General features: G+C 48.9%; 1 protein-coding gene across 2 annotated transcripts; it reads left to right on the top strand.

The window, feature by feature from the left end:
• Positions 1-48,541: 48,541 nt before the first annotated feature.
• glrbb (glycine receptor, beta b) lies at positions 48,542-281,219 on the top strand. Of its 2 annotated transcripts, none has more exons than XM_072495794.1 (10): positions 48,542-49,174; positions 49,907-50,060; positions 104,840-104,946; positions 129,629-129,696; positions 167,205-167,434; positions 167,550-167,632; positions 172,173-172,313; positions 190,063-190,215; positions 221,149-221,474; positions 279,817-281,219. In XM_072495794.1, exons 2-10 carry the CDS (start codon positions 49,939-49,941, stop codon positions 280,111-280,113), a joined length of 1,527 nt encoding a protein of 508 aa, XP_072351895.1. In that variant the 5' UTR covers positions 48,542-49,174; positions 49,907-49,938; the 3' UTR covers positions 280,114-281,219. The 2 variants fall into 2 exon arrangements, with proteins under 2 accessions (XP_072351895.1, XP_072351896.1); XM_072495795.1 differs by lacking the exon at positions 48,542-49,174 and adding an exon at positions 49,475-49,495.
• The last annotated feature ends 7,139 nt before the right edge of the window (positions 281,220-288,358 follow it).

Below are 288,358 nucleotides of genomic sequence, written 5' to 3'. Positions count from 1 at the left end.
GAGAATCGCCGGGGGCCGGCGTGAATCCCGCCCCCGCCGTGTCCCAAATCCGCCGCCACCGGAGATTCGGCGCGGGCGGGAATCGCGCCACGCCGGTCGGCGGAAATCCCCCGGCGATTCTCCGGTCCGCGATGGGCCGAAGTCCCGCCGCTGTCAACTCACGCCAGCCGGCGTGGTTTGAACCAACTTTCGAACGGCGGGACAAGGTGGCGCGGGTGGGCTCCGGGGTCCTGGGGGGTGCCCCCACGGTGGCCTGGCCCGCGATCGGGGCCCACCAATCCGCGGGCGGGCCTGTACCGTGGGAGCACTCTTTTCCTTCCGCCTTCGCCATGGTCTCCACTATGGCGGAGGCGGAATAGAACCCCTCCACTGCGCATGCGCGGGGATGCCGTGAGCGGCCGCTGACGCTCCCACGCATGCGCCGCACGGCAAAGACATTTCCGCGGCAGCTGGCGGGGCACCAAAGGCCTTTCCCGCCAGCTGGCGGGGCGGAAATCAGTCCGGCGCGGGCCTAGCCCCTCAAGGTGAGGGCTCGGCAACCCAAGATGCGGAGAATTCCGCAACTTTGGGGCGGCGCGATGCCGGGCTGATTCGCACCGTTTTTGGCGCCGGTTTGTGGACATCGCGCGGATTGCGGAGAATCCCGCCCCTTATCTTTGGGAATTTGCATTGCCTTGATAGCTTGCACTTCATCTTGGTCTGGTTTAATGCCTTCAGCCGTTTTGTTGTCACCTAAGAATTTTAAAGATGTGGCCGCACACATGCACTTGGCGTTGTTTAACTTTAAACCATAGTTGCCAATTCTTTGAAAAACCTCCTGGAGATGCTTGATATGCTCTTCAGGCGTTGTTGGCCAGACGATTATGTCGTCAACATAAACCCAAACTCCTTCTGTGTTCTCAGTCATCTGTTCCATTGTTCTGTGAAAATTTTCAGAAGAAGATGATACCAAAAGGCATCCTATTGAAACAGTACCTTCCAGAAGGTGTATTAAAAGTACAAAGAGGTTTGCTAGAGTCTTCTAACTGCATCTGCCAAAACCCTTGAGACGCATCAAGCTTGGTAAATATTTTAGCATTTGCCATCTCAGCAGCGATATCTTCTTTCTTTGGTATTGGATAATGCTCTCTCTAGATACTTTTATTGAGAACTTTTGGGTCCACACAAATTCTTATTTCACTTGTAGGTTTCTTGACACAGACTAGGGAGCTTACCCCATCAGTAGGTTGAGTAACCTTAGAGATTATTCCTTGAGTTTGAAGTTGTGACAGTTCAGATTTCAGTCGATCTTTAAGTGGAACAGGAACACGTCTAGGTGGATGGATCACTGATTTGGCATCCTTTTTCAGTTGGATTTTGTACTGAAAAGGTAACGTGCCCATGACGAATGTGATATAAAATAGTTACTTTAGAGATATTAGTTACTGTAATGTAGAGATAGGCCAGTCTCATTCTGGTGAGTTCACAGACAAAGGATTTCAGACCGCATGGCAAAGCAAGGAGGAGGTGTGTCCACCAAAGGAGGAGAAAAGGATGCTGGGTAATAGGGGCCAGAGGAAGGGATTGGAAGTGAGCCAATCAGAATGTATGACCAGGTCAGGAGGGGTATAGGATGACCTATGGGAATCGTGTATGTGAAACTTGATACCATTTGAATTGATTTGCAGAGATCCCTTTGTCTCTTTGTTCATTCGCTTTCCGGGGTGTAGGAGACTGGATGTGTCTTATGCCTCTGTGAAATGAATCAAGCTTGCAAGCCAAATAAAATAACTAATGCTGTACCTGCAAATCCATCTCGACTTTTATTGAGGCCAGACTGACGGGTAAAGAAATTTGTATTTTGTCATTTGGTGCCGAAAACGCGGGATTTCTCAAGACGGTCCTGACCAACCGCGAAATCAGAATTAGACTGATTATGAACAGGGAGAGTGGGAAGAAGGGGCCCACAATATATAGCTGGAAAATGACCGCGCATTGCTTTTTCCCCTCTTCTTATCGTCTGATTAGTCTGGTCACTCGCGGTTGGTACGGAAAGATCGACTCGACGAAATCAAAGGTCAGTCTGGGGATTAGAAAATTAAACTGATGGGATATCATAATTGATAGTTCAGTTTTGGGTTAATTGTGTTGTTGACGACTGATGTGACTTCAGCAGATGAGGGTTCAGTTAAATAAGTTTTTAAATCTGAAGATGGTTGAATTCCATGTGTGAGTTCTGATTCGGCTTGGGTTACGTTATGGGTTGATGTGACATCTAAATTTGAAGATGGTTCAACTCCATGTGTGAGTTCTGATTCGGATTGGGTTAGGTTATGGGTTGATGTGACATCTAAATTTGAAGATGGTTCAACTCCATATGTGAGTTCTGATTCGGCTTAGGTTAGGTAATGGGTTGATGTGACATCTAAATTTGAAGATGGTTCAACTCCATGTGTGAGTTCTGATTCGGCTTGGGTTAGGTTATGGGTTGATGTGACATCTAAATTTGAAGATGGTTCAACTCCATGTGTGAGTTCTGATTTGGCTTGGGTTAGGTTATGCGTTGATGTGACATCTAAAACAGATGATTCAATTCCATGTGTGAGCGTTTTAAATCTATAGTTGATTAAGCTAAAATTGTACCCTTGGACTGTGGTGGTGAAGGGCGCAGTTCTGAGGACTAGTTGAGATTGTGGGGAATTGCTTGGATAAATTTCAAGACAAAGAACATCCATAGAGCTGGATGCTGCATATTGGTTGAAGCAGAAGTCTCTCAAAGGGTTAACAGCAGCAGCCAAAGTTAAAGACGACAGACAGTGCTTCTCACTCAGGCCTTGAGATAACAGCAGCAGCCTGTAGTGTAATCGGATACTTTTCCTTTGAGTCAGTGAACTCCAGCAAAGTTACGTTTTGTAATTAAAGGAAACCAGTGGGTTTCTCCACCTCTTTGATAAAAGTTATTATTTTCGAAAGCAATTGATTGAAATTGCCAGAATCTTAAGTTTTACTTACTTGAAATAATGTTTATCTCATTTTATTTGTGAATTAATAGAAACTTAAAGAAGATCACTGACACCATTTTAAAAAGTGTAAATCTGGAGATGACAGTTGACTTTGCTCCGGTATACATCACCGCAGCTAACTGCTCCCTCATTGATAGCAGCCAACATTTTTGAGAATGTAAGAAAAACTTGTTAAAAGAAAAATTGTTAAGATAAAGAATTAATTAAGTTGTAAATGTTACACAAGTTTGTGTTAAGCAAATCGTAAATTTAGTTCTGAGTTGAGATCAGAGCTAAGCTTGCAAGTTGCAGTAATTCAATTTGAATTTTCAAACATTTTAAGTTTTAAAAGAACACTGTTAGAACCTTTTCAATCGTTTTGCCAAGGAGCAAAAATTGCCATTGGTTATAAATAAGCAAATAAAAAAATATATATATAATTTAAAAAAAAGAAAGAGCCAAAGTATGAAAGCTAAATAGTTAATTCGATTATGGAGACAATATTGTCAAGAGGAAAGAGATAGGATCATGTTATCAAGTTGGCAGGACAATTCCCTTAAAATGGGAATTCCAATTAGTGAACAGGGAAAAAAAAAAAAACATTACAGGTCTTGAAAAAGGAATGTGCATTCAAAAAAAAAACGCGCAAGTAAAGACAGGAAAGGCTCAGGTCAAACAAAAGATGGCCTACGTAGTTCAATGGCTGGCCTTGAATTGACAGGAAATGATCAATTCGATGATTTAAAAATGTCAGTAAAAGTTCCAACTGCACCTGTAGCATTGTCTGCACTAATTCCAGAACCACCAGAGTATAATAATTTATATCCAGTCACTGCTCCCCAGATTCCAATCATGCCAGTAACTCCAGCCCTTTTGGTTGATAGCATGGGTCCCGATTTACCACCTTCACGATCAGTAGGGGAAGAGGAGCTCTGTTCCGCAAGCCCAGTTAGCTCTAGGACCCGATCTCGGACAGCGAGAGAAGGGCTTGATCCTAACCAGAAACAATTAAGCATACCACCTAAATCCCTTCAGACCAAGGGGAAACTGCAAATTTCAAGAACAAAGGGAGATGCCAGGATTGAAAGAGAAAGAACTCCCTCAAGTGACTGGGAGGGACGTCGACGTCTTGGAAGAACCAGAGGAAATAGCTAGAGTGCCCCCTGGTGAGACTCGGAGACAGTTGCCGATTAGGAAGATACAAATCACCTGAATTATGCTAGCCACGCCACACTTCAGCAAGCCCATGCGTTAGACTACATAAAGGGACACAAATCCTGAATGCGTTGAATAGCACATTTCAAAAGCCCATAAATATTTCTGCTATCTTAGACCTAAAACCTAAGAAGATTGAAGAGCCAGAGGAATTTCTGGAACGTTTTAATGAAATCTACCGTGGGCAGTCAGGCGACTTGCCATATCAAAATGGTCAGAATTCCCCTCAATATTGTGCTATGTTAATGCATTGCCTACCACCTTCCATGGCTACTGCAGTGAAATGTAATAACATGAATTGGACAGAGAACTACCCTTCCCAGATGGCAAGGGCAGTCAGGTTTTATTGGAAGGAGGGTGTAGGCCAGGAAGGAGGCTCAGTTACAAAGATTAAGACTGAGTATGTAATGAAAAAGGATGATCTGCGACCCCAACAAGCGGCAGAAATGGTAACTTACCAGCTGGAGCCCCAATATTGTGACTTTGGGTGAGTGGATCAGCGAGGGGGAGGATATCAAACCCACCCAAAGGGACCCTCAGCTCCTTTTTATGGCCCACCGTATACACCAACCGCTTTACAACCACCGCCCCCTCTGAGGGGCCATTGGTCTACTGGGAGAAGAGGACGGGGCAGATATAGAGGGAGCAATGCATGTTTTAATTGCGGCCGTGCAGCTCACTGGCAACAGGAATGCCCCTTTAAAAGACAGGCAGCAGAAGGAAGGGTACCCACCAAGGGGAGGACAGACGAGATACACTGACTTCTCAGGATTGACTAGCTAATTTAGTCATAAGGACTCTCCAATCGGACAGGGAACCTATTATCTCTCTGCAGATAGGAGATGAACATCACCCATTTGTAATCGACACTGGAGCAGCCATGTCTTCTGTGCAATCAGAACTTCGACTACCACTATCTGACCACACCCAGCATTTGTCGGGGTTCCAAGGACAGGTGTGTGAGTATCCTATTTCTGAACCTGTGACAGTCACTTACGAGAATAAGTCTGCAGATCATCAGTTTGTAGTGACTACTGGATTGGACTGTAATTTGTTGGCCCGAGATTTACTGTGTATCTTCCAGCTACAGCTAGAGTACGGAGACGAAGGGGTAACGGTCCAATTATGGAGGATGAGACAACAGTGCTATATTTCTATCACCCCCAGTGGTGGACGTTAGACATTGAACATTCACTGCATCACGTTACCCTGGCCTATGACAGAACCGGACAAAACAGGGAGTTGGAGGACAAATACCGGCCATTAATTGGGACCGAATGGCCAGTCAAAGTTACAGCCACAGTCACGGGAAAAGAAGGTATGGCCGATTTTGTTACAATACCACCACATTTATGGCCACAGTCAGCTTCGGTAAGCCCTCATATTACACGTCAGGTCCACGACCAGTACCATGCCAGGGATTTGGGGCCTATGGTAAGGAGGGCAGTGGATCATTCAGATCCAACAGAGTACGCAATTCAAGTCACGCCAGACGGCACTGCCATAAAATATTTTGAGGTCCCTGAAACAATTAACACTCAACTGCAGCCCCGTCTATGAACAAATTAATCCGAGAGCTGTTGCAACAGGGTATTTTGGTCCCTTGCCAATCAGAATGTAACACCCCCATACTTGCTGTGCCTAAACCAGCCAAGCCAGAACAGTACCGATTAGTACAGGATTTACGTTCAATCAATGCCATTGCATAGCCGTTACATGCTCTCACTCTCCAACAGGATATTACGGTGTATAGCTTCCACTCGGTCATCGCACTACTGAGGCAACTGCAGACTCAGCACCTTACCGCAGCTCGTCAGAATAGGTATGAGATATACCTTTTGAACAATCCACGCCTGACATTTAAACACTGTACCACTATCAATCCAGCCTGTTTTCTTAGTGGTCCCCCTGTCCATGAAGACTCACCTGGCCACGACTGTTTAGCCTTGATTCAGGTAACTACCACAATAAGGGACGATTTGAGTGATATTTCGTCAGAACAACCTGACATGATTATGTGTGGACAAATATCCCACCGGGGTTTAGTTAATGACTTACTGCAGGCCCTCCTTATGCCCGCGCAGATTTCCGTCATTAAATGCGCTGCCCACACAAATGGTAAGACCCCAGTTGACGTTGGTAATGAACAAGCAGATTGTGCAGCGCGGACAGCCGCGCAAATTCAGCAAGAGATGGTGCCTAAAATGTTAAGTCAGACTAAACGATCGACTATAAATATGTCTGCTTCTGACAAGTCAATGCCAACCACCCAAGACGTCATAAGGTTACAGGAGGACGCTCCTGAGAGTGATAAACAAATGTGGAAACGGTTAGGTTGTACATATGATTCTGTTTCCTCTTTATGGACCACGCCAGCACATCAGACTTGTATGTCTGATGTACTGGCTTTATGGGTCATCGAATGTGTACACTTTGCAACTCATTGTGGGGCTCGGGGGACTAGTGATTTGTTGCTGGACACTTGGTGGCACCCTAAAATGCAGGGGTTGGCCCAGAGTATCAGTAATCGGTGTTTGATTTGTCAGCAATATAACACCGGAAAAGGTATCCCTTGTGGGATGGGGAAAACCCCGTTGCCCAGTGGTCCCTTTGAGACGCTACAAATGGATTACATTGAGTTGGAAAGGTGTCAATGTTATAAATATGTTTTGGTCATTGTGGATGTGTTCAGCAGATGGGTTGAGGCGTATCCGACTACCGATAATAAAGCTGCTACTGTGGTTAAAGTTCTGATGCGGGAAATCATTCCCCGGTACAGTATACCAGCTCAGTTAAGTTCTGATAACGGGCCTCATTTTCTTGGACAGATTAACCTGCCTCCCTTCCCCAGTGCTATTTTACAGGTGTGGAGCATGATGGGATGGCTACGCACCGTCTGTGTGATATTCGGCCTCACCTCGCTTGGAGTGTTATTGGCGACGGACATGGAAAAGGGAAATATTATCTACATTTGTAACTCCAACCAAGCTACAAGGACATTTCAGTTATGCAAAGGTGATGTTCTTCGCTGCCCCCATATACGAGGACATGGTATCGACTCATGGAAGGTCGTCAATGTTAAGGAGAATGCAGGAGTCATGAAGCAATTGCACCGGTCCCGGCGATGGGAAGGGAACATTATATGGACATTGCCTTGTTTTTGGAGTACATGTAAATTTGATTTTGGATGTGTTAAGATTGGTGCGATAAAGGTAACATCAGACCGTCAGGAGAGCGTAGGAAGAGGCTGTGAGAGAGAGAGAGGGACTCGAGAGAGGATGGGGTGTGTGAGAAGGGAAGTACAGCTAGAACGTAGGTTATCGGGAGATACACTTAATTTAGTTCAAGGCCAAACTGAGGAAAACCTGGGTAGTATGAATCTCTTCTACCAGATTTACCACCGCTTGTATGGCCACGGACGGGTTGTCTGCTACCCGAACCCCGCAGCGGTGTCTAGGTTATTTTCTGTTTCACCGCTTTGGGGCACTCCCCAAACGGTGGTTCATTGTCAGCGTTCCGAGCCACTGCCCGAGCAAGTCACTCTTCCTTACGATCTGGGTTCAGCACCACCGGTTATTTGCCTTCCCCTTCCTCGGGATAGTCCCCACTCACAGTATGATAGGCTGCAACGGTGGAGGGCGTACATACCTAGCCACTTCGCTCCCAATAGGGATTCCCAGTCGTACGAGAATTGTTTCAGCAGTGAAGGATACGGCTGTTTGCTGGTAGAGGTGGAAACGAATATAACATGTCTGTTGCCCACCTGTACGGACAGGAGGTGTCATATCACCCAGGCGTCTGGCCAATGCGTTTGTTACAAAACCACTGGCGTTCTTTTGAACGCCGGCCTCCAGCTCCTTTGTGGCTGGGCGAATGTCTCTCATTTCACTGTTGGGACTAGGGCTTTCCGCATTGCTAGGCGGCCCGAGTGGGCGTTCCAAAGCTGGATAAACTGGGCTACTGGGGGATCCTTATGCAACCGATATACTGATTGTGATGCTAGCCTGCACACGGAGCAAGGATACTACTTTTTATTTAATGGCGCAGCGACCAATGTTTTGTCACCCCCATTTCCCCGCCAAATTGCTATTGGGACTCTAGTCCCTACCACAGTCCCCTGCCCCTCGGCGTGGATGCTGCATAATCAGTTAGCACGTCGGGCAGTCTCAGCTGAATTCTGCGAGAACTGGAAAAAACCTCAGGTTCTCGCACCCAACCGGGGCCCCTCAGCCCGGTGGGGAATTCGGAGCGTCTTGACACTGGGAGGTGTGGGGGGTTCCTTGGCTGTCAGCGATAGGAATTATTTTATTTGAGGCCTTACCATCTTGGGAAATGAAACCTTGGGAGCCCTCGGGGCAATAACCAAGGAATTGTCTCAGCTGCGGTTGTTTGCAATGCAGAACCGGTATGCTCTTGACTATCTTCTGGCCCGTGAGGGTGGGGTATGCGCCATAGTGCAGAGCAAGTGTATCATGGGAGTTCAAGACTTAACCGCTAACATCACTAAATTTATGGATCACATACGGGATCACCTGGACGGAATGCAGGATCCTGGCTCTTGGGGTAACTGGCGATTTGGAGGTTGGAAGGACTGGTTGATAACTATGGCCATGTATTTAATGGTGGCTATCGGCTGCATCTTTGTGGGCCTAACCATCCTTAAATGTGTGATGGGTAGAACGCGGGGTACACTGGAACAGATCAACGCCCCTAAAATCTTAGCTGTCAAAATCCATGAGGGGGCAGCAGATAAAGGGGGGCTACGCCAGGAATTGGAGATGCAGTGACGGATCTTTTTAGATGAGGGACCGTAGCTATGGATTGGATAGTTCGGTTATCATGGAATGATAAAAGGAGGGAATGATGAATGTGATATGAAATAGTTACTTTAGAGATATTAGTTCCTGTAATGTAGAGATAGGCCAGTCACATTCTGGTGAGTTCACAGACAAAGGATTTCAGACCGCATGGCAAAGCAAGGAGGAGGTGTGTCCACCAAAGGAGGAGAAAAGGATGCTGGGTAATAGGGGCCAGAGGAAGGGATTGGAAGTGAGCCAATCAGAATGTATGACCAGGTCAGGAGGGGTATAGGATGACCTATGGGAATCGTGTATGTGAAACTTGATACCATTTGAATTGATTTGCAGAGATCCCTTTGTCTCTTTGTTCATTCGCTTTCCGGGGTGTAGGAGACTGGATGTGTCTTATGCCTCTGTGAAATGAATCAAGCTTGCAAGCCAAATAAAATAACTAATGCTGTACCTGCAAATCCATCTCGACTTTTATTGAGGCCAGACTGACGGGTAAAGAAATTTGTATTTTGTCACCCATACCTTGAAAAACACTTGGGTATTGCTGTAAGAGTTGCTGAGCATCATCATTGAGTGCACTTGATTGACAGGTATTCATGAAGATTCTCTGTATGAGTTGCAAATCTTTGCATGATTGTGCTCCAAGTAACGATGAACGAGTATCATTGACAACCTCGAACCTTACTTGTTGTTTAATGTCTCTGTTTGTGACACTTAGGTAGCAGGATCCATGTGAAAAAATGGGGTTGCCATTGTAATCACGCAATGAGCATTCTGGAGGGATCATTTCAGAATGACTCTTGATCTTGGACAGGTTCTTGGAATTCAAAAGATTCGCCGAGGCACCGGTATCCAATTTACAAGTGATTGGAATTGTGCTAACATATACAGTAGTCATCCAGTCGTTGCTTACTATGTTGACTTTTTGTTCTTCCGTTGCTTGAAGATTTTTCTCATATTCTCGATGAGGTAACTTCATTGCTTTAATATGATCCTTGCTTGCTTGTAGGTCATGCTTGATGGACGAATCAACTACATCAAAGAAGAAAATGAGAAAATATCGTCATCTTCCGTGAAATCTTCTTGAGTGTTGATTTCTTCTGTTTTGTCCACAGCTCGTACTTTGTGATACTTTTTCTGTGTAGGAGGGATGTATTTAGCAGTTGATTGACACTGTGAAGCATAACGGTTGAGTTTCTGACATTTTAAACATCGTTTGCCAAAAACTGGACAATTCCCCTTTAAGTGGGCATGACCACATCTGTGACACGTAATTACGTTGTCGAAATGAGGTAATTGCGACGTACATGAATGCGCAGACTTCTTCTTGAACTTCTCGCATTTTGGTGCGTAATGCGCATGTGCAGAGCTCGAAAATGCTTACAGAGAATAACTTCCGTTCCTTACAGATTTCTGCTTTGCTTGCGACACCATTTTAATTTTCTCTGCCTCATGGTAGAGATTTGCGCTTTTTTCCTTTGGATAAAATGCTAGATACGAGCTTCTGGTCTGTTCTGCTGCTATACATTTGTCAATTGCGATTTGTAGAGTTAAATCATTTTGACGAATTAATGCTTCTCTGATATTATCATCAAGTATACCATACACTATTTGGTCTCTTACAAGTGAATCGTGCAGATTTTCATAGTTACAATTTTAGCTAAGAGCTAAAGTTTAGCTGAGATCTGTAATAAAATTATTCACAGGTTCACAGGTTTTTGAATTCTCCGATGAAATTTCAGTCATTCTAAAATCTCATTTGTCTGCGTTTTACAATGTTCATCGAACTTCGCGATCACTTGATCAAATTTGGTGTTATCTTCATCAGCACTAAAATGAAATGAGTTGAATATTTCGATTGCTTGCTGTCCTGCAAGGGTTAGAAATAACGCGATCCTTCCAGCTTCTGGTGCTGCACCTAAATCACTAGCTTCTCGGTAAAGTTGAAATTGCTGCTTGAACAACTTGGGCAGCACGGTAGCATTGTGGATAGCACAATTGCTTCACAACTCCAGGGTGCCAGGTTTGATTCCGGCTTGGGTCACTGTCTGTGCGGAGTCTGCACATCCTCCCCGTGTGCGCGTGGGTTTCCTCCGGGTGCTCCGGTTTCCTCTCACAGTCCAAAGATGTGCAGGTTAGATGGATTGGCCATGATAAATTGCCCTTAGTGTTGGGTGGGGTTACTGGGTTATGGGGATAGGGTGGAGGTGTTGACCTTAGGTAGGGTGATCTTTCCAAGAGCCGATGCAGACTCGATGGGCCAAATGGCCTCCTTCTGCATTGTAAATTCTATGAAACTTCCAATTTATATTTAAATTACCAGTGGTCTTTAGATGTCGTGGTGGTAGAACTTGGTCCATTGATAGGTCTTTTGCTTCATAGTTTTCAAAGTTGCAATGATTGCTATCGTCGAATAGTTGAATCCATTTCTTTCTTCTTTTCTATGCTAAATATTTGTTAGTCTTTCTGAAAAGATTTATAACTCGCTGGTACCATGTTATGTTTTAAATAATGACTTATCTAAGATATATATATTACTCTTGAATCCACCAGGATGATTAAATGACCAATAGTCTTCTTGTTGAAAGATGAATTATTGAATGAGTAATAAAATAATGAACTGTGAGTTCTCTTACTCAATACTAAACTAACAATAAAGAATTATAGTACAATACAGATAACTAGAGAGCTATACACTATTATAACAAACTAGTTCTAACTTCTCTCACTGGAGCTATCCTATGTCTTGCTTGTTCACTGTTCTGAATCACATCATCATGTCATCTGACGGGGCAGCACGGTAGCATTGTGGATAGCACAATTGCTTCACAGCTCCAGGGTCCCAGGTTCGATTCCGGCTTGGGTCACTGTCTGTGCAGAGTCTGCACATCCTCCCCGTGTGTGCGTGGGTTTCCTCCGGGTGCTCCGGTTTCCTCCCACAGTCCAAAGACGTGCAGGTTAGGTGGATTGGCCATTATAAATTGCCCTTAGTGTCCAAAATTACCCTTAGTGTTGGGTGGGGTTACTGGGTTATGGGGATAGGGTGGAGGTGTTGACCTTGGGTAGGATGCTCTTTCCAAGAGCCGGTGCAGACTCGATGGGCCGAATGGCCTCCTTCTGCACTGTAAATTCTATGAAAAGACAGGAAACCAGTTCTTATAGTATCTGACTGTGAGCCATCTAATGTTGAAATGACTGTACTACATTTACACACATTGATCATGATATTGATATCTGAATATCACTACAACACATCCAGGTTTACCCAAGAACAGAGAAGAATCAACTGCAGCATGGTCCACTGTATTGGACTTTAAAAGATCATCACATATTTGAGGTGGTTATCCTGTGTCCCAGGTTGTTGGCAGCTGCGACAGTTCTTGTCCCATTTTTCAGACCCCCCCCCCCCCCCCACTTTAGGGCGGATGCGCATCATGTATATGAGCATGCAAACTACGCTGCATTACAGGTGTCCCACTGTCACCGGATCACCACCATCCTCACCCCGCACCCAGCGTCTGACTCCCACATCCTCCCCCTGCACCCACAGTCAGACTCCCACCTCTCTCCCCCACCCACTCCCACAGTCTGACACCCACCATCCTCCCCCAGCACCCACAGTCTGACACCCACCACCCTCCCAGCACCCACAGTATGACGCCCAGCACCCTCCCCCCCGCCCCCACAGTCTGACTCCCACCCCCCCACCCACAGTCTGACTCCCACCCCCCGCACCCAGTCTGACTCCCACTCCCCGCGCACCCACCACAGTCTGACTCCCACCCCCCCCCCGCACCCACAGTCTGACCCCCCCCCGCACCCACAGTCTGACTCGCAACCCCCCCGCACCCACAGTCTGACTCCCCCCCGCCCCCACAGTCTGACTCCGACCCCACCGCACCCACAGTCTGACTCCCCCCACCCACAGTCTGACTCCCACCCCCCCCGCACCCACAGTCTGACTCCCCCCCGCCCCCACAGCCTGACTCCACCCCCAAGCACCCACAGTCTGACTCCCCCACCGCCCCCACAGTCTGACTCCCACTCCCCCGCACCCACAGTCTGACTCGCAACCCCCCCGCAACCACAGTCTGACTACCCCCGCACCCACAGTCTGACTCCACCCCCACCCACAGTCTGACTCCCCCCCGCCCCCACAGCCTGACTCCACCCCCAAGCACCCACAGTCTGACTCCCCCACCGCCCCCACAGTCTGACTCCCACTCCCCCGCACCCACAGTCTGACTCGCAACCCCCCCGCACCCACAGTCTGACTCCCCCCCCCACCCACAGTCTGACTCCCCCACCGCCCCCACAGTCTGACTCCCACTCCCCCGCACCCACAGTCTGACTCGCAACCCCCCCGCAACCACAGTCTGACTCCCCCCCCACCCACAGTCTGACTCCCCCCGCACCCACAGTCTGACTCCCCCCCCACCCACAGTCTGACTCCCCCCCGCACCCACAGTCTGACTCCCACTCCCCCGCACCCACAGTCTGACTCGCAACCCCCCCCGCCCCCACAGTCTGACTCCCCCCCCCACCCACAGTCTGACACCCACCACCAAGCACCCACAGTCTGACACCCACCCCCCCGCACCCACAGTCTGACTCCCCCCCCACCCACAGTCTGACTCCCCCCCGCACCCACAGTCTGACTCCCCCCCGCCCCCACAGTCTGACTCCCCCCCACCCACATTCTGACTCCCACCGCCCCCCCCGCACCCACAGTCTGACTCCCACCCCCCCCCGCACCCACAGTCTGACTCCACCCCGCACCCACAGTCTGACTCTCACCCCCCCCACACCCACAGTCTGACTCTCACCCCCCCCCACACCCACAGCCTGACTCCCACCCCCCCACCTGCACCCACAGTCTGACTCCCCCCCCCCGCACCCACAGTCTGACTCCCACCCCCCCGCACCCACAGCCTGACTCCCACCCCCCCGCACCCACAGTCTGACTCCCACCTCCCTGCACCCACAGACTGAATCCCAGCCAACCCCCCCCCGCACCCACAGTCTGACTCCCACCCCCCCGCACCCACAGTCAGACTCCCACCCCACCGCACCCACAGTCTGACTCCCACCCCCCCGCACCCACAGTCTGACTCCCACCCCCCCGCACCCACAGTCTGACTCCCACCCCCCCGCACCCACAGTCTGACTCCCACCCCCCCGCACCCACAGTCTGACTCTCACCCCCCCGCACGCACAGTCTGACTCTCACCCCCCCGCACCCACAGTCTGACTCCCACCCCCCCGCACCCACAGTCTGACTCCCACCTCCCTGCACCCACAGACTGAATCCCAGCCAACCCCCCCCCGCACCCACAGTCTGACTCCCACCCCCCCGCACCCACAGTCAGACTCCCACCCCACCGCACCCACAGTCTGACTCCCACCCCCCCGCACCCACAGTCTGACTCCCACCCCCCCGCACCCACAGTCTGACTCCCACCCCCCCGCACCCACAGTCTGACTCCCACCCCCCCGCACCCACAGTCTGACTCTCACCCCCCCGCACGCACAGTCTGACTCCCACCCCCCCCCGCACCCACAGTCTGACTCCCCCCCGCCCCCACAGTCTGACTCCCACCCCCCCCGCACCCACAGTCTGACTCCCACCCCCCCGCACCCACAGTCTGACTCCCACCCCCCCGCACCCACAGTCTGACTCCCACCCCCCCCGCACCCACAGTCTGACTCCCACCGCCCGCACCCAGAGTCTGACTCTCACCCCCCCGCACGCACAGTCTGACTCTCACCCCCCCGCACCCACAGTCTGACTCCCACCCCCCCGCACGCACAGTCTGACTCCCACCCCCCCGCACCCAGTCTGACTCCCACTCCCCGCACCCAGAGTCTGACTCTCACACCCCGCATCCACAGTCTGACTCCCCCCCCCCGCACCCAGAGTCTGACTCCCCCCCCGCACCCAGAGTCTGACTCTCACCCCCCCGCACCCACAGTCTGACTCCCCCCCCCCGCACCCAGAGTCTGACTCCCTCCCCGCACCCACAGTCTGACTCCCACCCCCCCCCGCACCCAGAGTCTGACTCCCTCCCCGCACCCACAGTCTGACTCCCACCCCCCCCCGCACCCACAGTCTGACTCCCACCCCCCCCGCACCCAGAGTCTGACTCCCCCCCCGCACCCAGAGTCTGACTCCCACCCCCCCGCACCCACAGCCTGACTCCCACCCCCCCGCACCCACAGTCTGACTCCCCCCCCCGCACCCACAGTCTGACTCCCACCCCCCCGCACCCACAGCCTGACTCCCACCCCCCCGCACCCACAGCCTGACTCCCACCCCCCCGCACCCACAGTCTGACTCCCACCTCCCTGCACCCACAGACTGAATCCCAGCCAACCCCCCACGCACCCACAGTCTGACTCCCACCCCCCCGCACCCACAGTCAGACTCCCACCCCACCGCACCCACAGTCTGACTCCCACCCCCCCGCACCCACAGTCTGACTCCCACCCCCCCACACCTACAGTCTGACTCTCACCCCCCCCCACACCCACAGCCTGACTCCCACCCCCCACCTGCACCCACAGTCTGACTCCCCCCCCCCGCACCCACAGTCTGACTCCCCCCCCCCGCACCCACAGTCTGACTCCCACCCCCCCGCACCCACAGCCTGACTCCCACCCCCCCGCACCCACAGTCTGACTCCCACCTCCCTGCACCCACAGACTGAATCCCAGCCAACCCCCCCCGCACCCACAGTCAGACTCCCACCCCACCGCACCCACAGTCTGACTCCCACCCCCCCGCACCCACTGTCTGACTCCCACCCCCCCGCACCCACAGTCTGACTCCCACCCCCCCCGCACCCACAGTCTGACTCCCACCGCCCGCACCCAGAGTCTGACTCTCACCCCCCCCGCACGCACAGTCTGACTCTCACCCCCCCGCACCCACAGTCTGACTCCCACCCCCCCCGCACCCACAGTCTGACTCCCACCCCCCCCGCACCCACAGTCTGACTCCCACCCCCCCCCGCACCCACAGTCTGACTCCCCCCCCCGCACCCACAGTCTGACTCCCACCCCCCGCACCCACAGTCTGATTCCCACCCCCCGCACCCAGAGTCTGACTCTCACCCCCCCGCATCCACAGTCTGACTCCCCCCCCCCCGCACCCAGAGTCTGACTCCCCCCCCGCACCCAGAGTCTGACTCTCACCCCCCCGCACCCACAGTCTGACTCCCCCCCCCCGCACCCAGAGTCTGACTCCCTCCCCGCACCCACAGTCTGACTCCCACCCCCCCCCGCACCCAGAGTCTGACTCCCTCCCCGCACCCTCAGTCTGACTCCCACCCCCCCCCGCACCCACAGTCTGACTCCCACCCCCCCCCGCACCCAGAGTCTGACTCCCCCCCCCGCACCCAGAGTCTGACTCCCACCCCCCCCGCACCCACAGTCTGACTCCCACCCCCCCCCCCCCCCCCCCCCCCACACCCTCAGTCTGACTCCCCGTCACCCAGAAAATCTCGCTGGCCTCCAGATCCCATTCCGTTGAAATCCGGAGGTACTGTATCGCAACCCTCACCGTCTGGGCGAAGAGCTCAGCAACTTCCGGCTCTACGTCCGCCCCCCACCTCTGCGCTGCCCTGCTACTCGGCCTGGATTTTCAGTGCCATCTCCAAAGCCTTACTTTGAAATTCGGCGGACCCCTCCCCCCCCCCTCACTGCCTGCGGCCTCACGACCCTTAAGGCCGATCCATCTTCCCTGTTTGCGAACCTCACCCCGGACTGCAAACCCGTCACCACCAGGAGCAGACGGTACAGTGCTCAGGACAGGACCTTCATCGGGTCGGAGGTCCAACAGCTTCTGCGGGAGGGCATCATTGAGGCCAGCAACAGCCCCTGGAGAGCTCAAGTGGTGGTAGTGAAGACTGGGGAGAAGCACAGGATGGTCATTGACTACAGCAAGACCATCAATCGGTACACGCAGCTCGGCGCGTACCCCCTCCCACGCATATCTGACACGGTCAATCAGATGCGCAGTATCGAGTCTTCTCCGCAGTTGACTTGAAGTCCGCCTACCGTCAGCTCCCCATCCGCCCAGAGGATCGCCAATACACTGCATTCGAAGCAGATGGCCGCCTATACCACTTCCTCAGAGTTCCCTTTGGCGTCACCAATGGGGTCTCGGTCTTCCAGCGAGAGATGGACCGAATGGTTGACCAGTACGGGCTGCGGGCCACCTTCCCGTACCTCAATAACGTCACCATCGGCGGTCACGATCAGCAGGACCACGACGCAAACCTCCAAAAATTCCTCCAGACTGCCAAACTCCTTAATCTCACGTACAATAAGGAGAAATGTGTGTTCCGCACCAACCTCTTAGCCATCCTTGGCTATGTTGTGGAAAACGGAGTTCCACGGCCCGACCCCGACCGCATGCGCCCCCTCATGGAACTCCCCCTCCCCCACTGCCCCAAGGCCCTGAAACGATGCCTGTTTTTCTTTTCCTATTATGCCCAGTGGGTCCCTAACTATGCGGACAAGGCCCACTCACTCATTCACTCCACAGTTATCCCCCTGACGGCGGTGGTCTGCCAGGCCTTCAACCGCATCAAGGCAAACATTGCCAAGGCCACGATGCACGTGGTCGACGAGTCCCTCCCTTTTCAGGTCGAGAGCGATGCATCGGACATCGCTCTGGCCGCCACCCTCAACCAGGCAGGCCCATGGCATTCTTTTCCCCCACCCTCCATGCCTCCAAAATTCGTCCCTCCTCTGTCGAAAAGGAGGCCCAAGCCATTGTGGAAGCTGTGAGACATTGGCGTCATTACCTGGCCAGCAGGAGATTCCCTCTCCTCACTGACCAACGGTCGGTTGCCTTCATGTTTAATAACGCACAGCGGGGCAAGATCAAAAACGACAAGATCTTGAGGTGGAGGATCGAGCTCTCCACCTATAATTACGAGATTTTGCATCGCCCGGGGAAGCTCAACGAGCCCCCTGATGCCCTATCCCACGGTACATATGTCAGCGCACAAGTGGACCGACTCCGGGCTCTCCACTATGACCTCTGCCACCCGGGGGTCACCCGGTTCTTCCACTTCATCAAGGCCCGCAACCTGCCCTACTCCATTGCGGAGGTCAGGACCGTAACCAGAGACTGCCAAGTCTGCGCAGAGTGCAAGTCGCTTTTCTACCGGCCAGATAGAGTGCACCTGGTGAAGGCCTCCCGCCCCTTTGAACGCCTCAGCGTGGACTTCAAAGGGCCCCTCCCCTCCACCGACCGCAACGTGTACTTCCTCAACGTAATTGACAAGTACTCCCGGTTCCCTTTCGCCATCCCAAGCCCCGACATGACTTCTGCCACGGTAATCAAATCCCTGCACAGCATCTTCACTCTGTTCTGTTTCCCCACCTACATCCACAGCGATCGGGGATCCTCTTTTATGAGCGATGAGCTGCGTCAGTTCCTGCTCAGCAAGGGCATCGCCTCGAGCAGGATGACGAGCTACAATCCCCGGGGAAACGGGCAGGTGGAGAGGGAGAACGGGACAGTCTGGAAGGCCATCCTGCTGGCCCTGCGGTCTAAAAATCTCCCGGTTTCCCGGTGGAAGGAGGTCCTCCCCGAGGCCCTCCACTCCATCCAATCGCTCCTCTGCACCGTGACTAACGAGACCCCTCACGAACGTGTGTTTGCCTTCCCCAGGAAGTCCACCTCCGGGGTTTCACTCCCAACATGGCTGACAGTTCCTGGACCGGTCCTCCTCCGAATGCATGTGTGGAGCCATAAATCAGACCTTTTGGTCGAGAGGGTCCACCTCCTACATGCAAACCCGCAGTGTGCCTACATGGCACACCCCGACGGGCGCCAAGACACAGTCTCCCTCCGGGACCTGGCACCCCGCTGGGTCCCCACCCACGACCCACGACCTGACACCGCTCCCCCCCTCCCGGTTGCCTCATTCACCGCAGCCCCCACCCTAGCGGGATCCGTCCTCCTACTGGATCCACTCAGGGGTGACGAATATGAGGACAACACGCTCCTGGACACGCAGGTGACCACGTTGGCGCCCACATCGCCACCAGGACTGAGGCGATCGCGGCGGAGGGTCAAAGCCCCCGACAGACTTAATTTGTAATGTTTTCGTCACCCCCGCCGGACTTTTTTTTAACAGGGGGTGAATGTGGTAAACTAGTGATATATTGTATGGATTACGACACTGCCCGTATATTATAGGTACGACGGTAAATCCCTGCCTGCTGGTTCCACTCAGCAGGCTCCATCTACAAGTGTGTGCTCTCCTGGGCTGCTCCCATTCTGGTTCCAGTTGCGGGAGGCACAATATTTTGAGCAATAAAACCTCGATTGTTTCACCATTCTCGTCTCGTGGTAATTGACGCTACATCACTGACTTCCACCTCCCTCCCCCTAAAGCCCCTCCTCCCTCACTCAGCCTTCACCGCTGACTTCCACATCACTGTCCCCCTCACAGTCCGACTCCTACCTCCCTGTACCCCTCACAGTCTGACTCCCACCTACGTGTTCCCTCACAGTCAGACTCCCACCTCCCTGTACCCCTCACAGTCTGACTCCCACCTACCTGTTCCCTCACAGTCTGACTCCTACCTCCCTGTACCCCTCACAGTCTGACTCCCACCTACCTGTTCCCTCACAGTCAGACTCCCACCTCCCTGTACCCCTCACAGTCTGACTCCCACCTACCTGTACCCCTCACAGTCTGACTCCCACCTACGTGTTCCATCACAGTCTGACTCCCACCTCCCTGTACCCCTCACAGTCTGACTCCCACCTCCCTGTAGCCCTCACAGTCTGACTCCCACCTACCTGTTCCCTCACAGTCAGACTCCCACCTCCCTGTACCCCTCACAGTCTGACTCCCACCTACGTGTTCCATCACAGTCTGACTCCCACCTCCCTGTAGCCCTCACAGTCTGACTCCCACCTACCTGTTCCCTCACAGTCTGACTCCCACCTACCTGTTCCCTCACAGTCAGACTCCCATATCCCTGTACCCCTCACAGTCTGACTCCCACCTATCTGTTCCATCACAGTCTGACTCCCACCTACCTGTTCCATCACAGTCTGACTCCCACCTATCTGTTCCCTCACAGTCTGACTCCCACCTATCTGTTCCCTCAGTCAGACTCCCACCTCCCTGTACCCAAAGAACAAAGAAATGTACAGCACAGGAACAGGCCCTTCGGCCCTCCAAGCCCGTGCCGACCATGCTGCCCGACTAAACTACAATCTTCTACACTTCCTGGGTCCGTATCCCTCTATTCCCATCCTATTCATATATTTGTCAAGATGCCCCTTAAATGTCACTATCGTCCCTGCTTCCACCACCTCCTCCGGTAGCGAGTTCCAGGCACCCACTACCCTCTGCGTAAAAAACTTGCCTCGTACACCTACTCTAAACCTTGCCCCTCTCACCTTAAACCTATGCCCCCTAGTAATTGACCCCTCTACCCTGGGGAAAAGCCTCTGACTATCCACTCTGTCTATGTCCCTCATAATTTTGTATACCTCTATCAGGTCTCCCCTCAACCTCCTTTGTTCCAGTGAGAACAAACCGAGTTTATTCAACCGCTCCTCATAGCTAATGCCCTCCATACCAGGTAACATTCTGGTAAATCTCTTCTGCACCCTCTCTAAAGCCTCCACATCCTTCTGGTAGTGTGGCAACCAGAATTGAACACTATACTCCAAGTGTGGCCTAACTAAGGTTCTATACAGCTGCAACATGACTTGCCAATTCTTATACTCAATGTCCCGGCCAATGAAGGCAAGCATGCCGTATGCCTTCTTGACTACCTTCTCCACCTGTGTTGCCCCTTTCAATGACCTGTGGACCTGTACTCCTAGATCTCTTTGACTTTCAATACTCTTGAGGGTTCTACCATTCACTGTATATTCCCTACCTTCATTAGACCTTCCAAAATGCATTACCTCACATTTGTCCGGATTAAACTCCATCTGCCATCTCTCCGCCCAAGTCTCCAAACAATCTAAATCCTGCTGTATCCTCCGACAGTCCTCATCGCTATCCGCAATTCCACCAACCTTTGTGTCGTCTGCAAACTTACTAATCAGACCAGTTACATTTTCCTCCAAATCATTTATATATACTACAAAGAGCAAAGGTCCCAGCACTGATCCCTGTGGAACACCACTGGTCACAGCCCTCCAATGAGAAAAGCATCCTTCCATTGCTACTCTCTGCCTTCTATGGCCTAGCCAGTTCTGTATCCACCTTGCCAGCTCACCCCTGATCCCATGTGACTTCACCTTTTGTACTAGTCTACCATGAGGGACCTTGTCAAAGGCCTTACTGAAGTCCATATAGACAACATCCACTGCCCTACCTGCATCAATCATCTTAGTGACCTCCTCGGAAAACTCTATCAAGTTAGTGAGACACGACCTCCCCTTCACAAAACCGTGCTGCCTCTCACTAATACGTCCATTTGCTTCCAAATGGGAGTAGATCCTGTCTCGAAGAATTCTCTCCAGTAATTTCCCTACCACTGAAGTAAGGCTCACCGGCCTGGAGTTCCCTGGATGATCCTTGCTACCCTTCTTAAACAGAGGAACAACATTGGCTATTCTCCAGTCCTCCGGGACATCCCCTGAAGACAGCGAGGATCCAAAGATTTCTGTCAAGGCCTCAGCAATTTCCTCTCCAGCCTCCTTCAGTATTCTGGGGTAGATCCCATCAGGCCCTGGGGACTTATCTACCTTAATATTTTTTAAGACACCCAACACCTCGTCTTTTTGGATCTCAATGTGACCCAGGCTATCTACACACCCTTCTCCAGACTCAACATCAACCAATTTCTTCTCGTTGGTGAATACTGATGCAAAGTATTCATTTAGTACCTCGTCCATTTCCTCTGGCTCCACACATAGATTCCCTTGCCTATCCTTCAGTGGGCCAACCCTTTCCCTGGCTACCCTCTTGCTTTTTATGTACGTGTAAAAAGCCTTGGGATTTTCCTTAACCCTATTTGCCAATGACTTTTCGTGACCCCTTCTAGCCCTCCTGACTCCTTGCTTAAGTTCCTTCCTACTTTCCTTATATTCCACACAGGCTTCGTCTGTTCCCAGCCTTTTAGCCCTGACAAATGCCTCCTTTCTCTTTTTGACGAGGCCTACAATATCTCTCGTCATCCAAGGTTCCCGAAAATTGCCGTATTTATCCTTCTTCCTCACAGGAACATGCCGGTCCTGAATTCCTTTCAACTGACACTTGAAAGCCTCCCACATGTCAGATGTTGATTTGCCCTCAAACATCCGCCCCCAATCTAGGTTCTTCAGTTCCCGCCTAATATTGTTATAATTAGCCTTCCCCCAATTTAGCACATTCATCCTAGGACCATTCTTATCCTTGTTCAGCAGTACTTTAAAACTTACTGAATTGTGGTCACTGTTCCCGAAATGCTCCCCTACCAAATCTTCTACCACCTGGCCGGGCCGCCTCAAAAGTCTTACCTTGAAGTTCGATGGACCCCTGCCCCCTCTCACCATCTGTAGCCTCTCGACCCTTAAGGTCGCCCCACCCCCGCTCTTTGCTAACCTCACCCCGGACTGTAAGCCCGTCGCCACTCAGAGCAGACGATACAGTGCTCGGGACAGGGCCTTTATCAGGTCAGAGGTCCAGCGACTCCTGCGGGAAGGGATCATAGAGGCTAGTACCAGCCCCTGGAGAGCCGCGTGGTCGTCAAAACTGGGGAGAAGCACCGGATGGTCATCGACTACAGTCAGACCATCAACCGGTACACGCAGCTCGATGCGTACACCCTCTCCCCGGCATATCTGACATGGTCAATCAGATTGTGCAGTACCGAGTCTTCTCCACTATTGACTTGAAATCCGCGTACCATCAGCTCCCTATCCGCCCAGAGGACCGCCAATACACTGCCTTTGAGGCAGATGGCCGCCTCTACCACTTCCTCAGGGTCCCCTTCGGCATCACCAATGGAGTCTCGGTCTTCCAGCGAGAGATGGACCGAATGGTTGACCAGTACGGGCTGCGGGCCACGTTCCCGTATCTGGATAATGTCACCATCTGCGGCCATGACCAGCAGGACCATGACGCTAACCTCCAACATTTCCTCCACACCGCCAACTCCTTAAACTAACATACAATAAGGAGAAATGCGTTTTCCGTACAGCCCGCCGAGCCATCCTTGGCTACGTTGTGGAAAACAGAGTCCTCGGGCCCCCTCCTGGAACCTCCAATCCCCCACTGCCCCGAGAGATGCCTGCGGTTCTTTTCCTATTAGGCCCAGTGGGTCCCCAATTATGCGGACAAGGCCCACCACACATTAAATCCACCAGTTTTCACCTGACAGCTGAGGTCTGCCTGGCCTTCAACCGCATCAAAATAGATATTGCCAAAGCCACGATGCACGCAGTAGACGAGTCCATCCCGTTCCAAGTGGAGAGCGATGCGTCTGACTTTGCTCTGGCCGCTACCCTCAACCAGGTAGGCAGGCCCGTGGCTTTCTTCTCCCGTACCCTCCAGGGCTCCGAAATTCGATACTCCTCCGTCGAATAGGAAGCCCAAGCCATCATAGAAGCTGTGCGACACTGGAGGCATTACCTGACCAGCAGGCGGTTCACTCTACTCACTGACCAACGGTCGGTTGCCTTCATGTTCAATAACACACAGCGGGGCAAGGTCAAAAATGACAAGATCCTAAGGTGGAGGATCGAACTCTCCACCTACAATTATGATATTTTGTACCGGCCGGGGAAGCTCAATGAGCCCCCAGATGCCCTATTCCGCGGTACATGTGCCAGCGCACAAGTAGACCGACTTCGGGCCCCCCACAATGACCTCTGTCACCCGGTGGTCACCCGTTTTTTCCATTTTATCAAGGCCCGCAACCTGCCTTACTCCATTGAGGAGGTCAGAACCGTGACCAGGGACTGCCAGGTCTGCGCAGAGTGCAAACCGCACTTCTATCAGCCGGATAGAGCACACCTGGTAAAGGCCTCCCGTCCCTTTGAGCGCCTCAGCATCGATTTCAAAGGGCCCCCCTCTCCACTGACCGTACCGTGTACTTCCTCAACATCATTGATGAGTACTCACATTTTCCTTTCGCCATCCCGTGCCCTGACATGACCTCTGCCGCAGTCATCAAGGCCCTGCACGGTCTCTTCACCTTGTTCGGTTTCCCCTCTCACATCCATAGCGATCGGGGTTCCTCCTTCATGAGTGATGAGCTGCGTCAGTTCCTGCTTAGCAAGGGCATCGCCTCAAGCAGGACTACCAGATACAACACCCGGGGAAATGGACAGGTGGAGAGGGAGAACGCGGCAGTCTGGAAGGCCGTCCTTCTTGCCCTATGGTCTAGAAGTCTCCCTGTCTCCCGCTGGCAGGAGGTCCTTCCCGATGCGCTCCACTCCATCCGATCGCTCCTGTGTACCGCCACCAATGTGACCTCTCTTGAGAGGATGTTTCTCTTCCCTAGGAAGTCCACCTCAGGGGTCTCGCTCCCGTCCTGGCTGACGGTCCCAGGGCCCGTCCTCCTCCGGAAGCATGCGAGGAGTCACAAGTTGGATCCCCTGGTCGAACGGGTCCTTCTCCTCCATGCTAACCCCCAACATGCCTATGTGGCACACCATGACGGGCGGGAGGACACAGTCTCACTTCGGGACTTAGCACCCGCAGGTTCCCCAGTGACTATCACCACTACCCCCGACTCTACACCGTCTCCCTCCGTTGCTACTCACAACTCTACACCGTCTCCCTCCGTTGCTACTTATCCGGAAGACGACACGCTCCTGGGTACGCATGCCTCAACACTTCATCCGACACCAGTGTCCTCCCCACAGCCGGGACTGAGGCGATTACAGCGGAAGGTCAAAGCCCCCGACAGACTGGATCTCTAATTCAACCTGTCCACTTCACCCCCGCCGGACACTTTTTTAACAGGGGGTGAATGTGGTGAACCACTATTATATTGTACATACTGTTCTTACCTATGGTACTTACTGTTCTTACTGTTTGTTACACGTCTGGGTTTGTCCCTGCTGGCTCCGCCCCTCAGGCTCAAGTATAAAGGTAGCTAACCTCCAGTCCTGCCCTCATTCTGGGACCGGCTGCGAGCAGGTGTCTTTTGGCTGATTAAAGCCACAGTTTACTCTTCCGACTCTCGTCTGTCGTCATTGATGGTACATCAGACTCCCACCACCCTTCTCCGCTCCCACAGTTTGACTCCCACCTCTCTTCCCCCCGCTCCCTCACTCTGACTCCCACCACCCTTCTCCGCTCCCATAGTTTGACTCCCACCTCTCTCCCCCCTGCTCCCACATTCTGACTCCCTCCTCCCTCCTCCTGCTCTCACTGTATGAATTCCTCCCCTTCTCCCCCTGTCTGGCCAGCACACCCAAACCCTTACCATTCTCCAATAGTTTTTCGGGATGACTGCTTGATTTCTGTCTGCAATACAGTTGTCATCAAATCATCCAAGTTTATTGCCTATTCTTTAGTACGGGATCAATCTTTCTCGAACTTGTGAGGCCACTCAGTTTTGATATTCTGGATTACTCTCTGCAGTTCTCCTCAGTCATCGATCCCGTTGATAACAAGTTTTATGGTCACATGTGAAATTACCGCCGTCTTGTAATCTTCAATGTCAAATGTCACTTCACTATTGTTAACACTGTCTAACTTCGCTATTGCTAACACTGTGATAGCAGTATGGCTCGGAATGTCAGCTATCCTTTTGCTTGAACCTGTGATGTACTCAAAGTTGAAGTTATACTGATGAAGAAAGTAGGTCACAAATATCTTCCTTGGTTAATGTGCCAAATTTACATGTAGAAGTAAATTGTCGTAATGCTATCACATACTGTTTTATAGGCTTACCATTTCTCTGGCATATCTGGCAAGATATATATCATTTGATCATCACTCTTTTCTTTGGCTCGAAATATGGCTGTATCAAACATAAATGTGTCTTCTATGAGCTGCTGAGATGCTCATTGGCCTCAACTCCAAGTTTTCTTTAATGCATTCATCGCGGGATGTGGGCTTTGTAGGCTAGGCCAGCATTGCCCATCCCTACTTGCCCTTGAGAATCTGGTGCTGAGCTGCCTTCGTGAACCGCTGCAGTGGTGTAGGTACACATACAGTGCTGTTAGGGACGAAGTTCCAGGATTTTGACTCAGTGACAGTGAAGGAACAGCGATATATTTTCAAATCAGGATGGTGAGTTGCTGGAGTAGAACCTTCAGGTGGTGGTGTCCCCATGTTTTCTTGCAGGTTATTGCTACATCTGTACTCCCCATCCCCAAAATGAGCAAGTGGACTTGAACCCTGAAATTCATTAATCCCATGATATGGGTGGATCTCCCAATGAAGAAATGTAAGGTGCTGGAGCTGGTAAATTTAGACTATTCTCTATCTTTGTCACCAATTGTGTTTTATGCCTTGGAGATATGCAGAGATGACACACACCAGGCTTTATGTGTGCGGGAATGTTGTTCGAAGCTTTAAAATGTCTGCAGCAGCCACAAGCTTCCAGCTTACTTTAGCATTTCATTTTTAATAACCACGTCCAGGCCTGACTAGCAGCACACAGAAACGAACAGAGTCCACAAACACACATCATCAAACAATTGAATGCTATGATCTTTGGAGGAAGCACACAAACTTCCAAATATCTCATCTGGCTGACCTTCAAACACAGACCATTGTGGCAGTCTGCAGCTTATACAAATCGACTTATCAGCCATCTCAAAAGCCATTGAACCAGAGCAGAAGCAGGTTGATCATGACAGACTGCCGAAGAAGGAGACATGCAAGTTTAATGCAGATATAGGAAGGAAAGATTGGTGTCAAATATGTTCACTGAATTATATTGTAACAGCTAAGATTGAAGTTCAAAGCATTTTAGGTATCTTTGTTAACTCAGTGTTCAACCTACCCACCAAATGAAGAGCAGCAACCAACAAAAACAATAGAACGTTGAACTGTGCAACCAGAAATTAGAATTCAGGTCGAAGGCAGGAATGATCAATTGATCAGGTCACACATTGAGGACTATGCCCAACGTTAGTCGATGAGACAGAAGAGGCATTCATGCCCTGAAGGCAATACAGATAAATGTCACAAGGCTGATGGTATCAAAATTCCGAGTTATGACGAAGGACTAGAAAGCTTGGACTTGTCGGCCTGGAATGAAGAAGTCTATAAGGTGATCTGATGGGGCACAGGCACCAGTATTGGGACAGGAAGGAACGATACCAGTGGGAAATGTTCCACCTGAAACAGGTTGGGACTCAAGTTCTAATGGAAAGGATAAATGGGGTGGTCACCTTGAGTTTAAAGTAGTAAATAGAAGTCAGGCATAGGTGGAAAAAAATTGGATTAGTAATAGCTCAAAAACAAATGAAAGGCGAGAAAGTGGAATCATAGTCAGAAATTGAGCTAAATGTTGATGGAAAGCTAAAATATGTAGTGTGATTAAACAAGGAAGGAGAAAGAAGAAACATGTAAGGAGCACTTTGGAGCTTTCCTCCCTCTGAGAAAATGAAATATTTCATGTTGCTCATTTACCCGACCATTAATTATAGACTTCAGCAATTTCCCCTAACTCCACCCATGACGCCAAACTCTGTTTTCAAGATAATTATGGATCACAAAGGCCATCTAGCCCAGCATATCTCAACCATCCAAAATGTCATGTGAACATACATATTTGGAGCAAGAGGAATCTATTAAGCCCATTGACTCTGCATCTGCTAACATTAGCTACAGCATACCAGTAACTGCATCTCAAAAGTATTAAATTGGCTGTAAAGCAATTTGGGACATTGTGAAAGGTGCTGTATATGGGTGGCACAGTAGCACAGTGGGTAGCACTGTTGCTTCACAGCTCCAGGGTCCCAGGTTCGATTCCCGGCTTGGGTCTCTGCCTGTTGCGTGGAGCCTGCACGTTCTCCCTGTGTCTACGTGGGTTTCCTCCGGGTGCTCCGGTGTCCTCCCACAAGTCCTGAAAGATGTGCTGTTAGGTAATTTGGACATTCTGAATTCTCCCTCTGTGTACCTGAACTGGCACCAGAATGTGGCGACTAGGGACTTTTCACAGTAGTTTCATTGCAGTGTTAATGTCAGCCTACTTGTGACACTAATGAAGATTATTATAGGTTCTATCTTTCTTCCATTGCACCTACATGCAGTCGGTTGAGTGGCTACAGCAATGGTGAAATTGGAGGCTCAATGTTATTTACTGAGGATAACTAATCACAGAGCAATCAACTAACGTCCGGTAAGTACCTACAAAGATATTCCTAGGTTTACAAATCAATTCAACTCTGTAACTAATATATCCATACAATTCTAACTTATCCGGTGCCACCCAAGAATATGCAATAAATGAAATTTGCCCTTTTTACTAATGGCATTAGCAACTGGATTTGTTTCCCCTTCCTCCAGAAGCTGTCGTGCAAATTGTATTGCACATTGTGAATTTACAACCTATCTGGATGAATCTAAGATGAGGTAGATAGTTGTAAAACCTTTCTTGAAGCAATCTCCTCGTGACAAGGAGGATTTCATTCCCAGACTTCGCAAGAGTAGTACAACAATTGTGAGTCAACACCCTGTTTTGCATCACTACCGGTTTTTAATTTCATACATTTATTTTGATGGGGCCCAAGATTCTTTTCTTTTTAAATTTAGAATACCCAATTCATTTTTCCAATTAAGGGGCAATTTAGCGTGGCCAATCTACCTAGCCTGCACATCTTTCGGTTGTGGGGGCGAAACCCACGCAAATACGGGAAAATGTGTAAACTCCACACGGACAGTGACCCAGAGCCGGGATCGAACCTGGGACCTCGGCGCCGTGTGGCAGCAGGGCTAACCCGTGCTGCCCTTATTTTAATGGGGTCCAAGATACTTTTTTAAAAAAAAAATTAGAGTACCCAATTCATTTTTTCCAATTAAGGGGCAATTTAAAGATTCTTAAGCCTCTGGTACATCAATGTACCGTAGAATTGTGCCTACCTACTTTAGGGCATAATGAAAATTTAGACTGCTGTTTAAATTCTGGCATTTAGACTGCTACTTAAATTCAAAAGGGAAAGTTGGGAAAAATGTAATATTTATTTTGGGGGAATAAACCTTAAAAGTGATTCCCTCCCAACCTCATATCACCACAATGACCATTACCACACGCACCACCATCCCCTCAACCATCATCCACTCATCCTCACCAACCCCCATCACAACCACACAAAACCCTTACTCTCTCCTCTACCTCACCACCCCTTCACCCCTCCACACCACATCTCCTCACTCACCATCCCCTCACCCCAACACCCTCACCCCTCATTCGCCACCATGCCCACACCTCTGCCAAACTCACCACCCCCTCAAACCCTACACCCTCACCACCCTTTCACCCACATCCACACTTTCCCCCACCACCCTCTCAGCAACCCAGTCTTCACCCCTCATCACCTTACATTAACACTGCAATTAGGTTACTGTGAAAATCCCCTCGTCGCCACACTCCGTCGCCTATTCGGGTACACTGAGGGAGAATTCAGAATGTTCAATTCACCTAACAGCACATCTTTCGGGACTTGTGGGAGGAAACTGGAGCACCTGGACGAAACCCACACTGACACAGGGAGAACGTGCAGACTCTGAACAGACAGTGACCCAATCCGGGAATCGAACCCGGGTCCCTGGCACTTCATTTATCCATGGATAAATGACAGTGGAACACTTTGCCCTGAGGTTTTCTCTGCACTTCCGCCCGAATACACATTAAATCGGACACCGACAAATTACATTAGAACATAGAACATACAGTGCAGAAGGAGGCCATTCGGCCCATCGAGTCTGCACCGACACACTTAAGCCCTCACTTCCACCCTATCCCCGTAACCCAATAACTCCTGCTAACCTTTTTTGGACACTAAGGGCAATTTAGCATGGCCAATCCACCTAACCTGCACGTCTTTGGACTGTGGGAGGAAACCGGAGCACCCGGAGGAAACCCACGCAGACACGGGGAGAACGTGCAGACTCTGCACAGACAGTAACCCAGTGGGGAATCGAACCTGGGACCCTGGCGCTGTGAAGCCACAGTGCTAGCCACTTGTGCTACTGTGCTGCCCAACATTGTTTAATAGTTGGTGGAAATTTAGGCATATATGAATTATACACAGTATTCCCGAGTCTCGAAAATCTTTTATGTTGGGGGGAGTGGAAAATTCTGCCAAAGGAGTCTCATTCCTTCAAATACTAATTGCTCACTGTTTGAATAATATCAAATTTAAAACAACTGAACTTTTTCTTTCTCAGTCTTTTTCTCTCTCTTTTACTTCCCCTCTCTTTATTTCTGCTTCTGTACCTGAGTTGACATCAAATTCACTCTCTCTAATTTACCCTTCCTGCTTTGACCTTCTGCTGTTTATTTCCCAATCCTTCAATCTCTAAAAGTGCAGTTCACTCAGATTCCGGGTGCCCTTGCTGCTTCGTTTTTTGCACTCATTTCAGTCACTTCGTCGTAAAGGTTTTTGACCTGCGACTTTAATGTGTATTCGGGCGGAGCACGCAGCGCCAGGTCTAACTAGCCGCAGAAATCATCCGAGGCCTTGCTTCTGCATAACACAGCCCATTGTTCTTTGTTGGACCTTACTGTACGAAAATTGGCTTCTGCACGTCCCTACACTATAACAGCAAATGCATTTCAAAAGCACATCACTAGTTGTAAAACTCTTTAAAATCTCCTGAGGATGGGAAAGCTCCCTCTTTCTAAAATTCCAGAAATTTTAGTTCTGATGGTTTGTACACATTCACTGTATCCTGTATGAAATGATTGGCCTGTTTCGGACAAAGTATGCTCTTTAAAGGCAAGAAACTTAAAGGTGATTTCCTAATTAGGCATTCCTGGTGAAAAGAGGAGTTTCCAGGGAGTGCCGGTTAGGAAATCACAAGGGTGCGGTACTGATTTATTTATCCAGCTTTATTAAACTCGAGCACCTTTCAGGAATTCAGCTCCTTAATTCCATGCAGTCAGGTTTGATTTAAACATAAATTCTGAGGACGAAAGTGCTTCTAGTTTATTGCCATTTGGTTATCTGAACAAGAGAATTTCTTTGGAGCATCTTCTGAATATATATGAACTGATCAGTTGATGCACATCAACCTACTCAGCAGGCTGCTAAAACAATAGTTCATTAAGTAACACGATAAGGGGATGAGTTATGTGGAATCACTAAAGGTAACTTATTTTGTAAACCACTCAGTTCCAGTTGGTATTCTGCATCTACCACAAGTTGATTGATTGGTTACTCGAGCTGGGAGAGTTTTAATTGTGGAGCACGACTCTATCTCCCAGGACATCTGGATTTAATCCAGTCCAAACTGATGTGATGAGTGCACACGACAGCCTGAAAAGATCCTGCACAAGATTAGTTTAGACCATAAGTCTTAAAATGGGTCCATAATTTTACTCAGAAACGTTACAAGATAATTGGTGCGTGAAACAAAAATATTTTATTAATGGTATTAGAAATATTTGCCAAGGTTTTGGGGTAAAACTCATGTTTTGGATGGGGGAAGGCAAAGTAGAAAGGGTAATAGTCTACAACTGGCTGATCTAAACTTTACCTGGAATTGCATGATGCTGACTCAAGATGGCTAATGTAAATCATGTTCCATCACCATCGAGGTCTGCCACATTGATGAGCATCATGTATATGTGGGAATAACAGCCTGAACTTGAATTGCATATTTAAATGGGGAAAAAAATCATTTAAAAAAAGGAATCTGTTGCAAAGATTAGCTGACTTGTATAATTCACATCAATATGGCAGCTTATTTATTCTGACAAGTTTTCTCCTTCTTAAATTTTCTTCACTCAGAGAATGGTGAGGATGTGGATCTCCCTCCCACAGGGAATAGTATAGATACATTAGTGGAAGTGGAAGATTTAAAAAAAAAGAGGGAGACAGGATTGGGGGTTATGTAGATACAGTTGGATGGGGAAAGATTGGTGAAGTCTCAAATAGGGCATGAATGCCGACATGGGTGGTTTGCTCAATTAGCTCTTTTCTGTGTTGTACGTTCTGTATGATAAGCTGCTGTCTCCTGCTGGGAGATAACGTTCTTCAATCTTGGCAAAATGCTGTTACCTCCCAAAAGTAGTCATTTAGTGAGAGTGGAGACAATAAAGGTTTGTGAACGATTTGAACACTGACTGGCCTGATATCACGGCATGCCTGCTGCCCAGAAGAAACTGTTCCATTAGGATCAGAAAAAGGAAGCTTGATTGAATGTTTCTCTTTGAGCCAGTTGGAGTCACTGAACTACAGTCAGCTGAGGTCAACTATTACCCACTGGAAATTTCTTGAACTGGATAACACAGTGGATCATTCACATCTGGATTATTAATTGAGTGTCTGCGCAGCTTCAGCGAAGGTAGGTGAAAAATGTCCTTTTATTGTGTTGGGAAATATGAAATAACATGTGACAGGTGATTATTGTAATCTAAAAATGATTGTATTTCAGAAATCATCCATGACAAATTAATCATCATATTGTTATGAGAGGGAGATATTAGGAACTGGGTTCCAGGAATGGGATCGAAGATATAGCAGGCAATTCAGGGGTTAACAGACTGAGGAAAAAAACTGCTAGCATGGAGTCAGAGGGATTAGCAGTGGTTAGCACTGCTATTTTACAGCACCAGGGACCCGGATTCAATTCCCAGCTTGGGTGACTGTCTGTGCGGAGTCTGCACTTTCTCCCCGTGTCTGCGTAGGTTTCCTCCAGGTGCCCCGGTTTCCTCCCACAGTCCAAAGATGTGCAGCTTAGGTAGAATGACCATGATCAATTGCCCCTTAGTGTCCAAAAGGTTAGAAGTTGGGTTAGGTGGGGTTACTGGATTAAGGGGATAGGGTGGGGGCCTGACCCTGGATAGAGTACCCTTTCAAGGGTTGGTGCAGACTCGATGGGCCAAATGGCCTCCTTCTGCACTGTTGTGATTCTATTCTATTCTATTGTCCTGTGCGTATCGCCCACACCTGGCCCAAGTTACATTGTCCCAGTCAGACTTAAACTCGTTAGTGGGAATGCATAGGATGCCCCAGATCTATTGTCCTTCGGGACCCACCTGTCTAACCAGCCATTAGCTCATTACAGAATCTGATGGCCTCTTTGCCCGTCAATGGGAGGTTAGTTGCAAATCAATAACATGGCTCTATTCTTTTGTATAAATGGGAGTGGGCAACAAAACAACCAAAATAGCGACGATGGGTTCAAGTCTGGAAACCCCAGGAGAGAACCTTTGTTTGAGGAACTGGACGGAGCTCAGAGAGAGAAATAATCCTGTTTTTGAACAGGAGGGAGAGAATGCTTTGGAAAGCGGCTGAGAGAGACCATGACAGTTGCCATTGAGGCAGGCTGGGGGAAAGGGCCCTGAAAAAACTTCCATAATAGAAGAAAATTTGCTTCATAAATGCAAGTATTAACTTTGCTCTTCTGTGTAAATGGAATGAGAGCTGCATGTCCATTTAAAATGTTTTTAATGGGAATTTGTGTGTTAAAAATCTACAGGAAACTGTTATTGTTAGGGTTGAAGTTTAAAAGTTTAAATATTGTTTTCTTTACTTTTGTTTTAATAAAGTTTGTTTATAAAATAACCAAGCTCTATTTCTTATGATATCACTCCTGGAACAAATCGATCTTTCCAAGTTGCCTTAAAACTTTAAAAGGTTGCGGCTCCAGTATGGTATGTTAGCCACTGATGAGAGGTGGCCATGCGTCTGTCACAAATTGGGGCTGGTGGCCGGGGTATTCTTACGTATAATTCCTTGTCTGGCTTGGGGTCATTGAACTTAAAACAGTGAGTGTGTGTGGATCAATTACATTCTTTCCGGGTTTGAAATATTGAATAGAGAGTAACTGGAAATGGCCCTTGCAGTTGGAAAAGATATCCTGGGGATGGAAGAAATCACTCGTGAGGAGTTACAAGGGGAATCGAAAGCAAAGCTTTTGCATTTGGCAGAGAAACTGCAGTTAGCCCTGCTAAAAAGGACAAAGAAGGCAGGGATAATACAAGCCATAGCTCAATATTTAAGCTTGCCAGTGACACTGCCACTAGAATTAGCTCAAATCCAATTATAAATGAAAGAATTGGAAATGCAGCAAAAAAATGAGAGAGATAGAGATGGCAAATGAAGCCAAAGTAAAAGAGAGGGTTTTTCATAGGTAAATGGAAAGGAATAAATTGAAATGGAAAGGGAAAGATCAGCAAAGGAAAGAGATTGGCCATGGCAGAAGTCAAGGAAAAAGAGGGAATTTGAACTTTGGAAACTGGCACTGCAAAGAGAGCAACAATGTAAAGTGCTGGAGGCAAAGGCAGGAGCTGTGGAAGTTTTAGGGGAAGAACTAAATACCCCCTAGTCAAAGATTTAATAGCGACATGTTTAAATATATGCAAGCCTTGCCAAGATTTGATGAGAAAGATGTCAAAGCGTGCTTTATATCCTTTGAGAAAGTAGCTAAATAATTGAATTGGCCAAAGACCATATGGGTGGTGTTGGTTCAAACAAAGTTGGCAGGTAGAGCTAGTGATGTGTTTGCCTCATTATTAGAAGAGGTATCTGGGGGTCATGATGTGGTGAAGAAAGACATATTAAGTGCCTACAAACTAATGCCAGATGTCCACAGACAGAAGTTTAGAAATCGAAGAAAAGAACCAGTTCAAATCTAAATAGAATTCAAAATAATTGAACAAGCTAAGTTTGATGGGTGGGCAAGAGCACTAAAAATAAACCAAGCCCATGAGGCGCTTCGGGAGATAATCAGTTTCGGGGAATTTAAAGATTTTCTTCCCACAATAGTGAGAAGTCATGTGGAAGAGCAGAAGGTTAAAATGGCTGAACAGGCTGCAGAAATGGTTGACGATTTTGAATTGGTTCATAAAGCAAAGTTCAATATCAGTTTCAATCTGGGAAGGATTAGAACTGAGGATATGAGAAGTTCACAGTGGGTCCTTGCAGAGGAGGTTTAGTTGGTGATGTTAAGGAGAGTACCTCAGAGTAAAAAGGAAACAAGTGGTAGTGGTAGAGAGATAAGAAAACACAAGTGCTTTCATTGTAATAAAGCTGGACATGTTTTGATTTGATTTGATTTGTCACATGTATTAGTATACAGTGAAAAGTATTGTTTCTTGCAGGCTATACAGACAACGCATACCGTACATAGGGAAGGAAGGAGAGACTTAAGAATATAATGTTACAGTTATGGCAAGGTGTAAAGAGAAGATCAACTTAATACGAGGTAGGTCCATTCAAAAGTCTGATGGAAGTAGGGAAGAAGCTGTTCTTGAGTCGGTTGGGAAGCGACCTCAAACTTTTGTATCTTTTTCCTGACGGAAGAAGGTGGAAGAGAGTATGTCCGGGGTGCGTGGGGTCCTTAATTATGCTGGCTGCCTTTCCGAGGCAGCAGGAATTATAGACAGAGTCAATGGATGGGAGGCTGGTTTGCATGATGGACTGGGCAACATTCACGACCTTTTGTAGTTTCCTGCGGTCATGGGCAGAGCAAGCTCCATATCAAGCTGTGATACAACCAGAAAGAATGCTTTCTGTGGTGCATCTGTAGAAGTTGGTGAGGGTCGTAGCTGACATGCCAAATTTCCTTCATCTTCTGAGAAAGTAGAGTCGTTGGTGGGATTTAAAAAAAATATATATTTTATTCAAATTTTTTGGCCAAACATAGCAATACAAAGGTTTTCCTTTTTAACAGCAATAAAACAGTATAAATAACAGTGGCCAGTTTTTAACAAATAAATAAATAATATATAAACAAAAAACTAAGTGGCAACTGCCTTATCAAAAAAATAATAACTCTCCAAAAATACAATCCAACAATCCAATATGCATAATCTAATACAAATATCTATACATATACAGAGACATCCCTGAAGACCCGCCCGGGCCCCCCCCTCCCCCCTGGGTTGCTGCTGTTGCCTTCCCATTCTCTCTATCGTTCTGTGAGGTAGTCAATGAACGGTTGCCACCGTCTGGTGAACCCTTGAGCTGAACCCCTTAGTGCGAACTTTATCCGTTCTATTTTTATAAACCCTGCCATGTCATTTATCCAGATCTCCACGCCCGGGGGTTTGGCTTCCTTCCACAGAAGCAATATCCTCCGCCGGGCTACTAGGGACGCAAAGGCCAAAACATCAGCCTCTTTCGCCTCCTGCACTCCCGGCTCTTCTGCAACCCTGAATATAACCAACCCCCAGCTTGGCTTGACCCGGACCCCCACCACCTTCGAATGCACCTTTGCCACCCCCACCCAGAGCCCCTGCAGTGCCGGATATGACCAAAACATGTGGGTGTGGTTTGCTGGGCTTCTCGAGCATCTCCCACACCTATCCTCTACTCCGAAAAATTTACTGAGCCGTGCTCCGGTCATATGCGCCCTGTGTAAAACCTTGAATTGTATCAGGCTTAGCCTGGCACACGAGGACGATGGGTTTACCCTACGTAGGGAATCAGCCCACAGCCCCTCCTCAATCTCTTCCCCCAGCTCTTCTTCCCATTTCCCCTTCAGCTCATCCACCATGATCTCCCCCTCGTCCCTCATTTCCCTGTATATATCCGACACCCTACCATCCCCCACCCATGTCTCTGAGATCACTCTATCCTGAACCCCCTGTGTCGGGAGCTGCGGGAATTCCCTCACCTGTTGCCTCGCAAAAGCCCTCAGTTGCATGTACCGAAATGCATTCCCTTGGGGCAACCCATATTTTTCCGTCAGCTCTCCCAGACTCGCAAACGTCCCATCTACGAACAGATCTCTCAGTTGCACTACCCCAGCTCTTTGCCATGCTCCAAATCCCCCATCCATTCTCCCCGGGACAAACCTATGGTTATTTCTTATCGGGGACCGCACCGAGGCTCCCGTCCTTCCCCTATGCCGTCTCCACTGCCCCCAAATTTTTAGTGTTGCCACCACCACTGGACTTGTGGTGTATTTCTTCAGGGAGAACGGCAACGGCGCCGTCACCATTGCTTGTAGGCTGGTCCCCTTGCAGGATGCCATCTCCAATCTCTTCCACGCCGCTCCCTCCCCTTCTCCCATCCACTTACATACCATTGAGATATTGGCGGCCCAGTAATATTCACTTAGGCTCGGTAGTGCCAGCCCCCCCCTATCCCTACTACGCTGCAAGAACCCCCTCCTCACTCTCGGGGTCTTCCCGGCCCACACAAAACTCATGACACTTTTCTCAATTCTCTTGAAAAAAGCCTTCGTGACCATCACCGGAAGGCACTGAAACACAAAGAGGAATCTCGGGAGGACTACCATTTTAACTGCCTGCACCCTACCCACCAGTGACAAGGACACCATGTCCAATCTCTTAAAATCCTCCTCCATCTGTTCCACCAATCGCGTTAAATTAAGCCGGTTTAGGGTTCCCCAATTCCTGGCTATTTGAATCCCTAAGTACCGGAAATCTCTTGTTACCTTCCTCAGCGGTAAATCCTCTATTTACCTGCTCTGCTCCCCCGGATGCGCCACAAACAACTCACTCTTCCCCATATTCAATTTATACCCCGAAAAATCCCCAAACTCCCCAAGTATCCGCATTATCTCTGGCATCCCCTCCACCGGGTCCGCCACATACAACAACAAATCATCCGCATACAGAGATACCCGGTGTTCTTCTCCTCCCCTAAGCACTCCCCTCCACTTCCCGGAACCCCTCAGTGCTATTGCCAGGGGTTCAATTGCCAATGCAAACAGTAACGGAGACAGGGGACACCCCTACCTCGTCCCTCTATGAAGACGGAAGTAATCAGACCTCTGTCTGTTCGTGACCACACTCGCCACCGGGGCCCTATACAGCAGCTGTACCCATCCAATATACCCTTCTCCAAAACCAAATCTCCTCAGCACCTCCCACAGATAATCCCACTCCACTCTGTCGAATGCTTTCTCGGCGTCCATCGCCACCACTATCTCCGCCTCCCCCTCTGGCGGGGGCATCATCATTACCCCTAGCAACCTCCGTATGTTCGTGTTCAGCTGTCTCCCCTTCACGAACCCGGTTTGGTCCTCGTGGACCACCCCCGGGACACAGTCCTCTATCCTCGTCGCCATCACCTTGGCCAGGATCTTAGCATCTACATTTAAAAGGGAAATGGGCCTGTAGGACCCGCATTGCAGCGGGTCTTTTTCCTTCTTCAAAAGGAGTGATATCGTCGCCTCCGACATAGTCGGGGGCAGCTTCCCCCTTTCCCTGGCCTCATTAAAGGTTCTCGTCAAAAGCAGGGCCAGTAGGTCCATATATTTCTTATAAAATTCCACCGGGAATCCGTCCGGTCCCGGGGCCTTCCCTGCCTGCATGCTCCCAATCCCTTTCACCACCTCCTCCATCTCAATCTGTGCTCCCAGTCCCGCCCTCTCCTGCTCCTCCACCTTAGGGAATTCCAGCTGATCCAAGAAGCACATCATTCTCTCCTTCCCTTCCGGGGGCTGAGCCTTATATAACCTTTCATAAAATGCCTTGAACACCCCGTTCACTCTCTCCGCTCCCCGTTCCATCTCTCCCTCCTCATCTCTCACCCCACCTATCTCCCTCGCTGCTTGGTGGGCTTTTTTAACTATAGTGTCGGCATGGGGGGACCAGGACAGGCTGCTGGTGATCTGTACACCTAAAAACTTGAAGCTCTCGACCCTTTCTACTTTGTTCTCATTGATGTAGACAGCGGCATTTCTCCACTGCGCTTCCTGAAGTCAATGACAACCTCCTTCGTTTTGTTGACATGTGAAGTCGCAGTGTTGGTGGTTTACAAAATGTCTGGGAAGACAGAAATGGAAAAACAGGATAAGCCTGTAGGGTTTATTAAAATGGCAGAAAAAAACGCTGTCCCAGTGGAAGAGGTGTCAGAAGCTGGTGGGTAAGCAGATAACAGAACCTTTTAAGGATTTTATTTGTGAGGGTTGTTATGAGCCAGGGTTTAGAGAACCCTAAAGTGTATCATGGAGTTCACCTAACCCACGACTTTTACTAGATTGTGGTATGGGGACCACACGGCCCACTCTACAGGTGTGGTACAGCAGAAATTTAAAAGAAATTTTTAAAGCAAAACAATGTTAATTCTGTGAACTCAGTTAACCTTTTAAAAACATACAGTGAACATCTTAGCAACCATCAATTCAAATACACCCCCCAAAGAATACAACACTCTAAGTAATCCTCAGACTTTCCTTTTAACATCTATAAGACAAAAATCCTTTTTTCAGAAGCACATCAGGTTTAAATTGTCTACTGAAAGAAGTTATCACTCTGAATTCACCAAATGATTGAGAGATAGTCTTTAGATGGCAGAGAGATCGAAATTACACCTTCTTTGGCTGGCTTCAGCTCCAACACTAAAACAAAACCAAAAAACACAGACACACCAAGCTTTTCCTCAAAGCAAAACAAAAAAGCAGAGCCAGACCTCAGCTCCACCCATAATCTGACATCACTGCAGCCGCTTGAGCAGACAAACATTTCTTAAAGCGACGACTCATGTGTATGAACGGCACAGTAGCACAGTGAGTAGCACTGTTGCTTCACAGCTCCAGGGTCCCAGATTTGATTCCCGGCTGTTTGGTCACTGTCTGTGCAAAGTCTGCACGTTCTCCCTGTGTCTGCGTGGATTTCCTCGGTTTCCTCCCACAAGTCCCAAAAGACGTGCTGTTAGGTGAATTGGATATTCTGAATTCTCTCTCTGTGTACCCGAACAGGTGCCAGAATGTGGCGACTAGGAGTGTTTCACAATCAGGTCATTGCTGTGTTAATGTAAGCCTACTTGTGACAATAAAGATTATTTTCTTCAAAATTAAAGGTGGAATAGGTGAGGAGATTAAGATCTATCGGGATACAGGAGCAAGTCAATCTTTAATGTTGAGAGATAAGGCGATATGTGGTATGGAAGGCACATTATCAGAAAAGATAGTAATATGTGGGATTGGTGGTGAGAGCAGTAGTGTGCCACAATGTAAGGTAGGGTTAGAGAGTCCAGTGAAAAGTGGTGAAGTGGTAGTAAGAATAATAGAAGAAATAACATTGCTAGGGGTATATATTCAAGCAGATGAGAAATGGGCTCTGTGAGAAAGTACATAATTTAATGAGAGTAGTTATACAGATGGAATTTGTGATTTTCTTGGAGTTATGCTATCAAGAATAGCATTGTTTGACAAAGAGATATTGATTCAACACCGGTGCCCCACAAGGTCCTCAGCCCCCTACTATACTCCTTATACACCTATGACTGTGTGGCCAATTTCCTCTCGAACTTGATATTCAAATTTGCTGATGACACCACCATAGTGGGTTGGATTTCAAACAGTGACGCGACAGAGTACAGGAATGAGATAGAGAATCTGGTGAACTGGTGCGACGCCAATAATCTCTCCCTCAATGTCAATAAAACGAACGCCGACTTTCCCTTTAAGGAGGTGGTCTCCCCTTAGCAAGGAGAGCCCCAGCTGTATAAAAACCCCGGCCCAGGTGCAGGTCGGGAAGGAGACGCTTAGCAAAGTGGAGGAGTATTGTAATTGTACTGGAAGAAACCTTGTTCTTTAATTTCTAAGACCGTCTATGCATTCTGCTTATCGCAGATTCAACAATAGCACTCTTGGCTCAAGAGCTCTACTGAGTCATACCTTCCTCCAGGTATTGGAGGTACATCCCAGTGCGGCAGGCAGGTTGTGGCTCTATTCACAACTTGCCATTTCACCAAGACCATCCCAGCCCAAACCTGTGCGACATGGGTCTGCTGCTCATTTTCAAATCCTCAACAGTGGAACAGGCGGATGAATGAGGCACATGTGCACAACAATGGCAGTGAAGGCAGATGAAAACTGCGGTGGGATTTAACAATCCCCAGTTACCATGGCCTGATAGTGATTGCCAACCCTACAAGATTGTGTGGTCGTCCACTATATACCAATTATCTCGCATTAAAAGAGTCTTCTACAGTTCTCTGCCAGGGACACCAAAAAATCCTACAACGGTGGACGACTGATGCTGGAGATGGGACTGTAAACTTAGAGGTTTCTAGTTACAGATCTGCATGTAGGGGCGGTGGTGCCTAATAATCACTGAGTTCTTGGATATGGGACAGAAGTAGCACCCAACAGCAGCATCCATCACTCGGCAGTCCTTTTTAGGGTTCACCTAATTTGAGGAAAAGTTCTCTTTTAAATTATCCTGACTGGAAAACAAAACAGTGAATTTCCGGAAAGGAGAGCCACCATAATATTTGGGAACTTGCAAGATGCAACATTAATGTTGCTGCTGTCGGGCTCCCTGCAGAAGGCTAGCTTCGAGAGGAAAGATGGAAGATACACTTCTTTTTCTAAAAGGAAACCAGCGGAGGGTCATTGCATTCTCAACCTAAAGAGTATCACAGATATACAGACGGAACTTCAATTAATTAATAAATGGCTCACGACGTTACACCTTCCACTTCGTCAGAACCATTGGGCCAAAATCACCAGTGCTTCTGCTCCCCACACATGAAACTATTGACAAAAACAAAGAGCTCTTGCATGCAGATCTGAATTCTGTCCTGGCCGCTGTCCCAAAACAAGACAAGGTGATCCCAGTGGGAGAGTTTATCATCTCATAGAATCATAGAATTTACAGTGCAGGAGGAGGCCATTCAGCCCATCATGTCTGCACGGCCCTTCAAAAGAGCACCCTACTTAAGCCCACACCTCCACCCTATCCCCGTAACACAGTAAACCCACCTAACCGTTTTGGACATTAAGGGCAATTTAACATGGCCAATCCACCTAACCTGCACATCTTTGGACTGTGGGAGGAAACCGGAGCACCCGGAGGAAACCCACGCAGACATGGGGAGAACGTGCAGACTCCGCACAGACAGTGGCCCAAGTCGGGAATCGAACCCTGGAGCTCTGAAGCAACAGTATTAGCCATTGTGCTACAAGTTTAGTGTCAGAGTTGGATGCAACTTTATTGTCTGAAAAGGCACCATTTGGAAAGAAGAAATGGGGAAATAAATTGCTAATGGTCTCTACTGTGGTGATATGCAAATAGGCATATCTATGTATAATTGTACATAGTTGTACCAATGTATATATTTGTAAGTAATAGTGCCACTGTATATAGACACTGACCAGTACATGTCGGGACAGCTATGACCTCCCGCCAGCAGGTGGAATCAGACGAGGACTGATATATATACCAGGGGACTGACTGGAGCAGGGAACTTGGTAACAGGACGGACAAAAGGACTGACATCAGTAACGGAGATGGAATCGTTTGTACATAGAAATGCATGGTCACCATTAAGAATACTTGTAGTAACAATATCTCCATGTTCTATGTGTACCTTCATCATCAAGGAAGTAATAGAACACTACATCTACCTCCTTACCATGTGCATTGAACATGGGCTCACCATGACAAACATAATTTCTGGTCAGAGAAATAAATGCAAAGACAGGCGATGGACTTGTAAGCTCCACCATGAGCATGCGCCTGGTACCAAAAATCATCAAAGAAATCCAGGAAAAGATTTCAGATTAGAATGCATCCTATCTGGCTGCATCACAGCCTGGTATGGCAACTGCTCGGCCCAAGACCCGTATGAAACTACAGAGAGTTGTAAACACAGCCCAGTCCATCACGCAAAACGCCTCCCATCCACTGACTCTGTCTACACCTCCCGTTGCCTTGGGAAAGCGGGCAGCATAATTAAAGACCCCTTCCACCCGGGTTATTCTCTTTTCCAACCTCCTCCATTGGGCAGGAAATACAAAAGTCTGAGAACACGCACTAACAGGTTCAAAACCAGCTTCTTCCCCGCTGTTACCAGACTCCCCAATGCTACTCTTATGGACTGAACAGATCTCTCCACGCATCTTCTCTACTGAGTAGTCCTACACTCTGTATGCTTCACCCGTGTTTGCGTGGGTTTCGCCCCCACAACCCAAAGATATGCAGGCTAGGTGGATGGGCCACGCTAAATTGCCCCTTAATTGGAAAAAATGAATTGGGCACTCTAAATTTATTTTAAAAAAGAGAATGGTGAGGTGGGTGGTCTACAAGCACGGGGAGAAGGCAGGACGTATGCTGGCCGGCAGCTCTGGAGGGGTGCGGTGGCAAGGGGGATAGTTCAGGTGCGAGGGAAGAGCAGGAGGATGAGGGAGTTCCTGGAAAGGATGGTGTAGCCGAGGCTGGGAGAGGATGATAGAGCAGGGTTGGAGGGGCCAGTGGGGGAACAGAACATGAAGGAGGTGATTGGGAGAATGTAGACAGGGAAGGTGGCAGTACCAGTTGAATTTTATAAGAATTTTAAGGACAAGTTGGCGCCGCTGATAATTGGAATGTTTAAGGATGCAATAGGTAGGGGTGTCTTGCCGCAAACAATGGGGCAAGGTTCTATTTTGTTGCTGCTAAAGAAGGATAAGGATCCAGTGGAGAGTGGGTCGTACAGGCCCATATTCCGACTCAAGGTAGATGCCGAGATATTGGCAAAGGTTTTGGTGGTGAAGCTGGAGGGATGTCTCCTGAAGCTGATTGGGGCGGACCAGACGGGATTTGTCAAGGGAAGGCAAATGTTCTCGAAAATGAGTAGGTTGCTGAATGTGATCCTGTCCCCAGCGGAGGGAAAGGAGACGGAGGTGGCGGGGGCACTGAATGCAGAAAAGGCGTTTGTTCGGGTAGAGTGGGGTTACTTGATGGCTGTATTGGAGAGATTTGGAATTGGGCCAAGGTTCATGGCATGTGTGCGGCTGTTGTATAGGAGCCGATGGCGAGTGTTCACACTAACAGCATGAACTCGGGGTACTTTGCACTACATCAGGGTACGGGACAGGGGTGCCCGTGTCTCCCCTGTTGTTTGCATTGGCTAGAGAGCCCTTGGCCATTGCACTAAGGAGCTTGAGGCTGTAGAAGAGGATAGTTTGGTGGTGAGGAAGATAGTGTGTCCTTATATGCCGATGATCAGCTGTTGAATATGTCGGAACCGAGCACGTCGGTGGGGAGTATAATGGATCTGCTCCAAAGATTCGTGACGTTTTCGGGTATAAATTGAATTTCGGCAAGAGCGAGTATTTTATGGTCCCACTGCTGGGAGTAGGGACGGGGGTGGGGTGTTGCCAATCTGTTTGCCGGCAACCCACTTCAGGTATTTAGGGGTGCAGGTGGCCGAGATTGGGGAGGGCTCCGAAACTATAATTCCACTTGTTTGGTGGGGAGGGTGAAGGCCGATCTATCAAGGTGGCACAACCTCCCTCTGTCGTTGGCGGGCCGGGTCCACGCAGTTAAAATGAAGGATTTGCTGTGATTCTTGTTTTTATTTTAGCACCTGTAGTCTTTTTATCAAAGTCCTTCAAGGGGGTGGACAAGTTGATCTACTCGTTCATTTTGCGGGGGAAAGTGGCCAGGATTAGGAGGGTGGTTCTACAGAGAGGATGACAGGTGGGGGGGTTAGGCCTCCCAAACTAGGAGTAATATTATTGGACGGCGAATGCGGAGTAGGTGTGGGGTTGGAGCAAGAATGGGAGGTCCAGTTTGTAAAGGTGGAGGTGAGCTCGTTTAGGGGGTTGGGGTTGCGGAAGCTGGCAACGGCGCCGCTTCTGATAGCTCCAGGAAAGTATTTGGTGAGTGGGGTGGTGGTGACCACATTGAAGATTTGGAGGCAGTTTAGGCAGCATTTTAAGCTTGAGGCCGGCTAAGAGGGAATGCTGATTAGGGGGAATCATGGGTTTGAGCCAGAGAAGATGGATGCGAGGTTTCAGAGGTGGAATGAGAGGGGGATTAAGGAAATGAAGGATTTGTTCCTTGCGGGGGCGATTTGTGGGAATCGACCCATATACTGCACCAAATCCCAACACTCAAGTGGACCTCATGACGTATGGCAGACAAACGGCCCACTGCACCATGGTCACTCTCCACTGTACAGCGGACAGTTTTCAGTTTCACGTCGTTGACCAAAATGTGAAGCCACTTTTGGGTCTTCGGGACAGCATCACACTGGGGTTAATCCACCTTGGTCCAGACATACATACTCTGCAGCACAGGCTCCAGAAATGATGGAAAATAAAGACACATTCAACTGCAACATCATTGGGAAGCAACCTGTACTGTATCACATAAGACTAGATAAATTGATTCTAATAATAATAATAAATCTTTATTAGTGTCACAAGTAGGCTTACATTAACTCTGTAATTAAATTACTCTGAAAATCCCCGAGTTGCCACACTCCAGCGCCTGTTCGGGTACACAGAGGGAGAATTCAGAATATCCAATTCACCTAACAGCACGTCTTTTGGGACTTGTGGGAGGAAACTGGTGTACCCGGAGGAAACCCACTTAGACACGGGGAGAACGTGTAGACTCCGCAGACAGTGACCCAAGCCGGGAATCGAACTGGGGTCCCTGCTGCTGTGAAGCCACAGTGCTAACCACTGTGCTACGATTGAGCTCTGTGCTCTGGGAAGAGACCCCTAGCGATGAGGCAGCAAGTAATCGATGACCTGGACTTCATGACAGCACTGGACGTCATAGCCCCATGGATGAGGACAGAGAATGGGTTTTGGCAATTGTAGCTGCAGTAAAAAAAATGTCACGGTCTGTATTGACTCAGTGCATCTGAATAAGCCACTGCTCAGACCTCACCACCCCATGAAGCCAGTAGAATAGGTCATGTCTTCACCATCTTGGATGTGAAGAGTGGCTTGTGCCAAACCTGCTGGATGAAGAATCTTTGAAACTCACACATTCATGTCTCTGGTACGCAGATAATTTTTTCTTTGTATGGCTATGGAATTTCCACTGGCAGCAAGGTCTTCCAACAATGTATGGAACTGCACTTCACAGGACAACACAGCAGAATCATCGTCAATGACATCCTGGTCTGGGGTCATATAATGTAAGAACATGATGCGTGTCTAAGTTTAGTGCTTGACAGAATCAGGACAATACAGTTAAACCTCAGCCCTGCTAAATGCAGACTCAAGGTCATTCAGGGTACTTATGTGGGTCATTTGCTTATAGCCGATGGTGTAGCGAGATCCAGACAAAGCAACGGTCATACAACAGATGGCCAATCCCTAGAACAAGCACGCCTTGCGACGTTTCTTTGATATGAGAAATTAGGACAGCACGGTGGTGCAGTGGTTAGCACTGCCGCCTCACGGTGCTGAGGTCCCAGGTTCGATCCCGGCTCTGGGTTACTGTCTGTGTGGAGTTTGCACATTCTCCCCAGTTTGCGTGGGTTTCGCCCCCACAACCCAAAGATGTGCAGTGTAGGTGGATTAGCCACGCTAAATTGCCCCTTAATTGCAAAAAATGAATTGGGCACTCTACATTTAAAAAATAAATAAATAAAAGGTGTGAGAAATTATCATTCAAAGTTCAGTCCTTGCTACAGTGAGGATATCTGACCCATTCACCAGCTGCTCCACCAAGATGTTGAATGGTGTTGGCAGGAACACCATACCGTTGTGTTAACCCAGCTCAAGAGGCACTCTCAGCTCCTCCGGTGCGACAATATTTCAATGTTCGAGCTCCTGTACTCTTTATCAGCAGGTGCCTCCAAGCATGGACTTGGTGCGATCTGCATCCAAAATGGCAAAGCAGTACCGTTCGCAACAAAGGTTTTCATTGACACCGAGGCACGTTATACCCAAATCGAGAAGGAGCTCCTTGCCATCGTCTTCACTTGTCAGAAATTTCATAACTTCAGATATTGTTATCATGTAAGTGTTGAAACTGCTCATCAGCCATTTATAACTATTCTTAAATAACCTGCTGACTGATATTTGGTTTGTGTTCCAGCAGGAATACTCAGCTCCAGATCTCATTACGGCCTTGGTTCAGATGTGAAGAAAAGAGCTGAATTCAAGAGAAGAGATGAGAGTGACATCAATGGTAGCAGCTGACTGTGTGTGGCATCAAGGAGCCCCAGCAAATTGAAATCAACGGTAATCAGGAGGAATACTCTCTACTGGCTGGAGTCATACCTGGAATAAAGGAGGATGATTGTGATTGTTGGAGGAAACCCATGCCAGCTTTAGGACATCACTGCAGGAGTTCCTCAGGGTACTGTCCTAGGCTGAACCATCTTCAGCTGCTTCATCAACGACCTTCCTTCTATCATAAGGACATAAATGGGAGGTGTTCAATGATGGTTGCACATTATATAATTCCATATGCAGCTCTTTAGGTAACAAAACAGTCAAGCCCACACGCAGCAAAACTTGGCCAACATTCAGGTTTAGGCTGTTGAGTGCCAAGAAACATATGAGGTACATGAATACCAGACAATGATCATCTCCAACAAGAGAGAACCTAGCCATGTGTCCTTGATGTACAGCAGCATTATCATCTCTGAATCCCTCACCATTACCATCCTAGGGGGTCACCATTCACCAGAAACAATACTAGCTATACAAATACCATGGCAGGTCAGAGCTTGGGAATTGTGAAATGAGTAACCCACATCCTGAGCTTTTCCATCACTGACAAAATCAGGAGTATGATCGAATAATCTCCACTTGCCTGGATGTGTGCAGCTTATAACACTCAAGAAATTTTACACAATCCAGGACAAAACAACCCATTTCTGAACAACCTCTCCACCTTAAAAATTCATTCCCTTCACATTTGGCAAATGGCAAAAGTGTGTACCACCTACAAGATGCACAGCAGTAACTTGCCATGATATCTTCAACAGCACCTTCCAAATGCACAATCTCTACCACCCAGAAGAACAAGGGCGGCAGGTGCCTGATTTTCAATTTTATCACCGTTCTTCCATTGTCACAATCATGGTTCTCCCTATCTAACAGCACTGTGGAAACACCATCCGCAGATGGACTGCAGGGGTTCAAGAAGGCAGTTCTCCACCACCTTTTTAAGGGCTATTAGACATGGACACGAAATCTGGCGTAGCAAGCGATGCCGATAATCCATTAATGAAAAGGAAATGTGGCATTGCCTGAACAGATGAGACAGAGATGCAGAAACCGAGAGAATGGAATTGAGTCTTTACCGAAACTTGGCATGAGGAATTGAAGTCAAGATACCTGTGGAAGAAAGTGTTTTTTATAGTGGGCATGAATCAACAGCCAGTGTCCAGAAATAGGGACAGAGAAGTTGAGGAAGGGAAGAATTGGAGCTGTAGAAATTGAGGGCAAGGGAAGAATGGAAATGGGAAGTGAAGTGAATGACTTTTTCCCCCAGTTGGGCTACAACTGGAAATGGCATTGATGCAGACCTCAATATCCAGAAACACGAGGTGATGTGTGAGGCCTGAGTAAGACAGGACCAAAGAACATCCAATTTCACCTTCCATATATCTTGCCAAAAAAGAAGTGATGGAAACAAAATGTTATGGGGAGCAATGTTGATACTTTACCTCAAAGATAAGGCCCCGGGTCACGAGACCTTCTGTCTGGCAGTCATGCAGGGTGCAACAAGAGTTCAATGATAGTAGTGCCAGAAGCTTGGAACAGCTCATTTTGTGTGACACTGCTGCAAGCACTCCTGAGAAGCACAGCCCTCTGTTCAAGAGACTATTTACCCGAAAGCAGTGTTTTAATGTAGTCATGCCAGCTTCGCTTTAGAATTGGTGTAAGGGGACAGAGTAATGGTGAGGGAAAGGACCCAAGGAAGGGTAATGCCGGAAGAACATCAAACAGCACTGCTGTTCACCATTTGACTACGCTACTTTGCAAAACCCCTTGGGTTCAGGGCAAAGGGATGACCCGATCGAGGATCCGGACTGCAAAATGAACAGCAGCGTTGCCCGTTTTCCCCTGATGTGTTGGGACGACTGCGCATGTAGCAGGTGCACACACATTGCTCCTCCATCTTGAGAAACAGTATCATCCACACACACAACACACAAAATAATACCAGCCGGCGTGTCAATGGTGCGGCGGATTGAAGGTGCAGTGGCAGGATTGAGGTCAGGGCAAGTGAAGGTTGCATGCAGCTCGCCCCGCTTTACCAGAGCGGTCCAAAGTCGAGCGCTCAGTCGCTGATGGATAAGAAGCACAAGGCACATTCCGGGGGCTCTTCAGATTTCGGCTTTTTTTTGTGAGGGGGGAGAAAAAAAGAATTGCACCAACGTTCACGGTGAGTATAGGAACAGTCAGATTGTTTATATATATATCCCCCCCCCCCCCAGATGTGCCTGCGACTGATGTGAGAGGAGCTGCTGTGTGTGTGTTCAAGGCGCCATCGCCCTCAGTATTTGTTGCTTCATGTTGTGCTGGTCCCGATGCCCACAGCCTCCAGGCTCCGGCCGGCTGCAGCTTCATGTTCTGAGGGGAGGGAGTGGGGGGGGTTATTGTTTACAAGAGCGGCTGGAATTTGTGGAAGGATGCAGCCCGCCTCCGCCGCAGTTACGACTGTAAAGCGCTTCCCCGTCGACCTGCAATGTCATGTTATTCATGTGTAATGTGCTCCGTAAACCATAAATTAAACACATCAGACGTCGCGTATTTATCTTGCTTTTAAAACCTTTGAATTTTGGAAGAGAAATGTTTTCCTGGGGAGCAAAAAAAAAAGACACGGCAGGTTCACGGTATCGGTGATGGTTCAACCGGGACATTTTTCTTTTTTAAAATAATGAATGCGGTTGAAGATTTCCTGTCCAGTCGTGGTTTACGTGTGGCAACTCTTTAACATTGCTGCTCCCGAGCTTATGGACCGCCGTGTTGGCCCACCGATCTTGCGCACACGCTCTGACGTGGACCCATGCACACATGTTACATCTGTCTAGTCTTTCCCGGTGTTGTCATTCGCAAAATGGAGCTCCTGAAAATGATGAACATTGACTGACATTTTCTTCCCCCCTTGCTGCAGATTAGGACTGTTCCAGACCAATCCGTTCAGGAATGGAGCTGATCAAGAAAACCCTCCTCTTCGTTATCTTCTGCATTTGGATTGAACTCGGCTTGTCCAGCAAGAAGTCTTCAAAGAAAGGGAAGGCAAAGAAGAAGCAGCATCTGTGTCCATCGTAGGTTGTCTTTTCTTTTTCCTCTCTGGTGTCAAAACGAGTCTAGGTGCTTCCCAAGTAATGATGGCCAGTGGTTTCAGGTATTCCCCTCCACAATATCGCACAGCTTTACCACATGATGCAGGAAGAGGACCACACAGTGGCGCAGTGGGTAGCAATTCATTTTTTTCAATTCGGGGACAATTTAGCATGGCCAATCCACCTACCCCGCACTTCCTTTGGGTTGTGGGGATGAAACCCACGCAGACACGGGGAGAATGTGCAAACTCCACACAGACAGCGACCCAGAGCCGGGATCGAACCTAGGACTTCGGCGCCGTGAGGCAGCTGTGATAACCACTGCGCCACCGTGCTGCCTGGATGGTGACCATTTTAAGGGGCGTCTGTCTTCACTCAGAAATATTCAAAAACATCTTTTTCTGCCCCGTTGTCATTTTCCATCATGAAGTCTTGGGTAAATGTTGCCAGGGTAATTTTAAGTCACTTGTGTCCTTGATTACAAACAGGCGAGAAGGTTTCCTGGGTTATCATCAGCCCGTTGTCTCTTTAAAAAGTGGTACAAATGTGGTTGAATGAAAAGCCCCACAATTATGTGAAATTTCACAGTATTCATAGAACATAGAACATAGAACAATACAGCGCAGTACAGGCCCTTCGGCCCACGATGTTGCACCGAAACAAAAGCCATCTAACCTACACTATATCATTATCACCCATATGTTTATCCAATAAACTTTTAAATGCCCTCAATGTTGGCGAGTTCACTACTGTAGCAGGTAGGGCATTCCACGGCCTCACTACTCTTTGTGTAAAGAACCTACCTCTGACCTCTGTCCTATATCTATTACCCCTCAGTTTAAAGTTATGTCCCCTCGTGCCAGCCATTTCCATCCGCGGGAGAAGGCTCTCACTGTCCCCCCTATCCAACCCCCTAATCATTTTGTATTCCTTCAGGAACTTCCAGGAGGGAGATAACTGGATAAAAATAGATGTAAGTAGCCTGAGGTTGCTGTGGAATTTTTACACGTAGTTCTTGTCGATCAAATTCTACATGGCAGTGGTGCTTGGAGCAAAGGACTGACACCTGAAAATGATTGTGCAACTTGTTCACCAGTTGGAGACAGAAGTTGCAAGCTTCTAACAGTTGTTTGCGATGTCAGAAACCAGTTGGTGCAAATGCTGGAAAAATTCAAGAGGCCATGTTGCAGTTTCCAACCACCTCAGGGCCCTGTGCATCACTTCCTCACAAGTGTACCTTAACACTGAGGCCAATGGTGTAAATTCTTCGCCAAATGTAGCAGCAGCATATCAACTTTGAACTCTTAAGTGAGGGCTTCAGGAGACTATGGGCCAGAATTCTCTGGTTGTTGGGATTCACTTTACCCGCTGGCCTCCTGCCAGCGGATTTTGCGGCACGTGGGGTGGTTTCAAAGAGACATCCCATTGACAAGTGGCGGGAGGATATAATCCCGTCGCCAGCGAATGCCATGCGGCCGAGAAACAAGAGGTTGGGGCATCGGAGAATTCCGCCCATATTTTCCACCCATTTCAGCCATGAGAATCTTCTGTGGCATGGTGAATATAGCTTTGGAGGATAGCTTGTTCCACAGATATAGAACTGCCAAAGATGTGCAGGTTACGTAGATTGACCATGCTAAATTACCCTAGAGTGTCCAAAGATGTGCAGGTTATGGTGGGAGAGTGGGCCTAGGTGGGGTACTTCTTCGGAGGGTTGGTGCAGATTTGATGGGCCGAATACCCTCCCACTGCACTATTGGGGTTCTATGAAATGTTTCCATCCTGCCCAGTCTGCCTTCCACAATGACAACTATAACAAACAACACAATTTGCTGCAGTTCCGCCAATTAAACAATCTCATACCAGTAGGAACCATAACTTGGACTCCAACTTGAATATTTCAATTAAAGGATGCAATCGGGTAGGTTTTTACAAATTTTCACTTCAGATACATTGTGCATGCGCACATTAGAAGATAATACACAATGCTCTTTTATCTGTGCATAAAAATCCTTTGGTCTCTACTAATCTCAGTCTCTAAAATCCTGATGCGCATTTCAGGCAGAAAGTTCAACATGGGACGATAAATTCATTTAAGCTAACCCAGTAAATCATTAGACAGAGCTACAGTTATCTTCTGTTTTTGTCACATCAGCAACTGTTCCTTTGGTAAGTTTAATTGATGAAATTAGAAATCTGGGGGATCGGTCATTAGATTCTTTCCATTAGTCAAGTATATGCCTAACATGTATATTTTGTGATCTACTACCATGCAGTCTCTGTACACTTTGAATATGTGCCCATGCTGGTGTTTTCCTGCAGTAATATTACTACTGTCAGTGCTTCTGACTGTGGACCTTCAGTTATTTAAATGCAATGTTAGAAAGATTAATCATATTTCACTGACAATGAAGTATTCTGGCGAGAAATGTCTTACAGTGAAGTTATGGATGATTGCATGACTGCTAATGAGTACCAAATAGGATATTTGATGGTCTCAGGATATCCCAAAAAGCTTCACAGTCAATGAAATAGTCTTGAAGTTTAATTGCTGTTGGCTTGTAGGAAATGTGGAAGCCAATTCGCAGATAGTAAATTCTGTCAAACAGCAATGTATTAAGGATGACATTGTGTGGTTTAATGATGTTGGTTGAGGGATGAAAAAATAAAGTTGCCATAGTCCCAGATGACCATAGGTTGCTTTCCACTTTGAGGGGGAGAGCTGACTGGTGGTGATTTAACCTGAAGACCACCACACCTCAGGCGAGGGGCAAGGTTGAGAGTAACCTCAGCCGCTTCGGGAATTGAACCTGCGATATTGGCCTTGTTCTGCATCACAAACCAGCTGCCCAGCAACTGAGCTAAACCGGGATGAATTTTAGGCAGGTAACTACCGAGAAATCCTGCGCTTTCCTTTGAAGTAGTGTCATAGGATCTTTTATGTCCATCTGTGAAGCAGACCTTAAAAATAGCAGCTAAAACAGATTCTGCCTCAGAACCAGACTGAAATATTAACTCTCAATGTGTTGCACAAGTCTGGAGAGTGGGGCCAGAACCCAGAGCACCAGCAATTTAGAGACTGTCTGTTGGCATGTGTTTTAATGACCCGCCTTTGCAGTTCTCTACTGAAGTTACTAATGGTGGCGAGATTTGAACAAGAATCCACAATCACATCAGTACTGGTTTGAAAGTATACTGTTACCCTTTTACGCTGGCGCAATTAGGATTTGCCCCCCAGCTGCAGCAGAGAGCAAACACTGAGGACAAGTCTAGAGATGCAGTTGTCGCAAACCACATAATTGGAAGAAGGCATGCCTCTTGAGGTTCAGCACCGTCTCTGTGTTCTGGTAGGTGCAATATCTACAAGAGTTTACAAGTGTTGACATGTTTTCAAATGTCTACAAGTGCTTTTAACTGCCTTTAAGTGCTTCCAGGTGTTGTCATGTGCTTCCAGGTATTTTCCTGTGCTTCCAGGTGTTTACAGGTGTTTTCAAGTATTTACTGCTCTTTTAAGCATTTAAAGTTTTTTTAATGTTTACAGATGTTTATAAGGGTTCCTTCATTCAACTTTTAATTCCAGCCCCCATTATCCCTTCCTGCCATCACCCCAGCTCTGCTCACTATCCCCCCATCCCCAGCACAGGTCAACTCCCTCCCCATCCCTGACTCTTCCCCTCACTTCAGCGCTCTCTCTCTCTCTCTCTCTTCCCCCCCCCCCCCCCCCCCCCCCCTGCCTGAAAGCTCCTTACCTCTCTCTTCCCCATCTCCAGCTCTGCTCAATGTCCTTCATTACCCCCCGCCCCCTCCCCAAGAACTGCCCAGCACTCATTCCCTTAATGCCCCCCTCTTGGCTCTGCCAAACCCCCTCTTCTCTGCACCCTTGATTTGTCAGTCCTTTCAATGTCAGAGAAGAGCAGAGGGAGGAGTTATACAGAGCTGGGGTGGCAGAGGTTGTGGAAGGAGGGGCAGTGAGCTGCGCCAGAGGTGTTTGCAGAGTGGGGGCGCAGTGAGTGGAAGTGATGTCAGTATGGCGAGCAGAGCTTGCCGTGCTATGGGTGGAGGTGTGGGGTGCTGTGGGGTCTGGGGGCGTAGAAGGGCAGCACCGTAGCACAGTGGGTAGCACTGTTGCTTCACAGCTCCAGGGTCCCGGGTTCGATTCCTGGCTTGGGTCACTATCTGTGCGGAGTCTGCAAGTTCTCCTTGTGTCTGCATGGGTTTCCTCCGGTTGCTCCAGTTTCCTCCCATAAGTCCCGAAAGACATGCTGATAGGTAATTTGGACATTCTAAATTCTCCCTCTGTGTACCCGAACAGGTGCTGGATTGTGGCGACTAGGGGCTTTTCACAGTACCGTCATTGCTGGTGTTAATGTAAGCCTACTTGTGACAATAAAGATTATTATTATAAAGAAGTGGAGCAGGCCTGGAGATGAGGAAGGTGGGCGGGTAGAACACTGGGTGCCAAAGGGGATGGCACTGAGTGGAGCCTGGGCTTTTGGGAATGTGAAAGTGCTAGGACTGTGTTCTTGGACTAGGCTTTGCACCTGTTAGGAGCAGACCTAAATGATTCAGTGTAAATAACTGGCTAAGTACTGGGCAGTCAGGTGAAGTTTACATGGTGATAGGTCCCAGCAGGAGCATCAATGTGGGCTCCATCGAGCCATTTCTGTTGAACCGCAAGTTCTGAGTTGCTTCCGAGTAATTGTGGTGCTTTTGCGGCCTTGAACTTTGCAAACGATTCAGCATTCACTGCTGCTGGGGCCGCAAGATCTGGGCCATTCTTCCCCTGATATTCTTCCATTATTGACCCTGTGCCAAGCATAGAAACAGTGAAAACTTAGGAAGTGGTGCAAATTGAATTTAGTGCAGAAAATTGTCAGGTGATTTTTTTTTTGTGAGTACAAAAGCAGATAAGTTATTCTGAATTTTTATAAAGCCCCAGTCAGGCTACTAAAAGAGTATTTCCTCCAGTGTCTTTGAAAGCGTACAGAGGAGAATTACCAGAGTGCTTCCAGAGGTGGGGGATTTCAGCTACAATGTTAGGCTGGGGAAGCTAGGGTTGTTCTGCTTGACATAAAGACTGAGAGCAGATTTGGTAGAGGTGTGCAAAATAATGAAAATGTAGACCAGGAAAGTCTGTCCCCATTGGCTGATTGTGCAAGGACTCGGGGACACAGATTTAAGGTTTTGGACGAGAGATTCAGACAGGATGTGAGGAAGAACCTTCTTACGCAGCGAGTGGTAATGTCCTGGAACACACTGCCCATGAGCGTGGTGAAAGCAATGATGGCAAATGATTTCAAAAGAAAATTTGGTGGTCGCTTGAGAGAAATAAACTTGCAGGGCAAAAGCAACAGAGAAGGAGAATGGGACTGATTGGTCTGCTCTACTGGAAGCCAGCATGAACCTGATGGGGCAAACAACCTACTTTAGTGCTGTAAATGACTCCATGTCCCTTTGCTTTGCTTGCAAATATAGTAACAATAGATAAAAAACAGGGAGCATTACTCCAAAAGATCTTTGTGCTGCTTTGCCTGACATTTGGGTTATTATGTGTCCAGCTGTTTATAGTTGTTGCAAGATGGAAGAATTCCTTTTAAGATTTGTATGCATGACAACGATAATATTCTGCACATCAAAATGATGTTCCACTGTGCCCAACTTGAAGCTGCATACATTGAACTTTGTACCTGTTGTAAAATAGATCCCAGTCCAGAAGGTAAAGGGTGAAGCAAGACACAAATCCTTCTCTTGGCAGTTGGTTTATTTACAGAATGCAGCATTATATGTATAATCAGCCTCCTAACTGCCAACATCCAGTGCCCCAGAAGTCCTTCTTGTACTCTTTTGAGTACAACAGTGAAATGGACTAATTAACTAATGAACCGACCCTTACTGAGGAGAGATGAGGCACTCCAGCCACTGCGGTATCACCAGTTGCGGAAGGCCTCAAGCAAAGTGGTGGACATGAAGTGCTCCCTTTCCACGGACAGCCCGGCGTGGACATAATCACAGAAGAGGCAGTCAGGATGGACAACTTGGTCAAGCACCCATTGCTTCCACAGAACTCCAACAATGCAGAAGGAGGCCGTTCGGCCTATTAATTTGCACTGACCCTCAAAAACAGCAGCCTACCTGTGTCCACCTACCCATCCTATCCCCAGAGTCCTGTAATCCCACCACCTCCTCGCCCTATCCCTGTAGTCCTGTAACCTCACCCACCTGCACCTCTTTGGACTGTAGGAGAAAACCGGAGCACCCGGAGGAAACCCACACAGACACGGGAAGAATGTGTAAACTCCACACAGACAGTCACCCAAAGTGGAAATTGAATCGGGGTCCCAGTGCTGTGATCATAGATTTTACAGTGCAGAAGGAGGCCATTCAACCCATCGAGTCTGCACCAGCCCTTGGATAGCCCACACCTCCACCCCTATCCCCATAACCCAGTAACCCCACCTCATCTTTTTGGACACTAAGGGCAATTTTTATCATGGCCAATCCACCTAACCTGCACCTCTTTGTACTGTGGGAGGAAACCGGAGCACCCAGAGGAAACCCACGCACACACGGGAAGAACGTGCAGACTCCGGACAGGCAGTGACCCAAGTCGGGAATCGAACCTGGGAGCCTGGGGCTGTGATGCAGCAGTGCTAACCACTGTGCCACCTTGCTTTGACCTGTTAATAGCCACCTTGGCCAGGCCCAGGCGCAGCCCCATGAGCAGTCCCTCCAGACAGACACAGTGGGCTGAATGGTCTCTTTCTGTGCCATAATTTTTCTTGGTTCTATTTTTAAAAATGTATCAAATAAATTTCAAGTAATATCATCACAGTCTGGCGACGAGGATACCATTTTGGATTCTCTTGCCAAACTAATTTGTTGGAGAAATTTCCAGCAAACCAGTCGAGGAATTGGAATTTTCTTTTGCTGAGAAATACGTTTTAAATCCAGTCTCGGTGAAAAGGCTGTTTCTACACATGGGTAGACTGCCCCTTGAAGATGGCTGCATGAATCAATATTATTGGGTGAACTGGGAGAGCACAGCTGTAACTGGGAGTCTTTTGGGTCATATGCAGAGCTATTCAAGAGTGTTTTTCACTGTTGATAGTGTCCTCGATGTTCCTGATACTCCAGCTGTTAATCAAGCAGTCAGGAAAAGGGCGCTAAAACCTGATTGAAGCAGGCCAGGAGTGTATGAAAAGGTCAAGAATTAGCTTGGAACTAACGGTTTGGAAGCAGGAATCTGGGCCGGGATTCCCCGACCCGGCGCCGGGTCGGACAATCCCAGGAGGAGTCACGAATCCCGCCCCGCCGCCGGCTGCCCTATTCTCCGGCGCCGTTTCGGGGGACGGCGGGATTCCCGCCACGCCGGTCGGGGTATTGCCCGGGGGCCGGCGCGGAGAAGGGAACCCCGCGCATGCGTGGAAATACGCCGGCCGGTCCGCGCATGCGCGATATCATGCTGGCCATTCCACGCATGCGCGACCTCGCGGCGCCAACCACTCCGGTGTCATCCTAGCCCCCAAAATGTTGGAGAATTCCTCACTTTCGGGGGCTGTTGACGCCGAAGTGGTTGGAGCCGGTTTTCCCGCTGGCGTGGGGACATAGCCCAATTTTCGGAGAATCCCGCCCTTGTTCAGTGATGGAGATTTTAGGCATGATTTACCCAAAAAATTTCTGTGTTCGGTTTCGAGCGCAAATTGGGGTGTTTCTGGGCGGCTGTAGCACTTTGCAGTTTTTGTTTGGCCTCGGGGAGTATTTCTCCGCCGGGGCCACACCAGGAGGGATTTCCTGCTGACGAGGAAAGGCTCCTCGCAGATTGGGTGCCATTTTGGCTGGTATTATGGGCCAGGGTTTAGAGCACACCAAAGTATATCGTGGAGTTCACTTGACCCACAACTTTGAATAGATTTTGGTTATGGGGAGCACAGGGGCCCACTTTACAGGTGTGATGCAACAGAGATCTAAAAGTGTTTTTAAACAAAGACAATGTTTATTCTATGAATCCAGTCAACATTTTATAAACACGCAATAAACATCTTATCAACTACCAACACTGATAATCCCCAAGATACAATACTCTACAGATAACCCTTAGTAACTTTCCAAACAACACCCATAAGTCAAAAAACCCTTTTAACAAAGACAATAGGTTTGCATCCCTTACAGAAACAGGTATTACTTTGAAATCATCAAGTGATCTGGAGACATTCTTTAGAGAGAGAGAGAGAGAGAGAGACAGCTTCTTGTTTGAATGCAGCTCTCCAACTGAAAACAAAATTAAGACGCATTGCAGCTGCCAGCTCAAAAATGCAAGTAAAAGCAGAGACAGAGCTCAGCTCCTCCTATACAATGACACTGGCAACCCCAATCTTTCCATCCCACTTTCAGGACCCCCCCCTCCACTCCTCCCCATCCTCCCAACCTAGGGGAGGCCCTTGGGAACCCCCTTCTATCTGGTAAGACCCCTCCGGGCTCAAGCTCTGGCATTGCCAGCCTCGCACCCTGGCAGTATTTAAACGAGCTGCACAGCCCAGTGAGTGTTCAATCTGGATCGCGCCAACTCATTCCTGCTTCCAAACCCATAGTTTCGAGCATCGCAAATCTCACGAGTGGTCTCTCGCGAGATTCAATGGCCTTGTCCCGATACAACGTCGGGTGCGACGAGGCCGCGGAATCGCACCCGTTATTATGGTTTTGAAAATAATCTGTCCTCCCAATGTAATTTTGGAGATTTCCGAGAGAGTGCATTCCGGGACAGATTTATGGGTGGTTTAAAAAGTGAATGTACTCACATTAAGTCGCTGGCATTGCCTCTGTTAACTTTTGAAATAGCTTGCCAAAGACCATTGTGCATGGACATGGTGGAATGTAACTCAAGAGACAGCAAAGAACAACTGCCATTTATTTGTGCTGGAATAAATAAGCTGCAACAGAATCATCAAAAAGCACTCATGACAGCAGTTAGTGGTAGCAGAGGTACTAATAAGCGGTCATCGGCTCCTTCGGCCAAAGTTAGGCACAGAATTGTCCATTTCCGAAGACAGTACTATAGCTGCAGAAGAAGGGTCATCTTGCCAAGGTGTCAGAAGAATATAAATGGATAAACTGCTGGCTGGAGGAAACAGCAGTTGTTGCATACAGGTATTGAATAGCAACAGGTCGTTGTGGGGTAGGTTGTGATCCATAAGATCTGAGGCACAAGAATGCTCAATTGAAATTTGCAGGGCATTGGAGTCCAAGTAGCATTAGATAGAGCTGTGGTGGACACCGAGATTGACAGGTCAACATAGGTCTGATGCTGTGAGGCAGCAATGCTAACCACTGTGCCACCATGACACCTTGATGAGTTACATAGAACATACAGTGCTGAAGGAGCCCATTCGGCCCATCGAGTCTGCAACGACCCACTCAAGCCCTCACTTCCACCCTATCCCAGTAACCCCATCTAACCTTTTTTGGACACGAAGGACAACTTAGCATGGCTAAACTGCACGTCTTTGGACTGTGGGAGGAAACCAGAGCACTTGGAGGAAACCCACGCAGACATGGGGAGAACGTGCAGACTCCGCACAGACAGTGACCCATCAGGGAATCGAACCTGGGACCCTGGCGCTGTGAAGCCCCAGTGCTAATCACTTGCACTACCGTGCTGCAATGCAACTTGTAGATGGTCCACACTGATAAGGATCATTGGGAGAAATAGGGCAATTAAAAGAGAGAATGGTAGTGACAGAAGTGAGGTATTGGTCTGGAAAGGATGCAGTTGGGAACCAGACAGTCTTGGCACCGCAGGTCAGAAGGAAAAAACAGTAAAACGGCAAATTAAGCATACCGGCCTGAAGTTTTCTTCTGGGAGAAGAGCACTCTTAATAATCCCACCTCTGCATTCAGGTAAGTTATTTTTGGGGTGCCTGGGGCAGTGCCAGTGTGCCAAGGGGCCGAGGAGGGGTCATGGCCATGAAAGAGGGGGGGTGGGAAATGGGGGAGAGCATGAAGGGGACCCAGAGAGGTTTGCGGGGTCCTGAAAGCTGGAACCTCGGTGACCCCGTGGCGGGGTATCGCTCACTTGGGGGTCGGGTCAACCTCGTGCCTGCTTGGTGTCATGGGAGGGGGGTGCTGACCTTGACATTTAGAGACGGGGGGGTGGGGGTTGGGTTGGCGGGCAGAAATTGTCCCTCCACGATCAAGAGTTTGGGGTCTTTTCCATGTCTGCGGCGGTTGTGATGTCAATGGGGTGGGTGGGCCTTCAATTTAACTTTGAGATTGGGGTGCTGTTTAAAAAAGGTCTTACCAGTTTGTGTCTATGCGTCCCCAGTCCAGACAAAATTTAAAATCTGGGAGATTTCAGTGACAATCTCCCCAAGCTCCAAAAAAGTGACGAAGGGCCGGATTGGGCTGGATTCTCCGAAAATGGGGCTAAGTGTTGATGCCGTCGTGAAAACCGTGGAGTTTCACGATGGCGTCACCGGGCCCCCAGGTGGAGCAGTTCAACGACCCACAAGGTGTTGGATCGGGCGTAACGTGAAGTGCCCGAGGGGGCGGCCGCCGATTCACCGGGTCTGTCATTGATGTGGCGCCATGGTTGCTCATAAACAGTGCCGAAAGAGGCTGCACGACCTCCTCAGGGCAGCCAGGGTGAGTACCCAGCACTGTGTCCCTGGCACCAACCACCCTACCCCCCCCCCCACACACACACATGTGACCGCCCACCCACACACACGTGACCGCCAGACCCACCCACACACACACGTGACCGCCAGCCCCCCCCACCCCCACATACACACGTGACCCCCCCCCCCGCCCCAAGGAGAAATCTGCGCATAACCGCCGGGAGCGGGAGAAGACTGGAGGAGGACCACCAGAACTGCGTCCCCTCACTGTGCCCGAGCGGAGGGCACTGGACATTGTTGGCGGACTGGAGGAGCGGGAGGTCGCCGATGCGGGGGTTGGAGGCGCGCCACCAAGTGAGAACCCCCTGCCTGTATGCGACCCCTCACAACACATGTGTGCCCACTCCCACCACCCCCACCCCCCTCACCCCATCCCGTCACCACCGCACGCCTCACTCCCGTCCGTCTGTCTAACCATACATGCCGTCTTGTGTCTTGTAGGACCAGCCGGCGATGGTCCCGGCCCTCTGGTGCCCCCAGCCAGTGCCAGGGCCGGTGCCCCCAGGGACCAAAGCACCGACGTGGTGGGCAGCCGTAACAACAGCCCTCTGCCCGAGAAGAACTAGGACCACAACTCGGGACAGAAACATAGGGGACAGAAACACAGGGGACGGACACACAACACACCACGACACAGGGGACCAAGACACAGAGGACAGACACGCAGCACAACATGATACAGGAGACTCCGGACTTCAGGTCCGATGATGACAAAGACTTTCCATCACTGCTGTCTCCTACACCCTCCACCATGTCAGAGACTATCACCTCCGTTGGGCTCTTTACTGGGGAGGCTTCTGCGACACTCACTGGTGCGCACCACAAAGCCGCTCCGGTACAGCAGGTGGAGGTAGGAGCAGCTGAGGGGCCGGACGGCCGGAGGGCAGCCCGGCCCCAGCTGCCGCCCAGACGGGCGCCGGGTTCCTGGAATATCCACTCCCACCCCTCGTTCAGGTGCAGTCAGAGACCCAGGGATCAGAGAAGGGGATGACGGCGGCTTCCAGCACCTGCAGAGGCAGGTGGAGGAGTCCAACCAGGAGCACGGAATGGTGCTGGTCATGCGTGCCACCCAGGCCGAAGCCGCACGGCACGTGCCTGTGGTGGAGGCAATGGGGGCGACGTTGTCGGACATGGGTCAGGTTATGCAAGGACTGGGGCTATCTGTGCAGGCGTGGGCCATGGCCTAGGGCAGGGCTGCCACCTCACAGGTAGCCATGTGCCAGAGCCAGCTGCAGATTGCAGCGGCGCTCCTCAGTGTGGCCCAGTCTCAGCAGACCATGGCTGAGAGCATCGGCCCCATTGCCCAGGTGCTGGCCGGCGTCGCACAGACCCAGACAGGGATGGCCCATTCCCTCTGCTCCATGGCCGCTAACGTTCAGATCCTGGTCTATACCAAAGCGGGCATCCAGGACTGGCAGCGCCAGGTGTTGGGGTGACCTCGGGATTTGGCTCCGCTCGCATCCCCATCCCATGGAGAAGCCCGGGGGCGATCGGGCACCCTGAGGGGGGAGGAGGTGCTCGGGCCCCTGGGGTGACTCCTGCAGGGGGGGTTCCGGAGCAGCGCCGCACCTCGGTCGGACCCCCCCCCCAACCCCCCTCGTCTCTGGTGGGCAGCAGGCAGAACAGGGCAGCACCACGCCACCTGGGACGCCCGAGCAGCGGCCTGGCCCCCATCGGAAATGTGTGCCAACAGGGACCCTAGTCGCAGGGCAGGGGTCAGCAGTCCACCTCCATTCCTGCTGTACCGTCTGGGGAACCACAAAGGCATAGTGGTAGGGCCCGTGAGGCCAGAAAGTTAGACACCAGTTAAGTGACACCAGTATAGGGGCTAGGGAACACAAATATTTATTCACATTAAACACCTGGTAAAACTGTTAGAACCTGCCTCAGTGCTCTGTCCGATGGGTATGAGGGATGGACTGGTCTGGGCTGGCCAAAGGTGTTGGGGGGTGGGAATGGTCTGACGTTGTGGGTGCCCAGGTTCCCACTCCGACCGTCTCCACCATCGTCACCCAGAGAATCGATGGGTCCGTGTGATGGAATGGCCAGTTCGCATGCAGGGATCACCCTCCGAGGGCCAGAGTCAGATTTTGCCAGACGATGTGGAGCACCAGGGTCACTAATGACCCACTGTTACTGTCAACCCAGGGCTCGCAACTTGTAGTGCGGCAGGTATATATCACGAAGGGGTTGCAGGCAGGGGGAGGTTGTGGGGGTGGGATGCGGTTTCCGTGCCTCTGGCATGTCCCCTCCCTCCAACCCCGCCTAGTCGGTGAACCTAGAGGTGATCAGATCGTCCCGTGCACGTTGGCCCTGGCGCGCACGTCGTGCGGCCTCCTGTGCCTGCCTGAACCCGATGTCCTACCCAGCCTCCCTCCTCTGCATCCTCTGCGGATGAGGCGTGGTGTTCCATGTCCTCCTCCAGCACATTGCCCCTCTGCTGCGCGATGCTGTGGAGGACACAACAGACCACCACGATGCGGGCGATTCTCTCAGTGTCACACTGGAGAGCGCCTCCAGATTGGTCCAGGCACCTGAACTGCATCTTCAGGAGGCTGAAGCACCACTCAATCACGCTCCTGGTTGCATGGACGTTGTTGGATCAGGTCTTTGCATCGGTCTGTGGCCTCTGGATAGATGTCATCAGCCATGAGCGCAGTAGATACCCCCTGTCACCCAGGAGCCAACCTCCCAGTCTCAAACAGGTCAGGAATCGTCTAATGTGCCAGGATGAAGGCGCGGGTATTGGGCACAGAGGTGAATGATGCATATCAGCTGTGCGTTCACCAACCCCTTTCAGTTGCTGTAGAGCGGGCTGTCATCTGCAGGTGCTCATAGGGAGACATAGCCTGGGGCATCCTGTCGATGGTGGCGAACCCCACTGCACGCGCATCCTTGTGGGCCCGGTCAACACTGAAATAGATGTATTGATCCGCCTGGGCATACCCGGCCTCCGTGGTGGCATGGATGCACCTGTGCACCAAGGTCTGAGGTCTTGGGCACGACAGCATTCGGTGCCTGGAAGGACCCCGTGGCCGTAAAGGTTCAGGGTAACTGTCACCTCGACGGTCATTGGGAGGGTGTCCTCGCCCATATCTCTGCGGTGCCAGGAGTGTCACCTGGCAGATATATTTCACTATCTCTCTGCTCAGCAGGAGTCTTCGACGGCATGCCCAGTTCAGCAGATCCTCAAATAACAGGCGGTGCCGGTACATGCGAGGCCTCATGCGGTGCCTCCTTGACACCTCCTCCTCATCCTGTTGGACCACTGTCTCTCCATCCTGGGTGGCTGCCGTCTGTCCCTCTGCAGTATGCTCCGCTGTTGCACGTTTTGCTGCTGCAGATTCCTCCTCCTCGAGCAGTGCCCGCTCGTACAGCTGCAGGGCATCCCTCAGGGCAGTGGCGACTAGCAGGAAGGCCACCATTGCTGTTTGAATCCCAATATCCATTGTCTGCAGGGGTGAAAGGCCGACATGTTAGCATGCCCGTGTCCAACCAGGTCCAACAGGCTACATGGCGGCCCCAGATGGCACTGTGGGCTCTGCCCCCGCATGTACCCCATTGGTGGCCGGCACCATGGGGGCCTCTGGTCCTGGTGCCTGTCCCTGATGCCACGGGTACCATAGGCTGGCACTGCCCTTGTCAGTGATATGCTCAGCGGCCCCCGCCTCTTGCCCCCGTGGGAGCTACTGTGGGTGTTGCCCTGCCTGGCCCGCGGGGTGGTGGAGTGGGGGCAGCCATATGGCTGGTGTCACTCTGCAGAACCAGTGGCCAAGGTGGGTGGTCAGTGGGTGCGCAGCTAGATGGCGGTCGGTGCCTGGGCACCGCCCCAGTCCGGTAGGGGTCATCCCAACCACTGGGCTTGTTTCCACCCCCCTCCAACCTCCATGCCCACGGCCCTGGCAGGGGCCCCCCCCACCCCAGTCAGCTCACCTATGTCTGGCCCGGCAGCCCACAGTTACTTCTCCCTGTATCCTACCACCTCGCTCTCTCTCCCTCATCAGCCACGACTCGGTTTCACGATGTTTAAAAGCACAAGTGAACTATGCCGCCAGGAACTCAGCCCTTTGGAGGCGGAGAATCCTGGAGGCCCCGGAGAATACCAAGTGGGGCGCACTAATGATATGCAACGGTGTTTACCGTACGTGCGTTCCAGTACGAATTTGACATCGCTGTCAAGGTGACCGAGAATTGCGATTTGGCGTGGAACCTATTCTCCGCCCAATCGCATTTCCTGATTTCGGCATCAGCCAAAGAATCCCCGTTTACGCCGGAATTGGGGGAGGTGCGTTTTTTGCGATGCTCTGCCCCCACGCTGATGTACGGTGCACGCTGTATGGCAGGCCTCAGGAGGCCCCCGAGACCTTCCCCGATGATCCGCCCCCCCCAATGGGCCGAGTCCCCGACAGCGTCGCTCACATGTGCTCACACCATTCGGGGACCTCGCATGGCATTTGCGGACTGAGTCCAGCACCGCCACAGTCGCGGGGGGGAGCCATTCCGCTGGCAGGGGGGACTTCAGTGGGGACTGGGGGCACTGGCGTGTGATGGTCTGGGGGTGGCGAGGCTGGCTACAGGGGGGCAGTTTTTGGCAGGTCGGCTCTGCGTGCGGTCAGCGCCATGCTGCACGGCGCAGCCATGGACCCGGCCATTCTGCGGCTGTATCCGCAGGTTAAAGCCGGGGCCTTTATGCTGCGTGGCTGCTAGCCCCACACCAGATGGAGGATCGGTGCAGGGCGCCACTGACTTTCTGGTCAGAAGACCAGACCGATCCTGCGGACATAGCCGCAATCACCAAACAGAGAATCCAGCTCCCTGTATCTTCATTCGAGCTACAATGAAAATGGTGTTTATTTTCAGGTTAGATTTCTTGCTGGTTGTGCAGGAATTGTTTCCAATCACTAGCTTTCGGTGCGCAGCTCCTTCCTCAGGTGAATGAAGAGGTGGGCTCCAGAAACATATACGTAGACAAAGTCAATGATGCAAGACGATACTGATTTAAAACAAATCTGTTGGACTTTAACCTGGTGTTGTCAGACTTCTTACTGTGCCCAACCCAGTCCAACACCGGCATCTCCACATCTGTGCAGGAATTAGTATACTTATGTTTTACATACAATTAAATGATTAGTGCCAAATAAATGATTAGTGCATGAGCCCAGAAAGGATGTAATTTCTGCAATGTGTACAGTGTGGGGTAGATTTTCCTATCTGTTATGACTGGCAATCGCAATATAAAGACGATGTAATCGGGTGTAATGGTGCAGCTTTACTTTTTTTGGCTGCATGCAGAAACTCAAAAAATCAAGCTGAGGCTTTATAAATGCTCAGCATTATGAGAGATATTTTGCAGAATGAAGAAAATACGTTTTTGTATATTCACCTTTTTTTCAAGTCCTCTCCTCTGCTTTGGTGTGATGCATTATCAGAAAAAAGTATGAAATTCTGAAGCTTTTAATTAAAAAAAAGGGATAATTTTTGAAACAATAATCAGAGAGCCTCACATGCTGGGAGCACATTTAAGGAATTTGTGCATTTACCGGCCTTTACTTCCACCCTGAAATGTGAAGTTATGCATTTTGTTAGGAAGAATGAGCAGAGGCAATGTGAACTAAATGGAACAATTTTAAAGGAAGTGCAGGGACTGTCAGACCTGTGGGGGATTTATGTATGAAACCCTTGAAGCTGGAAGGACAAGTTGAGAAGGCTATTAAAAATCTTTGTGCGTTCACAACCTGGATATCTGCTCGGAAGAAAACAAAGCATTTAAAAAATTTTAATGTAGCTGATTGCAGCCACGACTCTCGGGGGTGTCCAATGGTAGCCCAATGAGCAATTTGCCCTTAATCCCACAAGGTCGGCCAGGGTTGCAACGGATGTTTTGCTGGGTGTATCTGGTCAGAGTGCACCATGTTTTGGTCTCCCTTCTTTATTATCTGTGCTAAATCAGCTGCTCTCAGTCGAGGTGAGATTGCTTCTTGACAGGGTAAAGAATGTTGGCCAGCGCTCCCTTCTGAGCACTGAGCAGTAACCATGTCCCTGGGAAAAGTATGTAAGTATGATAACCGGAAAGGGGGAGATTGCCATCTACGTGTTTGCTGAATGGGTAAATGCACTTTCAATGAGTGTTGTGAACCAAGAAGGTACCTAGCTTCAGTATTTCCAGTTTAGGGTGTTGCGTTAAAAGTGCATTGACGTTAATTTCGTGGCCTAGATTTTGTGACCAGCATCAAAGTAGCAGCTCTTGCCATTGAGCTTAAAGGAAGTCGCCACATATCTCTGTAGCATGGATTTCCCTTTTCCTGACCTTTATTTGAATCTGGAGCCTTGTCAAGGGGGCCACCAGGCACCTAGCAAAAGCGATAATACCAAGTAGGGTAAACCAGGGAGTAAAATGCATTGATCATCTTTCACTTTTTAAATAAGTCAATATAGACAGCCAAATAAAAAATTGGTACATACATATTAGAAGGTGAAAGAACTTTGATATTGAAAACTATGGGATTATCAAAATGGAAAAGATTACATACATATAAAACTATTTTTTCAGGACGAGAGTGGTACTTCAATCGTCGTTATGACGTAGTAGGCATTAGAAACAATTAACCTTTACAGGAATTTTTAACAACGATATTGCCATGATAAAGGGAAAGTTCTCATCAGCTCAGTGATTTCTAATTGATTGCAGTGTGCAGAGACTTCAACAGCGTACCTTGTAGAGAATCACGGAATTACTGACAGAAACTTAGAAATTTCTATGTTGAGCTGTGCATGTCTCCCCCAAGAGGTTGCTGTCAATTTCAGAGGATTAATGATGGCAAACATTGACAGCTTGTTTTGTCATTACAACCAGAAAATACAGGCCAAGACCACTGCCTGTAAAATGTTAAATCTTAAACACTATGAGCTTTATTAAAACCAACATTTGACTGATATTATAAATGCCAGGTCACCCGGAATGATCAAGTGCAATTACACTGGTTAGCGACCCAGTGGAAATGGTCAAGGTAAATGCAGTACCAGTACTGGGTATGCCAGAAGACAGGAGCCAAAGTGACAGAGGGTCATGAGCCTCTACCTCGATAAAAACTTTGCGGTCATTACCTCACATAAACGAACGCAGATTTTAATAACTTATTGAACGTGGGGAAGGGGAAACACTAGTCTAGTACTCCAATGCAGTGCTGAGGGAGTTCAGCACTACTGGGGGTGATATGTTGTAAAATGGAGGCTCTCTGCCTGTTCTTTCAGGTGGCGATCACATGGAATTATTTAAAAGGAGAGCAGGGGATTTATTCCTGCTCTTCTGACCGTTCATTTCGCAATCCACACCACTAACAAATATATTCTGGTCATGATCACATTTTGTGGAGCTTGCTGTATGTGCAGGATTTTTATCCATTACACCAGTGACGATGTTGGGGGGGGGGGCATTTTCACCGCCCCCTGTAAACTGTTTCTTGGCAGCGTGCCATTGGTCAGCGGTGGGATCTTCTGTTCCCACCGCTGTCATGGGACTTCTCTTTGAATCCACCCCCTGCCGCCGGGAAGCCCACAACGGGGGTTCGCTGTTGGCGTGACTGGAAGATCGTGTTGGCGGGAAAGGCCAGAAAATCCCACCCCCCTATATTTCAAAAGTACTTTAATGACTGTAAAATACTTCAGGATGCCCTAAATTTGAAATGCACTTTTCTAAATCGACCCTTTTCTCTTCTTCCATATGTTTTGAACTTTTCTTCTTGGTTTGCAGAAAATACTGTACATGTCTACTGTAGGAATACCTTATTGTAAAATCTCAAATTTCATACTGACTCAGTCATCTGTTTCCCAAAAGGAATCAATTTAATTTTCTGAGCTAATCTTCAGAGCTCAATAACCTAAATCTGGAATCACATTTCCTGCCTCTCTGTACCCTATTTACTGTGGGCACAATGTTCTATGTTTGATCTCAGCAATGCTGTTTATGCTATTAGTATCGCATCTTTGAAAAGATAGGAATACATTCTGCAGACACTTTTACCAGAGATTTTATGTCCATTGAAGTCAATCCAGTAAAATACCAGAGAGTTGCGATTTTTCAATCTCCCATCGGCCTCTATGGGAGGTCAACATGGGGTCTTGCAAAACTACCCTAAATTATAGGAAACTTATACAACCCCAGTATATTCTGAAGCCATGATATTGGCAGCTCAGATGTCGGCTCTGAAATTGAGATCCATAGTTAATAGAGCATCAATATGAAAGAAAGGTGCACACATCACTTTGTCACTTGCAGTACGACCGACATGGTACACAAAATGCTTGAAAGATGCAGGTGCAGTCATGCCACTTGTACACCAGACGCATTAGGAGACATCTAGTTGTGCGGTCAATCAGCTGCTTGATCCGGGCATGTTTTCAGAATTTGAACCAGGTACAGTGGGTACATGTGGAAATCATGCAAATGTGCATTCCGTTGGAAGAGAAATTACCACCCCATCCACCCATTTCCTTCCCCCCCACCCCTCCACACACACTATTCAAATGAATAGTCATCCAACTTGTAGCTCATGCGCTTTGAATTTACTTCTTGTAGCAAATTGTGGCAATATTTGTAGCTTGCTTTTGGAAGTCAATTGACGTGCTGATGCATCTGCTCGAAGAGGGCAGAAGATTTGGTCACCAGTTCACACCAAAATCTGCAGGCAGTACAGGAGCTGTAGTTGCAATGCTTTTGAGTCTGGCTCTTGAGAGTGGAAATCCATCTCAGAGCTACCATTAAAGGGATGAAGACTTGACAAAACCAGCAAAGGCACATCAGAATGATTTCTTAGTTGTAGTTGTCAGTAGGCACTGGACCAATGCCAGCTGAGGGTCACAAGTGTGAATTTCTCAAAGGATCATATTCCAGGGAAAGGATCTACAGGAACATTTAAAAAAGAAAATTTAGAGTAACCAATTCATTATTTCCAATTAAGGGGCAATTTAGCGTGGCCAATCCGCCTACCCTGCACATCTTCGGGTTGTGGGGCAAAACCCACACAAACACGGGGAGAATGTGCAAACTCTACACGGACAGTGACCCAGGGCCGGGATCGAACCTGGGACCTCGGCCCCGTAAGGCAGTAGTGCTAACCACTGCGCCACCGTGTTGCCCCGGATCTACGGGAACATAATGTCTACCTGAGACTAACAGGGGAACAACATCAGAGGAGAGTGCGACATTCTGGGGATTGGATTATTGGACTGTGTGAGATGCAAACCCTGTCCATGGTGAGAATTGCTCTACCCCTGGTGTCTCTCAAGGACATGGCTGCATTCGGTCTGAGAATTAGCTAGATTGCCTTATTTTCCGGTACTCTCGCCAGGACTGAGGCACTATTCTGCAAGAGTAAAAGGCACATTAATTTCCACTAAGAAACAGAGCAATATAGGCATGGAATGCATGGCTCAGAGGTTGGAGAGTGCTGCTCAAAGATGGGACAGAGTTGAATGCGTGGCTCAAAAGGTTGGTGTGGGAGAAGCAGGTTTTGAGTCATGGCACTGGCAGAAGTAATGGGAAAAGATGGAACTGCACGGACTTCACCAAAAATACGCTGGGATCACTGTCCTGGCAAGTTGTATGATATATAAAAGTGGGCTTTAAACTAAATAGTGGGCAGAGGCATCATGTGAGGTGAGATTTATAAAGTTACAGAGGAAGGACAAGGCAATAATGCAGGATAGCGAAATGGGTAATGATAGCCAGCATTTGACAGGAAAGGGAAGAGTTTGCAAAATCTAAGAGTGCACTTGCAAATATGGTCAGTGTTGGGAAAAATTCCTTAAAGCTAACAGAAGGAGGGGAGTTCAGGTGAAGGGAGATTTAGAAATTCAAAGATAAAAGTTGAGGCAATTGGAAAGTATATTTGTGTAGGTATGACGAGCTGAGAAACAGGAACTGAACCGTAATAGCACATCAGAGAGCAAGGTCCATGCAGGGAATGAAATGCGCACAAATTAACTGGAGTCATTTTATCTAAATATGTGAAGCATCAATAGGATACATGAACTTGGGACACAAATAGAGGTAAGTAGTTTAGATCTAATCACCAGTAGAGACATGGTTAAAAGGTAGGTAAAAAAATATCCCAGCTACACAACATTTTAAAAAGACAGAATGAAGTAGGAGGAGTGGTAGCCCTGATAATAAAGGGTGTGAGTGAGAAAGGACCTTGGCTCAGAAAATAGAATCAGCCTGGGTGAAGATTAGCAATAGCGTGGGTCAGAAAATGCTGTTGGGTAGAAGTTAAAGCTCCCCTATAATATACCATTGGACAGAACATTAAACAAGAAATTATTGGAGCTTGTAACAAAGGCGTGGGGTTGTTAATCACCATATAGATCAGACCAATCAAATTGGCAACGGTGGCCTGGAAGATTAGTTTGTAGAGTGCTTTTGTGACAGTTTCTTGGCGCAATACATTGAGGAATCAAAAAAGGGATAAAGCTATTTTAGATCGCATATTAAATAAGGCAGGGTTCGTTAATAATGTCCGAGTAAAAGATCCACTGGGAAATAGTGATCATACTACCATTGAATTCCACATTAAGTTTGAAAATTACATACTCCAATCACAAACAAGAATTTTCAACATGAAGAAAGCCAATTACATAAGTGCGAGTGGAAAACAGGGGCGTCATTCTCCGACCCCCCCGCCGGTTGGCGGGACCCCCCGCTGGATTCTCCGGCCCGGATGGGCCGAAGTCCCGCCCAGGAATTGCCTGTCCCGCCGACGTAAATCAAACCTGGTATTTACCGGCGGGACCAGGCGGCGTGGGCGGGCTCCGGGGTCCTGGGGGGGGGGGCGGGGTGATCTGACCCCGGGGGGTGCCCCCACGGTGGCCTGGCCCGCGATCGGGGCCCACCGATCCGCGGGCGGGCCTGTGCCGTGGGGGCACTCTTTCCCTTCCGCCTCCGCTACGGCCTCCACCATGGCGGAGGCGGAAGAGACTCTCCCCACTGCGCATGCGCGGGAAACTGACAGCGGCCGCTGACGTTCCCGCGCATGCGCTGGGAAACTGACAGCGGCCGCTGATGCTCCCGCGCATGCGCTGGGAAACTGACAGCGGCCGCTGACGCTCCCGCGCATGCGCCGCATTTCCGCGCCAGCTGGCGGGGAAACAAACGCCATTTCCGCCAGCTGGCGGGGCGGAAATCCCTCTGGCGTCGGCCTAGCCCCTCAATGTTGGTGCTAGGCCGCCAAAGATGCGGAGCCTTCCGCACCTTTGGGCCGGCGCGATGCCTGTCTGATTGGCGCCGGCTTTGGTGCCAGTCGGCGGACATCGCGCCGTTGGGGGAGAATTTCGCCCCTGGTTTCATAAATAGACAAAACGGTAGGGCAACCAATGATCAATGGGGAACATTTGAAGAAGCAATTCAAATTGGTCAACAAAATTTTAACAATTAACACAGCCATTCAAGAAAGGAGGGAGAGAAAACGGAACTACACAGCTGTTGGGAAATTCCTGGAATCTTATTTTTTTTAATAAATGTTTTTTATTGGGTTTTTAAACAAAGTATATTTACCATTATGTACACAGAATAAGAAACATATATATACATATATAGAAGAGAAGGGCACACCCAAACATATCAAAGAAAATAATAAATAATAAAAAACATACAATAACATATAAAATGGAATAACGGGTAGGGTATTGTGCACCAGCTCAACAGCAGCAACTCTGTACACCTGGCAAAATTATTTACAAAACATAAGTAGGCGACTGTGGGGGAGTGGAGACTGGGGAGATAAATGTACATTCGGGTGCCGGAGAAACAATTACAGTGAACAATACTCGAATGGTTAAGGAAGAATCAATAATGCTCTTAGAAAAGTATAGTATGATTAGAACAAGTCAGTATGGTTTTACAAGTTTATTTGAGTTTTGAGGATGTGACTGGTGGCTAGATTAGTATGTAGTGCATTTGGATTTCCAAAAGGCGTTTGTTAAGATGCTACAAGATAAAGGTTTGTGGAGTTAGGTGTGATACATTAGCATGGTTAGGGGATTGGTTAACAGACATGAAACCGATAAAGGGTTGTTTTCAAGTTGGTGATTAGTGGAGTACCACAGGGATCAGTGCTGGGGCTTCAGCTATTTATTAATCATATTAATGACTTATTTGAAGAGACAGTAATGCAGCTAGCTTTGAGGATGACACAAAGCTAGGGGGAAATGCAAGCTGAGAGTTGACACAACAAGGTTGCAAAGAGATATCGACAGACTAAGTGAATGGGCAACAACATGGCAGATGGCGTATAATGTGGGCAAGTGTGAGGTTATTCACTTTGATCTCAAACATATAAAAACAGAATCATTTTAAAAGGCATGAAAGTTTGTTATGACCAGGTGAGAAGGGGTTAACTGGCTCCCCTCTATTCAACCTCCTTGGTCGGTCAAAACATGCTTCTTTTTCATGAGGATATGCTGTTCCCAAATCAAAATGTACTTAACTATTTAAGCTTTGAGCAATAAATAGCCAACCAAGCAAGGCTTTTGAGACAAAGAAATCTAATTTATTAACCACTAAACCCGAGAAAAATAATTTAAAAAGTGTTCAGGCCAGTGGGCAGACACAAATGTATTTGAAACAAAGGAAATTAAAGGTCAATAACAAAAAGTTAATTAATACACATTTAGGTGCCCTTTGATTATCCTTGAAGCGTAGATTTAACTGCTATGATTGATTTCGATTAGCTGGTTTCTTGGATGTGGTCAGATGTAGACGAAGACGTTACAATTATTACAAAATCTCAGTTTGCTGGTAGGTTTCTAGTACAGTTGGCTTCTTGAACTGAGCAACGTTTGGTATTTCAAAAGAGAGAAGGAGAGTTGAGCAGCCTTCAGCTTGTTTCATCGGCTGAAGACACCACATGTGTCAGTACAATCTTTCTTAAGTGGCCTCGAAATACTTCACCCATTGTGCATTTCCAAAAGGTTTTGGCTTAGAACTGAGATGAGGCAATATTGCTTCAGTCAAACGCTTGTGAATCATTGGAATTCTCTGCTCCCAAAGGGTTGTGAATGTGTCAGTACTGAATATATTTAAGGTTGAGATTTGTGTCTCAGGGAATCAAATGACAGGGATTGGGTGGGAAAATGGACTTGAAACCCAAGATCAGTCATGATCGTATTGAAAGGTGAAAGAAGCTCAATGGGTCTTCGGTTTTTATTTCTTGTTTTCTTTTGTGATATAAACAGAATCTGGAGGAAAAGCTCAGTGGACAGAATTCTCCTGTCTCGCCTTTGGCAGGTTTGATGATAGGCGGGAGCGGAGAATGTAGCGGAGTAAAGACGTCAGAAATACACCAGCATAAAAGCACATGGCAATTTCCTAATGGTGGGTTTGTCTTCCTGCTGGCAGGTGGCATGATTCTCATTTGCATCTCATGAATATTCATTAAAACAGCTGCCCATCAGCATACCATCAGGCCTTCCAATCTTGCGTCTCGTCCTTAATTTAACACCATTGATACCTTTTCAAAGTTATTAATTGTCAGAAAGTTGAGTATCCTACAGATTAGCATGTCTGTCTTCTCTGAAATTTGTTGCTCTGGGACCCCTGTCACCGCCATCTGGCACTGCCATGGGACAGTCCCAGGTTGACACTATTATGGCATGAAAGTGGGGGGGGGGGGGGGGGACATGAAGCGACCCCATAGTGGGGTGTCACTCACCTAGGGGGCTGCCAGTATCAGTGATTGGGGAAGGAGGGTGGGGGTGATGCCACCGAGGATGGTTGGGGGAGGGGTGGGGTAGAGGGAGTTGATGCTCGTAAGGATGCTGGAGGGAGACACCTTTACTGAAACATCTCTGTAAAGCTTGGCTTGCCGGCATGTTTAGGCCATGCCCCTCAGTGCTGTGCAAAACTCAACCCCCTCCAAATATATTTCTAAGCGTGGGTGGATTGCGATCGCGCCCAACCACCCAGTGGGTTTTACACCTCGTTCACTTTGGATGTTTTTGGGAGAATTCTGCCTGATGTTCATATTCCTTGTATTATAGGGTGATGTATCTGAGGTGTTAAATGATGAGTTCAGTTGATATATCATGGAATGTTGCAACTCAAAGGAGGTCACTTGACTTAACTAGCCTATGCCACGTCTTTGTAAGAGCTAATCAATTAGTCCCACTCTCCTGTTGTTTTCCCACAGCTGTGCAGTTATTTCCCAATCAGGTATTTATTCAGTCCCTTTTAGAAGGTATTATTGAACTGCTTCAATCATCCTTTTGGGAAATGCATTCAAGATCATAGCTTGCTGTGTACAAAAATGTTTGCTCTATTAAAGGTGCTTATGATTTTGAACAGCATTATGAAATCTCCGCTTTGATCTTCCCTTTGAAGACAACAAGCCCAACTTCTCCATTCTCTTCACATAATTAATCCTGGTAGCATTCTAGTAAAGTTCCTTCATATCCTCTCCAGAGCCCTTAGCATTCCTTCTAAAGCGTTGGGCCCAAAGTTTGACACAGTCCTCCAGATCAGACCTACCCATGAATTATAAAGGTGAAGTACAACATCCTTGCTTTTATTCTCCATCCCTCTATTTATAAAGCCAATAACTCAATATGCTTTTTCAAACAGACTTCTCAACTTGTCATGCCACCTTCAAAGATTTTCATATCTCTTGCATCATTTTGAATGGTGCCAATTAGTTCATGCTGCCATGCTCTTCCGACCAAAATGAACCACTTCACAGTGCTCTATGTTGAAATTCATCCATCATGTTCCCACTTATTTCACCGTTCTGTGTCTGCCTGAAGCCTGTTGCCATGCACATCACTATTTATTACATTTGTTTTGCATCATTTGCAATTTGATATTATGCCCTGCATACCCAAGGCCAGGTCATTCATATATATCTAAAAGAGCAAAAGCCCCAATACGGACTTCTGTGGGACAGCACTATATTTTCCCCTCCAGTGTAAAAACCGACTGCTCATCATTTCTCTCCACATTCAGCCCTTCAGCAAATTTCACACTCATACAATCCAGCTCCTTATATCACATGGATCTGCATGACATCAACCATTGCCTTAGATGGACAAATGCTCAAGAGGACAACTTTTTTTTGAGTGAGTGGGTGATTTGTTGAAGTGCGGGACCTCCTTTAAATCTTTTTTGCATGGCTCAGCATGCAGACAGGGAACAGCTTGGGTGCATCCTGCACAGGGACATCTTAGTCTGCACAGTTTAAAGGGAACATTGGACACAACTTCAAAACTAGAGCCAGGTCATTGAGGGGTAATGTCAGAGAAAGGTTTTTGCACCAAAGTTAACAAAAATCCAGCTGAAAACTTTCTCCCCCAAAATGATCGAGGTCAACTGAAAATGTAAAAGTTTTGAATTTTGTTAAGTGAGGGTTTTAAGTGAATGGAACCAAAGTGAGTAGATCGGGTTAAGTTGCAGATCAGACATAATCTAACGAAGTGGTGAAACCAGATGAAGGGGCTGAATGACCTATTCCTATTCTGATGTTCCTTCAATGGAACAGAACTTAGGGAAATATTATAACCCCATCAAATTACTGAAGACTAAAATTTAGTCCAGTTCGCTTCTGCTCACATTAGAGCCTTGAGCTGATTGTGTGCATAAAACCTACTGGCATTCTCAGCAAAATATCAGTTGGGATCTTGAAGTTGGCGACTGACGTTTCTTGACTGTTGGGGGGAGAGTTTTTCATTAGCCAAAGTGCAGGGTGATACTTGGCTTACTGCAAAGCCTCATAATTGAGAAGGACCTGCAAGGCAATCAGAATGGGCCAAAACCTGGATTAGGAAGAACCACACCTGCCACCACTGGTTGAAGATAAATTGGTTTATCCATGGGGGTAAGGGGAAATTCTGATTCACACATTTTCCATAGGTGGTGATGAAGCATAAAATTAGATGATTCTTAATCAACATGGCCCCTGTCAAAAATATTACTCCATCTTGTCTGTTTGAGGAAGTAAATCAGGTGTTGCAAACCTATCAAATTTAAGAACTGGGAGAAGAAATTGTATTCTATTGAAAAACTAATTTTCGCACTATAACTGGCACATGCAAGGAATTTTGAAACCTAGCCATCCTTGATACACTTTGCTTCCTAACTAAAATTTATTGGAATCTGACCACTTCCATTCTCAATCTTGTACACACCCTACCTCCTCCTCCTCTTCTTCATCTTAGTCCTCTCTCTCTCCCTCTGAGTCCTTCTCTGGTTCTCCCAGTCCCAACTCCCATTTTTCTTTGTTTTACCTTTTCTCCCCTTGTATCCTGTTTAATTCCCTCCATCCCTGACTATCAATACTTCTTTCTTGCTTTTCTCATTACTTCTGCTCTGTTGCATTTTAGTCCCTTGAGTTTCTGCAGTACTTCTTGTCTGCCGATATTAACTATCTTAATTTCCTCATTCTTATTGGTCCCGAGGTTACATTATTTCTGGTCTGTAACTGATGTCCTCTCCAGTGAGGACAGACACAATATTCATTCAATTTCCCTGCCATCTCCTCATCGCCATGATAATTTCTCCTGTTTGTTTACAAGGGACCATGCATTTACTTTAGCTCCTCTTACATTTTATCCACTTGTAAAAGCTCTTGCAATCTGTTGTTATATTCCTACCTAGTTTACTCATTTTATTTTTCCCCTTTTTGTCAAATTCTTGGTGCCCCTTTGTTGGTTTCTAAAACACTCACTCCTCAGACTTACTAATATTCGTTGCAAAATTATAAGCCTCCTCCTTTAATCTATACCATCCTTAACCTCCTGAACAAGCTGTGGATGATTCTTTCTCGCTGAGTTTTTGTTTATCAGTGGAATGCATTTTTGTTGAATATTTTCCGAATTGTTTCTTTAAATGTTTCCCACTGTTTATTTACCACCAAAACTTTGTCTATTTACCAAATCAACCATAAACAAGTCTTCCCTCCTATCTGCAATTGGCTTTGATTCAGCTTAAAATGGTTGTTTGTGATTGGAGTATTTTGTTTCCAACTTGCATTTATTTGTAACAACTTTGCCAGATAAAAAGGGAAGAAATAAACAGGTATGAATATATAGGGAACATGAGGTATATTAACATTGGGCTCCCAGTAGTCGGTTACCGCAACCGTACTGTTTTAACTATCCACATGTTGCCCCATGGTATTAACACATAATAGGGGGGTGTTTGAGGCCACCAAGACGTAACCTGTTGTTTGCCATGGCCGTATCCCTGAGATTTTCTTTCCCTCGGTACCCATTGGTTCTTCTGCCCTACTTTCCTTGTACTCTGGGTGGTGACTCCCCACCCCAACTCCCTTTTCTGTTTTGATCCCCTCCTCCCTGCTTCTCCCCACCCCATTCCCCGCTCCCTTATTGGTTGCTGGTCACGAACAGGTCCTCAAACAGGCTGGTAAATTGGTTCCACATGTTTCGGAAGCCTTCCTATGATTGCAAATATTATCTTTTCCAATTTGAAGAATTCTGCTCTATCGGACAGCCAGTCTATGGTCTTGGGTGGCGTGGCTGATCTCCAGCCGAGCAGGAGTCTCCGGCAGGTCATAAGGGATGCAAAGGCTAGGGCATCTGCCGTTTTCAAACTTAAATGTGGAATTCAATTCCCATTTCCCAGTGAATCTTTTACTTTGATGTTAACCTATGTTACTAATTAACTCTTAGTCATTGCACAGTATCAGATTCAGTCTTGATGAAGATTGAAGTTCTCCACATTGCTTTTGTTACAAGCTCCAATAATTCCATGTTTAATGTTCTGTCCAATGGTATAACGACTATTAGGGCGCCCATAAACTACAACCCACCAGCACTTTCCATCCCTTGTTATTGTTAATCTCCACCTATACTGATACTAAGTCCGACCACCCTGGTTATACAGTTCACCAGGACATTGATCCCAGCATGGTTCAGGTGAAAGCAACCCAACAGTACAGTTCTCTTTGTCCCCCAGTACTGGTGCCAGTGTCTGATGCATCAAAACCTATTTCTCCCACCAATCTTTGAGCTATGCATTCAACTCTGTTTTATTTACCCTATGGTAAGTGCTCGGCACCTGCCAACACCTCCAGCCAAAACTCTGCAGTGGCCGGAAGAGGTACTGCAGCACTGAGCTGACCGTAAGTCCCAGGGCCACACCAGTTGAGTCCCAGGGATCCCGGGATGGGAGGATAGGAGGGGTGGGCGATCTGAACCTCGTGGCATAGGCTGGAGGTGTGGCGGGGCATTACAGGGAGAAGAGCCCAGAACACCCAGGTCCCTGAGAGCAGTGGGCCAAATTACCCTCAGATTGAGATGTACCACCCACTCCCACATTCCCACTTGAGATAAGAGGGTGAAGATTGTTTCTATTTGGCCCCTTGATCCAACCGTCACTCACAAATTGATACTGGGCTGACAAAGGCTTGAAAGTGGCTACTTAAAGTTCTTAGGCTTCCCACCAGAGGCCCTGCCCACCCCACCATAAAATTGCATCGCATCTGTACTGGCACATCAGGATCCCAAAGGGAATCCCGTCCTTGTAATTCTATGTCTCAGAACACACCAGGAGAGGGGCGGTGGTATTTTCTGTGGCTCAGGTAGCAATCCAGAGATAGTTACCTTTGTCGCTGTGCCTATTAATTTAGCTCCTCGCTGTTCATATTCCTTCACAGAACTGCTTTCTTAGTCAGCACCCAAGTGAACCATGACAACTGCACCTTTCTCTAAGTTCCCTTCAGCACAGATGCACTCTCTGGCACTGGCAGTCAACTTCTCCAGACTTACGCTTTCAGCTGTAGAGAACAGGATCTATCCCCAATGTTACTGCCCTCTAGAATAATTACATTCCTCTCTATTCCCCCAACTTGAGTGGCTCCCTGCACCATGGTGCCATGGCCAGTTTGCTCATCCACCCTGCAGTCCTTGCTCTCCTCCACATAAATTGCAAGAACGTCCAGTCTGTGGACAATTGCCAGGGCTGAAGCTGCTGCATTGGATCCATGTACCTGCCTCACTCACAGTCACATTCTTCTGTCCCTGATCACAAAGACTGCCTCCTGGAACAAAGTGACCGAATAACTCACCCGCTCCCTGATGCATTGTAGCATCCAAAGTTCAAACTCTAGCTCATTAACTCCGAGCTGATGACCCTCAAGCTGCAGACATGATTTCCAAGGATCACACTGATGTCCACCAGCTCCTACATGTTGTAGCGACAATACATCGCCTGCACTGCCATCTTTCTCATGTTTTGTTTAACTATTTAGGTTTATAAAGATTCATAGATAGATAGAATTTACAGTGCAGAAGGAGGCCATTCGGCCCATCGAGTCTGCACCAGCTCTTGGAAAGAGCACCCTACCCAAGGTCAACACCTCCACCCTATCCCCATAACCCAGTAACCCCACCCAACACTAAGGGCAATTTTGGACACGAAGAGCAATTTATCATGGCCAATCCACCTAACCTGCACATCTTTGGACTGTGGGAGGAAACCGGAGCACCCGGAGGAAACCCACGCACACACGGGGAGGATGTGCAGACTCCACACAGACAGTGACCCAAGCCGGAATCGAACCTGGGACCCTGGAGCTGTGAAGCAATTGTGCTATCCACAAGACTACCGTGCTGCCCCTCAACCGTTATCCGTATTCAGATTTAATATTTTTAACTTGTCAAGGATCTCCCCAGAACTGGTTCAAACTACTGCCCCCTTTAGAGGGGTAAAATCCTTAAAATTCACCAATCAGTCATCTACCTGCACACTTAATTAATGCCATTGAACACTCACCAGCTACTAGAGGCTGAAAAGGTATAAACAGCAGCACCTTCTTCCCTCGCTGCACCAAATTATCAACTCAGCACCTATTCCCCTTCCTCTCCCCTCTCCCGCCTCGCCCCCCCCTCCCCTCCCCCCCTCCCCCACCTCCCCCTCCCCTCCCTCCCCCCCTCCCCCCTCCCTCCCCCCCTCCCCCTCCCCCCTCCCCTCCCCTCCCCCTCCCCCTCCCCCCTCCCTCCCCCCCTCCCCCTCCCCTCCCCCTCCCCCTCCCCCCTCCCCCTCCCCTCCCCTCCCCCTCCTCTCCCCCCCCTCCCCCTCCCCTCCCCTCCCCCCTCCCCCCTCCACCTCTCCCCCCCTCCCCTCCCCCTCCCCCTCCCCTCCCCCTCCCCCCTCCCCTCCCTCCCCCTCCCCCCCTCCCCCTCCCCCCCTCCCCCTCCCCTCCTCCCCTCCCCCCCTCACCCTCCCCCTCCCCCTCCTCCCCCCTCCCCCTCCCCTCCCCCCTCCCCCCCTCCCCCTCCCCTCCCCCCTCCCCCCCTCCCCCTCCCCTCCCCCTCCTCCCCCTCCCCCCCTCCCCCTCCCCCCTCCCCTCCCCCCCTCCCCTCCCCCCTCCCCTCCCCTCCCCCTCCCCCCTCCCCCTCCCTCCCCTCCCCCTCCCCCTCCCCCCTTCCCCCTCCTCCCCCCCTCCCCTCCCCCCTCCCCCTCCCCCCCTCCCCTCCCCCCCCTCCCCCTCCCCCTCCCCTCCCCCATCCCCTCCCCCTCCCCCCTCCTCCCCCTCCCCCTCCTCCCCCCCCCCTCCTCCCCCTCCCCCTCCCCCTCCTCCCCCTCCCCCTCCTCCCCCCTCCCCCTCCTCCCCCCCCCTCCCCCTCCCCCTCCTCCCCCTCCCCCCCTCACTCCTCCCCCCTCCCTTATGGGCCTCGCACACTTCACTATGTTTGGATAAAGTTGAGCTGAATCTGTGTCCAAACATTGAGGGTAGGGCGCCATGTGGCGCAGTGGTTAGCACTGGGACTGCGGCGCTGAGGACCTGGGTTTGAATCCCAGCTCTGGGTCACTGTGTGGAGTTTGCACATTCTCCCCATGTCTGTGTGGGTTTCACCCCCACAACCCAAAGATGTGCAGGGTAGGTGGATTGGCCACTCTAAATTGCCCCTTAATTGGAGAAAAAATAATTGGGTACTCTAAATTTATTTAAAAAGGGCAGCACGGTGGCACAATGGTTAGCACTGCTGTCTCACGGCGCCAAGGTCCCAGGTTCGATCCGGGCTCTGGGTCACTGTTCGTGTGGTGTTTGTCCATTCTCCCCGTGTTTGCGTGGGTTTCGCCGCAATAACCCAAAAGATATGCAGGATAGGTGGAATGGCCACGCTAAATTGTCCCTTAATTGGAAAAAATGAATTGGGCACTCTAAATTTATATTTAAAAAAGAAAAAAAAATTGAGGGTAACTATAACTTGATTTTAAATTTCAGAGGAGCTGATTTTGATTTGAAGTACTCTGGGCTGGATTCTGCGAGTTCCGACGCCGAAATCGGGTTCGGCGATTGGACGTAGAATTCGATTTAACAGCGATATCGGGGGGGAGAGAGGCAGGGGGGAGGGTTTGCTGTTCTTCGGATGCTCCGCCCCCTCACAAACGCTGTCATCGCTGAGTATGCTGCACAGCGTTGGGGCGGCCTCAGGACGTCACCTGATGCCCTCCCCCGATGCTCCGCCCCCGATGGGCCTACTTGCCGACGGCGTTCGGAGCATGTGCTCACAGGTTTCGGGGACCTCACTTGGCGGCTGCAGACTGTGTCCAGCGCCTCCACAGTCAGAGGGCAGGGGGGAGGAGCCGTTCCTCTGGTCGGTGGGTGTTGAGGAGACTGGGTGGGGGGTGGTCCGGGGGTGGCAAAAGGGTTACGGGGGGGGGCACTATCTGGCAGGCTGACGTCCGCCCGCGGCCAGCGCCATGTTGTACGGCAGAACCGCTGCAGGTCACCGCCGGGCACATGCGCGGCCACGCATCCGGCAATTCTCCACCTGTATCTGCAGGCAAAGCAGGGGGCTTTACGTGGGGCGGCTGCTCGCCCCCCACCGGGTGGAGCATCGGTGCAGGGGCAGTGCTGCCATTTTGGTCGGAAGACTAGATACATGCTCCGGACATAGCCTCACAATTGGAGAATCCTGCCCTCTGTGTCAACACAGCACCATGTTATCGTATTTTCAAAGAGATCACAGTAAAAACACTAACTGACTTTGAGACATTTCTTTGTCATTAATATATGTCAAGTTATGTATGGGCCGTCGTTGACGCTGGCGTAAACACCGGAGTGGTGTATCACGACGTCAATGGGCCTCCTGGCCCAGCAATTCAGCAGGCTTCAGGGGGTTAGCACGGGGCCGGAGTACTGCGCGCCACTCTCCCGACACCGAAAGGTGGCCCTGTACGGCCGGCGCGGATCTGCGCATGCGTGCAATGGCCGTTTCCGCGCCACGTGGCGGAGACCTACAGCGGGCCCGCGCAGAAAGAGGTAGGCCCCCTCCAGATCGTGGCCGCCCGCCGATCGGAAGCGCTTGATCGCGGGCCTGGACTCCATGGAGGCCTCCCCTCAGAGTCAGATCCCACCAGGACGTCCACCGCAACCGCGGGTCCGAGCTTCCGCCGGGTGGTACAGGTTGGAACCACACCGGCGGGACTTGCCGGAACTCGCCGGGAGTTCGACCGGTCGACCGCGGAGAATCGCCAAGCGGCCCCCGACTGGCGCTGCGGCGACCGCGCGCGGTTCCGGCGTGAACAGCAATTGCCGCCCCCGCGCCGGGCGTGATTCCGCCTTGGAGGGTCGGAGAATCCCGCCCATGTTTGCTTTTCAAAATCACATGTTGGATAATGAATCTATTTCTCAAATCAATTGAATTGGTTGAGCAGCCCCTACGAGCTGAAGGAGGAATTCCCTCTGGCGGGGGCAGGGAGGTCACCAGCTCACGACATGACCAGGGTCCTGCCTTCACTGAGAATGCGCCTCTGTCCAAGGCCTCACTCATCTTCTCATGGGTGGACCATGCAGCAGCAAGATACTGATAGTCTCATTGCAGCTGACAAATTGGGTAAGTTTGCATTTTGTAGCGTGGTCAGTGGTAAATGGTGCCGCTTCGCTGGTGATCATGAAATCAAAACCAAGGTTTATGATTGGGAATCATTGAAAATGTACCTGACAATTCGAAATAGTGTCAGATACATCGATAATTAGCGCAGTCCAGGTACAAATTCTTTCTCTTCCTTTCCGTCCTACCTGATGTTATTCCATGTGGCTCCAGCAGTGCTAGATGCAGGTTGCTACTTTCGGTGCTCTGACCATTTATATACCCTTGGCTGATGTACCCTTGGCCATTGGGGCAGGTGGCAGCAAGTGGGACTGTGACTAATAAAGTGTTGCAAGGAGAGAAGAGTGGGGGTCCTTTATGTGGGCTGTTGATCAGGAACAGCGTGCACTGCATTACCTACACCATCTGATTCTCCATGCAAGTGGCCATTCTTTCCATAGAGGTAGGCATCAGCGTAAAGGACTGAGACATAATGGTACTTATGATGGAGATAGAACTTTTTATCTGTGCTCAGGGATGTGCAATGTCAAATTTTGTTTGACTACTTTCTTGTGAAGCAGCTTGGGATGCTTTATTATGTGGAAGTGCTTTATGAATACCCGTTATTCTTCATTGAGGGATTAATATTGGCCAGAATCTTGAGGACAACTCCCCTGCTCATCAAACTAGTGCCAACAGACCTTCCACACCCACCTAAGAGAGCATCCAAGGCTTAATTAAACGTCTCATCCGAAAGGCAGCTCCTGTAGCTGTCATAAAGATCTACAGCACAGAAAAGGAGAAAAGGCCCTTCGACACATCCCATCTGCGCCGGTCAAAAGTGTTATGGGCGAGGTGTTTTCAGAACCCCAAACTGTACCATGGAGTTCAACCAACCTCTCCCTTTAATGGATTTGTTGCCTTTCCCAGCACACGGCTTTTTCCCTAGGTGTGGATTACAATTATGGACACATGTGTTTTTAAACACAAACACTGTTTATTCCATGAACTCAACTTAACATCGTAAATAAACATTGGATCTCTTTTTTTTTTAATAAAATAATTTTTATTAAAGGTTTTCATAAAATATCAATAACAAAATGAGAAAGAAAAAGAACCCAACAGGGTTAAGTACAAAACACAATCTAAAAAAGCAACCCCCCCAAACCCCTCCCCCCCGTACCTAAATAATAAATTAACATTAACACCCCGACTTAAGACAACAGGTGTATACACCCCCTCAGACCCTTCCAGTGTAAATAACATAAACAAAAATAAAGTAAACCCCCCCCCCCCCCTCCACCCCCCGAGCTGCTGCTGCTATTGACCAATGTCTATCGTTCTGCCAGAAAGTCTAAGAACGGTTGCCACCGCCTAAAGAACCCTTGTACCGACCCTCTCAAGGCGAATTTCACCCTCTCCAATTTAATAAACCCCGCCATATCGCTGATCCAGGATTCCACGCTTGGGGGCCTCGCATCTTTCCACTGAAGGAGAATCCTTCGCCGGGCTACCAGGGACGCAAAGGCCAGAATTCCGGCCTCTTTCGCCTCCTGCACTCCCGGCTCCTCTGCCACCCCAAATATTGCGAGTCCCCAGCCCGGTTTGACCCTGGATCCTACCACCCTCGACACCGTCCTCGCTACGCCTTTCCAAAATTCCTCCAGCGCTGGGCAAGCCCAGAACATATGGGTGTGATTTGCTGGGCTCCCTGAGCACCTAACACACCTGTCCTCACCCCCAAAGAACCTGCTCATCCTTGTCCCGGTCATGTGTGCCCTGTGCAGCACCTTAAACTGTATGAAGCTGAGCCTCGCGCATGAACAGGAAGAGTTCACCCTCCCGAGGGCATCTGCCCACGTCCCCTCTTCGATCTCCTCTCCCAACTCCTCCTCCCACTTACCTTTCAACTCCACCACCGAGGCCTCCTCCTCCTCCTGCATCACCTGGTAAGTTTCAGAGATCTTCCCCACTCCCACCCATTTGCTCCACCAGCCTTGTAAAGTTCAGCCTATGCAGGGCCCCCCAGCTCCTGGCCACCTGGACCCCCAAATATCTGAAGCTCCTCTCCGCCCTTTTTAGTGGGAGCTCGCCAATCCCCCTCTCCTGGTCCCCTAGCTGAACTACGAACAGCTCGCTCTTCCCCATATTGAGCTTGTACCCCGAAAAGTCCCCGAATTCCTAAGGATCCTCATTACCTCTGGCATTCCTCCCACCGGGTCCGCCACATACAGCAGCAGGTTGTCCGCATAAAGCGACACCCTATGCTCCTCCCCATCCCGCACCAACCCCCTCCAGTTCCTCGACTCTCTCAGTGCCATAGCCAGGGGTTCAATCGGATGTGGTTATGCTCCAGGAGACACACCTGAAGGTGTACCTACCGCCATTATCTGCCACAATGCTCGACGCCTCGAATAACACCTTCTTTCCCACCAAGATCGCCACCCCTCGATTTTTGGCATCTAGCCCCGAGTGAAACACCTGACCTACCCACCCTTTCCTCAGTCTTACCTGGTCTGCCCCTTCAGGTGCGCGAACACGCGGGCCCGCTTAATCGGCCCATTCAGTCCCCTTACATTCCAGGTTATCAGCCGGATCAGGGGGCTACCTGCCCCCCTCCCCCGCCGACGAGCCATGACCCCTCCTCGGCCAGCCACGCGCCCGCACCCCACACCCGGCCCGTTCCCCACAGCGGCATACCCCCATCTCGACCCACCCCACTCGCTCCAGCTCCTCCTTGACCTTAGCAGCAGCAACTCGATTCCCCCCCACCTACCCCCCACTCCCCCCCGGCTAGGACCCATCCTAGCTGGTTTACTCCCCCCATTGCACTTCCGCAAGTCAGCTGACTCCTGCTGACCCCGGCCACTCCCGCCTCCCCTTCGACTCCTCCCATTGTGTGGCACACCCTCCTCTCCCGCTCCCCATTCACAGGCTCTCCCCCTCCGTTCTAAGCGCGGGAAACAATCCTTGCTTCCCCGCCCCGGTCCCGCCCCCCCCAGTCTTCAGCGCGGGAAAAGAATTCCCGCGCTCTCCACCTACCAGGCCCCGCCACCAACCAAAACAGTGCCCAAACCGCCCCATCCACCCTCCCCAACCCAAAAGAACAAACAAACAAAGAACAAAGAAATGTACAGCACAGGAACAGGCCCTTTGGCCCTCCAAGCCCGTGCCGTCCATGCTGCCCGACTAAACTACAATCTGCTACACTTCCTAGGTCCGTATCCTTCTATTCCCATCCTATTCATGTATTTGTCAAGATGCCCCTTAAATGTCCCTATCGTCCCTGCTTCCACCGCCTCCTCCGGCAGCGAGTTCCAGGCACCCACTACCCTCTGCGTAAAAAACTTGCTTCGTACATCTACTCTAAACCTTGCCCCTCTCACCTTAAACCTATGCCCCCTAGTAATTGACCCCTCTACCCTGGGGAAAAGCCTCTGACTATCCACTCTGTCTATGCCCCTCATAATTTTGTATACCTCTATCAGGTCTCCCCTCAACCTCCTTCATTCCAGTGAGAACAAACCGAGTTTATTCAACCGCTCCTCATAGCTAATGCCCTCCATACCAGGCAACATTCTGGTAAATCTCTTCTGCACCCTCTCTAAAGCCTCCACATCCTTCTGGTAGTGTGGCGACCAGAATTGAACACTATACTCCAAGTGTGGCCTAACTAAGGTTCTATACAGCTGCAACATGACTTGCCAATTCTTATACTCAATGCCCCGGCCAATGAAGGCAAGCATGCCGTATGCCTTCTTGACTACCTTCTCCACCTGTGTTGCCCCTTTCAATGACCTGTGGACCTGTACTCCTAGATTTCTTTGACTTTCAATACTCTTGAGGGTTCTACCATTCACTGTATATTCCCTACCTTCATTAGACCTTCCAAAATGCATTACCTCACATTTGTCCGGATTAAACTCCATCTGCCATCTCTCCGCCCAAGTCTCCAAACAATCTAAATCCTGCTGTATCCTCCGACAGTCCTCATCGCTGTCCGCAATTCCACCAACCTTTGTGTCGTCTGCAAACTTACTAATCAGACCAGTTACATTTTCCTCCAAATCATTTATATATACTACAAAGAGCAAAGGTCCCAGCACTGATCCCTGTGGAACACCACTGGTCACAGCCCTCCAATTAGAAAAGCATCCCTCCATTGCTACTCTCTGCCTTCTATGGCCGAGCCAGTTCTGTATCCACCTTGCCAGCTCACCCCTGATCCCGTGTGACTTCACCTTTTGTACTAGTCTATCATGAGGGACCTTGTCAAAGGCCTTACTGAAGTCCATATAGACAACATCCACTGCCCTACCTGCATCAATCATCTTAGTGACCTCCTCGAAAAACTCTCAAGTTAGTGAGACACGACCTCCCCTTCAGAAAACCGTGCTGCCTCTCACTAATACGTCCATTTGCTTCCAAATGGGAGTAGATCCTGTCTCGAAGAATTCTCTCCAGTAATTTCCCTACCACTGAAGTAAGGCTCACCGGCCTGTTGTTCCCGGGATTATCCTTGCTACCCTTCTTAAACAGAGGAACAACATTGGCTATTCTCCAGTCCTCTGGGACATCCCCTGAAGACAGCGAGGATCCAAAGATTTCTGTCAAGGCCTCAGCAATTTCCTCTCCAGCCTCCTTCAGTATTCTGGGGTAGATCCCATCAGGCCCTGGGGACTTATCTACCTTAATATTTTTTAAGACACCCAACACCTCGTCTTTTTGGATCACAATGTGACCCAGGCTATCTACACCCCCTTCTCCAGACTCAACATCTACCAATTCCTTCACTTTGGTAAATACTGATGCAAAGTATTCATTTAATACCTCGCCCATTTCCTCTGGCTCCACACATGGATTCCCTTGCCTATCCTTCAGTGGGCCAACCCTTTCCCTGGCTACCCTCTTGCTTTTTATGTACGTGTAAAAAGCCTTGGGATTTTCCTTAACCCTATTTGCCAATGACTTTTCATGACCCCTTCTAGCCCTCCGGACTCCTTGCTTAAGTTCCTTCCTACTTTTCTTATATTCCACGCAGGCTTCGTCTGTTCCCAGCCTTTTAGCCCTGACAAATGCCTCCTTTTTCTTTTTGCGAGGCCTACAATATCACTCGTCATCCAAGGTTCCTGAAAATTGCCGTATTTATCCTTCTTCCTCACAGGAACATGCCGGTCCTGTATTCCTTTCAACTGCCACTTGAAAGCCTCCCACATGTCAGATGTTGATTTGCCCTCAAACATCCGCCCCCAATCTATGTTCTTCAGTTCCCGCCTAATAGTGTTATAATTAGCCTTCCCCCAATTTAGCACATTCATCCTCGGACCACTCTTATCCTTGTCCACCAGTACTTTAAAACTTACTGAATTGTGGTCACTGTTACCGAAATGCTCCCCTACTGAAACATCTTCCACCTGGCCGGGCTCATTCCCCAATACCAGGTCCAGTACCGCCCCTTCCCTAGTTGGACTGTCTACATATTGTTTTAAGAAGCCCTCCTGGATGCTCCTTACAAACTCCGCCCCGTCTAAGCCCCTGGCACTAAGTGAGTCCCAGTCAATATTGGGGAAGTTGAAGTCTCCCATCACCACAACCCTGTTGTTTTTACTCTTTTCCAAAATCTGTCTACCTATCTGCTCCTCTATCTCCCGCTGGCTGTTGGGAGGCCTGTAGTATACCCCCAACATTGTGACTGCACCCTTCTTATTCCTGATCTCTACCCATATAGCCTCACTGCCCTCTGAGGTGTCCTCTCGCAGTACAGCTGTGATATTCTCCCGAACAAGTAGCGCAACTCCGCCTCCCCTTTTACATCCCCCTCGATCCCGCCTGAAACATCTAAATCCTGGAACGTTTAGCTGCCAATCCTGCCCTTCCCTCAACCAGGTCTCTGTAATGGCAACAACATCATAGTTCCAAGTACTAATCCAAGCTCTAAGTTCATCTGCCTTACCCGTAATACTTCTTGCATTAAAACATATGCACTTCAGGCCACCAGACCCGCTGTGTTCAGCAACTTCTCCCTGTCTGCTCTGCCTCAGAGCCACACTGTCCCTATTCCCTAGTTCTCCCTCAATGCTTTCACCTTCTGACCTATTGCTCCCGTGCCCACCCCCCCTGCCATACTAGTTTAAACCCTCCCGTGTGACACTAGCAAACCTCGCGGCCAGGATATTTATGCCTCTCCGGTTTAGATGCAACCCGTCCTTCTTATACAGGTCACACCTGCCCCGGAAGAGCTCCCAGTGGTCCAGATAATGGAAACCCTCCCTCCTACACCAGCTGTTTAGCCACGTGTTTAGCTGCTCTATCTTCCTATTTCTAGCCTCACTGGCACGTGGCACAGGGAGTAATCCCGAGATTACAACCCTCGATGTCCTGTCTTTTAACTTTCTGCCTAGCTCCCTGAACTCCTGCTGTAGGACCTCATGCCCCAAAAGAGAAAAACACAGAAAGAGAAAAACACAGAAAAAAAGAAACCCAAAACAATGCAAAGGCACCCCCCCCGAACCAAAGATAGGCATAACATATCCATTGCAGTCCCCAATCGCCCATCCCGACCCTCAGTCTGTGTCCAGCTTCTCGGCCTGAACAAAGGCCCACGCCTCCTCTGGAGACTCAAAATAATGGTGCCGGTCCTTGTCGGTAACCCACAGTCGCGCCGGCTGCAACATGCCAAACTTCACTCCCTTCCTGTGCAGCACCGCCTTCGCTCGATTATACCCGGCCCTCCTCTTCGCCACCTCCGCACTCCAGTCCTGGTATATTCGAACCTCCGCGTTCTCCCACCTGCTGCTCCTCTCCTTCTTGGCCCACCTGAGCACACACTCCCGATCGACGAACCAATGGAACTGCACCAGCACCGCCCGCAGAGGCTTGTTAGCCTTGGGCCTCCTCGCCAACACTCTATGGGCCCCTTCCAGCTCCAGGGGCCCCTGGAAGGACCCCGCTCCCATCAGCGAGTTTAACATGGTGACCACATAGGCCCCCACGTCCGGCCCCTCCAGCCCCTCCGGGAGGCCCAGAATCCACAGATTCTTCCGCCTCGACCGATTCTCCATCTCCTCGAACCTCTCCTGCCATTTCTTGTGGAGCGCCTCGTGCGCCTCCACCTTTACCGCCAGGCCTAAGATCTCGTCCTCATTGTCAGAGATCTTTTGTCGAGCCTCTTGGATCGCCACCCCCTGGGCCGTCTGTGTCTCCAGCAGCTTATCAATAGAAGCCTTCATCGGCTCTAGCAGGTCCGTTTTAATCTCTCTGAGGCAGCGCTGGATACCCTCCTGTTGCTCCTCCGCCCACTGCCTCCACGCTGCCTGGTCTCCGCCCGCCGCCATTTTGTCCTTCTTCCCTCCCTTCTTCGGGTCCACCACCACCTTTTTTGTCGCCCCGCTCCTAGTTAAAGCCATATACTGACGGGGAGCTATTATTAACTCCTTCCCACACCGGGAAACGTCGAAGAAGTGCCCTTGGGGGCCCTGAAAAGAGCCCAAAAGTCAGTTTTTGCGGGAGCCGCCGAATGTGCGACTTAGCTCCGCATATCCGCAACCGGAAGTCTCGAGAGGGAATCCTTTTGGCAGTGTTCGCTTCACCAATCTGCCCCAAAATGTCTGTGGAAACTCCTGAAAAAGGGCTAAGAGTCCGTTCCAGACGGGAGCTGCCGAATGCGCGACCTACTCCTCCATGGCCGCCACTGGAAGCCTCGTCCCCGCTTCTTCAGTGGCCTTGGTGAGATCGTTTCACAGTTGTTCCCTCTGCTGATAGAATTCGCCTTTGATAAAGGCCCTCAGGTCAGCTTACAGCTTTAAGCTTGCCCTTCCCCCGCCTGCATGCTGGAAGAGGCCCTGTTTATCCTGTTGCAGCCAAATCTTTTATTGTTTCTGCCGGGTCTGGTAGCCAAAAGACATAACATTCCTGGGGGACACTGTCAGGGGAATGTTGCAGTCTTCTTGCCACACCGGGAAATGTCAAACAAATGCCGTGGGGGCCCTGTAAAAGAGCCCAAAAGTCCGTTCCAAGCGGGAGCTACCGAATATGTGACCTAGCTCTGCATAGCCGCACCCGGAAGTCAACATTGGATCTCTTAACACCCCTTACTTCAAAGATAACTCAGAAAATATTGCAACAGTAAATAACTCCTTAAAGTGTTCCTTCAAATTTCCAAGAGACTTAACACCTTTAAACAGTATCACTTTAAATCACCCAAATGATCCAGAGATAGTCTTTCATGGCAGAGATCCAGTTCACTGCAAAACACAGACACACACCCAGCTCTTTTCAACACTTACAGCTCTCTGGAAACACACAGACATACACACTGCTTTTTAAACTGAAACTAAAAAGCTGCAAAACTAAACTGCAAAATGGCTGACCCTGTCCTCAGCCTCACCCACTCTCTGACATCACTGTTTTCTTAAAGGTACATTGCTTAAACATCCATGTCTTAAAGGTACCCTCACATGACAAAAGCAACCAGTTAATTCTATTTTCTAGCACTTGCTCCAAACCTTGTATGCCTTGGCATCACAAGTGCACATTTAAATACTTCTTAAATGTTATGATGGTCTCTGCCTCCGCCGTCCTTTCAGGCAGTGAGTTCCAGGCTCGTGATGAGGTTTTTCCTCACTTCCCCTCCATGCCTCCTGCCCCTGACCTTAAATCTATGCCCCCTGCATAGATCCACGCAGTGCAGCATTTCCTTCGTCCTGCACAGGAATGTCAGCTGGATGTTTTTGCTCAATTCTCTGAAGTGGGACATGACCTACAATCTTCTGTATCTGAGCCAAGAATGTTACCCAAATGAGCTACAGCCGATACAAAGTTGTGAAATTGGAACTATGTTGGAAAACTGGTACTTTAAGATCAATGTCCGCTCTCGGCGATCTATATCAATTGGCTACATATGAGCGGAAGGCTGGGTGACTGAAAAACAAATGCCCTTTTTGATTCTTTCTTGGGATGTGGATATCTCTCGCAAGGCCAGCATCTGTTGCCCATCCCTAATCTTCAGAGATGGTGGTGAGCTGCCTTGAATAAAATATTGCCATGTTCTTGTTAAGTTAATGTTATTATTCTCATAGAGACCGATAATTTAAAAAGAAATTTGAAGTGCGACTTAATAACTGAAAGGATGAAGCAATAGGATTTCACACTTTCATTTCGGCCAGAATTCTCCAGCTGTTCATACCGCCAGGTTCTCTGCTCCTGCCAGCATCGCACCCCACCCCTCCCCATGGGTTTCCCAGCGGCATGGGGTGGCTTCAATGGGAATTCTCATTGACAGCGAAGGGAGCAGAGTATCCCGCTCCAAGGGAATGACGCGTCGCCTCCCGCTGCTGAGAAACACGTAGCTGGGAGGCTGTGAATCCCGCCTGAAGACTTTTACTGTAACAAACAGGCTCCAAATACTATTGACTAAAGAATACCTTTTGAAGCTAAGTTATACTTTAAAACAGAAATTTTGCCTTTTACTTTAATACAGCTGAGGAACCCACATCACAGGTATGTATTAATCTCCCTTAAATAAGTATTAAAATCTTCAGGAACCAGTCCAGAGTGATTTGTCTGTCTTTTCTTTTCCCAGCCTGCTAACGTTTAACCTCAGATCTGTCTTTCACCGTGTAGGTTTTTCCTGGAGATACTCCCTCTCACACAAGTTTGGTGAATCTTCTGACCTCGCTTCAAACCCTCTTGAATTCAGTCTTCTAAATCTGAGTCTGAGCTCCCGCTTACATTCCAGAATGTGAACCATACAGAATCTCGGCCTCTCACTACTCCCTCTATTGTGAACACTGGCAGGCTGCCTTATCTGTGAGTTTAAGGAATATACTTAGGAAATGCTCCCCTTAAAGATATAAATGCATTGGAAGCAGTTCAGAGAATGTTTATTTGTAATTTAAAGTACCCAATTCATTTTCTTTCCAATTAAGGGACAATTTAACGTGGCCAATCCACCTACCCTGCACATGAAAACGAAATGAAATGAAAATTGCTTATTGTCACAAGTAGGCTTCAAATTAAGTTACTGTGAAAAGCCCCTAGTCGCCACATTCCGCCGCCTGTTCGGAGAGGCTGGCACGGGAATCGAAACGTGCTGCTGGCCTGCCTTGGTCTGCTTTCAAAGCCAGCTCTTTAGCCCTGTGCTAAACCATCTTTGGGTTGTGGGGATGAGATCCACGCAGACACGGGGAGAATGTGCAAACTCCACACAGAAAGTGACACGGGGCCGGGATCGAACCTGGGTCATCAGTGCCGTGATGCAGCAGTGCTTGCCACTGTGCCGCCCTTCATCAGAGAATATTTAATAGACTAATACCGGAAATGGGCAGGTTGTGTTATGCTGAAAGGTTGGACAGGCTGGTTAGGGGCTGGTTTAGCACACTGGGCTCAATCACTGGCTTTTAAAGCAGACTAAGGCAGGCTAGCAGCACGGTTCGATTCCCGTACCAGCCTCCCTGAACAGGCGCCGGAATGTGGCGACTAGGGGCTTTTCACAGTAACTTCATTTGAAGCCTACTTGTGACAATAAGTGATTTTCATTTCACAGGCTAGGCTTGTATCTGCTGTAGTTTAAAAGAGTGAGAGGCAACTTGATTGAAAAATATAACATCCTGAGGGGTCTGAACAGGGTGGATGTGGAGAGGATTTTCCTCTTGTGAGAGAATCTGGCACTCGGGGTTGCTATTTAAAAATAAGGAATCACCCTTTTACGACAGAGATGCGGAGAATTTATTCTCTTGAGGGTTGTGAGGCTTTGAAACTCTACCCCTGAAAAGACTCTGGGAAGCAGAGTTTTTGCTTATTCCTGAGGCAGAGGCGCGGAGATTAAGCAAGGTGATGAAAGGTGATTGGGGGGTAGGTGGAAATGTGGAGTTGAAGTGACAGGAAATTCAGCCATCTTACTGAAAGGCAGAGCAGGAATGAGGGGCCAAGTGGCCGTTCCTGTTCCTAAATCATATGCTCCCCTCTTGCAACCCACCTTCAGGGTGATGTGAATCAAAAGGACCTTTTATCCAGATAGATATGATGAATAGTTATCCTTTAAACACAAGTAGTGGATTCTCCGCCATCCGAATTGATAGCCTGTTTCCTGATTTGGCGGAAAATCGAGCGTCGGCCTAAAATTGGTCCCGATCCCGTTCCAATCCTTCGGTCGCCCGATGGGGGCCTCAGCGAGCTACACACCCCTTGCCAATGGGTAGATGTAAATAGGTCATTTGTACTCATTTGCATCTGACCTACGGGCTGGAAGCATGATTCTCCATGCCCCTATGATACTCCTGGTCTTTCAACCAGGATTCACGGGGACATGGATTGGTGCAGGTATATTCAGATGTCGCCTGACACGGTGGACCCGCGGTGGGCTGGGGGGTCAGTGCCTAATGGAGGTGATCGCCAAAGTCCATCGGAAAGCCCCCTTCCCCCCACAATGCAAATCCTGCCGCCCACCTGACCGCCTGCCCTCAAGGCTCCCCAACAAACATCCCCACATCAGAGACCACCCACACCAGAGACCCACCCACATCAGAGACCCACCCACATCAGAGACCCCCCCACCATATCGAAAGACCCCCACCATGAGAGATTCCTCCAGATCAGAGACCCCCCACACACAAATACATTGCATTAACCAGTGATTGACAGTTTCATTACTCCAGAGACAACTGCTTGATGGATTATTTATTGATCTTTCCCTTCACGCTTGAATGCATCTCCACTACCCAACTTTGATCCTAACCACCATGTTTATAAACACTCTTGCTGTGATTGACAGCCCCTCACCGCATCAAAAGCAGCAAAATGCTTTGACGTCCTCTTTTTCTCAGCTGGAAAAGGAGAGGGAATGCTTCTGGGCACCGCTCCTCGTGCCAGAGAGACCAGGAGTGATTCTACTCCAGTGGGAGCACTTAATCTCCAGAATGGAAAATCCAGTCCAAGGTCTATTCTGTCTTGGGAGTAAATGAAAAGTTTAAAGTAGAACTGTTTACAACTTGCCATGCTTAATACCCTTCTGGGACTTTGGAAATGTGCAGTTTAACCATTGTATACACATTGATTCAACTCTTCCAGTCTCCGGATTGTTGGGGCTGGGATATATGTTAGAAGATGCATGTCTGGACCCTGTGAAGGTCCTGATGCTAGACATACATGGAAATTTCCTGAGAAGTTTCATCTTTCAATGAGCTGATTCCTTGTTGCCATTGACCCTCGACAAATGTCTCTGATCCTGAGCTCATGGCTGCGCCTTGGGTGAGATATGTGGGACTTATCCGGATATTTACCCAGGAAATGTTAGACAGTTTCATACCCGGTTTAACAACTTTACCGCACCTGAACATCACAGGGACCGTGGCAGCAAACAATTCACCAATAGATAAATATGGTCCCTGGATGGTGAGGGGCATGCCCAGGAATTGTCCCTTGGCACTCTGGCAAAGTCCCCTGGCCAGGGGGCCGTGCCAGGGGCATGTGCTGATGAGGTGTTCACGGGAGCTCCATTGTGGAAATTCTCTTATCAACGGGGCAGTTGCTCCTTGTATGTGGACTGGTTCCCCTTATCCATGAGGCAGTTAGTTGCCCTTTTCCATGACGTTTCAATGTCTGTTGGAGGGGGTTTGGTCTTCCTGTGGAGGGAAGAGGGGCTGTGTGGGAGGAGGGGCTTTTATTTAAATCACATATCAAAGGTCACCCCGATCCTGGGATTGCTGGCGGTGCCGGCTTTCATACGCTACACCCCTCCAACTGACTGTGTGAATCTCGCCTCCCCTTTGACATTGCACAGAGTATTGTTCAAAGCGGCGAGAATGGCCGTCTGTGTAGCCTGCGAGCTTCACACTGATCCAACACTCTGTGCATTTGTGGGAAGATACCGGCCAAGGTTATTACCATGATATATCATGTGATGTTGTAATACCAAACACAGTTCATATGAAAGTACCCAAGCTGTGCACAAAGTTGTGATTCTGTAATACATTTCATATCCAGTAAACTGTGGAAAAGCACAAGTTTGGAGAAAAGTCACCACATAAATACTGGCAGATATATCAAGGTGGATGTTAACTCTTGGTATGTTTGTGGAGGGTGTGGCAGGAGGAATATCCAGTTGGAGAGCTGAGTGTGCAACTTGAGACATTGTCAGTCTGAGGTTACATTTACATAGGGCAGCACTGCTCCTTGCCCAAAACTAGTAGGAATTGCATTAATGTTGGGCAGGAATGAAAATTTGAATGTGAAACACTTGCATTTAGTGACCAAGAAAGGGTCTCTGGATATTCAGCAGGCCCAAGTCAAAATCCGCTGAACGATGCGTTTAGCATTAGACCCTGCTATTAAACGGTACTTTGTCGTTTTTAGGCCCTCGTGAAGAACTCCCCATCTAGGCCACTCTTTAAGTCATTAAGAGCTGAGCTCACCAGTTCAGGAAGACTACACATGGATTGGGGCACCATTTTTAAAGGCAGCCCCGATCTTTCGACCCCCTTCTGCACCCCACCGCGACCTCAGGACCTCCTCACTTCACGCAACTTACTGCTCCTGGGGTCCTCAAGCCCCTCCCCCCTCCTTTCACACCCCACATCATATGGGCAAAGCCTCCCCAGGCCTGACTGCTGCCATTGGCAACCTGGCACCTGCGAATCTTGGCACTGCCAGCCTGGAATCCTGGCAGTGCCCTTGCCAGCCTGGCAGTGCCACACAGGTTCCCTACCAGTGCCAGGCTGGCAGTCCCATTAGCCAGCTGGCTCTTTTAAATATAAGCGCCTGGATCTCACCCAATAAGAGCGAGATCCAGATTGCAAAGCGCCGCGAGATTCCGTTGGACCCCATGAGACGTTTCAAGCGTCGCAAATCTCGAGGCAGGCCTCTCACGAGATTCAGCAGCCCTGTCCTGGCACCACGCCGGGCATAACGGGGCCGCTGAATTGCGCCCATAGTGTTATAGGTCAAGTGTTTGTGAAGAGTTCCTTATAACACAGTTGGAATCCTCATAAAGTGAAATAAAATTACATATCTGGGTCTCTGTCGACTCCTAGTCTGGATGTCAGATTTGGTGCCTTGCAGGCCTCTCACCTTTCTGAGTTGAAATTATGTTGCAGTGCTGGTGGCATTATTAGCCCAACACTTTTTACACCTGGCAGGAATGGTGAGCCCCCCAAAGCCTATTTTGAGGGGAGTTATGATGGTGGATAGGAATACTCAGTTGCAGTGTATGCCCTGCCCACCAATCATGTTAATGACTCCTTATTTGTTTTTACCACAAAAGCTGGATTAAAATCTACCCCATCCAATTTATCATTATCATCTCAGGCTGCACAATTCCGCCATATTTCTTTGCTGTGTCAAATTTCATTTCCCATGGCCACTATTTTGCGGGTGACAGGCATGAAATTGGCTCAACTGGCAGCATCGTCCCTGGATTGTTTCCCTCAGTGTGGATCAATCCAAAGCTGAAGATTGCAGCCTTCCTGCAAGGACTCTTGTGCAACCATAACATTTTTCTGGTTGATGTTTTGGATGTGGCTGTTACTTTTCTGATGAACATTGTGTTGAAATATGCTTCCTGCCTGTTGGAGTGTTCAAGCATGGGAATTAAATCTGCCTGCTGAATTCATTTCTGTCCCAGGAGTTTCACCAGCTACTGTTTCAGTGCCTCGCCACCGCCTAAAACTGGGGCCCATGAACCGAAGCGATACCTCTGCCACCCACCACTGATCCTGTAACCCACCAGCCCCAGGGCAAGCCAGATGAAGGGCAGTGATAGAGCTTGCAACCTCACAACTCCACACCCCATATACCTTATCTTTTCTGCCTTGGAGTCTCGTCAGGAGGATATCCAGGTCAGACTCCATGAAATCTCCACTTATTTCTTCAGCCTGGCTGCCATTTGTCTCGCCCGGATTTCCTGCTTGTTCCCTGGCCATTCGCAGCAGCAGGTTCCACATTCTGTTGCTGTCGCAACCAGATCTCAGCCTCACCTCATTCTCTACATCCACATAAACTAATCATTCAGGGTTTCCGTGACACCTCACTCCAAACTTCTGCTGCAGATTTCTACTCCCCGCCAACCAACACTGCAAGAGGGATTCACACAGCCTGCCCACCATGCGACATTCTGATTATCAGACACTGCAACTCAGTCAGGTCAGCACCAAGGCATCATGAGGGGCAGACGTTGCACACCTTATCACCTCATGTGTCCTGAAGCATTGCCTGAACTTCGGACTCCCATCACAACCATTTGTTCTTTTCTGTATTTTCAAACTTTTTCTCCATTGGAGAAAAAGAGTGGAAGAATTCACAGGCTTGTCAACAGTCTGACAGATCGCAGTGTGAACACTCCATTCACAGCCAGAACTTTCTTGATGGCAGCCAATAACGCAGTGATGAAAGGTTTGTTTGAGCTCTCATAACCCATACGATGAGTGGAGGCAGGTGGCAGTCACACTGACTGATTGACTGTGACACCTCACTGGGTGTCAAGCCAAACTTCAGAACTGGACACATGGGGTGGAATTTTACATGGAGGTGCCCAGCCCCAGCTGACTTACAAGTCAGGACGAGCCCATCTCTGTGTGCCCAGGAAACCCTGAGCAGACTTTACAGCTGGCAGGCCCATCTAGGAGGGTGCCCCGCTTCCAAGAGCTGTCCGGTCCCAGCAGTGCCACCGGGAGCATTAGGCACTGCTGGGACTGCATATAGTTTCCAACTATGAACGTAGTGGAAAAAGCATGGCGTGTTCACAAACAATATTTTAACAAATTAAAGAAAGCATTTGGATATAGATGTCTTTGTTTCCAGCGTGTAGAAGTTTTGTTCCTACTACTTGACACCAACCAGGACCGCTGGCACCTCATCCACCACCTTCAACATTCACATCCTCCATCACCAATGCACAGTGCCAACCATCTGCAAGATACACTGCAGCAACACACCAAGGCTGCTTCGGCAGCACCTTCTGAACCCAGGACCTCTACCACCTAGAAGAACAAGGACAACAAATGCATGGGAACATCACCACTTGCAAGCTCCTCTCCAAACCACACACCATCCTGACTTGGAAATATATTGCCGCTTCTTCACTGTCACTGTGTTAAAATCCTGTAAGTCCCTCTCTAACAGAATTGTGGGTGTACCTACACCACAGGGACTGCAGCAGTTCAAGAAGGCAGCTCACCACCACCTTCTCATGACAATAAGAATGGGCAATAAATGCAGGTCTAGCCGGTAACACTCACATCCCATGCAGGAATAAAAACAAAATTACTATGCTTTCATTACCACTCAAGCAATTTTTTTTATGGAAAGCAAAAATAGAAACAATTATGTCACTTCCATTGCCGCTGCCTGTCAAGCCTGACCCCAGTGAAATCCCCCACCCCAGTTACCTTGGTATCTGTCTTCAGCAATGATCTTCTTTGGGGACTTCTTTTTGTCCCAGCAGCAGTTTGATGAGGCGGGGTCTCCTCCCTCTGAGTGACGGAAATCCGACCTTGGCTGTTTAATGACTTGAGGGCAGCTATTCTTTCCCCCCTATCTTATTGTCTGGGGCATGGGGGCCATGGTTTAATGTAAAATCCAGCCCTATGACACGAATAGATGTGATTCATAGGCTGGGGCCGGAATTCCCCGGACATTCGCTGACGGTGTGGTTCTCTGTTCTTGCTGGCAGTGCACCCTCGCCTGCAGGTTTCCCAGCGGCATGCAGTGGCTTCAGTGGGAAATCCCATTGACAGTGGCGGATGCAGAGAATCCCTCTGCCAGCGAACGGCGCTTTGCCTCCCGTCGCCGAGAAACCCGCAGCTGAGGCCGGTGATCCCACCTTGGGTCTGCATAATTAATGATGCGTCGTCCCAATGTGCTCCAGGAACAGCGAAACAGGATTTTCCACATTTGCTGAATGGTTCTCAGTGTTTCATTGTAAACTAGGGTAGACTGTCCAAAATTATTTTATAAAGGATGCCTGTAGTTATAGAAAGAGGCGAGTTTCATCCCATCTCTTAACTGGCTTCAAATGTGGGTTACAGAAGACAACTCTATTCACCTGCTGCACCATTCTTCTGGATTCTCTAAGTATTTAAAGTCAAAACAATCTGGACTATTTCACTTAAATTTAAACTTGGCCTTTATTGGACCTGAATACTTTTGATCACTGTAAACGTTAAAGGGCTACGTATACTTTTGAGTCGGTACTTTCTGGTGTTCAAGCACTGTTTCAGTTAGAAGTTTCACATTTGCAAACCCTGAACAAATGCTTTTCTCACATCCTGTTATTTTAAATTATCTGCCATGTTCTACTTACTTTTTTCTACCAGAAACAATGAGCTGGATTCTCCGGTCCCCAGTCCCAGTGTTTCTCAACAGCAGGAGGCAGTGCGCCGTTCGCTGGCGGTGGGATTGATTCTCTGTTCCTGTCGCTGTCAATGGGAATTCCCAGTGAAGCCACCCCACGCCGCCGGGAAACGGGCAGGTGAGGTGGACTGCCGGCGGGACCAGAGAATCCCGCTGCCAGCGAATGGCCCAAGAATTCCGGCCAGTATAAAATAACAATAGAAATTGCTTCACTTTCACAGGAGGTCACTCAGCACCTGGAGCAGAAAGACACGGTGGGGGAGGGGAGGTTTCTGTGCTTACCCGCGGCGTGTGTTTCTTGGTAGCAGGAGGAGGCCTGCTGTTGGCCAGTGGCTGGATCTTCTGGTCCTGCCGACGTCAATGGGATTTGCCGTTGATTCCACCCCACGTCCCCGGGAAACCCGCGTCAGGGGTTTGCCGTCAGAGCAACTGGAAGATCCTGCTGGCGAGAACAGCCAGAAATTCCCTTCCATCAATTTCAATGGAAGTAATATTTGACCATTTCTGTTATTGGTGGGTGATCTTCCCTCTGCCAGATTTATGTTTCTGTGCTTCACCCAAGTGATGCAAGAAGAGTTTAGCTCAGTTGGCTGGACAGCTGGTTTATGATGCAGAGCCAAGGCCAGCAGCCTGGTTCAATTCCTATGCCAGTTGAGGTTATTCATAAAGGCCTTGCCTTCTCAACCTTGCCCCCTGCCTGAGGTGTGGTGATCCTCAGGTTAAATCACCACCAGTCAGCTCTCCCCTTCAAAGGGGAAAGCAGCCTATGGTCATCTGGGACTATAGTGACTTTACTGCAAGAAGAGAGGAAACAATGCAATCTCTGACCTTGCAATGTTATCCTGACTCTTGAGAAGTTACTCAGAATATACAGATGCTTCTCTATTTTGGATATTGTGAGTGACCCTCAAGAAAAGAAATTTCACGGAGAGGAGAATCTTTGCTTCAGCAATCCAATGGTGACCAAGAGGAAAAATCCCATCACAGGGTTACCATAGGATTTGATATCAGGAATAATAATAATGTGAGTATGTTAATCTTTAGTTGAGGCAAAAAAGTTTTCTAGACTTTTCACAGTCTCAACTTTTGCTTTGGAATAGCTGACCTAACTGAGGAAGCTTAATAGAATTCTTCAGACCAGGAGTCGATAATTTCAGCCAAACATGTTCCTGCTCACTCTTTGAAAGAGCTACCCATTTAGTTCCACAACCCTGTTTTTTTTTGCACATTGCCCCTTCGACTTCCCTTTTAATAGTTACCATTGAATCTGCTTCCAACACCCTTTCACGCAGCAAATTCCACATCATAACAGTTCAGAACATAAAATAAAATTCTCTGAAACTTCCCTTAGATTTTTGCCAATTAACTTACATCTACATAATGTGGTGAGCAGTTCTGCTGCCGGGGTAAGCAGCTTGTCCCTTTGTATTCCATCAAAACCCCACATCATTTGAACAACTGTAGCTATGCGGATAGATGGGAAAGGTTGGGTCTGTTTTCCTCGGAGAAATGAAGGCTGAGAGGTGACCTAACAGAGATCTTGAGGGGTGTGGACAGGGGAATAAGTGGGTGTAGAATCCGCAGTGATCACATGGAATGAAGAGTAGGGTGCAAAAATAAAAGTTTATTGATATACACATGAACTACTCCACTCCCCAAAAGGTCTCCTGCCCCAGCCTACACTCAGGCTGGAGTGTGTATACTCTGTGGGCTCCCCTTGTTAAATGGGAAGCTCTGCCCCGTTACCTGGGAAGTTTGTACCCTGTAGAGGTCGTGGGGAACCGGATGGTCCACACCCCGTGACCTCCGCGGGAGTTGTAACAGTGAGAAACCGTTCCCTCTCAGGAGTAAATCAAGAACTGGAGGGCACAGATTGAATGTAATGGGCAAAGTAGTAGAAATGATGTCATGAAAACATTTTTCACCCAGAGGAGGGCTGGAGTCTGGAATGATATTCCCGAGAAGGTGGTGGAGACAGGTTTGATCAAAAGGGAATTGGATTTCTATCTGAAAAGAAACAGCATGTAAGGTTACGGGGATGAGATAGGGGTCTGGGATTAGGTAGAATACTCTTTCAGGGAGCCAGTGAAGATTCGGTGGGCCGAATGTACTCCTTCTGCACTGTAAATATTCTGTGATACTGTGATTAAAATCTCCCGTTAACCTGATCTTCTAAGCAGAACAACACTAGCTTCTCGGGTTCTTCACATCCTCATCTTTGGTATCATTCAAGTCAAATCTCTTCTGCACCCTCACCAAGGCTTTGACATTCTTCCTGACATGTGACACTGAGAATTGGCCATGGTAGCCGTTATTTTATAAAGGGTTAACAAAACTCCCTTGCTGTTGTGCTCGACGCCTCCACGGATCTCAGTCAAGGATCTATTATTTTTTTAACATGCATGTCAATTGGTCAACATGACACCTTCAAAAATGTGTGCATATGAAGGTTGAAATTGTACCAATTAATTCATGTTGCCTTGCTCGACATGTTACTGTACTGATATATTTTGAGGGAGGTGGGGAGAGAGTGGGTGTACATGTCAGTAACCAGGAAATCCATCAGAATGTTTTTGCTTTGTTTCCTACCCGGCAGTTGGCCAGATTGGAAGGCAGGCCGGCTGCTGGGTGGAAAGATTGATGACACAAGGCAGCAGCTGGGGGCTCCTATGAATAGTCCCTGGAAATCGAGTATATAATTGAAAGAAACGGACCTCACTCAACAGAGAAAATCTAGAGGGATCAGTGGTCAGGTATCTAACTTTTAAACCCCCACAAATCTATCCTACCCAGACTATGGGGTTTGTGGGAGTGGTGGGTGATTAAAATATCTTGGTGGAAAGATCAATGAGCAGGGGGCATAGATTTAAGGTGAGGGTCAGGCGGTTTAGAGGGGGTGTGATGTAAAACCTTTTCACCCAGAGGGTGGTGGGAGTCTGGAACTCGCTACCTGAAATGGTGGTGGAATTGTAACATTTAAAAAGTATTTAGATGGGCACTTACGATGACAAGGCATGCAAGGCTATGGGCCAAGTCCTGGAAAAGGGGATTAGAATGGTTGTTTTTGACCGGCGCAGACGTGATGGTGCCGAATGGACTTTTCTGGACTGTAGACCTCTATAACTCAAGTTCCTGACAGGTGGAATTTTGGAGGTTGGCCAGGAGAGCATTAGATTTGTCCAATCTTGAGGTAATGGAGGCATGGATGAATATTTCAGGAGCAGATGAACTGAGGCAGAGAGGCAATATTACAAAGGTAACAGAATGCATTCTTGGTTTCGGTGTGAACACCTGGGGCAGGATTCTCCGCACCGAAATCGCGATCGGCGCGGGGCCGGAGAATGGGCGTCAAACCCGAGATTGCGTCCGACGCCGCTCCCGCGATTCTCCGGTTCCCCGAGAATAGCCGCCAAACGCATGCGTGGACCCTCGACCGGAAGTGCTGGGCCCCGTATCGGCAGCCAGAGCTGCGAGGACTAGTCCAAGGCCCTGCCAGCCCCCTGCAAATCGGAGAATCACCCTGGACTTTCTCCAGGTACGTCCAGAGTGATTTGCGCGCATTTTCTCACGGGCGTGGGGACATAGCCCCATTATTGGAGAATCCCGCCCATGATTGGTGACTGACCTCAGGATCATATCGGGCACCAAAGTTATGAACGGCCTGGTTATTAATAACTATCAAAGAGAGGGGTGAACTTAGTGATAGAGACTGAAGACAGTCCCCTTCATTTTCCCAATATTTCATTTGAGGAAATTTTGGCTTTTCCAAAACTAGGTGAACAAAACTAACATTGAAATCAAGTTATTGATCATTTTTTCTCCGACTCTATCGGTAAAATGTTGGAATGTTGGCACAGTCTTATCTTAGAAAAAACAAATTGCTCTCTGGAATTGAACATTCAAAATGCTTTTTTGTTGTTGCAGTCAGCAGACAGCTGAAGATCTTGCACGAGTACCTGCAAATTCCACGAGCAACATCCTCAACAGGTTACTTGTTCCATATGACCCAAGAATACGACCAAACTTCAAAGGTTTGTAGCACTTCACATTAGATACAATAGCAAACTTTCACTGTATGGACATTGGAATGAGAAGTGGATTTTACACAGGGTGCCTTAGACAATTTTGGTATTGGCAAAGTAGCCATAAGCATGCACTACCATTTGGGAGTGCATTTTTGGTAAATGTTAAAGGATTATTTCTATCATTTTAGCGATAACATTAATGGATGGAAGATCATAATTACTCGCAGGTGCTGCTCCACGCTGGGAGCACCACATCAGTTTTATTATGACAGATTTATCTCCACCCCTGCTCGTCATAAGTCATTGCATTGGAGGTAATACAGCTTCATTGTGAGGACTTTTATTATAAGTGAAAGCACATAATCAACAGTACAAGTTAATTTTCATTCTCAGTATGGCCAGGAATCATTTGAGAAGTTGGCATCTGAGTGGAGTGTGGAAACCAGACAGTTTGTAAATATCCATGTCATATCCTGAGGTGGATTTTTTGGGGCGGGTAGATGACTCAAACCCCACTCCCAAACTTGACTGAAAAGTCCATTGGCTTGGCGTCGACCAGAAACCCGGCGTCCCCTCAGTGATAGTACACTAGGGGCAGGCTCAATTGATGACAGTGGGTCCCCTGCCCCCATTTGGAACCCGGCGTCCCCTCAGTGATAATACACTGGGGGCAGCCTCTATTGATGACAGTGGGTCCCCTGCCCCCATTTGGAACCCGGCGTCCCCTCAGTGATAATACACTGGGGGCAGCCTCGATTGATGACAGTGGGTCTCCTGCCTCGAATTGGGAGGATGTACCACCTTGAGCGCCAACGGCCACTCTGATTGGGCGGTAGCTCTGCAGTGACAGTGCCGGGCTACCTACTTTCTTCTGCCTTCCCTTGCAGCGGACGCAGGATGAGATCCTTAAATGGGCAGGTGGGCTGCCTGATGCCTTCCCCGCGCATCGTAATATGGGAGATAGGTCGGATGAGCGGGAAGGCAGCGGACAGGTGGCTAGTTATATTTTACGAGCTCTGCATCTTCAAAAATGTGGGTGGGGACTTATAAAACTCACCCTCTTATTTCTGTAACCTCCTCTAGTCCCACAGCCCTTTGAAGAACCATTGATTTTAATTGCTCCATCATGAGCAGCAATGCCTTTTGCCGCCTAGGTCCTTACCTCTGGAATTTCTTTCCTAATTTCGAAGTCTCTATCCTCCTGTATGTGCACCTTGAAGTATTCCCTCTTTCCATAGAAACATGGAAAATAGGAGCAGGAGGATGCCATTCCACCCTCCCAACCTGCTCCGCATTTCGTTATAATCATGGCTGATCTTCTAGCTCAATATCCCCCTCAGGGGGGATCTGACCCCGGGGGGTGGCTCCCACGGTGGCCTGGCCCGCGATCGGAGCCCACCGATCTGCGGGCAGGCCTGTGCCGTGGGAGCACTTCTTCCTTCCGTGCCGGCCCCTCTAGGGCTCCGCCACGGCTGGCGTGGAGAAGACACTCCCCTGCGCATGCACCAGAATACTCCGGCCGGTCTGTGCATGCGCTGGACCACACTGGCGATTCTGCGCATGCACTAACTCGCGCAGCCCCTTCGGCGCTGCCTCGCCCCCGGAAGTGCGGAGAATTCCGCAACTTCCGGTCGGCCCGACGTCGGAGTGGTTTGCGCCGGGACCAGGACTCCAGGCAGTGTGGACCAGGGAGCTGAAGTGTAAAGACCTGGGGCTTGATTCTCTGCTCCTGAGCCTAAGTGCTGACGGCAATGGAGGATCCGTGGAGTTCCATGTCGGGACAATTGTCGCCACACCGGTACCGACGCCGCTACCGATGAGGGGCTAGCACCAACGGCGCGTGGAACATCCGCAGAACACGTGAAAAACGGTGGGGGGATCGCTGGGTCCGTGATGGACATGCACAGGGCTGACAAGTTGCAGCCGCGTGTAGAGTATACACCTGCACAACACACCGATCGTGTCCGAAAGGTTGTTCCTGGTTCTGCTGGACTACATCTCCATCCACCCCAGCCCCATAGCCCACCTCCTGGTCACCCCCCACTACTCCCCCCAGCCCTGGCAGAAGCCCCCTGGCCAGCGGCACGAATGGCGGTTCTGGACACTGGCCGTACGCCCTTTCTCTCTCTCTCTCTGCAGCCACCACGCCAGGTTTATGACCGTTGAGCGCACACGTGGAACGCGCCGTCGGGAATTCAGCCCATCGGAAGCGGAGCATCGTGGGTGGGCCCGCTAATGAGATGCGAATGTGGTTGCAATTTTGCGCGGTGTGTATCGCAATTATGCCATTTTGCAGGGGGCGGGGGATCGCGATTCGGAATCAAACCGGCGCCTGCCGCGATTTCAGCATCGGGAGCTGTTTTCCGCCCAATCATCATTCCCGATTTCGGCGTCGGGGAACGGAGAATTGTTGTCTGGTTTTCTCGGCCTGTTACCTAACTGCTTTTGTCTTTCATCAATAAACCCCTTTGTTAATTACTGGAGGCCTCCAGTTTGTGTCTCGAGCCACCACATTGGCGACGAGGTAAAGCTTTTCGATCGCAGCTGAGAGTCGTCGTGAATCGAGGGGAAAAAGGAAGGAATCGTTGGAAAAAGTAGAGCAGCTCAAACAATAGTTGGAATAATTTAGACCGTGAGTGGAAATGCCTATCATTGGGCAACTAGACCTATTTAATCAGGCGTTGAGTCATGGAGTCAGTACATCGAACAATTCAGTTTCTTCTTTGCTGCAAACGAGATCACGGGCGAGGAGGTGATATTTCTGACAGTTTGCGAACCACAAATGTATAATTTGATTAAGAGGCACCCGACTCGAAGACTTTTGAACAGATAGTGAAATTGATTAAAGAACATTACAACCCAAGGCCACGATTATCCTCCAACGCTTAACTGTGCAATGATGGACCATGAAGAATCTGCCTCAGCTTTCATAGCCCAGATGTTGCCGGCTTGCTGACAAAAACAGAAAAACTGGACAATCTCAGCAGGTCAGACAGCATCTGTGGGCCGAGGACGAAACTAGGCCTGGATTCTCTGAGCCCGCGACGGGTCTGAGAATCGCCGGGGGCCGGGAAATTCCTGCCATGCCGCTCCAATGCCGGGATGCCGATTCTCTGGCAACCGGAGAATCGGCGGCAATCGCACCTGCGCGGTTGCCGCGGCGATGGATGGGGGCCGTTGAAATAGAGTTGGATGAGGAGTCTCAGGGGTTTGTGACAATCAGTACACACAAAGGCCTCTGCCAGTATACCAGACTGCTGTTCGGCATCACTTCAGCCTGACTATCTTCCAATGCATGATGGAAAATTTCCGGGAGATTTCCAAGATGACGGTTTACCTTGATCGTGTGCAAGTCACCGACACTACACCAAAAGAACACATGGCCAGCCGAGAGAAAGTATCAAAGAGGTTTTGTGATGCAGGGGTCCGCCTAAAACGTGGAAAATGTAGTTTTCAGGATTCAGCAGTGATATTCCTAGGATTTTGCGTTGATGTGATAGGGTTGCCTCCTTGAAAGAAAAGGTAAAGGCCATATGAGACATCCCTGCACCAAAAATGTCAGCGAGCTTAAGTCTTTCCTTGGTACAGTCAATTACTATGGAAGGTTTATTTTGAACCTAGACTCAACATTGGCACCATTACACCAACTGTTAAGGAAGAATCAGCGGTGGCATTGGAGAGAGCCAAGAGGAAGCCTTCCGAGTCGTGAAGCAAGCATTACAGTCTTCAAACCTCTTTGTGCATTGTGACCCGGGGAAACCAATCGTGCTGACATGTGGGGCGTCATTCTCCGCCGGCGGGAGTCTCTGTTTTGCCGGCGCCGGGGGGGGTTTCCCGACGGCGTGGGGCTGCCCCACAATGGGAGACCCCATTGACCGGCCGGTGTTACGGAGACTCCCGCCGGCCGGTCGGGGCAGAAATGTGGCGGGGCGGGTAGGAGAATTTTGCCCGTGATGTGTGCTCTTATGCTATAGGGGCAGTTTTATCCCACAAAACGGGAGCTGGTTCAGAATGCCCTATCGTCTTTGCCTCAAGAACCCTTTTTGAAGCAGAATGAAACAATGCCAGGATTGAGAAGGGGGGGTTTAGCGGTTAATAATGTTTAATACCATTGACACAATTACTCTATATTCCAATATCCCAGTCGTTTCTATATGTCAGAACAGCATGTTGGTTGGTTCAATTGGCTCTGTTTTATAACCTTTGCTCTTGAGTCGCTAGGTATCTTTATGATACCGCCACGAGGTTCAAGTCCAAGTAATGATCAGTAACTCAACACACCAATTAGTAAGATTCAAATCAAAGCACATTTATTATACACAGTAATTGCTACTCATGCACAAATTCTACGTCTAAGCTACTTCTACAACTAACAGGCCTATACTTAACTTCGGACTGGCCCACCAGGTCAGGGGAACAAATGGCCTTTCGTTCGGGTTCTGAGTCTGCGGGATTCAAAGCCGGTATGGACTGGTAGCGAGGAGCGCCTATCTCGTAGCGAGCGTCGACTTGAGATGGGGAATTGGCGGGGCGGCCCATACTGGCGCCAAAGAGCGGCGTGACCCACTCTGGCATCAGGCGGAAGTTGCGGAATCCTCCGCACTTCCGGGGGCTAGGCCGGCGCTGGAGGGGTTGGCGCCAGAGGGCCTCCGCCGGCCGGCGCGAGTTGGCGCATGCGCAGGACCACCAGCGTGTTCTCTCACATGCGCAGAACTGCTGACGTGGTTCCTGCGCATGCGCAGGGGGTTTCTTCTCCGCGCCTGCCATCGCGGAGCCTTACACAGGCCGGTGTGGAGGGAAAGAGTCACCCCATGGCACAAGCCCGCCCGCAGATCGGTGAACCCCGATCGCGGGCCAGGCCACCGTGGGCGGACCCCCCGGGGCCGGATCCCCCCCCGCGTCCCCCTGAGGACCCCGCTAACGGCCCCCCAAGCCAGGTTCCGCCAGTATGGACCATGTCTAACCCACGCCGGCGGGACTGGCCGAAAACGGGCGACCGCTCATCGGGGCCCAGAGAATTGCCAGTGGGGCCACTGCCAACTGCCCCCGACCGGCGCGATCCCCGCCCGAAAACCGGCGCCGGAGAATTCAGCAGCTGGCGGCGGAGAGGCATAGCGGGATTCACGCCGCCCCCTGCCGATTCTCCAACCCGGCGGGGTTCGGAGGATCCCGCCCAAGGTGTCTGATGCATGTCGGATGAATTCTCCCAGGAAGAACCAGTCCAAGTTCAAAACGTTGAGAGGGGCTGTGAAGAAGGAAATAACTTGGTGAAGAGAGGATATGAGATTAACGTAATTGTGAACATAAAAACAAACCCAAAAATCGTCTCCTGGCAAGTAAATAGTAAGTGGGTAGTAAGAGTTGTGTTGGAGTGGATTAGGGGCAAAGAGAGTGTTATATGTCTGGAGGCGCAGTACATGGGTAGAATACTGAAATGGGTACATGTTTTTTCATGAAAGAAGTGAATGCTGAAAAAATATTGGAAGAAGCGGAGTTTGTAGAGATAATGGACGAACTGATGATTGATTGGCAAGATGTACTGGAAAGGCTGGCTATCCTTAGTGTATTTAGGTTCCCTGGTCCAGATGGCTAACAACTCAGGATGCTGAGGGAAGTGGTTGTGGTGGTAGTGCGAGGGCGTATCATAATGCTGCAAACTTCCCTAGATGCAGGGAAAGGATCAGAGGATTCGAGAGTGGCAGATTTGACACTCTTATTCAAAAAAGTGTGGAAGGAAATTCCTAGTAATCACAGGCTGGTCAGTTTAACATCAGTGCTCAATGTTGTACATCTTTTATCTCAGAGTTGTACAGAGGACATTAGTTTATTTGTGTGTAGGAACTTTATACAGTGCTTTAAAATGTCGACTGTATTCTGCCAACTCTGACTTCCAGCTCTTCTATATATAAGAATAAAAAGGTGGTAAAAGGAAGAATAGGGACCAAAAAGGGAATTTAGACATGGAGGCTGGGGCACGGCTGAGGTATTAAATGAATACTTTGCCTCCGTCTTTACCAAGGAGGTAGATGCTACCCAGGACATGGTGACAACTGAGGAAACTCTGCTCTAGGAGGGCTCAAAATTGAAAAGGAGGATGTTTTGGATAGATTGTTGGTAGTTAGGGCCAGCACGGTGGAGCAGTGGTCAGCACTGCTGCCTCACGGCGCCGAGGTCCCAGGTTCGATCCCAGCCCTGGGCCACTGGGTCCGTGTGGAGTTTGTACATTCTCCCCGTGTCTGCGTGGGTTTCGCCTCCACAACCCAAAGATGTGCAGGGTAGGTGGATTGGCCACTCTAAATTGCCCCTTAAGTGGAAAAAAATTAATTGTGTACTCTAAATTTTTTTTTAAATGATTGCCGGTAGTTAAAGTTGCCAAGGCACTGGGACCAGATGAGGTGCTTCCAAGGGTATTGAAGGAAGTGAGATCAGAAATTGTAGGGGTGCTGGCCATCGTCTTCCAGTCTTTAGACTCGGGAGAGGTGCCAGAGGACCGGAGAATTACAAATGTTACGCCCTTGTTCAATAAAGTTTGTCAGGACAGCTCCAGCAATTACAGACCACTCAATTGAACATCAGTGGTGGGCAAGGTTCTAAAAACAATTATTTGGGAGAAAATTAATAGTCACATGGAAAAATGTATGTCAATTCGAATTTCGAAAGGGGAAATAGCATTTAACTAACTTGCTGGAGTTTTTTGTGGAGGTAACAAAATGGTTCGATGAGGGCAAAGCTATTGATGTGGTGTACATGGCCTTTTAGAAGGCATTCAATACAGTGCCACACAACAGACTTGTGAGAAAAATTATAACTCATGGAATAAAAGGGACAGCGGCAATGTGGATTCAAAATTGGCTGAAGAATACGAAGCAGAGAGTAATGGGCTTAGATATGTGTTGATTTGGAGAAAGGTTTGCAGTGGTGTTTTCCAGGGGCTCGGATTGGGATCTTTGCTTTTTCTGATATTTATTAATTATTTAGATCTTGGTGAGCAGTGGACAATTTACAAATTTGTGGATATACAAAACTTGGAAGTATTGTAAACTGAAGGGGCCAGTGTAGGACTTTAACAGGTTGTTGGACCGGGCATATAGGTGATTGATGGGGAGACAATATAAAATAAGGATTAAATTCTGAAGGAGTGGAAGAGCAGAAGGACCTGGGTGTATATGTGCATAGATCATTGAAGGTGTCAGGACAGGTGGAGGGAGCAGTTAATAAAGCATATTGTTTCCTGGGTTTTATTGATAGTGGCATAGAATACAAGGGCTAGGAGAATATGCTGAATTTATACAAGACATTTGTTAGACATCAGCTGGAGTATTGTGTACAGTTCTGGGCACACCCTACAGGAAGAATGTGAATGCTTTGGACAGAGTGCAGAAGAGGTTTACAAGGATGGTGCGAAGGATGAGTTATGAGGATAGATTGTAGAGGTTGGGATTATTCTCCTTCGATAGAAGAAGGCTAAGAGGAGAGTTGATAGAGATATTGAAAATCATGAGCGGGCTGCACAGAATAATACCACTTGTAAAATTATCAAGAACGAGAGGGCATCAATTTAAAGTGATTGGTAAATGAAGCAGATGTGATGTGAGAAAAAAACATTTTCATATAGCAAATGGTTTGGACCTGGAATGCACTGCTTGGAAATGTGCTGGAGGCAGGCTCAATCATTGCATTCAAAAGGGCTTTACATGATTATTTGAATAGAAACGATGTGCAGGAGTACAGAGAAAAAGACAGCAATGACACTGGGTCATGATGCTTATTTGGAGAGCTGGGGCGTCATTCTCCGACCCCCCGCTGGGTCGGAGAATGGCCGTTGGCCGCCGTGAATCCTGCCCCCGCTGAAGTCTCCGGTACCGGAGATTGGGCGGGGGCGGGAATCGGGCAGCGGTGGTTGGCGGGACCCCCCGCTCAATTCTCCGGCCCGGATGGGCCGAAGTCCCGCCCAGAAATTGCCTGTCCCGCCGGCGTAAATCAAAGCTGGTATTTACCGGCGGGACCAGGCGGCGTGGGCGGGCTCCGGGGTCCTGGGGGGGGGGCACGGGGCGATCTGACCCCGGGGGGTGCCCCCACGGTGGCCTGGCCCGCGATCGGGGCCCACCGATCCACGGGCGGGCCTGTGCCGTGGGGGCACTCTTTCCCTTCCGCCCCCGCCACGGCCTCCACCATGGCGGAGGCGGAAGAGACTCTCCCCACTGCGCATGCGCGGGAAACTGTCGGCGGCCGCTGATGTTGCCGCGCATGCGCCGCATTTCCGTGCCAGCTGGCGGGGCACCAAACGCCATTTCTGCCAGCTGGCGGGGCAACAAACGCCATTTCCGCCAGCTGGCGGGGCGGAAATCCCTCCGGCGTCGGCCTAGCCCCTCCGCACCTTTGGGCCGGCGCGATGTCCGTCTGGCGCCGTTTTTGGCGCCAGTCGGCGGACATCGCGCCGTTGGGGGAGAATTTCGCCCCTGGTGCAAATATGATGGGCCAAATGGTCTCTGTTCTGTAACAATTATAAGTTTGTATGTGATTCTTTCCACACTTTTGTTTACTTTTCCAAGAGTCTACATCAGACTCAACCAATCAAGGACAGTGAACATCAGCAATAAATAGGTTCAACTAATCAAAAACAGAGCAATTGATACTACAGTGGATATGGTTGAGAAATCATAGCCAGGAGGAAAACAAGAGCAGGCATAGGAAGAGGTTTGAGTTAGTTAAGGAGATTCAGCATGGATTTATAAAAGGCAGATTTTGCTTGACTAATCAAATTGAATTATTTTGACGATGTAACTGAGAACGTTGATGAAAGGAAATCAGTGGATGTTGTCCATTTGGATTTTAAGAAAGAGGTTTACAAAATACTGCATAAAATGCTGGTTAACAAAATTAATGCTCATGGAATAAAAGGTTCAATGCCAACTTGGATTTTAAAATTGGCTTTAATACAGAAAACAGTAAATCATCATTGGATTGGATTTGTTTATTGTCACGTGTACCGAGGTACAGTGAAAAGTATTTTTCTGCGAGCAGCTCAAACAGATCATTTACTACATGAAAAGAAAATACCCAATAGGGCAACACAAGGTACATAATGTAAGTACATAGACACCAGCATCGAGTGACGCATACAGGAGTGTAGTATTAATCAGGTCGGTCCATAAGAGGGTCGTTTAGGAGTCTGATAACAGAGGGGAAGAAGCTGTTTTTGAATCTGTTTGTGCGTGTTCTCAGACTTTTGTATCTCCTGCTTGATGGAAGAAGTTGGAAGAGTGAGTAAGCCGGTGGGAGGGTGTTTGATTATGCTGCCCACTTTCCCAAGGCAGTATGAGGTATAGATAGAGTCAATGGATGGGAGGCGGGTTTGTGTGTTGGGCTAGACGGTGTTCATGACTCTCTGAAGTTTCTTGTAGCCTTGGGCGGAGCAGTTGCCATACCAGGCTGTGATGGTTGTTTTTCAGACTGGAAATGCTGTTCCCCACTGTTCTGTGCTAGCACCATTGCTGTTCTGACATATAGAAATGACTGGGATATTGGAATATAGAGTAATTGTGTCAATGGTATTAAACGTGATACCAATTGATACCAATCAACTGCAACAGGACATAAAAGGATTGCAGAAGAGGCAGACAGGTGGCAGATGGAATTTAATTTGGTTAAGTGTGAGGTGACACACTTTTCAAGAAGGGACAGGAAGAGGCAATATAAACTTCATAGCACAGCTCTCAAGAGCATTGAGATAAAGATAGATCTGGGGATTCAAGTGTATAGATCTTTGAAGGTAACAGGCTATATTGAGAAAGCAGTTAGCAAAGCATTTCCTTTTTGTCATTTGTTTATGTAAACACTCGGATTTGATGGAAGGGCTCGAGGGGTAGCGGTGTTGGTCAGCAAAAGGGTACTCTTCCAGATGGAGAAGGTGGTGGCAGATCAGGGGGGTAGATATGTAATTGTGGCAGGGGCGCTGGACTGGAGATTAGTGGCGCTGTTAAGTGTATACGGTCCCAATTGGGACGATGTGGGATTCGCGAGGAAGGTGTTTGGGGCTATTCCCGACTTGGACACGCATGAGCTGATTGTGGGGGGGGACTGGAACTTGGTGCAGGAGCCAAGGTTGGACAGATCATGGCCATGCTCACTGGTCCCATCAGGGGGGGTGAAGGCGCTGGCTGGGTTAATGGTGGAAATGGGAGGGGTGGACCCTTGGAGGTTCCTGCACCCAAGGGAACGGGAGTACTCGTTTTTCTCAGCGGTCCATAAGGTATAATCATGGATCAACGTTTTTGTGGTGGGGAAGGCTTTGCTGGCTGGAGTCAAGGGGTCGGAATACTCTGCAATTGCAGTGTCAGATCACGCTCCACATTGGGTGGATATCGTGCTTGAGAAGGGGGCAGCGCAGAGACCGGGGTGGAAACTGGATGTGGAGCTTTTGGGGAACCAAGTGCTCTGTGAGAAAATTGAAAAGGTAATTAAGGACTATGTAGGTTTCAACTGTACGGGTGAGGTGTCGAAGGCAGTCATCTGGGAGGCTCTAAACGCGGTGGTGAGGGGTGAGGTAATTTTGTTTAAGGCCAGGGTGGAAAAAGCGGAGAGGTTGGAGCGGCAGAGTAATAGATGAGATGTTGGAGGTAGACAGGAGGTATGCAGAGGATGGGGACCCAGCAAAGCTGGAAAAGAGGAAGGAACTACAGGCGAGCTTCAACCGACTGTCCACCAGGAAGGCGGTGCGCCAACTGAGACGAGCAAGGGGTGCAGTTTATGAACATGGAGATAAGGCAGGTATGTTAGCAGGTCAGCTCCGGAGGGAGGCAGCGGCAAGGGAAATTCTTCAAGTGAAGGATTGGGCAGGGAAGTTGGTGGTGGCCCCAGTGCTGATTAATAAGGTTTTGGAGGCGTTTTATGAGAGGTTGTACAGGTCAGAGCCACCCGGGGGAGACCGTGAAATGCAGGAATTTCTCGATGGGTTGGAGTGCCTGAGGCTAGGGGAGGGGGACAGGGCTACATTAAAGGAGCGATAGTGGAGCAGGATAAAGGATGCGATTGGGAGGATGCAGTCGGGGAAGGTGGCAGGGCTGGATGGGTTTCCGGTGGAATATTATAAAAAATTCAAGGATAGGTTGGCACCCCTGATGGTGTGGATGTTTGAAGAGGCGATAGGGAAGGGGGTGTTGCCGCAAACCTTGGGGCAGACATCGATTTCCCTGTTGCTAATAAAAGATAAGGATCCGACGGAGTGTGGGTCGTATCGGCCCATATCACTTCTGAATGTGGACGTAAAAGTGTTGGCGAAGGTACTGGCTGGAGGAGTGCCTCCCGAAGGTGATAGGGGAGGATCAGACTGGGTTTGTGAAAGGGAGGCAGCTGTTTTCGAACATTAGGAGGGTTTTGAATGTTGTTATGGCACCGGCGGAAAGAAAGGAAACAGAGGTAGTTGTGGCATTGGACGCCGAAAAGGCATTGGATCGGGTAGAATGGGGGTACCTGATGGCAGTGCTGGAGCGGTTTGGGATTGGACCAAGGTTTGTGAACTGGGTAAAGCTACTATATAAGGAGCCGAAGGCGAGTGTCCGCACAAATAATATCAGTTCGAGATACTTTTCTCTCCACCGTGGGACGAGACAGGGATGTCCTATGTCCCCCCTGCTGTTTGCACTTGCGATTGAGCCATTGGCCATCGCATTGAGAAGTTCGGGAGCATGGAAAGGAATAGTGCGGGGTGGGGGGGATAGAGCATAGGGTGTCCTTATATGCCGACGACTTGCTCCTGTATGTGTCGGAACCGAGTGCGCCGATAGGAGGAATATTGGAGCGAATTGGGTTATTTGGGTCTTTCTCGGGGTACAAGCTGAACCTGGACAAGAGTGAGTATTTTGTGGTGTCTCGGCCGGTGGTGGGGGCAAGGGAGGGGGGGCTGCAATTCCGTAGAGCAGGGACTCATTTTAGGTATCTGGGGGTGCAGGTTGCCCGGGAGTGGGTGAGGGCTTCGCAGGTACAACATCACTAGTTTGGTGGGGAGAGTGAAAGCCGATCTGGCAAGGTGGGACGGCCTTCCTCTGTCACTGGCGGGTCGGGTACAGGCGGTTAAAATGAATGTGTTTTCAATGCCTACCGATTTTCCTGCCAAAGTCTTTTTTCAGGGAGATTGAGGGAAGGATTACCTCATTCATATGGGGAGGGAAGGTGTCCAGAGTGAGAAAGGTGCTGCTACAGAGGGGAAGGCAGGCAGGGGGTTTGGGTCTCCCGATCCGGTTGTACTACTACTGGGCGACGAATGTGGAGAAGGTGCGGAGCTGGGTCAGAGGGTTGATTCTCAGTGGATCAGAATGGAGGAGAGTTTGTGCAGGGGGTCGGGGCTGAAGGCACTAGCAACAGCGCCGCTCCCGATAGCTCCGGGGAAATATTCAGGGAGTCCGGTAAAAATAGCTTCATTGAAAATCTGGAGGCAGTTTTGCCAACACTTTGGGTTGGGTTTAGGGTCAAGGGAAATGCCGATTCGGGGGAACCACAGATTTGAGCCAGGGAGGTGGGATGGAAGTTTTCGGAAATGGGAAGAGAAGGGGACTAAGACAGTAAAAGATTTGTTTCTTCGGGGTCGGTTTGCAGGATTGAGGGAGCTGGAAGTGAAGTATGGGCTAGAGCAGGGAGAACTGTTTAGGTACATGCAGGTTCAGGATTTTGCCAGGAAGGAGATACAGAGCTTCCCAGAGAAACCGGCCTCCACATTGCTGGAGGAGGTGTTGACGACAAGGGGACTGGAGAAGGGGGCAGTGTCAGCGGTGTACGGAGCTATTTTGGAAGAGGATAAGGCACCACTGGAAGGGATCAAAGCAAAGTGGGAGGAAGAGCTGGGAGAGGTTATAGAGGAGGGGGTCTGGTGTGAGGTGCTCCGGAGAGTGAATGCCTCCACCTCATGTGCGAGGTTGGGGCTGATACAGCTGAAGGTGGTATATAGAGCGCACCTCACGAGGGCGAGCATGAGCCGATTTTTTGAAGGAGTAGAGGATGTGTGTGAGCGTTGCGGGGGGGGGGGGGGGGGGGTCGCTAATCACATTCATATGTTTTGGTCCTGTCCAAAGCTAGGAGAGTACTGGAAGGAGGTGTTTAGGGTAATTTCCAAGGTGGTGCGTTTGAAACTGGACCCGGGTCCCCAGGAGGCCATATTCGGGGTGTCGGACCAGCCAGGGTTGGAAACGGGAGCGGAGGCAGATATCATAGCCTTCGCATCGTGGATCGCCCGAAGGCGGATCCTGCTGGGATGGAGAGCAGCCTCTCCACCCAGTGCCCTGGCGTGGCGGGGGACCTGTTGGAATACTTGACCCTTGAGAAGGTTAAGTTCGAATTGAGGGGAAGCTCGGAGGGGTTCTACAAGTCATGGGCACTATTTATTATGCACCTTCAAGAACTGGATAACATCGAACATTAGTTGGGGGGGGGGGGGGGGGGAGGGGGAGGGGGGCTGTGTAGATTAAGGGTGACTCTGGGTTATCCTCGATTCCTTTTTTTGTCATTTATTTATGTAAACATGCGGGCTGATGTTTGGGGGTTGGTGGGCGGATGGGATCGTTGTTATTATGGGGATTGACATATCTTGCTGATTATTGTTTATTGTTGATGGGTGTAAATGCGGGAGAAAATGTGAAAAAGGAGGAGAATAAAAACATATTTTTTTAAATCGAAAAAAAAATCTCTGGATCGGCCACAACTCGAGTATTTCTTCAAATTCTGCTCACGACACTTTAGGATGCATAAGGGGTCCTTGAGAGGATGTGGAGGAGAGTTACCAGAATGGTTCCAGCGATGAGGAATTTTAGCAACAAGGATAGGTCGGAGAAGTTGTGGTTGTTCTCTTTGGAGTGAAGGAGATTGAGGGGGGATTTGATAGAGGTGTCCAAGAGTTTAGCAGTTTTGGAGATCGACAAAGAAAAGCTGCTCCCATACGCTGATGGTACTAGAATTAGTGGACACCATTTTACGGTTTTGGGCAAGAGTTACAATGGGGATAAGAGGACAAACATTTTTATGAAGTAAGTGGTAATGACCTGGAATTTGCTGCCTTCAAGGACGGTGGATGTGGAGACAATGATTTGAAAAGGAAACCGAGAGGGTACTTGAGGGACCAGAAGTGTGAGGCCGCCTTGCAGGACAGCTTACCCAGTGAGTGACTCATCCCCGCTAGTGGTCCTACGGAGTGGGCTAGCTGATAGTCACTGGTGCTGCCTCTGCCCTGAGAGGGGCAGTGTGCCAGGAAGGGTGCTAAAGGCCATGGTGCATGCATCCTTTGTTTGGGATGTGTTATCCCCTGGCAGTGAGGCTGCACTTCTGATGAGTGCACTGAGGAGTGCCAACACCTGGTGTGCCACTGATTGAGCTTGGCCACGCCTATCCCGTTGATGGATCAGCTGTGGTCCGAGGGTTTCCAGAAGGGTGGCCGGGTGGGCTCTCTAATGACCAAAGGCTCTGTGAACACTTACAGGACAGAGTGAGCAGTCAGCAGGGTGAGCAGCAAGAGGCCTGTAACTTGTACCACATAGGTGCAATCAAAACAATAACAGCACCAATGGCAGTCTGAGCCAAGCTACCCCAATCCCGAGGGGGATACACTCCATAGCCACAGACCTGTCACGAAGTCGCTCCCTGACCCTGGCAGCCATCTCCTAACAAGTCTACAATTTTCAGACAGTTTTTCAAACTTAGGTTACCTTCTCCTCCCACTCAGCAGCCATAGTGCCCAGTCGCCGTTTGTAATTGCTGTAGTAAATGGCATCCGCCTGACCTCTGCCTGAGAGGGATGGAGCATTGTGGAGGCCCGGAGTACAGTGGGCCAAACGCGCTAACTACATTTAAATACATGCAAATGCCGGTTTCGCGTGCCACCGTCGGGGCAGGATACAAACCTCGTTATCGCCACCAGCAAGGGACCGGAGCATGGCACCCGATTCAGCGCCGGGCGTGGACCTCGATATTGGCCGGCTCCTGATTCTCTGCCCGATCGCGGTTCGCGGTTACAGTGTTGCGAGGCGCAAAATTTAGCCCGATGATTGGAATGGGTTTTGCAGCAGGAGGGGAGAATACTCAAAGAGTAGTCAAAAGGAAGAGAGTGAAATGAGCCTGTCAGATGACACCATATGTCAGATACCATAATGTAAAGGTAACAGTTTTCCTGATCAATCAGGACAATAGTACCATCTATGTTCTGTCAGATATTTCCACATTCAGAGAAGTTATAGCAAGGAATAAATTAAATTTGCATGGTAGTCCAAAAAGCCTCTAGAAAACTGTCAAAAGCTACCCAAAAGTTCCCCAAAAGCTGGCAGAATGTCAGAAAGATTGAACAGCTCAAAAACAGCTTTGACATATAGTTAAAGTGAAAATGCAGTGTAGCATTAACTTGTCATAAATTAAGCTTCAGGTACTGAACACTTGGCAAGGAAGAAGATGGCAATTCTTCCTGGCTCTCATCATCCACTTGCCTTTAATTCATTCTGACACACTTTCATCATTCCACCCTTGAACCATGCTGGAATTTTCTTTCCCATATTCAGTTCACGTACCATCCTTCTTTTCATCCCATAGCTTCTCCCTGCTGCGACTCTGTAGAATGAAGCTAGGTCAGGTGCTGTGGATAGAGATTTAAGATCTCATACAGCTTTTGTGAGTATTCTCAGTGACGGTCTTTAATGTAGGCAACAGGGATCTTGCATGCCAGCTGGAGAGCCAGCGAGAGTCCCGTCTGGCGTTGCCTACTTTCAAGAAGGCTGGTAGCATTAAGTGGCAGGCCATCACTTAATTAGGCAGTGGCAGGCCTTTATAACAAGGACCTTGGAGGTGGAAGACTTTCAATCTGCTGACCAATCAGAGACTGGCAGCTGTGCATTGCTCAGCAGCGCCACCAGGGAGGTGGTGACTGCTGCCAGCAATGATCCACCTGAGGCCCAGGATCATCGATGGACCCAGTCCACTGGTGAGTGATAACAGAAGCAAGTTCATGGGGTGGTGGGAGGGGGAGGGGTGGGGGGGGTTGTTGGAGTGTGGTCAGCTTGAAGAGTCTGTCAGCAGACACCACTTAACTGATACCAGGTCCCTCGATCGGGCACTTAATGCCTTTGAATGAGGGACCCCCTCCCCATTGCACCGTCACTCAGGAGCCTACATTTTTGGACTCTCCACATGGCGATTGCACCGTATGCTTTAATTGCCCACTTCAATTGGTGGGGGATGGAAAAGCCTTCCACTAAACAAAACCGTGGCTGAGGTGGGAAGGCAATAGAATCCTCACCCACCACATTCCCGCCTAATTAAGTGCCCTCGCCACCAAACTTGCCAAGGGGGGGGGGCATTAAATTATGTCTATAGTGTGCCAAAGAGTTCTATTCCCATGAATAGCAGCAACATCAGGTCAAAGCCAGAAGCACTGGTGTAGTGTGGAGTCCAGAGTAATGGAGATGCAATAGAGAAAGATCAGTGCCAGATCAGTGTTTCCATTTATAAATGTAGATAAGCAGATTCTCATTTCAAATCACTCTCTGCTCATGTGAAATGTGGATGTCTGGCGTATATGTAAATTGAACATCGATTGTAGAAACTGCAGCTCACAGAGCCTATATTTCCTTAAATATTTGTGTTTGTGTGGGCATTGGTAGATTGTTCAGTTATAATTGTGTGATCATTCAGAGATTGAGACATTAATGCGCGCTCAAAGCTAATATTTCTGGAATCAGTTGAGCCACACAGATTTCAAATTTGTCAAAGTTGTTATTGTGCCATCATTGATTAATGTCTGCTGACATCCCATTTACCTAATATTTCAAATTAATACTCTGGCATGCATTTCATTGAAAAGAATGCTGAAAATTGATCCAGCTACTCAGCGGCTGCTTAGTCAACTCCATGTTGCCTGTACTGCTGGAAACACATTTGACTGCTCGCTGTAATTCAGTAAAAGTGTTGTCAAACCTCCTGAGCTAAAAGCAGCAGTGAAATTCTAGAAGATAAAGCAGTTGAAATATCAAAGGGATAATTCAAAAACATTCCCCAGGATAATGCTAACAATCCAATTTCATTAAATACCTACTTTGAAGTTGGTTGGGCAGAGCTATTGCTAGATTATTGATTAAGATTATTGGCATGCATTTCAGGGTGCTGAAGGAGTCTTGTGGATTACTATTTTGTGCACTCAATGGAAATTTAGGACGCAAGATGAGACCTTAAGATACCTTTGGTTGAAGGGATTTTCATATATCACATATATAATATCGGCAAATGCTCTGCTTGCTTGAAGGAATTAACATGGACCCCATGCTATTTATAGACCAATGCACAAATGTAAATGGAATTGATTAGCTGCCAGGTTTAATCACACTCCCCAAAGGCTGGGCTGGCTCTAACAAAATTGTGGGGTATCTGAAATGCTGTTTCCTGCAATGGATGGCAAGGGTGGGAGTGCTGAGTGAGGGCCTGCTACCCACACCCTTGTCCTTTGCAGGCACAAATACCTGGAACTGGGAATGGGCATGAGTCCCAGAATTGGGTCATGTCCTCCATTTTAAGAGCCCTTCCACCTCTGTTCTGGCATGGACCGAGGCATGGAAATCTGGCCATTTGTGTATGTACATGGCCAAGACCTTGGTGAATTAAATGACCGGTTTGGTAGCTACCTTATTTTGCACATAGTTCAGTAAGTCCATTTATGAGGGTGTTTTATTTGGCATTAAAGGAATTCCTTTGATAACGTACTATGCTGCTGCTAGAAATGTAATGGTCCAGGGGGTGAGAGAGGCCGACATTCTGACCTTTGCTTCTCTGGTAGCCCGGAGACGGATACTTTTGGGGTGGAGGGACTTGGAGCCTCCAAAGCTGGGGATGTGGATGAGCGACCTCGCGGATTTTCTTGGGCTGCAGAAAATTAAATTTGCCTTAATAATAATAATAACAATAATAATTTTTATTGTCACAAGTAGGCTGACATTAACACTGAAGGGGGTCGATGGAAGTGTTCGCCGGAGATGGAAACCATTCATTGACTCCTTCCAAGACAGTGAAGGGTATGGTAGGGTGGGCATGTTGCGGTTGTTGGCTATTTATTTGATGTTTATTTATAAATGCCTTAACAAAAACTCTTTTAAAAAAGTACAATGGTTAATACCATGATACTACTCTGTGAATAAGCAGCAAAATGTAAGCATTTATCGGGTGGGATTGAAGCCCCACTGTTATCTGACAGGTTTTTTTATAAGGCCATAAAGGAGTCCACACCGAGTGGTTCAAAGAAACTTAGTTTATTTGCAATAACTATTACATGCATCACATGTAAATCTCTGCTGGGTCTGCCTTGCCGGTGCCTAAGTGACCGTCTTTTTATACCATATAACTATACATTGTTTAGAGACCCACACCCTCACCCCACCCCCACTTAACGGGGGAGCTCGTATTCTGCAAGGCCCATGGGGAAGTTAATTGTTCCTACCCCGTAAGAGACTTGTGGGTTCCAACACAGTTGCAGGGCAAAAGGACCAATTCTTCGCTCTAATCTTGATTTTTTTTAAATGCAGCATTTTTTTTTCTATGATAAAAAGGCATATGTGAATGGTGACATTATCAATAGAGGCATAAGAGTACAAAATCAAGGAATCTGCGTCAAATAAATCACTGGTTAGGCCTTAGCGCTACTTTTGGAAGGGCGGCTTGAATGCATTGCATGAAAGGATGGTGAAAGCAAATCCAATAATAACTTCCAAAAGGGAGTTGGATAAAACATGAAGTGAAGGAAATTGCAAGGGTTTGGGAAAAGAGCGGGGATAACTCCTTCAAAAACAGCCAGTAGAGGCATGATGAACTAAACGACCTCCTGCTCTGACGTGAGTTTCTATGATTTATATCTCTCCTTGTTCTTGTGGCTCTGGACACGGCAGTTATCAATTTGCCCTTTTTTGCCATGCTCAGTGAGCAGCTCTCCTGTGTATAATTTCCGGCCATTCTCCCACCCTCTGGTCCAGTGGGTATGGGAGTCTGGTCATTCGGCCTATTTTTCCCGCCCCCTCCCCTTGCCGTTCTCCATTTGCGTTGCAGAATTACTGGTCACAAACAAGGCCCGCAAATGCAAGAAGCACTTTTCGAGAGACTGAAATCTTTCCTTAAGCTCGAGTGAAGTCTTTGATTGGCTGCCCAGTTGTGCCATTACTCAAACTTGGTGACTAATGCACGTGGCTAAAAAAGCAATGAGATTTGTTTTGAACTGCATGCTGAACAATGCTTCCATTCAGAAACGAGGCACCATTAGTTCCATTTCGTTCACAATATAATAATTCCAAGATTTAAAAGTCGCAACAATCACATCAGTCATAAGTATACAAGTTGAAATAAGCTAGTACATGACGTCTTGTAATGAATCTGTGAATAACAGTAGACAAGCCATGCAAAATGTTACCAAGCAGTTAAAAAATATGGAATTAAACCTTGGGGCATTGGGTTGCCAAATCATCACACCTGTTTTAAGCTAGATAAAGATATAATTACGTGTTCTCAATCAGTGGTCATAAAAGGTGACAGAACCTGGTTCAACCAGGACTTTCCTGCATGTCTGTTTATTGGTTCTGGGTCCTATGCCTGCCTCTGAAAATCAATATGGTAACCTTGTGATTATGTTGCTGGACCAGTAATCCAGAGAACGGGACCAATGGTCGAGAGAGTTGAGCTCAAATCCCACCATGGCAGCTTAGGAATTTACATTCAATTCAATAAATTTGAAATTAAAAATCTAGCAATAATAATAATCTTTGTTGTCACAAGTAGGCTTACCTGCTTTGGAACTTCAGGGTCTTTGCCATGGGCTGGCATGGATGTGTCAAAGTGGAGAGTAAGGTTTAGGTGTGAGTGGGAGAGGAAGATCTTTGAGGAGGAGTTGGAGCGAAGTTGGTGGAGGGGTGGTGAAGGTGTCGTGGAGAATGAAGCTGGCGGAGGAGCGGAAGGGAGTTTGGAAGGGGGAAAGTTTCCGGAAGAATCGGAGTAAAGACACAGCAAGGAGTAAAGGGGGAGGGAGGAAATAAAGGGGGAGGAAGGAATAATGGGGTGAGGAAGGAGTAAAGGTACTGGTAGAATGTCCAGGTTAATGTGCAAGGGAGAGGTTAATGGAGTCAATGATTGCCTCCTGTGGATCTGGCAGGATGGAATGGTGACTGAGTGGGGTAGAGGAGTGGGTAGGGTGGGAGGGTGAGGATGCAGTGGTAACAGTAGAAGGGGCAGTGAGAGTGGTTGATGGGGACATGGGGCTAAACATACACATGGGGGGCTTGGGGGGGATGCTAAGAAGGAGGAGGTGGAGCAGGTCAGTGTGGATGGGGGTGGGATTTTTAGGCAGGGAGGGAGCATGCACATTCACCTGGACATTCCTGAATGAGAAGGATTCTGCCTCTGTAACAGTGCGGAGGTGAAAGTTGATGCTGGGGAGTCCACAATGATGGGGAAAGGACATGGGTTGACTGGAGGACGGGAAATGGGGAAGGAGTTGAGTGAGAAGCTAACCACAACCATTTTTCCCGAAAGTGAGCAGAGCCTCATATTGGATGGGCACAGTGCTGCATGGGAGTTGAATCAGTGGGTGGGTGGAGACACTGGTCAGCTCAGATGGACAACTGATAGAGAACCCCAGTTACCAGCATTGGAAAAGCTTGGGTCAGTCAGATGAGTGTGATGGTAGGAGGATCCGTGTGCATGGGAGAGTGCTTACACAGGTCTGTGAAAAGCCCTGCCACAGAGACTACTCCCTCCAGAATCACTCATGCTGCTGCATGCGGATGAACTCCCAATGTTAGGTTGGGGCGGGGTGGGGGGGCTCATGTAATCTATATGATATAATGATGCTGTAAAGCAACACTGGACATTATTCACTGAGAATGTGAATATATTTACAGATAATATAGGGACAGTGTTCAACCACACAGCCACTTGTGATAACCTTGGTTTCGAACAAATCCTTGACACCGTGGCTGGTTGCCTACCTTCTGTGGGATCCTGGATCTGAACTTGTTGCCCCAACTGTAAACTTGCCAATTGTTTTCATCATGCAGGTTGGTCACCTTCTCTTGGGCCTGAATATTATGCACGCTGGGCAGGACCAGAAGCAGCCATGTTTCCCAGTCCAACACAAGTTCAGTTAACACCTGCGATATTACGCTGGCTGTCCACTTAAGTGGCAGCCAGCCGTGAATTGGGTCCGCATTGGGTCAGCGGGGCCATTGGGGGCGGGTGTACAGTGGGTGCCAGGTCCAATGGCAGCCTGGCGCCAAGTTTAAAGGCAGCTGCCAGACGCCATTGAAGGCAATGGAGGAGCCAGGTAGTGCACAGTGGTGCGGGCACATCATGCTTGCTGGAGCAGATGGTGGTGGCAGGGAGCGCTTAGGGTGGTGGCAGTTGGAGAACTGTAGGCTATCAGGACCATGCTGAATTCAAGGTGGATGATGAGCCTCTGGAGTCGTCAATCAGGCAGCAAATGGATGTTCTGGCGGAGATCCCTGAGGGTCTGTGCATCATGCTTTCTCTCATGGGGAGGGGTCCTTGCGAAGCATGAGCAATGCTGCGGCCCTGAGCGCTGAGGACACAACCTCACCCCTTGAGAGAGTGGAGAATCTAATGGAGATGCATCTGTTATGGGCGAGGCGTTTCAGAACCCCAAAATGTATCATGGAGTTCAACCAACCTCTCCCTTTAATGGATTTGTTGGCTTTCCTCGCACACGGCTTTTTCCCTAGGTGTGGGATTACAATTATGGACACGTGGGTTTTTAAACACAAAACTCTGTTTATCCCATGAACTCAACTTAACATCGGAAATAAACATTGGATCTCTTAACACCCCTTACTTCAAAGATAACTCAGAAAATATTGCAACAGTAAATAATTCCTTAAAATGTTCCTTCAAACTTCCAAGAGACTTAACACCTTTAAACAAAATCACATCAGGTTAAAGGTTTTACTATTATCACTTTAAATCACCCAAATGATCCAGAGATAGTCTTTCATGGCAGAGATCCAGCTCACTGCAAAACACAGACACACACCCAGCTCTTTTCCTCCAAACTGCAAAACTAAACTGCAAAATGGCTGACCTGACCTCAGCTCCACCCACTCTCTGACATCACTGTTTTCTTAAAGGTACATTGCTTAAACATCCATGTCTTAAAGGTACCCTCACATGACACATCTCTCGGAATGAGGGGTTCCTGGGGTTGCATTCGGACCTGCAAGCCCCCACACAGGCAACAACCTCAGATCACTGCAAATGAGGGGGAAAGATGTGGTACTCAGTCTCTCAGATGTGTGTCCATCCTTCATTGGTAAGCAGGGTGTTCAAGACACACCTCAAAATGGCGGATGAGCTGGCTGTCATCCCTGGGGCCCCCAGTCACGGCACCCCGGATGAGGGAAGCAGCTCCTGCCCCTCTCTGCTAGTCACTTGTGCCATCCCCAGAGCCTGTGGAGACTGAGGAGCGCCCAGCCATGTCGCTGATCGCACCCTCTTGGGTGAGTCCTGCTCAGGCCCCACCAGTCAGAGGGCGACCGCCAAGGTCACCTACACCACAGGGCATCACAGTCAGCAACCATCCACTAATGCCGCTGTTAGCAAGGGGAAGGAGGCGGGTGGCACCGTGACTTATCACCTGAAAATGTAAGCCTAAGACACAGTGAGTACAGCAAAGGGTTTGTGCTGGAGACTTATGTTTTCTTTTCACATCATTTGTGTTTAGAAATGATCCGATTGGAGGTTTTGGCTTTGATTCATGTTAATGTTATCATGATAATTTCCTGCTTGCTCAAAAGCCAGGAGTGTCCCATGTATTTGATTGGTGTTAAGCTCATCAATGTCCAATGGGAGACTTTAGGAGCATCAAACTTCATTACGCAGGCTGTGATGCCACATTGGACTCATGGAATGGATATGTGTAAGATGTTTGGGTTAGAACATAGAACATACAGTGCAGAAGGAGACCACTCGGCCCATCGAGTCTGCACCGACCCACTTCAGCCCTCACTTCCACTTTATCCTGCAACCCAATAACCCCTCCTATCCTTTTTGGTCACTAAGGGCAATTTTTTATGGCCAATCCATTCAATCTGCATGTCTTTAGACTGTGCGAGGAAACTGGAACACCCGTAGGAAACCCACGCAGACATGGGGAGAACGTATAGACTCCACACAGACAGTGACCCAGCGGGGAATCGAACCTGGCACCCTGGCGCTGTGAAGCCACAGTGCTAATCACTTGTGCTGCCGTGCTGCCACAGTGGCGGTGGTGCCCTCCTGATGGAAGGCAGGCCATGCCAGCCTAACTGAAGGAATGATAAATTAAGGCCTCCCGGGTGTCCCCATCTCCCTGAAGGTCCCTCATCTCAGCCTCTTTGCCCTTCCCATTTTGGTGCCCAGGCATTGCATCTGAGTTTTTATTGGTTTCCTCATCTGAGGCATGTGCACCTCCCTCAGCATCAGCACATTTGCTCTGGCAGATATTGCAGGGTGACCCTGGAACAGTCCAGGCATTGGAACTTCACCTCCAGCAGGCCAATGGTCCTCTCCACCGCCACCCTTGTGGATACATAGCAGCGATAGAAACCTAGAAAATAGGACAGGAGGGGGCCATCCGGCCTTTCGAGCTTGCTCCACTGATTATGACCATGGCTCTTCACCCAACTCAGTAACCTGTTCCTGCTTTCCCCCCATATCTTTTGATCTCTTTCACCCCAAGAGCTATATCTAACTTCTTCTTGAAAACATGCAATATTTTAGCCTCAAATGCTCTCTATGGTAGAGAATTCCACAGGCTCGCCACTCTCTGGGTGACAACATTTCTCCTCATTGTATTTGTATTGCATTGGTTGTATTATTACATTATATTGATTGTATCTGTCCTCTCCCTCTGTCCTTGGGTGCCTAAGAGATGTTATGAGCCACCTTTTCAAACATTCGTCACCACAGCCATGAAAGCCTTGGCACTTGAGTGAGGCAGAACATGGGCATCCTGGGAGCTGCCCAGGTACCTTGCACAGGTCTGGACAACTACTTAAAGATCCCCTACACAGCCTTGAAAGGATCCAGAGGCATAAAAGTTCAGGGCAACAGTAACCTTGAGAGCAACGGGCATTGGGAGTCCACCCACATAACTGTAGGCTACCTCCATCCCAAGCATCTGGCAAATGGTTGCGGCAGTGTCTCTTGAAAGCTGTGCTCTCTGCCAGAACTGGACCTCAGTCAGGCCAAGGTAATTGGATTGTTGCTTATACATCCTGGTAGCTGGGGAGAGGCGACTTCTGCGAGAATGTCCTCCTTGCCCTTCCTGCTGGTCCTGGACACCCTGTACCTGCATCTCTGCTCTGAGATGATGCCTGCGGCCACCTGACCTCCTCTGTCCCAGAAGGTGCTCCCTACTGAGTAGACTATATCATGTGCAGAGTTACAAATGTGGCTGGCCCATACACGGAGGGTGCCAGCGGGACACAAATCTCAGATGGCAGAGGACAGAAATGTGCTGAAAGCCCGCACTATATGCTGAACTTTCCAAAGAATGCAGAGACGGCACTCAAAATCCTTGAATCCCAACCCCACGGCAACATATGTGTGCAAATTGTATTATGTTTTGTTGAACTATTTTTGTTTTTGTAAGTTTAGTATTTATCCTTTGTGATTAACAATTCTTTTGTTTTTTCCCTAGATATTCCAGTTGATGTCCAAGTAAATATTTTTATTAACAGCTTTGGCTCAATACACGAAACAACTATGGTAAGCTCACCTTATTATCTAATCCCTAACTCCCTACTTTAACTTTACCCTATACACACACACACTACAGACAAACAGAGGGGTGGAAAGAGGTAAAAATCATAAATGAAAGGAAAAAGGGTCTTTTCTTCAGTTGATGGTTTTTAGCACATCTTTCTTCACAGCAAGCTTGCAGGTTCTGGTCTTTGCTTTGCAGCTTGCAGTAATTTTTCTGCAAGATCAGGAATACAGTGCTCACAGCAGCTTTCCTGGAGAGACACCTTACTTTTCTTCAAACTTTGCTTTCCGTTTGTGGTTTGTATGCAGGCCTCTGTAGTTTCAGTAATACAGCATTCACAGCACACTTTCTGCCAAGAGAGTCGGAGGAGAGAGAGTAGCAAGACTATGCTACCAGGATCAAAAATGAAATTCTTTGGGACTCTGAAAATCATTCCACTGGGATATTATCCAATCACCACCTATTACCAGGCAGAGTGTGGCCTTTTGGGCCAATTCATTGGCCACCAGCCAATCAATCAAACCGAGTCACGACCCACCTCTCTCATTGGTTCTGACAAGTCTTTGGTCTCCTGTCCAAACCAGCACAGGCTAGCAAAGTGATCTCGCCTGAAACTTTTGAATTCTTCTGAATTAAAAATACAGGCTGCCTGCCTTAAAGAGACAAGCCCATTAATCAACCATGGATCAAAATAAGTACGGCAAAATAAAAGAAAGGGGAAATAAGGGGATAAACAGGAAGGACCCATACACTATTATTACTCTCCTCCTAGGCCAAGAGATCAGTGGTTAGTGGAGCAGATGGGAGGCAAATGGAGTGGGAACAGAAATCCCTCATTCCTCCTGGTCTAACTGGTACTTAAGTATTATATGTAGTAGACAGGGGTGGGTGCTCAATGAGGTGTAGAGGGGCAGAGAGGTTGGTATCAGCACTGCCATTTCTTCAGCAATCTCGCTCAGCTCTTGACGGATCTTGACAGGAGAGAATGATAGCCCCTCGTCTCCCTGTAAGACCGGAAAGTGCCAAGCAGCCAATGCGATACTTTTGAAGTGTTGTTACTGTTGGAATGTAGGAAAAGTAGCAGAGAAACTGCAAACAGGGAAGAACCAAATAATCTGTTTTGTGGTAATTGTTGAAAAATAAATATTTGCTGGGGCCCTGGAGAGAACTCTTTCTTCGCAGAGTACCAAGGGCAGATGGGCCTTGGTTGAATGTTTCATGTAACAGATGGCACCTCCAACAATGCATAACTCAATACTACGATTACCGTGTCAGTCGAGATTTGGTGCTCAAGTCTCTGGAGTGGGATTTGAACTGACAATCCTTGATATTCGATAGGATTACACTCTCATTGACTCCAGTTGTCTGAGAACAGTGATATAAGGTAAGTAGTCGCCATAGTCTCAGATGACTATAGGCTTCTTTCCCCTTTGAGGGGGAGAGCTGATTGGTGGTGATTTAACCTTTGGATAACCACACCTCGGGCAAGGTTGAGAAGGTGGCAGCTTCATGAATAACCTGAGCCGGTAAGGGAATTGAACCCATGCTGTTGTCTGTGCTCTGCACCACAAACCAGCTGTCCAGCCAGCTGAGCTAAACCAACTCCTGCCAGCCTCTGTGCATTACCATACAGATCCCGCTCTCCGCTGAGAGGCCACCAGCAATAAAACACGTGGGGCTGAGATTATCAGCCATTGGAGATGAAGTGGGAAAGTTGGCAATATGGTGGGAGAAGGCTTTAAAGTGGGAGATGGAGCCTGATGTTTTCCAGAGACATGGCATTTTGCCAATAACAGGAACCTTAGCAGTGCAGCCACCCACCGGGTAGCCAGTTGAGCCACTTCATGACATAGTAGCTAGTATGCACTGCCGCCGTTGCAAATCTTGCCACCCATTAAATCTCCTTTAAGGACAGAAACTGTGAGATTCCACTTACACCACAAACACAAGTGTATCGATATCTCATAGAGAAAAATATGAGGCACAGAATCAGAACACTTTTAAAACTCACGACAATGTCCCAACAAGATATCAGCAGCACCGTATAATTTCAAGCAGCAATAATTGGACAACTGGACAGTTTGCTCTTCTTGACTGTGCACCTAAACTGACACAGTTTTATCCTAATTTAGATTACAGGTGGAATGTTATCATATTTTCACAAGGCTTGAGGCTCAGACTGATAACTGGCGTGTAGCTCTCCAGTTGCACAGACCAGTTTTCAATTCAGATCTTCAGCCGCTTTAAAGAAAGAAAATGAGTGGGCATGGTTTACGCTGTAATTTAAAACATACCCCTAGATTTTCACAATGAAAGAGTGTCTGGGCAGCACGGTAGCACAAGTGGCTAGCACTGTGGCTTCACAGCGCCAGGGTACCAGGTTTGATTCCCCGCTGGGTCACTGTGCGGAGTCTGCACGTTCTCCCCATGTCTGTGTGGGTTTCCTCCGGGTGCTCCGGTTTCCTCCCACAGTCCAAAGACGTACAGGTTAGGTGGATTGGACATGATAAATTTCCCTTCGTGACCAAAAAGGTTAGAAAGGGTTATTAGGTTCGGGGGATAGGGTGGAAGTGAGGGCTTAAGTGGGTTGGTGCAAACTCGATGGGCCGAATGGCCTCCTTCTGCACTGTATATTTTATGTTCTTTATTTCATGGCGAAAATCCCAGAATTGGCCAAAATGTTCTAAGACCTGCCCCGAACACGGCATGTTCCTTTCTTGCGGGGACAGGTGTGGAGTTGGGCCAAGGTTCATGGAGGCAGCTGGCCATTTAAATCACCATCTACCTCTAACGAAGTGGGATTTTGGTAGGCTAGGAGTGTGAAACCCAAAGTGTGCAGATTTGATCGGGTAAGAGGAGTTCTGAACTTGATCAACTTGTTTGGACACTCAGTTACTTCTTTGGATATGGTCCCTGTACACCCTGGGGAGAGGTAAGGTACTCTTTGGGACTCATTTATATTATTAAAAGTAACTATCATTGTGTATATTTTATGCACAAGCTCATTGTATTTGTCAAGGAACTCGCAAAGAACTGTCAAACTGTCAAGGAATTGTCACAACTGTCATTGAATGCCAAATGATACTAGGTGAGTTTTCATGGAGAGACCAGGACAAAAGATAGGGGGGGCACGGGTTGATACGGGGATTTGAGGGGCCATGGAAGTTGGTAAGGGGCATGAAGTGGAATTGATTGGCAAGGATGGGCATGGGGAGTGTGTGATGTGCCGAGAGGGGATGAGACCCGGGGGCCGTTTTTTGTTTTTGTTTATTTCAACACTGCTGGAGCACAGCGGCAGGCCTTCCGTCCAACCCACCTCTGCACACGGCAGCCTCAGCACTTGTTGCGGGGGTGGCGGGCCTGACTTCCTGTTATAACCTGCCTGCTTACCATCGGCTGGGGACTAATGACAATCCCACAATCCTGTGGGAGTATGAGCTTCCCCAATGAGGGGGGGGGGGCGGAGAAACCATTAGTAAACTCCAAGTATAAATAAAGCTGGCCAGTTTGGAAGCAGCAGGAAGGAGTGTGCAGCAAGGGAAGTTGCTGTTATATATATGTTATTGTAAATAAATGTTATTACTTTGTATCCTTAAAACTCGTGCTGAATTCTTCGTGGCCCTCACAAAACTTCCAATCCAGTTGGTTCCCCCAGAACAAATATCCCAAAACTGCGGGTGGCCATTTTTAAGGTTGGGTTCATAGAACCAGGACGTCTCCTGCCTATGTACCCCGATCTGTGAGCAAAAACCTGGGCCTTATTGCTGATCTGTGACGGCTGTTCTGAAGTAGGCTGTTGAGAATGGCTTAGATAATTTAAAAATATGTTTTGAAAAGGTGAGATTTGAGCTTGTTGATTTGTTCCTTGTGAGCATGAGATTCAAACTTAACTGGACATTAGCTTCCTTTTATATGCTCAACAGAATTGTATTCCAACAAATAAATTGGCATGATTTAGTTATTTTAAGATCTGTCTGCTGTAGTTAAATATGTCCTGACAATCAATTTATTTGAATGAAATTGACTGAACATTCATTTCACGACAATTAATGATTGATTTAGGAACCCAATGATAATTCCTTAAAACAACAAGCATTGGAAATCATAGTTCCACATAGAAGAGACGATAAAGACTTGTAGCGTAGCAGGCACCCTACTGTGATAATAGATGGTTTTGAAAACGTCATGCAGCGCTAGTCCAGTAATGGATATACCCTTAGGCTTTTGTCAACAGGCAGAATGGTATCGCAATGAATCATTTAAAAAAAAAGTATAGACATTTATTTCAATGATTTAAAGGGTAGGACCGTTAAATGTATTGGCAACTTGGCAGCTACCTTTGACAGGTCCTTGGAAAGGTACTTCTGACAGTTTTCACAGGACCCCTTGACAACTCCCTTCGACAGGTACTTTTGACAGTTGATTTTGACGGTCTGTTGACAGTTCCATTGAATTTGCACTTTTTAAGCACATTTATGCCTACTTTCAACAATTCCTGAGGGAACTTAATCTCCACCAAAGGGCACCTTACATCTTTGAAAAGGGGAACCTGATCTCCACCAAGGGCATCCTACCTCCCAATGGTATCTACATATAGTTTACCAGTCTTGTCATTAGATTTGTGAATTTGTGTAAAACAAACATAGAAACGCAACATGGTGGCAGCAATACACATTTGAAAATAACAGGACAGGCCACAGACAGGATTTGGTACAATATAGTATACACATCAAAACCCTGGGCAACAGAGTCCCTTGACAGATGGTGCTTTGCAGAACAGTGAGTAGCCAATTTGTGGACTTGCCGGAAAGATAGTTAAAGGGAGCAGCATGTCAGTTCAGAGTCATGCTGTGAAGTTGGTTTTGAATCGGGGTATAAAAGCTGCAAATGCAGCCACTGAACACGAGGAAAAAGAAAAATAACACACAACATCTGCACTGGTGAATCTCACCCCAGAGTAGAGAGGTAAGGAATCCCCAAAACATCAGTAAGGCGATCGCCAAATTCACCGACATGAATTGGAAAGCCATAGAAGTCTTATCCGAAATTAGGCTTTTCAAACAATGCTTTTTAGATGTACACATCACAGAATCAGATAAAAATGGCCATTGGAAATGACGGCTTGTCTCAGGAGGATCCGAAAGACTCTGTTAAGCTATGAGGATCATCTCTGTGCAAAGGTGAACTTCAGGGTTCATCGTTTGAAGCTGATGGTTGACAGGCAGCAGCCAGAAGAATTGATTGATCAGTTCTTCAGCAGCTGCTGTCATAAGGGAAAGAATTGTCCTTTGGCTTTCTCCAGAGCTGGATGTCTGAAGGGTTAGTGTTGCTGCTTGTGGCTTCAACCTTTGGAGAAAAGCAAAGGTGATGATAGTGACACACTGCTAAAAGAGGACTGGACCACCAACACCTGCAAGCATTGGGTGCAGCCACAAGTATTGGTGTAGTAGCCAGGATGTAAAAGGCAAGCAAGCCTTGTTAGAAGTGCGGTCTACTGAAGCCACCACCTAACTGTCCTGCATTCTAAGATCTTTGCAAGGTATGCAGTGCACAAGGACGCTGGGCTCACCTGTATAGGAAATCTGATTCCAGAGAAGCAACCAGAGCTTACAATATGATGCAAGCAAGCAAACAAAACGTACGTGCAACATCTAGCAGCAACAGCAGGGAGTGGGCCAGAGACCCACATAAGCACATGCGCATCTACAAAGTTAACTGCCAGATGAACCAGGATGAAAATTCAAAATGAAAAAAATCTCCATCTGGAAAGTGAACGGGACTTCCACACTGTGAATGTGACATGATGTGTGGATAAAGTTACAGGCTTTCGCTACTATCAGCATCATATGCCCGAAGAAAAGAGGCAAACATACACTCACAGCCAAAGTCAACAGAGGGGCAGGCATGAACATCTCAACAATCTGAATCCTGAAGACTGTGTACCTGGTCATTGGAAGTCAATGATAGACTTATGACAGTCAAATTAACTGAATATTGGGTCATCCATTTACTGCATAGGTATGTTGACATTGAACTGCAGTTACAACAAGTATGCATTGAAAAGACGCTGGTGGACATGAGTGGGCCAGCAATAGCAGAGATCTGAGTATGGAACTCCACATTGTGACCATGCGTGAGGTCGCCAATATACCAAGCAAGGCAGAAGAGACCAAAAATAATGTTGCTGAGAGAATGGTTCACACAGTTAAGGCATTACCCCTGAAGTACATGGAGATAAAACTAGATCTGCATATTTCCATGTTTCACTTAAGTGCAACATCTTTAGATTTGGGCTTATGTAACTAGCAGAAATCAAGTTCAGAAGGCAGGTTCGGAAAATCTTGCCAAATCATCACCTGTCCCAGTTCTGAGATAATGGAGAAACGTCTCGATAAACAAGGGAAATGAAGACAGCATACGACTGACATGCAGATGCGGAATTGCCTGGTCTGCGCGTAGGACAAAAGGTTCGGATCATATACCTTATTCAGGGAAACTGGACACCCGCAGATATATCCAAAGTGTGCAGCGAGCCAAGATCCTATGAAGTCACAACACAATGAAGAGAGGTTAAGGAGGTTAAAAGCCAGCTAAGGGAATTGTACAACTGTACAGCACCCAGCACTCCAGTTGCATCTGAAACACATCCAAAGATGAGCTTGGAAAGGGAAATTTTGGAAGACCACCATGAAAACAGTCAACACTCCATTAAAACACAGCATTCCAATGCATGACAAGTCAAGAAGACCCAAGTGACAAGACTAGATCTCAGAAAGGTCATACTATCATGAGATTTGGGAGGATAAGCAAGCCATCCATACATTATACACATTATACAGACGCTCAAACTCTCAAACTTGTCAACAAACATTGATCAACGGCACAGTGGTTAGCACTGCTGCTTCACAGCACCAGAGACCCGGGTTTGATTCCGGCCTTGGGTGAATGTGTGGAGTTTGCACGTTCCCCCGGGTCTGCGTGAATTTCCTCTGGGTGCTCCAGGGATGTGCAGGTTAATTTATGTTAGATAGCGTGGGGTGGATAAGGGAAATGGACTTGGGTTGCGTGCTCTTTCGGAGGGTCAGTACAGGCTTGATGGTACAGGCTTGATGGGCCAAATGGCCTTCTTCTGCACTGTCGGGATACTATGATTCGATGATCTTTTGTGTAAATAGTTTTCACAGCCCCCGATCGTTGGGTATTTTTACTCTTAATGTATGCAATGTTATCTTATTAAAAAAGGGGATGTTGCAATATCACTCTCAGGGAATATATGAATGAGAAAATAGCCAGGATGTAAAGAAGCCAGTAGTACATGTGTCAGAATTGCAGCTGTGCTGTCCCTGTGAGTAATGAATCTATAAAGTAGACCTGTTTGCGGAGCTATCCTATATTGCAGCTTTAAATAAACCAAACCAAGAGTAGTGAGGCCGAGGAATGCCCTACCTGCTACAGTAGTGAACTCGCCAACATTGAGGGCATTTAAAAGTTTATTGAATAAGCATATGGATGATAATGGCATAGTGTAGGTTAGATGGCTTTTGTTTCGGTGCAACATTGTGGGCCGAAGGGCCTGTACTGCGCTGTATTGTTCTATGTTCTAAACCTATGAATAGTTTACCAACCTTGGTGTGAGATTGGAGAGTTTGTGTCAAGCAAACATAGAAACGCAACAGGTGGAGAATTAAATGAGAGGAAATTGGCAACTCATGGTGAAATTTGCAGACTGAAAGCAGGTGCTCTGCAAAATGGTCATCCAATCTGCATTTGATGTCCCCAGTTTGGAGACGACTGTACCATACTAAGGAAAGAAGAGCACATAAATCATTGTTTCACCTGGAAGCAGTGTTTGGGGCCTTGGATAGTGAGGAGAGAGGAGGTAGAAGGGCAGATTTTGTATCATCTATACTTGCTTAGCGAGGTAACGTGGGGAGGAGGGGGGTTCTTGGAGGTGATTGATGAGTGGACAAGGGTGTCATAAATGGAATGATCCTTTTGGAATGCCGAAAAGAGTGGGGAAGGGAAGATGTGTTAGTAATGGTATTGTACCGGAGGTGGGGCAAATGGCAGATGATGATCCATTGAGTACAAAGGATGGTGAAGTGGAAGGTAAGGGCAAGGAAAACCTTATTGTGGTCTTGGGAGGGGGGTGGGGGAGCAGAAGTGCCTGAAATGGAATAGACACTGCCGAGGGCCCTGGCAAGCAATCATGGTTGGGGAATCCTTGTTGAGGTAAAAGGACAACATATCAAAAGTATGAAAGGTGCGTCATCAGAACAGATGTCGCAGAGATGGAGAAACAGGAATAAATGGAATGGAATCCTTTCAAGAGGCAGCAAGAAAGTGTAGTTGCGGTCACTGCGAAGGAGATCGCAGGTCTCGAAAGACATCGGGAGGGCAGTCAGATCAGGTGGAGGAGAGTTTCCAATTGTCCCTTTAGTTTTGAAAATATGATTTGTTAAAGTGTCCGTGGGACTTTCAGTGCTGATGTTGTCAATTGCTAAGATTGTGTGAGATTCTTGAGAAGTGTAACCCTTTTAGTGCATAATACCATTGTGAGAGTTTGAGGTTGGAGTGAGCTGGAGGTTGACTTACCCGTGAGGAATGGTTGAGATCATTCATCCTCTTTCTGCACTAGAGGCATTTCTCAGGCGGGTGCCCAACGATCTGACCTCTCTTGCAACCTACAACCGAGAGCAGCGAGGTGAGGCTGGAGTCATCCCTTGGGTAGAGGACATCATGGCGCTCGTGGACTCCACGGATGAAGGCCTTAAGGGGTCATTGCTTATCTTTGGTGCAGCTTTTTTCTTGGGCGTAGCCATGTAGAGATATCTCTACACAGCTGGACTGGTGAGAATGAATGTGTCTGTTCAGATGGCATTTAAATGTGGCATCCGGACCTTCGACCCTGATAGGTAACAGCGAGACAAACAAATTAATATACAACCCACTATGTGTTTCATAGAGGTACTCGTCGATGCATAATTAATGAGCGTCCGAGTGTGAAATCAGCCCAGAAGGTAAAAACAGTTTGGAGCAGTATTCTTATTTCCTTGTTTTACTGGCATTCCATTTTAACATATACAAGGCTGTTTAGCACAGGGTTAAATCGCTGGCTTTGAAAGCAGACCAAGGCAGGCCAGCAGCACGGTTCAATTCCCATAACAGCCTTCCCGAACAGGCGCCGGAATGTGGCGACTAGGGGCTTTTCACAGTAACTTCATTTGAAGCCTACTTGTGACAATAAGCGATTTTCATTTCATTTCAAGACCAGTTCAGACAAGTTTTATTATTTTCCCGCTTTACTGTTTCTTCCTTTCTGGAGGACGTGGATTGTCACCCCACCACCCAGTGGGAAATGTGCCAAGAAATCCATTTGCCACCGCACTTTGTCTCAAAAATGGACATTCCGCCTGCTATCTTTTGAATGAAAGGTTAAAACAAGGCTGTAATTGCCCTCGCAGGGAAATGTAAAAGTTCACATGACACTATTCCAAGAAGGCCCGCCCCAGGATCTTGACCAATCTGCTTCACTAAAATTGATCGTTTGGTCTTTATCTCATTGCCATTTGTGGGATCTTGCTGTGGGGTATTTACCTACAATACAACAGTAACTACATTTCAATAATACTTAAGTGATTAGAATGTGCTTTGGGATGTCTTGGGGTCATGCAAAGTGCTGCATATAAGTTTGTCCTTCATTTCCTTTGGTCCTTTCCTTTTACCATTTCACATTCTGAATACTGGGGAAATTCAGTTTTGTTTGAATGCTAATTTTATTCCCTTGCAACTGAATGAACAGTAAGACAGAAACTGAAGAACCTCTTATCAGTATCATTTGAAACTATTGCTGAAGTGGTTAGTGGTATCTTAGCCTGATGCAAAGTGCCTTCATGAATGTAATATCTACAGTTGTCGTGGGGTTTCACTGAATTTTGCATTCTAAGGCCTGCTGCCTAGCTTATGTCGGTTGTGAACACAGGTGAAGCTTCCCAGAGAGATTTAGGATTTCAACAAACTTGGCTGTGCAATGCATAATCCAACAAGGCAACAGCCCTTAAGGGGGCTGCAGCTCATCATTAAAAGATAAAATGTGGTGATGGCAGAAATGTGAACTATCATTTACAATTGCACAACAAAATTATGTGGACAATATTGCTCGTTTCTGAAAAGTCCTGGTTCCTCTTGGAGGAGTTACTCCCAAGGATTATAGTTGAATTAGGCCAGTTAAAATACATGTACCAAATGCGTGGAGGATTAACATAAGAAAACATACTTTGCCTTTTCCACACACTTTTCTGCCTAAACTGCATGGAATAACTCTATTGCAGGTGAAGGTTACAGCCGAGAATCTGCAGAATTCTGCTGTTAAGAGGTATCAGCAAACATGATTGAGGAGGATAGCACTGTTATCCTGCAAACCATTCGCTTTAATGTTTCTTTTCCCTCAGATAATGAGGGCATTTCGAGCTGCCACACAATGAAAGCATCACGGGCAGAGGCCAGATGTAAAGAAAGCTTCCGCGACAACTAGATTTATCAAACACATTAGTTGTATGACTCAACCGATTAGGGGTTGAATAGTGTACAGCCCACTGTTTCACATCTGCTGAATGCTTCACAATTTAGCCCTGCCAAGAAATCCTATCATTTTGGTTGAAGTAGAGCAGTAGAGCAAGATAATAAAAGTGACAATGAGGAATTAGTTACTGAAATAGCAATGCAACAAGGGTGCCAGACACCAATTCAAGGAGCCTTACAAAGAATATCAGAGCTACAATATTTTTTATAACATAGAAATGTGGGAGCAGAAGTTGACTATTTAGCTTATCAAGGCTGTTCGTCATTTGTGGTTGATCTGTGATCTAACTCCATATACCCACCATTGCCTACATTCCATATTACCTGGATAACAAAAATTCAACAATCTCAGTATTGAAGTTAACAATTGATCCAGCATTAAATACCATTTGCGGAAGAGAGATCCAACCTGCTACCATCCCTTGTGTGAAGAATTGTTTCTTAATTTCACTCCTGAAAGGGCTAGTTCTAATTTATTGACTCGGCTCCCTAGTCCTAGACTCCCCAACTAACAGAAATAGTTTCTCTCTATCCACCTTATCTGTTCTCCTTAATATCTCAAAACCTTTGAGCAAATCATCCCTTGATTTTCTAAATGCCACCACATTGCCGACGAGTACAAACCGGATCAATAACAAGCCTGTAGTTGTTGAATTCAAGGGAGAAGAGAGAAGCCTCTAAAATGAACAGAAGTTGGAAAGTGTCGACGATACCAGAGATTGAGTGAAAAATGCAGATGATTGGGAGGTTAGACCCATTCCACCAAGGGGCCGAAGGCTGGAGCCAGTATAATGAGCGGCTGTTACTTTTTCACGGCAAATGAAAAAGGGAAGGATAGACAGAATGTTAACAGTTTACGGGACAACTACCTTATAAGAAATTTGACGTCCCCGGAGGCTCCTGGCACTAAGTAATTTGACTAGTTGGTAAAGCTGGTCAGGGAACATTTCAATCCCAGATCCGCAGTCATACTATAGCGATACAAATTCAATCTCGCTATCAGGGACCCAGGAGAAATGATCTCCACCTTCGTTGTCAGACTCGGGCAAATGGCTGAGGATTGTGTGTTTGTGCAGCACCCGGTGACATGCTGCGCGAGAGTTCAGTATGCAGTATCAACAACATAAATGTGCAAAAGAAGCTTCTGAACCTGAAACATACAGATTGAACGTGGTGAGAGTGAGCAAAAGAGCCCCAATTGAGATAGTCCACACAGTAAATGGAAGACTACTAAAGATGCAGATCGACACTGGTCGGCCTTGGTTGTGGGTGAACACACGTTTAAATATCTTCAAAGAGATGTTCAGCCTTTAAACTTGAGCGACACAACAGCCAAGTTGGCGACTTATACGGGGGAGACCCTGAAAATGTTGGGAACAGCCGTGACTCCAGTGTCATATCAGCAACAAGGTGCCCAGTTACTTCTGATCCTTGTCGATGGACATTGACCAAGCCTTAAGGGGTGGGATTCGTTGCGCCAAATCAAGTTAAGCTGGTTGGAAATCTTCAAAATCTCGGACTGTGTCTTTCAGGGAATCTCATGCAGATACAATGACGTGTTCCAGAGCGAGTTGGGTCAAATAAAGAGAGTAAAGGCCACGATTTATGTCAACCCGAACTCAACACCAACGTTTTTCAGAGCAAGACAGGTTCCTTATACCTTACACCTAAAAGTGGAAGCTGAACTTAAGAACTGGGAATTATCAGACCCATGGGCAGACCACATTATGCCTGTATTAAAACTGGGCTGCTTCATTAGGGTATTGGGGGACTACAAGCATACAATTAATCAGTCAGTCCAAGTAGATAAATATCAAATTCCACAAATTGAAGATCTTTATGTGAAGCTGGTCGGGGGCATCACATGCAGTAAACTTAACCTCAGTCATGCTTACTTGCAGCTAGAGCTGGATCAAGACTCCCGAAGGTTTGCGCCGATTACCACGCATAAAGACCTGTTTCAATACACCAGATTGTCCTTTGGCATCTCCTCGCCCTGTGCAATATTCCAGCGCACAATGGAGAATCTACCCCAGGGCATCCTGAATGTTATGGCCGACCTGGGTGACGTCCTAATAACAGAAATATCACATGAGGAGCACCTGGAAAGCTTAGAGGAGGTGTTGAGAAGATTCAGAGATGCAGGAATCCGACTGATTCCAAGCTAGTCAGGTCACTTACCTAGGGCTCACAGTGGACACAAAAGGCCTGTACCCACTTGAAGGCATGGGGCAGGATTCTCCATTTTGCCGGCGCCCGGTTGTTTCCCGACGTCGTGGGGCTGCCCCACAATGGGAAGCCCCTTTGACCGGCCGGCGAAACGGAGAATCCCGCCAGCGGGCCGGGACAGAAAAGTGGCGTGGTGGGGCGGAGAATCCAGGCCATGGTGAGAGCCATAAGAGAAGTCCTTGCCCTGAAGAATATGGGCAAAATTAAAGTCCTTCTTAGGGATGGGAAACTATTATGGTTCTTTTATTCCCAACTTAGCAGCAACACTGGCGCCATTACATTTGCTCTTAAGAAAACACCAGCATTGGCATTGGAAGGAACTACAGGAGCAAGCCTTAAACTGTTTGGAAGCCTTAAATTGGTGGGAAAGCAGGTATTACAGTCATTGAGCCTGTTGGTTCACTTTGACCTGAGGAAACCCATCATTCCGACCTACGATGCATCGCCGTATGGGACAGGGGAAGTCCTATCCCATAAAATGGATAATGGCTCAGAGAGGACAATTGCCTTCGCCTCTAGAATACTTTCTGATGCTGAGCGTAACTGCATGCAAATTGAGAAGGAAGGCCTCGCCTTAATCTATGGGAGCCATGATGTGGAGATGCCGGCGTTGGACTGGGGTGAGCACAGTACGAAGTCTTACAACACCAGGTTAAAGTCCAACAGGTTTGTTTCGATGTCACTAGCTTTCGGAGCGCTGCTCCTTCCTCAGGTGAATGAAGAGGTCTGTTCCAGAAACACATATATAGACAAATTCAAAGATGCCAAACAATGCTAGGAATGCGAGCATTAGTAGGTGATTAAATCTTTACAGATCCAGAGATGGTTTTTAAAGAGGTGTGAATTGTATCAAGCCAGGACAGTTGGTAGGATTTTGAAGGCCATATTGTGGGGGATGAATGTAATGTGACATGAATCCCAGGTCCCGGTTGAGGTCGCACTCATGTGTGCGGAACTTGGCTATAAGTTTCTGCTCGGCGATTCTGCGTTGTCGCGGCCTTCAGGACCCGCGACAACGCAGAATCGCCGAGCAGAAACTTATAGCCAAGTTCCGCACACATGAGTGCGGCCTCAACCGGGACCTGGGATTCATGTCACATTACATTCATCCCACACCATCTGGCCTTCAAAATCCTACCAACTGTCCTGGCTTGATACAATTCACACCTCTTTAAAAACCATCTCTGGATCTGTAAAGATTTAATCACCTACTAATGCTCGCATTCCTAGCATTGTTTGGCATCTTTGAATTTGTCTATATATGTGTTTCTGGAACAGACCTCTTCATTCACCTGAGGAAGGAGCAGCGCTCCGAAAGCTAGTGACATCGAAACAAACCTGTTGGACTTTAACCTGGTGTTGTAAGACTTCGTACTGTTAATCTATGGGGTAAAGAAATTTCACCAATCTGTTGATAGACCATGCTTCACAATAATAATGGACTACAAGCCCCTGCTGGGACTCCTTTGTGAAGATGAGCCGAAACCGTTAATTGCCTTTGCCAGAGTATAATGGTGGTCTTTGTTGCTTGTGACCTCAGACTACATCTTCCAGCATAGGCTAGATACACAGATTCTGAATGCTGATGTGTTGAGTTGGCTCCCAGTTCCAAAGAACCTGACACCCCTGCTGGTACCTCAAGGAATCATCTTGGCATTTAACTTTTTGGACACCATGCCAGTTTTGTTAGGTCACATAAAGAATTGGATGCCATCCAACTTAGTATTGTCCAAAGTGAAACGCACGATCTTAACTGGTTGGCACCATGATAAATTTGATCAATTGTGACCTTTCCTTACTCGTAAAGATGAACTCAGTTGTGAGGAGGGAGTAATACTCTTGGGATCCCAAGTGGTAGTACCACCCCTAGCCCAAGAACCATTGTTGCAAGAATTGCATAATGCTCATCCGGGCCAAACAAAAATGAAGGTGCTTGCTCGTAGCTGCGTTTGGCGGCCTGGTATAAATGTTTTAAATATAAATTTACAGTACCCAATTCTTTTTTTCCAATTAAGGGGCAATTTAGCATGGCCAATTCACCTACCCTGTACATCTTTGGGTTGTGGGGGTGAAACCCACACAAACACGGGAGAATGTACATCTCCACCCGGACAGTGGCCCGGGATCGAACCTGGGTCATCAGCGCCGTGAGGCAGCAGTGCTAACCACTGCGCCACCGCACCGCCCGGTGGCCTGGCATAAATAAAGATATTGAACACATGGTGTGCCCGTGCGACACTTGATAGACACTGCAGAGTCTGCCCCCTACAGCTCACCTCCACCCTTGGGGGTGACCTGGTCGCCAATGGAAAGGGTCCATGTGGACTTTGCTAGTCCTTTCCTGGGCAAGATGTTCCTCATTTTAGTCAACACCATTCAAAGTGGTTTGAGGTTCAAGAGATGGGAATGATCTCGGTGGCCACAGAAGAGGCTGCCCAGAGGAAACAGCACGTTGCTCAAAAAAGGGACAGATTATACCAAGTGGGTGACCTGGTCTTCATCAGAAACTTTGTCAGGATCGCTATGACTACCAGGCTGAATTGTGCCCCAAGTCAGGCCCAGTCTCGTGGTGGATTTGAGGCATGCCCCCACCGTCCATGTGACTGGCTCGGGGTCTATCATGCAGGAGCACATGAACCCTGACCAATAAGGGATCAGCGCAGGCCCTGGGAGTGGGGTTCTGATCAGAATAAACCCAGGAGCCAGAGTGTGAACACCTGTATAGAAACTCTGTATGTAAATTACTCTTGTTTATTGCCAGTAAACCCTTCATCTTTTCTTACTGATATCTATCAGGTATTGTCTCGAGGCACCACATCCAGGTATCATTCTATTGAGTCTATGATGCATATCCTCCAAGACCAGTATATTTTGCTATGCTGTAGAGACTAGATCTGCTCACAATACTCCCCATGTGGTCTAACCAGGGCTGCACAGAGCTGAAACATGATTTCTACCTTCTTGCATTTTATACCTCTGCTTACATTGCTGTCTATCTTTGTGTCTTCAGCAAACTTGAATGTGTGACTTTCTGCTCACCTATATCATTGTCGAATATGGTCCTTCAACCTGTTCTATGCTTATGAACCCAGAGCATCATGACCACGCACTTCTAGAACCCCGTCCCTATCACTGCCATGAGATCTATTGGAACAGGTTAAAAAAAAAAGACAAAAATTCCAGGTCAATAAGAGGAACCAAAATCTCCAGAAAATCCCTCTCCAATCCTTTCACGCCCACCTCAGGGGATCACCTTTTGTACATCAGCTGTTGACTCACTTTCCATCTGTATGCTGTAATCAGTGCCTCAGGTAAAAAAACATGTTTAGTTCCCTCTGGAAGACTTGCAGAGAATCAGTACACATCATACAAGCTGGCAATGCATGTCAGAGCTTCACTACTCTTAACATGGACCCGAACATCCAGCCTATGCTGGATTTTATGCAGCTTAAATCCATGCTTCTTGGAGCTCCTCAGTTTGTTAAACTGAAGCAACCTGTGCATAGGCAAACAATCTGGACATTTATTTAATTTACGTACCATTATGCATTTTTTATTTAGTACAGTACTTCCCCTTTGTGACTCTGTTTTTGATGCATGACACCGAGGGCGGGATTCTCCCCTAACCGGCGGGGTGGGCCATTCCGGCGCCGAGGAGTGGTGTGAACTACTCCGGCGTCGGGCCGCCTGGAAGGTGTGGATCCTCCGCACCTTCTGGGGCTAGGTCCGAGCCGGCGGAGTTGGCGCCGCGCCAGCCGGTGCCGAAGGGCTTGGCGCGCGCCAACCGGCACTGTAGGGCCTCCGCCGGCTGGCGTGAGTTGGTACATATGCGGGAGCGCCAGCGTGTGCTGGGGTCATCCCAGCGCATGCACAGGGGGGGGGTTCTTCTCCGCGCTGGCCATGGCGGACCGTTACACCGGCCGGCGCGGAGGGAAAGGGTGCCCCACGGCACAGGCCCGCCCGCGGATCGGTGGGCCCCGATCGCGGGCCAGACCACCCCGAGTACTCCACAGGCCCCCCCCCCCCCCCCGGGGGTCAGATCCCCCCTGAGTACTCCGCAGGCCGCCCGCAGAGCCAGATCCCACCAGTATGGACCTGGTGTATTTCACGCCGGCGGGACCCACCGAGAAACGGGAGGCTACTCGGCCCATTGCGGGCCGGAGAATCGCTGGGTGGGGGGGGGGGGGCTGCTGCCAACGGCCCCCGCCCGGCGCGATTCCGGCCCCCGCTGAAAAACCGGCGCCGGAGCGGGATTCACGCCGCCCCCCAGCAATTCTCCGGCCCGCGGGGGAGTCAGAGAATCCCGCCCCTAATCTTTCATTACTTCCGAGTCAAAGCACTGTGCTGCTTGCTTGCAGTGTTTCACTGACAGCCTGTTATTCTGTTGATCTTATGTGTCCCTCTGATGAGATCTCAATGGTCCTGCATGTTTAAGTATTATGTTTTTTGACTTGCTGACCCACCTCACTTTACTGTCACAAAGGCAGGCATATTTGATGGGCTGAACATATTGTTATCTTGAGGGCAGTGACCCATTCCATTCCAAGCTGAATATGCTACTTCTGCTGGGCAGTTCTGCAGCATATGCAAAGATCTGTCTGAGAGAAGAGTTCAAGGCAACTATGATGTTTATAAATCTCACTCATTTGTGTAAGGGACCTCCCTGCATCTTGAAGTTAGCCAAGGGAACATCTTTAAATTTAGAGCCAAAAGTGCTGGCATTCATAAGAGATGTTTGTACTGTGCCCACAGTTTATGCAATTGGAAGCTGTTATAACACAAGTGACTGACTGATTGAATTGTGGATAAACATTCATGCACTACTGCACAGATCCAGATAGTGAAATATCCACACAGCTCCCCATGCTAAGAAATGGAGTAGAATTTCCATTGTGGTCCCCAATCTCCTGCCATAACTTCAGCACAAGCCCTAGCAAATTGGGGCGGCACGGTGGCACAGTGGTTAGCACTACTGCCTCAACAATACCACGGACCCGGGTTAAATTCTGGCCTTGGGTGATTGTGCAGAATTTGCACTTTCTCCCCGTGTCTGCGTGGGTTTCCTCCGGGTGCTCCAGTTTCCTCCCACTGTCCAAAGATGTGCAAGTTAGGTGAATTGGCCATGATAAATTGCCCCTTGGTGTCCAAAGATGTGTAGGTTAGGTGAGGTTATGGGGTTACAGGGATAGGGTGTTCTTTCAGACGGTCGCTGCTGACTCGATGGGCTGAATGGCATCCTTCTGCACTGTCAGAATTCTGTGGAAAAGTTGTTTTAAAAACATTGCTTAACTGCTGTCTGGTTGATTCAGCATGCTGGGAGATCCTGAAGAGAAAACCTTGAGGCTAAAATTCCTAAATTTTATAGCTGCCTAAAATTCAGCTGTCCCACAGATCTTTGGATATGCCAAGGAACTCCCCACCTACCACTCCATCCATGCTTGAACAGATTGGCTGCAGAAACCCTCATCCACGGCTTTGTTACTTCTAGATTTGACTAGTTCAGTGCACTCCTGGACCATCTCCTATCTGCTACCCTGTATAAACTTTACATCAGCCAGAACGCTGTTGTAAGTTCCTTTCACCCAATCAAACCATTGGTTCCCTGGCCTAAATTACCTCCTAGTTAAATAATATTTTGATTTTAAAATTCTTACCCATATTTTCAAACCCATCCATGGTGTTGAACCTTTTTGCCTCCAGAATCTCCTCCAGCACTACACCCTTCAAAATATCTGTGCTTCTCCAATTCTTACCTCTTGAACATCACCTGTTTTAATTGCTCCACCATTGTCAGCCACGGTGTCATGACGCGAGGCCCATAGTGCTGAAATCCCATCTAAACTTCTCTGCCTCTTCTCTTATCCTTCACTTTATGGCGCTCCTTAAATAATACTTCTTTATTGCAGTGAGACGTTGCCTCATTGGCAAACTGGCACGTGAACAGTGCTCTTCCAATATTTAAAACATTTTTCCAATTAAGGGGCAATTTAATGTGGCCAATCCACCTACCCTGCACATCTTTGGGTTGTTGGGGTGAGACCCACGCAGACACGGGGGGGGGGAATGTGCAAACTCCACTCAGACAATGAACTGGGCCCGGGATCGAACCCGGGACCTCAGCACCATGAGGCAGCAGTGCTAACCGCTGCATCGCCATGCCGCCCTTCTTCTTCCAATTTTGCGAAAAACAGAAAAGAGCAAGTTGTTTCAAATGAGCATATTTTTTCCAGTAGCAATTCTCATTGCACAATACTTTCTACGCTTTTATTCCAATTAATCATGTGCTTGCAAAAGCTTTCGGTCATCTGTCCGAATAGCTCCTTACAGAGTTCACTGTCAGGTTTTCTTTGATAATGCTGCTTTGAAATGCTGTGGGACATGTTTTTGCCAGGTTAAAGGCACTAGACAAATCTCAGTTGTTATTGTTTATTACTATTTCCTTTTTAAAGTGATCCTGCCAGATCAAATTCCCAGATGTTGCAGCAGAAGCTGGAACTCTGCTTGATGTCTGGTCAACAGGTGCCTGACGGTGAGCAGCCACTGCCACTGCCATTTGTTCCTGATCATCTAAACATTCAGATTCATTTGTGCTTTCTCCTCACGCACGCTCAGTTTGGGTTCTGCCAGGGTCTTTCAGCTCCTCATTGCATTAAGTCTTGGTTCAAACATGGACAAAAGAGCTGAACGCCAGAGGTCAGGTGAGAGTGATTGCCCTTGACATCAAGGCAGCATTTGACCGAGTATGGCATCAAGGAGCCTGAGCTAAACTGGAGTCAATGGAAATCAGCGGGAAATTTTCTCCACTGGTTGGAGTCATAACTGGCACAAAATAAGATGGTTGTGGTCAATTATCTCAGCTCCAGGACAGCACAGCAGGAGTTCTTCAGGGTAGTGTCCTAGGCCCAACCATCTTCAACTGCTTCATCAATGACCTCCCTTCCAACATAAAGACAGAAGTGGGGATGTTCGCGGATGACTGTACAATGTTCAGCACCACTGGCGACTCCTCAGATAATGAAGCAGTCCATGTCCAAATGTAGCAGGACCTGGACAATATCCAGGCTTGGGCTGACAAGTGGCAAGTTACATTCGGCCACACAATTGTCAGGCAATGACCATCTCTTACAAGATCTAACGATCGTTCAATGGCATTACCATCACTGAATCCCCCACAACCAATATCCTGGGGGGTTACCATTGATCAGACACTGAACTAACCACATTAATACTGTGGCTACCAGGACAGGTCAAAGACTAGGAATCCTATGGTGAGTAACTCACCTCTTGACTCCCCAAAGCCTGTCTACCATTGACAAGGCACAAGTCAGGAGTGTAATGGAATACTCTCCACATGTCTGGCTGAGTGCAGCTCCAACAACACTCAAGAAGCTTGACACCAAGCCGGGCAAAGCAGCACGGCTTGATTGCTCCTCCTTCCACAAACATTCAAACCCTCCACCACCAATGAACAGTGGCAGCCGTGTGTACCATCTACAAGATGCACTGCAGTAACTCACCAAAGTTCCTTAGACAGCACCTTCCAAACCCACGACCACTAACATTGAGAAGGACAACAGTAGCAGATACCTGGGAAACCCCCAACACCTGGAGGTTCCCCACTACCCTGACTTGGAAATATTTTGCTGTTCCTTCACTGTCTCTGGGTCAAAATCCTGGAAGACCCTCCCTAATAGCACTGTGGGTGTACCTACACCTCAGGGACTGCAACATTTCAAGAAGGCAACTCGCCTTCTGAAAGGAAATACGGATGGGCAATAAATTCTGGCCGAACCATGATGCCCACATGAATTTTTAAAAAATTAATGATTAAATCAAATCGAAATCTTTCTCCTCAGCTACATTCTCAGGGATGTGTGCAAGAGTGCCAGTGATTGGCAGGCTTTGTGACAGTATTTCAGGCTGGTTTGAGATGCTGGCCGGTTTGCAAACTTGGCCTTGTCAAAAACAGCAAATCACAAAATTCCATAGAATCCCTGCAGTGCAGAAAGAGGCCACTCGGCCCATCGAGTCTGCACCGACCCTCCGAAAGAGCACCCTACCGAGACCCACATCCCCAACCCTGTAACCCCACCTCTGGACTGTGGGAGGAAACCGGAGCACCTGGAGGAAACCTTCATAGGCACGGTACTGTTCTTGGTTCTTTAGGGTTTTGGCCAAGGGTGGTATCATGACCGGTACACTCTTGGAGGGCTGAAGGGCCTGTTCCTGTGCTGTTTTGTTCTTTGTTCCATAGAGACAGTCATCCAAGACTGGAATTGAATCCGAGTTCCTGGCTCTGTGAGGCAGCAGTGCTAATTCCGTTTTGAACAAGCACCTTTCAGCCTCCTTTTTATTGCACAGTACTTTCCATGCTATTATTCCAGTTAATTGTGTGCTTCTGTAACAATTATACAGGAGGGGCAATTGAAGTGTTGTAAATATTATTCCAAACTTTCATTTAGGCGTGTCTTATGAACACTGGCATTTAATGCTTGTGTTCCCACTTTAGCAAAATTACCCTGTACACAGGTTGACCCACAAGCTTACTAACTGTAACCACATTGTACACTCTAATATCTTCATTTATCTCAAGCATTCTTTGCTACGGATCTTTTCATAGAATTGACAGTGTAGAAGGAGGCCATTCGGCCCATCGAATCTGCACCGGCCCCGGGAAAGAGCACTTCAGTCCACACATCCACCCCATCCCCACAACCCAGCAACCCCACTCAACCTCTTTGGATAACTAAGGGCAATCCAGCATGGCCAATCCACCTAACCTGCACGTCTTTGGACTGTGGGAGGAAACCGGAGCACCCGGAGGAAACCCACGCACACACGGGGAGAACGTGCACACTCCGCACAGACAGTGTCCCAAGCTGGGAATCGAACCTGGGACCCTATTGTGTTGCAAATCATTTTGGTGATCTAATCTTATTGATTAACATGTTCCACCATGAACGAATTAAACTGCTAACGGAAAAATGTTTGTTTTTTAATTCGCTTTGCGTACTTGTGGCAGATGCTTATCAAGTAGATCATTATTATTGGCTTAACATAGCAGATGTTTTGATCCTGAAACCTTTTTCGTGATGTCCTTGCTGCCAACAATTGCAATTTCTGCGTGTTTGCATTTGGAGGGGACTCTTCGGATGATTATTTCTCCTCTCCCTTCAAGTAGGGCAAGCAGCACCAGGTCAGTGAGTAACCGTGGCTCTCTTCAATGTTCTGCATTGTGCTCCTCGGCAATACTGCTCAGGAAACAAGTCTTCAGCTTTCCGGTGATACTTCAACTGTTTACACGGTTCCTAATTGAAAATGATAACCAGTTGTCATTGTTATTTTTCTTAAAGGACAGGTTTAATCTAACTCTCATGAATAGTAAAATGCGAGGAATGGTTAACCAGTTTACTGAATAATTCAAAATCCAAAATAACACTTATGTCAATCACTTAACAGTGATTTCTAGGCTTATGCCTGCTATTGGGGTTATGAATAATTATGTGGCATTACCAATTACAGTTAACTTGAAGGTGCTTAACTTTAGAAATAGCAACATTTCTATTGTTTTAATTATTTATTTTAGTTACTTTTAAATTGCTTGTGACATAGAGTACCCACAGCACATTTAAAGTAAGAGAATTGTTGTAATTCATGACATTATTAACTTGGCAACAAGCAGTAGGTCTACGCGATATTCCTACTTCAGGGCTATTTCCATTGTTGCATTTGACAGAGAAAAGCACAAACTCAGAGCATATATCTCAATATTGGGCCTGAAGTATGCATCAATTATAGAAGCCAGGCAGCTCAGATTACAGGTGAGTTAGCTTCTGCATAAGGAATACGAACATTATCCCCCATGACAACAGTTTGTTTTTATCGCAAGGCTAAGATTCTGTCTGATTTTAATTAACTTCGCTGTTTTCCTGGCCTCCTTCTCGCACTCATCACCTGGAGACAAATGGATGCATGAAACATACAATGGTGTTCCCAAGAGTCAGTATTAAGACCACTGCTGTTCTTGATGTTAATGACCTGGGCTTGCCTGTACAAGGTATATTTTAAATAGAAATGTAATAAACAATGAAGAGGCTAGTTGCAGACTACAGGTGAATGAGAACATAGGTGAAATGCGAAAACATATGACAGATTTAACACATGGGCAAGTGTGGGAAAAGAGTGCCAAGCGACAGGAAAAGCTGATAAAGTTATCAAATATATATATATTTTTGGCTATACAGAAAGACGTAGATCACAAAAACTTATACTAAATTTTTCTAAATCTCTATAATCTGAATTTTAGCCCCCCCCCCCCCAGTGGCTTTTGAGAGAGGGTGGGGGTGAGGTGATGCGGTGGGGGAGCGTGAAATTGAAGGGAGAAGATTTGCTCTGGGATCCGGCCCACCTGTAACTGGAAGCAATTTTATGGTGGAGTGGGCAGGGCTTTGAGTGGGGAGAGGTTTTGGCACGGGGTGTTCATGCAATTAAGGCCCATAAGTGGTCACTTAATTGCCACAATAGAGCTTTTTCTGCCCTTCAATTTTTAGGCTGGTGAGTGAAAGACAGGAGGAATAGAAAAATGACCAAACCTGCATCTTTGAGGAGGGCAGCCCCCTTCTGACTCAAGATGCCCCCTAATCTACTGACCTCCTTCCCCTGACCTATACCCGGGGAACACAATGCTCCCCTTGCGACTCTCCCCCCAGGTGTTCCTCTTCTCCCCTCCTGGGATCCCTTCACTCCACCTCCCTGCACTTATTTCCAGGCACATTATGGCAATGCCCCTTCCTGCCACTGCAGCGCTTTGTCTGGTGAGTTGCCGGCCAATATGATTGGCTAGCAGCTCTCCAAGGCGGGACTTCAACCCATGTGAGAATGGAAGTTCCATCTTCTGTCAATCAATGCTTGTTAGAATGTGTAATGGCACTGAGCCTGTCAGAGTCAACAGGGAACAGTGGAGGCCGAGCCCCTGACATCCTAAAAATTCAGACCATTGATTAGGCCTTAAGAGCAATGCATCCACATCTGGATTTTGCACTTTACGCAGGATGTCCGATTTTGGAGAGGTTGCAGCGAATTTACCAGAAAGGTACCAGGGATGAGAGACTTCAATTATGGGTCAAGGTTAGAAAAGCTTGTATTATTCTCCTTTGATCAGAGAAGGTTAAGAAGTTGGGAATTGGAGGTTTTCAAAAATATGAGGACGTTTGATGGGATGGAGGGCAAAAAAGTGTTCCATTAACAGAAGAATCAGCACTAGAGGACACAGATTAAAGAACATTGACAGAACAAGTCAGAGGGAAGTCGGGGAGAATTTATTTTTTATTGCAGTAAATTCTCATGATCTAGAATGTGTTCCCTCAAAGGGCATTGGAAGAAGATTCAATGTGAAGTGATAAATTTTGGTAGGAAGAACGAGGAGAGGCAATACAAACTAAAGGGTACAGTTCTAAAGGATGTGCAGGAGTAGAGAGACATGGAGGTATATGTGCACAAATCAGTGAAGATAGCAGGTCAGGTTGAGAAAGCAGTTGATGAGGCATATGGGATGCTGGGATTTATGGATAGAAACATAATGCACTAAAGCAAGGAAGTTACGATGAACCTATATGAAACATTAGTTGGGCTATTATTGTGCCGAATTCTGGGCACCACACTTTAGAAAGGATGTGAGGGCTTTTGAGAGGGTGCGGAAAAGATAATTCAATTGGTTCTAAGGATAAGAAATTTCAGTTACATGGAAAGATTGGAGAAACTGGGACTGTTCTTCTTGGAGAAGAGAAGGTTGAAAAAGTGGTCTGGACAGTGTCGATAAGGGAAAACTGGTTCTATTGATGCAATGATTGGGAACCAGAGGGCACAGATTTAAAAGGATTTGCAAAAGAAGCAATGGCACATTTAATGCAGCGAGTGGTTCGGACCTAGAATGCACTGTCTGAGAGTGTGGTGGAGGCAAATTCAATTGCGCCATTCAAAAGAAAATGGAATCATTATCTGAAGCAAAAATGTTTGCAGGATTACAGTGGGAAGGAAGGTGGTGAGTTGCTCTTCCAGAGAGCCAGCGCAGAAACCAGGGGCTCAATAGTTCTTCCCTCTGATGAAGCTGGATTGGGCTTCAGGAAAGTTGGAATTCCGGGCTGAATGATTTGCTTCTTCTAATCCTTCTATTTGAGCAAAAGGAGCTGGGGAACATTGGATGCAAACCCTCAGGCCGTAATTTCCAAGCTCCCCAGCATCGGATTTGGGTGGGCGGGAACCCCAAGATGTGCTCTCAGAACTTAAGGTAAGAATTTGCACTGCAATTTCCCAGGTGCTCTATCTTCAAACGGACAATTTCCCTGCACTGGGAACCATCTGAAAAAGCAGTTTAGAACATAGAACATAGAAAATACAGCACAGAACAGGCCCTTCGGCCCACGATGTTGTGCCGAACCTTTGTCCTAGATTAATCATAGATTATCATTGAATCTACAGTGCAGAAGGAGGCCATTCGGCCCCTTGAGTCTGCACCGGCTCCTGGAAAGAGCACCCTACCCAAACTCAACACCTCCACCCAACACCAAGGGCAATTTTGGACACTAAGAGCAATTTATCATGGCCAATCCACCTAACCTGCACATCTTTGGACTGTGGGAGGAAACCGGAGCACCCGGAGGAAACCCACGCACACATGGGGAGGACGTGCAGACTCCGCACAGACAGTGACCCAAGCCGGAATCGAACCTGGGACCCTGGAGCTGTGAAGCAATTGTGCTATCCACAGTGTTACCGTGCTGCCCCAAATTTAAATTGCAAACTTCAGATGGTTCCGTCTTTGTTACACAATAGTTATCCAGAAAATGTTAGAAAAAGACATAAAACTCTTTTAACTTCTGGGAAACTTGTAAAGACACAGGGTGACCTACCCATAGGTCTCCTGTCTACATCCTCAACCCTCCAGGGAAATCTCCTCACCCCCAATTATCTCCACCCAACAGGACTCTCCCCACACCCCAGAACCTTCCCCACCAACAATCCTGACCTCCCCAAAACCTGACTGAGCACCCCTCCCCTCAACCTCCGACACCTCCTTGATGTCTGACACCCCTCCCCCCCCCCCCCCCCCGCCCCCATCCTCAATGTCCGACAACCCACCCGCTCCCCGGTTCATGACTTAACCGACCCCACCTCCTGACTTCCAACCCTCACTGATGTCCAACCTCCCCCGAATGATGTCTGACTCCCATACATCTCCCATGATGTCTGACCCCTCCTGATGTCTAACTCCCCCACCCCCACATGTCCGACCCCCATTGATGTCCGACCCCCCACCCCCGACAATTATCTGCGCACTCTACCGATGTCTGTCTCTGATGAAGTTGCGGACCATTGTCATTTTAAAAAATGGGATTTTTATAAATTAACTATTGTTTTTGTTCATGATAATTTGATGCACCATTTCATAATGACAGGAGCTTTATATAATGTAATGTGTTATGTATGAACCCCCTAAAATGCAGATATGTCCCTTTCAGCTAATAAAGTTGAATCATTGTGAATTAAACAATAGGTTGGGTGACTCAGATTTTAATTGGTGTTTAATCAGGATATTTTTGCTTATTTTTAAGCAGTTGTCCGTTTCAGCTTCAGATCAAACACTTAGCTCCAAATAAGAACGTAAGAAATATGGGCATTAGTAGGCCTTCGAGCCAGACATCATTCAATAAGATCTACCTCCTGCACTTTTCCCGTATACCTTGATGGTTTTAATATGTAGAAATCTATCAATCTCAGTCTTGAACATACTCAATGATTGAACTCCACAGCCCTCTGCGACAGAGGATTCCAAAGATTCACCACCCTCTGAATGAAGAAATTCCTCCTCATCTCAGTCCTAAATGGCCTATTGCTTATTCTGAAACTGTGTCCCAGGGTTCTATACAGCCGCCAGCCAAGGGAAATATCCTCCCTGCATCTACCCTGTTGAGCACTATAAGAATTTTGTATGTTTGAATGAGATCACCTTTCATTCTTCTTAACTCAGAGAATAAAGCCACAGGGTGTCATCCAATGGCCAAGCTGCGCCTGACGAGCAGCTCACCGCGGCGCAGTGTGGCCGACAAAAGCTGAGAGACACCGCTCCAGGGATCTATCCGGCTCGCACCGCCTCGCGACCTTGCGAGACGTTGTAATATCGTCCATTGTGGGCGAGAACATTTTTTGGCACATCTGCACATTAGAACGAGACAACTAGCCTCACTCTAATGTGCAGAATCCCAGTACCTGAAGCTTTGGGATTCATCTCTTTCGCCTCAGAGACCTCGAGTGAGCACCATTTAGTACTGGTCTCCATAAACGGGGACCAGATGGAACGGCACTCGCGAGGATCTCCCAGGGAATTGGAGGCATCCAGCTGCATGCCGTTTGGGCAGTGTGGTGCCCTGGCACTGCTGGTGCCACCTGGGCACCCTGGCAGTGCAACATGGGTGCCAGCCTGGCTCTGCCAAGGTGCTCAGGTGGCACTGCCAGCTGGCATGGGCATTGCCAGGGTGTGAGGTTGGCACTGCTGGGGCTGGGGACCCTCTCCTAGTGCGTTTGGGCTTCCTGTAACTTCAGTAGGACATCTTTATCCCAATACCAAATCCTCTTGCAATAAAGGTCAATATATCATTTGCCTCCCGAATTGCTTGCTGTCTCTGCATATTACCTTTCAGAGGTTGGTTTTACATTTTTGAATCATGGACTTTGTACGTCTGTGACATCTGGAATATTCTCGCATATTGTTTAAAAATATTACAACTAGCCTCCCATGCACCTGCTCAAGCTAAGTCAAAAAATGTATTTTGATGCTAGCAACATCACAGCATGTGCAATGTTGATGTCTGTCTCTTTGAGGCTGGAGGGCCCAATTATTTTTCACATTATTTATTTTGCATTGCCAAGTGGTACTGTATTTTTTGGCAATGGATCTAAGCTCAAGAGGTCTTGCACATGGTAGACAGCATATCAAAACACTTTGGACAATACAATTTCTGCCCGGGAATTTCTGATAACCAGCCCCGCTGGATGTGGCCCGACTGGTGATCAAAGAGCCTGAAAGCTTTTGCCAAAAATGTTAAGCCAAGCTTTGTGATTGCCGCTGGGCTTGCTGTGCACTCCAAACATTTCCCATTTTTAAATTGACATTTTTAGCTTTTGAGTTCCTTTCTCTTCAATCTCACTTTCTTAAATTGGGTTTCCTACCAACAATCCGATCCAGAATTCCTTCTTCGCTGTTCACTACGGTGCAGTTAACTTCTACAAAATATCAATGAATGGAAGTGACAGGCACAGAAAAGTAAAAAACTGGCGCCAGCTGGCAGAAAACCGACTTGAGATGGCTGAAACAAACGTCACCATGACCAATGGAATATTGGTTTTCTTGGTGGCCGTTGTTGTGCGACAAAATAACTACTTTAAAAGAAATCAGAAAGACAAAATGATTTTTAAAGGTTGGCAGTGCTCAAAGTAAAAAAATAATAATAATTTGACCTGGAAGTTTCCGAGGTTGCTGAGGAAAGTAATTAGAAATAACAGAGGCTCCTGCAATCCTTCTTCACTGCAGGAGTAGAGCTGGAGGACTACAAATTCGACATCCCTGTTCAATAAGTACTTGAAAATTTTCAAATGTATTGACTGGACTTTTGTCAATGCTAGTTTTTAGTTAATATAGTGAAGTGTGAAATAATTCAAACTTCCTTTTATCTCAGCACAGCTCCTGAGGTCTGTCCATTGTAGTTACTGGGTGAGTTAGAACTAATTTGGCATGAGTTCTATAAAGGGCTATGAGGATCAGTGAGGAGTCATGGGTTTGTATGAATTGGCACTAAGTTGGCATGGAGGCCCTGAGGGGCCATGGGGGTGTGTAATGGGGCATACATTTGCATGGTAGGTATGAGGGGGAATGGGAGGTTGGTGGGAAGCATGAGTTGGTACGTTGGGGCATGGGGCATGTATGGAGGTTTAGGGGTTCAGAAGGGAAAAGGCTTGAGACGTATTTGCTCTCATTGCAACTGGGGCGAAGTTCCAGGGTACCGAAGCAGGCTTTTTAAATAACCCACCTCAGCACTGAATAATAATAATGTTTGTTAGTGTCACAAGTAGGCTTACATTAACACTGCAATGAAGTTGCTGTGAAAATCCCCTAGTCGCCACACTATAGCACCATTTCGGGTTGGCAGCCCCTTGTGGCTGCCTCTGCATTGTATCTGGTGAGGCCCCCCCCCGCTCCTATCTGAGCTTTTGGGGAAATTTCTCTCAAATTCCGGCGCCTGTTCGGGTACACAGAGGGAGAATTCAGAATGTCCAAATTACCTAACAGCATTTCTTTCGGGACTTGTGGGAGGAAACAGGAGCACCCGGAGAAAACCCATGCAGATACGGGGAGAGCGTGCAGATTCCGCACAGACAGTGACCCAAGCCGGGAATAGAACCTGGGACCCTGGAGCTGTGAAGCAACTGTGCTACCCATTGTGCTGCCCCTGTGGATCCCATTATGTGGATGGTTCAGTTAAGCTTCTGCTCAGTGTAACATCCCCACACCCAAGATGTTGATGGTGGGGGAATTCAGCAATGGTAATGCCATTGGATGTTTGGACTGCCTCTAGTTGGCGATGGTAATTGCCCATTTCAATGTATGGCATGCATGTTTCTTGCCACTTAACCCATGCCTGAATGTTATCCAGGTCTTGCTGCATGAGGAAGTGGATTGTACTGAGGAATTCTGAATGGAACAGAACATTGTGCAATCATTTCCAAAGTTGACCTTACATAGGAGGTAAGATTATTGTAGAACCAACTGGAGATGGTTGGCCCAGGACACTGCCCTAAGGTATTTCCTTGGGACCGAGGTGATTAGGCCTTGCAGCACCCACAACTATCTAACTTTGTGCGAGGTATAACTACAAACAGTGGAGAGATTTATACATGACTCCTGTTGACTTCAGATTTACTAGAGCTTATTGATTTCGCAGCCTGTTTAGTACTGTTTGATATTACTCTCAGCCGAAGTTTCGAATTCAGCTTTTTTGCCTGTATTTGGACCAAGGCTGAAATCAAATGCTCCTGCTGGAACTCTGAGCGCTGTCATGAGAGGCACTCTAGTTGCTCTTTTAAAAATTATGCATAAGTTATTGAATGGGTTTGCAATCTTACAGTTGTAATTAAGACCTGGCAAGAGCTTAGCAATACAACCAGCCTGATTGCCAGACTAATTTCATGATTTGGTCTCACCACTATGTAGTGCAAAATGTGAGCAGGTGAGTAAGCATCACTTGATAGTGTTGCTGACACTGTTGGGTTCCTTTAATATGAGAAGAAATCCAACACTATGTTCAAAACGTTATTCTTATTGCTATTTTTAAAAAATGGATTCCCTGGCTGGTACAAGTCTAATGACGACAGGATTGGCACTTTGTTTGGGAGCTACCCCCTGGAAGTTATAAGAACAAAATAATTATTTCCTCAGCTGGGGAATCTCACACCTCATTGTGCCGACCCCTTGAAATCACAAAACCAGGAGGCTCGCACATTGAAACTTATTCTGGCTGCAAAGCTGCTAACAGACTGATATCCCATATGGGACTGTCCGGGCCCATTTCAAAAGGGAACCAAAGGGACATAATTTTCATTCGATAAGAGTCAGTGGGTCGGCCTAGACAGTGGTTTCCTAATACAAGACCCTCAAATGGATGGTAACTCTTTCAACAACAGTCCTGGAATCAAAGCCAGTTCCAGACACTTTTTGAAGTCAATGTGGAGAAAGATGGTCACATGATTCGAGTGACCATTTTGGAAATCCCTATCTACCTTTTGAGAACGAAGATATCCTCCGACTGCTGTTTTAACATCAGCTGGACAGAACTAACACAATCTGGCTAAGTAAGCAGTTGGGTACCACCTTTCAACCTCATAAACCTTGCTTGTTTTTAAAAGCCTCTGATCAACACCTGCCAAGCGGTCTAACCACAAGCCCAGTGTGCTGCAGCTTTGTTCGTTTATAGAGCTTACATATTGTTATCTCCAACTAGAAGCTCATTGGAACTGAACCCTGCCACAAGGAAACACCCTCTGGACTTTAAATTGGCCAACTCTGGAAATCACCTGAACAAATATTTATTTCTGTGCTATTTGTACTCCAAAGCTCCTTTTTTTCTATTCCACTTTACTGCATGTGTTTGTGTGTGTGTGGATTGGGAAGTTGTAAACTCTCCTTCTCTGGGCTTTTTTTTAATGTGCAGTAAACTAACATTCTGCATTGATCATGACTTGAGTGTGCTGCGGATTGTTCATAAATTGGATCTCGAAATCGAGGGATTGGGAAACTATGCCACCTCATACTTTAAATGTAATTCAAAACACCTTCTGCTTATGGAGGGATGGGAAGCTGAAACAGGTACAGATTGCCTGTCTCTCCTCCATCTGTAACAACAACTTCCATCAATAGTGATTCATAGAAAACGTGAGCCATCTCTTTACCTTCCCTTGGATGAATAATAGCTGGAACCCTATCAATTTTGGCCTTTCCTAATTTATCCAAGATGAAACCACTAATTTAATATTAATATTGCTATTCTGCAAAGAACTCCCCCCGCCACACACATGCACACATACCACAAAAGCACACATCACAATAAAGGCATCATCTCCATGAATATTGACTATGTGAAATAGTCAAATTCACATTGTCATATTTACGATAGTGAAACTATATCATGAAAATTGATCTGGCAATCAGGGTGGCTGTATTGCCAAGATCTTGCCTGGCCTGCCTTATTTATAACTGTATGACTCCAGGTTCATGCAATTACTTATGCGTGTGTGCGTCTTATGGAAGTGCCCACAGTAAACACACGGTTCACCTTTTCATGATTATAGAACCTTATACCATATTCTATTGGTAAAATGCACCCGGGTGTCCCTTTCAGATCACAGTGTTTAATTGTTTAGTGAACAAAGCTACAAATGATTCAGATATGGTATATATAAGGTTCTATACTCATGAAAAGGTGAACCGTGTGTTTACTGTGAGCACTTCCATGAGACGCACACACGCACAAGTAAGTGCATGAACCTGGAGTCATACAGTTATAAATAAGGCAGGCCAGGCAAGATCTTGGCAATACAGCCACCCTGATTGCCAGATCAATTTTCATGATTTAGTTTCACTATCGTAAATATGACAATGTGAATTTGACTATTTCACAGAGTCAATATTCATGGAGATGATGCCTTTATTTCAGATGTGTGCTTGTGTGTTGTAATGATTCAGACATTAATTGTTGTTGGTACAGGGCTTTGCTAATCAGAATGTGCTTACCAGTTTCAGGAATCAGCTGAAAAGTAAAATGAAAGTTGATCTTTAAAATTTCCTGATCACGTTCATTGGCGCGATTCAGCAGGGTGTTTCTTGGCGGCTGCAGCACCAAGCAAAACCCTACTATACAATGGCATTGCTGGTTTTTTTGGCCTCGGGGAGTTTTTCTTCACCGAAGCCACACGTAAGAGTGATTTCCTGTTGGCGAGCAGATAACGGTCGCAGGAAAGGCTGCTCTCAGATCGGGGATATTGATCAGGAGGCTTGATTTCCCCCCTCTCCCCTTCCGCTTTCAGGCCCATCCCCTCACTCCCCCAAACTTGGGGAGGGCCCTGGGGATCCCCTCCTCACACCCCTCTAATTGGCAAGGCCCCCCACAACACCTGGCAGTGCCAATGTGCCCAATTCATAATTACTGGCGAACAACCCCTCCAGCCTGGAAAAACACATGTTATATTTGTGACATGTCAGATATCTGCAGTCTGATCAATTGAATATATTTTAACACATTTTCAAAGTTTCATTGAATGTTCAATGACCTGTGAGACACCCCCCCCCCCCCCACCCCGAGGTGCATTACGCTTGTTCCACGTTCGTGTGGACCAGTACGGAATGGTACCCTGGTGAGGTTTTGCAGGCACAGCCGTTGAGTCCTGGGTGCCGGATGAATCCGGCATCTGGCTTTTTAAATGAGCCATTAGGCTCATTTCAATATACTGATCTGGATCTCATGCAGCAAGGGCAAGATTCAGGTCCCGCCAGGCGGAGGGAGTTGGGTGATTTGCGATCGGCCTGGCGCTGAGCCTGATTTGGGGCTCTCATGCTCTCACCTTGCGCCCAGATCCGCGCCGGGTACAACGGGTTCCCTGAATCGCTCCCATAGTCTTTCCGCATGATCAACCTGCAGAGAGTGGTTGTACTGCAATGTTTCAATCACTGAAATAGTTTTTCTTCTTGACGTTGTGTCCAGTCAGAGTCTAAAGAGGAGCATCACTAGAGGATGTATAATAAACATAAGCATGACATAGAATCTGAATAGCAGGAATTTATTCTCATTATCACATTGTTCCTTAATACATTTAGATGAATGTTTATATTTATCTGCACTGAGAAGGGTCAGTAACTTTTACTTGTGGTTTTATTTGATTCATTAAATAACTGTAAGGATTCGATAGCTGTAAGTTGTTCACAGTTTTCTTCATGATTGCTGCAATCTATTTAGTGGCATAATTGCACAAATTTGGATATTCAGTGTATTCTATTGTTAAATGAGAATATAACAATTCACATTTTCATGTAAAGTACAAAGAATAAAGCCTTCCAGAGGAATAAGCTGGACAATGACTGATATGATAATGATATCTAATTCTGCGTATAAACTGAAAAGGTCCCCTTTACAGCACTCTATGTGATAAGGTGACAATTTGAACAGTAGGTAAAGTCGCCATAGTCCTTTACGGCCATAGGCTGTTTTCCCCTTTGAAGAGGAGAGCTGGCTGGTGGTGATTTAACCTGAGGATCACCTGAGGTGTAAGATTGAGTAGGCGGAGCTTTCATGAATAACATCAGCTGATATTGAATTGAACCCGTTGTTATGACGCCCTGGACTAGTGTGCGGTCAATGCCAGCTTCACTTGAACCAGAGTCACAACACAAGTGTATTAACCAATAATTCTTAGAAAAATACCCAAGGTCTTTGGCCCTTGGCTGTCCAATAATTACAGTCACCGGGTTTGTAAATATAAACACACTTGCGTTTTATAAATAAACAATAACAATGAAGTATGCAGCAAATGCAACTGGTCGACTTTTACCTATTTCCTACATTAACTTGCATCACCCTCTACACGCGCACACACATAAAACAGACAAACGCAGAGGGGAGTAGAGAGTAGGGAGTAAAAAAGTAAAAGGAAAAAGAGTCTTTGTTTCAGATGGTTGTCTTTAAGCCCCTTACTCCTCTTCAAACTCTACTTTCAGTCCGAATCTTTACTGTAGACTCATTCAGGTCTCTGTAGTTTCAGAAACACAGCACTCACAGCCTATCTGGAGAAAAAACTGAGGTGTGAGAGAGAGCCATTGTCTCTGTCATTCCAGAAGTCAAACCGAGCTCTTGAGGATTTTGAAAACTATTCCACTGGGATAGGATCCAATCACCACCTGCTACCGGGCAGTGTGTGGCCCTCAGCCAATCAATCGCAGTCCCACCCCATCTCTTTTCGATGCCAAAAAGTATGGAGACCCTGTTTAAACTAGCAGAGAGGTCTCTCCTGTAACTGAATTCCACATTCTCTCTGCTGTTTGACTTAAAGTTACATGTTCATTAATCATCCATGGATCAAAAATGATAACGGAAAAAAAAAAAGGGGAAATAAGGGAATAAACAGGGAGGACCCTTACACCGTGCTGTTGACCTCGCGCTGCATCATGAACCAGCCATCCAGCCAACTGAGCTAAACAGGCCACCAACTCTGAACCCCACATTATAAAACATGCAGTTTGAATAAAATCAGATTTTGTTTCTCAGTGTGTTCTGTTTTAGGGTCGGTCCTCAGACTGCAATTCTCACGTTGGTTGTTAACAACTTACTGGGGAATAGGAGCTGCGATGGTTCACCATTGCCATCCTCAAAAGTAATATTTTCCCAATAACTAACAATTCCCAACTACACCTTAAGATTTGGTGCGGGGGGGGGGGTCACGATCTGCACCGTGGTTGTAAACTCAGCATTCACCGGTGGCAGCTCTCCGCTTGCTGGGGCTATCTGGAACTGCAGGTCTGAATCATACTAGTTTGTCTCAGGGATGGTAAACTGAGCTAGTGGTCACTGTCTGGAGGTGAGTATCCTGCTGGATGTAAATCCAGTATTTGGACTGTTGCCTGGGTTTTCACCCTGAGTGCTATCATGGCAACTGGTTGACACACCAGCTGACCGTCTTATAGTTCTGCTTCATTTTGAAGACGGGAATAAGTTTGCATCAGACCAAAGGACTGTGGCCCAAAACTGTGCACGCCAGATAACCAATGTAGACTGCAGCTAAATTGGATGGTCTGTCTGACCATCGGACAGGAAGGTTAAGGAAGTACCGATCTCTGGAAGCAGGAGCTGAAGCAGCAGTAGCCCACGCTAGGTTTGAGGGCTAGGAGGAAAAAGCTTGCATAGGAATAAAAAGTTCTCTTTGTCCAGATTATCACCTGCTTATGGTCAGAGCTTGCATGGTCCACTACTTGACTATGGTGCCACTTAAGACAGGCCCCAGTTAACATTGCTGCAGTCGCAATCATTTCCCCAATTTAAAGGGATTAACAGCCCCATTTTTAACAGGTAAAGAGGGCAATAATCCCACCCTGTATATTAATCTGCATTTAGCAGAGCGGTCTGGAATAGGGCTCAACTCTTCAAACTCAGAATCAGGATTCTTAACACTAAGGCAAAACTCGCTTCATAAAATAGTCAAATAAGACTTTAAAAATAGGAATGATCAGTAAATACAGATTAAGAGTGAATGTCAACATACTCCCGTGCTGTTGGTGAAAACTATAAATTATATGTGGCACAGCATATTATCTCAGTTAGTAGGCGGTCTCCTCCGTCTGTCTGGACTCATTTTCAGCCACACAGCTCTTCCAAGCAGCATTTTAGTCCCTTTCCCTCAAGGATTTAGCCAATTCCCAGCAGGCAGAACTTTCCACCTATACAGAGTTCTGCCTGTACAATCTTTCCGGAAATGTCTCAGCTCTCAGCTCTTGTCAGTCATGGCAACGTAAATTTACCAGAACTGCCTTCAACTCCACATGTATTGCCGCTTCTGGGAACTCAATAACACAGAAGTGAAAGAATAGAAAGCTGGCCTAAATGTGCTATCCGGCCTCTCAGTCCCGATCTCTGACTCCTCTCCTCTCGAGTTCTCCTGTTTCTTCTCATCTGCCTGCCACATGGCCCTCTGTATTTTAATTTCCTTCCTATTGGTTGTGCTTCCTGGTCAAGGATCGCCAGGACACATGGACCAATATTTCTTATTATCCAAAAATTATGATTGACCCTTTTACATGAGATTTAAATTGCGAGAAGACCTTTTCAAACTTTGCTGGAAACAGTTACAGATTCTCGAAACACTTCAAAGTAATCACAAAATGTCCTTCCTTCTACGATGGTGGGTTAAAGGCCATCACATTTCAATGGGTTTTTGTTTGAGCTCCTCTCCTCATGGCAACTGGATCACTTGGACATATCTCCGAGCCGAAGTGGTTATCCAGCATTCTTTCTTTTACTTTAAGTTTGTAAAGTTCAGTGTTCATGACAATAAATAAGACTAGTTCACATTTCTGATTAATTCCAATGAGAAACCCCACAGAACTGTGTACAGTTCTGGTCGCCTCATTTTAGGAAGGATGTGGAAGCTTTGGAAAAGGTGCAAAGGAGATTTACCAGGATGTTGCCTGGAATGGAGAGTAGGTCTTATGAGGAAAGGTTGAGGGTGCTAGGCCTTTTCTCATTAGAACGGAGAAGGATGAGGGGCGACTTGATAGAGGTTTATAAGATGATCAGGGGAATAGATAGAGTAGACAGTCAGAGACTTTTTCCCCGGGTGGAACACACCATTACAAGGGGACATAAATTTAAGGTGAATGGTGGAAGATATAGGAGGGATATCAGAGGTAGTTTCTTTACCCAGAGAGTAGTGGGGGCATGGAATGCACTGCCTGTGGAAGTAGTTGAGTAGGAAACATTAGGGACCTTCAAGCAGCTATTGGATAGGTACATGGATTACGGTAAAATGATATAGTGTAGATTAATTTGTTCTTAAGGGCAGCACGGTAGCATTGTGGATAGCACAATTGCTTCACAGCTCCAGTGTCCCAGGTTCGATTCCGGCTTGGATCACTGTCTGTGCGGAGTCTGCACATCCTCCCCGTGTGTGCGTGGGTTTCCTCCGGGTGCTCCGGTTTCCTCCCACAGTCCAAAGATGTGCAGGTTAGGTGGATTGGCCATGATAAATTGCCCTTAGTGTCCAAAATTGCCCTTAGTGTTGGGTGGAAGTGTTGACTTTGGGTAGGGTGCTCTTTCCAAGAGCCGGTGCAGACTCAATGGGCCGAATGGCCTCCTTCTGCACTGTAGATTCAATGATAATCTATGATTAATCTTGGACAAAGGTTCGGCACAACATCGTGGGCCGAAGGGCCTGTTCTGTGCTGTATTTTCTATGTTTTATTAATCTATCTTCTCTGTCAGATGCCGGTCATTCTGTTCTGCATTTCCAGCATTTTGTTTCTATTTCAGATTCACAGCGTTTCTTTTGTATGTTCTCCATTATTGTGTTTTTCCCATACAATCAGCCTGACTGCCAGCTTCTGTTTTTACAGGACTATCGGGTCAATATTTTCCTGAGACAAAAATGGAATGATCCTCGACTTAAACTGCCAACCGATTTTAAAGGTTCAGATACGCTGACTGTGGACCCCACAATGTTCAAATGCTTATGGAAACCCGATTTGTTCTTCGCAAACGAAAAGAATGCAGATTTTCACGATGTAACGCAAGATAACATCCTGCTCTTTATATTCCGCAATGGTGACGTACTGCTGAGTATGAGGTGCGATTAAAAACTTACAACTACTGTAGAAGACACTGAATACATTTGCTTGAAAACTTTCGATTTTTCCAACTTTAGAAGTGGATAATATTCTCCCTTCTCTTCCATATTTCAGGCTATCAATAACTCTTTCATGCCCACTTGATTTGACTCTGTTTCCTATGGATACACAACACTGCAAGATTCAGTTGGAAAGCTGTATGTTTCTTGAACATTTGCAGTAAGATAGATGCATTAATAGATCGGTATTGTTAAGATTGTTGACTTACGGATGGTTGCTCGTTGTATAAAGTTAGCGGATCTTTTATTTGATGCCATGTTTCAAAAAATACTTTTTGTGGTTCTGGGAAGGGAAAGATTCAGCTAAGAGGGCTTATTTTCAGTCTCGCTGGGGGCTGTAAACTGGCAACTCACTGGACCTGAAAATTGGGCACGTTGTATTGGTGGTTGATCTGAAACAACCTGCTGGAGGTGGAATTTATCCCCCACTAAATTCCTGGCGCGCATCACTGTTTAGCAGCCCCTGCAGGAGAAGATGCATGTCAGGTAATAATAATAATAATCTTTATTGTCACAAGTAGGCTTACATTAACACTGCAGTGAAGTTACTGTGAAAAGCCCCGAGTCGCCACATTCCGGCGCCTGTTCAGGTACACAGAGGGAGAATTCAGAATATCCAATTCACCTATCAGCATGTCTTTCGGGACTTGTGGGAGAAAACCAGAGCACCGGGAAGAAACCCATGCAGACGCAGGGAGAACGTGCAGACTCCGCACGGACAGTGACTAAGCCGGGAATTGAACCTGGGACCCTGGCGCTGTGAAGCAGCAGTGCTACCCACTGTGCTGCCGTACTGGCCTAAAAAGCTGTAAGGTGCATTCATTAAAGCTGACCAAGTTATACAGATGAGGACATAATTAGGCTTGCTCTGCTAACACTGCCAGAAGACACTATTTAGATGACACATGAGGAATGACAACTTGAGCAAAATACCCAACAAGTTCCCAGGACACCATGAAGTCTCATGGCTTCAGGTTAAACATGGGCAAGGAAACCTTTTGCTGATTACCACGTTCCGGCCACCATCAGCTGATGAATCAGTACTCCTCCATGTTGAACACCACTTGGAGGAAGCACTCAGGGTAGCAAGGGCGCAGAATATGGTCTGGGTGGAGGACTTCAATGTCCATCACCAAGAGTGGCTCGGTAGTACCACCACAGACCAAACTCGCCGGGTCCTAAAGGACATAGCTGCTAGACTGGGACTGCAGCAGGTGGTGAGAGAACTAACAAGAGGGAAAGACATACTTGACCTCATCCTCACCAATCTGCCTGCTGCAGATGCATCTGTCCATGACAGTATCAGTAGGAGCGATCACCACACAGTCCTTGTGGAGATAAAGCCCTGTCTTCACATTGAGGATACCCTCCATCGTGTTGTGTGGCATTGCCACTGTAGTAAATGGGATAGACTTTGAATAGATCTAGCAACTCAAGACTGGGCCTCCATGAGGCGTTGTGAGCAATTAGCAGCAGCAGAATTGTATTCAACCACAATCTGCAACCTCATGGGCCGGCATACCCCCCACTCGACCATTACCACCAAGCCAGGGGATCAACCCTGGTTTAATGAAGAGTGCAGGAGGGCATGTCAGGAGCAACATCAGGTACACCGAAAAATGAGGTATCTACCTGGTGAAGGTACAACACAGGACTACTTGTGTGCCAAACAGCATTAGCAACAAGTAATGGACAGAGCTGAGCGATTCTGCAACAAATGCATCAGATATAAGCTCTGCAGTCCTGCCACATCCAGCCAGGAATGGTGGTGGACAATTAAACAACTCATTGGAGGTGGAGACTCCACAAATATCCCCATCCTCAATGATGGAGGAACCCAGCACATCTGTGCAAAAGGCAAAGCTGAGGCATTCGCAACAATCTTCAGCCAGATGTGCCAAGTGGATGATCCATCTCGGTCTCCTCAAGAGGTCTCCAACATCACATACGTCAGTGTTCAGCCAATACAATTCATTCCACATGATATCAAGAAATGGCTAAAGGCACCACTAGATCCTGCAATGGACCCTGACAATATCCCAGCAATAGTACTGAGGACTTGGGCTCCAGAACTTGCCGCACCCCTAATCAAGCTGTTCCAGTACAGCTACAACACTGGCATCTATCCGGCAATGTGGAAAGTTGCCCAGGTGTGTCCAGTACACAAGAAACAGGACAAATCCAACCCAGCCAATTACCGCCCTATCAGTCTACTCTCCATCATCCGTAAAGTGATGGAGTCATCAACAGTGCTATCATGCGGCACTTACTCAGCAATAACCTGCTCACAGATGCTCAGTTTGGGTTCCGCCAGGGTCACTCAGCTCCTGACCTCAGTACAGCCTTGGTTCAAACATGGACAAAAGAGCTGAATGCCAAAGGTGAGAGGGACTGCCCTTGACATCAAGGCAGCATTTGACCGAGTAGTGCATCAAGGAGCCCTAGCTAAACTGGGAATCAGGGGGAAAACTCTTCATTGGTTGGAGTCATACCTGGCACCAAGGAAGATGGTTGTAGTGGTTGGAGGTCAATCATCTCAGCTCCAGGGCATCACTGCAGGAGTTCCTCAGGGTAGTGTCCTGGACCCAACCATCTTCAGCTGCTTCATCAATGACCTCCCTTCCATCATAAGGTCAGAAGTGGGTATGTTCAGCACCATATGCAACTCCTCAGATAATGAAGCAGTCCATGTCCAAATGTAGCAGGACCTGGACAATATCCAGGCTTGGGCTGACAAGTGGCAAATTACATTTGTGCCACACAAGTGTCAGGCAATGACCATCTCCTAAAGAGAGGATCTAACCACCGCCCCTTGACATTCAATGGCATTACCATCACTGAATCCCCACAATCAACATTCTGGGGGGTTACCATTGATCAGAAACTGAACTAACCACATTAATACTGTGGCTACCAGGGCAGGTCAAAGACTAGGAATCCTATGGTGAGTAACTCACCTCTTGACTCCCTAAAGCCTGTCCACCATCGACAAGGCAGAAGTCAGGAGTGTAATGGAATATTCTCCCTTGCCTGGATGAGTTCAGCTCCAACAACATTCAAGAAGCTTGACACCATCCAGGTCAAAGCAGCCCGGCTTGATTGCTCTCCTTCCACAAACATTCAAACCCCCCCCCCACCACCAATGAACAGTGGCAGCCGTGTGAGCATCTACAAGATGCACTGCAGTAACTCACCAAAGTTCCTTAGACAGCACCTTCCAAACACACGACCACTAACATGTAGAAGGACAAGAGCAGCAGACGTACCTGGGAACCCCACAACCTGGAGGTTCTCCTCCAAGTCACTCACTACCCTGACTTGGAAATATATCGCTGCTCCTTCACTGTCCCTGGGCAACATCCTGGAACTCTCTCCCTAACAGCACGGTGGGTGTACCTGCGTTCCAAGTACTGCAGCGGTTCAAAAAGGCAACTCACCACCACCTTCTGAAGGGCAACTAGGGATGGGCAATAAATGCTGGCCTAACCAGCGACGCCCACATCCCGTAAATGAATTTACAAAAGTTCTACTTTCTTTGAATAAAGGGGCAAATTTAGGAGAGTTTTTTTTCTGTTAAAAATTGAAATGGAAATTATGCATTTTGATTATTATTTACATCAGAAATTATTGATGGTGATTATAACACACGAGTGCAATTCCTTCTTATGACATGTATATAGTGTTGACCCATTTTAAATAAACTAATCCGAAAAATAGTGAGTGAATGAATCTCAAAAAGAAAGCATTAAACATTTTGACATTAATATCAGTTACAGTGATTTTGATCGGGACTTTCCGCGCCCTCCCGCACTGCGTTTCACATAAGGTGGCCCATCTCCGGCCAGCGGCAGGATCTTCAGGTCCTGCCCTTGTCAATGGGATTTCCTGTTGTATGGACCCATCGCCTCCACGAAGCCTGTGGCGGGGATTGCTGCTGACAGAACGGGAAGATCCCACCGATGGGAATGGCCAGAAAATTCCAACCATAGTTTCCAAATTAGTATTGAATTTACTAATATTAATGTATTTAAATTCTTGATGAATTGTATACGAATGGATTTATGGGCAGGATTTCCCAGAGGACTTTGGGACCAAAATGGTGGCCCCCAAGTCCACATTTGCCTGGAACCAGGCTGGTGGAACCATTTTCCCTGAGCTGGCCTCCTAATGGGCTGCCTTCACATTCCTTAACCTATTAAGGATTTTGTTGGGGGGTGTGGGGGGGGGGGGGGGGGGGGGGGGGGGGGGGGGGGGGGCTGCTCCTGATGCTGCCAGTTCAATCACAGGGCTGGAAAAAACACCAAAAGCCCTACAAGGAGAGGCAAGCATTTGCTGAGGCACTGATAGGTCGGAGACTGCCGAGGGACGCCTTTGAAGGCAGAAAAATAATTAAATATTTCAGAGGGTTGATAGTGGCAGGCCCCCCAGATGAGAGGGAAATTCCCTCCAGTTGGATGATTGAAGAAACAGAGTTAATGTTTCGAGTGGAGTATGAGTCTTCTGAAGGATCATATTCAATTTGACTCGCACAGATGATGCCAGACCTGCTGCGTATTTCCAGCACTTCTCTGTTTTATTTTCGATAAGAAAATCAGGGTTCCTGTTCCCTGCCAGATTTCCATTTTTTTCTCTGTCTATTTCTTTAATTGTATGTCACAATATTTGTTTTCTTTTTCAGTTGGCTATACCACAGATGATCTTCGATTCATCTGGCAGTCTAAAGATCCCGTTCAGATGGAGGAAATAGCATTGCCGCAGTTCGATGTTAAGGAGGAAGATATTGAGTATGCAAACTGCACAAAGTATTATAAAGGCACTGGTGAGAATTGTTCATGATAACATTACGAGCTACCTTCAGTGCAATCTTTTGAAGGTAAAAAGCTTTAGACAGAGACTGCATTGTAAGAGTCTCAGCTTGGATGCTCAATTTGGTTTCAGACTGTAACATATAGATTGTTCTCAGATCAGAGCAACTGAAGTTGAAATGCATTTGCAACAGAAGAAAAAATTGTTGTAAGTTTAAACAGCTTGAGACTTTGAAAAAAAAACCCACCAGACTGAGCTGGAAAAGGTTTGCTTTCTGATCAAATTTCAGCTTGTTTTGATGTTGCGTTCTGCTCAGACATTCCAAATTAAACATAATAGACCTCATCAAAGATCCTGAAATCATCTTGTGCAAAGACGAGCACGGAACCCTGTTTGTATCCAGTTCCCTTAGCTACTATTTCCTTGAGACATTGAAGTAGTACAGATTATTGGCTCCCTTAAAATAGCCAGCACAGGAATTGTATAAAAATGTGTTAATCACTTGCATGATAGTATTTGCAGATCATAATTGCAGAGCTGCAGAAGTTTTAAAAAGGTCCTTTTCCCAAATGAACAGTTTTCTCATGGACTGAATTAAATTCCCATTTCATCCTCAGTATGAAGTTCAATGATTTTGAAATGCATTCTTATATTTTGTCACTGAGCCCGGCCCAATGTGCAGGGATCTACTGGAGCATCCTCTTTAAGGATCTAAGGGTGAGAGTCAACGTAAAAATTTCTGAGTGTGGTAGCAAACAGGAATTGCAGCGAGCTTCCCGGCGCTCAGCCCAATGAAGCCGGCAGTGCAATTCAACATTTATTGCTCCAGCTAACGAGGCCTCATGGGCCTCTCGGCTTCTCACAGCAAATGACGGCTCACCAGCTGATTCACTGGAGCTGCGCTCACCAGCATCCACTGCCCCCCCCACCCCCCCCCCCCCACGCTAACAAGGTCGCACAGCACTTAAGCTGCACTTGCTCAGGCAACCGCAGCCAGCTCGCAATAATGGTGCCGAGGAGACGAGCCCCAAGATTCGAGGACGCTGACCTAGGGGGGCTCCGAGATGTGGTGGAGGCCTGAAGAGATGTCCTGTTCCCGAGGGTCCCGGAAGGATGAGCCATAAGGCAGCCAGTGCTGCCTGGGACGAGTTGACAGTGCTGTGAGCTCGGGGGAGTATGACCAGGGGGACTGGTGCCGTAAAAAGGTCAGTGAGCTACACCGGGCAGCCCGAGTGAGTAGCCACCATCGCCGGCCCCCCCAAACCCCCACCACCTCCCCCAAAGGGAGCATCGACCTCCCCCAGGTGACCCCCAGTCCTCCCTTGCCCCTCCCAACCCCACCTTCACACCTCCTCTTCCACCACTGTGATCCATGCATGTGGCTAACGATGCCCTCTCTGTGTCGCCTCAGGAAAAGCTCTCCCAAAATCGGCAGGGGAGGGCCCAAACTGGCAGTGGGGTGCCGGACATCAGAATCCTCAACTCCTTCAAGGAGCGGGCCTTGGAGGTGATCGGTGTGGCCGAGGATAGGGCGGTCCTAAATTCGGAGGCTGCAGATGCCGGAGGGCCTGTCAAACCTGAGTACTGATTGCCTTACTGACTGACCCAAACTTCGCACTGACCACATGTCCATTCTCCCGCAGGTCCTCCTGTCGATGGCACCATCCCATGCCGGGCGGCCCCCTCTCCTGACTCAGAGGAGAACACCTCCGAGGGGAGCTCCGATGAAGCAACTGTTATAATCACGGCACAACTGCCATCTCCACGTACCACCAGCGCAGATACACACACCTCGGTGGGATATACTAGTGCTCAGGTGTCTGGGGCACAACCTGGTGAGCACCGCACTGCTGATGTTGCACATCTGGTGGAGGCAGGAACCTCCAGGACCCAGCTGTGTCCCATCCTGATGCTGAGCCCCTGGAAGTGGGTTACCCGGAGTTGATGGAGATGATAGGGTGCGGCCGGACATTCAGAGGGAGATGTCAGTCTCACTCCAGCAGATCCATAGCTACTTGGAGGAATCCTAAAGGCTACAGGCACAGGAGATGGTGCCAGAAACGAGTGGCACCGAGATCATCACTGCTAGGGTGGCAACTCTCAGATGGGCGTGGCCGAGGTGCTGCGAAGCCTGTCCCAGTCACAAGTAGGCATGGCTGCGGTCCTGCAGAGCATGTCCCAGTCACTGAGGAGCATCAGCAAGGGCATTGACACCATGTTGCTGACATTGGGGAACTATCAGGGACAGCAGAGCAGGGGCAGCCTAGTCTCGAACCAGCTGCTCCTCTGCCCCAAAGTGGACCCTAGGGCCCTATAATGAGGCCGCATCTCGAGGTCAGCACACGGGACAGGGGGGGGGGAAGGCTGTGTCTGTGCCGCTGCTAAGTGAGCCATCGCCCTCTGGCCCCAGAGGACTGTCAGAGGCATTGAGGGCCACGGGACAAGGTAGGCAGCTGGCTGCTTCCACCTCAGATGTGAATCCTGGTGCTCACCAACACGTAGCGGTAGAGCTAGGAGGGCCAGGCACGTTGAGGATCACTGAGGGCACCAGGGAAGGGGGGGATTAGAGGTGGGGGGGGGGGGGGCGGCACCACTGAGATTGGGGTATTGTGCAGCACATTAAACTCCTTTTTGCACAACCATTATGATGCCTCTGTCACTTTCTTCCGCAAGGCGAGCTGACCTCTGGATCCTTTGCCCATCACTCCAGGCAGCCCCCCCCCTCCCGGTGGCGCTCACCCTCCCTCCGGCCGTGGACATGTCCCGAGATCTGTGTCCCATCCGCTGGGTGTTTGGATGTTGTGTGGCGTTGCCTTCCGCAGTGTTCAAGCACAGTGTCCAGGCATCAAGGTGAGATTGGGACGCTACGCAATGACTCCCACATGCTGCATGGTCCGTCCACCCATGGGAATCCACTTGGCATCTGTGAAGTGCTCACTTAACCACGATTGCCAATTCTTTCAGCCGTGCAGCCAGAGGCCTCAGCAGTTGGTGGGTGTATGGGTGATCGGTGGGCAGACGGGCAGGGACAGGGGTTGCCCCGGTACAGGTACACATTGGCAAGGTGGTGCCTTGAGTGGTTGCCCCCCCAGTGCCTCCTACCAGTGCACCCGGGCTCTTTGCTTGTGAGCAAAGATGGCTACTCACCTCGGCTCCCCACAGAGGCCCTTCTGCCAGTTTCACGTTTTTCAAAAGGAGTGCAGAACAAAATGGGCCTGAACTTCCTTGGAGTGGGAGTCAGCATTGAATTTCCACTCAATTTCTAGCTTTCGACCGGAATATTTTTCTGTCCTCTTTCACACGGCCTTCTGATTCAGGCTAGGTGGGGTCCAGGCAGTAGAGTTCACCCCAGAGCGTAGCTCTCTTGAAAGGAAGGAGGGCACACCCCCTTTTTAATGCACTAGCTGTCAAAAACCAGGTAAGTTTAAAGGTCCAGTCAAGTTTGAAGGCCCTTGAAAGTCAGGGAGAAGGTAAGTGTATAAGGTAAACGAGTAGGATGAGTGTGTGTGGATGGGAGGGGGGGGGGGGCTGCAGGACAGTCAGGCCGGGCTACCTCGGTGACTCACTTCGCCGGGCCTCAGGGGGGATCAGGTTGGGAATCTTAGGGGGTTGGGGTTGGTCATCAGAGGAAGTTGGGTTGGTCTTTGGTGGTGGGAGGTGCCACCTCGGGCCCGGTTAGGAGGTGTAGTCTCTTGGTGGGAGGGTTGGGTGTCCAGGGAGTGAGCGGGGATAGTTGGAGCTTGCGGGAGGTTGGGGGGGGGGGGGGGGGGGGTGGGGGGAGGATTAGAACTCCTGAGAGTCTGAGAACCTGGGGGACTCCAATGTGGGGTAGTAGTCATGGGGTGGGAGAGAGTCCCCTGGTCATTCACGGGTGAGGGGGAGTCCGGAGGGAAGGGTGGTGATGGTATGGATCTGTGCAATTGTTACCCAGAAGTTAAATGAGGGTTTAAGTCTCCTAACATTTTCTTGGTAATCATTTGGAACAATCCAAAGTTTGTAATTTATGTCATATTTTCAGATGGTCCCCAGTGCCTGGGAATTGCCCATGGGAAGTTTGCACTTGGCTTGCAAACCCTTTTCTCACGGGCAGCTATATATCGTATGCCAAGTTCTATGTTCTTTTAATAACAAAATAAGTATTGGAATCATAATATCATAGAATGGTTACAGCATAGATTGAGGTCATTCAGCCTGTCATCTCTCTACTTCCTCTGAAGGAGTGCCATTCTCCTGTCTTCACACTAGTGCCGCACTCCTGTCTTTCATAGAATTTACAACGCAGAAGGAGGCCATTCGGCCCATTGAGTCTGCGCCGGCTCTTGGAAAGAGCACCCTACCCAAGCCCACACCTCCACCCTATCCCCATAACCCAGTAACCCTACCCAACACTAAGGGCAATTTTGGACACAAAGGGCAATTTAGCATGGCCAATTGCCCGAACATGCACATCTTTGGACTGTGGGAGGAAACCGGAGCACCCGGAGGAAACCCACGCAGACACGGGGAGGACGTGCAGACTCCGCACAGACAGTGACCCAAGCCGGGAATCGAACCTGGGACCCTGGAGCTGTGAAGCAATTGTGCTAACCACTATGCTACCGTGATGCCCACTTTCCAACTAGTGCCACTTCCCTGCCTTTTCCCAATAATCCTGTAGATTTTCCCGTTCTGTCAATGAACTAATTCCTTTTGAGAGCCCCAGTTGATGCTGCCTCCACTCCAGAACTGATCCCAATGTCCTAGGAATCTAAAGCCCTCCCTCTTGCACTATCTCTCCAACCACACATTAATTTACACTTTCCTCCTATTTCTATTCTTCTGGGTTGCTGCTGCTGTTGACCATCCACCTAACGTTCCGCGAGAAAGTATGGATACGGTTGCCACCGCCTGGAGAACCCCTGCACAGACCCTCGCAAGGCAAACTTTATCCTTTCTAGCTTGATGAACCCTGCCATATCGTTACTCCAAGCTTCCACGCTTCGGGGCTTCGCATCCCTCCACATTAGTAGGATCCTCCGTCGGGCTACCAGGGACGCAAAGGCCAGAACTCCGGCCTCTTTAGGCTCCTGCACCCCTAGCTCGTCCACTACCCCAAATAATGCTATCCCCCAGCTCGGCTTGACCCGGGTGTTCACCACTTTGGACATAGTCCTTGCAAAGCCCCTCCAGAACCCCTCCAGCGCCGGGCATGTCCAGAGCATGTGGGCGTGATTTGCTGGGCTCCCCGAGCACCTCACACATCTGTCCTCCACCCCAAAAAACGTACTCATCCTCGCCCCTGTCATCTGTGCCCTGTGGACAACTTTGAACTGTATTAGGCTGAGCCTGGCGCAAGAGGAGGAAGAATTAACCCTACTCAGGGCATCAGCCCACAGATCTTCATCCAGCTCCTCCTCCCACTTAACCTTTAACTCCTCCACCGAGGCCTCCTCCACCTCCTGCAGTTCCTGATAGATCGCCGAGACCTTGCCTTCTCCCACCCATACACCCAAAATCACCCTGTCCTGAATCCTTCGTGCTGGGAGCAGCGGAAATTCCCTCACATGCCGTCTCACAAACGCCCTCACTTGCATATACCTTAAAGCATTCCCGGGAGGTAACCCAAATTTCTCCTCTGGCACCCCTAGGCTCGCAAAAGTCCCATCGATGAAGAGATCCCCCATTCTTTTAATCCCAGCCCGATGCCAGCTCAGAAACCCACCATCCACCCTACCCGGAATGAACTTGTGGTTCTCTCGTATCGGGGACCAGACCGAGGCCCCCATCTCGCCCCTATGTCGCCTCCACTGCCTCCAGATCTTCAGAGTCGCCGCCACCACCAGACTCGTGGTGTACCTTGTCGCCGGAAACGGCAACGGTGCTGTCACCAGCGCCCCCAGACTCGTACCCACACAAGACGCCACCTCTAGCTTCTTCCACGCCTACCCCTCTCTCTCCATTCCCCACTTACGGATCATCGCCACATTAGCTGCCCAATAATAGCCACATAGATTCGGCAGCGCCAGCACCCCCCCCCCCCCCCCCCGTCCCTGCTAAGCTCCAAAAACACCCTCTTCACCCTCGGGGTCTTATTCGCCCATACGAATCCCATAATACCCCTGCTTACCTGTTTAAAAAAAGTCTTGGGGATTAGGATGGGCAGGCACTGGAACACAAACAGGAACCTCGGGAGGACCGTCATCTTGACCAACTGCACCCTACCCGCCAGGGAGTGGCAGCATATCCCATCTCTTGAAGTCCTCCTCCATCTGTTCCACCAACCGTGTCAAATTGAGTTTATGCAGGGCCTCCCAGCTCCTACCTACCTGGATCCCCAGATATCGGAAGCTCCTCTCCGCCCTCTTCAGCGGTAGCTCGTCTAGCACCCTTTCCTGGTCCCCCGCATTCACCACAAAGAGCTCACTCTTCCCCACGTTGAGCTTATAGCCCGAGAAGACCCCAAACTCCCTAAGGATCCGCATGACCTCCATCATCCCCTCCACTGGGTCTGCAACATATAACAACAGGTCATCAGCATACAACGACACCCGGTGTCCCCCCCCGCCTGGACCAATCCCCTCCAGTTCCTAGACTCCCTTAGTGCCATGGCCATTGGTTCAATTGCCAGTGCAAACAACAAGGGGGACAATGGACACCACTGCCTCCTCCCGCGGTACAACCTAAAGTACTCCGACCTCCGCCGGTTCGTAGCCACATTCGCCACTGGGGCCCTATATAACAGCCTGACCCATCTTATGAACCCCTCCCCGAACCCAAACCTCCAAAGCACTTCCCAGAGATACTCCCACTCCCCCCGATCAAAGCCCCCCCCCCCCCCCGCGTCCATAGCCGCCACTACCTCCACTTCCCCCTCCACCACGGCATCATGATCACATTTAAGAGCCTCCGCACATTCGTGTATAACTGCCTGCCCGTCTGGTCCTCATGGATCACCCCCGGGTCACAGTCCTCAATCCTCATAGCCAGCACCTTCACCAACAACTTAGCGTCTCCATTGAGGAGCGAAATCGGCCTATATGACCCACATTGCAATGGATCCTTACCCCGCTTCAAAATCAACGAGATCAGCGCCCGGGACATTGTCGGGGGCAGGGTCCCCTCCTCCCTCGCCTCATTGAAAGTTCTCACCAGCAACGGGCCCAGCAGGTCCACATACCTTCTGTAAAATTCAACCGGGAACCCATCCGGTCCCGGGGCCTTCCCCGCCTGTATGCTCCCCAATCCTTTAACCAGCCCTTCCAGCCCAATTGGCACCCCCAAACCCGCCACCTGCTCCTCCCCCACCCTCGGGAACCTCAGTTGGTCCAAGAATCGCCACCTCCGCCCAACCCCGGGGCTCAGACCTATACAGATCCCCATAGAAGTCCCTAAATACCTTGTTTATTCTCACCGCACTCCGCACCGTATTCCCCCTCTATCTCTAATTCCACCAATCTCCCCCGCTGCCTCCCTCTTACGAAGCTGATGCACAAGCATCCGGCTCGCGCCCCCCCCCGCTCCCCCCCCCCCCCTCCCCCATACTCATATACCGCCCCCTGCATTTTCCTCCACTGTACCTCTGCTTTCCCCATGGTCAACAGGTCGAGTTTCGTCGCTCCCTAAGCAGCCCCTTCTCGGGGGCCTCTGCATAGCTCCTGTCCACCCTGAATATCCTCCCCACCAATCTCTCCCTCTCCCTCCTTTCTCTCTTCTCCCTATGGGCAATCATGGAAATTAGCTCTCCCCTAACCACCGCCTTCAGAGCCTCCCAGACTATCCCCACCTGCACCTTCCCATTGTCGTTGGCCTCCATGTTGTGGTGATCCACTGTCATCGGCGATGTAAGGTAGGACCTGCACTACAGGTTCGCCGGTAGCTCCTGCCGGCTGGCTCCGCCCAGGGAGAACTGTATAAATATGCATGACCTCCAGTGCCCTGCCATTTCACCAGCTGCAGCAGAAGCCACACATCTGACTGTAATAAAGCCACAGTTGTAACCAACTTTAGTCTTTGTGCAATTGATCGTACATCAATTTATTACAGTCAGATTTTCCACAGAATGGATATCCAAATTAAGCCCGATCGCCTGCAGTTGGATCCGCACTCGCCCAACGCCAGGAAAGACTTTACTCACTGGCTAGCATGTTTCGAGGCTTACATCAATGCGGCGGACCCCGCGCTAATGGAGGCTCAGAAGATCAACGTCCTGTACTCCAGACTGAGCTCCAGCGTGTTCCCGTTGATCCAAGATGCCACGACTTACACAAAAGCAATGGAACTCCTCAAAGAACACTACGCGCAGAAGGCGAACACACTCTTCGCCAGGCATGTACTTGCCACCCGCTCGCAACTACCTGGTGAGTCCATCGAAGACTTCTGACGGGCCCTAATTCCACTCGTCCGGGACTGTGACTGTCAGGCCGTCACGGCCGCCGAACACTCGAATCTCCTCATGCACGATGCCTTCGTGACGGGGATTGTGTCGGACTGCATCCGAGGACGATTGTTGGAAGGGGCCACGCTCGAACTGGCGGAGACGAAAACCTTGCCGCTCTCCATGACGGTCGCATCCCGTAACGTACAATCGTACCTCTCCCGCCGCGCTGCCAACCCTTCTACCCCTTCCTACCCCTCCTGGACCCCGCCGACGACCTCCTCAGGTGGGGTCCTGCCTTCGCAATACGCCTGCACCGATCCGCGCACCCCAGGGGTCCCCACTGCTACTTCTGCGGTCAGCATAAGCATCCCCGCCAACACTGCCCGGCCCGCACTGCAGTTTGTAAAGCCTGCAGTAAAAAGGGCCACTTCGCGGCTGTGTGCCAGGCCCACACAGTCGCTGCGATCGCACCCGCTATCGCCCCCTCCCTCACGCCAGACGCACAATGGGAGCTGCCATCGTCTCCTCCCGGGTCCATGTGCGACCAATGGGCGCCGCCATCTTGTCCCCTTTCGGCCATGGGCGCCGCCATCTTGTCCCAACCCCGCAATGTGCGCACCATGGGCGCCGCCATCTTGTCCCGACCCTGCAATGTGCGCACCATGGGCACCGCCATCTTGTTCCCCACAGGGTCCCCGGACATCCCGACATCGGAACCTCACACGCTCACCACTCGAAGCATCCGATGGCTACCCGCAGCTCGCTTCGATGATGCTGGACCAATCTCGCCCGCACAACCTGTCCACCGCGTCGACGACGGTTAAAATCAACGGCCACGCGACCTCGTGCCTGCTGGACTCCGGGAGCACCGAAAGCTTCGTTCACCCAGATACGGTCAGGTGCTGCTCCCTAGCGGTCCACCCTGCCAATCAAAGGATCTCCCTAGCCTCCGGATCCCACTCAGTTCCGATTTGAGGCTTTTGTACAGTCACCCTCACGGTCCAGGGTGTAGAATTTAGTAACTTCCGCCTCTATGGTCTTCCTAATCTCTGCGCTGCACTCCTGTTGGGCCTGGACTTCCAGTGCAACCTCCAGAGCCTCACCCTCAAATTTGGCAGGCCCTTACCCCCCCCCCTCCCTTACTGTTTGCAGCCTCGCGACCCTCAGGGTCGATCCCCCCTTCCCTTTTGCCAATCTAATTGCGGATTGCAAGCCCGTTGCCACTAGGAGCAGACGGTACAGCACCTAGGAAAAGACCTTCATCAGTTCCGAAGTCCAGTGGCTGCTTAAAGAAGGTATTATCGAGGCCAGCAACAGCCCCTGGAGAGCCCAAGTGGTAGTAGTAAAGACTGGGGAGAAACACAGGATGGTCGTGGACCACAGCCAGACCATCAATCGGTACACGCAGCTCGACGCGTACCCCCTCCCACGCATATCTGATATGGTCAATCAGATTGCGCAGTACCGGATCTTTTCAACAATTGACCTGAAATCCGCCTACCACCAGCTCCCCATCCGGAAGTCGGACTGGCCATACACTGCCTTTGAGGCGGACGGTCGCCTCTACCACTTCCTGAGGGTCCCTTTCGGTGTCACAAATGGGGTCTCGGTCTTCCAAAGAGAAATGGACCGAATGGTCGACCAGTACGGTTTGCGGGCCACCTTACCGTACTTAGATAATGTCACCATCTGCGGCCATGACCAACAGGACCACGATGCCAACCTCGATAAATTCCTCCACATTGCCACTCTTCTCAACCTGACCTACAACAAAGAGAAGTGTGTGTTCAGCACGACCCGGTTAGCCATTCTCGGCTATATAGTCCAAAACGGACTTCTCGGGCCCGACCCCGACCGCATGCGCCCCCTCATGGAACTTCCCCTCCCCCACTGCCACAAGGCCCTCAAACGCTGCCTGGGGTTCTTTTCCTACTACGATCAGTGGGTCCCAAACTATGCGGACAAGGCCCGCCCACTCATCCAGTCCACCCAATTCCCCCTCGCGGCCGAGGCACATCACGCTTTCACCCGTATCAGAGCAGACATCGCCAAGGCCGGGATGCGCGCAGTGGACAAGTCACTGCCTTTCCAAGTAGAAAGCGACGCTTCAGACGTCGCCCTTGCCGCCACTCTAAACCAGGCAGGCAGACCTGTGGCATTCTTTTCCCGCACCCTTCATGCCTCGGAAATTCGACACTCATCCGTCGAAAAGGAGGCCCAAGCTATCGTTGAAGCTGTGCGGCATTGGAGGCATTACCTGGCCGGTAAGAGATTCACTCTTCTTACGGACCAACGGTCAGTATCCTTCATGTTCAATAACACACAGCGGGGCAAGATCAAAAATGATAAAATCTTGCGGTGGAGAATCGAGCTCTCCACCTATAATTACGAGATCTTGTATCGCCCCGGTAAACTCAACGAGCCCCCAGACGCCCTCTCCCGAGGTACATGTGCCAGCGCACAAGTGGACCAACTCCGGGCCCTACACGACAGCCTTTGTCACCCAGGGGGTTCACTCGATTGTACCATCTAGTCAAAGCTCGCAATCTGCCCTACTCCGTCGAGGAAATAAGGACTGTCACCAGGGACTGCCAGGTCTGTGCGGAGTGCAAGCCGCACTTCTACCGGCCGGACCGTGCGCGCCTGGTGAAGGCTTCCCACCCCTTTGAACGCCTCAGCGTGGATTTCAAAGGGCCCCTCCCCTCCACCGACAGTAACACTTACATTCTCAGTGTGGTCGACGAGTACTCCAGATTCCCCTTCGCCACCCCATGCCCCGATATGACGTCTGCCACCGTCATCAAGGCCCTCAGCACCATCTTCGCCCTGTTCGGTTTCCCCGCCTACATCCACAGTGACAGGGGATCCTCATTCATGAGCGATGAGCTGCGGCAGTTCCTGCTCAGCAAGGGTTGTAGCCTCCAGCAGGACGACCAGCTACAACCCCCGGGGAAACGAGCAAGTAGACCGGTAGAATGGGACGGTTTGGAGGGCCGTCCAGCTGGCCCTATGGTCCAGGAACCTCCCAGCCTCTCGCTGGCAGGAGGTCCTCCCTGACGCTCTATACTCCATCCGGTCACTATTGTGCACCGTCACTAATAATACACCCCATGAACGTGTTTTCACCTTCCCCAGGAAGTCCACATCTGGGGTGCCGCTCCCGACTTGGCTCGCTGCTCCAGGACCGGTCCTTCTCCGTAGGCACGTCCGACTCCACAAGGCGGACCCCTTGGTGGACAGGGTTCACCTGCTCCATGCCAACCCTCAATATGCCTACGTTGAGTTCCCCGACGGCCACCAAGATACTGTCTCACTCAGGGACCTGGCACCGTCAGGTTCCACCCCAACGCACCTCTCACCAATGCTCCCCCCCCCCCACCTCCCACCGCGCCGCCAATATTGACCCCACCAGACCAGCCCCCCCCCCCCCCCTCCCCTTTTCCGCACAAGAGGACGAAGAGGACTTCTGCACACTCCCGGAGTTCCCCGATGACTGGCCACCATCAGCACCGCCATCGGTGCACCACCACCAGCACCGACTTCGCCGCCACCGTTACGCCGCTCCCAACGAAGCACCAAAGCACCGGACCGGCTGAACCTTTGACGGACTCCGGACCGTCAACATGGATTTTTCTTTCCCTGCCACTGTACACGATTGCACTAATTGTTTATAGTTTCACGTCACCCCCGCCGGACTCATTTTTCACGGGGTGAATGTGGTGATCCACTGTAATAGGAGATGTAAGGTAGGACCTGCACTACAGGTTCGCCGGTAGCTCCTGCCGGCTGGCTCCGCCCAGGGGGAACTACATAAATATGCATGACCTCCAGTGCCCTGCCATTTCACCAGCTGCAGCAGGAGGCCACACATCTGAGTGTAATAGAGCCACAGTTGTACCCAACTTTAGTCTTTGTGCAATTGATCGTGCATCACATGTATCTTTGAATACACCCCCGGATCCGCCCGCACACCTCCTCGTCTGCCAACAGTCCCACATCGAGGCACCACAGCGGGCGCTGGTCCACTCAATGCGGGGCGTGATCCGAGATGGCTAGAGCTGAATATTCCGTTCCCTCCACTTTCGGGATTACTCATTATAAAGAAATCTATCCGGCTTTATGGACGTGGGAGAAAAAAGAAAATTCTCCGGCCTGGCAAACCTCCACGGATCCACTCCCCCCACCTGGTCCATAAACCCCCTGAGCACCTTGGCCGCAGCCGTCCTCTTAACCGTCCTGGACCTGGAACGGTTCAGTGCTGGGTCCAGCACCGTGTTGAAGTCTCCCCCCCATTATCAAGCTTCCTACCTCCAGATCCGGGACCCGACCCAACATACATTTCATAAATCCGGCATCATCCCAATTCGGGACATATACGTTCACCAGTACCACCCGCGCCCCCTGCAACCTACCACTCACCCTCACGTATCGACCTCCATTATCCGCCACAATAGTCATCGCCCCAAACGACACCCGCTTCCCCACCAGTAACACAACCCCTCTATTCTTCGCATCCAGCCCCGAGTGAAAGACCAGCCCTACCCATCCCTTTCTCAGCCTGACCTGATCTGCCACCTTCAAGTGTGTCTCCTGGAGCATGACCACCTCTGCCTTCAGTCCCTTTAAGTGCGCGAACACCTGGGCCCTCTTGACCGGCCCATTCAGGCCCCTCACATTCCATGCTAACAGCCGGATCAGGGGGCGACTCACCACCCCCCCTGCCGACTAGCCATCCCCTTTTTTAGGCCAGCCACGTGCCCGCACCTCCCGCACCCTCCAGTCCCCCAGGCGGCGGACCTCCGCCCCGACTCCCTCTTCTACCTCCAGTTCCCCTCTGGCCAAAACAGCAGCAACCCAGTCCCCCCCCACCCCCCAGCCAGATCACCGTCCAGCCATTTTGCTCCCCCCATTACACTCCCGTAAGTCAGCTGACTCCTGCTGACCCCGGCCACTCCCACCATTCCAACGACCCCCCAGTGTGGGAATCCCCCCACCTCCCCCTGTCGATCAATGTGCGCTCTCCTCCAGCACCACCCTTCCCCACAGGCCCCGCCCCTCCCTTCCTTAGCGCGGGAAAAAACCTGCGCTTTCCATCCGAGCCGGTCCCGCCCCCTATGGCGCAGCTCCTTTTTCTGCGAACTCGCCCCAGCTCCCCAACCCCGGGCTTCCAACCCCCCCTTCATCAGCGGGCACCTGCCCCTACAGTACCGGTGCCAACACTCTCCCACAGTCCCCACATCGTATCCACTCATCCCTTCCCATTTCCCCTCTTCCCAATCTGAAACCAGAAGAAGAACACTCCCAAAATACAGTAAACCCCCCCCAAAAAAAACCCTCAGTTCGAGTCCAGCTTTTCAATCTGAATAAAGGTCCAAGCCTCATCTGGCATCTCAAAATAGTGGTGACGGTCCTGAAATGTGACCCACAATCGCGCTGGCTGCAGCATTCCAAACTTCACCCCCTTCCGATGGAGAACCGCCTTGGCCCGATTAAAACCAGCCCTCTTCTTAGCCACCTCCGCACTCCAGTCCTGGTAGACACGGATCTCCGTATTCTCCCACCTGCTGCTCCGTTCTTTCTTCGCCCATCTCAGGAAGCACTCTCTGTCCATAAAGCGGTGGAACCTCACCACTACAGCCCTTGGTGGCTCGTTGGCTTTAGGCCTCCTTGCCAGGACTCGATGAGCCCCATCCAGCTCTAGGGGCCTCGGGAAAGCTCCCACGCCCATCAGCACGTTGAGCATTGTAACTACATATGCCCCAACGTTGGACCCCTCCACTCCTTCAGGGAGACCCAGAATTCGAACATTCTTCCTCCTCGACCTGTTCTCCAGGTCCTGAAACTTCTCCTGCCACTTGTGTAGCGCCTCGTGCGCCTCCACCTTCACCGCCAGGCCCAAAATCTCATCCTTGGTCTCTGAGGCTTTCTGCCGCACTTCTCGAATCGCCGCCCCTTGGGCCTTCTGGGTCTCCACCAGCTTTTCGATCGACGCCTTCATTGGCGCCAGCATTTCTGCTCTCAGCTCCGCAAAGCAGTTCCTAAGGAACTCTTGCTGCTCCCGCGACCACTGCGCCCACACTGCGTGACCCCTACCCGCCGCCATCTTACTTTTCCTCCCCCGCTCTCTTCGCTGATCCAAAACCACTTTTTTGGTCACTCCACTCCTGGTCCACTCCATACAGTGCTGGGGGAACCTTACTATCACCTTCCCACACTGGGAACCGTCGTACAGGTGCCGCTGGGGCTCCTCAAAAGGGCCCAAAAGTCCGTTCCTGGCGGGAGCTGCCGAATGTGCGACCTACCTAGGCATAGCTGCAACCGGAAGTCCTTGTTGCAATTTTTAATCTGTACAACCCAAAATGTAATATTTTATTACTTTCCCCGTGTGCCCCTTTTATATATTTCCTACATTTTGCCCTTTTCTTTTTTGTGTCAATAAGTCATTTTTATGCTTGATTTCTGTTCGACAAGAATAAACACTTCAGGGATTATTTTGGCCAAAGAGCGAGAGCAGGCACTAAATATGTGCAGTGCTAATAAGTTTGAATGGCTGTATTTAGTACACAATCTTTTCCCTAATTACTGATTAATTGGTATTTGAACTTGCCTGGAGGTGCTGAACCAGAAACTGGAGCTTGAACACTCCAGTGTTGATTAAACAGTGGAGCAAAGTATGTGGCTTCTCACACGTACTTACACTGGAGATGTGGAGTGTGCTGGCTGACATATCTCTGCAGGTTGCTGGGTGGCTCATGGAATAAGGGAGTGGTGGAAAGGTGGGTTCAAAGTTTTTCAGGCGCGACACTGGAGGTTGTTGTAGAGGGAGCCCAGAGAAGGAGGGTATTCTGTATTCCCCTGTGGAATGGATGCCACCTTGTTTTCTTTGGCATCCTGTCCTGCTCTCCTGCAACAGCTGGTGCTGCTCTACCTGGCCTCATGTCCTCCCCCCCCTTTCCTCATCAAAGGAGACCCCCAGCAAGATGCCCATGACCAAGCACTTCCTCTGAGTGACTCCTAGAAGATGGAGTAGTCTGTGTTTTAGAATCTGGGGGATAAATATAGCTCAGTGCTGATTAAATCTTGATAAAGTGTCCCAGAAAGTCAGTCAATGTGTTTCAGAGATCCTCTTCATTGCTCTATTAGGAGAAAGTGAACATGAAATGGCGCATATCCTTCAGCATTTAAAATCACATCAACACTGTGTTTACTCCAGGATAGTTGGTTACATTTGGTCGATCATCTTAGGACAAACATTAGCCACCAAGGTGCTATTCACGGCCTTAATGAAAATGAAAAAAAAATGAAAATCGCTTATTGTCATAAGTAGGCTTCAAATGAAGTTACTGTGAAAAGCCCCTAGTCGCCACATTCCGGCGCCTGTTCTGGGAGGCTGGTACGGGACAACAGCAGGAAATTAAAGTGGCAATCAGTTCCTTAACAAGTCTCCGAGTGACTGTGTGGCTTTAAAACCTTTATCGACTAAACATGAGCCAAACCAGCTCTGCAGCTTCAGATCGCATCAAGACAACGTAAGATGCTCTATTGGGCTGCAGAAAATCGCCCTCATCAGGTTCCGAAACTCGCCTTTGCACTCATCAGTTAACTTCCATTTACTGTCCTTTCATGTTATTAGTGTAGAACATCAGACTATTTCTGACAGATCAAGTATCTGAGGATAATAGCTCGTAACTTTCTCGGAATGGCAATTACCGGCGGATTGCCACTCTGGAGGGTCTTACCCTCATTGAACTTCCAAAGCCCCTGTCTCGCCCGACCTTCCTCTCTCAGTCTGGGTGAGACAGGAGTAGCGAGGTGCTGCACCAGCGTGGATTAACTGGAGTGCAGATAGGAAAAATATTACCCTTTTTACAGCACCAGAAGGGCTAGGGTTAAAGTTAGGCCAGAGGTGTGGGGGTGTCCGGTGTCAGGCAGGGTCAGGGGTGGGGATGCGGTGGGGGGGGGGGGGGGGCTGGTGTAGTGTGGGGGTGTCCTGTGTGTGTCTTGGCCTGGGTGTTTAAAATGGTTAGTCTGGAGTTAGAAGTGCTTTTTTTCTTCTAACGCTTTCAGAGTAATTATAAGAGTAATTAAATCGCTTCTGTCGGATGGTTCTCAGCCTAGCCCAATTATCCAGACAAGTTAGGTCTTCTGGACAATTGCCAGGTAAACACTTACATGGGAACTTCCCATGACGGATTTGGAGCACATCATTGGGGTAATTACCTAATGTGACTCTGGGGCAGTTGTGGGACATAATTATTGTGGCAAAGAAATTGAGGTGTCAATACATTTTGGATTGTTTTGGAGCTGAAATTGGTTGTGCGCAGGGAGCATGGGTCAAAAGCCCAAGGCTCACCTTGACCATATCAGCACATTGGGGAGCTGCACAAGCCTCCCCAGCAACACCCATCAGGTAGGGGAAATAGGAGAATGGGAAGGTGGAGGTGGGTGATCATGGGCTACCTGCAACTGTAAAGATTGTTGTGGAGTTGGTCAATATCCAGCTGCCCCACTGGCTCCATTTAATGGTAAATTTTAAAATATTGTTACCTTCAGGCTGCATGTGGAATGATACAGATACAGGAACTAATCTGTTCACCAGCAAACAGCTTTGATGAAAGGCTCTTAACTGGCATTCAGACCCTCATTGACACACAGGGTCCAATTCGTATTGAAAATTGCCTGAGGCCTATTTGGCATTGAAAACATGTAGCCTCTGTTGGTGGGCAACAAGAGCTGTCCTTCACATCCTCCCCTCCTGCTGCAGTGCTTTCAGGAGAATTGTGTGAATGAGACCCATGGTTATTATAGTAATTGCACTGTGTGAAGGAGACAGGATACATGCAAGAGTATGCCTGTCCATGGTTCTCATCCATTGAACTAATTATTACGGAGTTCCTTTAATCAGTCTGTTGTGCACAATATGAACTCCACCCTCACTGAAAGCTACCATGCAGGTACAGCAAGCAATTGAGCCACAGGGTCAGTCCCCCAGTGAAATGGGTTGTTTCTATCTTTGTTCTTTGACTGTTAAAATATGCAAGAATGAGGTCCAGTTTGTAAACCACGGTTTTTAATCATTGCAACAAATGTAAGCCTTTGTAGATATCGGTGGATAACTAACTAACCCAATCAATGTAGAAGTGAAGAAAAGTATAGTTCTCATATTATAGTAAGCCACTGTCTTATCTATCACTGTATTTAGGAAGAATGGATTTAAAAAAAAATAATTAAAGACTCTGATCAGCTTGTTGCAAACTTGTTGAAGCTGCAAAAGGATAATCAATTGAATGAAGCTTTCTGCTTTGGATTTGGATTTTTTCAATAAACTGATGTTAAAATGATATTAAACATTTACTTATACTGCAGAAAATATTATATTGCTTTCCTTTCTTTGTTTTTACTAAAGGATATTACACCTGTGTTGAAGTGATATTTACACTAAGAAGACAAGTTGGGTATTACATGATGGGTGTTTATGCACCAACTCTTCTGATTGTTGTCCTGTCGTGGCTGTCGTTTTGGATAAACCCTGATGCAAGTGCGGCAAGAGTGCCTTTGGGTAAATCAAATTAGCACTGACAATCATATATTTATATGATCAGCTGTTACTATGGAAAATCATCCACATTATCACAAATGTTAGTAACTATTCCGCTATGTGACCCCCCAAAAAATTTCTTAAGGAGCCATTTGATAAATTACATGTTTCAAAGAAGTAGAACGAGTATCGTATAAAATTGTTCACTATTCTTGAGTTCTAACTGTACGGGCATTCCATATTCTAACTCATTTGTTAGTAAACATTATTGATGAACTCCAAATTAAGTGCTCTGTAATAATAAGGTGTCCATTAGTCTCTTGCTGTGGGGTGCCAATAATTGCAAGGACAGTCATTCTTGGATGATTGAGAAAATTTGAATGTAAAGATCGTGACATTGCCATGAGCAGAAAATGTACTTGAATACATTTGGACGCTGACTCATTTAAACGATCTTGCTCTATCTGTATTTAACGTCTAGATAAAATACGGACATTCATCGATTATTACTGAAAAGAAGAAAGCAAGGAAACAGAGAATCCACATATTCTTATTGAACTTTTTAAATTTTCTATTGTTTCATGAATTTGTTCTGTAAGATGACTAATGCTGGTTTCCAGCTCAAACTGCCAATCACATGACAAAATGTGTTTTTTATGTATGTGCTAGATAATGAGAATTAGCTGTGTATCTGTATGTATATATAGGTGAAGGTAGGAAAGAAGGACATCTTTGTCTTTGGAATCCAGTACAAGTAAGGGTAAAGAACCAAAGGGGAGAGAGAGAAGAAAATCACACATTTGGTGGTCTTCTTTAGCAAGTAATGTCAGGCTAGGGATGCAGATTGCAGACAGAAAACTAGAATGGCACCATGAAGCAAAATGCAGGGAGTGGAAGAACAGAAAATAAAGTTGCAGTGGTCATGCAGATGTATCATTGTTGTACGAACCGTGTGTAGACCAGGTTGTCTCTGGAATCCCTTGCATGTGTCGCCATGGCTGCGGCATGCATGAAAGGCTCATTTGGATTTCAGGCTCAGACACATTTTCCTTATCTGAGAAGGGCTGATCTTCCTCGCACTTTTCCTCTTGCAACATCTGTTCACATTGCATCATCCCTGCAGAGCGGTCAAATGTGTGGTTTAGGAAGTCCAATGATGTGCTCCATGATGACTTTGGTGGGTGCATGAGCTTGATTGTAGTGCTCCTCTATCTATCTCTGGGACACCTCACTGGTGCCTTCAGCAGGGGATAGCCCTCGACACCAAAGATCCATCTTGGTTGGAGCTTCAAAAGCTCTAGGAGCTGTGACTTGTACAAAATGTATGTGATGTGACAGCTTCCTGGGAAAGGAGCACAGACCTGTAGTCACACATCAGTTGTACATTCATGGAGTGATACCCTTTACAATTTACATTTGCAACTGGCTGTTCCCAGGGATTTTGTGCACTCAAGGAAATCCAGTGATGTCACCGAACATGACTGACCTTCTAGCCGAGGTGTGTCTTCACGGGTTGTGAAGTGGATGGAAATTATTGCCATGACTAAGTAAGGCATCGGTCACCTCTTTATGTACCTGTGAGATGTCACATATGTCACTTGTTGCACCCTGGAAGGAAAGATATACTTGCTATAGAGGGAGTGCAACAAAGGTTCACCACCCTAATCCTGGGTTGGAGGGATTGTCCTGTGAGTTAAGGTTAGACTGGGCCTTTATTCTCTGGGGTGAGCATCTTTATTCTCTGGAGTTTAGAAGAATGAGAAGTGATCTCATTCAACCAAATAAAATTCTCACAGGGATTGACACAGTAAATGCAGGAAGGATGTCTCCCCTGGCTGGGGGGTGTTCTAGAATCAGGGCACACAGTCGCAGAATAAGGGACCAATCATTTAGGACTGAGATGTGGAGGCATGTCTTTCCTCAGGGCGGTGAATCTTTGGAATTTTCTGTCCCGGGGTGGTGGAGGCTCAGTTACTGAGTATGCTCAAGACTGAGATCGAAAGATTTCTACATATTAAAAACATGAAGGAATACAGGAGTAGTGGAGGACTATGGTGTTGACGTAGCAGATCAGTCATGATCTCATTGAATGGCAGAGTGGGCTCAAAGGACTGAATGGCCTATTCCTGTCCTAATTCTTATGTTCCACCCATTAAAATAATCGACCTCCCACATCAGTCAAGTATCCATTCAGAGGCATTGGGCGGGATTCTCTGTCAGCTGACGGCGGAATCGGGAAATCCGATTGGGTGGAAAATCGGTTTTGATGCCAAATAGTGGTGGGCACCGGTTTCACGCCAAATCGCAATTCTCCGGTGTCTCGATCACACGTACAGTAAACGCCTTTGGCATATCATTAGCGGGCCTGACCTGGTATTCTCCGGGGCCTCCGCGATGCTCCGCCTCCATTGGGGCGAATTCCCGACGGCGAGGTTCACTTGTGCTTTTAAAAATAATGAAACAGGCGCCGTGGCTGCTGCGGGGCAGAGAGGGGGTGCGGAAAGGGTCCAACATCGCCATAGTTCATTGACAGTTGTGCCGCTGTGCCGGGGGTTTCTGCCATGGCTGGGGGGAGTAGCGGGGGAGTGGACATGAGGTGGACTGTGGGATTGGGGTGCACGGGCATGGAGCACCATTGCCGCAGCCTGCAAGGCAGCCATTCAACGGCACATGCCGCTGACTGCCCACAGTGAACGTAGGGCCTCCCTAGGTGCATTCTGGTCCCAGCCGACCCATCAGCAGGATGGTCGCGCTCCAGTGCAACCAGTACCATCTTGTTGGGATGAATGTGAGGAGTGTAATGTGTATATGCATCTGCAGCTTGCCAGCCTCCCAAGTGTCCATCACGGACCCAGCGAGCCGAGCACAGTTTCTCATTGGAATCGATTATGTTCCACGTGGCGCTGGTGCTAGCTCCTCCACAGTCGCTGAATCGCTCCAGGTTCGGCGCCAGTCTTGCTGTCTTAAAAGGCCGAGAATTCTGCGTCGGCGTCAACACTTAGGGCTCGAATCTCCGCCGGCGGGATGCTCCGATTTGCAGGCAGCCCGGGGGTTTCCTGATGGCGTGGGGCTGCCCCACAATGGGAAACCCCATTGACTAGCTAGCCTAACGGAGCATCCCACTGGCAGGGTGAAACAGAAATGTGCCGCGGCGGGGGTGGAGAATCCAGCCACATGTTTTTCCATAAGACCTTAAAAAGTATGATGTGCGTGCATTTTGAGATAGTTCCTGTAGCTTCTCTGCTCCCTCTGTCATCCTTATTCTTGCCCCCTTCACTTTGATCCACCCATCATAATCTTTCCCATCCTCTCTGTTACCCTTAAACCTCCTACTACACTAGACTCTATTCACATTTCTTTGCACATTAAATCTCTCCCCTGTGCCTGCAACCATGACCCTTTGCCCCTGAGCCCTCCTGTTATCCTACTCCATGCTTTTGTTCACTCCTATGACCCACCCCATGAGATGTTCCAAATACCCTGCCCTGACTCTCGACCTGCCCCCTCCCCCCCAACACAGACAGAGTCCAACTTTCCCCTTCGACTGTGACTGTTTCCTTCGTCACACAGAATCCTCAGCACCCCACCTTTCACAGCACCAAAACCACCCTTGAGGACCATTGTGCAGCTTTCTGAACCTGCCCAGCCCCCGATCCCGTACAAGACCACCACATTTAAACTAATGTGGCAGGGGGATGGGAACCGATGTAGGAAGTCAGTGGGGATGGAAACAAAAGGCAGGAAGGGAGAGTGTGTAAAGCATGACCAGAGAAAGCAGGGCAGAGAGCAAGGAAGGTCTACATTAAACTGCATTTATTTCAATGCAAGAGGCCTGACGGGCAAAACGGATGAACTCAGGGCATGGATGGGCACATGGGACTGGGATATTATAGCTATGACTGAAACATGGCTAAGGGAGGGGCAGGACTGGCAGCTCAATGTTCCGGGCTACAGATGCTATAGAAAGGATAGAACAGGAGGTAAGAGAGGAGGGGGAGTGGCGTTTTTGATTAGGGAGAACATCACGGCAGTACTTAGAGGGGATATATCCGAGGGTTCGCCCACTGAGTCTATATAGGTGGAACTGAAAAATAAGAAGGGAGAGATCACCTTGATAGGACTGTACTACAGGCCCCCAAATAGTCAGCGGGAAATTGAGGAGCAAATATGTCAGGAGATTACAGATAGCTGCAAGAAAAATAGGGTGGTAATAGTAGGGGACTTTAACTTTCCCAACATTGACTGGGACAGCCATAGCATTAGGGGCTTGGATGGAGGGAAATTTGTTGAGTGTATTCAGGAGGAATTTCTCATTCAGTATGTGGATGGACCGACTAGAGAGGGGGCAAAACTTGACCTCGTCTTGGGAAATAAGGAAGGGCAAGTGACAGAAGTGTTAGTGAGGGATCACTTTGGGACAAGTGACCATAACTCCATTGGTTTTAAGATAGCTATGGAGAATGATAGGTCTGGCCCAAGAGTTAAAATTCTTAATTGGGGCAAGGCCAATTTTGATGGTATCAGACAGGAACTTTCAGAGGTAGATTGGGGGAGACTGTTGGCAGGCAAAGGGACGGCAGGTAAATGGGAGGCTTTTAAAAATGTGTTAACCAGGGTTCAGGGTAAGCACATCCCCTTTAGAGTGAAGGGCAAGGCTGGTAGAAGTAGGGAACCCTGGATGACTCGAGATATTGAGACTCTGGTCAAAAAGAAGAAGGAGGCACATGACGTACATAAACAACTGGGATCAAGTGGATCCCTTAAAGAGTATAGAGATTGTCGAAATAGAGTTAAGAGGGAAAGCAGGAGGGCAAAAAGGGGACATGAAATTGCTTTGGCAAATAATGCAAAGGAGAATCCAAAGAGCTTCTACAGATACATAAAGGGAAAAAGAGTAACTAGGGACAGAGTAGGGCCTATTAAGGATCAACAAGGACATCTATGTGCAGAGCCACAAGAATTGTGTGAGATCCTGAATGAATATTTCTCATCGGTATTCACGGTGGAGAAAGGCATGGATGTTAGGAAACTAAGGGAAATAAATAGTGATGTCTTGAGAAGTGTGCATATTACAGAGGAGGAGGTGCTGGAAGTCTTAAAATGCATCAAGGTAGATAAATCCCCGGGACCTGATGAAATGTATCCCAGGATGTTGTGGGAGGCTAGGGAGGAAATTGCGGGTCCCCTAACCGAGATATTTGAATCATCGGCAGCCACAGGTGAGGTGCCTGAAGATTGGAGAGTAGTGAATGTTGTGCCCTTGTTTAAGAAGGGCAGCAGGGAAAAGCCTGGGAACTACAGACCGGTGAGCCTAATGTCTGTAGTAGGTAAGTTGCTAGAAGGTATTCTGAGAGACAGGATCTACAAGCATTTAGAGAGGCAAGGACTGATTCGGGGCAGTCAGCATGGCTTTGTGCGTGGAAAATCATGTCTCACAAATTTGATTGAATTTTTTGAGGGGGTGACCAAGAAGGTAGATGAGGGCAGTGCAGTAGACGTTGTTTACATGGACTTTAGCAAAGCCTTTGACAAGGTACCGCATGGTAGGTTGTTGAAGAAGGTTAAAGCTCATGGGATCCAGGGTGAGGTTGCCAATTGGATTCAAAATTGGCTGGACGACAGAAGACAGAGAGTGGTTGTAGAGGGTTGTTTTTCAAACTGGAGGCCTGTGACCAGTGGTGTGCCTCAGGGATCGGTGCTGGGTCCACTTATTTGTGATTTATATTAATGATTTGGATGAGAATTTAGGAGGCATGGTTAGTAAGTTTGCAGATGACACCAAGATTGGTGGCACAGTGGATAGTGAAGAAGGTTATCTAGGATTGCAACGGGATCTTGATCAATTAGGCCAGTGGGCCGACGAATGGCAGATGGAGTTTAATTTAGATAAATGTGAGGTGATGCATTTTGGCAGATCGAATCAGGCCAGGACCTACTCAGTTAATGGTATGGCGTTGGGGAGAGTTATAGAACAAAGAGATCTAGGAGTACAGGTTCATAGCTCCTTGAAGGTGGAGTCGCAGGTGGACTTAGTGGTGAAGAAGGCATTCGGCATGCTTGGTTTCATTGGTCAGAACATTGAATACAGGAGTTGGGACGTCTTGTTGAAGTTGTACAAGACATTGGTATGGCCACACTTGGAATACTGTGTGCAGTTCTGGTCACCCTATTATAGAAAGGATATTATTAAACTAGAAAGAGTGCAGAAAAGATTTACTAGGATGCTACCGGGACTTGATGGTTTGAGTTATAAGGAGAGGCTGGATAGACTGGGACTTTTTTCCCTGGAGCGTAGGAGGCTTAGGGATGATCTTATAGAGGTCTATAAAATAATGACGGGCATAGATAAGGTAGATAATCAACATCTTTTCCCAAAGGTAGGGGAGTCTAAAACTAGAGGGCATAGGTTTAAGGTGAGAGGGGAGAGATTCAGAAGGGCCCGGAGGGGCAATTTCTTCACTCAGAGGGTAGTGAGTGTCTGGAATGGGCTGCCAGAGGTAGTAGTAGAGGCGGGTACAATTGTGTCTTTTAAAAAGCATTTAGATAGTTACATGGGTAAGATGGGTATAGAGGGTTATGGGCCAAGTGCAGGCAACTGGGACTAGCTTAATGGTAAAAACTGGGCGGCATGGACTGGTTGGGCCGAAGGGCCTGTTTCCATGCTGTAAACTTCTATGATTCAGAACAGGAGGCCCTTCCCTCCACTACACGTCCCTGCACATGAACACCAATCACTCAATGCCACTGCCTTATGCCAGAGAGCTTAACAAAGAACGAAGAAAAGTACAGCACAGGAACAGGCCCTTCGGCCCTCCAGGCTTGCGCCGACCATACTGCCCGACTAAACTACAATCTTCTACACTTCCGGGGTCCGTATCCCTCTATTCCCATCCTATTCATGTATTTGTCAAGATGCCCCTTAAGCGTCACTATCGTCCCTGCTTCCACCACCTCCTCCAAAGAACATGGAGCACCAGCTGGCGGGGCGGAAATTGGTCCGGCGCGGGCCTAGCCCCTTAAGGTTGGGGCTCGGCCCCCCAAGATGCGGAGCATTCCGCACCTTTGGGGCGGCGCAATGCCCGACTGATTTGCGCCGTTTTGGGCGCCAGTCGGCGGACATCGCGCCGATACCGGAGAATTTCGCCCCATATGTAGAACCAGATGGAATTTCTCAAACATGGCTTCATAAACATCAGGACTGGCAACTAAATATTGAAGGTTATAACATAATCAGAAGGATAGGGAAAGACGAAGGGCAGTGAGATCGCTGTATTAATTAGATACAGCATAATGGCAATGGAATAAAAGGGACAACATTAACAGAAGGTTCGGAACAGACTCCATATGGATTGAAATAAAAGGTAAGGGATCTGTCACGTTAATTGGTGCATCTTGCAGACCACTTAATAGTGGAAAGGAGGTGGATGATAAAATATCAAAGGGAATTGATGAAATAAATAAAGCACAATGAATAATAATCATGGCAGGTTTTAACTACCCTGAAATATACTGAACAGAAGAGATAGTGAGACAGGCACAGGGAACGTAGTTTTCACAATGCGTGCAGGCCTCCTTTCTTACCCAGTATGTGAAAAGCCCAACAAATCAGTGAACACTGCTGGAACTAGTGACGAGAAATGAACCAGAACAGATAAGAGAGGTAATTGGAAGGGAACATCTTGGCAATAGTGATTACAGAGAGTAAGAGGACAGGACTGTATTCACCCAGTTGAGGCCCCAATGTCAGGACCAAATACGTGTCAGATACACGCACCGGTAGGCAGCAGGACGTTCTGTGGTATTTTCCAAAGGAGTAACCATCAGTGGGGAAGCCATCCAATGAATGGTGGTGGGCGGGTCCGAGTGCTGGAAGCCCACGCGCAGCTGCAATTTTACCAGGCACCTGTGGAACATTCAGAAGGCAGCAACCCGGAAAACAGAAGGAGGATATACACAGAGCGCTGAGATGGCATTAAGAAAAGTAATGGTCACCCATCTCTTCAGTAACATCTCCCTTGAGGCTCTTGTACAAGCAGCCCATGAAAGGAGGCAGGTCCTCTTCCCTCAAGTCAGAAGGAGGAGGCCACCAGTCAAAATGATGAACTCATTGATGGATGTGACCAAAGTGGGGAGCAGCTGAGGATTTGTGCCGAGAACTTGGGTACAGTGCAGAAAGCGATTCACCGTCTGGAAAGCAAGTGGCGTTAACAATTGTCATCTGGAAACCCAGCATCAAGTGAAAGGAGCCCATGAAATCAGAGGCCAGGTTGTTGACTGATATATAGGGCGACATCAGGCACCAGTATTAGTATTGTGGCATCCTGTCATCCTGGGTGAAAGCTGCATTGAGGTGGCTAAATGGCCACCTCACCATGCCATTCATAATCAGAGCACTGAATGTTTACATTATCTCAGATGATGCAGCACATAGATGTCATGAGACAGCAGTGGCACTGCCCATGTTTATGGAGAAGTGTGCTCAGAATGCCAGGGAGCGCCAATGGACTGGAGGTGGAGTAGCCATTGTCACAAACTTGATGCCAAAAAAGGACAAGGCTTGGGGCACTGCTGGGCAGCCTGTTGCTGAGGGAGAGACAGGTATCCAAGGTATGGAGAAGTCCAACATTCCCTGCACCTTGTCTGGGAATAGGTTCATGTGTGGGCCTTCAAAGCCACTGAAAGTTCTTCACCAAGAGAAGGATGGAGACATTGGTGATAAAACTGTTCCACTTTAATAGTTTATTTTCACCAGGCCCAGCAACAGATGAAGGATAAATAACTAATGCACCCACCTTGGAATGTTGACAGGATATTATTCCATCTGAAGACACTGTCACTTTATTCCTTATACTTATGTTTAAGTAAAACACCAGTTGACGAGAGAGTTGTGTATCTCCTTGCCACATGTGCCTGTTTCCTGGGACCCTCTCAGCACCACATTCACCAAGTGGAACCGTTTCAGGTGTTTCATAGAAATCCTGTTCTGAACACATAGCTCACTCAGTGTCTTCCTCTGGCTCCAGCACTACTCCTGTGTAAAGCGGCAGGTTGTGCAAACCAATGTAAATGTCAATATAAGGAAGACTCTTGAAGGTATGTATGCCATAGTAAATGACAATGTCCAGGATACTCTCGAGGGTGCAGCACCCCCCCAGATCGATCAGGCATTGAAACTTCATCTTAAATAGGCCAATGCCTGCTCGTCAATGGCCTTGCACTCATGTGGCTGTAGGTGCATTTGTATTCTGCATGTGATTTGGGATATAGTACAGGGTGTGATGTTCTCTGTTTTCGTTGTCTGGATGTCTTGAATGCGTTTTTAACAAAGAGCATCAAGTGATGTTAATTAACAAAGCTGATTTATTAACACTGTTAATATTTAAACTGAATTCGAGCATATTCCTCAGTACACAAGGTTGCTAAATAACTATGCGTGCCAAAGAAGACAGTACGTATGTTCCCCAACCGGAAACCACGGCTCAATCGCGAGATTGACTCCCTGCTGAAGCACAGGTCTGAGGCGTTCAAGTCAGACGACCTTGACCTATACAGGAAATCCAGGTACGACCTCCGTAAAGCCATCCAAGATGCCAAGAGAGAATATCAAACCAATCTAGAGTCACAGACAGACTCTCGGCGGTTGTGGCAAGGACTAAACCACATAACGGGCTACAAAGCGAAGCCGAACAGTATCTCCGGCAACAGCGCACCCCTCCCCGATGAACTCAATGCATTCTATGCTCGGTTTGAGCAGGAAACCAACAATCCGCTGTTGAGTGCCTCAGCAGCCCATAACTCACCCATACCCACCATCACAGCTTCCGAAGTCAGATTGGCCTTCCTGAAAGTGAACCCTCGGAAGGCGATGGGCCCGGACGGGATCCCTGGTCGTGCACTCAGAGCCTGTGCGGACCAGCTGGCAGAGGTATTCACGGACATCTTTAACCTGTCCCTACTCCACTCCGAGGTCCCCACCTGCTTCAAGAAGACCACCATCATACGGGTGCCAAAGAAGAACCAGGCAACGTGCGTCAATGACTATGTCCGGTGGCCCTGACTCCAGTCGTAATGAAGTGCTTCGAGCGGTTGATCATGAAGCGCATCACCTCCATACTCCCAGAACGCCTTGATCCACTGCAATTCGCATACCGCTGCAACCGGTCCACATCAGACGCCATTTCCCTGGCCCTACACTCATCCCTAGAGCATCTCGAAAACAAGGACTCCTACATCAGACACCAATTGACTACAGCTCCGCCTTCAACACCATAATCCCAGCCAAGCTCATATCAAAGCTCCAAAACCTAGGACTTGGCTCCCCACTCTGCAACTGGATCCTTGACTTTCTGACCCACAGACCACAATCAGTAAGAATGAACAACACCTCCTCCACAATAGTCCTCAATACCGGGGCTCCGCAAGGCTGCGTATTTAGCCCCCGACTCTACTCTCTGTACACACACGACTGCATGGCAAAATCTGGTTCCAACTCCATCTACAAGTTTGCTGACGATACGACCATAGTGGGCCGGATCTCGAATAACGACGAGTCAGAATACAGGAGGGAGATAGAGAACCTAGTGGAATGATACAGCAACAACAATCTCTCCCTCAATGCCAGCAAAACTAAAGAGCTGATCATTGACTTCAGGAAGCAAAGTAATGTACACACCCCTGTTAGCATCAACGGGGCCGAGGTGGAGATGGTTAGCAGTTTCAAATTCCTAGGGGTGCACATCTCCAAAAATCTGTCCTGGTCCACCAAGTTGACACTACCACCAAGAAAGCACAACAGCGTCTATACTTCCTCAGCAAACTAAGGAAATTCGGCATGTCCACATTAACTCTTACCAACTTTTACAGATGCACCATAGAAAGCATCCTATCTGGCTGCATCACAGCCTGGTATGGCAACTGCTCGGCCCGGGACCGCAAGAAACTTCAGAGTCATGAACACCGCCCAGTCCATCACACGAACCTGCCTCCCCTCCATTGACTCCATGTACACCTCCCGCTGCCTGGGGAAAGCGGACAGCATAATCAAAGACCCCTCCCACCCGGCTTACTCACTCTTCCAACTTGTTCCATCGGCAGGAGATATAGAAGTCTGAGAACACGCACGAACAGACTCAAAAACAGCTTCTTCCCTGCTCTTACCAGACTCCTAAACGACTCTCTTATGGACTGACCTCATTAACACTACACCCCTAGATGCTTCATCTGACCGGTGTTTATGTAGTTACATTCTGTACCTTGTGTTGCCGTATTATGTATTTTCTTTTACTTCCTTTTCTTTTAATGTACTTAATGATCTGTTGAGCTGCTCGCAGAAAAATACTATTCACTGTACCCCGGTACACGTGACAATAAACAAATCCAATCCAATCCAATGATGCAACTCCAACTATAGAACTCTCAAATATACAACTACTCTATTTCATGCCGAAACACCTTCTCCCTGAGTCAAGGTTGTCACGTGATATATATGTGACTGCTCTTTATCACATCTGGTGGTAAGATTTATTTACAAAGAACAAAGACAAAGAACAAAGAAATGTACAGCACAGGAACAGGCCCTTCGGCCCTCCAAGCCCGTGCCGACCATACTGCCCGACTAAACTACAATCTTCTACACTTCCTGGGTCCATATCCTTCTATTCCCATCCTATTCATATATTTGTCAAGATGCCCCTTAAATGTCCCTATCGTCCCTGCCTCCACTACCTCCTCCGGTAGTGAGTTCCAGGCACCCACTACCCTCTGCGTAAAAAACTTGCCTCGTACATCTACTCTAAACTTTGCCCCTCTCACCTTAAACCTATGCCCCCTAGTAATTGACCCCTCTACCCTGGGGAAAAGCCTCTGACTATCCACTCTGTCTATGCCCCTCATAATTTTGTATACCTCTATCAGGTCGCCCCTCAACCTCCTTCGTTCCAGTGAGAACAAACCGAGTTTATTCAATCGCTCCTCATAGCTTATGCCCTCCATACCAGGCAACATTCTGGTAAATCTCTTCTGCACCCTCTCTAAAGCCTCCACATCCTTCTGGTAGTGTGGCGACCAGAATTGAACACTATACTCCAAGTGTGGCCTAACTAAGGTTCTATACAGCTGCAACATGACTTGCCAATTCTTATACTCAATGCCCCGGCCAATGAAGGCAAGCATGCCGTATGCCTTCTTGACTACCTTCTCCACCTGTGTAGCCCCTTTCAGTGATCTGTGGACCTGTACTCCTAGATCTCTTTGACTTTCAATACTCTTGAGGGTTCTACCATTCACTGTATATTCCCTACCTGCATTAGCCCTTCCAAAATGCATTACCTCACATTTGTCCAGGTTAAACTCCATCTGCCATCTCTCCGCCCAAGTCTCTAGACAATCTAAATCCTGCTGTATCCTCAGACAGTCCTCATCGCTATCCGCAATTCCACCAACCTTTGTGTCGTCTGCAAACTTACTAATCAGACCAGTTACATTTTCCTCCAAATCATTTATATATACTACAAAGAGCAAAGGTCCCAGCACTGATCCCTGTGGAACACCACTGGTCACAGCCCTCCAATTAGAAAAGCATCCCTCCATTGCTACCCTCTGCCTTCTATGGCCTAGCCAGTTCTGTATCCACCTTGCCAGTTCACCCCTGATCCCGTGTGACTTCACCTTTTGTACTAGTCTACCATGAGGGACCTTGTCAAAGGCCTTACTGAAGTCCATATAGACAACATCTACTGCCCTACCTGCATCAATCATCTTAGTGACCTCCTCGAAAAACTCTATCAAGTTAGTGAGACACGACCTCCCCTTCACAAAACCGTGCTGCCTCTCACTAATACGTCCATTTGCTTCCAAATGGGAGTAGATCCTGTCTCGAAGAATTCTCTCCAGTAATTTCCCTACCACTGAAGTAAGGCTCACCGGCCTGTAGTTCCCGGGATTATCCCTGCCACCCTTCTTAAACAGAGGAACAACATTGGCTATTCTCCAGTCCTCCGGGACATCCCCTGAAGACAGCGAGGATCCAAAGATTTCTGTCAAGGCCTCAGCAATTTCCTCTCCAGCCTCCTTCAGTATTCTGGGGTAGATCCCATCCGGCCCTGGGGACTTATCTACCTTAATATTTTTTAAGACACCCAACACCTCGTCTTTTTGGATCACAATGTGACCCAGGCTATCTACACCCCCTTCTCCAGACTCAACATCTACCAATTCCTTCTTTTTGGTGAATACTGATGCAAAGTATTCATTTAGTATCTCGCCCATTTCCTCTGGCTCCACACATAGATTCCCTTGCCTATCCTTCAGTGGGCCAACCCTTTCCCTGGCTACCCTCTTGCTTTTTATGTAAGTGTAAAAAGCCTTGGGATTTTCCTTAACCCTATTTGCCAATGACTTTTCATGACCCCTTCTAGCCCTCCTGACTCCTTGCTTAAGTTCCTTCCTACTTTCCTTATATGCCACACAGGCTTCGTCTGTTCCCAGCCTTTTAGCCCTGACAAATGCCTCCTTTTTCTTTTTGACGAGGCCTACAATATCACTCGTCATCCAAGGTTCCCGAAAATTGCCGTATTTATCTTTCTTCCTCACAGGAACATGCCTGTCCTGTATTCCTTTCAACTGACACTTGAAAGCCTCCCACATGTCAGATGTTGATTTGCCCTCAAACATCCGCCCCCAATCTATGTTCTTCAGTTCCCGCCTAATATTGTTATAATTAGCCTTCCCCCAATTTAGCACATTCATCCTCGGACCACTCTTATCCTTGTCCACCAGTACTTTAAAACTTACTGAATTGTGGTCACTGTTACCGAAATGCTCCCCTACTGAAACATCTACCACCTGGCCGGGCTCATTCCCCAATACCAGGTCCAGTACCGCCCCTTCCCTAGTTGGACTGTTTACATATTGTTTTAAGAAGCCCTCCTGGATGCTCCTTACAAACTCTGCCCCGTCTAAGCCCCTGGCACTAAGTGAGTCCCAGTCAATATTGGGGAAGTTGAAGTCTCCCATCACCACAACCCTGTTGTTTTTACTCTTTTCCACAATCTGTCTACCTATCTGCTCCTCTATCTCCCGCTGGCTGTTGGGAGGCCTGTAGTATACCCCCAACATTGTGACTGCACCCTTCTTATTCCTGATCTCTACCCATATAGCCTCACTGCCCTCTGAGGTGTCCTCTCGCTGTATAGCTGTGATACTCTCCTGAACAAGTAGCGCAACTCCACCTCCCCTTTTACATCCCCCTCTATCCCGCCTGAAACATCTAAATCCTGGAATGTTTAGCTGCCAATCCTGCCCTTCCCTCAACCAGGTCTCTGTAATGGCAACAACATCATAGTTCCAAGTAGTAATCCAAGCTCTAAGTTCATCTGCCTTACCCGTAATGCTCCTTGCATTAAAACATATGCACTTCAGGCCACCAGACCCGCTGTGTTCAGCAACTTCTCCCCGTCTGCTCTGCCTCAGAGCCACACTGTCCCTATTCCCTAGTTCTCCCTCAATGCTCTCACCTTCTGACCTATTGCTCCCGTGCCCACCCCCCTGCCATACTAGTTTAAACCCTCCCGTGTGACACTAGCAAATCTCGCGGCCAGGATATTTATGCCTCTCCGGTTTAGATGCAACCCGTCCATCTTATACAGGTCACACCTGCCCCGGAAGAGCTCCCAGTGGTCCAGATAACAGAAACCCTCCCTCCTACACCAGCTGTTTAGCCACGTGTTTGTCTGCTCTATCTTCCTATTTCTAGCCTCACTGGCACGTGGCACAGGGAGTAATCCCGAGATTACAACCCTCGAGGTCCTGTCTTTTAACTTTCTGCCTAGCTCCCTGAACTCCTGCTGCAGGACCTCATGCCCCTTCCTGCCTATGTCGTTAGTACCAATATGTACAACGACCTCTGCCTGTTTGCCCTCCCCCTTCAGGATTCCCTCTACCCGTTCGGAGACATCCAGGACCCTGGCACCAGGGAGGCAACATACCATCCTGGAGTCTCTTTCACGTCCACAGAAGCGCCTATCTGTGCCCCTGACTATAGAGTCCCCTATAACTATTACTCTTCTGCGCTTTGACCCTCCCTTCTGAACATCAGAGCCAGCCGTGGTGCCACTGCTCTGGCTGCTGCTGTTTTCCCCTGATAGGCTATCCCCCCCGACAGTATCCAAAGGGGTATATCTGTTCGAGAGGGGGACAACCACAGGGGATTCCTGCACTGACTGCCTGCCCTTTCTGGTGGTCACCCATTTCTCTGCCTGCACCTTGGGTGTGACCACACTTACATAACTGCGATCTATGACGCTTTCCGCCACCTGCATGCTCCTAAGTGCATCCAATTGCTGCTCCAACCGAACCATGCGGTCTGTGAGGAGCAGCAGTTGGGTGCACTTTCTGCAGATGAAGCCATCCGGGACGCTGGAAGCCTCCCGGACCTGCCACATCTCACAGTCAGAGCACAGCACCCCTCTAACTGACATTGCGTCAATTAATTAAAATTAAAATTTGTCTTTTTTTTTTTTAAATACTTTTTCTTTTTTTTAAATTACAAAGTTACTGTCAACTATCTGTTTCCTAGCACTAGATTTCTAATAGAAATGCGATAGCTAACTATAATATTCTCCGATCTCTGGCTTAGATATCCTCTAAATTATAATTAAGTTATTATGTTTAATTAGTTCCCAAATACTCAAAAAAAATTTAGGTTAGAATCCCAACCAGCCACTCAGGTCACAGCTTTTCTGTGATGTCACTTCAGTTTCCCCCCGACACACACAATTTGAAAAAAAAGGTATAAAAGTAAAAATCACTTGCTTACCTTCTGAGATGTTCTCAGGTTCTCTCGCTGACAGAGACTGCTCCTCCACCTCCAATCCTTGACCTGCACAATGCTAATAATAATACTATAATATGGCACTTACCTTACACCAATGGGTCTTATTATTAGGTTAGAGGAGGAGGGTGGGTGGGAGACACTACACGTGTAGTGTCTCGGGTTTCCTCTCCACCAGAATTTATTGGTTGGGGGGGGGGGGAAACTTGCCAGAGGTCGAACTTCCGGTTCCCGCCGAAATCCAAAGGGCTGCTCCTGTAAAGGTAAGTGGTTTTAAACTCACTACTCACCTCCAAGAAGGCCCCTGCGCACCGCTGCCGCCGAAATCCAAAGGGCTGCTCCTGTAAAGGTAAGGTTTTTAAACTAACTACTCACCTCCCAGAAGGCCCCTGCGCACCGCTGCCGCCGAAATCCAAAGGGCTGCTCCTGTAAAGGTAAGGTTTTTAAACTAACTACTCACCTCCCAGAAGGCCCCTGCGCACCGCTGCCGCCGAAATCCAAAGGGCTGCTCCTGTAAAGGTAAGTGGTTTTAAACTCACTACTCACCTCCAAGAAGGCCCCTGCGCACCGCTGCCGCCGAAATCCAAAGGGCTGCTCCTGTAAAGGGAAGGTTTTTAAACTAACTACTCACCTCCCAGAAGGCCCCTGCGCACCGCTGCCGCCGAAATCCAAAGGGCTGCTCCTGTAAAGGTAAGTGGTTTTAAACTCACTACTCACCTCCAAGAAGGCCCCTGCGCACCGCTGCCGCCGAAATCCAAAGGGCTGCTCCTGTAAAGGTAAGGTTTTTAAACTAACTACTCACCTCCCAGAAGGCCCCTGCGCACCGCTGCCGCCGAAATCCAAAGGGCAATTGTTAATTCTATCTGCCACACAATACCCATATTGTTACTTCCCCCTTCCTTTGAAGATGTTTGAAGACTGTACAAACATATATACATGGTAAGAGCGTTATATGTTCTATACATGTGAATGGTTATTGTCATGTTAGCAATTTTTTATTTTTTTACAGTTCATAAATTGAGTCTGTCCTCCGTATTCGCTGTGGAAATGTAGTACATAACCAGCTAGTCATCAGTTCAATCGATCAGGTTTTCGACTGATTCCGATGTTGAACCACCTTTGTTGCCTGAAGTGGTCTTTTTCCTGTGCTTGTGGTGTTGATTTCTTGTCTCCTTTGCCCGAAAAACCGGTTTGATTTCTGGTCTTTGAGCAAGTACCAACTCTTCTGGACTGTCCGAATGACTTTTTTTCTTCCTCCATTTCTTCCTGGCATTCGCGGCATCATATGTGAACTTGGTATGGTCTACACACACATCTGCCTGTGTCATCTCGAATGGTAGATGTTTTTCAAACAGTGTCATGCAGTCCCATGCTCGGTTGCTATCTGGATTGCTTGTCATACCGCATGGCTTGTCAAGTTTGATTGCAAGTCCCAACACTTTGTTCCATTGAATTGCAATGCGTTGGTTAAGTTGTACTTTGGTTTCTAAGTCGACATGACAAAATTTCCTGCTGGATCCAATGTTGACATCCGTGACTGGCAGTTCCTTTTGAACCATTTAACGCTTTCTTCAGTTCCTCAGAATTCTTCTCAGAGTTTAAGTTTCCACACAAAGCGATAAGGATGCATCATTGGTAGGCTTGTGCTTCTCATCTGGAGTCAACTTCTCCAAGATGTCTTCAGATTCCTGTTGGCTGTTCCCAATTGATGTGCTCTCAACTGATTTCGTCACTGTTGCATTCTCATTGTCAGCCTCTGCACAGTCCAGCTGAGAACTGGCACTCGCTGTTGTCCGGCACAGATTGTATGCTACTTGTGACCACCTTACTGCCAAATGAAGTAAATAGACTTTCATAGTCTTCCTCTTCGGGATCATCATCTGATTCTTCACTTTCCCCTTCGGATAACTGTACCATGATATCTCGTTGCCAGCCGCAATGATCCTCCATCGCCGTGCTGTCTGGAATGTGCAGCTGCTCAACTAGGTTCAGGGCCTCACACACGTCCGCATATACAAATTTGAGCGAGTGAAATCTCTTCCTAGTCATAAGGTACGAGTGAAATCTCTTCCTATTCATATGCTTCCTGGCTGTTGTGAGGGAGTCCTTAGGGCTACATGTGTACAGTCACTGACCTCCTGCACTTGGGGAAACCCAGGCATGACCCAAAGCTGACTTCCCGATAGGCCTGACTGGCCAGTTCTGTTGTGAACTTGATATAATCGCCAGCCCAACGATGCATAGCACCCGTGACATCCTCTATTTAGTGATGGGCTGCTGACTGGGAGGGGGCATATTGATTTCCATATGATCCCAGCAACAACCCTTTTAAGAGGGACAGGCAACTGAGTTTTATGTATGTTCTCATTCTCAACAGCTTTTGAAAACCTTTGTGTGTTGCTGCAACAAATATTTTCAGGACCTTGCTTTTATTATACTTAATTGTACTTATCACTTGGTATTTTAACATTTCTCTCACCTACTTATTTCATCAAACCGTCTCCTCCGGTTGTGAAATAGGACAGAGGAAGGACCTTGGATTTGTAGTTTCTTTCACAGCCTGAGACTGTTCCAAACACTTCATGGCCATTGAATTAATTTTAATGTGAAGCCAGCCTCTGTTATTTTACTGGCAAGAAGGATAATTTCAACTTCAGGGGCGAAATTCTCCGTTATCGGCGGAAACTCCGCCAATCGGCGCAAAAAACGGCGCAAATCCGACTTGCGTCACGTCGGAAAAATGGGTTGAAAGTCTGCGGCCCGAAATGGGCTAGCAGCGACGTAACGGGATCCGCGCTTGCGCAGTAGTTCACGCCGTGCAGCGTCATACACGCCGCACGGCGTGATGGCTCATAAGGCTGCGCTGCTCCCCCCCACCCGACCGGAACACCCGACCGGAACACCCGACTGGATGGCTGGCCGCCGCTCAGCCCCGAGGTTCCAGTCACGGGATGTGGAGGCGCTCCTGGACGCGGTGGAGCAGAGGAGGGACGCCCTGTATCCCGGGCACGGCCGCAGAGTTGCCCCACGCCACAGCCGGCGTCTGTGGAGGGAGGTGGCAGAGGTCGTCACCGCAGCGGCCCTGACACCACGGACAGGCACCCAGTGCCACAAGAAGGTGAACGACCTCGTCAGAGCAGGCATGGTGAGCCTCCCCATATCCCCCCCTCCCCCATATCCCCCCTCCCCCATATCCCCCCTCCCCCATATCCCCCAAATGCACCCTCCCCCATATCCCCCCTTCCCCATATCCCACCACCCATATCCCCCCTCCCCCATATCCCCCCTCCCCCATATCCCCCCTCCCCCATATCCCCCTCCCCATATCCCCCCTACCCCATATCCCCCTCCCCCATATCCCCCTCCCCATATCCCCCTCCCCCATATCCCCCCTCCCCATATCGCCCCTCCCCCATATCCCCCCTCCCCATATCCCCCCTCCCCATATCCCCCCACCCCATATCCCCCCTCCCCCATATCCCCCCTCCCCCATATCACCCCTCCCCATATCCCCCCTCCCCCATATCCCCCCTCCCCATAGCCCCCCTCCCCCATATCCCCCCCTCCCCCATATCCCCAAGTGAATCCAGCCCTAACCTTAACCTCTGCAATGCACGCGCAACCGATGGCGTGCATTCATATACCTGCCTAACACTGTTGCCTTTTACCCCTGCCACCACCCCCACCCACCACCCCCGCCACAGGAGAAGCGCGCACACAACAATAGGGAGCATGTGAGGACTGGAGGAGGCCCTGCTGATGAGTGGCCACTGACCGAACACGAGGAAAGGGCCCTGGAACTGGCTGGCGGACCTGAGGACCGGGAGGTTGCTGATGCAGAGGTCGGGGGCGTACTAGCAAGTGAGCCACCGTCAGCCCGTCCCCATATCCCCCCTCCCCCATATCCCCCCTCCCCCATATCACCTGATCACTGCCTGATGTCTAACCATGCATGCTTCATTGTGTATCGCAGGACCAAACGTCCAGGCACCCACCCCCGCCGATGCAGACCGCCCGCAGGATGCCCCTCGGAGGCCACGGGAGACGGAGAGACCCGGACCCTCCGGCATGCGACGCCCGCAGGATGCCCCTCGCACACCACGGGAGACGGAGAGACCCGGACCCTCCGGCATGCGACGCCCGCAGGATGCCCCACGCACACCACGGGAGACGGAGAGACCCGGACCCTCCGGCATGCGACGCCCGCAGGATGCACCTCGCACACCACGGGAGACGGAGAGACCCGGACCCTCCGGCATGCGACGCCCGCAGGATGCCCCTCGCACACCACGGGAGACGGAGAGACCCGGGCCCTCCGGCATGCGACGCCCGCAGGATGCCCCTCGCATACCACGGGAGACGGAGAGACCCAGACCCTCCGGCAAATGATGCCCGCAGGATGCCCCTCGCACACCACGGGAGGCGGAGAGACCTGGAGCAACAGGGAGACGACACCTCCGTCATGTGCGGGAGCGACGAGGCAGGCGTGTGCCACCCAGCGACGAGGGGGGCAGCCACAGGCCCCCGTCACATCCGAGCCAGGACACCACTACCCAGGACACCACTACCCAGGACACCCCTACCCGGGACAGCACTACCCAGGACACCCCTACCCGGGACAGCACTACCCAGGAAGACAAAATACCGGACAGTGACTCAGAGTGGATGGGTGGAGACGAACCCCCACCCCAAAGTGCCGTGGACTCAGAGTGGGACGAAGAGCACGACACAACGCCACTGCTGTCACCAACACCCTCCACCATCGCAGAAACACTCACCTCGGTTGGGCACTTTAGTGATGAGGCGTCTGGTACACTCACTGGTGCGCACAACACAGCCGTCCCGGTACAGCAGGTGGAGGTAGGAGCAGCAGAGGGGCCGGGCGGTCGGAGGGCAGCCCAGCCCAAGCGAACATCTGCCGCCCAGATGGATCCCGGGTTCCTGGAGTTTCCACACCCACACATAGATCCGATGCAACCACCGACCCGGAGACGAGCGAAGAGGGTGACGGCCGGCTTGCGGCGGCTGCAGTCGCAGGTGGAGGAGTCCACCCGCGTCCAGGAGCTGGGAGTGGTGCCGGTCATGCGTGCCACCCAGGCTGACACCGCACGCGGTGGAGGCAATGGGTGCGACGGTGTCAGACATGGGGAACGGTTTGCGAAGCCTGGGGCTTTCCTTGCAGGCGGCGTCTGTGGCCCAGGACATGGCTGCCCTCTCACAGGAGGCCATGAGCCAGTGCCAGCGCCAGATGGCAGAGGCGCTCAACACCATAGCCCAGTCTCAGCAGGCCATAGCCCAGTCTCTGCAGGCCATGGCCCAGTCTCTGCAGGCCATCGCTGAGGGCATCGGCGCCAGTGGCCATGTGCGAGCTGGCGTTGCACTGTCACAGACAGGGTTTGCCAACCCCCTGGGCTCCATGGCTGCAAACCTGCAGACCCCTGTCGATACCAGCACGGGCCTCCAGCACTGGCAGCGCCAGATGTCGGGGGGGCGTCGGATGGCCAGTCCGTTCGCATCCCCCACCCATGTAGAGGCCTGGGGGCCATCGGGCACCCCGAGGGAGGAGGAGGTGGTGTGGTCCGTCCCGGCACCCCCTGTAGGGGAGGTCCCGGAACACCGCGACACCTCGGACTCCCCCCACCCCCCCTTCTGTCCCAGGCGCATCGGGTGGGCAACGGGCAGGACAGGCTGGCAGCTCGCCATCCCAGTCGCCCGGGCCGCAGCCTGGCCCATCTAGGCCAGGACGCCCCAGGAAACGGCCGCCAAAGGGATCCAGTGTCAGAGGGCAGGAATCACAGGAGTCCACCTCCAGTTCTGCTGTACCGTCTGGGGAACCACGTAGACATAGTCAAAGGGCCCGTAAGGCCAAACAATTAGACACTGAGTAAGTTGGCACGGGTGCAGGGCACAGATGAGTTTTAGGGGCTACGGCACGTGCATGAACTCGTTTGGTTATTAAAGGCAATGTTACACCTCCAGAAGCTGCCTTTGTGCTCTGTCCAAAGCGTGCGGGGGTGTCATGTACGTTGAGCGCAAGTGTGTGTGTGAGGGGTGGTCTTACCTCAGCCCCAGGTGAGTCTGCCCACTTCCCCCTGGGCCGCCATCAACATCCCTCCGGGCAGAGGACGGGACCGTGCGCTGCAGTGTCACAGCCGCATGCAGGGATGGTCCGGGTGGATGGTGGTACTGTGGCCATGGTCAGACATAGTCCAACGATGTGGAGCCAGGAGCTCATCGCAGGGCGGGTTGTCATCATCCTCCATGGCCTGCAATAGACATGCGTCCACCCGCAACTGTGTGAGCCCGGCCCGTTGTGCCGCAGGTGGATCGGCAATGGGGGGGTGGGGTTGGGGAGGGGGGTGAGGGTGCTGGGTGGGTGGATGGGTGGGGGGTGTGGGTGGTCGGCTGTTGCCATGGTGTGCGGTCTGTGGCCATACTACCCGATTCCCACGCCCATCTAGTCAGTGAAGCGGGCGGCTATCAGCCTGTCCCGTGCCCGCTGGGCCAGCCGGTAACGGTGGACAGCCACCCGCCTGTGTCTAGCCCGTCTGCCCTGACCATTGGCCCCATCCCCCTCACCTGGGGAGGACTGCGCCTCTTCCTGCTGCTCCTCCACTCCGCCCTCCTCTGCCTGCGGCACATCGCCCCTCTGTTGGGCTATGTTGTGCAGGACGCAGCACACCACAATGATGCGGCCGACCCCATCTGACCGATACTGGAGGGCGCCCCCAGAGAGGCCCAGGCACCTGAAACGCATCTTCAGCACGCCAAAGCACCTCTCTATCACTCCCCTTGTCGCTACATGGGCATCATTGTAGCGGTTCTCCGCCTCATTGCGTGGCCTCCGTACAGGCGTCATCAGCCACGATCGCAATGGGTAGCCCCTGTCGCCCAGCAACCAGCCCCTCAGCCGGGGATGGCGTCCCTCGTACATGCCGGGGATGGATGACCGCGACAACACGTATGAGTCGTGTACACTGCCTGGGTAACGGGCACAGACTTGCAGGATCATCATGCGGTGGTCGCAGACCACCTGTATGTTCATCGAATATGTCCCCTTCCTATTGGTGAACACGGCCCTGTTATCTGCTGGTGGCCGCACGGCGACGTGCATCCCATCAATCGCGCCCTGGACCATGGGGAACCTGGCCACGGCAGAGAAGCCCACGGCCCGGGCATCTTGGCTCGCCTGGTCCACAGGGAAGCGGATGTAGCAGTGCGTCATGGCATATAGGGCATCTGTCACAGCCCGGATGCACCGATGTCTGCGATATGCCGGACAGGTCCCCACTCGGTGCCTGGAATGACCCCGTTGCATAAAAGTTCAGGGCCACCGTAACCTTGACGGACACGGGGAGAGGGTGTCCCCCGCCAGTGCCACGCGGTGACAGGTGTGCCAGCAGGTGGCAGATGTGTGCCACGGTTTCCTGCCTCATCCGGAGTCTCCTCCTGCATTCCCGGTCCGTGAGGTCCTGGTATGACTGCCGGGGCCGGTACACACGGGGCGCCGTCGGGTGCCTCCGTTGCCGTGGGGCCGCGACGTCCTCCTCCCCCTCCTCGTCCTGTCGGTCAGGTGTCCCTCCAGCCTGGGCGGCTGCCGCCTGCCCCCCTGCGGCAGCCTGCGCCGCCTCTCTGGCACGCTCCTCCTCATCCAGGGCAACATGGACATTAGCGGCTGCCGCCACGGCGGCCAACATCGCTGGATGATCGGAAAACATGACGGCCTGGTTGTGGGGGGGGGGGGGGAACGACGACATGTCATCATTGCCCATATCCCCTCCTTCCCCCCAGCCAGGTGGCATGGACCGCATGGGTCCAACTGTTGGAGGCTGGCACCTGGCCAGGTGGACCAACTCACTTGCCCCCCCGGCACGGACCCCCCCAATCTCCTCCCCGGCACGGAACCCCCATCCCCCTCCCCGGCACGGGCCCCCCCCCCATCCCCCTCCCCGGCACGGACCCCCCCATCCCCCTCCCCGGCACAGACCCCCCCCCCCCCATCCCCCTCCCCGGCACGGACCCCCCCCAACCTCCTCCCTGCCACATATCCCCCTCCCCGGCACGGATCCCCCTCCCCGGCACGGACACCCCCATCCCCCTCCCCGGCACGGCCCATCCCCCTCCCTGGCACGGGCCCCCCCCATCCCCCTCCCCGGCACGGACCCCCCCCCATCCCCCTCCCCGGCACAGCCCCCATCCCCCTCCCCGGCACGGACCCCCCCCCCCACCCCCCTCCCCGGCACGGACCCCCCCTACCTCCTCCCTGGCACGGACTCCCCATCCCCCTCCCCGGCACGGACCCCCCCATCCCCCTCACCGGCACGAACCCCCCAACCTCCTCCCCCGGCACGGACCCCCCATCCCCCTCCCCGGCACGGACCCCGCATCCCCCTCCCCGGCACGGACCCCCTCCCGGCACTCCTCGGGAGCCCAGCCCACTCTAACCACCCCCCCCCCCCCCCGCCGCACACACACACACAAAACCCTACACACACCTCCCCCCCCACACATTCAGACTGCGGCCACGCCATCGCCTGCCCAGCGGCCAACCCCCCAGGCCGTCACTCACCTCCACGCTGGTCGGCGTGAACCTGGAGCACAGGGTCACGCCGATGAAAAGGAGGTTTAATTTACGTCGACGTGAACGGTCATCACGTCAACGGGACTTCGGCCCATCCGGAAGGGAGAATATCGGCAGGCCGAAAATCGGCTGCCTTGCGCAGACCCGTGCCATTCTCCGACGTCAGCGGCGCCATTAACGCCCCGCTGGGGGGTCGGAGAATGACGCCCCCGATGTTTCAATTTTCATTGTCAGTACTGATCACAATTAGTCAGGATGAGATGCCGTTCCATCTGGTATAGAACATAGAACAATACAGCGCAGTACAGGCCCTTCGGCCCACGATGTTGCACCGAAACAAAAGCCATCTAACCTACACTATGCCATTATCATCCATGGTATGGTTGATGCTACTAATTTCCCTTACTGCCTGAGGTGAACTGTATCATTGCTTCTTATCAAATGGCTTGGTAATAAAAATTAATACAACTTAGCCATTGAAGGCCAATACGTTGAACCATCAACACTAGCATTAAACCTGAAACATTACATTTTCTAAAGATATGTAAATGCTTACTTTGGAATGAAAAAAGTTGTAATTACAAAATCAGCCTTTAGTTGAGGAATTCCTTTGTTTTAACTCCTATCTTTAAAAGTTAACACTGAAAACTTTCACATCCATGCAACATAAAATCAAATCATAGAATAATATGGCACAGAAGGAGGGTGGCAGAGTGGGAGTGGTTAGCAGTGCTGCTTCACAGCGCCAGGGACTCAGGTTCAATTGCAGTCTTGGGTCACTGTCTGTGGAGTCTGCACGTTCTCCCCGTGTCTGCGTGGGTTTCCTCTGGGTGCTCTGGTTTCCACCCATGGTCCAAAGATGTACAGGTTAGGTGGATTGGCCATGCTAAATTGCCCCTTGGCATCCAAAGATGTACAGGTTCAGTTGGGATACAGGGATAAGGCCGGGAGTGGGCCTAGGTGGGGTGCTCTTTTGGATGGTCGGTGCAGACTCCGGACCAAACGGCCTCCTTCTGCACTGTAGGGATTCTATGGATCATGCCTATGTCACCCTTTGGAAGAACTATGCAATTTGTTTCACTCCTCTGATCTTACCCTGTAACTCTTCCTTTTTAAGTGGTGATCTAATTCCCTTTTGATAGTTGTCACTGAATCTGAACCATTCCAAATCCCTTAGTCTCTTTACATAACTGAAACTCCTCATCGCTGGTACCACTCGAATAAATCTCCTTTGCTTCCTGCCCAAGACCTTTACATTCTTTCTGAACTGTGATGCCTCGAATTGGACACAATGCTCTTGCTGAGGTCTAACTTCTGATTTATACAGAACAGAACTTTCCTGCATTTGTACATTTTGTGCGTTCTGTCCAATGTTTTAATGTTGAAAGTGCTTGTTTTGTCACCTGTAACATTCATTCTTTTCATTGTTTGTTCGTCCCATGAGATTTGTGTCACATTGGGATTGCTGGAGGGAATTCAGTTAGGGATCCCAACAAGTGCCAGTTTAGTTCAGAGGTGTCAGCAAAAGCTGGGGCTAGGTGAAGACACTGCGGGCAAGGTCTTCCAACTGTTCACACTGGCAGGATCTTCCGGTCCCGCCAGTGGCACATCCAGCCGCGGTTTTCCCAGTGGCGTGGGGTGGATTCAATGAGAAATCCCATGAACAGCAGCGGGACCAGAGGATCCCGCCGCTGGCCAATGGCGGGCCGCCTCCTCCTGCCGAGAAACGCGCCACGGGAAGACCAGAGAATCGTACTTCCTAACTTTTGATCAAGATACTGCATAATTTTATTTGTGTATTAATTGTTAGTTGTACGCAGACCGCGGGCACAAACCTCAATCCCATGTAAATCATTATCGGCTAAAACTGTGAATTTGGGTTAAGTGTATACTTGTAATGTACTTTTAGTGTTCAATTCTGGTTAGTGTTCAATTCAGGTCGCCACACTACCAGAAGGATGTGGAGGCTTTAGAGAGGGTGCAGAAGAGATTTACCAGAATGTTGCCTGGTATGGAGGGCATTAGCTATGAGGAGCGATTGAATAAACTCGGTTTGTTCTCACTGGAACGAAGGAGGTTGAGGGGAGACCTGATAGAGGTATATAAAATTATGAGGGGCATAGACAGAGTGGATAGTCAGAGGCTTTTCCCCAGGGTAGAGGGGTCAATTACTAGGGGGCATAGGTTTAAGGTGAGAGGGGCAAGGTTTAGAGTAGATGTACGAGGCAAGTTTTTTACGCAGAGGGTAGTGGGTGCCTGGAACTCGCTACCGGAGGAGGTAGTGGAAGCAGGGACGATAGGGACATTTAAGGGGCATCTTGACAAATATATGAATAGGATGGGAATAGAAGGATACGGACCCAGGAAGTGTAGAAGATTGTAGTTTAGTCGGGCAGCATGGTCGGCACGGGCTTGGAGGGCCGAAGGGCCTGTTCCTGTGCTGTACATTTCTTTGTTCTTTGTAATGCGCAACGCTGTAAATATTAAATTATGTAAAGATTGGTCCTATTTCTCTCCTGAACTGTATTTCTGGGGCGAGATTCTCCGACCCCCTGCCGGGTCGGAGAATCGCCGGGGGCTGGCATGAATCCCGCCGGTTGCCGAAGTCTCCGGCACCGGAGATTCGGCGGGGGGTGGGAATCGCGCCGCGCCGGTTGGCGGGCCCCCCCACACGATTCTCCGGCCCGGATGGGCCGAAGTCCCGCCGCCAAAATGTCTGTCCCGCTGGCGTAGATTAAACCACCTACCTTACCGGTGGGACAAGGCGGCGCGGGCGGGCTCCTGGGGGGGAGCGCGGGGCGATCTGGCCCCGGGGGGTGCCCCCACCGGGGCCCACCGATCCGCGGGCGGGCCTGTGCCGTGGGGGCACTCTTTCCCTTCCGCCTCCGCCACGGTCTCCACCATGGCGGAGGCAGAAGAGACTCCCTCCACTGCGCATGCGCGGGAATGCCGTCAGCGGTCGATAACGCTCCCGCTCATGCGCCGCCCGGAGATGTCATTTCCGCGCCAGCTGGCGGGGAACCAAAGGCCTTTTCCGCCAGCTGGCGGGGCGGAAATTCATCCAGCGCCGACCTAGCCCCTTAAGGTTGGGGCTCGGCCCCCAAAGATGCAGAGCATTCCTTTGGGGCAGCGTGATGCCCGACTGATTTGCGCCGTTTTGGGTGCCAGTCGGCGGACATCGCACCGTTTCCGGAGAATTTTGCCCCTGGAATAGAACACATAGGATCTATATATCCTGGTCTGTAAATAAAAGTATTTATGTGTGTTCGATACAATTTACTTGCCTTAAGTGCCATTGCAGATTTCCTACATTTTACCAGGTTAAAGACACTGTGACTGAAATTCTCGGCCATTCCCACTGGTGGGATGTTCCGATCCCGCTAACATCCAGAAGGACAAGGGCAGTAGATACATGAGAATACCACAACCTGGAAGTCCCCCTCCAAGCCACTTACCACCCTGACTTGGAGACATATCCCATTCTTTTGCTGTTGCTGGGACAAAATCCTGGAACTCCCTCCCGAACAGGACTGTGGATTTACGTATACCATATGGACTGCAGCAGTTGAAGAAGGCAGGTGACCATCACTTTCTTAAGGGCAATTAGGGTTGGGCAACAAATGCTGACCTAGCCAACAATGCTCACATTCCACAAATAAATTTAAGAAAAACACCTTACTAGTCCATTGCACAAGACTGCTGTAAGATTGCCAATGGAAAATGGGACCCACGTGCTTGCTCTCCAAGACTACCCGACTGTGAACGTACCGTGGTAGAGGGCCAAACAGTCGGGTTGGACAACCCTCTCGACCACCCGTTATCTGTAACTGTTCATGGCCAACTAGGCCAGGTACAGGATCACCCTTACGAGGAGGTCCTCCTTCCGCCTCATACCCCCTCCACACCGGGGGCACAACTTTCCAATATTTTTTCAAGGTGTCAGTCCTGGCAAGAAAACCAGGTATAATCCCGTCAGTGCCAGCGGGAAAGCTCATTGTATATTCAGTCTCTTTGGGGGGGGGGGAAATTCCTCCACGTGATTCACTCCGCGCTGTTGACAGCTTGCCTCTGATTCACCCACCTGAGAAAACTTAGTCTCTGTATTCAGTGGGGCGCTCCTTTTAAGCCTCTCCCCAGTAGTACCCAACACTTGTTCCAAGCCCAGTTCGGGGGGGTTGGCTGCCACGTTTTCACGGAGGGCGTCCTCACCCTCAGGATAGTGCTGAGTAGAGGCGCAAAAGGCTTGTTATATGAGGAGCGGTTGAGGACTCTAGGTCTGTACTCAATGGAGTTCAGAAGGATGAGGGGGGGATCTCATTGAAACTTACGGAAACATAAAAGATGCCAGGATGATGCTGTCCCCCAATGGGGAAATCTAAAACTAGGGGGCATAGTTGCAAAATAGGAGGGGCGGGATTCTCCAGCCAAGTCTGCCCGGCGACTGGAGAATCCTGCCCGAGGTCAGTGGACTTTCCATTGTCCACGTCTCGCCTGTGGCGACATTGTGGCGGGCGGGGTGGAAGAATCCAGCCCGAGGTCTCCTATTTAAGTGGAGATGAGGAAGAATTTATTCTCTGAGAGAGTCATAGATCTTTGGAATTCTGCATTCCAGAGAGCAGAGGAGGCTGGGGCATTGAATAAATTCAAGGCCGAGTTCGACAGATTTCAGCAAGTGAGTTGAAAGTTACAGGGGGGAAAGGCAGGAAAATGGAGTTAAAGCAACAATGATAAGCCATTGAATAACAATGTTATTAAATGATGGAGCAGGCTTGAAGGGCTGCTCCTGCTTCTCTATCTTATGATCTTAGAGAAACAAGCCATTCAGTCTAACCAGTCCATGCTGTTGTTTATACTCCACTCAAGCCTCCTTTCATCTTTTCTCAACTAAATCTACGTTCGCCCTCAAAAGCGTGCCTCGCTTCCATTTAAATGCATCTCCCATTCACTTCAAACACTCAGTAGTAACCAGTTCCACATTCTCACCACTCTTTGAGAAAGAGTTTGATCTGGATCATCTATTGGATTCCTTCAGGGCTATCTTATATTGACGACCTCTGTCATGCTCTTGCCCACAAGAGGAAACATTCACTTTGTATCTACTCTTTCAAAACCTTTCATCATTTTAAAGACGTCAATTCGGAAACTCGCATCTGGACTTTCACCGAGTTAACATCAGGTCCGATTCCCGGATTCCAAGCACCATTCCTGGGGTTTACAATTTTCGGGAATGGCTTTTAAGGATGTGGGCTCGTTCGGGTCAAAAGCCGATTCCTTGAAGTCTGAACCTGCTGCAGGTCCATTTTAGGAATAGGCATGCCATAGTCTTCCACAATTTCCATGGAGTCGGGTCAACTTTTCAATGAGTCATGGTTCACGGTTTCTCATAGATGTCATGAACCATAGTCTGCATAAGTGGACCGTTAAAAGGTAAATTCAAAAGATTATCCCCATGTCACACCCCCCCGCCAGCCTAAGTATGTCGCCCCAAATAATCTCTATGGCTCATGATGCCCTCTATATCGAGATATGCCCACTATGTCAACTTATGCCCCAAACAGCCATTATGGTCCCTCATGCCCCCATGCTAAAGAATGCCCCACCACACAGTACCAAGGTCTCCAAGCCAAGCTATGCCTTTACACCCGCATGACGCCTCATGCCAAGCCCGGCACGTCCATGCTCATTGACCCACAAAACACTGTAATGAACGAATGAAACCTATAGTGACAATAGGTTGTGTAAAGGAAAAAAAATTAAAAGTCATTCATAACTTTCCACAATGTTAAAACAGTCATTTTACCACAGCGCAATTAAAAGTGACAATCATCTTTAAAGTTTTAATAGCTAAAACTACAAACACTTGAAACCTCTTAATTTTTGTGTAAATAAACAGTGTGTAATTGACAACAGAGTAGAAAACCAGAACTGTCAATCAAGCAATGTCTTGTCTGGGCTCTCAGTCAAGAATACCAGCGACCATACTCAGGAACACAAAGTTCTGAGGAATTATACCATTCAATGTGGTTCCAACTGGAGCTCTGGGGCCAATAATATTTCAACAGGAATCTAAAAGGGGGCATGTTGATACCTGTTTCAGAGGCCTGGAGTTTAACAGGGACATTGCAAGGGTGAAGGCAAGCCTGATAGCAGCAAATACATTTGAATAATTTTGGACATATTTTCATCCAATGGCTGGACATAATGACAGCCTGTGGGGTAGTGGTAGTAACAATAGGAGTCCACAGGTGCAGACCCAGAGGGGTGTGTGGGTTGTGGGAGAAGCCTCCAGTTTGTGATTGAGGGAGCAGAAGATCAGTGCTGTATTTTATGGCCAGAGAAGCTAAAGGCTTCATTTTGTGCCTGGGAGTTAAGTAGTGGGGTTGGGAGGTGGTGGTGCATGTGGTACAGTTGTGAGTGCATTCCTATGCCTCCTGGTCCATGTGAGTGCTAAAACGAGATGAGTTTAATTAACACAATGTTGACATTTAAATGCACATATGTATTTTAAAACATTGATGTTAGCATACATTTTTGTTTCTCACAGGCATCTTCTCAGTGCTCAACTTGTCCTCTGAATGCATGTCTCTTGCCGCAGAGCTACCCAAGGTCTCCTACGTGAAAGCTTTGGATATCTGGTTGATTGCTTGCCTCCTCTTCGGATTTGCGTCACTTGTAGAATATGCTGTTGTGCAGGTCATGTTGAACAGCCGAAAAAATATTGAAGCTGAAAGGGCTCGAATCCAAAAGAAACTGAAGGCCAAGGAGCAGGCCATTGCCTCTGAAGGGAAAGGATGTGGAAACTGGGTCAAACCAGCCTCTAAGAATACTGTCAATGGGACAGGCACCCCTGTTCACATTAGCACATTACAGGTAAGAAACTGAGACTCGATCTGCATTTTGTTTACAACTTCCCTCAGATTTTCTGGTTTCTCACATGTTTTATCTTGAAAGCTATGCAAGAGGGGATTGTTAAATCATCATTATCCTGGCTGGAGGTCAAATGTTTTTACTAATCCCCCACAACTATTTACATGGCTCTGAAATACCCCCCCCCCCACGGCAGGTTTTCCGATGGGGTAGGCGGCCTGCCTTTGCCAGCAGGGTCTTCCAGTCCCGCCAAAGTCAAAGGCCATTTGTGTTGCTCGCCAGCTGTGCGACCAGGGAATCTGCCCTGGGAGGAAACCTCTGGTGGGTCTGGAAGATTCCGCCAGCAGGAAGGGCCAGAAAATGCCAACCAATGTGCCAGCATGTCGAGAAATATCAAAAACACCAAGTAGACCGAATTCCCAGGGCACAGATTGTATTGACTGGTCTGAGATAGAACCTGAAAATCTTGCTAATCCTGCACTGGCTCATTTTCAGAATTCTTGCTTCCTGCTTCATCTGTTTGAAGGTAAGAGCCCATGAGATCCAGGGCAATTTGGCTAATTAGATCCACAATTGGCTTACTGGCAGGAGGCAGAAGGTGATGGTTGTTTTTGTGACTGGAAGCCTGTGACCAGTGGTGTACCACAGGGATCCAGTGCTGGTTGGGTCCCTTGCAGTTTGCAGTGTACATTAATGATCTAGACATGAAAGTAGGAGGTATGATCAGTATGTTTGTAGATGACATGAAAATTGGTGGTTTGGTAAATAACGAGGAGGAAGCCTTAGATTACAGGACAATATAGATAGGCTGGTCAGACAGGCAGAAGAGTGGCAAATGGTATTTAACCACATAAAAAGTGTGAGATAATATAATTGGGGGGAATGAACAAGGCAAGGGAAACACAGTGAATGGTAGGACACACTAGGAAGTAGAGAGGAGCAGAGGAATGCATGTCGATAAGTTCTGGAAGGCAACAAGACTGGTCGATAAGGTGGTTAAGAAGGCATATGAGATGCATTTCTTTGTTAGCTGAGGCATAGAAAAAAAGAGCAGGGAAGTTATAATAGAGCTGTATAAAGCATTTGTTCGGCCTCAGCTAGATTACTGTGCACAGATTGCACTCGAGAGGGTGCACGGGAGATTCACCGGGATGACGCCTGGTCTGGAACATTTCAGCTATGAAGAGAGGCTGGTGAGGCTGGGCTTATTTTCCTTAGAACGGAAAAGGCTGAGGGGTTACCTGGTCAAGGTGTACAAAATTATGAGGACCGTAAATATGATACATAGGGCAAAAATTCTCCCGAAACGGCGCGATGTCCGCCGACTGGCGCCCAAAACGGCGCCAATCAGACGGGCATTGTGCCGCCCCAAAGGTGCGGAATGCTCCGCATCTTTGGGGGCCGAGCCCCAACATTGAGGGGCTAGGCCGGCGCCGGAGGAATTTCCGCCCCGCCAGCTGGCGGAAACGGCCTTTGTTGCCCCGCCAGCTGGCGCGGAAATGACATCCCCGGGCGGCGCATGCGCGGGAGCGTCAGCGGCCGCTGACAGTTTCCCACGCATGCGCAGTGGAGGGAGTCTCTTCCGCCTCCGCCATGGTGGAGACCGTGGCGGAGGCAGAAGGGAAAGAGTGCCCCCACTGCACAGGCCCGCCCGCGGATCGGTGGGCCCCGATCGCGGGCCAGGCCACCGTGGGGGCAACCCCCGGGGCCAGATCGCCCCGCGCACCCCCCAGGACCCCGGAGCCCGCCCACGCCGCCTTGTCCCGCTGTTCAAAAGGTGGTTTAATCCACGCCGGCGGGACAGGCAATTTATCGGCGGGACTTCGGCCCATCCGGGCCGGAGAATCCAGCGGGGGGGCCCGCCAACCGGCGCGGCCCGATTCCCGCCCCCGCTGAATATCCGGTACCGGAGACTTCGGCAACCGGCGGGGGCGGGATTAACGGCAGCCCCCGGCGATTCTCCAACCCGGCGGGGGTCGGAGAATGACGCCCATAGAATTAGAATTTACAGTGCAGAAGGAGGCCATTCGGCCCATCGAGTCTGCACCAGCTCTTGGAAAGAGCACCCTACCCAAGGTCAGCACCTCCACCCTATCCCCATAACCCAGTAACCCCACCCAAAACTAAGGGCAATTTTGGACACTAAGGGCAATTTATCATGGCCAATCCACCTAACCTCCACATCTTTGGACTGTGGGAGGAAACTGGAGCACCCGGAGGAAACCCACGCAGACACGGGGAGGATGTGCAGACTCCGCACAGACAGACCCAAGCCGGAATCGAACCTGGGACCATGGAGCTGTGAAGCAGTTGTGCTATCCACAATGCTACCGTGCTGCCCCATAGATAGATAGATAGGAAAGAATCTTTCCCGTTAGTAGATGGGTCAGTAACTAGGGGAGATACATGTAAAGTTAGGGGCAGGAGATTTAGAGGGGTGATGAGGAAAAGCTTTTTCACCCAGAGAGTCAGAGGTTGAACTCACTGCCTGAAAGGGTGAGAGAGGTGGGAAGCCTCACAATATTTAAGAAGCATTTAGATGAGCACTTGAAACGCCATAACATACAAGGCTATGGACCCAGTGCTGGGAAAATGGGATTAGAATAGAGAGGTGTTTGATGGCTCACACAGTCTCGATTGACCGATGGGCTTTTTTTTGTGCTGTAAAACTCAATGACTCTCTGAGTCGGTCTCAGAAATTCTGATGCACACTTAAATCCCATTTTACCATCTTCAGTCAGAAGTGCCCCATGGATGATCCATCACCAGTGCTAGTATCCAACCAGTTCGAGTCACTCCAAGTGATATCAAGAAACAGCTGAATGCTTTGCATACTGTAAAGGCTATGGGCCCCAACAACATTCTGGTAATAATACTTAAACTTGTGCTCCATTGGGCAGCACGGTGGCACAGTGGGTAGCACTGCAGTCTCACGGCGCCGAGGTCCCAGGTTCGATCCCGTCTCTGGGTTACTGTCCGTGTGGAGTTTGCACATTCTCCCTGTGTTTGCGTGGGTTTCGCCCCCACAACCCAAAGATGTGCAGGGTAGGTGAATTGGCCACGCTAAATTGCCCCTTAACTGGAAAAAATGAATTGGGTACTCTAAATTTATTTTTTTTAAAGACTTGTGCTCCAGAATTAGCTACTCCCCTGGCAGAGTAAAGCACAGATGCTTGATACTCTTGAACGCTTAAAATAGAAACTATGGCCAGAACGTTCCAGCCATTCACACCGGTGGGATCTTCTGGTCCCGCCAACGGCGCACCCCTGCCGCAGGTGTTCTGGCGATTGGGGGTGCATTCTACAGGAAACCCCGTTGACAGCGGAGGGACAAGAAGACCCCAACGCCAGTCAATGGTGTGCTGCCTCCTGCCGCCACGAAATACACAGCGGGTTGCTCCGTAAATCCCGCCCTATATTTGTCTAATGTTTTATCACAAACGTTGAGTTATTTTGAAGTACCATCAGTCCTGCTGTGTAGCAAAAATGTGATAGCTGACTCTCATAAATTGTAATGGCATGATGCCCAGCAATTTTTTCTTTTGTTTTGATAATGGTGATTGTTGGAGGATTATTATCCAGATCACCGCCCTGCTTTTCTCTGAATATTACCTTTTAACGTTGACTCATTGTCTCTTCCAACAATGTAGCAAACTCTTAACATGTCACCGGAGTATCAAATGTCATGAGAATTGGGGTTGAATGCACAATCTGCTGACTCAGAAAGAAAAGTACTCCCAATGGAGCCCAGCTTTGTCAAAGAGTCATCCAGACTCGAAACGTTGGCTCCCTTTTCTCTCTACAGATGCTGTCAGACCTGCTGCGATTGTCCAGTATTTTATGTTTTTGTTTCAGAGCCCAGTTGACATTGGTTAGAACTAATATCCTCAAAAGCAGTTCCCATCCTCCCCAATGGGCAACACAAAGCTGAATGAGGGATGTTAAGAACCCTGCTGATGTTACCTGCGAGAGTGTCTCAAAGCCATGAAAGATAACTTAACAATGGTTCTTAGTGGTGTATATTTGTTTGGAATAATGTGAGGAACCATGTGAAACCCAGTGAGGAACCAGTCCGGTCATGGTGTAAACAATTCATAAAGAATATTTATTAAAGTAAAATAGAAGGAAAAAGACTAATGCACTGCGATACCCCTTTTTCCAAGCAACATCCAATTTTATTAACTCTATAGGTCAAAGACAGTTAATAGTTACCACACAATATTGCTTAGTTGACCAAGTCTGGGAAAACGTATCTACCTGGTTCAGCGAAGGCAAGAAACTGCAATTTTAGAGGAGAATATCTGCAATCTGCCATGGCTCTAAATGTTAGCTGGAACAGGCCTCCATGGCTCAGATCGCAGATGGAACTGGCCCATCTGACTGTTGGATGGAGAACTAGCCTACTTCCCCCATGAGGCTGCTGGCAGTTATACTGATCAGTCTCTTTGATATTCCTCTCTGTGGATTCTGCTATCTACCTCTCTCAATTTTCTTGCCGTTAGAAGTTATCATTTGTGTAGCTCCACTGATCTCTGATAAACAATGTTTCTGGTATGACCATTTGCACCTCAATGTCTCCAGACTCCTGCTAATCTTATTACTTTTCTGTTATTTTATTTCACATTCATTGGTAATCTCATTAGCTTCCCACATGCCTGACAAGGATTAATATGCTAAAATTCAGGAGCTCAACTGGAGCCCGCTGTTCCTGCTAAGGACAAGTGGAGCCTTTTTAAAATTCCAAAGTTGTGAATTGCTAATGACATGGTGCTGCAACATAAATTTAGTGTCCACATAGGGGAGCCTGGAGACAACAGCAAAGGTGTGAGGAACCAACTGACTGAAAGGACACTGGTAACTGAAAATGTTTCTTTCTTTGAACTCCTTTTGGCCCAAGAGGAAAGGAAGGATCTCAGCCAGCCTTTCAAAGACCTCTGGGGCCTTCCCAGACATGGTAGTCCCTATGACCTTAGAGAAATCCATGCTTTCATCTCCCACAAACATCTTGGTGGATTCCCCAACATCAACCTGCCCTGACTGAGCACTGAAAAAAATATCCAACCCAGCCACCGGAGGAAAAAGCTCGGTCTTTGCCTCTCACTGCAATTTGAGGGATTTCCCTTCAGTGACTGCTCCTCTGGGTCCCCAGCAGCAGTCCTATTCCCACTAAATTGCTGATCACCAAACCTCTCAGTTGTAAACAGTCTTTCTCTTCTGGTGTTGTCCCTCTCTCCTTTAAATCCGCTGTTATCCCTGTTCTTCGCAGAAAAAAGAAAACCCTTCACCCCACTGGCTTTCGAACTAACACCCCCATCTCTAATCTTTTCCTCTCCAAAGACCTTGAACCAGTTGTCACGCTCCAATTCAGAGTCATGTTTCCCAGAACTCCATGTTTGGATGCCTCCAAGCGGGCTTCTGCCACTGTCGCAGTACTGGAACAACTTTCATCAAAGTCACAAATAACATCCAATTTGACCAACGTGACATAGGTAAACTTCCTTCCTTGTCCTTCTTGACCTGTCTTCAGCCTTTGACATGGTTGATCACACCCTCCTCCTTCAATGCCTTTCCCCCATTGCCCAACCAAGTGGGAGTGCAGTTGTATACATCCATTCTTAACAATGTAATTGCGGTCAGAGAATCACTTACAATGGCCTCTCTTCCTGACCCCACACCATTACCTCTGGTGTCCCTAAAGCATCCATCCTTGGCCGACTTCTATTTCTCAATTCCATGCCTCTCCTTGGTGGCATCATCTGAAAGCACAGTGTCAGTTTTCACATATACACTCTTGACCTCACCATTACATCCCTCGATTCCCCTGCTATTGCTAAATTATCCAACTGCTTATTGAAATCCAGAATGCGATGGGCAGAAGCTCCTCCAATTAAATATTGGGAAGATTGGAGCCATGGTTTTTGTTTCCCAGTCCAAACTCCCACTCTCCATCTACGAATCCATCCCTCCTAGCAAAGGCAACACTCCGATACTAAGTTAGTCTGTTTGCAACTTTGGTGTCCCAGTTGATCCTGAGATGAACTTCTGACCTCACATTCATTGTACCACTAAGACCACCTATTTTCCTGTCTGGAACATAATCAGACTTTTCCCTTGTTGCAGTTGATCTGCTGCTTATCCTTCATTACCATTTGACCCGGCTATTCCAATGCATTCTTGACTGGTCTCCCACATACTGCTCTCTGTAAACTTGTGGTCATTCAAATCTCTGCTGCCCATGCCTTAACTCACAGCAAGTCCTGTTCCGCTGTCACCCCGATGCTCACTGACCCAAGTTGGCCCCTGTTGAGCAACGTTTTGATTTTAAAATTCTCAACCTTGTTTTCAAAGCCTTCCATGACCTTGTCCCTACCTCTTTCTGTCATCTTCTCCAACCTACATTCATCCGCGATGTCCACACTTATCTACTTTGAGCTCTTTGTGCATTTGCAATTTTAATCACTCCATCGTTGGTGGCCATGCCTTCAGTTACCTCGGCCCCAAACTCTGGAATTCCATCACTTCCCTTCTCTGTCTCTCTAACTCACTTTCCTCCTTCAAGGCTCTACCTCTTTGACAAACTATTCAGTCACCTGACCTAATATTCCTTACGTAGCTCGGAGTCATCATTTATTTAAAAATTTCTTGTGAAGTGTCTTGGGGTTTTTAGTTGTATTGAAGACGCCATATACATTTTTGTTGTTGTCAAATTTAAACTCTCACCTGCTGGCCAGGCAATCAATCCAGCCAAGTGTGTCAATGCACTATTAATCACTGTGTATGTCAATCATTCTGTCAAGGGAATTTCTAATTAAACATGTGACATTGATTATCCTGTAAATACAGCTGGAACACTTCAGGGTGAGAGCTGATTCCAGGTTAGTACCTGTATCGAAGTGTCTCACAATAAACCAAGATTATACCTACAAGGCCAGACTGAATTGACTCTTCCACTGTAACCCCTGGTTGTGAGTAACAAGGTGCCAAGTGGAACCCTGGAAATACTGATTCAGATGGAGCCATGCCGATCACCTCCATGTCACTGATTTTGCTGCGTTAATCACCCATTCATTCTGCCGCCATCCCCAAAACGTCAGGGCCAATATTTCAGCGATGCAAAAAGTCCTGAAACTGACATTTGCTTGAATTCACTTGGAATTGCTATGGGGGCTGTCAGGTGGGAGAATCAGCAAAATCCCCCGATGAATGGCCAAAGCGGTTCAAATACAGAGTAACATTATAAAATTTGCCTTTGGTACCAACTTGGAAGAGTGGAAAACAGTAAGGGTCAGACCAATTGGTTGCAACAGGACAAGATAGGCTAGCAGATGGGATATAAAATGGAGAAATGTGAGGTGTTATGTTTTAGCAGAAAGATAGGTGAGAACCAATATAGGCTGAATGACAGTTCTCAAGAATGTGCAGCGTCAGAGGGACCTGGGACTTCATGCATATAGCTCTTTGAAGGTGGCAGAACATATGAAGTGATTAGTTAGCACAGCTTATGGGAACGTAGCCTTCATAAATCGAGGGATCAAGCTGACTTTTGTTGTGTTTCGGGCAGAAGAAATCCCGTTTTCATCCATGTTGCCGAACCTGCGCCATTTTAGTTTGCCAATTTAATGGGATGGGAATGCCTTCTATGCAAAACACACATTTGCCCCCACAGACATCAGCTTCCTCAGTAATAAGAGTGGAACAAGCATTGTTTTTATTACCTCCACGTCCTCAGGCAGTTTCTGACTCCATTAAATGTGTGTCTCCATTGTCGGGTCATGGAACAATTTGACAGGCCAGGAAGAGATGCTGAGGAAAGGAGATAAATCTCCGGATTGAGGTGTTCCAACCCCAAACCCAATCTCGTCTCACAAACTGCACCCACACCCCACCTCTTAAAATTTATGAAAATTACGAATAAATTGGACAGGGTTCTTTTGAGCAGTTTGGGACCCAAAGAGAAATATTCTGCCCATTGTGTGCAAAAACAGGGGAGTTATCTTGAACCTTTATAAAGCTCATCTAGGCCACAACTAAAATATTGCACCCAGTTAAGGTGACCGCACTGTAGGAAGGATGTGAATATCCTGGAGCGGGTGCAAAGGAGATTCACCAGCATTGTTCCTGGGCTGAGGGATTTTATCTACAATGGTGTAATTTTACATTCTGGGATCGAGTCCCATGATAGGGGCTGGGAGTATTTTCCACCATGGAGGTTGGTGGGAAATCGCACCATATCACACAATACCGGCCTCATTAATTATGCACCTGGGGGTTTCCCAACGTTTTCCATGGCATGACTAGGGAAAGAGTAGGACCAGTCAAGGACAGGGATGGGAAGTTGTGTGTGGAGTCTGAAGAGATAGGCGAGATACTAAATGAATATTTTTCGTCAGTATTCACTCAGGAAAAAGATAATGTTGTGGAGGAGAATGCTGAGACCCAGGCTAATAGAATAGATGGCATTGAGGTACGTAGGGAAGAGGTGTTGGCAATTCTGGACAGGCTGAAAATAGATAAGTCCCCGGGTCCTGATGGGATTTATCCTAGGATTCTCTGGGAGGCCAGGGAAGAGATTGCTGGACCTTTGGCTTTGATTTTTATGTCATCATTGGCTACAGGAATCGTGCCAGAGGACTGGAGGATAGCAAATGTGGTCCCTTTGTTCAAAAAGGGGAGCAGAGACAACCCCGGCAACTATAGACCGGTGAGCCTCACGTCTGTAGTGGGTAAAGTCTTGGAGGGGATTATAAGAGACAAGATTTATAATCATCTAGATAGGAATAATATGATCAGGGATAGTCAGCATGGCTTTGTGAAGGGTAGGTCATGCCTCACAAACCTTATCGAGTTCTTTGAGAAGGTGACTGAACAGGTAGACGAGGGTAGAGCAGTTGATGTGGTGTATATGGATTTCAGCAAAGCGTTTGATAAGGTTCCCCACGGTAGGCTATTGCAGAAAATACGGAGGCTGGGGATTGAGGGTGATTTAGAGATGTGGATCAGAAATTGGCTAGCTGAAAGAATACAGAGGGTGGTGGTTGATGGGAAATGTTCAGAATGGAGTTCAGTTACAAGTGGAGTACCACAAGGATCTGTTCTGGGGCCGTTGCTGTTTGTCATTTTTATCAATGACCTAGAGGAAGGCGCAGAAGGGTGGGTGAGTAAATTTGCAGACAGTACTAAAGTCGGTGGTGTTGTCGATAGTGTGGAAGGATGTAGCAGGTTACAGAGGGATAAGCTGCAGAGCTGGGCTGAGAGGTGGCAAATGGAGTTTAATGTAGAGAAGTGTGAGGTGATTCACTTTGGGAGGAATAACAGGAATGCGGAATATTTGGCTAATGGTAAAGTTCTTGGAAGTGTGGATGAGCAGAGGGATCTAGGTGTCCATGTACATAGATCCCTGAAAGTTGCCACCCAGGTTGATAGGGTTGTGAAGAAGGCCTATGGAGTGTTGGCCTTTATTGGTAGAGGGATTGAGTTCCGGAGTCAGGAGGTCATGTTGCAGCTGTACAGAACTCTGGTACGGCCGCATTTGGAGTATTGCGTACAGTTCTGGTCACCGCATTATAGGAAGGATGAGGAGGCTTTGGAGAGGGTGCAGAGGAGATTTACCAGGATGTTGCCTGGTATGGAGGGAAAATCTTATGAGGAAAGGCTGATGGACTTGAGGTTGTTTTCGTTGGAGAGAAGAAGGTTAAGAGGAGACTTAATCGAGGCATACAAAATGATCAGGGGGTTAGATAGGGTGGACAGTGAGAGCCTTCTCCCGCGGATGGAAATGGCTGGCACGAGGGGACATAGCTTTAAACTGAGGGGTAATAGATATAGGACAGAGGTCAGAGATAGGTTCTTTACGCAAAGAGTAGTGAGGCCGTGGAATGCCCTACCTGCTCCAGTAGTGAACTCGCCAACATTGAGGGCATTTAAAAGTTTATTGGATAAACATATGGATGATAATGGCATAGTGTAGGTTAGATTGCTTTTGTTTCGGTGCAACATCGTGGGCCGAAGGGCCTGTACTGCGCTGTATCGTTCTATGTTCTATGGTGGGCTGGATATTGCGTGTGCCGCCATCATATCTGGGTGTCGTATTTAAACGGTGCCCAGCAATCACGCTAACCCACTGGTCAAAGGAGGAAATGGACAACTGATCACAGGGACCTCCAGCCTCCAGATTCAGTGACGCATTCTTGGAAGTCCTTCTCAATGCATGGAGACAAGGAGAGCTGCCCTATACCCAGTGGATGGAAGGAGGAAGGCGAGCCGTCAGACCAACCCAGTATGGGAGGAAGTCTCCAGGGAGGTCAGTGCCCAATGCCTTCACCCCTGCAATGCTGCAAATGAATGAACAATCTCCTCTCCATCAATGGAAGTGAACCCTCAACTACTCACACTCACCTCACTGAATGGTACAGGAACATGGGCCTCAGTAGCAAGGGGACCATCCATGCAGTCCATACATAAAAGAGCTACTCAGTGTTATAAGGTGATGCCTCAAAGCCCCACTGCAGTCCATCTAGTCTGCAGGTGGAGAGGCCACTGTGGTTCCATGACCCTTCCATACAGATGGGTCAAATGCTATCTAGGAGTGTGTGTGGCGGGGGGGGGGGGGGGGGGGCGGGGAGATGGGTTAGGTATTGAGGGCACCAGCAATCATCACTAATGGCATACTTCTGAATCTTATCCTTATATCTGCATGGACTCAGCGCTCTGGAGAGTGCTGCCCCAGAACCCTTGTGAACACACAGTCTGGAAGCTCAAGAAAGATACCTGAAACCCAATTGCTCTCAACCCTATCTTGTGTCCTTGTGTAGGAAAAGTAGGCACAACAGGAGAGATGGAGAGAAACAGGAGGGGGCTGGCCTGACCTCAGAAATGTCACTGACTTCAAGGTGCGGGCAGCCCAGTTGTCGGGAGGAACTAGACTGAACCTTATTACAACCCAGGACCAGACCCCAACAGTGGCTAGGATACTGGATAGAAACTCGCAATATTTTATCTTAATTTTGTAAGACTGAGAAAAGGATACCTCACTCCAGGAGTGATTTCACGCAAAGTAGGGATATGGTGCATTAAAACAAACTTTAAAACTAAGGAGAATTAAAATATCTTTAACAACACACAAGAAAATAGCATAAAGAATGTTAAAGAATGGTGGGCTGGATATTGCGTGATCAATATTAATCAATACAGTGACACAATAACCCTTAACTGCTCTCTTTATTCCCACTCAAACAACAAAACCACTTCAGGTCACAATCCACTTTTAAATACAATTGGCAGACCCAGGCATATTGCTTAAGAGATGGTCTTTGAGACTGTTTTAAGGGATAGACCTAAATCCGATTAGAACAATGCAGGACTTGAGGTGAGTCTTCACAGTTTGACTTCCAGAACCAACGACAAACTCCTGCCTGCCTCAACTCACTATTGAAACTGTCTGTCCTGTTCTCAGGCATCACATCAGTCACCTGCACCTTCCACCAGCACAGCGAAGCATGCCTTGGTGGGTATTAGATGTAATTCAGGCCTGTTCTCTCAGTCTGGTGTCACCACATGGACATGTGTCCGCAGCAGGTGAGGCAGAGCGAGGCGCACTGGCACTCAGAGGACCGCTGTGGAAGAGGCATCTGGGATGTCCAAATCGGATGAAAAGCCTCTGAGATTGGCCCTGCTCAAGATGCTCGGGAAGCAGCAAGAGGCAGGGGAACATCGGCCAGAAGTACTGGGGGCCCTCAGCAGGGTGGTATGTGACGCAGTGCAGTCCATCCACCTACTGGCTAATAAAACAATGCTGACCTGTGCGAGCCTAGGAGGTCTTCATGGGGAGGGTGGCGGATGTCATGAGGAACTTGGTCCAACAGAACATCAAGTTTCTGCTGGAGATGAACGCAGACCTGAACTCATTACTGCAGCCATGTATGAGCTTTTGTTGTGGCTTTACGAGAGGGATATGGGGCACACCGACCTCCTTCCAGGTGCACCTTCTCCCCAAGTCAGACAGGGTCACTCAGACACCCAAAAGGAGGAGCAGCAACACCCCTGGACCTCCACCTAGGACTTTGTGAAGGTGCCCAGCCCTCTGGAATTCCTTTTGCCTGTGACCCCTTCAGCTTTGTCCTCTGTGACCACAGAGGGAGCAACTGTCCCACAGCAGGACATCTAAAGGAAACTGGGGCCTCCGGGGCTCAGGTCTCCAGAGGACGGCCACCAAGGTCATCCGGGACATCAGGGTAAACTGGTCAGCAAGTTACCTTCACCCCTGCTGTGGGTGTCGGGAGCACCGAGAAGAAGTGGTATGGAATGCAAGATTCAGCAGTTTTGACTTTGCATGTGTTGCATGAATGCATCATGGATCAGGGAATCCCTACAGTGTAGAAGGAGGTGATTTGGCCCATCGAGTCTGCAAAGACCCTCCAAAAGTGCACCCTACCTCGACCCTCGCCCCTGCCCCAACCAGTAACCCCACCTACCCTTTTGGACAATAAGGGGCAATTTAGCATGGCCAAACCACCTAGTATGCCCATCTTTGGACTGTGGAAAGCAACCAGAGCACCCAGAGGAAACCCACGCAGACACAGGGAGAACATGCAAACTCCACACAGACAGTCACCAGGACCGGAATTGAACCTGGGCCCCTGAAGCTGTGAGGCAGCAATGCTAACCACCATACTGCCAATAGTAATGTTATGACATTCTTGTAAATAGTTGCACTTCAGTGAGATCTGACATGGTTAATTTGTAATATAGTCCTTGTGCCTGTGCAACCCCTGTAACCCACCTCTCCTTTCACATTCTCCTCCAACAACTACCAGCCCCCCTTCACTTGCCATCACTGAACCCTCAGCCTCCCACCCTACTGGCTCCCACTACCCTCCCTCTCACCGATTCACTCAGTATGCCCCCAGGACATTATAGACCTGTTTTCTCTCTTGCCTCCCATGCCTGTTCACACCTGCACAGCCCACTCCCTGACCACACTCCACCACTCCCTGTCCCATCCTCTTCATACCAACTTGCCAATTCCACCACCCCCACAGCATCCGTTTTCCCTACCAATCCCAACTTCCCCACCTCCCTTGAGGCCTTCACACCCACCCATCCTCTTAATTCCTCTCCTCCCCGTCTAATCCCACTTCTAGCACAGACCATCACTGCCCCACAGTACGTCCTGCAGGCATCCACCTGCTGCTTGAAGATCCACCTGCTGGAAGTTGAGGAGATCCACATGGTTGACGCTCCAACTACCCATTGCTAAATGTGGTGTCCCAGGGTACACAGTCACTGGAGGCCTCCACCCCCACCTCCATAGGCTACTTCTTCAGGTAAGTGCCAACATGTTCACGCCACCTTGGTCCAGACTGGTTCTGGACCGGTATGAAAACCCGCCGGAGGCACGGATGTTTTGGGGGGGGGGGGGGGGCGACCTCTGGCGTAAATTATGGGCAGGAGCACACGTTCACGTGCCATTTTATGCTGGCAGGAAAAAGTTTTTTGGCTCCAGCTGCATTGTTCACCCCACCCTTCCTCCACCCGTCAGCGGGGGACTGACAACGCCTACGGTTAAGTTGGAGAAGCTGCAGTTGCTCTCCGTGGAGCAGAAGAGATGGTAGGGAGATTTGCTGGAGGTGTGGGGAGATTTGATCGAGGTGTACAAGGTAATGACAGGTTTGACTGTTATCATTAGCTGATGGTACAAAGACCAGGGGACACAAATTAAGGTTTTGACGCAGATAAGCAGGGGGATGTGTGGAAGAATGTTTGCACAGCGGATTGTAACAAACTGAATCTCACTGCCTGAGAGGTTTGGGAAAGTTGAGACAATTAATGATTTCAGAAGGAAATTCAATCTGCACTTGAGGAAAATTAATTTGCAGGGCTACTGGGTCTGAGAGGGGAATGAGACTGATTGAGTTTCTCCACCGAGAGCCAGCAGGGACTTGATAGACCAATTGACTCCTTCTGTGCCTCATGACTCCAAATAGTAACTCCGTGCCATTTTGCCAAGACTCTTTCACTGAAGTGCAACAGCGGTTTGGGAGAATCCTTTGGAGATTCAAAGCATGAATTTTTTCCATAAAAACAACGTATAAACAGATGTTATACATTTTGTGCAAGGAGTGAAATGCATTGATGAACAAATGCAAGAGCTTGTTGCTGTTGGACTAATAAGATTGAGCTTTTTGTAAGATAAGCAGTATCTTACAATATTATTAATTGAGTGTGTGTCAGTAGTTTCTGCAACAACGGCCAACGTAATGCACTCAGTAATCAGGCAAGATTGTGCTGTGAGCTTGTCCCAGCCAGAATTTTCCAAGATCTTATTCAGATTATTGTAATTCAATTGAACTAAGTTGAATTAAGTAATTTGTTTCATATGTTATTATTTTCATTAAGCTGTGTGTCAAGTGTTTAGTATCAGTGTTTTCAATCAAGACACTTCGAATAAGTCCTTTTGTATCGTTTGCTGATTTAATGAAATATTTCCTTTCTCAAGGAAGATCACTTCAGGATATCACTGCTAAGAGCATTTTCCCAATTTTTATATCACTCATTAATGTTTCAATTTATCTACTTTGAAAGCTCACAGTAATTTCTATTAATTTCCTATTTTAACTTCTTTTAATCTCTCTCTTATGCAGGAAGTTCAAAGTGTCTGTTATATTAATTGAATATTATACAACGTGATACAAAAAGGCATCCTTCGTTTCCAAAAAAAAATCCTTCAACATCCTATAAACTATTTGGAAATATTTTTATGCAGCCACCTGTTATCATTAATGTACGAACATCTGTAACCAATAGAAACTGTTTGCTTTGATAGTTTGATGATACCATCAAATAAGTATACTATAAAACCCTTTAAAGGGAGTGTTCAGTGTATTAGAATTAGTGCCTGATAAAGATAGCCTCGAGTCTCAGAAAATAATCAGTTTTTATGTCAGCTGCATGTTAAATTGTGATGCTATCCAGATTGGTGCAACTTGTGACTGTTTCAATACAAATTCTTCCATGTGAAAATTATATAATTCTATCCTTATCGAGAAGTTTTATTTTAGATATTACACATGAATATGATGTTGGGAATGCTGCTTGTGATCATAGGTGTACTAAAATGATTTTGTTCAGGCATCAGCTACTCACAGTTCGGGTACATTTTCCTCTATCATTAGGCAGAACCTTCCGGTCCTACCAGCAGATGGAAGCATGGCCTGTGGGGGAACTTAATTTGACATTAGGCCAAAAATCAATATCCCAATGTCGGGATGAACTGTCAGAGTTCTGTTCTTAGGACTGCAAAGTTGGATTCAAGGCGAGTTGAGCTTCCCGACAGAAAACGTAGGGAAGCCTTTTTGCGTGCCTCAACAGGTCGTGCGTCTCACTGAAAGGCTACCTCGCAGGAATTAAGTTTCCTGTTAAATTAAGTTCCCTGCCAGTGGGAAATTAGAATTTTCACTTCCACAATAGTATATAAGGGCTGTGTACCTAGCGAGATTCACCTCTGCCATTACTTTGAGGTCAATAGATGCTGCTTACACCTTGCGGGACCGCTCGTGGCTTCACTCATATCAGGTGCGGGGGGGGGGTGCTGTCCGTGTGCCCTTTAAATATGTTCACCAGCTTGAAACATTTTGCTGGTGCGCAATGTTAATATTTGACCTCCTATCACAACAATGTCATGTGAGAGTACCTTGAAGAAATGGGTGTTTAAGAAATGTACCTTTAAGAAATGGGTGTTTATCAGTGATGTCAGAGTGTGGGTGGAGCTGGGCTGTCTGTCAGCTTTTTACTTTCATTTTAGGCTGTTTGCTGCAGTGTGTGTTTTAGTTTCGTTTTCAGAGCTGAATAGCTGCAGTCACGGCCAGAAGGGGGATTACTCTCTGTAATCTAAAAACTGTAAATCGATCCTTTGGTGATTTAAAACTAATAACTGCTCTCAGTCGTGACTTTAACGTGATGTGTTTCTGTTTAAAGCTTTTTTTTAAAGTCATCTGGATGTTAAAAGGACAGCTTAATAATTACATAGTGTTGTATTCTTTGGGGGTTGTATTTGAATTAATGGTTGCTAAGATGTTCACTATGTTTTAAAAAGGTAAACTTGAGTTCATAGAAAAACACTGTTCTGCTTTAAAAAATACTTTTTCTATTTCTGTTGTACCACACCTGTAGAGTGGGCCGTGTGCTCCCCATACCACAATCTATTAAAAGTTGTGGGTCAGGTGAACTCCATGATACACTTTGGGGTTCTCTAAACCCTGGCCCATAACAATAATAATACTCTTTTATTGTCACAAGTATGAAGTTACCGTGGAAAGCCCTTAGTCGCCACATTCCAGCGCCTGTTCTGTAAGCTGGTACAGGAATTGAACCCGCGCTGCTGGCCTTGTTCTGTATTACAAACCAGCTGTCTAGCCCACTGAGCTGTACAGTTTTAGCTATGCAATACAATCTCAAAAAGTAACTTAGACCCGGCCATATGTTATATTCCAGCTTCATATTCCTTCCACAATCACATGAAGCTTTCAGATGTCAACTATCTTTTGGCAAACATGTTAGGTGAAGGCCAAGTCACATGATACAGGTCACTACTAACTTTGTAAAAGCTAAGAGAGAGAGAGAGAGAGAATGACAGAAATAATAATAATAATCTTTATTGTCACAAGTAGGCTTACATGAACTCTGCAATGATGTTACTGTGAAAAGTCGTCACATTCCGGCGTTTGTTCAGGCACACAGAGGGAGAATTCAGAATGTCCAATTCACCTAACAAGCAATGTCATGGGGACTTGTGGGAGGAAACTGGAGCACCGGGAAGAAACCCACGCAGACACAGGGAGAATGTGCAGACTCCGCACAGACAGTGACCCAAACCGGGAATCGAACCTGGCACCCTGGCGCTGTGAAGCAACAGTGCTAACTACTGTGCTACCGTGCTGCCCTAACATAAATTAGTAATTTAATGATTCCACGCTTGGGTTTTAAAGGGCTGAAGTTTGCAGAGGAACAGAAGGTGAGCAGGAATTTTCCTAAGGAAGAATCAGTTAGGGCAGCACGATAGCATAGTGGTTAGCACAATTGTTTCACAGCTCCAGGGTCCCAGGTTCGATTCCCGGCTTCGGTCACTGTGCAGAGTCTGCACGTTCTCCCCGTGTGTACGTGGGTTTCCTCCGGGTGCTCCGGTTTCTTCCCACTGTCCAAAGATGTGCAGGTTAGGTGGATTGGCCCTGCTAAATTGCCCTTAGTGTCCAAACTTGCCCTTAGTGTTGGGTGGGGTTACTGCGTTACGGGGATAGGGTGGAGGTGGGGGCTTGGGTAGGGTGCTCTTTCCAAGGGCCGGTGCAGAATCGATGGGCCGAATGGCCTCCTTCTGCACTGTAAATTCTATGAAAAATTCTGTGGAATAAAAGATGATCAGGTAGCTTTCTGAAAACTCCCATTTGTGTAGCAGAGTCCCACTGGACTGGAGTACAGATGGAAGAATCAAACATGGACATTTGGATTTGTTTTAAATATACAATGTTAATACATAGGCACAGGCAACGGGTGAGCATATGGAGTGCAGTACTACTCAGTGGAGAAGCACTGTGAAGAGATCGGATCATTCCATGAGAGAGTCATTCAGATGTCTGGTAACAGCAGGGAAGAAGATGTTTTGAACCTGTTGTGCATGTTCTCAGACTTTTGTATCTCCTGCCCGATCGGAGAAGTTGGAAGAGTGAATAACCCGGTTGTACAATACTTTGCTTCCTGAAGTCAATGACCAACTCTTTAGTTTTGCTGACATTACACCACTCCACTAGGTTATCTTTCTCTCTCCTGTACTCAACTGAAGAATGGGCTGTAACCAGTAAGCTCCACAATGTGGTAAATGGCCAGAAGGGCTGCAAGGCAAAGGCTCCAATTCAGCAACAGGGTAAGTGGCTAGAGGCATAACAGAGGGCTGCAGGACAAGGCCAGCATTGTGGGGGACGGTAGCACTCACAGGCATGGCTGGGGTTGGGGGAAGGTCTTATGTGGCCGAATGGTGAGAGAATCTTTTACAGAATTGCATCTGTGAATTGGGGCCAGAAGGTTGTGGGTGAACTGAGGAAGCACCTCACATTATATTGCTTATCTTCTAAAGACTCTCCTTGTTCCAATCCAGGAAGAGGGAGGACATGGCAGTCCAGTATTTGTTCCAGAATGTTATCCACAGGGCGGAGAAATAACATCACACATGTTGGGGGAGGGCGGTGGGGTGGCGGTGGTCTCAAATATGCTGATGGGTCACAATATACTTAGTTGTGACATCTGCAGCCCATAGATGGGGGAAAAGTGGAGCATTCAAATATCTCTTGGCGGAATGGTATGAGGGTTTCTAAATCACACTGTGTAAGAGGACTCCAGATAAGGAGGGGAATGTCCACAGGCACTTTCGCAAACACAATGGGATTGAGGATTAGAGTGGAAACATGGGGAGGTCAGGGAGTGAGGAAAACCTCAACATCATCCACCACTAGCACATTGGGAAGGATTTCCACCCTCACACAGGGAGGGGCCAAGCAGGTCTGGCACTGAGACCTTCCAAGTTGAAGCGATTGAGCAGCAAACAATGTGAATGAGGGCAAACTCAGCTGGAGAGTTCTTTGAGGACCTCATGGACAATTGAAGCATTGCACTGGGGGACTGAGTAAATGGTCAGCGAACAGATATGAGTATTCCCAGATGTGGAGAGATACAAACCTTAGACAGGTTATGAGCCCTTTTTTCACAATGCAGGAAATCGGGAAATAAGTGGCACGAATCGATCACCCCTTGGTCACAGCTTTGAAATTCCTCAGAGCGAGAAGGAAGTCTGGAGCAATTGAATGACGTCTCACATGTTGGTTACAATTGTTTTGCTGGCAGGTTCATACATGAGATGATTAAGCCCCCCCTCCCAACCCCTGCAAAATGATCTCAGTTCCTGGCTAAACATGTAATGTTATAAAGTTCAGTATCCTCATGTAAAGGGTAGGAGGATGGGTAATCTTGAAATGCACTCTGCTCTGGCCAGAATTTCAGGGGCGAACGTTATTTGTTATGCCTCTAGCCACTTACATTAGTACCGCACACTTTAACCCACAGTGACTCGGTAGTTGTTATGGGAAGAAATAGGACCTTTGGAGGCCCATGCCTTGTTCTCACGCATGCTGCAGACCATCAGGAAGATGGAGGCTGCATTTGATTGCTACTTGTATAATGGCATGCAGGCAGGACAGACGGAGGTGAAGATGACAATGGCAGCACTTGTTTCACCAAAGCGAGGAGCTTCAGCCTCATGAGCAAGGAGCAGCAGGGTCCCCTCCTCACGCCGAGGATGAAGATTCCAGAAACATTGTGTATGGGTGCCTTGCAAGACCCAGGGTGTACAGGACACACATGTCTTTCCTGCAGATGAATGGGAGACAGTATCACGCCGCCACTGCCTCATCAGGGTTCCAGTAGATCACCTCTGCCACATTCTCCAGGATTTGGTCTCACACGTACTGGGAGAACATCCACTGCCAGTGGCTCTGAAAGTAGCAGTTGTCCTGAACTTCTATGCCAGTAGCTCTTTCCAAGGTTCAACTAGGAACCACTGTGGGATCTCGCAAATTTGCATGCATAAGAGCATCCAGGGGGCTACAGATGCCCATTTTGTCCAGGTCCACAATTATGTGCAATTTGTGAGAGATTCAAGCAAGCAGGGATGCCAGAGAACTGGGTTGGATGGCGATATTTAGCTTCACACAGGTGCAGGATTCCATTGACTGCACGCTCTCCCTGGCAGCAGGCTCTGCAATACATCAGTAGTAAAAGCTTCCAGCCACTGAACATGCAGATGATGCGCCCACACAAAACAAAACCTTGCAGTTTGGTACGAGGTGTGCTCACCTACGGCAAATATTTAGGTGAGAGTACACGGCGTTACATCCTGATGTTGTGAATAGAGCCTTGTGGCCAGTAAACAGACAACAGAAAAATAATACACTCTCACACTCTGACGATGTACATACGAGCATCATTGACCATAAGGTGCCTGAGAGGGGCATAGCCTAGACACATTGAGGAGGCAAGGTCCTCACAATTATTGGTGAGCTTACCACGTGTGCATTTGGGAAGTCGGAAACACTGGCGCCGAGGACCCGGGTTCGATCCTGGCCCCGGGTCACTGTGTGGAGTTTGCACATTCGCCCCGTGTCTGCGTGGGTCTCCCACAACCCAAAAAGATGTGCAGGTGAGCTGAATTGGCCACATTAAATTGCCCCTTAATTGGAAAAAAAAAAGAATTGGATACGCTAAATTTATAAAACAAAAGAAAAGTCGGAAACACACTTGGCACACAGAAGCATAGAATCCCTACAGTGCAGAAGGAGGCCATGCTGCCCATTGAGTCTGCACCAACCCTTCGATAAGAGTACTCCACCCAAGCCCATTTCCCAGCCCAATTCCTATGATCCTTCAACCTAACTTACACATCCCTGGACACTAAGAGACAATTTAGCGTGGCCAATCCATCTAACCTGCACATCTTTGGACTGTGGGAGGAAACCGGAGCACCCGGAGGAAACCCACACAGACACGGGGAGAACGTGCAAATTCCACAGTCACCTGACGCCGGAATTGAACCCTGGTGAGGCAGCAGTGCTAAACACTGTGCCACCGTGCCGCCTGAGGAAGGACTCATTGCATGAAAACCCTGCCATGTAACGGAGGGTACATGGAGTTCAAGGATACAGGATCCTTCTCTACCTCGTTAAACATCTCTCCTTCTACACCGCACTTTGATATTTGTTGGAAGCAGTCGAGCTGAGAGTACATCTCAGCCTCAATCTTATACAGCCAAGAATTAGCAATGCATGACTCCACAGAGTATGTGAACCAGGTTCTCCCACAACAACACCTTACATTAACGATGATGCATCACTGATGTCAGGAATGATGTATGAATGGGCACACACTGTTGTTCAATGGAAGCAGATTATATAGACGAGAGGCCCAGGAGAGCGACATCTGCATTAAGTGGGGGAAGGGACCATCGTGGCACACTTGTTTGATAGTGACAAAGCTCATGATAAAGAGGAGGCATATACTAAGTAGATGTGAAATGTGTTGTGTTGTATTCTATGTACATTGGTGAATATGGTTGGCACAGTGGTTAGCAATGCTGCCTCACAGCACCAGGACCCCGGGTTCAATTCCAGCCTTGAGTGACTGTCTGTGTGGAGTTTGCACATCCTCCCCGTGTCTGTGTGGGTTTACTCCGGATGCTTCAGTTTCCTCCCACGGTCCAAAGATGTGTAGGTTAGGTGGGGCTACGAGGATAGGGCAAAGGCCTAAGTAGGGTGTTCTTTCAGAGGGTCCCAATGGACGAATGGGTTCCTTCTGCACTGTAGGGATTCTATGAACATATCAATGATTCTATGAACACCTGTGCTACTGTCGTGCTCCTAATATTTCTCAGATTTCCTAACCCTACCGCATTTCTCAGACTTCCTAACTACTGCTGTAACTTTGATGCTTCACCAACATCTCCAGCAAAGGTGGAAGCAGCCTGTTGATTGCTACGCCCTGTTGTGTGTGGTGGCTTTGGTGGGTGTCCTTTGGAGGGCCGAGAGATGAAGGGCTCTGGCCTGGTTTGAGTATCCTGCGATGGGGCAGGTGCACCCACATTGACCTGTGAAGCTGGAGCTGATGGGGTCATCGGAAGAGGGGTTTGGGATCGGATGGACACCCCTGGAGCCACCTGTGTGAATGGCCCGGGGATGAGCTCCTGGTGGTCCTCCTCCCTTCGGGTGCCCAAGAGTCCCTGGCTAATTCCTTGAAGTGAAGGGGCAGCTGGAAGTGAGATCGAACTGGTCTGCCTCCCTCCCACGTAGCCACTGATGGATACCATCAAGGGCTACCCTGGTGGAAGTGCAGCATCCTGCTGGTTTTGACCTTGACGTGCCAGCGGTATCACCTCAGATTGAACACAGAGAAACTCCTCCATAATTCGTAACCAGCAGAGTGCAGCTGTCATCACTTCCTGATGTTCCCTTGACTGACGCTGCAGATCCAGCAACTGATTTGTGACTGATTCTGGAGGCTCGACATCTGACTCGGACTCAACAGAATTGTGGCCTCCAGCAGTCCTCCGAGCGCTGGCAGTCTCTGTTGTCCCTGCCTCCACATCCACAGCAGGTTGTGTGCTGTGCTTACCAGATTGTGATCGCGAACCTGCTTTAAATGTAGATCCCACTGAGGTGTACCTGCGCTGGTAGAGGGTATGGGTGAATACTGCAGTGGGTCCCGGAGGGTGCTATCATCAGGTTCCTCATCCAAAGCTTCCAAGTGTCCTCGGAGCTGGTGTTGAGGGGCTGGTTTGTGTGTGTCCTCAGGCACTTTTCAGATGAATCTATAAAGGAGAATGGAGAAAATGAGTGCATGGCAGAGGACATGAAAAGAGGACAAAGCACTCAGCGTTGCGGTCTGTGGGATGAGCTGCTGCAGGAGCCTCACTTGGGTGTGGACCATCCACTGCCCCATCGCTACAGGCACGGTTGCTGTCTTCCCCAGCCAGCAAGATGGCACTCTCCTCAAAGGAAATGAGGGTCCGGATGTCAGACATTCTACCCCTGGTCTGGGACCGCTCCCTGTCGTGTGCAGATGGAGACAGACAGATGGAGAAGGAGACGTGGCAAAGCAGATTATAAGGATGCCTGGTATGTGTGGGTGGTGAGCGGAGCCATGCATGGGAAGAAGGCATGAGCTTGATAGTGTGTGAGCCTAATGGTGATGTGAAGGTGAGTGAGAAAGTGAGTGGTGATGTCCCTTGATCAGGCAGTGTGTGAGATCAGTGTGAAAGTGTGGAGGAGTGGTGATCCGTGAGTTATGAGTGATGAAATGATGGGCTTACCCTGATGGCAAGGATGCGTTCATTCATCTGTAAGATCATCCATGCACTGGATGGCAAACCTCTCATGTACAGGTTGACACTCACTGCCTTTGCTACCACCTCCCAAACCAGAGTGGTGAGCTTGGTGAACCCGCGGCTGGAAGGGAAGTAGGGGGCATTGTGACGGGCCTCAGCTGCATACAGGTGGTGGTCCAGGGAGGTATCGCTGAACTTGGGCAGTAGTCTTCTTGAAATTTGGATCCATCCTGATGCTGTGCAACAGTCCTGGGCAGCCTAGCGTGCAGGGTAAAAATGGTGCCAGGGCACGGAAACGGTGAGGTCACAGCGTGACGGGCGAATCGGAATGATCAGTAATCTGGCGTGTTTCCCATGTCTGCATATTTAATTCGCTCGGAAGCCTGTGGATATGGAACGCAAAACCCGCCATTGCAGCTGGTGGGAAAAATGCTATTTTCATACCCGCCATGGCACATAGTGCACAGAATGGAAAACTCCACCTTGATTCTTATCCTTCTGCTGTATTGATCAGCATTTTAAGCTTAATGCCAGAGTGGTCACATTTGTTTCACAGTTAAAGTAATGGCAATTAGAAACAGTATTAGAAGAGTATGTTACCAACTTGAAAATCTAAGATCTTAAATCTCAATTTTGATCACTGTTCTGCACAACTTTGGCTATTGTGTTTGGGGGCTGTTGATAGATTGGCTGATGAGCTGTTTTGCCAGATTGTCTGAGACTGACCTCTCTGCGGCATTTGCAGCAGCCTGTGAAACTGCCCACCACTTAGCTTCAGGAACAGCTCCACTGAAATCAAGATGCTTGTCTGCAATTTGTCCATTAAACTCATTAAAAGCAGGAACAATCTTTCCAGTCTGATACCTGTGGTATCTATGGTAGTAAGCTGAGCATCTGTGTATTAGAGCAACTACCATGAAAGTCTCCAGTGGATATGTCCCTGGGGTTACCACATACTCCATGATGGATTGCAAACCTATAGAGTGCTCTTCATAGTAGAGTTCCTCCAGCTGAGCTGCCAAGTGCAATATATTGTCCAGACAACCCCCAGTCTTACAAACACACTGGATGATCTGAAAGCACTATTTATTTCAGAAACACAAGGTCCTTGAGCTGCACATTTCAATGCTCCTTAGCTGAAAAGCAGGGCTTCCTCTCCCCCCCCCCCCCTCCCCATCTTGTGTTGTCTTTCTCCGCACATACCACTGGCACTTACTCAAATATGCCCTTGGTGTCACCCAGTGCATTCTTCTATTGCTCCCCTGGGGTGGATGTCCCTCAACTGGTGCTCAGGAACCATTGATTGAATGAGGGTCTGTTCTGTCGAGTATTTGCTGTTTAATGGGGGATTTATGTCTTCATGCTGCTGCAGCACATCTAGGAGGCTAGGAGTGGAGGATTAAAGGATGGTTCCCTAAGTTAGGATCTTCTGCTGGGACAAGAGACTAGTCTGGCAGGCCCACAAAGTGGGGTGGAGGATAGTTCGAGGGGGTAGGGGGGGGGGGGGGAATACGCAAGAAATGGGAGTGTCATGATGGTGGTGAGCCTCCATTGGGCGCAGGAAGGAGCTCCCAACCATCTCAGCCTACAACATGAGGCATGGACATCCCCTAATGGGTAAAATACCAATGGCAGTAAGAGAATTGATGGCCACCAAAGCTTCATCTACCACTGGTAATAAACTATTGGAGGAGGGTAAGCCTGAAGTAGACTATAACTACCGCCTCAAATATAGATTACCCTAGATTGGGAGCACTCCCTCAACGATGCCCTCACCCGAGGTCAAAGCTGCAATTTCACACAGATGCTTGTTGTAAATCTGAGAAAGTGAATCACGTCTCCCCCAAGGAAAGTGATTATTTGAGATGACCTTTTCCCAGATGGCCAACCTACTAAATAGTTTGCTGGCCAAGTTATAACTACCTGGATATTGTAAGCATCCAGGGGTCACACTTGAAAACTTATTTTTTTCCATTTTCCGAAAATGCAAGAGAGGTGGTTTCTTATATTGCATGCAGAAGACAACAAAGAGACATTGAACAGGATTCTCTGTTCCGGGTGCCTGGAATGCATTCCCCGGTGGGATGGAGAATCGGGTATCGAGGGAAAATATGGCCTCCAGGGGACTGGGCTCCAAGTCCAAGTGCAAGATCACCGACATGGTGCTTAAGATAGAACCCCAAAACGTCCCCAACTTCAGGGACCAGAACATATGTACATGGTTGTTGGGCCTCTCCCACACAGCTTGCAAGGGTCCGCCACCCCCTCAAACAACCGGCTCATCCTTGACCTCATCAGGTGTGCTTGAAGCACCACCTTTAATTGTTTTAACCCTAGTCTCGCACACGATGTTGAGGCGTTCAACCTTCGCAACACCTCACACCACAATCCCTCCTCCAGTCCCACCCCCAGCACCTCTTTCCACTTGGCCTTAAACCCCTCCCGCGGCCCCATCTTATCGATGACAAGACCTCTCTTTTTATTGTACCGCACATAATCGGCGATCACCTTTGCCATCCGCACACAAAAACCCAAATCCGCAAGCAGCCCGTATCCATCTACTACGCCAGCCTCTGGTGTACAGGCCACTTCTCTGAGACCACATCCACCAGGTGTGGAGCATGATCTGAAATAACGATCACCGAGTATTCTGCTTTCCTTACTCCCTAACAACAACCTCCCCATAATAAGAAATCAATCCTCGACTATACATTATGGCGAAAAGAATACTCTCTACCCCCTGGATGTAAGAACCCGGTCCATCCCATCTCCTTCATAAACGCTGCCAATACCCTTGCTGCCCTCTAAGGGGTCAACAAGCGAGGCTTAGATTGATCCATCTTTGGACTCATCACTGTGCCAAAATCCCCACCTAAAAATAACTGATGCATGCCCAGTCTTGGGATGGCTGCCAAAATCCTCTTCATAAACCTCACATCGTCCCAGTTTGGGACATGCACACTAATAACCTCCCCTCCAAAGCGGCCGTTCATATAACGTGTATGCCCCCTGATCTGCCCTCCACCTTTAGCATCTGAAACCTAACCCTCTTAGCCACCAGTATCACTACCCCCTACCCCGGGCCCTACCAAAGCCTGAGTGAAACACCTGGTTCACCCAACCATTCTGAAGCTTAACCTGGTCCTTCACCCTCAGACGGGGCTCCTGCAGCAGCACCACATCGGCTCTCAAGCTCTTTAAATAACTCTCGCCCGTTTCACCATTCCACCCAACCCCCGCACATTCCACGTTACCATTCGGACTGGGGATCTCTCACCACCCCTCCTCCTATCAGCCATGACTACCCTGGGGGACATACCTGCACCGCCTCTCTGCCAACTTTTTAAGTCCACCGTCCACTCAAAATGGTCCCTGGTCCTGCCCCACGAATGGGACCAAGCCCTGCCCGTAGTCACCGTCAACCAACTACCCCTCCCCCACCCAGAAACCCCACAAGCACTTCCTCTTGAAACATAAGAACTAGGAACAGGAGTAGGCCATCTGGCCCCTCGAGCCTGCTCCGCCATTTAATGAGACCATGGCTGATCTTTGTGGACTCAGCTCCACTCTCCAGCCCGTACACCATATCCCCGAATCCCTTTGCTCTTTAGAAAGGTATCTATTTCTTAAAAACGTTTAAAGAAGGAGCTTCAACTGCTTCACTGGGCAAGGAATTCCAGAGATTCACAACCCTTTGGGTGAAGAAGTTCCTCCTACACTCCGTCCTAAATCTACTTCCCCTTATTTTGAGGCTATGCCCCCTAGTTCTGCTTTCCCCGACCAGTGGAAACGGCCTGCCCGCATCTATCCTATCTATTCCCTTCATAATTTTATATGTCTCAATAAGATCCCCCCGCATCCTTCTAAACTCCAATGAGTACAGTCCCAGTCTACTCAACCTCTCGTCATAATCTAATCCCCTCAACTCTGGGATCAACCTAGTGAATCTCCTCTGCACTCCCTCCAGTGCCAATATGTCCTTTCTCAGGTAAGGAGACCAAAACTGAACACAATACTCCAGGTCTGGCCTCACCAACACCTTATACAATTGCAGCATAACCTCCCTAGTCTTGAACTCCATCCCTCTAGCAATGAAAGACAAAACTCGAATAGCCTTCTTAATCACCTGCTGCACCTGCACACCAACTTTTTGCGACTCGTGCACCAGCACACCCAGGTCCCTCTGCACAGCAGCATGTTTTAACATTTTACCGTTTAAATAATAATCCATTCTGCTGTTATTCCTCACAAAATGGATAGCCTCACACTTGGCAACATTGAATTCCATCTGCCAGACTCTAGCCCATTCACCTAACCTATCCAAATCCTTCTGCAGACTTCCGGTATCCTCTGCACTTTTTGCTTTACCACTCATCTTAGTGTCGTCTGCAAACTTGGACACATTGCACTTGGTCCCCAACTCCAAATCGTCGATGTAAATTGTGAACAACTGTGGGCCCAACACTGATCCTTGAGGGACCCCACTAGTTACAGGTTGCCAACCAGAGAAACACCCATTTATCCCCACTCTCTGCTTTCTGTTAGTTAACCAATCCTCTACCCATGCTACCACTTTACCCTCAATGCCATGCATCTTTAGTTTATGCAGCAACCTTTTGTGTGGCACCTTGTCAAAAGCTTTCTGGAAATCCAAATATACCACATCCATTGGCTCCCTGTTATCTACTGCACTGGTAACGTCCTCAAAACATTCTACCAAATTAGTCAGACACGACCTACCCTTTGTGAACCCATGCTGCGTCTGCCCAATGGGACGATTTCCCTCCAGGTGCCCCGCTATTTCCTCCTTAATGATAGATTCCAGCATCTTCCCTACAACCGAAGTTAAGCTTACCGGCCTATAATTACCCGCTTTCTGCCGACCTTTTTTAAACAGTGGTGTCACGTTTGCAACTTTCCAATCCTCTGGGACCACCCCAGAGTCTAGTGAATTTTGATAAATTATCACTAGTGCGTTTACAATTTCCCTAGCAATCTCTTTTAACACTCTGGGATGCATCCCATCAGGGCCAGGAGACTTGTGTACCTTTAGCCCCATTAGCTTGCCCAATACTGCCTCCTTAGTGATTACAATCATCTCAAGGTCCTCACCTATCATATCTTTATTTCCATCAGTCACTGGCATGTTATTTGTGTCCTCCACTGTGAAGACTGACCCAAAAAACCTGTTCAGCTCCTCAGCCATTTCCCCGACTCCTATTATTAAATCTCCCTTCTCATCTTCCAAAGGACCAATATTTACCTTAGCCACTCTTTTTTGTCTTATATATTTGTAGAAGCTTTTACTATCTGCTTTTATGTTCTGAGCCAGTTTACTTTCATAGTCTACCTTACTCTTCTTTATGGCTTTTTTAGTAGCTTTCTGTTGTCCCCTAAAGACTTCCCAGTCCTCTCGTCTCCCACTAATTTTTGCCACTTTGTATGTTTTTTCCTTCAATTTGATACTCTCCCTCACCTCCTTAGATATCCACGGTCGATTTTTCCCCTTTCTACCGTCTTTTTTTTTTGTCGGTATGAACCTTTTCTGAACACTGAAAGATCGCTCGGAAAGTTCTCCACTGTTCCTCAACTGCTTCACCATGAAGTCTTTGCTCCCAGTCTACCTTAGCTAGTTCTTCTCTCATCCCATTGTAATCGCCTTTGTTTAAGCACAAAACACTAGTGTTTGATTTTACCTTGTCATCCTCCAACTGTATTTTAAATTCCACCATATTGTGGTCGCTCCTTCCAAGAGGATCCCGAACTATGAGGTCATTAATCAATCCTGCCTCATTACACAGGACCAGATTTAGGACCGCTTGTTCCCTTGTAGGTTCCATTAGATACTGTTCCAGGAAATTATCCCGGGCACATTCTATAAACTCCTCCTCAAGGTTGCCTTTACCAACCTGGTTAAACCAATCGATATGCAGATTAAAATCTCCCATGATAACCGCTGTACCATTTCTACATGCATCCGTTATTTCTTTGCTTATTGCCTGCCTTACCATCCTGTTACTATTTGGTGGCCTATAGACTACTCCTATCAGTGACCTTTTCGCCTTACTATTCCTGATTTCCACCCAAATTGATTCAACCTTGTCCTCCATAGCACCAATACCATCCCTTACTATTGCCCGGATGCCATTCTTAAATAACAAAGCTACACCACCGCCCTTACCGTCCATTCTATCCTTTCGTATAGCCTGATACCCTTGGATATTTAACTCACAGTCATGACCAGCTTTTAACCATGTTTCAGTAATGGCCACTAAATCATAGTCATTCACGATGATTTGCGCCATCAACTCATTTACCTTATTTTGTATACTACGAGCATTCAGGTAAAGTACACTTATGTTGTTTTTTATGTCTTTGTTATGAATCCTAACACCTTGATCAGTAACTTTTCGCAATTTATTTTTCCTCTTTCCCTTTCTCCTAATTTTCCTTGTCTTTGAACCCATATCTCTACATAATAACCTGTCACGTAACCTGCTGCCTTGATCTCCATTAACCATTATACTGTCCATAGCTTTACACTTCCCTTCCCCCCAACTTGCTAGTTTAAAGTCCTTGTGACCAACCTATTTATCCTATTCGCCAGAACGCTGGTCCCAGAATGGTTCAGGTGAAGAATGGTTCATGGTTCAGGATGGACAATAAATGCTGGCCTAACCAGCGACGCCCACATCCTGTAAATGAATTTTCAAAGAAATTTGTTAATAGAAATTCCAGATAGATGCTCCTTTAATCGCCCCACCAGTGCAGTGTTCCATTCCTCTAAGAAGCCCTCGCAGCCCTTCCTAGCATAGCTTTTCCTTAGTTTTACTTTCTGCTGCATCATTGCTTGTGTTTCCAAATTGGTGGTCCTCAGGTTTTATTACCGGACCAGCTTGGAGCATCCCTGTGTGACCATAGAAATCCCTCCCATCATCCTGGAAGAATATAGATTTAGCTTTCTCTCCCTCCTATTACTGTTACTCTCAGTCCTCCTCCTGTAACTCTTGATCCCATTGTAATTGTGGTTAATAGCCCTATGTTACCCCGAGTCATTTGAGGTGGATGTGCCTATTCTCCATGTAGACCTTACCCCTCCCAAACTTGAGGCCCACTGTACCATCATATATGGGAACCTCCTCCCCCCCCTCCCCAACCACCACCATGAGACTATTGTGCGCCTACCCCTAAACAACCTGTTCCCGATCTACAGGTTGAGGGTGCTTCTGCTGACTGTGACCGTACCATTTGCAGCCAAGTCCTATTCCAGAAACCCCCCTGGACCACCATACATAAGGTGATGCCCATGCTCTGCTCACAGTCTTCTGGGCATGACTGACAGTGGACTGAAGTACCCTCCCATTCCCTGGACTGGGCCTTGAAAGCAAAATGCTGCTGCCTACGAAGCTGGCATGGAGTCTGAGGTGCCATGAGTGCTGTGCGATGCAAGGTAGATCTGTCCGTGCGGAGTCTGCATGTTCTCCCCGTGTCTGCGTGGGTTTCCTCCAGGTGCTCCGGTTTCCTCCCACAAGTCCCGAAAGACGTTCTGTTAGGTAATATGGACATTCTGAAATCTCCCTGTGTACCCGAACAGGTGCCGGAATGTGGCGACTAGGGGTGTTTCACAGTAACTTCATTGCAGTGTTAATGTATGCCGACTTGTGACAATAAAGATTATTATTAAAAATGGACAAATCTTGAAATGGTGAGTGAAGTACAGATCACCAGGGCACATGACGTATGTGGTTGTGAGTCACGCCGATCTAATGATATGTGAACTTTTAATCCAGCGTGGGGTGGTAATTCCAATGAGTTACTTTCATAATGAGAATTCATGATATTCTGATGTATTCAAATTCCATTCCCGATGTAGCACGGTGGGGAAAACGTACCACTTTGAGGGCAGGAGCGGACGATCGCAACCTGTATTTATGTCGGTGGGAAACTGACTTTTTCACTCACGGGATATTTTCTCTTTCTAGCCACCATTACATCTGCTACAGGAGAATCATTTTTTTAAATATTTTATTGAGGCATTTCTATATTTACACATCAAACACAACCATAAAACAAAACAAGCCAACAGGGCTGCAAATAATCAAACCACGCTACAGGAGAATTATGACCACAGATTTGCATTCTATAAGATCACAATGGAACAAAAAAGTAGTATGTTGCTATGGCAATTGTGCTATAATTGCCACGTTGGCATATTGCATTGTGGGTAAAATTGAAATGTACTGAGGGGAAAAAAACCCGAACAATTGGATTTATATAACATTATTCACAACCATGAGACATTTCACAGTCCTTTATAGCCAATGATGTGGTTTTTGAAACATAGCCACTGACATGGCAGCCAGCAATGTGATAATGACCAGATAATATGTTTTTTGTGACGTTGATTGAGGGATAAATATTGGCCAGGATGTGGAGGATAGGTCCCTCTGCTCTTCTTTGAAATAGTGCAGGGAAATGGAATGACAGTCTTTGCAGCTCTATTTGGCGATAGGTGAAATACTTAATGTGCAGTTTCATTTAAAAAACTGTCTGAAATGTTTTTACAGTATAGATTTCGTAATCTGGGTCCAGGCAACAGGGATGCTTATTAGCCATTCTGATTGCACAGTGCATGATACTGGTGCGGAAGCACTTTTCTGTTTATTTGAAAGCTGGCGTAGAAACAAGTTCCTTCCAGACATATGGGAACTTGTAGGTCTTTCTCCTGGAATTGAACTTGACTGGGGGAATGTCGAGAACCCACACTGAGCAGAACAAGGTACTTAAAGGGCAGGGGCTGGGGGAGGGGGAGAAGCGTTCTCAGCCAGAGGCCATATCAGCACAGGGTGTTGAGTGAGCAATTCTCATACATCAACTTCAACGTTGACTAATGCTTGAGTTGAAATGATTGTGACTGAAATCTCCCAACTGGAATCGCAAAGCCGGGCAAAGACTGCATTGCCTGTGGCTGTTGAGGTGACCTTTTTACATTTGGCTCCTTCCACAAGAATGCTGGAGATATCAAGACATCTTCTAGTTTGTAAGGCTCTATTGCATAAGGGTCCACGAGGGCTTTCTAAATATTGAGAGGCAGCTTCAGGGCCAAACTGGGCGATTGGGCACAAAGGCTTTCACAGATTGTAGACTTCCCCATGGTAACATTGACTGCATGCATGTTGGGGGCGACTCTCCGAGCCCCGCGCCGGGCCGGAGAATCGCCGCAACCGCACCCCGAGGTGCGGAGAATCGCTGCCATTTGCGGCAGCAGGTTTGGCGTGGCGCGGGCTGCTGGAATCGGCGGGGCCGATTCTCCGGCCCGCATGGGGCGAGCGGCCACGCCGATACGACAGAGTCCCGCCGATGCCGATCACCCCTTGTCACTGCCGGCGGGAACTCTACGGCAACAGTCTGGGGCGGCCTGTGGGGAGGGGGAATGGGGTCTCCGTTGGGCTCTGGCCCGCGATCGGGGTCCACTGATCGGCGGGCCAGCCTCTCCCCCCCCCGGCCTACCTTCTGGTGCAGCCAGACCCTGAACACCGACCCCATGTTGGGTCGGGGCCGGCGCGCGTAAGAAGTCCCCCACGCATGCGCAGGTTGTGCGGCCCAACTGCACATGCGCGGGTTGGCGCGGCGCCCGTTTGGCACTGCGTAAGGAGGCTGGAGTGGCGTGAACCACTCCAGCGCCGTGCTGGCCCCCTATGGGCCAGAATTCAGCGTACCCGGCCCGGTTCGCGCCGTTGTGAAACGCAACGACGTTCATGATGGCACGAACACTTGGGCTCAATATTGGAGAATCGCATCCGTTATCTTCCATTTGTCTCATGTGAACTTGGTCATTTTCATGAATCAAAAACGATTCCAGTCCCTCAATGTGCAGCTGGCGTGTGAGCATGTCATCAAGATAACTGCTCATTATCCTGACAAAAGTCATCCCTTCATTCTGCAGCAGGCCTCTGTGTCAATCTGTATTCGACCTGCCACAACCCTGCTTACAGGTAGTTAAGGGTTTTTCATTCTGGCCATGGCTCATAACTCCCTTCCAGAACCCATGCACATGGGCAGAGAAGTCCTAAAATGAGAGTCGTACCGCCACAAGTGAACACTATCATCTCCATCAAGCAACACTTTCGCCACCTGGTCTTCTCTGGAGGAGCCCTGCAAGACTGCAAGTGGGTATCAACTCCTGAGATACATGCTGCCTGTTACACAACCTGGCCATTATGAGAAAATGGCCTACGCCACAGCTATCAGGTGAGAAGCTGAGGAACAAAAGCATAAGGAAGAGGAGAATGAAGCGAAAGAAGAAGTTAGAGGAAGAGGAAGTGGGGAGATGTGTCGAGGATGGTTTAAGAGTGGATCAGGGTATCTCATAGAGAACAGTGCTAAAGGATAGGGAAGGGAAAGATGTGTTTGGTGATGGCATCTCGCCACAGGTGGTGGAAATGGTCAGAGCATCATAGGGTTTTACCGAATAGAAAGAGGTCCTTCGGCCCATCGTCTCTGTGTCAGCCATTTAACAGCTATCTATTCTAATCCCATATTCCAGCACTTGGCCTTATATGCTATGGCGTTTCATCTAAATGCTTCTTAAATGTTGAGGGGGTTCCTGCCTCCACCATCCTTTCAGGCAGTGAGTTCCAGATTCCCACCACCCGCTGGATGAAAACGATTTCCTCAAATCCCCTCTAAATATCTTGCTTCTGACCTTAATCGATGCTCCCTGGTCATTGACTAAGGGGAAATGTGGCTTCCTGTCTACCCTATCTACGTCCCCCATAATTTTGTGCAGCTCGATGAGGTCCCCTCTCAGCCTTCTCTGCTCTAAGGAAAAGAACCGCAGCCTAACCAACTTCTTTTCATAGCTGAAACGCCCAGGCAACATACTGGTGAATCTCCTCTCCATTCTTCGTAGTGCAATCACATCCTTCCTATAGTGTGGCGACCAGAACTGCACAGAATACTCTAGCTGTGGCCTAATGAGCCTTTTATACAGTTCCATCATAACCTCCCTGCTCTTTTGTCGATGCCTCGGCTAATGAAGACAAGTATCCTATATGCCTTCTTAACAACCTTATTTACTTGTCCTGCTGCCTTCAGAGATCTTTGGATAACTCCCTTTCAGAATCCATGCACATGGGCAGAGATGTCCTAAACTGAAAGTCATACTGCCGCAAGAGAACACCATCATCTCCATCAAGCAACAATGTCCCTGTGGTCCTCTGTATTTCTTAGCATCCTTCCATTCATTGTGTATTCCCTTGCCTTGTTAATCCTCCCGAAATGCATCATCTCACATTTGTCAGGGTTAAATTCCATTTCCCACCGTTCTGCCCATCTGACCAACCTGTTTATATCGTCCTGGAATGAAAGGATTTCCTCCTCACTATTTACCACTCCACCGATTTTTGTGCCATGATTCAAAAAATGTGGAGGCTGGTGGGGTGAAAGGCAAACATACCGCCGCTCTCAGAGAACATAAGAACTAGGAGCAGGAGTAGGCCATCTGGCCCCTCGAGCCTGCTCTGCCATTCAATGAGATCATGGCTGATCTTTTGTGGACTCAGCTCCACTTTCCGGCCCGAACACCATAATCCTTAATCCCTTTATTCTTAAAAAAACTATCTATCTTTATTTTAAAAACATTTAATGAAGGAGCCTCTACTGCTTCACTAGGCAAGGAATTCCATAGATTCACAACCCTTTGGGTGAAGAAGTTCCTCCTAAACTCAATCCTAAATCTACTTCCCCTTATTTTAAGGCTATGCCCCCTAGTTCTGCTTTCACCCGCCAGTGGAAACAACTTGCCCGCACCTATTCTCTCTATGACCAAATGGTCATTGGATAGACATATGGACGATAAGGGAATAGTGTAGATGGGCTTTAGAGTGGTTTCACAGGTCGGCGCAACATCGAGGGCCGAAGGGCCTATACTGCGCTGTAATGTTCTATGTTCTATTCCCTTCATAATTTTATATGTTTCTATAAGATCCCCCCTCATCCTTCTAAATTCCAACGAGTACAGTCCCAGTCTACTCAACCTCTCCTCGTAATCCAACCCCTTCTGCTCTGGAATTAACCGAGCGAATCTCCTCTGCACATCCTCCAGTGCCAGTACGTCCTTTCTCAAGTAAGGAGACCAAAACTGAATACAATACTCCACGTCTGGCCTCACTAACACCTTGTATAATTGCAGCATAACCTCCCTAGTCTTAAACTCCATCCCTCTAGCAATGAAAGACAAAATTCCATTCACCTTCTTAATCACCTGTTGTACCTGTAAACCAACTTCTTGCGACTCATGCACTAGCACACCCAGGTCTCTCTGCACTGCAGCATGTTTTAATATTTTATCATTTAAATAATAATCCCTTTTGCTGTTATTCCTACCAAAATGGATAACCTCACATTTGTCAACATTGTATTCCATCTGCCAGACCCTAGCCCATTCACTTAGCCTATCCAAATCCCTCTGCAGACTTCAAGTATCCTCTGCACTTTTTGCTTTACCACTCATTTTAGTGTCGTCTGCAAACTTGCCCTTGGTCCCCAACTCCAAATCATCTATGTAAATTGTGAACAATTGTGGGCCCAACACTGATCCCTGAGGGACACCACTAGCTACTGATTGCCAACCAGAGAAACACCCATTAATCCCCACACTTTGCTTTCTATCAATTAACCAATCCTCTATCCATGCTACTACTTTCCCCTTTATGCCATGCATCTTTATTTTATGCAGCAACCTTTTGTGTGGCACCTTGTCAAAGGCTTTCTGTAAATCCAGATATACCACGTCCATTGGCTCCCCGTCTACCACACTGGTAATGTCCTCAATAAATTCCACTAAATTAGTTAGGCACGACCTGCCCTTTATGAACCCATGCTGCGTCTGCCCAATGGGACAATTTCCATCCAGATGCCTCGCTATTTCTTCCTTGATGATAGATTCCAGCATCTTTCCTACTACCTAAGTTAAGCTCACTGGCCTATAATTACCCGCTTTCTGCGTACCTCCTTTTTTGAACAGTGGTGTCACGTTTGCTAATTTCCAATCCGCCGGGACCACCCCAGAGTCTAGTGAACTTTGGTAAATTATCACTAGTGCATTTGCAAATTCCCTAGCCATCTCTTTTCGCATTTTGGGATGCATTCAATCAGGGCCAGGAGACTTGTCTATCTTTAGCCCCATTAGCTTGCCCATCACTACCTCCTTAGTGATAACAATCCTCTCAAGGTCCTCACTGTCATAGCCTCATTTCCATCAGTCACTGGCATGTTATTTGTGTCTTCCACTGTGAAGACCGACCCAAAAAACCTGTTCAGTTCCTCAGCCATTTCCTCATCTCCCATTATTAAATCTCCCTTCTCATCCTCTAAAGGACCAATATTTACCTTAGCCACTCTTTTTTGTTTTATATATTTGTAGAAATGTTTTACTATCTGCTTTTATATTCTGAGCAAGTTTACTCTCATAATCTATCTTACTCTTCTTTATAGGTTTTTTAGTAGCTTTCTGTTGTCCCCTAAAGATTTCCCAATCCTCTAGTCTCCCACTAATCTTTGCCACTTTGTATGCTTTTTCCTTCAATTTGATATTCTCCCTTATTTCCTTAGATATCCACGGTCGATTTTCCCTCTTTCTACCGTCCTTCCTTTTTGTTGGTATGAACCTTTTCTGAACACTGTGAAAAATCGCTTGGAAGGTTCTCCATTGTTCCTCAACTGTTTCACCATAAAGTCTTTGCTCCCAGTCTACCTTAGCTAGTTCTTCTCTCATCCCATTGTAATCTCCTTTGTTTAAGCACAAAACACTGGTGTTTGATTTTACCTTCTCACCCTCCATCTGTATTTTAAATTCCACCACATTGTGATCGCTCCTTCTGAGAGGATCCCTAACTATGAGATTATGAATCAATCCAGTCTCATTACACAGGACCAGATCAAGGACCGCTTGTTCCCTCGTAGGTTCCATTACATACTGTTCTAGAAAACTATCGCGGATATTCTATAAACTGCTCCTCAAGGCTGCCTTGACCGACCTGGTTTAACCAATCGACATGTAGATTAAAATCCCCCATGATAACTGCTGTACCATTTCTACATGCATCCGTTATTTCTTTGTTTATTGCCTGCCCCACCATAATGTTACTATTTGGTGGCCTATAGACTACTCCTATCAGTGACTTTTTCGCCTTACTATTCCTGATTTCCACCCAAATGGATTCAACCTTATCCTCCATAGCACCGATGTCATCCCTTACTATTGCCCGGATGTCATCCTTAAATAACAGAGCTACACCACCTCCCTTACCATCCACTCTGTCCTTCCTAATAGTTTGATACCCTTCGATATTTAACTCCCAGTCGTGTCCATCCTTTAACCATGTTTCAGTAATGACCACTAAATCATAGTCATTCACGATGATTTGCGCCATCAACTCCTTTACCTTATTCCGAATACTACGAGCATTCAGGTAAAGTACACTTATGTTGGCTTTTTTACCTCTGTTTTGAATCTTGACACCTCGATCAGTAACCTCTCCTAAGTTATATTTCCTCTTAACTTTTCTCCTAATTTTCCTTGTCGTTGAACCCATATCTTCATGTAACAATCTGCTGCGTCGCTTACCATTAATGTTTTTACTTCCCGTTTTATTCCTTTTAGTATTCCTGGTCCTATTCACTGAGCTCCTCTCAGTCACTGTACCTTGTACTGTCGCCCTTTTTGATTTTTGACTATGGCTTCTCTGCGTTACACTTTCCCCCTACTGCCTTTTGTTTCTGTCCCTGTTTTACTACCTTCCAACTTCCTGAATCGGTTCCCATCCCCCTGCCACATTAGTTTAAACCCTCCCCAACAGCTCTAGCAAACACCCCCCCAGGACATCGGTTCCAGTCCTGCCCAGGTGCAGATCGTCCGGTTTCTACTGATCCCACCTCCCCCAGAACCGGTTCCAATGTCCCAGGAATTTGAATCCCTCCCTTTTGCACCATCTCTCGAGCCACGCATTCATCCTATCTATCCTGACATTCCTACTCTGACTAGCTTGTGGCACTGATAGCAATCCTGAGATTACTACCTTTGAGGTCACACTTTTTAGTTTAACTCCTAACTCCCTGAATTCAGCTAGTAGGACCTCGCCCCGTTTTTTATCTATATCGTCCGTGCCTATGTGCACCATGACAGCTGACCCTTGCACCAGGGACGCAACATACCATCCCGGAGTCTCGATAGAGGGAGGGAAAAGGTTGAAGGCAGCAGTGCAAGAAATGGGCATGGTCAAAGGCGCTGTCAGGCATAATGGAGAGGAATCCTCAATTGAGAAAAAGGGAAGCACTGGTATGAAATGTGCAGTGGAATCAAAGAAACTGGGCGAATAATGTCCTTACAGGAAGCAGGGCAGCAGGAAACATAAACAAGGTAATAGTGGGAGTTAGTGGGCTAAGAGTTGACATCGGTTGGCACTTGCTGTGCAACTACAGGAGATGCAACACCTGCCATTTAATAATAATCTTTATTAGTGTCACAAGTAGGCTTACATTAATACTGCAATGAAGTTACTGTGAAGTTTACCACATCTCTTCTCACCATCCAAAGCTCCAAACTCTCCTTCCAGGTTCCACGGTATACTTTCAATTTAGTATACTGAATTTATTCTTCACAATGTGGTCTCCATCACTGGGGAGCAAACAGATTGGGTGATAACATTGCAGGAATTTAAAATGCCTTGACATTTTGACAGTTCCATTTGACAACAAGACACTTTTGACAATTGGTTTTGGCAGCTCTTCTTGTTCATGTTGATACTTCTGACGGTTTCTGACCGTTCCAGTAAGCTGCACAGTTCCAATGAGTTCATGCACTTGTTATGCGTATTCTGCCTACACTTAGCAATCCCAAAGGGCATCTTATATCTCTCAAAGGGCAACTGATCTCTCCCAAACTTACCTCTCCGAAAGGGATACCTGGTGACCCAAACAACTCCACAATGTCCAGACCTGCTCCAGCCAGGTCTGAACTGCATACACCGGGTTTCAGGTACCTCTTATACCAAAATCACTCGCGAGTGGAGGCAGCTGCTGATTTCTATGGGCAACTGCCTCCACAAACCACATTGGCGTGAAACACAACACAACGCCATTTCCACCCGTGTGTTCCACCCCTGTGTGCTGTGATCGGGGAGCAACTCCCAATGTTTGGGTTGGTCTGCTATTTGTGCAATGACAGAGAGGCTCTCCACAAGCAGTAAACTTGACAGCTGGCCAGCAGCCAGGAGACAATACTGGTGGCAAGAGGTTGCAGCTTGGGAACAGTCCCCGGTAATCAGGAAAGTAGAAGATTTCCCATTTGGAGAGGGGAGAAAGGCAAGCCATGTCATTCTCAAGGGAAAGAGGACAGACATTGGGAAGGAGGAAGGATGGTCGATAATTGAAGGGGTCACTCCCAAGGCTGCCTGGAAAAATCAGGTTTACACTGGGTGACTAATTGTTTCCTGGTCTCGGGAAACCAGGCATCTGAAGCGAGGTAAAGAGCTTTAGGGAGAAAGGAAGTGACTTCACAGCATTGCTAGTTGGACCAGAGGGGTTAGAATGCTTCCACCTGGTTTCCCAAGCTTCCCTACATTGTGAAAAGGCTCCCAGGGTCAGGGATCAGATCCCTTCCATCCCTCACCCCCACCTGCAATTGGACCCTCTTCATGAATTGTATGCCATCCCCTCTCCCCAACGGTATCAGGGGGTTGGGATTGGGCCCTCTTCAGGACTGAATCACTGTGGCCGGTCAGAAGATCAGATACTTCCACACCTGGAGCAAGGATTGGACCAAGGTGGTATTGCAGCCTGTTCCATCTGATCGGAAGCCAAGTCTGTCAATCTATCAGGGCCAGAAAACGTATGCATGGAGCTTAAACACCACAGTGCAAGAGCAAACCGAGACTCTGCCTCACCACCTCAGCACATGTGACCAGCCCCCATTAATATCCAGGCCTTACCTCATGGAGATGACAACTCCCAGTCTGCGTGGGTTTCCTCCGGGTGCTCCGGTTTCCTCCCACAAGTCCCAAAAGACGTGCTTGTTAGGTGAATTGGACATTCTGAATTCTCCCTCGGAGTTCCTGAACAGGCACCGTAGTGTGGCGACTAGGGGCTTTATACATTGCAGTGTTCATGTAAGCCTCCTTGTGGCACTCATAAAGATTATTATTTTCCTGCTGGGTTTCTCAACCCTTGCAAAACCCCACGTAGCAATCGTGTGTTTCAAGTCGGGTTCCCAGTCGCATTGTGGGAACTTGATTTAAACATCTTAATGAAGCATCCCACCTCTCCAAAGTTGGAAACTCTGGCACCCGGATTTTTGTTGCTGTTGCAGTGGTTATAGGTTTGCAAGTTATTTCCCATTGTTAAGTCTCCACCTCTGTACACACTTCCCCCATCCATCATAGCGGGGAGACTGATGTCTAAACCAGTGACTGGGTTATCCCGATTGTAAATGAAGCGATAATAAGCAGAACCAGCAGATTTGGGACTAGTTTTCGAGCAGATTATTTCCATTTTATTATCCACAATGAAATGCCATGACTTTCACCAATGGAAAAAACAGATATCAAAGGAAAGTTTATCTGCAAAAATGGCAATGGCTCCCATAATAATGCATGCTTGGCACTTGCAGATAACTTGTGTATCTTCTCCACGTCGGACAGAATGGAAAATAGCACCGAGTCCAGACACTTGGAACAACTCTGAGTTTTCAGCTGCTGCACTCAGTATTCATTACGCACTTGACAATGTGTCATTATTTTATGTCTAGGCAAAAAGCCAAGTGCACACAAGCCGCAAACATCTTTGTTGCAAAGTAGCCAAGCAAAAATCAAACAAACGGCCACGGCCAAACTAACTCCAGAAGGTGGTGAGAAAAGTGCTGTTTCTGCATGTGACCACTGAGTTCCATCTCCTAGCATACCTCAGATCAGGCGGCAGAGTGGAGATACGGTTCCTAATTGTGCATCCGCGCTCCAAGACACAGTGGGGGCAAATACCAGTGTTCTTTCATGTGGACTGCCACCTTTGGTCCAGTGGAAATACTGGGGGATACATCAGGCCCAGGAGAGCTGCCATGAGTTTTAACAAGTTCTCGATTGGGCAGATTATTCCCATCAAAGACTCTTGCCCCATATGAGCATGCCTCAGGGAAGAGACTCCCAGGCCATGTATTTGCTCACTCCTTGACAAACAAAACATTGACAGGCTGTACAACAAAGTGAAAGCAGGCCGACCAGATGGGGAGCCCACGTGGGGGTTGTAATTCACAGTGGGTACTCTTACTCCCAAAACAAACATCCATCACAGCATTTAGCCTCTCATGTTCAGCAGTGCCCATGATGTATCTGTAGAAGCATAGCATCCACACAGCATATTTAGATAAGGTGATTCAGCATATTTTAGCAGGGTTGGTTCCTCAGCTCACAGACTGCTGCATTCCAGCACTTTCTACCAGCATGGTCAGATTTTCACCGAGTGCCTGAATACATTGATTTTATTTGCTTATTTCCCATGATTTAATTTGGGTCTGGCGAGAAGCCAGCAGCCAATAAGTAGGGGCAGAATTCTCTCATATCCCCCCCCCCCCCCATGGCAGGTTGGGTGGCAGTGTGGGCATGGAGAATCTAGCTGAAGCTGAAAAGTCAGAAACCCGCCGGCACAAAATCACATTTCAGTTCTCTCAACGGCGGGTTGGTGTCAATGCCGTTTACATTCATTTGCATCTGATGAATGCTCAGTAAAACAGCTGCCTGCCGGTATCCCATCAGGCCTTTCAACCTTGCACCATGCCAGCGAGAATTTAGGGCGGCGTGAAACACGATTGCTAAAGAATGGCAGTGCTCAGGCAGTGCCCGCGTATTGCCAGGATTGGTGAAGGGGTCCTGGGTGAACTGGTTTGCTCGCTGTGCCCGCTGGGGCGGCCTTTGAAAGTGCCGACCCGATCCTCAGCTCTCCAAGTTGCTGGCAGGGTGGTCCAATCAGAGGCCAGTGATACGTCATGCAACCTGTGACTTCAAGCTTTCCTTCTAAGTGCTGCACTAGGCGGCAGAGAAAGCTGGTTCTCTCGTCCGGCACAGACCTTTACCGATATCGGGAAAATCCTTAGTCTCGAAATGGGACAATTCCATCGTTGGGGTAAAAGTGATGTGAAAGGGCCAAAGCGAGTTTTGTGCCGGTGAGATCTCGGATTTAGATCGTCCCATGGTTTCCATGAATTTGAATAAATATTAATATAATGAAAGAGCTTGATGCCGTAGCGTCCGCCCAAGATATACATCCTCGCCCCCCCAGGTGGCATGACGCCACGCCAGGTTCAACCCCTACTGGTTTTCAGAAGCAAAAAACAATCGTGATGCACTCTGAGATTGTGGGGGTGCCTGGAGGCCCTGGGGGTGAAGGACAAGGCTGGGAATTTCCCACTGCCAACTTGGCAGTGCCCCCTGGCAGTGCCAAGTGGGCACATGAAAGGGGCACAGGGGCTCTGACAAGAGGGGGTAACATTGGGTGGGGGGGGTGTGCCCTTATATTTTGGGGAGAAGAAAACTGATGACAGTGCAGGGGGGGTGGGGGGGCAGGCCCGATGACAGCGCCTGGGAGGATGGGGGGGGGACGGTCCTGATCTCCATGTGGGGTACGGTAGGCCTTATATGTAACTTTGGGATCTTAGATTCCCTGCTTTGCCGTCCCCCTCCCGAGCTGGCTGAGAGATCCTTTCCAGCACTTTGAAATTGCACAGAGTGCTGTTTAATCGAGAAAGAAAAGGCATCTCTGAAGCCGGCGAGTATCATACATCTTTTCTTGCCTGATTCAGCATTCGGTGCAATTTTGGGAAAATTCCACCCTCAGCTTTTTTGTAGGAGAAGCATATTAATTATTGCAATCACTAAAACCTATGGTGGGAAGAATTGCTGCAATAACATGAAAATGGTTGAATTCTAAACAGTTTCCTACAATAAGAGCATAAAGCTAATTACAACCTCATATCAGCCTCACCTTCAAGATCAGGGGTCATGGGTTTGGAGGTAACACATTAACATGGATTGATATTGGTTAACAGATAGGACACAGAGAGTAGGAATAAACATGTCATGTTTGGGATTGCAGGATGTAACTAGTTGAGTGCCACAAGGCCTCAGCTATTTTCAATCTTTATTAATGACTTAAAAGTGAGTGCAAAGTATCCAAGATACCAAGACGTAGTTTCCCCCACCATCGATAAGGCACAAGCCAGGAGATTTTTGGGAATCAACTGATATGGGTAAGCGCGGAAATGCACTTGATGTAGAAGTTCAGCCGTGATGTTTTTGAATGCCGAAGCAGGACTGAGAGGTCATGTGAACAAAACTAGCCCCTATTAAAATCTTTTGACATAACACAGTCACATTATTTTTCAAAACATGAAAATAGCTGAGCAAAAAGGCTTTGTGGTTTACTTGGGTTCAATCATAAACAAACAAATAAGTTGAACTCAGAAAAGTTTACACTTATGCAGAAACTACATTAATTGTGAAAAGAGAGAAGAAAATGTAATATGGTTATTTTTCAATTCAGTATTGAAGAATTAAGTTCCAGTGATTCGAAAAAATCTTGAAGGGTCAGTGTACAAAGTGACAGTCCTGCTGAACTGGGACCATATTAAAATGGGTTTCATTTTCTTTTCTATTCTGCGCTTCTGTCTGATTTACTAAAATAATGGTCAAAAGCTGAAAAACATTTTAGAGAAAATCTAAATGATTTTGTGCCCAACATTTGTCTGGAAATCCTAACTTCCATTGACACCCATTGAAACTTAATTTGCTCTATTTCATATAAATCACAGCATCATACTTCAGCATTGATCTAAATATATATTTACAATCTTGACAGTTCTGTTTACAATATGAGGAACTCAAATAATGGCAGCAAACTGCAAAGTATCCTTGGCACGCTTGTAGTGTTGCATGATTTTTACAAATTTTACTTTATAAGGCCGACATTATCGTATTAGAATAAATAGTGTTGAGCCTTAGTTCAATATTTATGCGGAAAAAAATCCATAGTTAAATATTAAATGCGCTGTGACTATTGTTTTCCAACACTGACATAAACACCGATGAGTAAGTATTAGTGGCATGCACTGCGACCAAGTTAAGACCACCCAGGGGTCATCTATTGTTTGGAATTCTGTAATTTTGTCTTTATCTTAGCAATAAACCAGCTCATTTCAACCACGACTCGTGTCTCAGCCAATATGCACAGAACCATAAAGTGAAAACAGAAAACATATCTATGAGCATCTCTGAAGTTAGACAAAACACACACGATACAACAGGTGTAAATAAATCCTTTGTCCCAACTGCAAATGAGAAGATAAGGAAGACCGTTTCTGATACTGAATTAAAAGGATAGGGAGAAGGCAAAAGCATAGAACGTGGAAATGAAGAGTTAGGAATACAGACCCTTGTCAGAGAGAGGTACATTTAATGGTCTGTACATTTGATTTCATATTGCAAATTAGAAGGCAATACTGCAACACACTTAATTACGTAGAGTGCCTCAGCATCCACATATAGTAAAGGCAGATTATGAGATTTTCAGTAAGTAGCCTTCATCAGATTCAACTTTGATTGAAGTTGCAAGTTTTTCAAATAAATTATATATTTATGATATTACTTCCACAAAAATGTTAGGAATGTTCATCATGTAGGCCATTCTCCATTTGAAACAAAGGAAAGGACAGACTTGGTCTGATATTATCTCAGAGGCCTGGAGAGTGTAAGGTTTGGTTTGGGGTTGGTAAAACCCAGAAGAACACATTGTGGTGATACACCACTGTACCTCCCTACCATTGTACATAGTATATAATAGTTGTGCGTAACGTGGCCCTGTAATACTGTGTATTGTACTGTAACTCTGCAGAGGTTCGGTCACTGGTAGGTAACCCGACCTGGCCACGGAGAGCTCCGCCTTAGCCACTCCCCCGGGAGTCAGTATAAGAACCTCTTCTGGGACAGGCCCCATTCTGTCTGGGGTCGTCTGTGTCGGGTAAGCCTCCCATGTAGTATATTAAAGCCTGAGTTAAAGTCTCACATGTCTTTGTGGTTCTTGACGCTTAGCGCATCAATTTAATACACTACAGTTATAATGGAGGCTGCTCTGAAACCCGACAAGCTCTCGCTCGACCCCCACGCTCCACGCGCGGATCACCTTTTCAACTGCTGGCTCCGGTGTTTCGAGGCCTACCTGGAAGCATCCTCCGCCTTCGCCAAAACGGACGCCGACCGACTCAATCTCCTGTGCTCACGGCTCGACTACGGGCTTTTCGACCTCATCACGGGAACAACGACCTACGCCGATGCCATCGTGAAGCTCAAAAGCCGGTATGCACGAACTGTTAATTCTATTTACGCCCGCCACCGCCTCGCCTCCCGGCACCAGCAGCCGGGTGAACCCCTATCCGTGTTTGTTCGGGACCTCCGTGCCCTCGCGCTCACCTGCAACGCGCCAGCAGTCTCCGCTGAGCAGAACACTGAGGCCCTGGCGCTTGATGCCTTTGTAGCTGGCATCGCTTCCGTCCCGATTCGCCAACTCCTTCTGACACAAACTACCCTGACTCTGGACACGGCAGTCACTATGGCAGAGGCCCAACAGGCAGCCTACGACAATAATGCGTCCTACACGCCTGCACGAACTTCCTATGCTCCTGTCCACGCTCCCTACGTGGCCGCTACCTCCCAGCAACAACCCCTGCAAGTCAGGGCCCACCCAGCCACTCCAGCAGTAAAAATGCCTGGGCCCCAGTGTTACTTTTGTGGCCAGGCAAAACACCCCAGGAAACGCTGCCCTGCTAGAGATGCTACCTGTTCAGCCTGTGGCAAGAAAGGCCACTTTGCAAACGTCTGCCGCTCCACTGCTGCCTCGGGGTCCAACGCCGCGGTCTGCTACTCCGGGGTGCCGCCGTCCTCCGTTCCCGGCTCGCTGTTCAACATGTGCGACGCAAGGGCGCCGCCATCTTTGATCATCCCCGGCCCGGCTCACTTCACTCCCGGTTCGCCGGTCGTCACTTCCGGTTCACCGATCGTCACTTCCGGTTCGCCGATCTTCGCTTCCGGTCCGTTGCCGATCGTCACTTCCGATCCGTCGCCGATCGTCGCTTCCGGGTCCGCCCCGCCACCGAATTGCGTCACTTCCGGTCCACCGCCGATCGTCACTTCCGGTCCTGCGCACTGGACCGAAATGCTGCAAACAAAGGAGATGCAGCCACCAACAGCAACCTGGCCTCCAGCAGCAGCCTACGACGCCTGGGCGCTGCCACCTTCTCTCACAGGCTGCTCCTCGGATCCGGAACCCTTCTCCAACAGCTCCACCATCGCATCCATCGTCCTCGACCAGGACCGACCGCATCAGCTCGCCAGATCCACCATGGAGGTTCAGGTAAACTGTTTCACTGTTAACTGCCTCTTCAACAGCGGCAGCACGGAGAGCTTCCTCCACCCGGACACCGTGCGCCACTGCTCCCTCAAGGTACTATCCACGCGCAGGCATATTTTCATGGCCTCCAACTCCCAGTCGGCCGAGGTTTTGGGCTACTGCGTCGTCACCCTCTCAGTGAACGGCGCGGTGTTCCAGGATTTCAAATTCATGGTCCTCCCTCACCTCTGCGCCCCCGCGCTCCTCGGCCTGGACTTCCAATGTCACCTGCGCAGCCTCACCTTGCATTTTAACGGCCCCCTCCCCCCCCTCTCGGTCTCCAACCCCCAGTTCTTCCCTGATTCCTCCCCGGATCCCACCTGTAGTCTCTCCACGCTCAGGATCCACCCCCCTTCACTGTTTGCTAATCTCACCCCCGACTGCAAGCCCGTGGCTACTAAAAGTCGGCGTTACAGTTTCGGAGACCGCCAATTCATTCGAGCAGAGATTAAGCGCCTTCTCTCGGAAAATATCATTGCTCCCAGCACCAGCCCCTGGCGAGCCCAAGTGGTGGTAGTCAAGTCTGGTGAGAAACACCGCATGGTCATTGACTACAGTCAGACCATCAACCGGTACACGCTGCTTGATGCGTATCCCCTGCCCCGCATATCTGACATGGTCAACCAGATTGCACAGTACCGGGTGTTCTCCACCATAGACTTGAAATCCGCCTACCACCAGCTCCCTATCCGCCCGGAGGACCGTAACTTCACGGCCTTCGAGGCGGACGGCCGCCTCTACCACTTCCTTAGGGTACCCTTTGGCGTCACCAATGGAGTCTCGGTCTTCCAACGGCAGATGGACCGAATGGTGGACCAGAACAGACTGCGGGCTACCTTCCCGTATCTAGACAACGTCACCATCTGCGGCCACAACCAGCAGGACCATGACGTCAACCTCACGAAATTCCTCCAAACTGCCAAACGCCTCAACCTCACGTACAACGAGGCAAAATGTGTTTTCGGCACCACCCGCCTCGCCATACTCGGCTACGTGGTGGAGAACGGTGTCCTCGGCCCCGATCCCGACCGTCTGCGCCCCCTTCTCGAACTCCCTATTCCCACCTGCCCCAAAGAACTGAGGCGATGCCTCGGACTCTTTGCCTACTATGCCCAGTGGGTGCCCGAGTACGCTGACAAGGCCCGACCCCTCCTCCGTTCCCCCTCATTCCCCCTCCCGCCCGAGGCCTGCCAGGCCTTCCACCTCCTAAAAACTACTATCGCCAGAGCCGCCATGCATGCGGTAGACGAGTCTGCACCATTCCAAGTCGAGAGCGATGCCTCCGACTTTGCCCTGGGTGCCACCCTCAACCAAGCGGGCAGGCCCATCGCCTTCTTTTCCCGCACACTCCAAGGCCCCGAGATCAGCCACTCCTCTGTTGAGAAGGAGGCACAAGCCATAGTGGAAGCCGTCCGGCACTGGAGGCACTACCTGGCCGGAAAACCATTTACCCTCGTTACTGACCAACAATCAGTTGCGTTCATGTTCGACAACAAACAACGAGGTAAAATCAAAAATGATAAGATATTACAGTGGAGGATCGAACTCCACCTACAATTATAGTATCTTATACCAGCCAGGTAAGCTCAATGATCCTCCTGATGCCCTGTCCCCTAGTACTTGTGCCAACGCACAGGATGACCGGCTGCGGGCACTACATAATGGCCTCTGTCACCCGGGCGTCAGGCGGCTCTACCACTACATCAAGGGCCACAACCTACCCTTCTCAGTCGAGGAGGTCAAGGCCATGACTAGGGACTGCCAAGTCTGTGCGGAGTGCAAGCCGCAATTCTACAAGCCAGACAAGGCGCACCTAATCAAGGCCACCCGCCCCTTTGAACGTCTCAGCATTGACTTCAAAGGGCCCCTCCCCACCCACAACCGCAACACGTACTTCCTCAACGTCATCGACGAGTACTCGCGGTTCCCCTTCGCCATTCCCTGACCCGACACGACCTCCGCCACCGTCATCAAAGCGTTGCACGACCTCTTCATGCTGTTCGGTTATCCCAATTACGTTCACAGTGACCGGGGCTCCTCCTTCATGAGCGAGGAGCTGCGTCGGTACCTGCTCGCCAGGGGCGTTGCCTCGAGCAGGACGACCAGCTACAACCCCCGGGGGAACGGACAGGTGGAGAGGGAGAACGCGACTGTTTGGAAGGCCGTGCTGCTAGCCCTCAAGTCCAAAGGCCTACCAGTCTCCCGTTGGCAGGAGGCCCTCCCGTCCGCACTCCACTCCATCCGGTCTCTTTTGTGTACTGCAACGAATGCTACCCCTCATGAACGGATGTTTCTCTTCTCCAGGAGATCGGCATCCGTGACATCGCTTCCATCCTGGCTCCTGTCCCCGGGAGACGTCCTGCTCCGCAAGCACGTGCGGACCTCTAAGGCGGAGCCCCTGGTGGAGAGAGTCCATCTCCTCCACGCCAACCCACAGTACGCGTACATAGCGTACCCCGACGGGCGTGAGGAGACCGTCTCCATCAAGGACCTGGCCCCCTCTGGGGCCCCTGCCGCCCTCGCCCCGCAACCTCCACCCCACTCCCTCTCTGCTCCCGTCGATCCCTCGGCCTGTTACTACTCCGTGCCAGCCGCTGTCATCCCGCAGTTTTGCCTCGAGCCAGCCGAAGCGGTGGGGGAAGTCATGCCGCCTCGCGAACCAGCACCACCGACCGCACGGATACCGCCGGACACTAACTCAGCGCCGCAGCTCCGACGTTCAAAGAGATCGACCAAACCCATCGTTCGTCTCGACCTTTGACGACACGGAACCTCCTGATGGACTCTGTTCACTGCTGCAAATTTTCACCCCGGACTTCCTTCTAAACAAGGGGTGAATGTGGTGATACACCACTGTACCTCCCTACCATTGTACATAGTATATAATAGTTGTGCGTAACGTGGCCCTGTAATACTGTGTATTGTACTGTAACTCTGCAGAGGTTCGGTCACTGGTAGGTAACCCGACCTGGCCACGGAGAGCTCCGCCTTAGCCACTCCCCCGGGAGTCAGTATAAGAACCTCTTCTGGGACATCCCCCATTCTGTCTGGGGTCGTCTGTGTCGGGTAAGCCTCCCATGTAGTATATTAAAGCCTGAGTTAAAGTCTCACATGTCTTTGTGGTACTTGACGCTTAGCGCATCACACATTTCCCTGTTTGTGTCCATTTCTCAGCTGCAGTCAGACAGACAGGCTTCCTGGCTGTCTGGGGAGTAGGCCTTCATCACCCAATAGGAAAAAACAGTTTGAACCCAGTGTTCTTGTTTCCCAATTTTTACTGACATTCTTTTTGAAGGCATACAAGACTAGTTAGAACCATAGAATTTCTACAGTGCAGAAGGAGGCCATTTGGCACACCCCTCCGAAAAAACAACCCAACTAGACCCACTCCCCCACCCTTTCCCTGTAACCCCACCTAACCTGCACATAGATCATAGAATCATAGAATTTACAGTGCAGAAGGAGGCCATTCGGCCCAACGAGTCTGCACCGGCTCTTGGAAAGAGCACCCTACCCAAGGTCCACGCTTCCACCCTATCCCCATAACCCAGTAACCTCACCCAACACTAAGGGCAATTTTGGACACCAAGGGCAATTTATCATGGCCAATCCACCTAACCTGCACATCTTTGGACTGTGGGAGGAAACCGGAGCACCCGGAGGAAACCCACGCACACTCGGGGAGGATGTGCAGACTCCGCACAGACAGTGACCCAAGCCGGAATCGAACCTGGGACCCTGGAGCTGTGAAGCATTTGTGCTAACCACTATGCTACCGTGCTGCCCTTTGGACATCTTTGGACTTGGGAGGAAACCGGAGCACCCAGAGGAAACCCACACAGACAGAGGGGAAAGTGCAAACTCCACACAGTCACCCATGGCCAGAATTGAACCTGGATCCCTGGCGCTGTGAGGCAGCAGTGCTCACCACTGTGCCCGCCCAATATTTGGACCAATACTCTTATTTCCCCGTTTTTGCTGTTTTTCTTTCCTTCTGGGGCCCCATTCCGCAGCCAGGGAATGGAGAGGAGGGAAGGAGAGGTTGCAGGCCCTGTTGTGAGAGAATAGTGGGAAAATAGGAAAGGTCAGTTCTTGATGAAGCTTGGCGGGGCCTCAGGACAAGATTGGAAGAGTCAGGGAGAAATGGCAGCCTGGTGCAATTTTGGTGATTCTTAGCATAAAACCTGTTAGATCTCTATCCTTTTCAAGTTCTGGTCAAAGGTCATCGACCTGATACATTAGCCTTAATCTTACCATTGTCGCCGGAGACTCACGGTCAGCAGACCACCCACCATCTTTAATTGAACAGGTATGCCCTATTAGGAAGTCCTGTTGCTGGCAAGGGCAGGCTCAGGGCCTGCTGTTCAGCCTGACATCGTAGTCGCAAAGCCAGCTGTAAAATTCAGCCCAGTATTTCAGGCCCATGTCCTTTCTTCAGACCAACATCACTATCTGAGGTCAGCCTCACAATTTCCTGAGGCTGATGAATTGTTCACTTTACCTCTCACAAGAGGATACTTTCCTGCTTATGCCCCAGGGGAACCCGCTGCATTTCTGTCCATTCATTTCAGTGGAAGGAGCATCGACGTTTTCTTAGCGGGCATGCACTGACAAATCCAGTAGGCTGAGATTTATTGCATTCAGGCCATGCATTGCAGGTTTCTCCAGAACCAGGGCTATTGCACTGGGCACGATGTAAGCACTGTAAAGACAAACAAAGAGGTGAGCGGGGTGGGGAGGGAAGTAAGAGAAATAGAGTAGTCATCAAGCATGATTATAGAAGAGGGCTGCTTTAGCACACTGGGCTAAATTGCTAGCTTTGAAAGCAGGCCAGCAGCACGGTTCAATTCCCGTACCAGCCTCCCCGAACAGGTGTGGCGACGAGGGGCTTTTCACAGTAACTTCATTGAAGCCTACTCATGACAATAAGCGATTTTCATTTCATTTCAACAGCAAATATTGAAGGGAGAAACACAAATGAAGATGACTTGGCCGTATACATACACAGGGGACTGTAAGGACAACAATTGGCTCTTGACTACCTGCTGAATCAGCAATTTTCAATGCTTCAACCGAATCAGAATTCACTGTACAAGCCAGCACTTTGTTGCATTTTCTCTTCATTATAATGCACTTTAGGTGCTGGGATTGGAGCCAGATCAGTGCCAGATCAGACCCAATAATGCAGCATAATTTGGCTGGTTAACCTTGACATCACTGGCAGCAGCGACAAAACTCCCCAACAGATTATCTTCCGTTGGTTTCCCTTCTTCAGCTACAATGTAACAATAGGTTGCAAAGTGCTCAATTTCTGTTTGCTTTTTCTTAAAAAATACATGCTGCCATTTCAAGCAACCGTCTGTTTTTCTCCTGAATAAAAAGAGCTTCCCAGTATATTCCTCAAGATTGATTAAGTGTGTATGGAGTTATGGAAACTCGACACTCTTATTGTCACAGCATTAGTCAGTATGATTGGGCCAACTTCACCAACGGCTGAGGCATTCAGAATATATGACCTGGTTGGGTGTACATTGGAATACTGGTTATATCGCAGGTGTAATAATCCTGAGACCTGGTTCAGCGGACATCAAACAAAGCCGCAGTGCTCAGAAACACCGCTATTCACCGGCACCCTGCCATTGCTATTGGTCTCCTGGAGATTTTCTCCACTGAGGCCACACATAGAGAGATTTCCTGCTGGCGAGCTGCTATTGGCAGCAGGAAAGGCTGTCCGCTGATCGGGGTGCCATTTTTATTAGCAGCCCCAATCATGCCCACCCCACTATATTGACGCGACCCTCACCAACCCTCTACACCACTCCGCAGCACGACCGCACTCCCCCCTACTGCAGCACGACTGCACTCCACCCCCGCTGCAGCACGACTGCACTCCACCCCTGCTGCAGCACGACCGCACTCCACCCCTGCTGCAGCACGACCGCGCTCCACCCCTGCAGCAGCATGACAGCACTCCACCCCTGCTGCAGCACGACCGCACTCCCCCCTACTGCAGCACGACCGCACTCCCCCCTACTGCAGCACAACCGCACTCCACCCCTGCTGCAGCACGACTGCACTCCACCCCTGCTGCAGCACGACCGCACTCCCCCCTACTGCAGCACAACCGCACTCCACCCCTGCTGCAGCACGACCGCACTCCCCCCTACTGCAGCACGACCGCACTCCACCCCTGCTGCAGCACGACCGCACTCCCCCCTACTGCAGCACAACCGCACTCCACCCCTGCTGCAGCACGACTGCACTCCACCCCTGCTGCAGCACAACCGCACTCCACCCCTGCTGCAGCACGACCGCACTCCACCCCTGCTGCAGCACGACTGCACTCCACCCCTGCTGCAGCACGACCGCACTCCACCCCTGCTGCAGCACAACCGCACTCCACCCCTGCTGCAGCACAACCGCACTCCACCCCTGCTGCAGCACGACTGCACTCCACCCCTGCTGCAGCACGACCGCACTCCACCCCTGCTGCAGCACGACCGCACTCCCCCCTACTGCAGCACAACCGCACTCCACACCTGCTGCAGCACGACTGCACTCCACCCCTGCTGCAGCACAACCGCACTCCACTGCTGCTGCAGCACGGCTGCACTCCACCCCTGCTGCAGCACGACCGCACTCCCCCCTACTGCAGCACAACCGCACTCCACCCCTGCTGCAGCACAACCGCACTCCACCCCTGCTGCAGCACGACCGCACTCCCCCCTACTGCAGCACAACCGCACTCCACCCCTGCTGCAGCACGACCGCACTCCACCCCTGCTGCAGCACGACCGCACTCCCCCCTACTGCAGCACAACCGCACTCCACCCCTGCTGCAGCACAACCGCACTCCACCCCTGCTGCAGCACGACCGCACTCCCCCCTACTGCAGCACGACCGCACTCCACCCCTGCTGCAGCACGACTGCACTCCACCCCTGCTGCAGCACAACCGCACTCCACCCCTGCAGCAGCATGACAGCACTCCACCCCTGCTGCAGCACGACCGCACTCCACCCCTGCTGCAGCACGACCGCACTCCCCCCTACTGCAGCACAACCGCACTCCACCCCTGCTGCAGCACGACCGCACTCCCCCCTACTGCAGCACGACCGCACTCCACCCCTGCTGCAGCACGACCGCACTCCCCCCTACTGCAGCACGACTGCACTCCACCCCCGCTGCAGCACGACCGCACTCCACCCCTGCTGCAGCACGACTGCACTCCACCCCTGCTGCAGCACAACCGCACTCCACCCCTGCTGCAGCACGACCGCACTCCACCCCTGCTGCAGCACGACTGCACTCCACCCCTGCTGCAGCACGACCGCACTCCACCCCTGCTGCAGCACAACCGCACTCCACACCTGCTGCAGCACGACTGCACTCCACCCCTGCTGCAGCACAACCGCACTCCACTGCTGCTGCAGCACGGCTGCACTCCACCCCTGCTGCAGCACGACCGCACTCCCCCCTACTGCAGCACAACCGCACTCCACCCCTGCTGCAGCACAACCGCACTCCACCCCTGCTGCAGCACGACCGCACTCCCCCCTACTGCAGCACAACCGCACTCCACCCCTGCTGCAGCACGACCGCACTCCACCCCTGCTGCAGCACGACCGCACTCCCCCCTACTGCAGCACAACCGCACTCCACCCCTGCTGCAGCACAACCGCACTCCACCCCTGCTGCAGCACGACCGCACTCCCCCCTACTGCAGCACGACCGCACTCCACCCCTGCTGCAGCACGACTGCACTCCACCCCTGCTGCAGCACAACCGCACTCCACCCCTGCTGCAGCACGACTGCACTCCACACCTGCTGCAGCACGACTGCACTCCACCCCTGCTGCAGCACAACCGCACTCCACTGCTGCTGCAGCACGACTGCACTCCACCCCTGCTGCAGCACGACCGCACTCCCCCCTACTGCAGCACAACCGCACTCCACCCCTGCTGCAGCACGACCGCACTCCACCCCTGCTGCAGCACAACCGCACTCCACCCCTGCTGCAGCACAACCGCACTCCACCCCTGCTGCAGCACAACCGCACTCCACCCCTGCTGCAGCACGACCGCACTCCACCCCTGCTGCAGCACGACCGCACTCCACCCCTGCTGCAGCACGACCGCACTCCACCCCTGCTGCAGCACGACCGCACTCCACCCCTGCTGCAGCACGACCGCACTCCACCCCTGCTGCAGCACGACCGCACTCCACCCCTGCTGCAGCACGACCGCACTCCACCCCTGCTGCAGCACGACCGCACTCCACCCCTGCTGCAGCACGACCGCACTCCACCCCTGCTGCAGCACGACCGCACTCCACCCCTGCTGCAGCACGACCGCACTCCACCCCTGCTGCAGCACGACCGCACTCCACCCCCGCTGCAGCACGACCGCACTCCACCCCTGCTGCAGCACAACCGCACTCCCCCCTACTGCAGCACGACCGCTCTGTAAAAGCACCTTCCCCGAATGCCCTCACTGATATTTCAACATTTTTGCGTAAAAGGTGTATTTTTCTGATTTGTCCTCTCCGCGTGGCACTGTACCTGGAATGGAAATTTGACAGATTACGATTTAAAATCTGAGAGATATTAACAATTAGGAAAATTAATCCAAACATTCTGAGGACTGCTGGCAGTATATGTCTGCACAGGTCAGTGGCCTATGTGAGAACTAACCACATATCAGTGGCATACTTGCAGAATTACTCGAGCAGGCGAGGAGTTGGACCTGTTGTTGGGGACAATCCCAGAGCCCAGGGATTGGGTAGATGGTGGCCTCAGTGACAAGGGAACCCGGGGGTTCGCGTGTCCCCGGGGGGGGGGAGTGGAAGAGGCCAGGTTACGGGTATGTGGGGAGGTGGTGGGGTTGGTGCCAGGGGCATAGCGCTGCCTACTCACCCTGGCCGCCCTGAGGAGATCAGAGAGTTTCTTCTGGCACTGCATGTCAGTCCGGGCAATGTTGCCCACGGCGCTGACTGCCTCTGCCACCTGCTCCCAGGCATGGTGGACGGCGGCACCTGGTGGTCTTCCTCCCAGGCCGGGGTACAGGGTCATCCGCCTCTCCTCCACGGCGTCCAGGAGGATGTCCAGCTCAGCGTCTGAACCGTGGCGCTGCTCTCCTTACAGCATTCTTGTTGACTGGGACGGTGTGTGTGTGGGGAGGGGGATGGATTGTTTAAGTGCGTCTGCGGCGTGTGAGCCTCATGTGCGCCAATCATGGACCTGCCAAATCTGGCCCTGTTTTGCATGAAATTGGTTGTATTCCACAAGGCAGTGGTGCTCGCCCATTTAAAGTAGCTGAATCGGTGCAGCTGTTGCGCAGTTTTTGCTGTCGTAAAACGCAACTGATCCCACGCTGGCGTCGGCACTTAGTCTCAGAAACGGAGAATCCAGCTCGAGGTCTTTCTCACCTCCATTCAACTGCCTGCTTCCCTGGCCCCTGGGAAAGCTGGCGCCTAAAACTTCACTCGGAAAGTATTTTAATATTTGAGGCATGTAGCCTCATTAACATAAAGGAATGACTTGCCAAGCAAGAGCAGTTTAGTCCCCCTCCCCCTGTGGCCTATAAAATTGGAAGTGGGCGAGTTCGAGGAGGATTAGGGTCGAGTTTAGGTTTTTAAAAAATTACCTTCACTCTTGACACCCTCCTGCCCATAATAATAATCTTTATTGTCACAAGTAGGCTTACATTAATACTGCAATGAAGTTACTGTGAAAAGCCCCTAGTCGTCACATTCCGGCACCTGTTCGGGGACACAGAGGGAGAATTCAGAATGTCCAAATTACCTAACTGCACGTCTTTCGGGACTTGTGGGAGGAAACAGAGCACCTCCGGAGGAAACCCACGCAGGCACAGTGAGGACGTGCAGACTCCGCAAAGACAGTGACCCAAGTCGGGAATCAAACCTGGGGCCTTGGAGCTGTGAAGCAACAGTGCTACCCACATTGTGGGGATCTGAAGTTGTCCTATTAGGTGTAAAACATGATTTTGACTGATACATATCACTGGGAATGAGAAACCAGTGGTATGCCGCCGGTCATTTTTCCTTTGCCATCACGACGACTGCCCTGGTTCATTTGCAGGATTATCGAGGAAATTTAGGTTCTGCTATTTGCAGACTGGTGCACTGAAGTGATTGTAACATTTCTTGATGATGGGCAGTGAGGTGAAAACCAGGAGCCAGGCCATATCCTCCTGCTTTGCCGCGCCCCAAACTCTCTAAGATTTTAATGCCTGTTCTGTCCACTGTTGAAAGAATAAATGCTGTATTCTGTAGAACATCACCATCATTCACTGCCCCTTCTGCCTGTGCTGATTCAGAGTGCCTAGTGGACTGACAGTTTAAACTAACAATGCAAACCCACCACTCCATCTCTCGCACATCAGGGACGTTTCTGTCTATCTGGCATTACCTGCTAGCTGCAGTTCTATAATCTTACTATATAAATCTATGTTGACAGTTCTGGTTGTACATACCGGCATTTAGGCACATAACCTTTTCACCTGAAACTTCTATTTCTATATCTGTGCACTCATGAAACTTCAAATAAAGGATTGGTCTTTCACTTTGAATAAATTGAATAACTTCAGTCACTGCTTTTCTGAAGCTGTTTCGTCAAATCAGTCTGCCTTTCACAACTTCCGATCATCTCCAATTCTATGAAGAAGGGTGCGGAAAGATCAAGAGCTCCGTCAGTGTCCACCCTATCCATCAGATCAAATAACTTAATATATTATCCTCCACAATTTCTGATAAAATTAACTCCTGAGAACACATTAAAAAAAGAAGGGGGGTGGGGAAACTGGCCAAGTTCAGTAAAATTCACCCCCTGTTCCATAAGACAATAAAAACAAACTAGAGGAGATTGTGTTTACCCACGGCACATACTGGACATGCACACCAGACCCAGGCGCCCAAACCTGTCAAGTTCCTTCGGGGTGTTGTACATCTATCGTGATCTCACCTCCAAGGAACTTGAATTTCATGACTAAAATGTGCTTTTGCTTGTGTGCTCCATTTGCATACATGTAGCACAATCAATCACTCACGAGACGAGATGAGAAGGAGTCAATCGATGGCTTTATTATGCAGACTTGTTCCCCAGCAGCACAGTTACAGAATGTGGCTGCTAGGAGAACCCGGGCTCTTATACTCCGCCTTACTGGGTGGAGCCAGTAGGCGGCTGATCCAATCGGGACCCGGCATCTATCCACCAATAGCCTCTCGGCATCACAGGGTACCGTAATACCCCTAATGCATACCACCACAATACAATATTGCACTCCTGTTGCTGAATTAATGTAAAATACATGCTTTATATCACTAAAAGGCTCAAAGGAGTAATTGCAGGCACCTTCTGATTGGTTCCTTATATCAATGTGGCAAGATACATATTGTTCAATTCAATGAATCCTAAAGTTTATTACAATGGCATTTTTTAAGTACACTACTTAACACATTTTTCATCTCCAAAGAGGATTGCACCTCCGTGGAAAGCCATCTCCTTGCAAGCAAAGTAATTAAAGTTAACATGACTTCTGTCAAAGCACTGGCCCTAAATTTGTTGTTGCTGTGTTGCAATTTGTTTTAAGTGCTAAGCCTGAAAGTACTGCCTTGTCCTTGAAAGAAAATGTTTTAGAAAGGTTGGTGTTGTCAAATTGTCACAGGCAGTTTATGCAGAAATCAATGTAATTATTTTTATTCTGACTGAGATCGGTCATGTGCGATCTGCTACCCTGTAGCGCCACATGTTGGTATAGCAATGTACTGCACCACTGTCCTATTTTCCTGTCAGACCTAAGGCAATTTAAACCAAAGACTTGTTTTTGTACAGTGTATTCTGTGTAAATCCTGTGGTACTTATCATTATGGTAGTGGCGATGACAATGATGTCAAACATCAATAATGATATTCTTGTGGTTTTTCTAGGTTGCAGAGACAAGGTGCAAAAAGGTTTGTACTTCTAAATCCGATTTGAGATCCAATGACTTCAGCATCGTTGGAAGCTTGCCACGGGACTTTGAATTGTCTAACTATGACTGCTATGGAAAACCCATAGAAGTTAACAGCAGTCTTGGGAAGCTCCAGTTAAAAAATAATAATAAGCCTCCACCTGCAAAGCCTGTCATCCCCACTGAAGCGAAGCGAGTTGACCTCTACGCAAGAGCTTTGTTTCCGTTCTGTTTCCTCTTCTTTAATGTGATATATTGGTCTACTTATCTATGATCATTCCACTTCTGGATTTCATTGTATGAGATATGTCAGATATCACTGAACCCTCTCCCCATATCTCTTAAGCATATTTTTCTTCATTGTAAATGCTCTGGGATTGAAAATTGAATCGGGACCAGATGCATTCATGTCAAATTTGAATGAAAGCATGCAATTGCAATGTGTGCACTATAAGCAGACCATGTTGTATATAGCTGTTCAGCACCCAAGCTGCTTTGGAGATCATGAAGCATTAACTTAACGACAACATTTCGACTGCTCGAAGAATAATTTATTTGATGGAGCTGTGATGGATCATTTAAAATGTGCTGCAATCTTTCTGATATCTGATACTTACAAATGCACGTTTATTGTTGCTGAGACACAAATTAAGTATGACTATGTGTGCAATTATGAAAAATTCTATATCTTCCAAATAGTAAAGAGTAGACACTTTGATAGTTTTGTTTTGTTTTAACTTAAAATTGTATTCCAAACACAAAGTACCTCAGTATTTTCTTCATCAAATGTGAGCTGTAGTTCATACCACCTCCATTTCTAAATGACAGAAAATAGTCCAAACTATTCCTGTCAATGTCAAGTTTTGATATAATGTTTAAATTACCAAACTAATTCAGTGATTGTATTATTGAGATGTTCTAGTGTCAAAATAAATATATCAATTGCATATCTGCATTAATTTCTGCTTCAATAATGGATCACATAAATGGGCATATGTCAGTTGTATGGAAGTTCACTGATGTCTGTTCTGAAATTGAGTATTTGACGGTGGTAAATTACCTGAATTATATCCCCAAAATGGAGATGAAAGAGAAGGGAATGAAATTAATCTCAAATTGTGTCTTCATTGTTTTTATTTCCTACATGTAGACAGAATCTATTTGTTGTTGTATATTCTATGTGCCTCTCATAATATAGGTTCTGTTAGTTATGGTGACCGAGGATGTATTAGTCATGTACAATGCAGACCACAGGTATACATGGAGTGCACAATGCTGCAGGTGGTCTACAGGATATAATGCAAGCACCTATGCTTAATTATACTTACTAAATGTAATAAACATTTTCTGTTCATTAAACTAACTAAATTCCATGCTTAACACTGAATTCCTTGGCATGATTCCTTTAAGGAATTAGCATTATAATTGTATATGCCAACTTTTCCAGAGGAATACTCTTCCTAGAAATGCTCCACAAAGCTTTTAGCCTTGTTGCCCTCTTCAGATGCAAGCATTGACCAAGGCAAATTAATCTTTGGGCGCGATCCTCCCAAAGCACAACAAAGTGCTCCCGCCAGTGCGAAACCAAAGTGATTCCCACTGGCGCTAGGGCGTTAAAATGCTGCTGCAGCACCCCCCCCCCCCCAACCCTGTCTGGATCGCTTGCAAGGCACCCCCTGCAGGGGCTGCTCCTGCACTTTTTGGTAAGCACCTGAGAACAAAGAGGAAAACTCATCAAAAAACTGGAGTTGGGGGAAACAGCTGCTCCCATGAGTTAGTGGATTCCTGCAGAGCTATATAAATAAACAATCTAATCTCCCCTTTGAATGGTGGCACAGTAGTTAGCACTGTTGCCTCACAGTGCTAGGGACCAGGGTTCAGTTCTGGCCTTGTGTGACTGTGGAGTTTGCACGTTCTCCCCATGTCTGCAAGAATTTCCTCTGGGTGCTCCAGTTTCGTCCCACAGTCAAAGATGTTCAGGTTAGTGGATTGGCCATGCTAAATTGCTCCTTAGTGTCCTAAGCTGTGTAGGTTAGTTGGGGTTACCGGAATAGGATGCGAGAATGGGCCTCGGCAGGGTGCTCTTTCAGAGGGTTGGTGCAGACTTGATGGGCCGAATGGCCTCCTTCTGCACTGTGGGAATTCTGTGGAAACTTCCTCAACCTGTCAATCAGAAGACTATTAGAAGGCAATGAAGCATGAAATTGAATGTAAACAGTGCAAATCTAGCTCTCACCCTTCGAGGCATACACTGAGACTTCTAAAGTGCGATTACATTTTTAAAAACAGTCCCATTTTGGGTGCAAATAGTTTCCTGTCACCTGCAGCGTCGAACACCCTCAGTCAGGAACACCCCGCCAAGGCCACACTAACCTTACCTCCTGAACTGACCAGCTGAGCTTACCTCTTAGGGGGTCCTTGAGCCCCCCTTCATGCCACCTCTTCAGGGCAGGGCACTCCTGGGCCCGATCTCTGGACGGGCATCCTGGCACCTGGGTACTTCACTGCCAGCCTGGCAGTGCCAGGGTAGTAATGCTAGGGTGCCCGGGCGGCAGCGGGAATGCCAGGGTACCACCCTGTCCAAAACCTGACCAGCCGGGTACCTTCGATGGCCTGGGAGGCCCCTCTAGGTGCCATTATGCCTGGCTCGCATTTGTGTGCACCAGTGCTAAACTGCACCATGGCGAGATCTCCCAGTCGAGGCAGTTTGTTCTCAGGCCTCGGGCGCAGAAGTATTTAAATGAGCCTAATGCCCAGCACAAGCCCGCCTGACCTCCAGCTCCTTGAAGGACCCCTTCTTGGTAGTCTGGCGGCAATTGTCCTCACGCTGGCGTAAAAACGGAGGAGTTTTACTCATGAAATTCCTGGAAAAAACTTAAAACAAATTCCTAGCCCTGCAGGGGGCTAGCAGGGACCCGGAGTAAATCTCACAGCTTTTGCTGCAGATAGGGGCCCTGCACTTCCGAGTCAGAGGCCGCGCATGTGCACAACGGTGACCTCCAGCGGCCGCGCCGTGCTCCATGGCGGACTCAGACCGCGGACCAGACCGAAGAAAGAGACCCCCCATATCGGCCGCGCACCCGAGCTTCAATCCCGGCACGTGTATTCCCCGGCCGCCTATCAGGCCCCCCCCCCCCCCCCGGTCTCCTATCCGCCCGACCAGGACTGAGTCTGCAGCCACGCCAGCATCCCGACCGACGGTGGTTAGTTCAATGCCGTTGGGAACGCGGCCGGTTGGGAGCGGAGGATTGCTGAGCGGGCCTCTGGCAATGGGCCCCCAGCGGCATGGCATACTCCATGGTGACACCGATTTCCGGTGCCCGGAGAACCGTAGGACTGGCGCAGGGCTTGATTACGGCGTCAAACTACGTCCACAATAGTCCTCAATACCGGGGCCCCATAAGGCTGTGTACTTAGCCCCCTACTCTACTCCCTGTACACACACGACTGCGCGGCAAAACGTGGTTCCAACTCCCATCTACCAAGTTTGCTGCCGATACGACCATAGTGGGCCGGAACTCGAATAACGATGAGTCCGAATACAGGAGGGAGATAGAGAACCTAGTGGAGTGGTGTAGCGACAACAATTTCTCCCTCAATGCCAGCAAAACTAAAGAGCTGGTAATTGACTTCAGGAAGCAAAGTACTGTACACACCCCTGTCAGCATCAACGGGGCCGAGGTGGAGATGGTTAGCAGTTTCAAATTCCTAGGGGTGCACATCTCCAAAAATCTGTCCTGGTCCACCCACGTCGACGCTACCACCAAGAAAGCACAACAGCGCCTATACTTCCTCAGGAAACTAAGGAAATTCGGCATGTCCACATGAACCCTTACCAACTTTTACAGATGCACCATAGAAAGCATCCTATCGGGCTGCATCACAGCCTGGTATGGCAACTGCTCAGCCCGGGACCGCAAGAAACCTCAGAGAGTCGTGAACACCGCCCAGTCCATCACATGAACCTGCCTCCCATCCATTGACTCCATCTACACCTCCCACTGCCTGGGGAAAGCGGGCAGCATAATCAAAGATCCCTCCCACCCGGCTTACTCACTCTTCCAACTTCTTCCATCGGGCAGGAGATACAGAACTCTAAGAACACGCACGAACAGACTCAAAAACAGCTCCTTCCCCGCTGTTACCAGACTCCTAAATGACCCTCTTATGGACTGACCTCATTAACACGACACCCTGTATGCTTCCTCTGATGCTGGTGCTTATGTAGTTACATTGTATACCTTGTGTTGCCCTATTATGTATTTTCTTTTATTCCCTTTTCTCCCCATGTACTTAATGATCTGTTGAGCTGCTCGCATAAAAATACTTTTCACTGTATCTCGGTACAAGTGACAATAAACAAATCCAATCCAATCCAATGTAATTACGGCGTTGGGCTGAGGAGAATCCAGCTCCTAGTCTAACCTCTGGGCATCTCCAGAACTTATACTCCCCACCCCAATCATTCACAAGAACCCCCTCAACTCTCAACCGTCCCCAGCCCAACCAAATTACCCCCAAATCGACCTAACTAGCTCTTGACCGACCTACTTACCTGCCATCAACCCACCTCACACATGTACCCGCCCACACATTTCACACACCTGCCACCATACCCACTTACCTCACCCACCCCACCCCCTTACTCACCCTATCCCCTACCTTACCCACTGACCTTAAGTGCCCTACCCCATTACCCACTTATCTCCTTAACTTTTCAAAGAAGCTTTGAGACGCTTTAACTCTTCACGTTCAGAATACAGCAGCTAATGTTGTAAAAGGGAGGCATGGTTTGTCTTCCTCGATCTTCCAGCACAGTGATGAAGTTCTCCAAACGACTGTATACTCCACATTTCTGGGGAAGCTGAGACTGGACGTCTCAGCCAGCAATGTCGGGCTCCAGAGCAGCGGAGGAAAGTGGGAGCAGAATGGAAATTGGGCGGTCATTGCCACTCCTCGGAAGATTCGGCCAATGAGTGTTTTCAGTGGCACTGAGAGAAGTCACCAACTGTAATGAAAACTCACCTGTAATATTCTACAGATAGATTCCTGTACACTGGGAACAAGCATTCTTCAGTTATAAACTTCAAGATCACTAGTTTGATAACCATATCTGAGCTCGGCCAGCAGTCAGTGAAGATAGTTGAAAAACTGATAGAGCAATAATAATCTTCAAGAAAGTTCAACCGTCTACCATTCACAGTGTGCAATGCCAGTATGTTGTAAAGCCTATGGGCAGGATTCTCCGATTCTGAGACAAAGGGCTGACGCCGGCGTGGGAACCAAAAATACGGCCACCGATCGCCCATCTGATGGGGGGGTAGCAGGCACGCAGCATAGAACCCCGGCTCTAGCTGCGGATACGGCCGGAGAATTGCCGGGTCCGTGGCCGCGCAGGCACATGTGCACCATGGTGCCGACCGCATGCGGACCCAGCCTGCCAAATAGTGACCACCTTTGGTCAAGCTCGCCACCCCCGGACCACCGCCCACCAGTGCCCCCCGCCAAAGACCCCCCTGCCCACGGATCGTCTCCCCCACCCCCACACTCCCGACTGTGGTGGCGCAGGACTTAGTCCGCAGTCGCCAAGCCGTGTTCCCAACAATAAATACCACACGCGACCGGCGCTGTGGGGAACTCGGCCCATTGGGGGCGAAGCATCAGCGGGGAGGGCCCAGGTAACATCCCAGACTGTGTAAACCTTGGCCACCTAAAGCAAATTATGGCTGTAGGGCAGGCTTTCTTGGAGTGAATTGACACCCAGACAGCTTTCATTCGGGCTGGGGATGTAGTCTGTGAGAGTTTGTTGTGCACATTGGCCCTTAAAAAGAGATTTAAACAGTAACATCAAAGGTATTTTATTGGCTGTAAAGTGCATTAAGGCATCTGATGGTCATGAAGAGTATTGTATTAATGCAATTCTTTTTTTCTTTAAATACTGTTGGTTAATGGCTCATGCTGAACCTAATGAGGGAGAAGTGAAAAATCACAGGCTGGAAGCCATTCTCTAACACCAGGACCTGTTCCCCTCACACCAGGACCTGTTCCTCTCACACCAGGACCTGTTCCCCACACACCAGGACCTGTTCCCATCACACCAGGACTGTTCCCCTCACACCAGGACCGTTCCCCTCACACCAGAACCTGTTCCTCTCACACCAGGAGCTGTTCCCCTCACACCAGGACCTGTTCCCCTCACACCAGGACCTGTTCCCCTCACAACTGGACCTGTTCCTCTCACACCAGGACTGTTCCCCTCACACCAGGACCTGTTCCCCTCACACCAGGACCTGTTCCCTTCACACCAGGACTGTTCCCCCCACACCAGGACCTGTTCCTATCACACCAGGACTGTTCCCCTCACACCAGGACCTGTTCCCCTCACACCAGGACTGTTCCCCTCACACCAGGACCTGTTCCTCTCACACCAGGACCTGTTCCTCTCACACCAGGACCTGTTCCTCTCACACCAGGACTGTTCCCCTCACACCAGAACCTGTTCCTCTCACACCAGGACCTGTTCCTCTCACACCAGGACTGTTCCCCCCACACCAGGACTGTTTCCCTCACACCAGGACCTGTTCCCCTCACACCAGGACCTGTTCCTATCACACCAGGACCTGTTCCCCTCACACCAGGACCTGTTCCTATCACACCAGGACCTGTTCCCCTCACACCAGGACCTGTTCCCCTCACACCAGGACCTGTTCCCCTCACACCAGGACCTGTTCCTCTCACACCAGGACTGTTCCCCTCACACCAGGACCTGTTCCCCTCACACCAGGACCTGTTCCCCTCACACCAGGACTGTTCCCCCCACACCAGGACCTGTTCCTATCACACCAGGACTGTTCCCCTCACACCAGGACCTGTTCCCCTCACACCAGGACTGTTCCCCTCACACCAGGACGTGTTCCTCTCACACCAGGACCTGTTCCTCTCACACCAGGACCTGTTCCTCTCACACCAGGACTGTTCCCCTCACACCAGAACCTGTTCCTCTCACACCAGGACCTGTTCCTCTCACACCAGGACTGTTCCCCCCACACCAGGACTGTTTCCCTCACACCAGGACCTGTTCCCCTCACACCAGGACCTGTTCCTATCACACCAGGACCTGTTCCCCTCACACCAGGACCTGATCCTATCACACCAGGACCTGTTCCCCTCACACCAGGACCTGTTCACCTCACACCAGGACCTGTTCCCCTCACACCAGGACTGTTCCCCTCACACCAGGACCTGTTCCCCTCACACCAGGACCTGTTCCTCTCACACCAGGACCTGTTCCCCTCACACCAGGACCTGTTCCCCTCACACCAGGACTGTTTCCCTCACACCAGGACCTGTTTCCCTCACACCAGGACCTGTTCCTCTCACACCAGGACCTGTTCCCCTCACACCAGGACCTGTTCCCCTCACACCAGGACCTGTTCCCCTCACACCAGGACTGTTCCCCTCACACCAGGACCTGTTCCCCTCACACCAGGACTGTTCCCCTCACACCAGGACTGTTTCCCTCACACCAGGAACTGTTCCCCTCACACCAGGACCTGTTCCTCTCACACCAGGACCTGTTCCCCTCACACCAGCACCTGTTCCCCTCACACCAGGACCTGTTCCCCTCACACCAGGACTGTTCCTCTCACACCAGGACTGTTCCCTTCACACCAGGACCTGTTCCCTTCACACCAGGACCTGTTCCCCTCACACCAGGACTGTTCCTCTCACACCAGGACTGTTCCCCTCACACCAGGACCTGTTTCCCTCACACCAGGACCTGTTCCCCTCACACCAGGACCTGTTCCTCTCACACCAGGACCTGTTCCTCTCACACCAGGACCTGTTCCCCTCACACCAGGACTGTTCCTCTCACACCAGGACTGTTCCCCTCACACCAGGACCTGTTCCCCTCACACCAGGACCTGTTCCTCTCACACCAGGACCTGTTCCTCTCACACCAGGACTGTTCCCCTCACACCAGGACCTGTTCCTCTCACACCAGGACCTGTTCCTCTCACACCAGGACTGTCCTCCTCACACCAGGACTGTTTCCCTCACACCAGGACCTGTTCCTCTCACACCAGGACCTGTTCCTCTCACACCAGGACTGTTCCCCTCACACCAGGACTTGTTCCTCTCACACCAGGACTGTTCCCCTCACACCAGGACCCGTTCCCCTCACACCAGGACCTGTTTCCCTCACACCAGGACCTGTTTCCCTCACACCAGGACCTGTTCCTCTCACACCAGGACCTGTTCCTCTCACACCAGGACCTGTTTCCCACACACCAGGACTGTTCCCCTCACACCAGGACCTGCTCCCCTCACACCAGGACCTGTTCCCTTCACACCAGGACCTGTTCCTCTCACACCAGGACTGTTCCCCTCACACCAGGACCTGCTCCCCTCACACCAGGACCTGTTCCTCTCACACCAGGACCTGTTCCTCTCACACCAGGACTGTTCCCCTCACACCAGGACCTGTTCCCCTTACACCAGGACCTGCTCCCCTCACA

Source organism: Scyliorhinus torazame, chromosome 3, assembly GCF_047496885.1.
Source record: "Scyliorhinus torazame isolate Kashiwa2021f chromosome 3, sScyTor2.1, whole genome shotgun sequence".
Taxonomy (NCBI): Eukaryota; Metazoa; Chordata; class Chondrichthyes; order Carcharhiniformes; family Scyliorhinidae; genus Scyliorhinus; species Scyliorhinus torazame.
This window is presented reverse-complemented; position numbering and strand designations above follow the sequence as displayed.

Excerpts from the sequence above, each read along its gene's own strand:
- glrbb (XM_072495794.1), top strand. The coding sequence starts at position 49,939 with ATGGAGCTGATCAAGAAAACCCTCCTCTTCGTTATCTTCTGCATTTGG. Across the intron at positions 172,314-190,062 it reads AAAGTATTATAAAGGCACTG|GATATTACACCTGTGTTGAA; the intron begins GTGAGAATTGTT and ends TTTTTACTAAAG. Across the intron at positions 221,475-279,816 it reads TTCACATTAGCACATTACAG|GTTGCAGAGACAAGGTGCAA; the intron begins GTAAGAAACTGA and ends TGGTTTTTCTAG.